This window comes from Oryctolagus cuniculus, chromosome 16 (genome assembly GCF_964237555.1).
Source record: "Oryctolagus cuniculus chromosome 16, mOryCun1.1, whole genome shotgun sequence".
In the NCBI taxonomy this organism is placed as follows: Eukaryota; Metazoa; Chordata; class Mammalia; order Lagomorpha; family Leporidae; genus Oryctolagus; species Oryctolagus cuniculus.
This window is the reverse complement of record NC_091447.1, coordinates 60,461,068-60,684,710: the sequence shown is the minus strand read 5'-3', so window position 1 is coordinate 60,684,710 and position 223,643 is coordinate 60,461,068. Positions and strand designations below refer to the sequence as shown.

General features: G+C 60.7%; 4 protein-coding genes, 2 long non-coding RNA genes and 1 pseudogene across 19 annotated transcripts; 3 read left to right on the top strand and 4 right to left on the bottom strand.

Annotated features, from left to right (window-relative positions):
- Positions 1–7,636: 7,636 nt before the first annotated feature.
- Positions 7,637–32,617, top strand: ACER1 (alkaline ceramidase 1). The gene is made up of 6 exons (XM_070059508.1): positions 7,637–7,822; positions 25,098–25,212; positions 25,298–25,439; positions 25,865–26,002; positions 31,213–31,350; positions 31,577–32,617. Exons 1-6 carry the CDS (start codon positions 7,730–7,732, stop codon positions 31,743–31,745), a joined length of 795 nt encoding a protein of 264 aa, XP_069915609.1. The 5' UTR covers positions 7,637–7,729; the 3' UTR covers positions 31,746–32,617.
- Positions 32,618–40,178: 7,561 nt separating this feature from the next.
- On the top strand, positions 40,179–106,723 carry MLLT1 (MLLT1 super elongation complex subunit). Of its 4 annotated transcripts, XR_007917997.2 has the most exons (13): positions 40,184–40,365; positions 41,287–41,370; positions 48,308–48,488; positions 64,369–64,451; positions 92,470–92,613; positions 95,944–96,069; positions 98,338–98,889; positions 101,572–101,659; positions 102,632–102,740; positions 104,211–104,310; positions 104,432–104,503; positions 104,590–104,661; positions 104,756–106,723. It is a non-coding gene; the product is annotated as an MLLT1 super elongation complex subunit (long non-coding RNA). The 4 variants fall into 4 exon arrangements; XR_007917999.2 differs by lacking the exon at positions 95,944–96,069 and having other exon boundaries at positions 40,179–40,365; XR_007917998.2 differs by lacking the exon at positions 41,287–41,370 and having other exon boundaries at positions 40,186–40,365.
- LOC127490156 (synaptophysin-like protein 1 pseudogene) lies at positions 57,967–61,948 on the bottom strand (annotated as a pseudogene).
- Positions 106,724–109,974: 3,251 nt separating the features above from the next.
- LOC127490155 (uncharacterized) lies at positions 109,975–116,564 on the bottom strand. Its single transcript, XM_070059313.1, is given in 12 exon segments — positions 109,975–110,063; positions 110,191–110,396; positions 110,398–110,489; positions 111,153–111,292; positions 111,478–111,535; positions 111,537–112,389; positions 112,467–112,869; positions 112,941–113,532; positions 114,562–114,667; positions 114,781–115,074; positions 115,711–115,918; positions 116,474–116,564. Coding segments are annotated over 12 exon segments (3,132 nt in total).
- LOC138845617 (long-chain-fatty-acid--CoA ligase ACSBG2-like) lies at positions 115,889–141,349 on the bottom strand. Of its 8 annotated transcripts, none has more exons than XM_070058732.1 (15): positions 141,144–141,349; positions 139,906–140,006; positions 139,293–139,522; positions 138,369–138,457; positions 137,422–137,542; positions 135,882–135,965; positions 134,724–134,873; positions 132,652–132,828; positions 129,771–129,952; positions 129,446–129,679; positions 126,060–126,277; positions 123,605–123,744; positions 123,143–123,389; positions 121,947–122,043; positions 115,889–115,918 (listed from the first exon to the last, which is right to left on the bottom strand). In XM_070058732.1, exons 1-14 carry the CDS (start codon positions 141,155–141,157, stop codon positions 121,970–121,972), a joined length of 2,061 nt encoding a protein of 686 aa, XP_069914833.1. In that variant the 5' UTR covers positions 141,158–141,349; the 3' UTR covers positions 115,889–115,918; positions 121,947–121,969. The 8 variants fall into 8 exon arrangements, with proteins under 8 accessions (XP_069914833.1, XP_069914832.1, XP_069914835.1 ...); XM_070058731.1 differs by lacking the exon at positions 115,889–115,918 and adding an exon at positions 120,328–120,629; XM_070058734.1 differs by lacking the exon at positions 115,889–115,918 and adding an exon at positions 120,328–120,629 and having other exon boundaries at positions 139,906–140,003.
- Positions 141,350–150,195: 8,846 nt separating this feature from the next.
- Positions 150,196–221,202, top strand: RFX2 (regulatory factor X2). 4 transcript variants are annotated; one of them, XM_070058727.1, is made up of 18 exons: positions 150,205–150,366; positions 196,440–196,522; positions 198,391–198,480; positions 199,575–199,654; positions 200,612–200,873; positions 207,353–207,427; positions 210,696–210,877; positions 211,156–211,275; positions 212,479–212,594; positions 213,738–213,856; positions 214,461–214,573; positions 214,973–215,127; positions 216,494–216,591; positions 218,181–218,330; positions 218,723–218,931; positions 219,556–219,709; positions 220,503–220,545; positions 220,753–221,202. In XM_070058727.1, the coding sequence occupies exons 2-18, from the start codon at positions 196,448–196,450 to the stop codon at positions 220,860–220,862; spliced, it is 2,151 nt and encodes a 716-aa protein (XP_069914828.1). In that variant the 5' UTR covers positions 150,205–150,366; positions 196,440–196,447; the 3' UTR covers positions 220,863–221,202. The 4 variants fall into 4 exon arrangements, with proteins under 4 accessions (XP_069914830.1, XP_069914828.1, XP_069914831.1 ...); XM_070058730.1 differs by having other exon boundaries at positions 150,222–150,366; positions 196,445–196,522; XM_070058728.1 differs by lacking the exon at positions 150,205–150,366 and adding an exon at positions 179,205–179,296.
- Positions 167,933–170,537, bottom strand: LOC138845616 (uncharacterized). Its single transcript, XR_011382825.1, has 2 exons — positions 170,232–170,537; positions 167,933–168,997 (listed from the first exon to the last, which is right to left on the bottom strand). It is a non-coding gene; the product is annotated as an uncharacterized lncRNA (long non-coding RNA).
- Positions 221,203–223,643: the final 2,441 nt, after the last annotated feature.

Below are 223,643 nucleotides of genomic sequence, written 5' to 3'. Positions count from 1 at the left end.
ACTGGTTCACTCCCAAAATGGCTCTTTAAGAGCTGGGGCTAGGCCAAGCCCTAGGCCCAGGAAGCCCAGAACTCCATCTGGGTCTTCCACATGGGTGCAGGGGCCCCATCACTTGGGTCATCTTCTGCTGCTTTCCCAGGCCATTAGCAGGGAGCTGGATCTGGAGCGAAACAGGGGGAGACTCAAACAGGGCTCATATGGGATTCGGTGTCACAGGCGTTGGTTTAACCTACTGCACCAAAGCTCCAGCCCTGTGTACTTGTCCACAAATAGAAATCCAGTTTCATGTACAAGAGATTGATGAACATGGGATCAATAAATACAGAAAGGAAATCACTGTGGTTTTTTTTTTTTAAGATTTAGTTATTTATTCAAAAGACAGAGTGACAGAGAGGGAGGGAGGGAAGGAGAGGGAGAGAGAGAGAGATTGGGAGAGGGAGAGAGATGGGGGGAGGGAGAGAGATGGGGGAGGGAGAGAGATAGGGGAGGGAGAGAGATTGGGAGAGAGATGAGAGGAGAGATTGGGGGAAGGAGAGGGATTGGGGGAAGGAGAGGGATTGGGGGAGGGAGAGAGATGGGGGAGGGAGAGAGATGGGGGAGGGAGAGATCTTCCATTGCTGGTTCACTCCCCAAAGGGCTGCAGTGGCTGTGGATGGGCAGGCCAGCCCAGGAGCCAGGAACTCCATCCAGGGTTCCCGTGTGAGTGGCAGGGACCTGATACCTGCACCTCTCCTGCTGCCTTCCCACGTGCATTAGCAGGGAGCTGGCTAGGAAGCTGGATAGGGCACAGAGGGCTAAACTGCTACTTGGCCATGTGAAAAATAAATAAATAAATACCTTGTGACTTGGGATGCCCACAGCCTGGATCGGAGTGTCTGGTTCGGGTCCCAGCGCCCACACTCCCAGTCTGGCTGCCTGATAATGTCCACCCTAAGAAGCTGCAGGTGATGGCGCCAGTACATGGGGCCCTGCCGCCCATGGGGGAGACCTGGATAGAGTCCTGGCTCCTGGCTTTGGCCTGGCCCAGCCCCGGCCATTGCAGCCTTGTGGAGAGTGAACTATAATTCGGAAGATCTCTCTCTCTGTCTCTCCATCACTCTCTGTAACTCTGCCCTTCAAATCAATCAATCTTATTTAAAAATATAAAGAAGAAGCACAGGTGGGACTGAAACCTGACGTGGGACGTAGGCATCCCAAGTGACAGCTTAACCCACACGGGGACGCCCACTGGAATCTGGATTTCAGGTCGATGAAGAACACTGTCTAGCACAAGTCGTTCCCACGCATTACTTGGGGTGCGTTTATGCTGACAGGCTATTTGCCTCTTATCTGAAGTTCAGGCTTGATTGGGCGTCCTGTGTTTCACCTGGTAGCTCTCCTCCCAGTGCGGTGGGGTTCTGGGAAGACGGAGAGCGCTCCTGGGGACGACTGAGGCTTGTGCGGGTGCCAGGGCTGCAGGTGCCTCCTACTAGGTGGGACATCTCACACCTCTCTTCTGTTGGCCTGGGAGCTAGGAAGGAAGGCGCCAAGGAAAAGTGACTTGTCCTCCACCCGTCCTGTATCTCCACCTCCCCCACAGGTGACTGCAATCCCAGGTGTGTCCAGGCTGTACCTGCCAGACTCGCTGGGAGCTGTCAGGTGCACAGCCGCCTCCCTCCTCCCCTGTTGGACCAGCAGCCAGGGTTTCCCACACTCGAGACGCTCACCAGTGGCCTCGCTCACGGAAGCACCGGTGTGAGCCGTGCTGTTCACCTGCGCCGAGCAGATCTGCAGACATGCAGAAAATGTAGCGCAGCAGCACGGCGTCCTGAGGTTTCGCCACGTTGTGACGTTGTTGGAATGTCCATCTTCTTGCAGGCAGCGCTATGTTGCATGCTACGTGTGGGTTATCCGTTGATTGTAAACCTATGTCAATTGCTCTTTTATTTTTTTTTAAAGATTTATTTTATCTAGTTGAAAGGCAGAGTTGCAGAGAGAGGGTGAGAGAGACAAAGGGGATGACAGAGAGAGAGAAAGAGAGAAAGAGAGAGAAAGAGAGAAAGAGAGAAAGAGAGAGAGAGAGAGAAAGAGAGAGAGAGATGGTCTACATGCTAGTTTACTCCCCAAATGGCCACAACAGCCAGGGCTGGACGAGGCCAAAGCCAGGAGCCTGGAACTCCATCTCGGGCTCCCACCTGTGTGGCAGAGACTCAAACACTTGGGCCACCTTTTGGCCACCTTTTGTTGCCTTCCCAGGCGCATTCGCAGGGAGCTGGATCGGAAGTGGAGCCCCCAGGACTCCAGTCAGCACTCACGTGGGATGCCAGCTTTGCAGGTGGCAGCTCCACTCACTGCCCCCAACTGCTCTTTTAAAAAGCTATTTTTAGAACTGTTGGAGGGCGGGACTTGGCACAGCCCTGAGTGCGCAACCTGGGGCACCTGCGCCCCATCTTGCAGTTCCTGGATTTGAACCCCAGCTCTGCTCCTCCTTCTAGCTTCCTGCTGTCGCTCACCTGGAAAACAGCGGGTGATGGCTCAGGTCCCTGCCACACACACACAAAGACAGAGGGGGCTCCTGGCTCCTGGCTTTGGCCTGGCCCAGCCCTGGCTGTTGAGGGCATTTGGAGAGTGAACCAGTGGGTGAAAGATTTCTCTGCCTGTCTCTCTGCTTTTGAAATACATACAACTGGCCTGCACTGCGGCTCACTAGGCTAATCCTCTGCCTTGCGGCGCCAGCACACCGGGTTCTAGTCCCAGTCGGGGCGCTGGATTCTGTCCCAGTTGCCCCTCTTCCAGTCCAGCTCTCTGCTGTGGCCCAGGAGTGCAGTGCAGGATGGCCCAGGTCCTTGGGCCCTGCACCCCATGGGAGACCAGGAGAAGCACCTGGCTCCTGCCATTGGATTGGCGCGGTGCGCCGGCCGCAGCGCGCTGGCTGCGGCGGCCATTGGAGAGTGAACCAATGGCAAAGGAAGACCTTTCTCTCTGTTTCTCTCTCTCACTGTCCACTCTGCCTGTCCAAAAAAAAAAAAAAAAATACAACTGGCCGGCACCGTGGCTAATCCTCTGCCTGTGGCGCCAGCACACCGGATTCTAGTCCCGGTCAGGGCGCCAGATTCTGTCCTGGCTGCTCCTTTTCCAGGCCAGCTCTCTGCTGTGGCCCGGGAGTGCAGTGGAGGATGGCCCAGGTCCTTGGGCCCTGCACCCGCATGGGAGACCAGGAAAAGCACCTGGCTCCTGCCATCGGATCAGCGCGGTGTGCCGGCCGCAGCGGCCATTGGAGGGTGAACCAACGGCAAAAGGAAGACCTTTCTCCCTGTCTCTCTCTCTCACTGTCCACTCTGCCTGTCAAAAAAATAAAAATAAAAAAGAAATACATACAACTTAAAAAGTAAAATTTAGGATTAGTATGTGATACATTTTTATGGGATGCAGTCTAATATGTTAACACAGGTGTACAGTGTGTTCTGTGGAAGGCAGGGTAATCAGCATTCGCATCTCCTTGTCATGTCTTCCTGTTTGGAGCCTTCCAGTTCTTCGTAAAGCATCTGGTCGGTCCTTGTGAACTGTGGGATCTGACAGATAGGCGGCAAGGGGAGCACACCTCGGTGTAAGGGTGCCCACAGGACAGACCCAGGGCCAGCTCCACTCTGCAATCCTGGGTGAGAGAAGCCCACAACTTAGGTGCTTCTTTTTTTTTTTTTTAAGATTTATTTATTTATTTGAAAGGCAGAGTTACAGAGAGGCAGAGGCAGAGAGAGAGAGAGAGAGAGAGAGAGAGAGAGAGAGAGAGTCTTCCATCCAATGGTTCACTCCCCAGATGGCTGCAACAGCCAGAGCTTGGCCCATCCAAAGCCAGGAGTCAGGAGCTTCTTCTGGGTCTCCCACGCAGGTGCAGGGGCCCAAGCACTTGGGCCATCTTCCACTGCTTTCCCAGGCCAAAGCAGAGAGCTGGATCGGAAGTGGAGCAACCAGGACTCGAACCGATGTCTATATGGGATGCCGGCACTGCAGGTGGCGGCTTTACCGGTTATGCCACAGCGCTGGCCCTGAAAACTTAGGTTTTAAGGGGGAACTTTTTTTTTAAAAAAAGATTTATTTTATTATTTATTTGAAGGTCAGAGTAACAGAGAGAGAGGAAGAAACAGAGAGATCATCTGTCCACTGGTTCACTTCCCAGATGGGTGCAGCAGCCAGGGCTGGGCCAGGCTGAAGCTAGGAGCTTCTTCCATGTCTCCCATGTGGATGCAGAGGCCCAAGCAGGTGGGCTTTCCCATTGCTTTCCCAGGAGCTTTAGCAAGGAGCTGGATCAGAAGCGGAGCAACTGGGACTCTAATGGGCACCCTGTGGGATACCTGCACTGCAGGCAGCAACTTAATCTGCTGTGCCAAGCCCCCAGCCCCAAATCTTTCTTGTTACAAACTATATATATTTATTTCATTTGAGAGAGAACCAAGAGACAGAGGGGGAGACAAAGAGCTCCCATATAGAGGCCTGAAACAGCCCAGGCTGGGCAGAGCCCAGAGCTCTGTCCACGTCCCCTGTGTGGGTGGTGGAACCCTACGTGCTTGAACCTTCTGCTCTGCCCCCCGGGAGTGTGCTTTAGCAGGGGTTCGGGAGCTGCAGTTAGGAGCAGAGCTGGGACTCGAACCCAGGCCCTCCGGTGTGGGATGCAGGCATCCTCAGTGGCACCTTAACCACTGTACCAAACACCTGTCCCCGCACACGTCTCATTTTAAACTCTCTAGAGTCTTGCAAGAAGCTGCAGCCATGATGCCCTTACCCACGTATCTGTCTACCCGGTTGTCTCCAATGATAACATCTTACATAGTTATACAATTTCAAAACCAGTCACTTGCCACCGATATCATCTGTAGTGCTTATCTAGATTTCCACAGCTTTGCGCTGCATTCCTGGGCCCCTGGGAACACCGCCCCCACACCTACCCACCCTCGGTGAATTCCCTTTAGCAAGCACGCCTTGTCATCCACGGTGAGCACCAAGTGGACAGGACCCACACAGAAGGTGAGCAAGCTCCAAAATGAATACATTGTAGACAATCTGTGCCGGGTTCTAGCTGGAGGCTAGAAAGGGATTAAGTGTTACTAACGCCTAATGAGGGCTGACTGGGGCACTCCAGCCACCGAGAACTGGAACGGGTATACATGGCTTCGATGCCAGGTTTGGTGGATTTGCATTCATGCCCCGGAACCACCCAGGGAAAGCCGTGCCAGCTCACGGCATCTGCTCGACAGCCCCGACGAGGAGGTGCTACTGTTCCTGCCCTGATTCAGGCGAGGATGCTGAGGCTAGAGAGGCGACGTGGCTGGCTGCATGGACTGGGATAAATCGCCCCGCTTCTCTCGGCTTGGGTTTCTTTGCTAGTCACCTGGAGACAGTAGTTCCTGCCTCTTAGGGCTGTTAAGAATTAAACGAGAGCTGGTGCTGTGGCATAGTTGGGCGAAACCTCCGCCTGTGGTGCTGACGCATCCCACGTGGGCGCCGGTTCGAGTCCCAGCTGCTCCTCTTCCAATCTGGCTCTCTGCTGTGGCCTGGGAAAGCAGCAGAAAATGGTCCAGGTCCTCGGGCCCCTGCACCCACGTGGGAGACCCAGAAGAAGCTCCTGGCTTTGGATCAGCTTGGCTCCAGCCGTTGCGGCCATTTGGGGAGTGAACTAGCAATGGAAGACCTTTCTCTCTGTCTCTCCCTCTCTCTCTCTCTCTTTCTCAAATAAATAAATAAAACCTTAAAAAAATAAAAAGAATGTCGGCATTTGGCAACAGTGGTTAAGACAGAACTTGGGATGTCTGCCTCTGGTATCCGAGGTTCTATGTTCAAGTGCTCCGATTCCAGCTTCCTGCTAGTGCAGACCCTCGGAGACAGCAGTAAGGGTTCAAGTACCTGAGAGCACACGGAGAGACCCGGATGGAGTCCTTAGCCCCAGCTTCCACCCTGTCCCTAGCCCCAGCTGTTGTGGCATTCGGGGCACGAACCAGCAGACGCCAGCTCTTTCTCCCCATTTCTCTGCTTCTCAAATAAGCAGTTTTAATAAGATTTATTTATTTGAAAGGCAGAGTTACAGACAGAGAGGGAGAGATGAGATCTCTCATCCTCTGGTTCACTCCCCAGATGGCCAGAGCTGGGTCAGGACAAATCCAGAAACCAGGAGCTCCGTCTGGACATCTCTCATGAGTAGCAGGGACCATCTGCCATAGCCCTTCCACATGCATTAGCAGGGAGCTGGATCGGAGGTGGAGCAGCCAGGACTAGAAGTGGTGCTCGTATGGGATGCTAGTTCACCCTGCTGGGCCACATGCTGGCCTCTCAAATAAAAACATTTTAAGACTCCCTGGAAGATGGAAATCATAAAGATAGGTTTATGGGGCTGGTGCTGTGGCACAGTAGGTTAAGCCTCCTCCTGAGGTGCTGGAATCCCATATGGGCACCGGTGCGAGTCCCGGCTGCTCCACTTTGGTCCAGCTCCCTGCTCATGGCCTGGAAAAGTAGCGGAGGATGGACCCAAGTGCTGGGGCCCCTGCACCTATGTGGGAGACTCAGAAGAAGCTCCTGGCTCCTGACTTCGGATTGACCCAGCTTGGGCTGTTGCAGCCATCTGGGGAGTGAACGAGCAAATAGAAGATTTCTCTCTCTGTGTTTCTCCCTCTCTGTCTATAACTTTACCTCTCAATAATCTTTTTTTTTTTTAAGATTTATTTGAAAGTCAGAGTTACACACAGAGAGAGGAAAGGCAGAGAGAGAGAGAGAGGGAGAGAGGTCTTCCATCCGATGGTTCACTCCCCAATTGGCCGCAATGGCCAGGACTGCGCCGATCCAAAACCAGGAACCAGGAGCTTCTTCCAGGTCTCCCACGCGGGTGCAGGGGCCCAAGGACTTGGGCCACCTTCCACTGCTTTCCCAGGCCACAGCAGAGAGCTGGATCAGAAGTGGAGCAGCCAGGTCTCGAACCGGCACCCATATGGGATGCCGGTGCTTCAGGCCAGGGCATTAACCCACTGCGCCACAGCACCGGCCCCTCAATAATTTTTTTTTGAAAGATAAGTTTATTTTAGTGCCAAAAAAATTTGACATCTCTGCAGGTTTTCTTTTAATCTGTACATTGTCTATAGATTCTTGGAAGACCCCTCATATGTGTGGGTTTCAGAAGATCCCCCTGGAATGAAGGGCTCCTGGGGGGAACTGAGCTGAACCCGCCAGGGTGGGCGTCCGGCTGCTGCCTCTGATTAGGGAAGCAGCCCTGGGGCTTTGGAAGGTGCCGAGGCAGCAAAGCCTAGTGATTAAGAGTCTGGAGCCTGCAACTAGCCTGGCCTGGCCACCAGGGGACTTAGCTTCTGTGCCTCAGTTTGTCCATCTGTGAAATTGGGACAGCAGTAGTCCTCACCTCAGTGGCCTCGTCGTTATCATTATTATTTTTATTAATTTCTGTGACTGTTTAGAAAGAGTCCCTGCACCCTGCTCCCCCTTCTCGTGGACCCCCCCTCCCTCCCCGCTCACCCTCACCCTGCCTGGACGGTGCCAGGCCCGGGGTAGTGCCTAAGGCCACCGCCACATCAGCCAGGCAATCCTGGCGCAACTGAGGAGTGGCCCAGCAGGTTTTTCCTCCCAGCCTGCCTGCGGCAGGGCACCGAGCTGTGCTCTGCCTGCCTCACCCAGGCCCGGCCCTCCGCGGCTGTCCTGAGCTGTGCCCGCCTCACTCTGCCTGGCGCAGCCAGCGGGCGGCAGGTGCCAAGACAAGATGCCTAGCATCTTCGCCTACCAGAGCTCTGAGGTGGACTGGTGCGAGGTGAACTTCCAGCACTCGGAGCTGGTGGCCGAGTTCTACAACACGGTGAGAGCTGGGGCCGGGGGCTGCGGGCAGGCGTGTGTGTGTGGGTGGGGGGGGCTGGGGGCATCCATGCAGCCGCAGGTTCCAGCCCTGGGGAGACCAGGCGCTAGCTAGCGTTCATTTATCTGGAAGTTGTCTTCATGCGGTGCCGGGGCAGTGGCCATTTGGGAAACAGAGGCTGGCAAGCAGCACTCTGCCCTCCCTGAACGGAAGGCACAGGTGCAATCTCAGGCATTTATGACCCAAGTGCCGCAGTGGGTGGGAGGAGACGCACAGGCAGCTGTGGGGCTCCTGAGCCATGCCACGAGGGGGCAGATCAGGGAAGGCTTCCTGGAGGAGATGGCTGCGTCTCCTTGCTCGTAGCGGCACCCACAGCTAAGGGTGACTGACTTGCCGCTATCTACCTCCCGGGGAGCCCCAGGACGGTATTTCACATCCATTAAGAGAGACTTTTCCTGTGGCCTCTGCCATAGCACGGCATCGGAGCTGCCCCAAAACCACGGATGCATAAAGAACAATGACATTCAACCAAAGCTTCAAAGACATGGGCGGCTCGTGCTGTCCTGTCCTTGTACAGGACTCCGGGTTCACGGGGGAGCGAGGCAGGGCACTGTTCTTTCTGGGTCTCCTCCAATGGCGAGCGACGTGCTCACCCTGTGCCCGACGTCGTCTGTGTGTGGTACGCGGCGAGCCAGGCAGCCCCCGAACGTGGGTCTTTAGTGAGCACTTGCTGTGTGCCAGGCATTGCACTAAATGCCGCGTCTTCATTGTGGCGTCGGGAGCTAGGTGCCATCATGGGGGCGGTTCACAAAGCTCACGCATAACTGGATTAAAAATACGTTGATTTTGGTGCAAAAATTTACTGAAATGGGTGCATATGAAGAACCTCCAAGACATGCATGGAAAACACGTGTGATGGAAAAATGATGCCTGCATTTCACATTTTTTTTTATCAAAATGCATTTTTTTGGGCATTTACTTGTTTTGAAAGTCAGAGTTACAGGGAGAGGGAGAGACAGAGAGATCGTCCATCCACTGATTCAGTCCCCAGTTGCGCTGGACCGAGCTAAAGCCAGGAGCCAGGAGCTTCATCCGGGTCTCCTATGTGGTCAGCAGGGACCCATGCACTTGGGCCATCTTCTGCTGCCTTCCCAAGTGCATTAGCAGGGAGCTGGATCAGAAGTGGAGCAGCTGGGACTTGAACCGGAACCCATATGGGATGCTGACGTTGCAGATGGCGGTTTAACCAGCTGTGCCAAAATGCTGGCCCCCCCAAATAAACATCTTTTGTATTCCATTTTTCTTTGAACTTTATATGTATATTTGAAATTTATTTTTAGTTTGTTTATTTGAAAGACAGGAGAGAGAGATGGACAGATCTTCCGTCTGCTGGTTCCCTTCCCGAGCCCCTGCCGTGGCTGGTGCCATGACTAAGCCAGGAGCTCAGGACTAAGCCTCAGGAGACAGGATGCCCATTAGCAAGGACGTGGATTGAATGTGGAGCCTGGACTCGAACCCAGGCACGCGGGCATCCTTAGCACAGCACTCAATGCCCCCCCCACCCATTGAGCTTACTGAAATGCCTTCCTAGAACCATAGTTATGTTAGCGCCTCCCCAGGGTTTTACCCTCCCAGACAGAGCTGTCACGGCAGCTGGTAAGCCATCGGCGTGCCTGGCAGTCCAGCTCAGTAATATTTTTGTCTCTGCAGAACCAGTGGCCTCTGTCGCAACAGTGCTTGGACCTTGTAGCGCAAAAGCAGCCATGACCGCACGTAGAGGAGTGGGCGTGGCTGGGTGCCAATAAAACTTTATGGGCATTGCCATATAAATTTCATATAATTTTCACAAGTCGTAAAACTCTTCATTTTTTTAAAAAAGATTTATCTATTTATTTGAAAAAGTTACAGAGTTTCATTTCAGACATTTGAACATGTAAACATGGTTCTAAACTCACCGGTACAAGGAGACTTCAAAGGATTTGTAGAAAAATGGAATTAAGAGATAGATTGGGGCAGGCGTCTCTCTCTCTCTCTCTCTCTCTCTCTCTCTCTCTCTCTCTCTCTCCCTCTCTCCCCCTCCCTCTCTCCCTCTCTCTCTCCCCCTCCCTCTCTCCCCCCTCCCTCCCTCCCCCCTCTCCCTCCCTCTCTCCCTCCCTCCCTCTTCCTCTCTTTCCCTCCCTCTCTCCCTCTCTCTCCCTCCCTCCCTCTTCCTCTCTTTCCCTCCCTCTCTCCCCCTCTCCCTCCCTCCCCCTCCCTCTCTCCCTCCCTCCCCCTTTCCCTCCCTCTCTCCCTCCCTCCCTCTTCCTCTCTTTCCCTCCCTCTCTCCCTCTCTCTCCCTCCCTCCCTCTTCTCTCTTTCCCTCCCTCTCTCCCCCCTCCCTCCCTCCCCTCACTCTCTCCCTCCCTCCCCCTCTCCCTCCCTCCCTCCTTCTCTCTCTCCCTCCCTCTCTCCTTCTCCCTTCCTCCCTCTCCCTCCCTGCCCCTTTCCCTCCCTCCCCTCTCCCTCCCTCTCTCTCCCTCCCTTCCTCCCTCTCTGTCTCTCCCTCTCTCCCTCCCTCTCCCTCTCTCCCCCTCCTTCCCTCTCTCTCTCCCTCTCTATCTCTCTCTTTCCCTCTCCCCCCCTCTCTCCCTCTCCCTCTCTCCCTCTCTCTCCCTCCCTCTCTCCCTCTCTATCTCTCTCTCTCCCTCTCTCCCTCTCTCCCACCCTCTCTCTCTCCCTCTCTGTCTCTCTCTCTCTCCCTCTCTGTCTCTCCCTCTCCCTGCCTTTCAAAGCAGATGAAAATGAATAACACTTAAAAATAAATAGGGGCCAGCACTGTAGCATAGTGTGTTAAGCCACAGTCTGCAGTGTTGACATCCCACATGGGCACCAGTTCGAGTCCTGGCTGCTCCGCTTCTGATCCAGCTCCCTGCTAATGGCCTGGGAAAGCAGTGGGAAAAGTGGGCCCCTGCACCCACGTGGGCGACTGGGACGAAGCTCCAGGTTCCACCTCTGCCTCTCACATCGCAGCTACTGGATTCAAGTCCCAGCTCTGGCTCCTGACTCCAGCTTCCTGTTAACGCAGGCCCTGGGAGGCAGTGGTGACGACCCTTGGGCTTCTGCCTCCTATGTGGCATGTTTTTATTAGAGAGAATGAGAGCAAGTTCCCATCCACTGGTTCACTCTCCAGATGCCCACAGTGGAAGGGTGGAGGGAGCCTGAAGCCAGGAGCTGGGAATCCAACCCGGGTCTCCCACATGCATGGCAGAGACCCAGGCACTTGGGCCGTCACTGCTGCCTCCCAGGGTGTGCGTTAGGAAGCTGGAGCCAGGAACCAGACCCAGGACTCCAGTGTGGGATGCAGGGAGCCTAACCTCCAAGCCACACGTTTGCTCCAGGAGTTGGGTTTTAAGAGATGCACAGGGGTGGGGTAGGAGAGCAGAGGCAGGAACAAACGTGTGTAAGCCCTGGAAAGGAACAAGAACTGGTCTGATTGGCAAGGGAAGAAGTTATGTACCTGAGGCCAGAATGTGGGGAGACAGGAAGGCCAAGTTGGAGTGTCGGAAATTTCTCCTGTGCCCACCAATGCGCTCACTCATTCATCCCATGAAAATGCTGTAAACCACCTACTGCAGGGTGGTCCTGGTGGTCCCAGGGAGGCTTGGGGTTCCCCAGCTGTGTGTGTGTGGTGGGGATGGTATCCAAGTTCCGACAGCTTCCTCCAGCCCCAGGGTTAGCTCAAGGTGGAGGGAGGAGAAAGGGCTGGAAGTGGGAGTGGGGCATGGGGGTGGGGCACGGGGCCTCTGTGTGCGGAAGGAGGGGGGATGTCAATGTTGCTGTCAACACTGAGTCTTAAAGAACCCATAATGGCTCCCTGGGGCTTTGCGGGTAATGGGAACCACATGTGCAAAGGCCCTGTGGTAAGAGAGCATAGCTGGTCGGGTCGTGGTGGTGGCTTGAAGCCCAGGCTTTAAGCCATGTCCAGGGGCCAAATGTGGAATGCCAGGCTCTGGACTCTGGGCTCCACTTGGAGGGCACTGGGGAGCCACAGGCAGCTTTTTAGCTTTTTAGCATCCTCCACTGCTTTCCCAGGCCACAGCAGAGAGCTGGGTCGGAAGTGGAGTAGCCGGGACTTGAACTGACGCTCATATGGGATGCTGGTACTGCAGGCGGTGGCTTTACCCGCTACGCCACAGCGCCAGCCCCCTGGTTGTGTTTTGCAGATGGGTGAGGAGAGCCTGGGAGGCTCACTGACTGCAATAGAGGTCAGGGGTGTGGGGAGGACTGGCTTAAGTGGGGCAGGGGGAGAAACCAAGGCGTGAGCCATGCCTGTTTGCACCTGTTTGCACCTGCTTGCATGGGCATGGTGGCTGCCAAGTGACCTCCACCTGCATTACTGATGGCTTTGGAGAGTTTCAAGTGGCACAGGCAGAAGTCTCAAGGTCTCCAGCTCCCAGAGGCCACCACGATGTTGAATTTCCTTGCTAGGGTCTCGTCAAAGCTTCAGTGGCTCCGTCTCATTCTCTTGTGAAAGTGTTGCGGATACTTGGTGCCAGAACACATGAGTGGCGTGCTGGCCCTGGGAGAGAGAGCACGGGAAAGAGGAGGAGGGGTGTGGGGATCATGGAGGAGAGGAGGGGAGCAGGTGTTTACAGCACCCTCCCCACCGCCCTCTGCACCTTTCCGTTGCTGCCTCTGCCATGTGGCTCCAGCCCCAAGTGTTCCTTGAGTGCTGTGTGACCCAGAGGAAGAGCCGCCCCTCTCTGAGCTCCTGACTGCATGCAACGTGCAAACTCCATGAGCTCTAAACCACTCGAGCCTTGAGGTCCAGCCATGCATCCTGCTGTGTTCCGTGTCACTGTCCACAGCAGAAACAGCTGGTTCCTGGATACCCATGGCGTGCCCGTCCCCACGGAGGATGCAAATCCAACGCACATACGCACAAAATCTGGCACACCCCAGGCCTGGGCTCCGTGGCTGCCTCTGGTCCTCCTCGCCTCCAGAAAAATGGGTGTCGGTGGTTCCTCCCCTGCGGCGCTCCGGGAGCACACAGAGGGGTTGGAGTCAGCAGGACAGCCGTCTCTCTGTTTTGTGGACGGAGCCCCTGGCTTGCACTTGGCTCCGGGGTGGGAGGTGCAGAAAGACTCAAAATTCCCTGCCCCAGAGGGGCTGACATTCTGGGCTTGGCGAGGCGGACGGTGCACCAAGGTCAAGGGTGCAGGATATTGGGTGGAGGAACTAAGGAGGAAACATCATCCACCGTCCTCTGGTTCACTTGTCCCAAAGGGGACCACCTCCCAGGACCATGGAGAGACTACAGCAGCTGCTGCATGCAATCCAAGCCCCCAGCAGTGGGTGGATGGACACACGCAGCACGGTCCCTCCACACAGCACAGTCCCTCCATGCATTGGAACATCACGCAGCCACAAACAGGGGTGAGGCACAGACACTCACTACGGGGTGCAGGGACCTTGAGAGACACAGACACAGCAGGCCACACAGTGTGGGGCTCCATGGGTAGGAAGCACCCCGAACAGGTGCATCCGTGGAGCCAGGAAGTAGATTTGTGGTCGCCAGGGGCAGGAGGAGGGGATGGGAGTGGGTAACATAATTTCCTTTGGGAGACTGAATTCTTCTAGAATTAGATGGTCTAGTAGCTACACAACCCGTGACTATGCTAAGACCATTGTAGTGTACATTTAATTTTAAATGTTTTATTTATTTATTTTCGTTTAGTTGAAATGCAGAGAGAGAGAGAGAGAGAGAGAAAATTTCAGTCTGCTGGTTCATTCCCCAAATGCCTGCAACAGCCAGGGGTGAGCCAGGAGCCAGGATCTCCAACGGGGTCTCCCACGTGGGTGGCGGGGACCCAGCGCCTGAGCCAGCACTTGCTGCCTCCCAGGGTGTGCATGGTAGGAAGCTGGATTGGAAGCGGAGCGGCTGGGCTGCAAACCCAGGCACCCTGTCCTGAGATGAAGGTGTCCCAAGTGGCAGCTTACCCTGCTGTGCCCCAACGCCCACCCCAGCTGTACACTCTTGGGAGTGAATTTTACTCTCCGTCTTTGAAAGCTGAGTTATGAAGATATCCCCACAGCTCCCGGTACACCCTAAGTGTGGAATAAACTGAAGTTGTAAAAGTGACGTTTATCACCTTTGTTTGCTACTCGTGGGGTTTATGGGGCGCAAAGTCCCGGGAAGGAGGCCCTCTCCTGCCAGCTCTGTCACAGAGGAGATAAAGGGCGCCCAGTGGATTCCAGGCCCCGCCCCTGGGTGTGTGCTGTCACTCAGCAGGTGACAGAAGCCAGGCGTGGGTGGCGGCAGCAAGGGCTGGCTGGAGAATGCTCCCCGACTCCCAGCTCCTGTGCTGAGCGCCTCCCGGGTGCTCCATGTGCTGGGGTCACCTTCAGGGGTAAGACAGGTGCGACTCCCATCCTCAGGGCAGCCCCGGTCCAGTGGGGGAGCCGGAGGCAGCCAGCAAGCACATCAAGACACGAATAAAGGGGCCGGCGCTGTGGTGCAACCAAGCCGCCGCCTGCCACGCCAGCATCCCCACCTGCACCAGTCCTGGGTGCTCTGCTCCCAATCCAGCTCCCTGCTACTGTGCCCAAGTAAGGCCTCTGCCACCCAGGTGGGAGACCCGGATGGAGCTCCTGGCTCGCAGCCCTGGCCATTGTGGGCATTTGGGGAGTGAACCAGTGGCCAGGACCTCTATCTGACTGTTGTGTCCTTTCTCCCTCTCGGATTAGGGGGAGATGGAGTAAACCAATGGGTGCTGAAGCCCCTGGGGTGCGCCGGGCCCTGCCCCATCATGGCGGCAGGCGTTCACAGCCGTGCACAGCGCAGCTCCCGGTTCTCAGCGTTTCCATCAGGGCGGGAACCGCACAGAGGGGTCCCTCACGTCTGTCCCGACTGGAGGCGCCCCTCGAAGGAGGGGCTTTGCTTCGGGCCACTACTAAGGTCCTTTTTTAAATTAATTAATTAAATTTATTTTCAGTGCTGGCGCCACGGCTTACTAGGCTAATCCTCCGCCTTGCGGCACCAGCACACCAGATTCTAGTCCCAGTTGGGGCGCCGGATTCTGTCCCAGTTGCCCCCTCTTCCAGGCCAGCTCTCTGCTGTGGTCCGGGAGTGCAGTGGAGGATGGCGCAAGTACTTGGGCCCTGCACCCCATGGGAGACCAGGAGAAGCACCTGGCTCCTGCCATCGGATCAGTGCGGTGCGCCGGCTGCAGCGCGCCGGCCACGGCGGCCATTGGAGGGTGAACCAACGGCAAAGGAAGACCTTTCTCTCTGTCTCTCTCTCACTGTCCATTCTGCCTGTCAAAAAATAAAAAAAAAAATTTTTTAATTTATTTTTATTTTATTTGACAGAGAGTGAGCTCCCATCTGCTGGTTCACTCCCCAAATGGGCGCAATAAGCCAGCACTAAACCAGGGACCAGGAACCCCATCCAGGTCTCCCACGTGGGCACAGGGGCCCAAGCACTTGAGCCATCTTCTGCTGCTTGCCCAGACCATTAGCAGGGAGCTGGATCAAAAGTGGGGCAGCTGGGATTCGAACCCACACTCTGATATGGCATGCTAGAGTCATGGGCAGCAGTTTAACCCTCCGTGTCACAACACCAGCCCCAGTGCTGAGGTTTCTGAACACATAGTAGGTTCTCAAGGAGCGGTTCTGGAATGAATGAATGGAGGTGAAGCCATCGGCTGAGACCGGCACCCAGGGGGTCCAGGTGTCCCGAGCTCAGGACCAGTTCCGGCAGCGTCCCACGGTGCAGCGTCTCCTGCCTGCCAGGGCCTGGGTGGGGCGAGAGGCTGTGAACCATGAGGGCCCAGCCCTGGAGGGCAGGGAGGGAGACCCTGGCACGGGGGCTGTCGCTGATGCTATCAGTCCCCGGAGCCGGCTGGGGCCCTTTAATCAGACCCCACCCATCGCTCTGTCCTCATCCTGAGAACTCCAGTCTCAGGGCTCCCGGCCCATGAGCGTGCAACATGTGTAGCTGTAACAGGCAGCCCTCGCTCCGTGAGCCCACACCACGTCCCTGGCAGTGGCACCCTCCAGTGCCCGGCCTCGTGCGTGCCCTCAGCAGCTTCCCCCAGGTCGTGTTGATGGCTGCCTGCCATTTGTCCCCACACAGGAACGAGAGATGCTGAGGGGGTAGGTCATGCCACAGAGCAGCAGGGAGTTCCCTTTGAGTCTGCCCCACCTCCTGTCCTGCAAGACGGGGCTCGGGGCAAGCTTTGGGGTCCCCTGTGCTGTGCAACCTCAGAGGAGTCACTTGGCCTCCGAGATGCGGTGTCCTCCTTGCAAAACCAGAACTGAAAAAGCCAGAGGTCGTGTGCACGTGGGAGGGCATGGGGCTCAGGGATTAGAAATTATCTCGGGGGCTTGGCTAATCCTCCACCTGCGCCGCCGGCACCCCGGGTTCTAGTCCTGGTTGGGGCGCCGGATTCTGTCCCGGTTGCCCCTCTTCCAGGCCAGCTCTCTGCTGTGGCCAGGGAGTGCAGTGGAGGATGGCCCAAGTGCTTGGGCCCTGCACCCCATGGGAGACCAGGATAAGCATCTGGCTCCTGGCTTCGGATCGGTGCAACGCACCAGCCGTAGTGGCCACTTGGGGGGTGAACCAATGGAAAAAGGAATACCTTTCCCTCTGTCTGTCTCTCTCTCACTGTCTAACTCTGCCTGTCAAAAAAAAAAAAAGAGAGAGAGAGAGAGAGAGAAAGAAAGAAAGAGAGAGAGAGAGAGAGGAAGGAAGGAAGGAAGGAAGGAAGGAAGGAAGGAAGGAAGGAAGGAAGGAAGGAAGAAAGAAAGAAAGAAAGAAAGAAAGAAAGAAAGAAAGAAAGAAAGAAAGAAAGAAAGAAAGAAAGAAAATTTTTCTTGGCCATGTTGTGCACTCACAGGGTGGGAAACCTGGGTGGGATTTGGCCTAAGCCCTTAAGACTCTCACATGCCATGTTGCAGTGCCTGGGTTTGCTACCCAGGAGCTGGCTCCACTCCCAGTGCCAGCTTCCTGTGAACGCGCCCTCTGGGAGGCAGCAGGTCATAGCTCACGTCCCTGGGTCCCTGACATCCACGTGGGAGGCTTGATGGGGTTCCTGGCTCCCAGCTCCAGCCTGGCACAGCTCTGGAGAGTAAATCCATCGGCGGAAGACCTCTCTCTCTCTCTCTCTCTCTCTCTGATTAATTAATTAATTAAGAGTTTTTTTTTTTTTAAAGGATGAGGATCTACCCCTGGGACATCTTTAAGACATCCTGGGAGCCACACTTGGGACATCCTGTATCCCACATCCGTTGCCTGGGTTTGAGTCGCAGCTCGGCTCCTGAATCCAGCTTCCTGCCAAGGCAGACCCTAGGAGGCAGCGGTGATGGTTCAGCTACCCGGGTCCTGGATTGAATTCTGGGGTCCTGACTTTAGCCTAGCCCAGCCCAGACTGTCACAGGCATTTGAAGAGTGAACCAGTGAATGGAAGATCTCTCTCTCTCTCTCTCTCTCTCTCTCTCTCTCTTTCTCTCTCTGTCTCTCTGCCTTTCAGGTTAATAGCAGTTTTTTTTTTTTTTAATATGAGAAAGTACCAGGCATGGTGTCTTTTATCCTGAACTTTCTACATGCAACACCCTCCCCCCCCCTTTTTTTTTTTTGGACAGGCAGAGTGGACAGTGAGAGAGAGAGAGACAGAGAGAAAGGTCTTCCTTTGCCGTTGGTTCACCCTCCAATGGCTGCCGCAGCCGGCGCACTGCGGCCAGCGCACCACACAGATCCGATGGCAGGAGCCAGGTGCTTCTCCTGGTCTCCCATGGGGTGCAGGGCCCAAGCACCTGGGCCATCCTCCACTGCACTCCCTGGCCACAGCAGAGAGCTGGCCTGGAAGAGGGGCAACCGGGACAGAATCCGGCGCCCCGACCGGGACTAGAACCCGGTGTGCCGGCGCCGCAAGGCTGAGGATTAGCCTAGTGAGCCGCGGCACCGGCCAACACCCTCCCTGAAGTGTCCTCACAGATGATAGCCGAGTGATAAGGCCCCACAGTCCCTGTTGGTTGAGCACCTGCCATATGCCAGTTCCTCAGGGTACAACGGGAAGCAGGAAGAACACAGCCTCTGCTCTCAGAGTGGGAGGACACACGGTTGTCAGGATGACAGGACAGGTGTTAGGGGAATGGAGAAACCCAGAGCCCAGAGGAAGCTGCCCCTGCCCCTGCCTCTGCCCCAGGGAATGGAGAAGCCTCACAGAGAAATGATGCCCAGGCTAAAGGTGCGGCAGTAGTTGGCTTGGCCAGGAGGGAGGAGGGGTGAGAATGCTCTAGGCAGGGAGAACAGCATGGGCAAAGTCCTGGTGGTAAGAGGTGAGCGGAGCGTGGCTCCTTCCGGAGAACCTGGTTATGCCTGCCCCGCCCGGCTGGATTGTAAAGTTGAGCGCATGGCCGGCGCCGCGGCTCACTAGGCTAATCCTCTGCCTTGTGGCGCCGGCACACCGGGTTCTAGTCCCGGTCAGGGCACCAGATTCTGTCCTGGTTGCCCCTCTTCCAGGCCAGCTCTCTGCTGTGGCCCGGGAGTGCAGTGGAGGATGGCCCAAGTGCTTGGGCCCTGCACCCCATGGGAGACCAGGAGAAGCACCTGGCTCCTGCCTTCAGATCAGCGCGGTGCGCTGGCCGCGGCGGCCATTGGAAGGTGAACCAACAGCAAAGGAAGACCTTTCTCTCTGTCTCTCTCTCTCACTGTCCACTCTGCCTGTCAAAAAAAAAAAAAAAAAAAAAGTTGAGCACAGGTGAGTTACAGGTGGAATTCCTAAGCCGCATTTAAGAGTTCGGATTTTATTGATGGAAGCCGTGGACGTGTTTTCAGTGGCGCGTCAGAGCTGGGACGATGGACGGGCTGGGTGGGCGTGTTTGGGGTGTGCTGGTGTGCCCCAGGGCTGCAGGCCGGGGGGCGGGGACTGGGTTCACTGGGCACAGTGAGTGTGTGTGTGTGTGTGTGTGTGCGCACGCACATCAGCACAAATGGCAGGACTGGAGGAGGCCCAGGCGGGGGATGAGAGGGCCTGGCCCCTGACCGCCTGCCCTGTGGCTTTGGCACGAGAAAGGAGAGCAGCCCAGAGTGACGGTGACCGCCCGTGGTCTCTGTCCTTTCAGTATCGTCTTAATCTGCTTTCTGTTGTGAACAGCACAAGCAGATGGGGTAAGAGGTTTGTCTTGGCCCGCGGTTCTGGTCCAAAAGTCGAAGTCTTGCTGTCAGAGTTCGAAGGTGATGGAAGGGCAAGGCACCACCTCAAGTCTGGCCAAACTGGCCTCTACGGCTGCTTCAGAGCTAAACCAATAATCTTGATCTGCTAATCACATGAATAGACTAATCCATTCACGAGGGCAGAGGCCTAATCCCGCCTCCTTGAGATCCCACCCCTTCACAGCTCATAATCGGGGATTAAATTTCAACACGGGGCTGGGCGTGTGGCAGGGCTGTTGGGCTGCCAGTTGGAACACCCGCGTCCCACGCAGGAGCACCTGCCTCCAATCCCCGGCTCCTGCTCCCTGCTAATGTGCACCCCGGGAGGCAGCAGGTGATGGTGCAAATGGCTGGGTCCCCGCCTCTGCCTGCACAGCCTCGGACGTTGCAGGCCTGTAGGGATAAAACAGTAGATTGAAGATCTTTGTCTCTAATAAGAACAACTTTAAACCTATCCCTGGATTCGTCCCTTCCTAGCTGGGTGACGGGGTTGGGCCACTGTGTCGCTCTGAGCATCAGTATCCTCTTCTTTTTTTTTTTTTTAAAGATTTATTTATTTATTTGAAAGGCAGAGTTACAGAGAGGCAGAGGGAGAGAGAGAGAGAGGGGTCTTCCATCCTCTGGTTCACTTCCCAGGTGGCCGCAATGGCTGGAGCTCAGCCAGTCAGAAGTCAGGACCCATGAGCCTCCTCCAGGTCTCCTTTGCAGGGGCCCAAAGACTTAGGCCATCTTCCACTGCTTTCCCAGACCATAGCAGAGAGCTGGATCAGAAGTGGAGCAGCCAGGCCTCGAACTGGCGCCCATATGGGATGCCAGCACCACAGGCAGCGACTTTACCCGCTACGCCACATTACCAGCCCCCAGTATCCTCTTCTATCATATGGGGTTACAAACCCATAGCTTGCTGGGTTGGTTTGAGGATGAGATAAGATTCTGGGAACAAGAAACTTTGCACAGTACCCGGAACAAAGCAGATGTCCAACTGTGGAACAGGTAATGAACCCACAGATAGCTTTAGCACTCAATCAGCCCGAGAGATAGTGGGATCTGCACAGGTGTAGTCATACCTCTGACCTCCATTCTCTTTCCTTCTCCAACAGGAAGCTGTATTATTTATTTATTTATTTTTCATGTCCTTAGCTGGCCCTAGTACTGGCCAATCTTTTCTTTTTTCTTTTCTTAAGACTTATTTATTTATTTGCTAGAGTTACAGAGAGAGAGAGAGAGAGAGAGAGAGAGAGACAGAGAGAGAGAGAGAGAGAGAGAGAGAGAGAGGGAGGGAGGGAGATCTTCCACCTGCCAATTCATTCCCCAGATGGCTGCAATGGCCAAGGCTAGATCAGGCCATAGCCAGGAGCCACGAGCTTCATTCAGGTCTCCCACATGGGTGCAGGGGCCCAAGCACTTGGGGCATCTTCTACTGCTTTTCCCAGGCCATTAGCAGGGAGCTGGATCGGAAGTGAAGCAGCCGGGACTCGAACTGGGACCCATGTGGGATGCCAGTGTTGCAGGCTACAGCTTTACCTGCTATAGCACAATGCTGACTCTCGCCTTTCATTTTAAAAGATGTATTTGGGAGGGAGGCAATGGGGAGAGAGAGAGAGGGGGAGAGAGAATCTTCTATCTGGTAGTGAATTCCCCAAGTGCTTGCAGTGGCTGGGGCTGGGTCTGGCCAAACCTGGAGGGTGGTAACTCAAACCAGATTTCCTACACTGGTGACACCTACTTGGGCCATCGGCGCTGCCTGCAGGATACACAGCAGCAGGGAGCTGGGTCAGAGTGGCGACTTGCATTAGGCACTCCGATGTGGGATGCAGCCATTGCAAGAGCAGGAAGCTGGAGACAGGAGCTGTAGCTGCTCCTCCAATGTGGGACACAGGTGTCTGGACTGCCAGGCCCAGTGGCTGCCCCTCTTGACCACTTTAGCCCATAAGCAATTTTTCTTTTTTGTCTCAGCTAATGCTGCATAACAACAAATGTCTCTAACATATAGTGGTTTGACACCGTGATGAATTTTATTTTACTCATGCATCTGTAATCTAAGTAGAGTTTGGCAGGGCACTGTTTTTCAATTAATTTTTTATTATTTTGTTTGAAAGATGGAGAGATGGGGTGGGGTGAGAGAGAGAGAGAGAGAGAGCGAGCGAGCAAGAGAGCCTCCCAGGCTGAAGCCAGGAGCCAGAAAATCCTTCCAGATCTCCCACATTGGTGGCAAGAACCCATGTACTTGGACCATCTTCTGCTGCTTTTCCCGGGCACATTAGCAGGGAGCTGGGTTGGAAGTGGAGCAGCCAGGACATGAGCGGGCGCAAATATGAGATGCTGGCATTGCAGGCTGTGGCTTAACCTACTGTGTCACAATGCCTGACCTCACCTGTCGTCATCATCATTTTTTTTTTTTTGACAGGCAGAGTTAGTGAGAGATAGAGACAGAGAGAAAGGTCTTCCTTCTGTTGGTTCACCCCCCAAAATGGCCGCTATAGCCGGCGCTGCGCTGATCCAAAGCCAGGAGCCAGGTGCTTCCTCCTGGTCTCCCATGTGGGTGCAGGGCCCAAGCACGTGGGCCATCCTCCACTGCCTTCCTGGGCCACAGCAGAGAGCTGGACTGGAAGAGGAGCAACTGGGGCAGAATCGGCGCCCCAGTTGGGACTAGAACCCGGAGTACCAGTGCCATAGGCAGAGGATTAGTCCAGTAAGCCATGGCGCTGGAACATTTTTTTTTTTTTTTAAGATTTCTTTATTTATTTTAGAGGCAGAGTTATAGACAGACAGAGAGAGAGGTTTTCCAACTGCTGGTTCACTCTCCAAATGGTTGCAGTGGCCAGAGCTGGGCTAATCCCAAAACCAAGAGCCAGGAGCTTCTTCCAGGTCTCCCGCATGGGTGCAGGGGTCCAAGCACTTGGGTCATCCTCTGCTGCTTTCTCAGGCCATTAGCAGGGAGCTGGATAGGAAGTGGAGCCACCGGGACTTGAACTGGTGCCTATGTGAGATGCTGGCGTTGCAGGCTGCGGCTTAACCTGCTGTGTCACAATGCCTACCAATCTTGCAAAGTCCCATGTCAGGGGGCCAGCCTGTGGCGCAGTAGGCTAATCCTCCGCCTACGGCACCGGCATCCTATACGGGTGCTGGTTCGGGTCCCGGCTGCTCCTCTTCTGATCCAGCTCACTGCTATGGCCTGGGAAAGCAGTAGACGATGGCCTATGTGCTTGGGCCCTTGCACCTGTGTGGGAGACCCGGAAGAAGCTCCTGGCTTCAGATTGTCCCAGCCCTGGCCATAGGGACCATTTGGAGAGTGAACCTGTGTCTCTCCTCACTGTCTATAACTCTGCCTCTCAATCTTTTAGAAAAGATTTTTTTCTTTCATTTTCTTTCTTTCTTTTTTTTTTTTTTTTTTTTTTTGACAGGCAGAGTGGACAGTGAGAGAGAGAGAGAGAGAGAGAGGTCTTCCTTTTTCCGTTGGTTCACTCTCCAATGGCCGCTGCAGCCAGCGCACTGCGCTGATTCGTAGCCAGGAGCCAGGTGCTTCTCCTGGTCTCCCATGCGGGTGCAGGGCCCAAGGATTTGGGCCATCCTGCACTGCACTCCCTGGCCACAGAAGAGAACTGGACTGGATGAGGAGCAACCGGGACAGAATCTGGTGCTCTGACCGAGGCTAGAACCTGGTGTGCCAGCACCGCAGGCAGAGGATTAGCCTATTGAGCCACGGCGCTGGCCTAGGAAAGATTTTATTTATTTATTTGAGAGGCAGAGTTACACAGTGAGAGAAGGAGAGGCAGAGAGAGAGAGAGAGAGAGAGAGAGGTCTTTCATCCACTGGTTCACTCCCCAGTTGGCTGCAATGGCCGGAGCTGCGCCAATCTGAAGCCAGGAGCTTCCTATGGGTCTGCCACATGGGTGCAGGGACTTGGACCACCTTCCACTGCTTTCCCAGGCCATAGCAGAGAGCTGGATCAGAAGTGGAGCAGCTGGGAATTGAACCAGCACCCATTTGGGATGCCTGCACTGCAGGTGGCAGCTTTACCCACTACACCACAGCGCCGGCCCCAATAAATAAAATCCTAAAAACAAACAAAAAAAAGTCCATGTCAGGTGGAAGCCACAGCTGCTGGTGTCATCTGGTGTCTGAAGTCCTGCAACACCACTTCTTCGTGCTCTGTGTTGGAACCGAGTCACTAGGCTACTGTATCATCTTTCTTTGTCTGCAAGGCCAAGGCCAGCTCATGACCACTGCATCCACACTTCAGCCCACAGGAAGGAGAAAGCGGAGGGGATGACAAGCCTGCAGTGGCTTCTTAAGGACTGACCTGCAAGTGGGAAGTGTCATGTACATTCTTATCCTATTGGCCAGAGCAGGTCACAAGACCACAGCAAGCTGCAAGAGATGCTGGGAAATGTAGTCTTTCCTTGGGTAGCTACAGGCTCAGCTAAAACTTAGAAGACACTACAATCTACAGTTGGCTCTTGGTGTCTGTGGGGTTTGACTCTAGGACCTCCCACAGATGTCAGAATCAAGTCTTTTACATAAAATGGCACAGTATTCACTCATGACCTATGCACACCCTAAAATTTATTTATTTATTTATTTATTTGGGAGACAGAGTTACAAAGAGAGAGAGGGAGAGACAGAGAGAGAGGTCTTCCATCTGCTAGTTCACTCCCCAGATGGCTACAACAGCCGGAGTTGGGCCCATCTGAAGCCAGGAGCCAGGAGCTTCTTCCGAGTCTCCCACACAGGTGCAGGGGCCCAAGCACTTGGGCCATCTCCCACTGCTTACCTAGGCCACAAACACAGAGCTGGATTGGAAGAGGAGCAGCTGGGACTTGAACCAGCGCCCATATGGGATGTCGATGCCACAGGTGGATGCTTAACCTATGTCAGTGCCGACCCTCCTACATCCTTCAAACCAGCCCCTAGATTGCTTATAACACACACAATGCAATGTGTTATGACTGTGCAAATAGTCCCACTGTATTGTTCAGGTGCTAACAACAATGAAAAAAAAAAAAAAGTCCGTACCTGAGGTACGGAGGTATTTTTGCTCCAGTGTTCTTGATCCCTGGTTGGTCCAATCTGTGGGTGCAGAACCTGAAGATAGAGGGCTCCCTTCTCAGAGGAGAGGTGGGAGCATTTAGCCCGGCAGCTCAGACGCCTGCACCCCACATCCGGGCAGCTGGGTTCGCTCCCGGCTCTGTTGCTCACTCTAGCTTCTTGCTGATGCACCCTGGGAAATACCCACGAGGGCTCAAGTACTTGGGTCCCTGCCACCCACGTGGGAGACTTGGACTGAATTCCTGGTTCCCAGCGTCCCCCACCACCCCAGTCACTGCAGGCATTTGGGGAGTGAACCAGCAGCTCGCTCGCTTGCTCTCTCTCTCTTTCTGTCTCTCTCTCTCTCCCCCCGCCTGTTGAATAAACAGAGAGGAAGTGTGCTTATATATAGACACAAGAGGTTAGTTGGGCAGGCACCCCGGATCACTAGGCTAATCCTCCACTAGCGGTGCCGGCACACCGGGTTCTAGTCCCAGTCGGGACACCGGATTCTTTCCCGGTTGACCCTCTTCCAGGCCAGCCCTCTGCTGTGGCCAGGGAAGGCAGTGGAGGATGGCCCAAGTGCTTGGGCCCTGCACCCCATGGGAGACCAGGAGAAGCACCTGGCTCCTGGCTCCAGATCAGCGCGGTGCACCGGCCGCAGCACGCCAGCCGTGGCGGCCATTGGAGGGTGAACCAACGGCAAAGGAAGACCTTTCTCTCTGTCTCTCTCTCTCTCTCACTATCCACTCTGCCTGTCAAAAAAAAAAAAAAAAAAAAAAAAAAGAGGTTAGTCTTTGCCACACTCATTTTGTGAATGAACAGAATAAGGGGCGGAGTCATTGATCTGCTGATGACCCATTGATTGTCCAGCTCGGCTGAAAGGTTGACAGGTGAATGATCGGCGAATCTTGAGTTGATGAATCCTGCCTGGATGGCAGTAGGCGACTGGCTAGTGACAGCGGGCAGCCCTCCCCGCCTCCCCTGCTGGAGAGGATCCGGCCGACTCTCACCCCCCACCCCCACCCCGCCCCGTGTCTCTGCCTCCTGCAGTTCAGCAATGTCTCCTTCCTGATCTTGGGGCCGCTCATGACCTTCCTGATGCACCCCTACATCCAGAAGCGCTCCTGCGGCAGCTACAGCACCTTGTTCCTCTTCACAGTCACAGGTAGGGCTGGGCTGTGGGCGCGGCAGGCGGTGAGGCGGGGCCGGGTGCCCCGCCTTGACCGCCTCCCCTCGCCTCTGCCGCCCAGGCCTGTTCTCCATGTACTTCCACATGACGCTCAGCTTCCTGGGCCAGCTCCTGGACGAGATCGCCATCCTGTGGCTGCTGGCCAGTGGCTACAGCATCTGGATGCCCCGCTGCTACTTCCCCGCCTTCCTTGGGGGCAACAGGTGGGGCAGGCTGGCTGTGTGTGTGGGGGGGTGGAACCCTCTGTGGCCCCTGCCTGACTGCCCCGAGCAGAACCCCCCAGGACCCCCTCCTCTGAGCCTACCTGGGCTCCCCTGAATCCCTTGCCCCCCCTCCCCGAGGCCCCAGGGGGCCTTTGCTTTACCCCCCACCCCACCCCCAGCATAAACCTGCAGTCCTTTCATGGGCCAACCTAGGTTCCCTGGGTCCTCAGACCTGACCCTTCTGGGTCCCCTCTGCTGAGGCCACCCGGGATCCTCAAGGCTTTTCTGAGCCTAGAGACGCCCTCGCCAAGAGCCCTTCCCTGTCCTCATCCGCCGGGGCCACAGAATCTCCAAATGACCCTGCCTCCACCCCCTGCAGCCCTGCCTCCGCCCCATCCAGTGAGAGCCGAGCCCTCTCCCTGCAGGTCCCTGTTCACCTGTCTGGTTGTCGTCATGACCGTGATCAGCACCCTCCTGTCCTTCCTGCGGCCCACGGTCAACGCCTACGCCCTCAACAGCATCGCCATCCACATCCTCTACATCGTCTACCAGGAGTACAAGAAGTGCGTGGTGGCCCCGGGGAACCCGGCTGGGGTGGGGGAGGGGAGGCGGCTCCCGTTCCTTCCTCCAAGGACCCCTTGCTGTTCTCCGTCCCCTGCCCTGAGCCGTTCCACCTGACTCCAGTGTCCCTTTTCCGTGATCACCCACTGAGCCTGTCTGTCGGACTGCAGATCCAGCCCCTTGAGCAGCGAGCCCCTCCCCCCAACACACAAGGGTACTTTAAAAAGTACCCCCTGTGGCAGGGGCTGCAGTGGGCTAAGCTCCTGCCTGCGACCCCGGCGTCCTGTTCTGCAGCACTGGGTTGAGCCCTGGCTGCTCTGCTTCTGACCAAGCTCCCTGCTAATGCACCTGGAAACTCAGCGGAAGATGGCGCAAGTGCGTGGGTCCCTACCACCCGTGGGGGAGACCCAGATGGAGTTGCTGGCTCCTGTCCTGGCTGTTGTGGCCACTGAGGTAGTGAACCAGTGCATGGAGGATTGATCTCTCTCTCTCTGCCTTTCAAATAAATAAATAAATCTTTAAAGGTAATGGTGGAGGGGCTGGCGCTGTGGTGTAGTGGGTAAAGCTGTCCCCTGCAGTGCCAGCATCCCATATGAGTGCTGGTTCGAGTCCCAGCTGCTCCACTTCCCATCCAGCTCTCTCTGCTATGGCCTGGGAAAGCAGTAGAAGATGCCCCAATGCCGGTTCTAGTCCCGGCTGCTCCTCTTCCGATCCAGCTCTGTCTGCTATGGCCTGGGATAGCAGTAGAGGATGGCCCAAGTCCTTGGGCCCCTGAACCCTCGTGGGGGACCCAGAAGGGGCTTCTGGCTCCTGCCTTCGGATCGGTGCAGCTCCAGCTGTTGCAGCCATCTGGGAAGTGAACCCGCGGGTAGAAGACCTCTCTCTCTGTCTCTACCTCTTTCTGTAACTCCGTCTTTCAAATAAATAAAATAAATCTTTAAAAAAATAAAAATAAATAAGATGGCCCAAGTGTTTGGGCCCCTGCACCCACATGGGAGACCTGGAAGAAGCTCCTGGCTCCTGGCTTTGGATCAGATCAGCTCAAGCATTGCGGCCATTTCGGGAATGAGCCAGCAGATGGAATAATCTCTCTCTCTAATTGTGCCTTTCAAATAAATAAATCAATCTTTTTACAAAGTAATTTGTGGAAAAAGTGGAGTTAAAAGGTAAGTTTACTTTGGTGCAAAAAATGTTGAAATCCATGCATATTTTTGGTAATACTTGTTGTCTCCATGAGTTTTTCTAAAATATTTATTTATTTATTTATTTTGAAAGGCAGAGAGAGAGAGAGAGAGAGAGAGAGAGAGAGAGAGGTCTTCCATCCGCTGGTTCACTCCCCAGATGGCCACAACGTCTGGAGCTGTGCCAACCCAAAGTCAGCAGCCAGGAACTTCTTCTGGGTCTCCCACATGTGTGCAGGGGCCCAAGGACTTGGGCCATCTTCTACCGCTTTCCCAGACCACAGCAGAGAGCTGGATCAGAAGTGGAGCAGCTGGAACTCGAACTGGCACCCATATGGGATGTGGGCATTGCAAGTGGCAGCTGGCTCAAGTCACTGGGCTCCTGCCACCCACGTGGGAGACCTGGATTGAGTTTTGGAATCTTGGCTTTGACACCCTCCCTAGCCCCACCCCACAATTGTGGGCATTTGGGGAGTGAACCAGTGAAGGGAACTTCGAATCCATGTGCAAATAAGTGTGGCTCTGTAGAATCATCTGGAAACCTGGGGTAGTAGGTGATGTGACGGAAGCATGAAAAAGTGATCACAAGGACCAAGGATCCCCAAGGAAAGCGCCTCTGCGGAGGCCGAGGTCTCCAGCTGCTGCCCTAGCCAGCCCCAGGCCACCCGCAGGAGGAAGACGGGGAAATCAGTGTTCATGGCTCTGCCTCCAATCCTGTGGCTTCTTGCTGGAGTTCAACATTGGCCAGTTCCCCTGGAAACCATGGGCCAACCCAACTGGCAACCATTGACCAGCCCAGCTGGAAACCGTTGACCAACCCAACTGGAAACCGTTGACTAACCCAGCTGGAAACCGTGGACCAACCCAACTGGCAACCATTGACCAGCCCAAAAAGGAAACCATTAGCCAAGCAAACTGGAAGCACAAGGACCAGCTGGCCTGTAGATTTGGTCCCCACAGGTCAGCCCCTAAACGGCAGGGACAGACCCAGAGAGACAGATGGGAGGCACAGCACACATACTTCTAACAAAGTTTATGATACTTCTTTAAAATAGTATTTAATACCCAGCCAGGTCTTATGGACAGTTACTTAGTTTCTCAAAGATGAATTTTTTTAAAAAATAAGATTTATTTATTCATTTGAAAAGCAGAATTAGAGAAAGACAGAGAGATAGAGACAGAAATTGGAGGAGGTTCACTCCTGCTGGCTCACTCCCCAAATGGCAGCAACAGCCAGAGCTGGGCTGATCCGAAGCTAAGAACCAGAAGCTTCTTCCGGGTCTTCCAAAGTGGGTGCAGGGGCCCAAGCACTCGGGCCATCTTCTGCTGCTTTCCCAGGTGCATCATCAGGGAGCTGGATCGGAAGTGGAGCAGCTGGGACTTGAACTGGTGCCCATAGGAGATGCCGGTGCTGCAAGCCATGGCTTTACCCCCTACGCCACAGCGCTGAACCCCAAAGATGGATTCTTTGGTTTTTTGTTGTTGTTATTGTTGTTGTTTGGTTGGTTGTTTTTTTTTGTTTTTTTTTTTTTTTGTTTTGTTTTGTTTTGTTTTGTTTTGTTTTTTGTTTTTTACAGGCAGAGTGGACAATGAGAGAGAGAGAGAGACAGAGAAAGGTCTTCCTTTTGCCGTTGGTTTACCCTCCAATGGCCGCCGCTGCCAGTGCACTGCAGCCAGCGCATCGCGCTGATCAGGAGCCAGGAGCCAGGTGCTTCTCCTGGTCTCCCATGGGGTGCAGGACCCAAGCACCTGGGCCATCCTCCACTGCACTCCCGGGCCACAGCAGAGAGCTGGCCTGGAAGAGGGGCAACTGGGACAGAATCCGGCGCCCCAACCGGGACTAGAATCTGGTGTGCCGGCGCCGCAAGGCGGAGGATTAGCCTATTGAGCTGCAGTGCTGGTTCCCAAAGATGGATTCTTACACCTGGTTTTGTTTAAATCTGGATCCAAAACCATCTCTGTGGCTTCCTTTATTGCATTATAGTTCCTTCCTCATTTCCCCGTCTCATGCCTCTGACTTATCTTCGACTGATAGATAAAAATCAGATTATTAGAGGCCACCATGTGGTGTCTTGATACACGCATACGTGGTGCGATGTCCAGTTCAGGGTCAGTGTAACTCCTCCCTCATTTGTCGTCTCTTTTTGGGGAAGACATTCACAGTCTTCCTCCTTCTACCCTTCAAAAACCATACACTATGGCCAGCGCCACGGCTCACTAGGCTAATCCTCTGCCTGCGGCGCCGGCACACCAGGTTCTAGTCCTGGTCGGGGCACCAGATTCTGTCCCGGTTGCTCTTCTTCCAGGTCAGCTCTCTGCTGTGGCCCGGGAGTGCAGTGGAGGATGGCCCAAGTGCTTGGGCCCTGCACCCCATGGGAGACCAGGAGAGGCACCTGGCTCCTGGCTTTGGATCAGCGCCATGTGCCGGCCACAGCGCACAGCTGCAGCGGCCACTGGTGGGGGGGGTGAACCAACGGCAAAAGGAAGACCTTTCTCTCTGTCTCTCTCTCTCTCACTGTCCACTCTGCCTGTCAAAAAATATTTATTATCTGTAATATTAATTTATTATCTGTAATAATATTATCTAATACTATCTGTAGTCACCCTAGTGTGCAGCAAAACACCAGAACTTCTTTTCCTATCTAACTGAAGCTTAGTGCTCATTGATCAACCCTCCTCCCTTCCTCCCTCTCTCCAAGTCTCCCCAGTCTCCAGTAACCAGTGTTCCACTCTTAGCTTCCGTGAAACCAGGCTCCCAAGATCCCAGAAGTGAGTGAGGTCCTGTGGTTCCTGTCTGTCTTTGCCTGGCTAATTTCTTTCTTTTTGTTTTAATATTTATTTATTTGAAAGTCAGAGTTACAGAGAGAGAGAGAGAGAGGTCTTCCATCCACTGGTTCACTCCCCAGTTGGCTGCAACAGCCGGAGCTGTGCTGAGCTGATCCAAAGCCAGGAGCCAGGAGCTTCTTCCAGGTCTCCCACGTGGGTGCAAGGGCCCAAGGACTTGGGCCATCTTCTACTGCTTTCCCAGGCCACAGCAGAGAGCTGGATCGGAAGTAGAGCAGTTGAAACTCAAACCAGTGCCTATATGGGATGCTGGCACTTCCGGCCAGGGCATTAACCCACTGCGCCGCTGGGCCACAGCACTGGCCCCTGCCTGGCTAATTTCATGTAATATAACATTTAACAATGTCTCATCCTATTGGGTGATTGAGTAGTATCCCATTGTGTATATAGATCACATTTTCTGTTCTTTTTAAATTAGAAAAAAATTTTTTTATTTGACAGGTAGAGTTATAGACAGTGAGAGAGAGAGAGAGAGAAAGGTCTTCCTTCTGTTGGTTCACTCCCCAAATGGCCACAACAGCTGGCGCTGCACTGATCTGAAGCCAGGAGCCAGGTGCTTCCTCCTGGTCTCCCATGGGGTGCTGGCCCCCAAGCACTTGGGCCATCCTCCACTGCCCTCCTGGGGCACAACAGAGAGCTGGACTGGAAGAGGAGCAACCGGGACTAGAACTCGGTGCCCATATGGGATGCTGGCGCTGCAGGTGGAGAATTAACCAAGTGAGCCACAGTGCTGGCCCCTCTTTTCTCTCATTTTTTTTTTTAAAAAATATTTATTTGAAAGATGGAGCTACAGAAAGGAATAGAGAGAGAGAGAGAGAGAGAGAGAGAGAGGTCTTCCTTCTGCTGCTTCACTCCCCAAATGGCCACAACAGCCAGGGCTGGGCCAGGCTGAAGCCAGGAGCCAGGAGCTCCATCCTGGTCTCCCACGCAGATGGCAGGGACCCAAGCACTCGGGCCATCCTCTGCTGCCTTCCCAGGTGCATTAGCAGGGAGCTGGATTGGAAGTGGAGTAGCGGGGACTGTAACCAGCACTCTGACATGGGCTGCCGGCACCGCAATGTGGCCCCCAGCCGTGCACCTTCGGCCCCCGCCCCTTCCCTCCTCCCCACCTGCAAGCCTCACGCGCCTGGATGGAGGAATTTCCCATCAGCCTCTTCAGGCGCTGCTCCCCCTCCCGCCCTCCCCAGGACCAGCAACAAGGAGCTGCGGCATTTGATTGAGGTCTCCGTGGTTCTGTGGGCCATCGCTCTGACCAGCTGGATCAGCGACCGCTTCCTCTGTAATTTCTGGCAGTGGATTAAATTCTTTTACCTGCACAGCATCTGGTAAGTACCTGCTCTGAGGCTTGGGGGGCCCCCAGAAGTGCAGTCTCTCGGTGGGCAGAGCTCAGAGCAGGAGCCTGGGGCAGAGAGGGGGAGGGGAAGGCAGACAAGGGCATTCCAGATACTGGGGCTTGAAGGTGGGGGCCGGGGTCCATGGAAGTGAGCAGAGAGGCAGGGCGAGGCTGGGGGCTTCCTGCACCTTCACCGCTCCCCCCACTGCGGTCCACAGGCACGTGGTCATCAGCATCACCTTCCCTTACGGCATGGTCACCATGGCCTTGGTGGACGCCAGCTACGAGATGCCAGGCCAAACCCTCAAAGTCCGCTACTGGCCAAGGGACACCTGGCCTGTGGGGCTGCCCTACGTCGAAGTCCAAAGTGACGACAAGAATTGCTGAAGTTGACGTTCTTGGTTCTCTGGCCGCTCGCCGACCTGCCTGTGTCTGCAGATCAGAGAGACCTGGGCCGGGCCTTGAGCTGGAGGGACATTCCTGGTTCCCGTCTCCGCTTCTCTTTTCCTGTTCTTGGTGTCCTGTCCTGGCCCCGCCCCAAGGCAGGGGAGGGACGTGGCGGCATCCCTGATGACGACCCTGGGGAGCTGCCTGGCATATCTCGCCACCACGGTCCACCCTGTCCTCTCTCGACTTCCCCTCTGTGGCCACAGATTCCCCGTGGCCCCACTATCACGTGCCTTCGTTGGGCTACACCACCAGGTCTTGGGGTGACTGGATGATGCGTTGTCTGCTGGGAACACCCGTGGGCTGGGATTTGCTCTGTCTATTGGGGTTCACTCCCAGGCTCCCTGGATCTGTTTTGGGCTATGACAATGTCCCCAGTACTTGGGAGCAGTCCAGATAACACACATGACACCCAGGCACCTCCTGGTACACTCTCGCCCGTATGTAGGGAGCTCCCAGGCTCCCGTGGTCTTGTGGGGCTGACACTGCTGGTAGGTAGACAGCCAAGGAAAGCAGAGGCAGTCTGGGTTCTCTGGGGGCGTGGGACATCAGGCAGGAGCCAGGGTGGCTATGCTAGGCCCTCAGAGCGAGCAGTGGGGAGGGGAGGACGGTTTCCATGGTGAGGAAGGCACAGGTGCAGAGTGAGCCAGACCTAAGGTTGAATCCTTGCTCCACTGGCTCCTCGTCATACAATCTGGGGGGGAGTGGTTTTTCTGATCTCTGGCGCTCCAGTGCCTTGTTTGTAAAATGGAAGCCACATTCCTTCCCTTGCGGGGTTTCTATGTGAATTAAATAAGCTAATGTGTATAAAATGCTTAGCGTCGAGTCCGGCACATATCCATCCAGCCACACATCTGTGCATGCATCTGTTTTTTAAAGGTTTATTTGTTTGAAAGGCAGAGTTACAGAGAGAGAGAGAGAGAGAGAGAGAGAGAGAGAGAGTCTTCCATTTGCTGGTTCACTCCCTAAATGGCCACAGTAGCTGGAGCTGGGCCAGGTTGAAGCCAGGAGCCAAGAGCTTCTTCCAGGTCTCCCACACGGGTTTAGGGGCCCAAGGACTTGGGCAGCAGCAGCCAGGGCTTGAACCGGTGCCCATACGGGATGCTGGCACTGCAAGTGGCGGCTTTACCTGCTATGCCACAGCGCCGGCCCCATCCATCTGTTGAACTGTTTATCCATTTCTGCATCCCTCATCCATCCAATCATCCATCCATCCATCCCTCTGGCCTTGCTTCCATCCATCCCCCCATCCCTCCATCCAACTATCATCCATCCATCCCCCCATCCCTCCATCCAACTATCATCCATCCATCCACGCATGCGTGCATCCCTCCATCCCTCCATCCATCCATCCATCCATCCACCCATCCACATTCACCCACCCGTTTGTCTGCTCAGTTATCCGTCCAGATCATTCAGTCATCCTTCCATTTATCCACTTCTACCTATTCCACTCACTCATGGATTTGCCCATCCTCCAACAGCTATATGTAAACCCTAAGTCAGACACCGAGCCTTGTTGCAAAACAACAGAAACGCAAAGTCCTGTATAAGGAAGAAGACAGATGTTAGACAAAGAGACAGACTCCCGGGCAGACATGGGGAGTGCTGTTGAAAAGAGAGCAGGCGACGTTCTTGGGAACGGGGTGGGGGTCGGGGTGACCCGCCCTCTCTGTGGGCGGCCAGGGAGCAGCATACTTTTCACCGGACTCCTCGGAAACCAGCCACATCAGGCGCCAGGGCAAGACCGTTCGGGGAGAGGGGACGGCAGGTGTGAAGGCCCTGGGGGTGACAATGAGCTTGGAGGCTGGAGCAACAGAGACAAAGCCATCATCAGAGCTCCGTACAGGGAGGGGCTACCTGTAGTGAGGGGTTCTTCACCTGGGAGCCTCGGATGGCTGCAGTGTCCATGGGTTGCCTGGCTTTGTCCGGATGTGATCCAGGCCCCTGGAGTGCATCACTTTAGGTAGACAAGAATACTCTCATATTACAGATGTGGCTCAGAGAGGGCAAGCCACCTGCCCAAGACCAAGGACTCGGGCCATCTTCTACTGCTTTCCCAGGCCATAGCAGAGAGCTGGATTGGAAGTGGAGCAGCCGGGACTCGAACCAGCGCCCATATGGGATGCCGGCCCTGCAGGTGGCACACAGCACCAGCCCCGAGGGGCCAGTTTTATAACAACTCTTGTAGGCAGTAAATCAGGGTCCCTTGAGAACCCCCTTAATCCCTGCGAAGGATTCAATGCCCTCCCATGAGGCCCCACCTCTTAAAGGCCCACACATGCTTCCAATGCAGGACTCCTTGGGAGACGGGAGGAGGATGCACTCAGACCACGTCCAATTCATGATGGAGCATTTGACCTCCCCGGAGTTAGCAGTGTCACTGCACAAGTCATCCTGGGAGGGGGACAAAGAAGCCACCACCCCACACGTCTCTTCCCCTTTTCCACGATGGTGTGATGTCATCCGAAAAGTCACTTGTGGTCCTTACACACACAGCCACCACTTGGTCCAGAGTCTGGCTCCTGGACTACACTGATGGCCTCAACTTGGGGCAGGAAGCCTTCGGGGTCTTTGAGCTGATCTGTAATTCTGCAGGTCCCAGTCTCCGGCAGCTGAAATGACGAGAGGACAGCCAACGCTTAAGGGTCAGGCTGCAGGCACAGCTGGATCCAGGCTTCAGATGATGTCACAAGGGGCAGGCTCCGTCCATCTCCCCACCCCAGTCCACTGCATGGGTGGACACCAGCAGCTTGCATCCTTTCAAGTTGAAAAGCGAAGTCAGAAGTCCCAGGCACACAGAGAAAGATGCTCGGGGTCGTTGGTCACTAGGGAAATGCAAATCAAGGTCACAGTGAGGGTTGGACATGAGGTCCCATGGTTAAACTGCTGGTTCAGATGCCTGTAGCCCTTGGGAGTCGGCGCCATGGCGCAGTGGGCTAAGCCTCTGCTGTGGCGCCGGCATCCCATATGGGCACGAGTTCGAGTCCCAGCTGCTCCACTTCTGATCCAGCTCTCTGCTGATGACCTGGGAAGGCAGTGGAGGATGGCACAAGTCCTTGGGCCTCTTCACCCACATGGGAGACCTGGAAGAAGCTCCTGGTTCCTGGCTTTGGGTCGGCCCAGCTCTGGCTGTTGAGGCCATTTGGGGAGTGAGCCAGTGGATGGAAGACCTTTCCCTCCTCTCTCTCTCTCTCTCCCTCTCTCTCTGTAATTCTGCCTCTCAAATAAATAAATGTCCATATCCCACATCTGCATCCTGGGTTTGATGCCTGGCTCCGTACCCAGACCCTAGCTTCCTGCTAATGCAGAACCTCTCTGGATGCCTATATCCCATGCCGGATGGGCCAGTTGGAGTCCCTGCTCCTCTGCTTCCTGTCTGGCGTCCTGGGAGGTGTCGCCTACATGGAAGCCCTGGATGGAGCTCCAGCTTCCTTGCTTCAGCCTGACCCAGCTCTGGCAACTGCAGACACTGGGAAGTGAACCAGTGGGTGGAAGACCTGTCTGTCTCTGTCATTCTGCCTGTCAGTTAGATGAACATAAATGCACATTTTATTTTTTAAAGGTGTATTTATTTACTTGTTTTTTTTTTTTTTTTTTTTTTTTTTTTTTTTTTTTTTTTTTTTTTGACAGGCAGAGTGGACAGTGAGAGAGAGAGACAGAGAGAAAGGTCTTCCTTTGCCGTTGGTTCACCCTCCAATGGCCGCCGCGGCTGGCGCGCTGCGGCCGGCGCACCGCGCTGATCCGATGGCAGGAGCCAGGAGCCAGGTGCTTTTCCTGGTCTCCCATGGGGTGCAGGGCCCAAGCACCTGGGCCATCCTCCACTGCACTCCCTGGCCACAGCAGAGGGCTGGCCTGGAAGAGGGGCAACCGGGACAGAATCCGGCGCCCCGACCGGGACTAGAACCCGGTGTGCCGGCGCCGCTAGGCGGAGGATTAGCCTAGTGAGCCGCGGCGCCGGCCTTGGCCCATCTTCTACTGCTTTCCCAGGCCATAGCAGAGAGCTGGATCAGAAGTGGAGCATTCGAGACTCAAACCGGTGCCCATATGGGATGCCGGCACTGCAGGCGGTGGCTTTACCCACTACGCCACAGCGCCAGCCCCAAAATGCATATTAAATAAAAAATAAGAAGCGAAGCAGGGTTCACACAGATACTTGTCCGTCCATGCTCAGAGCAGCACTCGCCACAGGAGCCAGAAGGCAGACACAACCTGGATGCCTGTCTGTGAACAAATGGACAACGCGTGGGGCATCCACACCACCTGTTTTACTCCAAAACACACCAGGGAAAGATGCCAGACAGGAAAAGACATGCAGCATGTAAGTCCATTGATAGGGAATGTCTAGAGCAGCCAGATCCACACGGACAGAGGCCGGGGCTGGGGCCACAGAGGGTGGTCACTGAGTGGGTGTAGGTTTCCTTCTGGGGTGAGAAAATGGCTTCTCGCAGCCAGGCAGAGGTGGTGGTCACACGACACTGGGATGTTCTCAGCGCCGCTGGATCATGCTGTTTATGTGAGTGATTGACTTTTGTCAGGGGAATTCCATCTCGATTCACAAGTTCATAGTTCTTCGAATCACTCCCAGGCAAGCTGACATCCTGGGCTCCACCTTTGAATCTGTTCTGGTGTCCCGAGGGATGCAGGCCTGGCCATGAACTTCCTCTGGATGGGATGGAAGGCGGGCCTGAAGATGGATCCCATCCTGTCTACCTTGTGTAAATGGAGGAGAGCCGGCCGATGGGAGTGAATTCCTCTTGGGCTCCCTGTCTCTGCCTGAGCTGTCAGTTTCTGCAGGGTGGCCGAATGGGCTCCCAGGTCCTGGGACCGGGAGCCGTCAATCAAGAACCATTACCAAGCTGGCGCCGTGGCTCAATAGACTAATCCTCTGCTTTGCGGTGCCGGCACACCGGGTTCTAGTCCCTGTCGGGGCACCAGATTCTGTCCCGGTTGCCCCTCTTCCAGGCCAGCTCTCTGCTGTGGCCCGGGAGTGCAGTGGAGGATGGCCCACGTGCTTGGGCCCTGCACCCCATGGGAGACCAGGAGAAGCCCCTGGCTCCTGCCATCGGATCAGCATGGTGCGCCAGCTGCAGCGCGCCGGTGTCGGCCATTGGAGGGTGAACCAACGGCAAAGGAAGACCTTTCTCTCTGTCTCTCTCTCTCTCACTGTCCACTCTGCCTGTCAAAAAAAAAAAAATTACCAGAAAGAAAAGGGGTGGGGTGTGTCAGGAGAGGGAAAATCACACGTGTGCAGCCTCCCGCCATTTTCTGGGGAGATGTCATCTCTGTGTGCAGTTTCGGGTTGCTCCAAAACCAATGATGGGGGCTGGTGTTGTGGCACAGGGGGTGAAGTCGCAGCCTAGGAGCACTGGTTCCAGTCCTGGCTGCTCCACTTCTGATCCAGCTTCCTGCTAATGTACCGGGGAAGGCAGCAGATGATGGTCCAAGTGCTTGGGTCCCTGCCACCTAGGGGGGAGACCCGGATGGATTTCCCTGCTCCTGGCTTCAGCTGGATCCAGCCTGGGCTGTTGTAGCTATTTGGGGAGTGAACCAGTGGATGGAAGACCTCTCTCTCTCTCTCTCTCTCTCTCTGCCTCTCTTTGCCTTTCAAATAAATACATCTTATACAAAAAAAAAAAAAAAAAAAAAAAAAAAAACCCGTTCATGATTCCCCACTGTCTATGGGGCAAGAGTCAAATGTCTTCATATAACCTTCCAGGTCTGTCCCAGTTAAAGTTACTCTGGTTGGTCACTGGGCGCCACTCCAGCTTGGTCACGGTCAGTGCTGCGATGGGTGCCTGGCTGTGTGCACACCTGCCTCTGGAAGCAACCTGGGAGATAGGGGAAGCGTGCTGGTGGAAGAAAGATTCCAAGGAATGTCCACAAAATTCTTCCTGGCCACTGAGGGCCGGATGGGTCATCTTCAAGGTGACACGTGGGGGAAAGAAACTCCGCCACTAGAGGGCGGTAGGGAGCTAACAGAGCAGCAGTTAGGAAGCCAGACAGAAAAGCTACTTTCTAACCACTTGTATCTTCCGGCAGAATTTGTAACATTGGGACAGCATGCTCAGTGGATGCTAAATAGATGCAGCTAGACCTACGGCAATTCTGCCACATATTCACTCTATGTCTTCCTTTAAATCCACTCCCTTCTCTCCCATCTATGTGTGGGAATAGGGATCAGTGAGTAATCTCAGTAAGTAACTGGCCGTAGATCAAAGGGAGCTGTAAACTAGATACAGGAACAACTAAGAGCGGCATTAACTGCAGCCCGCGGATGCTCAGACCTGGACACACACCAGAATTCTCAGCTGAGATTTTAAAAAGGAGCCGCAGAGCAGTAAAACCAGAATCCCTGAAGGTAGGGCTTGGGCACAGGTGCAATTTAAAACTCTTTGGGAGATCCACAGTCGCCTGCCCCAGCCTCTGAACCCTGGAGCTGTCCTCTTGGCCAGCAAGGAAGATTAGTGCATGCTAGGGAGGGACTAAAGATGCGTGAATGCTGACCTGTTCTACCTCTCGGAACTGACCTAGCTATAGGGTTCAGTGTCACTGTCACTTCAAGCACCAAATACTTACAGAGTACCTACTACGTGCATTATGCTTAGGATATATGAGTGGAAAAGGCAGATAAAGATCCTTGTTTTGGGGGCTGGCGCTGTGGCTCAGCAGGTTAAGCTGCTGCTTGCGGCACCAACATCCACAATGGGTGCAGGTTCGAGTCCCGGCTGCTCCACTTCGGCTCCAGCTCCCTGCTAATGCACCTAGGAAAGCAGCAGAGGATGGCCCAAGTGCTTGGGCCGCTGCCCCCAGGTAGGAGATCCAGATGAAGCTCCTGTCTCCCGGCTTCAGCCTGGCCCAGCAATGGCTGTTCAGGCCATCTAGGGAGTGAACCAGCAGATGGAAGACCTCTTCTCTGTGTCGCTCCCTCTCCCTAGCTCTGTAACTGCCTCTCAGTTGAATAAATCTTTTTTTTTGTTTTGTTTTAAAGAAAAAGATCCTTGTTTTCAAGGAGCTGAGGTACTGGTCAGGGGAGACAGACCATGAACTTCATAGGTAACTACGTACCTATTAGCAGGTAATAAGTGGAGATAGACAATGAACTTAATAAGTAACGGTGTACATTAGGAGGTGATAAGTGCTGTGGAAAGAGAAAACTGGAACAATGTGAGGAGGGCTGGGATCCGAGGTGGGGGTAGGATTAAGTAGAGGGGTGACCTGGGTCTGACTGGGAACCTACACCAGGAACAAAGGCTCGGAGGGCAAGGGGTGACCCAGAGGGACAGTCCAGGGGGAGAGTTTCAGGGAGAGGGGAGGGCACCTGCCAAAGTGCCCAGGCTGGGAGGGGGCGTTTGGCCTGGGGGTTAAGACGTTGGTTAGGATGCCTGTGTCCCACACCAGAGATCGGGGTTCAAGTCTCGGCTCTGCCAGTGCAGGAAGGCGTTGGTCCCTGCCACCCACATGGGAGTCCTGGACGGTGTTCCTGGCTCCTGACTTCGGATGAAAATTATTAAAAGCAGTGTATAAAATCACCCTCGGACTGCGCGTATGAGGGGTCCATGAAACTTAAACGCATTTTGCATGTAGACCTGGGTCCCAGCCCTAAGGGATCTCACTTTGTATGTGCAAATGTCCCAACGTCTGAAAAAACAAATCCAAACACTTTATAAAGCAATAAGGGAAACCCAACCTTTATTAACCATATGCACCTTGTACTAAGTAAATGGCCGGAACGAATTCCTTTGGGAGGGGGGTGGAGAGAGAGAGAGAGAGAGGGAGGGAAGGAGAGAGAAAGAGAGAATTGATCATTTAACAGCACGATTTCAAGTCCCCGTCGCTGCCCTGGACATGGAATGGAATCACCCCATGCTGTTCATTTTACACATGGCGCTGACAGGAACGGGTAGAGGCGGCCACACAGACCCAGGATTGCAAAACCAATCTCAGTCCCCCAGCCCAGGGCTCACTCCATCACCCAAGCAAATGCCGCAGGGCTCCCTCCCCGGGGTTCGAACCCGTGACCTCAGCCGCGGCTAGGGAACGCTCCCGCACGGCCAGGCCGGCGCCACGAGGTAGCGCCCCCTACGGGTCGCAGCGCGCAGGCGTGGCACACCCGTCCCGCCCCCGCCCCCCTCCACGTGCGGCGCACACCTCGCGCTCCCCTCGGCGGCGCTCGCCTCGCGCCTCCCTCCCTCCCTCCTCCCGCCCCTCCGGCCTCGGCCTCCTATTGGCTGCGGGCTTCGTCCCTCCGACCGCAGCCCGGCAGGCCCCCGCCAAGAAGGAAGTCCCGCCCAGCGAGCGGCCGCCCGCGCCCCCGATTGGCCCGGCCAACTGTCAGTTGGGGCGGCGGGCCCGAGTCGGCTGCGGGGGCCCGCGGTCGGTGCGCGACCCGGGCTGGCGGTGGTTTCCGGTTCCGCGGGGCTGGCGGGCGGGCGGCCGGGAGCGGCGTCGGCGGCGGCGCCTGACAGACAATGAGGGCGGTGGGGCGGCGCTGAGCGGCGGCGGCGGCGAGCGACGCGGGGCCCGGGGGCGGGGCGGGGCGCCAGCCATGGACAATCAGGTGAGGAGCGGCCGCGCAGCCCCAGCGCAGCCCGCCCGGCCCCCTCCCTCCCTCCCTCCCTCCCTCGGCCCGCCCGCCCGGCCCTCCTCGGTCCCGGCCTCCCCGCCCTCGCTCCGCGCCCGCCCGCCCCGCTTTGTGCTCGCCCGCAGCTCCCCGGGCCTTGCGGTGGGGCGGGGGCGCCCCTCCCCCACCCGCGACCCCGGCCCGGCCGGAACGCCTCGGATCTCTTTGGGGGTCCGGAGTCTCCTGGGACGACCCCGTTGGGGACCCCAGCCTGGCCCAGAACCGTCCGGGGCGCTTTTCGGAACCCCTGTCCGCCCCAGCACCCTTGAGGATGCCCCTGGGGGAGCCCCGCTCAGCCCAGGACCGCCTGGGACGCCCCCAGAAGCCCGCCCGGGGATACCGGCCTGGTCCTGGCAGCTTGGGGGACCCCTCACCCGCCTCAGGCCGGGCCTGTGCCCCTCTGCCTGTTCGGATCCTGGGCCGGAGTTGTCTGCTTCCCTCTCCCAAACTCCCTGAGCCCCCACCCCGCTACCCCTTGGAACTCGGCTCGGATTTGAGCGCCCCCCCCCCCAGCCCCTAGGACCCACCCACCCTCAGCCGCCTTGGCCCCGGCTCTCTGGGGCCCCTCCTGTTCAGCAGGGCCCCGGGGCTCCCCACTGTCCCCTCCGTTGGGCCCGGGTTTGCGTCCTCAGCCTTTCTGACCTAGGGCTGCTGCCTGGGGCCACCTCTGGTGTCAGGCCTCGGTCATTCGCCCCGGGACCCCGGCGCCCCAAGGGCCGTGTCGCCTTCAGAGCCTCCTGGACCAGGGGCAGTGTCTTCCCTGGAGCCCCCAGCCCTTCAGACCCCCCATGCTTGCTGTTCCCTCTCTGCTGCGGGGGTCCTGAGATGCCCCCTTCCTTGCATTTGACCCCGTTCTAGGTCTCCCAGCGCAGGCCGGGGACCTTACCTGCTCTGGCTTCACAGTCCTGCAACCTCCCACTTGAGCTCAGCACCCGCTGCCCCGTGAGTCTTTGAGCCACTGCTCTCCCACCCTCCACCTCGTGTCCCCCCCCGCCCCCTGCCCCAGCGCCCAGAGCATCCCCCACCTCCCTAAGGGCTCCTGTTGTCCCGCCCTTGCTGGGCCCTGGCACCCCCGGCCCGGCACTCAGCTCTGAGCCCCTGCCCCTTGCTGCACCCACGTGGGCTCATGGCTTCGTCCCCCCTCCCCGGCTGTGGGGGCACGGGCCAGGGAGGGCGTTGTGGGGCTGTGGGGGTGGCAGCTGAGATCTGCGCCGTTAGCGAGGTTAGCGAGGGCAGGTCGGGGCGTCCCTGGCTGCTGGCGCCAGGGAGGAGGCCGAGTCTGGAGAGGCGCTGTGTGGTCTTGGGATGGGGGGTGGGGGGGGAGGCGACCCCATCGGCCGCCTGCAGCCCAGGGTCATCAAGGCAAGGGGGTGCTTCCGGCACCCACTCACGGCGGGCTCCCGTTCGGCTTTGGTGTCGCTAGCCTTTCTCCCGGGAGGTAAGGGTGGCTTTGTGGCAGCTGTTTGGTGGACGTCCTGGGACAGGACAGAGCTTAGTGCCTCTCGTCTGGTCCCCACTCCCCACCCCTCGCTCCTCAGGGGCCCTAGGCCAGAGGGCGTCTGTTCCCCTGTGGCGTGCTGGGCCCCCAGCCGCAAGGTGGCTGCCACCGTGGGAAGCTGATTGACGAGCGATGGTGGAGGCCCTCGGGGGCTGTGTCTGCCTGCACCGTGCAGTGCGGCCGCCCGGCACCGCAGCTGGTTCAGCTCTGGGCTAACCAGAGTGGAAAGTTTGCTTCCTCGGCTGGCCCAGCCGCTTTGAGGTGCTCGGTCACCCCTGCTTCTGAGCCGCTGGCTGCCTCGTGGGACAGCATCTTCACCACACGTTCCACCGGGCCTCGCTGACCTTGGCCCCCGAGGACGTATTTGGCCAGAGCTGGGTCCCCGGGGTGGGGGGGTGGGGAGTGGACCCAAATTCTGGGTCACCTTTCCCAGCTGTGTTCTCATGCAAACTTGGGAGGGGCCCAAGCACCTTGCCCCTTCCTGGGAGCTGAGGCCCCGAGGGGACCAGGAGAGAAGGATGAGAGGATGTCTTTCCCCCGCGGGTGGACAACGCCGTGAGCACGGCAGAACCTCAGCCGTCCCTGCCCCCTGAGGTGCCGCCAGCCTTGCCCTGCCTTGTCACGGCAGGAAGGCTTGGCTCTCCGGCGGGCACCTGCCGGCTTTCCCAGCCTGGGCGTCTCCTGTTTGGCCTTTCTCTTTCTCTAGAGCTTGCTGCTCCAGACGCACTTGCTCTGGGCTTCCAGTTTGCCGGCGTCGGTCGGCATCTTTCCCCAGGCTGGGAGAAAGGCTCTGTGATTCTCTGTGCCCCGGCCCTAGCCCACACGCTCGGTCCCCCGCCCCTGCCGGTTGTGCCTGCGAGGGGTGGGGTTAACCTCCAGGACTGAGGTGGGCAGGGGAACTGGGATGTAACACGGATGAGGATTGTGCAGACTGGGAGCGGTGAGCCACCGGGGACCCGGCTTGCTGAGGGAGCAGGCAGGTGTTGCCTAGATTTCTCCCATCACAGAGGGCCCGGCCTGGCAGCCGGGGCGGGCAGCAGTGACGTCGGTCAGACCATTGGGCCGCTGCTTGCCGCTTCTTGAGACGCTCTCTGAGGTGTGGGTGTGAGGGCAGCACCTTAGAGGAGGCTCGTGTCTGATGGCAGTGCCCGCCCCCGCCCCCAGCCGCCCATTCTACAGATGTGGAAATGCAGTCGAGGCCTCGGGACTCCCCAAGCCCTGCCTAGGAGGGCTCAGAGCTGCCCAGCGCACTCTCTTGCAGGGTGACCCATCGCCCCACTCCCACTTCTAGAACTATTGCCCAGGGAAGGCAGCCTCCCCCCCGCCCCGGTCCTAAAATTCCTATATAGTAAAGTACTTAAGGCCCAGCCAGCCCAAGTCCTGGTTCCCTTTATGCCTGTCAGAGTTTCTAATGCAAAGTTTTGCACCAATTTTGCCAAGCATTGGTTAAATGAAGGCAGCCAGGCAGCAGACGCCGTGACTGGGGTTGTCCACATTCAGGGAGTCCCCCAGATGCTCCTAGGAGAATGTGGGAGACCCCCAGCACACTGCTGACACAGATACCCCGCCGCGGGCTCCCGTGGGTTAGTCCCCAGGAGCCTGAAAGCGCTAAGGGCTGTGGTGTGTTTGCATGGCCACGTGGTCTGTACACTTTGCCTGGGCTTACAGAGAGAAAGAGTGGAGCCCCCGTCGTCTCTTTGTCATAAACCTTGTGCCGCAGGTTGGAAGAACAGGGGCATATGAAGCCAGGGGAGCAGTGGGGGTGCTGGGTGGCAGCCCCCGGGTGCTGGTGGTGAGAATCCTGGACCTCCCGCGGCCGTCAGCATGTACCCCGGCCCCTGGCCCTGTGCCCGTCCTGGCCCAGTAGCAGCCTTTCCCCATCTTTCTCGCACTGTAGCCGGCAGCTGCTCTCGAGAGCCTGGCCGGGCCTGGAGGGAGGCGCTGTCAGTTGCCTGGTCTTGTTTTGCCTTCCCTGCGAGGTCAGGTGGGACTTCATGGCCCGTGGAAGCTGGCGAGGGCAAAGCCTGCAGTGCCTTCTCCCCATGGGAGAGGCGGGGTTGGTGCACTGGGAGGAATTTGATGTGGGAGCCCGGGCATGATGCCACCGCTGGGTAAACCGCGGACCCCAGAGGGAAGGCCGCCTGCTGCAAGGAGCTCCCAGCAGAAAATCAGGCCGTTAAAGACCTGCCTTCTGGGGCCCAAGCGTGGGCAGGGCTCGCGGGAAGCCGGGAGGAGTGCGTGGAGGGAAGGGCCCTGGGTGGCGGAGAGCTTCCGGAACAAGGCCATCTCTCCTTTCTCTTGGCCAGTGAGGGCAACCCACTGGCATCCGTTTGTCTGGTTTGCAGGGCTGAGGATTCCAGCCTTTGGGTTCCCAGTGCCCTGTGCCAGCTGGCCTGGAGGGAGGGCAGTGTCCCAGCTGAGGCCTCTGCCCAAGCTTAACTGTCCCCAGATGGCCTGCGGAGCCCTTGGGCCCCTCCAGCGGTCCGCTGACTTTCCCAGAGTGCGAGATTTGCTCTCTCCAGGGCAGGTGCTTGTGGTTGAGCCGTGGGCAGCAAGGTGGTCCCCCGGAGGTGCGGGCAGACAGCAGCCCCTGAGGCTGAGCCCCCAGTGTGGCTCACAGAGGTCCTGTCTGGTCGCGGCAGCAGGTGATCCTGGTGCCCTGGAGGATCCCACTGGGTGGAGAGGCTGGGCCACAGCCACTGAGCTCCCTGCGCAGCCGAGCCCCCAGCAGCCGCTTAGCCCGGCGCCTTCCCTGAGAAAGCCGGTCAGTTAGCTGCAGCTGCAGGTGGAGTCGAGGAAAGCGGACGCAACCCTTGGCTGGGGGCCGGGCCGGGCTCCTCTGCCATCGTGGTTGGAATGAGCACGGCTGGCCAGCGCTCAAGTTCCCGTGCGTCTCCAGCTGATGCCGCTGGAACGTCTTAATGAATGAGCGCGTCCTTCTTTGAGATGGTGGCACTGAATCCGTGTCGCAGATGTGTCTTGACCTCAGACGATTCCAGCAGCTGGCAGGGAAACGCTCCCCTCCTGGGGGACACTTGGGGTGCAGGAATCTGGGCCGGGAACCTCAGCTCTGTCGACCGAGCCTGCGGCGTGCCCTCAGCTAGTGTGGAGGCTGAGGCTGGCGCCAACCCCCGGGACATACACATTGCCCGGGTGGTGCTTAGGGCGCAGCCTGGCGTTGGGAAGGTTTCCCTCGCCGTCGCCTGGGGCCTGTGTGGCATGCTTGTGGCACTCACATCCTGCCGGCTCCGGTGGAGCCGTGGTCTCTGTTGGTTCACAGCCGCTGCTCCGCCGCCTCCGTGGTGTCAGGATGCCGGGAAGTCTGCCGAGGGCTGGGCGTTGGGGTCGGTGAGAGTGATCCTTCTCTCGTGGAGCGTTGGTGGGGTTGCCGTAGTGTCTGTCCACTCCCCCACCCCCCGTGCCCTCCCAGTGTCCAGGGAGGTCCGGAGCGGGAGGCTGGGGTGTGTGAGCGCGCAGGACGGATTCTGTCCGTCAGGGATGATGTGGGGGTGCTGGGATGGGTTTTTCTCCAGGACTCTCCGTGGGCAGCGCTCCTGCAGGAGATGCTGTGGTCGCCTTGAGTTGTGCAAGCTCTCCCAGGCGCGGAGCCCCCTTGTCTCTACGTGGGGCCGGGTGTTTCCGCTGGAAGGTTCCCTCCGTCCCTGGGATTTGTGGGCGCCCTCCTCTCCCGTGCTGCCCCCATGCCGTCCCTGTCACAGTTGCCATCGGATGCATGGATCCCGGGCTTGGCTGACCCTCCCCCATCTTTGGGTCTGGCCAGCTCCCCCGCGTCAGGCTCTGTTGAAGTTTCTTTCCAGCCACTCACTCTGCCTGTCTCCCAGTATTGGTGGACTTTCTGTCCTTGTCTCCCCTCGGTCCAGACCGTACGCAGATGGCCGAGGCTCCCCTCCCCTAAGCTTCCTCGTGGCCTATCCCTCTGTGACTAATCTGCATGCTCCCTCCCACCCCACCCTGCACCCCACAGTGTCCCTGTCCCAGGTGCCACCCGTGCTGCTTCCCCGGGGAGCCCTGAGCCAAGGGCGCTCCTCTGCCCTCTTTGTTTTGTTTTATTTTTAAAGATTTATTTGTTTATTTGTGAGGCAGAGGCAGAGAGACGGATTTTCCATCTGCTTGTTCACTCTCCAAATGGCTACAATGGCCAGGGCTGGGCCAGGCCGAAGCCAGGAGCCAGGAGCTTCCTCCCAGTCTCCCGTGTTGGTGCAGGGGCCTAAGCACTTGGGTCCCCTTCCACTGCTTTCCCAGGCATACTGGTGAGGAAGCTGGATTGCAAGTGGAGCAGCTGAGACCTGAACCCGGCATCCATACGGGATGCCGGTGCTGCAGGCGGAGGCTTAGTCTACTATGCCACAGCGCCGGCCCCACAATGTCTTCTTTTAAATGCAAGCTGTGTGCTTCTGCCCCATCTGTTGTACCTGGCTTGCTAGGTGCCAAGGATTCCCCCAGCCCCTGTCGTGGAGCCACTCTGTGGTCCTCTCCACTAGGTCGCTTTCCCTCTCCCTCTCAGAAGGCTCTCGGGTGGTCACTCTGATGTTGCTGACCGAGGCTGCCAGGGCACGTGGGATGCAGTCCCTGTTCCCATAGACTCCACAGGGGCAGGGCGAGGGGTGCCGGGGCCTGTCTGCAGCCTTCTGAGCGTGCTGGGGGGTCACTGGTTTGAGGCCTGGGGATGAGAAAGCTCCCGGAAGAAAGTTGGACTCATACTGGGTCTCCGGTGAGTGGAATTTGGATCAGCAGAGAGAGGGGCAGAGGGCACCCCAGGCCATGGGTGTAGAAGTGATGGGGGCAGACGGAAGCAGCCCTTGTGGGCTGCTGTCAGACTGAGCCTGGAACGCAGGGTGTGTGCATTTCCTGTGCCTTCTCAGCTATGGGACCCCAGGACACAGCATTGGGAACGGTGTCTGTGTGTGGGAGGGAGCCCTCAGATCTGACACTGACAGGTGGATGCAAGGTGCACTCTGACCTCCAGGGTTGAAATGTTCAAGGAGAGCTGCCTTGGCAGGCAGGAGATGGGAGGTGTGCCAGGGCCTGGCTCTGTTCTGGGGGAGTGGCGGGGTCCGTCGGCCGCTGGCGCACTCAGCTGAGTGGCAGAATCTGAGCAGAGACAGGTCTGGAGGGATCATGGCCACATAGATGCACACGGTGAGCTGGCGAGGAGGGAGGTCCAAAGGTGCAGGCAGAGCTCTGGTGCCGGGGCCAGGGAGCTGGTGGAGCCCAGTCCTGGGCGGTGTGACCCGGAAGGTGCCGCTGCCTTCTGACTGCCCGCCCCTGCTTGTCTGTGGCTGGGAGCCGGGGTGCACGTGGCCCCGTGTTGCTCCGGAACACTCTTGTGTTTGACACCAGCTGTCAGGTCTGTGTCTGATAAAACTTTGGGAGGTTTTCACAAACAGCGTGGATGCTTGCAGGAGGCTCCCTGCTGGGGGTCGGCCAAGCTGGGTGTTGAGGGCTGGGAAGGCTCCTCACTGTGGGCTCAGCGGAGTGGAACCTGCCCGAGCTGCCTCCTGTCTCGGGCTGACGTGCCGGATGGTGCAGGAGGCCGCGGCCCCCTGGGAACCTGTCACCAGGGGCTGCGTGCTGCCTCTGCCTTCTCCCTGGAGCCACGCCGGTGGGGCTTTGTGGATGCCTTAGAGGGCCGAGAGCAGCCTCTGTTCTGCAGAGGATGTGTGTGGCGCGGAGTGCTGGGGCAGCGGCGCCGGGCGGGGTGGCCAGGGAGGCGGAGTGGTCTGCTGAGTTACGCTCAGTTCCATGGACCTGGGCTGAACCTGGCGCCTCTCCTGGCCTGCGCTGGCCCTCGCCTGTGCTGCTTCGCGGCTCAGTCTCGGAGCCTCGGTTTCCTCACTGCAAAGTGAGGGGACGGCACAGGTCCAGCCCATGAGGCCTCGCCGGGGACCCCAGCTGCAGGCCAGGAGGGGACACAAGAGTGGCACAGGTGGGCGGCAGGCAGCCCAGTGGTTCTGTAATGAAAAATGCCAAGACCACCGAGTGTGGTAAAGATGGTGGGGTGCTTTCGCCTCGAGTGGTCAGGGCAGGCTTCTCCGCGGGGGTGACCGTTGCACTGAGGGCCTGAGATGAGCGGGGCCGGCATGGGGATCTGTAGGGACTGTCGAGGCAGGAATGAGGCCCCCATGGAGGCTGCGCGAGCAGAACAGAGGATGAGGGGTGAACAGGAGGCAGCGCTGGCTGCAGAGAGAATGATGGGCCATGCAGGGCCCCGCAGACACCTGTGCTCCCTGTGCGCCCTCACCGGGTTGGGAGCGTGTCACACTGGGCAGCCAGCACGGGAAGTCGCTGTGGAGAGGGGCCGGGCATTGCTGGCGCTGCGGAGGGCCCTGTGCTGACCCTGTCCTGCCCCTGTCCCTCCAGTGCACCGTCCAGGTCAAGTTGGAGCTGGGACATCGCGCCCAGCTGCGCAAGAAGCCCACCACGGAGGGGTTCACCCACGACTGGATGGTGTTTGTGCGCGGCCCTGAGCAGTGTGAGATCCAGCACTTCGTGGAGAAGGTGATCTTCCGGCTGCACGACAGCTTCCCCAAGCCCAAACGCGGTGAGTGGCCCCGCCTCGCGTGCGTCCCGGGGGCAGCAGGTGCGCGAGGTTCCCTGATGCTGACGTGCGTGGTCCTCCCAGCTCCCCTGTGAGGAGCCGCTGCTGCCGGGGACATGGCAGCCGCAGGAAAGTCTGACGTGGATGGTGTCTGTCCACCATCCTCAGACACGCCCCGAGCAGCCGTCTGCCTGTTGCTGGGGGATGGGGCGGGTGGCTGACAGTGCGGGGTCTGGGGGACCACAGGAGCTGAGCCACAGGTGAGCCAGGGCGGCCTTGGGCTGGAGCAGGAGTGCATGCTGGGACCCTGCCATGCTGGCAGTGCCCCGCAGGCGGCTCCCTGTTGAGTGGGGAGGTGGTCAGCATCCCAGACAGAGGCTTTGCCTCAGAGAGGCGTCCCCTCGGGATCCCCAGGACGCTGGTCTCTGCCGGTTTCCCCCCTCAGCCTTGGGCGCTGTGTCTTCCCCTGAATTTTCACCATCTTCCCTCCCACTTCCCATTCAGGCCTCTGGGGGGAGGGAGGGAGCGATGACACGGCCCCTGCTCACAGCAGGGGCGCGAGCTTGCCCCTGCTCACAGCAGGGGCACGAGCTGTTGGCTGGATGCGGCCTCCCAGAAGGGAGCAGCCGCAGCAGGACTGCCTGCCTGCCTGCCTGCCTCTTTCTCTCTCTCTCTCTTTCTTTCTCTTTCCCTCCCTCTCTCCCTCCCTCCCCCCTCTCTTTCTTTCTTTCTTTCTTTTTAGATTTATTTATTTATTTATTTGAAAGAGTTACACAGAGAGGAGAGGCAGAGAGAAAGAGAGGTCTTCCATCCACTGGTTCACTCCCCAATTGGCTGCCATGGCCGGAGCTGCACTGATCTGAAGCCAGGAGCTCCATCCAGGTCCCCCACGTGGGTGGAGGGGTCCAAGCACTTGGGCCATCTTCTGCTACTTTCCCAGGCCACAGCAGAGAGCTGGATCAGAAGAAGAGCAGCCGGGACTTGAACCAGTGCCCATGTGGGATGCCGGCACTGCAGGTGGCAGTTTTACCCACTACGCCACAGCACCTGCCCCTGCCTTCCCTTTTCATCCCACAGACTGCAGCTGTGGGTGGTGTCCTGCCACTGCTGCCAGGGATTTTTTTTTTTTTTTTGGACAGGCAAAGTGGACAGTGAGAGAGAGAGACAGAGAGAAAGGTCTTCCTTTGCCGTTGGTTCACCCTCCAATGGCTGCCGCGGCCGGCGCATCGCGCTGATCCGAAGCCAGGAGCCAGGTGCTTCTCCTGGTCTCCCATGCGGGTGCAGGGCCCAAGTACTTGGGCCATCCTCCACTGCACTCCCTGGCCACAGCAGAGAGCTGGCCTGGAAGAGGGGCAACCGGGACAGAATCCGGCGCCCCGAGCAGGACTAGAACCCGGTGTGCCGGCGCCGCAAGGCGGAGGATTAGCTTATTGAGCCACGGCGCTGGCCCGCCAGGGATGTTTCTAAAATTTTTGTTATTTATTGCAGAGACTGAGAGACAGTACTGTAGTCCACTGGTTCAGTCCCCAAATATCTTGTGAGAGGGGCAAAGCTGGGAGCTGGGACCTCAGTCCAGGTCTGTCAGGTGGACGGCCATCACTTGCACCATCACCTGCTACTTCCCACGGTCTGCATTAACAGGAAGCTGGGCTCAGTAGCTGGAGCTGGGATTTGAATTCAGCACTCTGATGTGGGTCATGAGCGTTTTAACTGCTAGGTCAAATGGTTACACCAAAGCACATCTGTGTAGATGTCCCTGGGGGTCGGCTTAACACTGCGGCAGGAGCACAGCGGCCGAGAAGAACCCACGGCTGCCTCGCGTCCCCCTCTGCCTTCTCTGGCAGCGTCTCCTCCAGTTTCTCCTCCCGTCTCCCTCACCTGTCCTTCCTCATCTCCCTGTCCACCGAGTACTGGGCTTGGCCCGGGATGGTGGTGTCCATCTGCTTTGATGGTGTTTATTTCATCTTCTGCCCACTGTCAGTGACCACATGGCTCCTGGAGGCAGTTGGCAGCCTGCACTGATCAGACTTTGCCTCTGTGCCCTGAGCTCCTGGTGACAACCTACCACCTGGGCTCTCCCAGAATCCCTGGGAGGGAGGCACAGAGCAGCCCAGTTGCCCGCTCAAGCGCGCATGCAGGTGCACGCCGTCCAAGTTCCAAGTCCCTGGAAAATGGGCTCGCGGTCCTGCAGCGCCCATCTGCCGGCAGTGAGCCTGCCCAGGCAGCGGAGCAAGCCCCTGCTCCCCGTTGCAGCCAGTGAAACTCTGCAGGCCCCTTGCCTGTGGTCAGCGAGAAGGCCCTCTGCCAGTGAGAGAGCCGCGGATGGCTGGGAACCCCCTCTGCCAGTGAGAGAGCTGTGGATGGCTGGGAACCCCCTCTGCCAGTGAGAGAGCTGTGGATGGCTGGGAACCCCCTCTCCCAGTGAGAGAGCGCAGATGGCTGGGAACCCCCTCTGCCAGTGAGAGCCGCGGATGGCTGGGAACCCCCTCTGCCAGTGAGAGCCGCGGATGGCTGGGAACCCCCTCTGCCAGTGAGAGCCGCGGATGGCTGGGAACCCCCTCTGCCAGTGAGAGCTGTGGATGGCTGGGAACCCCCTCTGCCAGTGAGAGAGCCGCGGATGGCTGGGAACCCCCTCTGCCAGTGAGAGCCGCGGATGGCTGGGAACCCCCTCTGCCAGTGAGAGCCGCGGATGGCTGGGAACCCCCTCTGCCAGTGAGAGAGCTGTGGATGGCTGGGAACCCCCTCTCCCAGTGAGAGAGCGCAGATGGCTGGGAACCCCCTCTGCCAGTGAGAGCCGCGGATGGCTGGGAACCCCCTCTGCCAGTGAGAGCCGCGGATGGCTGGGAACCCTCTCTGCCAGTGAGAGCCGCGGATGGCTGGGAACCCCCTCTGCCAGTGAGAGCTGTGGATGGCTGGGAACCCCCTCTGCCAGTGAGAGAGCCGCGGATGGCTGGGAACCCCCTCTGCCAGTGAGAGCCGCGGATGGCTGGGAACCCCCTCTGCCAGTGAGAGCCGCGGATGGCTGGGAACCCCCTCTCCCAGTGAGAGAGCCACAGATGGCTGGGAACCCCCTCTGCCAGTGAGAGCCGCGGATGGCTGGGAACCCCCTCTCCCAGTGAGAGCCGCGGATGGCTGGGAACCCCCTCTGCCAGTGAGAGCCGCGGATGGCTGGGAACCCCCTCTCCCAGTGAGAGCCACGGATGGCTGGGAACCCCCTCTCCCAGTGAGAGCCGCGGATGGCTGGGAACCCCCTCTCCCAGTGAGAGCCGCGGATGGCTGGGAACCCCCTCTGCCAGTGAGAGCCGCGGATGGCTGGGAACCCCCTCTGCCAGTGAGAGCCACGGATGGCTGGGAACCCCCTCTGCTAGTGAGAGAGCCGCGGATGGCTGGGAACCCCCTCTGCCAGTGAGAGCCGCGGATGGCTGGGAACCCCCTCTGCCAGTGAGAGCCGCGGATGGCTGGGAACCCCCTCTGCCAGTGAGAGCCGCGGATGGCTGGGAACCCCCTCTGCCAGTGAGAGCCGCGGATGGCTGGGAACCCCCTCTGCCAGTGAGAGCCGCGGATGGCTGGGAACCCCCTCTGCTAGTGAGAGAGCCGCGGATGGCTGGGAACCCCCTCTCCCAGTGAGAGCCGCGGATGGCTGGGAACCCCCTCTGCCAGTGAGAGCCGCGGATGGCTGGGAACCCCCTCTGCCAGTGAGAGCCGCGGATGGCTGGGAACCCCCTCTGCCAGTGAGAGCCGCGGATGGCTGGGAACCCCCTCTGCCAGTGAGAGCCGCGGATGGCTGGGAACCCCCTCTGCCAGTGAGAGCCGCGGATGGCTGGGAACCCCCTCTGCCAGTGAGAGCCGCGGATGGCTGGGAACCCCCTCTGCCAGTGAGAGCCGCGGATGGCTGGGAACCCCCTCTGCCAGTGAGAGCCGCGGATGGCTGGGAACCCCCTCTGCCAGTGAGAGAGCCGTGGATGGCTGGGAACCCCTTCTGCCAGTGAGAGAGCTGTGGATGGCTGGGAACCCCCTCTGCCAGTGAGAGCCGTGGATGGCTGGGAACCCCCTCTCCCAGTGAGAGCCGCGGATGGCTGGGAACCCCCTCTGCCAGTGAGAGAGCTGTGGATGGCTGGGAACCCCCTCTGCCAGTGAGAGAGCCGCGGATGGCTGGGAACGCCCTCTCCCTGGGTGGCTGGGACTGCAGCCCCCCGAAAGGATACTTTCCTTGGAGCAGATACACATTGTAACAGATTAAAGAGCCAGTAGTGCAGTGCTGCAGAAGCAGCTCTTGATAGAATATACCTGCCTTGTAACATGAAAGAGACACAAAGATACAGAAGAATCTTCTACTTCCAATGTGTACACATTGTATCAAATCTAAGAGGCAGTACTTTGCCTACTTAAAAAGTGTCTTTGACTTCAAATATGCACACATTGTAACAAATCAAAGCCTGGTTCCCTCCTTATGAAAAGTATCTCTTAGGGCAGATGTTCGCACACTGTAACAAACGGAAGAACACTGTCCAGCTCCAAACTGCTCTCCCCTCTCCTGGCCAGTTGTCTCCCCTGGGCGCTCTTCCCAGGCCTTTCTGCAGTGTGTGGCCTACGGCAGCTGATCTCTTTCCTACTTCTTGTTTTTTCAGATGTGAACAGTGTGTATCAGGTTAGGATTTATCTCAGACTGTCCCCTCTGCCCCCCTGCCCCTCCACAGTATAGTTGGCTGGTTTTCTCTTGCATTGTCCCTGTGGCTGTGATGAGGTGAGCCCCGTCCCTCTGGGGTCCCCCAGGAGTCCCCTGTTCTCTGGTTGCCAGGTGCAGAGCCACGTGCTTCATTTTTACTGTTTTATCTTTCTCCTTAGCACCATCCTAACCTAGCATTTGCTCCTCTTGCCCGCGTCCCCGACCCTGTATTGGGATTTGTGCCTGTGGGGTTTGCTGCGACACCCCCGGTGCCTGCAGAGACAGGAGGTGCTTACTCAGGACTGAATAAGTGAATGGCCCTTGCCTCCCCATCAACTTTTGTCAGTGTCTTCTGACTCCCCACCAGGGGCGGGGGAGCCTCCTCCTTGCACTGTCTCCAGCCCTGCCTCTGGGAGCTACACTTGACGTTGTTAAGGCGGATGAAGGATAACAAGGCCTTCGCGCCCAGGTTGCAGGCCGACCCCAACATTTGCTTCTGGGCTCTGCCTGCCGCTCTCAGCTTGATTTGGATGCTCGGATTCCCTTCCCTCTTCTGGGTTCCAAATCCTGACCCAAGGTCACACCAGGTCAGGTGGGTTCCTTGACCGTGTCCCTGTTTTAATTTGCTCATGTTTGGGCTGTGACTTTGCAATACCCATTTTTGTAGGTTGTCCTCATCACACTTTCCTCCTCTTGTTTCTGTTTCTGTTTTTTTTCTTTTTTCCCATCCTTGTGCTCATTTTGTTTAATCTGTGGAGTTGTTTTTGTTTTGCTGTTAAACTTACTTGAGAAGCAGACAGAGCACCGCTATCTGTTGGCTCATTCCCCAGTGACTGCAATGGCTGGGGCTGGGCCAGGCCAGAGCCTGGAGCTGGGAGTCCAGTCCAGGTCCCCAGGCGGGTGGTGGGGACTCGGCTACTTGAGCCGTCACTGCCACCTGAGGCTGGGTGTTGGTTCCTGTCGTTCCCCTGAGTAGCGCCATCTGCTCTTGTCTGCGCCAGTCTTCTCCATCAGGCCTGCGTCCCCTTGAGCCATCTCCTTAGCCGCCCCCCTGGGCCTTTGCTTTACTCTTCTCCTGGAGGGCTTTATTTCTTCCTCTTTTCCTTGGTTTATTTTCTCCTTTTAGTAGAGTGATTTCTCAGTTAATATCCCAGGAGATTAATTACTTAAGACCTCCCCTAAGGAACGTTGGTAAGCTCATTGACTCCTAGCATGCTTGGAAATGCCATTATTGTCTTCTCACGGGCGCAGTTGGACTGGGTGCAGCACTCTGGGTTTGAGCATCACTGTCGAGAGCTTTGAGGGTGTCGCTTCATTATCTTCTGAAAACTACGAGACTGCTGGGTCCCACCCTTCTGCAGGTGGCCTGTCTTCTCTAGAGCACTTAGGTTATTCGTTATTTTTGTTTTTATTTTATTTTATTCTTTTGACAGGCAGAGTTAGAGAGAGAGAGACAAAGAGAAAGGTCTTCCTTCCATTGGTTCACCCCCCAAATGGCCACTACAGCTAGTGCTGCACTGATCTGAAGCCAGGAGCCAGGTGCTTCCTCCTGGTCTCCCATGCGGGTGCAGGGCCCAAGGACCTGGCCCATCCTCCACTGCCCTCCCGGGCCACAGCAGAGAGCTGGCCTGGAAGAGGAGCAACCGGGACAGAACCCAGGGTGCTGGTGCCGCAGCCAGAGGATTAGCCTAGTGAGCCGCGGTGCTGGCCTATTTTTTTATTTTTAAAGGTTTATTTATTTATTTGAAAGGCATACTTAGAGAAGCACAGGCAAAGAGAGAGCGGTCTTCCAGCTGCTGGTTCACTCCCCAGATGGCCGCAATGGCCAGAGCTGTGCTGATCCAAAGCCAGGAGCCAGGAGCCTCTTCTGGGTCTCCCACGCAGGTGCAGGGGCCCAAGGCCTTGGGCCATCTTCTACTGCTTTCTCAGGCCATAGTAGAGAGTTGAATTAGAAGTGGAGCAGCTGGGACTGGAACTGGCATGCGGATGGGATGCCCCGCCCTCTATTGAATTTTAAAATCGCACATCCAATCAGCCCTGATGTCTGTGGGTTCTGCATCTGTGGATTCAGCCAACTGCAGATTGAAACAAAGTTTTTTAATTGCATCTGTACACAACAGAAACAAACCTTTTTCTGACAACACAACCGAGAGGATGTGAAGTGCGGGAGAACGCCTGCGATTCTGTGCGAACACCGCACCCTCTTCAGGGACTTGAGCCTCCCTGGAGACTGGTGTCGGGGCCCCGCCCTGAGTTTGTGATTCCTGAAAGCGCTCTCAGCTCTGGTCTCCCTGTGAAAGCGTCCAAGTCAGACCTTCTTGGACCTGATGACATGGACTCTTGTTTCCTTCTTTTTTTCTTTCTTTTTAAAATGTTTATTTGTTTATTTGAAAGGCAGAGTTAAAGAGAGGCAAAGGCAAAGAGAGAGAGAGAGAGAGAGATCTTTCACTCCCCAAATGGTTGCAAAGGCTGGAGCTGGGCTGATCTGAAGCCAGGAGTCAGGAGCCTCTTCCAGATCTCCCACGCAGGTGCAGGGGCCCAAGGACTTGGACCACCCTCTACTGCTTTCCCAGGCCACAGCAGAGCTGGATCAGAAGTGGAGCAGCTGGGACTTGAACCGGTGTCCATATGGGATGCCGGCACTGCAGTTAGCAACTTTACCTGCTCTGCCACTGCGCCGGCCTCCTTTTTGTTTATTTTATTTTGTTTTTTTTTTTTTTTTAAATCGGAATCACATTTATTTTCACAATATCAATGCTAAACTCAAGACAGCAACTTCATCAACTCTAAATGTTAAAAAGTAAAAGGTGATCTTAATTTGTGTGACCCTCTGAAAAGGGTCTGCAAACAAAACAAAACCAGTGGCCTGTTCTCTGCTCACAAGGAGACGAGGTCTCGACCTGCGCTCACACAGCGAGAGCAGCACAGGAGAGCAGACACGCCTCACCAGGAGCAGTGCCCCCCCCACACACACACGAAGGCCTCTAGGTGAACCGGGCTCTTTCTGCTGATGCGTGAGGGCGCTTCAAGACGTTCACGGGAAACACTCTGAATTCCTGCTAAACCACTGGAGTCGTGGAAGCTTATACCGCGTGTAAGAGAATCACTAAGTAAACTACACATCTGTTAGAAATCCCCAAGTCCCTGCTCCCAGCACAGTTTTAGTTCACATATCAAGTGCAGCAGGTCATCTAGAAATAGAGCATATACCCAGTTTTCGCCATTACATTTTTATAGCATGAACAGTGCTCAGATAGAAATTTTGAACTTGGCCCGCGCCGCGGCTCAGTAGGCTAATCCTCCGCCTGCGGCGCCGGCACACCGGGTTCTAGTCCCGGTCGGGGCGCCGGATTCTGTCCCGGTTGCCCCTCTTCCAGGCCAGCTCTCTGCTGTGGCCAGGGAGTGCAGTGGAGGATGGCCCAAGTGCTTGGGCCCTGCACCCCATGGGAGACCAGGAGAAGCACCTGGCTCCTGCCATCGGATCAGCGCAGTGCACCGGCCATGGCGGCCATTGGAGGGTGAACCAACGGCAAAGGAAGACCTTTCTCTCTGTCTCTCTCTCTCACTGTCCACTTTGCCTGTCAAAAAAAAAAAAAGAAAGAAAAAAGAAACTTTGAGCTCAGTATGTTTTTTCAAAATACAACTTACGTATTCTAGGTTTCCTTAAAGACAGGTCTCGGGCCCATGATCTGTACACACTCACAGTGGTCTGTGTCCCACATAACTTCATTCCTATTAAGATAATACAATTTTATGAATGAACATACACGTTAAGGCTTAAGGTGTAAACACTTTAGAAAGCAAACAACTTACTGCTCATTTAAAAAAGTGTATCATCTCATAATAGGCCCCTGAAGTTTAAAATTTACATGGGAGAATACATTGACATCTTACAATTCTTTTTTTTTTTTTTAATTTTATTTATTTGAAAGTCAGAGTTACACAGAGAGAGGAGAGGCGGAGAGGGAGAGGGAGAGGGAGAGGGAGAGGGAGAGGGAGGGAGGGAGGTCTTCCATCTGTTGGTTCACTCCCCAGATGTCCGCAACGACCGGAGCTGCACCGATCCACAGCCAGGAGCCAGGAGCTTCTTCTGGGTCTCCCACGCAGGTGCAGGGGCCCAAGGACTTGGCCATCTTCTACTGCTTTCCCAGGCCATAGCAGAGAGCTGGATCTGAAGAGAAGCAGCCAGGACTCGAACTGGCGCCCATACGGGATGCTGGCGCTTCAGGCCAGGGCTTTAACCCACTGCGCCACAGGGCTGGCCCCTACATCTTACATATCTTTTCTTTTCTTTTTTTCTTTTTTCTTTTTTTCTTTTTTTTTTTTTTTTTTTGACAGGCAGAGTTAGACAGTGAGAGAAAGACAGAGAAAGGTCTTCCTTCCGTTGGCTCACCCCCCAAATGGCCACCACGGCCGGCGCTGCACTGATCCAAAGCCAGGAGCCAGGTGCTCCCTCCTGGTCTCCCATGCGGGTGCAGGGCCCAAGGACCTGGGCCATCCTCCACTGCACTCCCGGGCCAAAGCAGAGAGCTGGACTGGAAGAGGGGCAACCGGGACAGAATCCGGCACCCCGACCGGGACTAGAACCTGGGGTTCCGGCGCCGCTAGGTGGAGGATTAGCCAAGTGAGCCGTGGCGCTGGCCTACATCTTACATTTCTAAGAAAGGCACAGGCTTTATGTAAAAAAGCAGCAAAATTTAAAACCCCAATGTACTGAAAAAGCCATTACTTTTATTAGAGACCAGTAATGCTTCTCAAGATGTCGGCAACAAGTCATGGCGAGACACATTTCCCACAGTGCTTTTCTCCCTTTAATTATATTCCAGCAGGAGGTGGGGCACCTCCTTGGCCGTGGGCAGTGGGAGTACTTGATGGACTGAGCAAACAGGTCTCCTTGTGTGCAAACCACGCATTTCCTCCCCAAAGTATCCTGTTCAGAAAGCCAAAGGTCACAGATCCGTTTAGGGATCCCGTACCAGTCACAGAACCAAAGTAACGCTGCACGTCCTGCTGTTTGCAAGGCACAAGTTCCTGGACAGTGTGGTGCCCAGTGAGTACTTTAATGTCCGTAAGAGCTTAGCCCAGGCCGAAGTGCCCACCAACCACGAAAGGTGGCAACAAGAGTGATGACAGAGCCGTGAGAAGCTTGGGACTATCTCGATAGATTCATGTAACTGACTTAGAGCAGAAGGGCAGCTGTGCAGTCCAGGAACACAAAGACTGCACACGTAACAGAACCGGGCCGAGGAGAGTAGTCTCCCCTGAGAACCTGGTGTCCCAGCTCACGCCACGCACGTTACACCTGGAGGTGCCTGAAATGATGCCTGGGTCACCCCACGTGGGTAACTAAGAGCAGCTGTGATAGGTTTATTCTCAGGAACTTGAAGAGGACAGTCCACCAGAACCTCTGTTCTGCCCTCGAAACCTCCGCAGGTGGCAAAGTGGAGATGGGGGCAGCCCCCTCGAGCGGCTCCTTGGGTGGGCTGCGCTTGACCTGGAAGGAGGGCGTCCCCTGCGGATAGCAGGGAGAAGGTCAGGATGGCGGGGCGGGGGAGGAGGGGACAGACGAGACCCCAGCAGCCGGCTCTGCTTATTGTTTTAAGACTGACTTATTTGAAAGGCAGAGAGAGCGTCCATCCACAGATTCACTCCCCAAGTGGTCACAGTGACCAGGGCTGGGCCAGGCTGAAGCAAGGGGACAGGGGCTCCATGCAGGTCTCCCATAGGGGTGCAGAGACCCCACTTGGGCCATCTGCTGCTGCTTGCCCAGCCGCGTTGACAGGGAGCTGGCTCAGAAACGGGGCTGCTGGGACTTGGAACCTGTGCACCCACGGCATCCCCTGGGATGCGAGTGACAGCTCAGCCTGCTACCCCAGTGTGGACCCGGTTCCTGTGCCATTTCTCTGTACCTAAGTCTCATCTGTAAGGTGGGAATAGTCGAGTCTGCCCTATGAAGTTCTAAGAGTGGACGCGTGTGTGTAGAGCGTCATGAGCAGTGCTTGGAACGCAGGAGCTGCCTGACAAGCGAGAGCTGCTCTCCGCCTTCGCCCAATCACTGCCTCATTCTCGACGTCGCACCTTTAAAAAAAAAATAGTTTATTTATTTGAAAGGCAGAGTTACAGAGAGGCAGAGAGAGAGAGGTCTTCCATCCGCTGGTTCACTCTAGATGGCCGCAACGGCCGGAGCTGTGCTTTTCCGAAGCCAGGAGCTCCCTCCGAGCCTCCCACACAGGTGCAGGGGCCCAAGCACTTGGCCATCTTCACTGCTCTCCCAGGCAGCTTTACCCAGCACGCCCCAGCCCCCGCCCCTGCCCCGCTTCCCTCTTTCTTTCCCGTTCTCTTGCTGTCTCCAAGTTGCTTCCTTGAGCCCTTCCTTCCTTAGGGACTGTGTTTAGGGCAGGGCAGGATAGCTCCTGTTACCTGTAGGCTCAGGGTGCCTAGCAAGGGGGGGAGGACCCTCAGGGCTGCTGCTCCCAGAATAGTCTTTCCGTTTCTCCTTGTTATTTATTGTTGGTAGGCGGGGTAACAAAGTGAGATGGGGGGGGAGGGGTTGATTGATTGATTGATGGATGGAGATTGCATCTGCTGGTTCACTTCCCAGCTGACCTCGGTCAGCTGATATTCCCTCACTGCTGCCTCCCCGGGTGCCTTAGCAGGAAGCCGGGATCTGAAGCAGAGCTGGGACTCGAACCAAGCAGATGTTGGATGTGGGCATCCCAAGTGGTGGCCTAACTGTTAGGCCGAACACCTGCCCTGGCTGCATTTTTAAGTCACAGCTTCACTGAGAGAAAATGCGTACACCAAACCAGTCAGCCCTTTAACGTGCGAGGTTCTGCAGCCCTCACCACTGATCCTGTCGGCACGAGCAGTTCCAGCACCTCCCTGTCGCCCCAGAGAGAAGCCCCGGCCCACCATTAGCTTCCCTCCTGCCCCTGCCCTCGCTCTGCCCTGCCCCCCTCGTCCTGCTCTGGGCCCGGCTCATCCTCGGCCGGTTCTGCCTGCCGGAAGCTCCCTCTCTCTCTCTGCTCTGACCCCGGTGGGCATCAGCCTGGAAGGGGCACTCTCTCTGGAGCACACAGTCCGTCCCTCTTGGCCACCTCGGGAGAAGGCCAGCTGTGTGGGAGCCCCACGGGGAGACGGAGAAGCACAGCACAGGGTCCCTTTGCTGCGGGGTGGTCTGGTGGGGATGGTGAGATGTGACATCACCCTCAGCTTTGGAGAGAGGTGACCTGGAAGGCCAGCACTGAGGGCTGGGCTGGTGGGAGGAAATGGGCATGGAGTCGGATCTGTGGATGATATTCCAGGCCTCTGTCCTTGCCCGTGCTCTCCTGGGGGGGGGGGGGGGTGCAGGGAGAACAGGCCCCGCTTCCTCTGTGTGCCACCTCTTTCCTGCTTAGGTGCAGGGCAGGTTTCCGGCTTTCTGGTGCCTGCCAGGTGTGCAGCCTCTGCTGGAGAGCCCACTGCAGAGTGCCCCCTCCGTGGGGTTGAGCTGCTGTCATGCGGCAGGAGGGACCCCCCCCCCCCCGGCCAGACAGGACCGAGGGTCTGACCTGTGCCAGCCGGCAGAGACATGGCCAGGGCCCACTCAGCAGGGAAGCATTCCGCCCTGGAGTGCGGCAGGGCCTGTGGCTCGGAGGTGGGGGGCAGAGGTGGACAGAGTGACCTTTCCTGCAGTGGAGCGGTGCAGGGGGTGAAGGTGGGGCTCAGAGCTGTGGGCCTGGAGGAAGGCTCGCTGCGTCTGGATCGTGCGGCTCGAGGCTGGAGGTGACAAGGCGTCTTGTGGGCCGTGCAGAGGGCCGCAGTTGACCCTGAGGTCCGTGGGCAGGCCCTGGGGCACAGCTAGATGCAGATAAGTGTTCTGGCTGCCCGGGAGACTGGCGGGGTCTGGGCATGGCAGCCAGAGCAGCTGGAGGTGGACTTAATGGCACTTGGCAACAGGGACCTCAGTTCCTCGGGGCAGCTGGGGCCTGAGCTGTGGGGGAGGTGCAGCTATAGGAGGGGTGAGGGGAGCGACTTTTGGGGGGGGCACATCCAAGGTCCCCCTCCGTGTCCCGGGAAGAGGCTGTGGACAGATGTGGGCTGGGCAGCTCTCCCTGCAGGAGGGCTGCCCCTGCTCCCCTTTGCCTGAGGGCGGCGTCTCCCCGAGGAGTAAGCCACAGGGCAGGGTTCCTCGTGACCTGTTGTCCCAGCCCCTGGCACTGGCCGAGACCAGGGGCGGTACAGCGAATGAAGGAGTGGGTGCAGTCACTGCTTGGGTTCACCTGCAGCCCCTAATGGTGCCAAGTGTCCAGCAGGGGCAGCCGGGGACACTGGTGGCCTCCAGGGAGGCTGCACCGCAGTGGGGCCCGGGCCTGATTCAGGAGCATCACTCCCTCATCAGCGAGCCGGTCCTGCACCAGGCCCCTTCTCCCAGACCCTTGTGGCAGGCAGGGGGCTGAGCTGGGCTTTGAGGGAGGAGGGGGCCAAGGTGGGCTGGGAGAGAGGGGAGCGGGTAGGTGGAGGGAGCCTTGTGGATGGTGCCCTTGGCCCAGGCCAGCGCACACCCTGTGTGTCCGCACAGTTCCACTCTTGGTTTTGGCCCTGGAGGGCACTGGGCACTGCAGACCCCCTTGCTTGCCAAGTGGGTTTGGGTCGTTAGACAACCTGTACCAAGTTTTCAGCCTTTGCTTTTGTTTGTTTCAAGATTTATTTATTTGGAAGACGGAGTAAAGGAGAGAGGGAGAGACTGCCCGTCTGCTGGTTCACTCACCAGATGGCCACAGTGGCTGGGGCTGGAGCTCCAGCCGGTCTCCCGCATGGTGCAGGGGCTGCAGGATTCGGGCCTTCCCCCACCGCCTTCCCGGGTGCATTAGCAGGGAGCAGGGTCGGAAGTGGAGCAGCCGGGACTCAGCCGGTGCCCACGTGGGACCCCAGCATCGCAGGCGGCAGCTTAATGCACTGCACCACAGTGCTGGCTTCTGTTTTCTGTTTTTAAGAAAATCTTAGGGTTTTAATTTAAAAGTCGTGTTTCAGTAACTTTTCCAGCAATCTCTGGCCCACCTAAGAATGACCTGCTAGTGCGGATGCCTGGTGAAGCTCTGTCGGTTGGCGTTATGTTAGGTGAAGTAAGCCAGCCCCACACAGACAGTGCTTGGCCTCCCCGACATGTGGAGCGGAAATAGACTCCAGGACAGAATAGGACAGGACTGCCGGAAGGGGGAAGCAGAGGCGATGGCCAGAGGCGGGGCTCCAGCTGCAGGAGATCCCGAGTTTGGGAGACCTGTGTGGCCGGCTGCTGCTGCTGTACCATGTACTAAAATTGCTGATTGGGTAGGTGCTGTGTCAGACGCTCCTGGGGAAGACCAGCAAGGGAGGGCTGGAGGAGACCTGTGGGCGCTACTGAGTGGTCTGTGGTCCTGATGTAATGCTTTCGTGGGTGTGTGCGTCTCCCCTTGCCACTGGGACACAGGCACGGAACAGGGGCTCTTCATGTGCCAGTAGGGCCACTCAAGTGTTTAAGGAGCCGCAGGCAGCAGGCAGAGGTCGTGGCCTCTGCAGAGTGGGGCTTGGAGGCGGGCTTGCTTCTCCCTGGTCGGAGGGTTTCCCCTGATGGAGGTGGGACAGTGGTCCCTGGACGGCGGGACTGCGGGGGCCGACTTCCCGTGCTGATGCTGCGGTTCATTTCAGGCTTGTTTAGGGTTTTTTGTTGTTTTTAATCCCTGTGGTTCATGAGATGCTCTTCTTGGATGCTAAAGGAGAGCCCAGGGGGCTGGTGTCGTGGCACAGCGGGTGAAGCCGCTACCTCCAGTGCCAGCATCCCCGGGGGCTGGTTTGAGTCCCAGCTGCTCCACTTCCAGTCCAGCTCCCTACTAATGACCTGGGAAAACAGTGGAGGATGGCCCAAGTCCTTGGGCCCCTGCATCCACGTGGGAGACCTGGATGGAGCTCCTGGCTTCAGCCTGGCCCAGCCCCCGCCTTTTTGGCCATTTGGGGAGCGACCCAGTGGATGGAAGTTCTCCATCTCTCTCTCTCTCTCTCTCTCTCTCTCTCTAATGCTTTCAAATAAATAAATAAATCGGCCGGCACGCGGCTCATTAGGCTAATCCTCTGCCTGTTGCACCGGCATCCCAGGTTCTAGTCCTGGTTGGGGTGCCGGATTCTGTCCCGGCTGCTCCTCTTCCAGGCCAGCTCTCTGCTGTGGCCAGGGAGTGCAGTGGAGGATGGCCCAGGTCCTTGGGCCCTGCACCCCATGGGAGACCAGGAGAAGCACCTGGTTCCTGGCTTCGGATCGGTGCAGCGCGCCGGCCATAGCGGCCATTTGGGGGGTGAACCAACGGAAAAAGGAAGACCTTTCTCTCTCCCTTTCTCTCTCCCTCTCTCTCTCTCTTTCACTGTCTAACTCTGCCTGTCAAATAAAAATAAAAATTAAAAAATAAATAAGGGCCAGCGCTGCAGCTCAATAGGCTAATCCTCCGCCTTGCGGCACCGGCACATGGGGTTCTAGTCCCGGTCGGGGCGCCGGATTCTGTCCCGGTTGCCCCTCTTCCAGTCCAGCTCTCTGCTGTGGCCAGGGAGTGCAGTGGAGGATGGCCCAAGTGCTTGGGCCCTGCACCCCGTGGGAGACCAGGAGAAGCACCTGGCTCCTGGCTTTGGATCAGTGGGATGCGCCGGCCGCAGCATGCTGGTGGCAGCGGCCATTGGAGGGTGAACCAACGGCAAAGGAAGACCTTTCTCTCTGTCTCTCTCTCTCACTGTCCACTCTGCCTGTAAAAAAAATTTTTTTAAATAAAAATAAATAAATAAGTAAATTTTTTTTTAACAAAAATGAGAGCCCAGGAGGAGAGGCCCCGTGGAGACCATTCTCCATCGCCCGGCCTGTGTACTCCCTGCCCAGAGTGAGGGAGCGAGCCATGCCAGGATGGTGCCTGGAGGCTGCCCTCTGCCTGGAGCCTGGGCCCCTGTGCTCACGCCTCCCCCACGCCCTGGTGCCTGCTGCTCAGGAGGTGGAGGTTGTGTGGCTTCATGGCACGCTGCAGGGCAAGTGCCCTCTCGTGCTCTGCTGCGAGCCCCCACGGCGGCATCTCCCTGCTCCGGCCCTGCCCCTGCTGCTCCCGGGACCCTGTTTCTCTGGTGGCTTGGCCTCGGCAAGCTCCGCTCTGCTGGTCTGGGAGGCGGCAGAGGCCGCAGAGGGGCCGTGCGGGCGCTGAAGCTGACGATGCATTTCCCTTTCCTTCCCAGTGTGCAAGGAGCCCCCGTACAAGGTGGAGGAGTCGGGGTACGCTGGCTTCATCATGCCCATCGAGGTGCACTTCAGAAACAAGGTAGGCGCCTGCAGCGGCAGCGGCCACCACGCGGCGCTGAGGGGGAGAGCTGCCCGGGGTGCGGGGGTTGGGGGTGATTCCCGGGGAAACAGGTGGGCCCATGGCAGCCGGTGGGAGTGCATGGGTGCAGCTCCCCTGGGGAAGCGACCGGCCACATCCTGCCCAGGTCAGCGGCCCGCGGAATGTGTCACAGCAGTGCCCGCTGTGGGGCAGGCTGAGCTGGTCCCCGTGGCCCGCTGCTGCTTCTGCGTGGGAGGAGCTCTGAGTAGGGCTGAGGGGGAGGCAGGTGTGCACGAGAGGCGTCTGGGGAGAGCGGTCACGTGGGGACTTCAGCCGGTCTTGGGAGAGCAGAATCACGGGATAGGTGCATTTCGGTGCAGAGCTTTTCACCTGCACGTGTCGTTTCTCCGTGCACACTTTGAAGACTCCCTGTGTGCGGGGACTCCAGAAATTTTCACACCAGTGTGAACCTGGCTTTCACACCAGTGTGAACCTGGCTTTTAATCACATTTCCACGAACTCTCCAAAGTGCCCTCATATGCGTCAATGTTAATCAACTGATATTAGTTATTGTGTATTATATTAATTATATATTAATGAGGGTACTCTGGGTGAGGTTACGGTCAGGGGTTGTGACCATCCATCTCCAGCATCTAAGCTTTTTTTAAATTCCCCTACTAATTGAAACGGGAAAATCGCCTGCCTCTTCGCGCTCTCACGGGCGCCACCATGGGGCCGGTGGTGGCATTTCCCGGCTCAGGCTGGCGTGGCTGCAAGCGTGGCCTTCAGGAAGGAGGTCTTGCTGGGTGGCCTGCGGGTGCGCCCTGCTCCTTGTAGCGGTTCCGGGTCTGTGCCCTGGCCCGCCGGAGATGCGTGGCAGATGCGCCCGCGTTCTGCACTCTGCAGCCGGCACTCGGGCTGCCTCCCGGGAACCAGTGCATTTCAACCCGTGTGACTCAGCTAGCTCTCAAGGGAAAGGCCTCCCCGCGTGGGCTGAGTGGGGTTCACCAAAACCGGGCTCCTCCTGAGGGGTGTGTGGGATGGGGTCCCCCCGTGCACGGGGTGACCAGTCGCCATCCGGAGCAGGTGCCTGACTCGGATGTGCGGGGCGAGGCCCGGGGCAGGCGTGCCTCTCAGCAGCCTCCAGTGAGTGTGAAGGGAGGCCAGCAGGTGCGCATCTCAGGGGCCGCTGAGTCCAGCTGTGGAACCTGCTCGGCGGCCCTGGGCGGGGGTGTTGGGTGGGCGGGGGTGGGCGCTTCAGGCTCACTCTGGGCGGGCTGTGAGACTCGGGAGCAGGTCAGGCTCCAGGGCCGCCGAGGCTTGCGTGTCTGGCCCCTGACACACTGACCTTCCCCTCCCTGCACACACAGGCACCGGCGTCTGCTGCTCTGCCCGCTGCCCCCCAGCGCCCGCCCAGGGGCAGGGCCACTTACGCACGCGCGCTGATGTCTGAGCTGTTCTGGCTGTAGAATCCTTGCTGGCCGGAGAAGATTTCTTTTTCTTTTGATATCTGTTCATTTTATTAGAAAGGCAGAGTTACAGAGAGGCAGATCCTTTTGCTGGTTCACTCCCCAAGTGGCCACACAGCAAAGCAGGAGCCAGAAACTCCATCCGGGTCTCCTACGTGGGTGGCAGGGACCCAGCCACTGGGGCCCGCACCTGCCGCCTCCCAGGTGCATTAGAGAGCTGGATCAGAGGTGGAGAGCTGAGACCAGAACCAGGGTCCATATGGGATGGCAGCACTGCGTGTGGCCGCTTTACCCACGATGCCACAGCACCGGCCCTGAAAGGATGTCTCGAGGGTCGAGGGGGCGTTTGGCCCGGTGTTTCGCTTTTCGGTGTCCCACACTGGAATAAACTGTGCTTGACTTCAGCTCTGGCTGCTGCGTCGGTCCAGCTTCCTGCCGCTGTGCACCTGTGCAGCAGCAGCCGGTTCAAGTCTTTGGGTCCCTGCTACTCACGCGCAAGAAGACCTGTGGACTTCCAGGCTCCTGGCTTTGGCCTTCGATGACCCTGGCTGTTGCAGGCATTGGGAGTGAGCCAGTGGATGGAAGATGTCTCTCTGTCTCCATCTCTGTGTCTCTCTCCCTTTTCAAATAAAAAATTAGAAAAATAAAAAAGCGAGAAAAAAGGCCAGGTTCCTTGGGGTTTGTTTATTATCAGAGCAGTTCCTGCAGGGGCCACACATCTGGGACTGGCTTCTGCCCTGGGTCTGCTCTCGGAACGGCCGCGTCGCCTCTCGTGGGTCTGCTCTCGGAACGGCCGCGTCGTCTCTCGTGGGTCTGCTCTCGGAGTGGCCGCGTCGCCTCTCGTGGCTCTGCTCTCGGAATGGCCGCGTCGCCTCTCGTGGGTGTGCTCTCGGAATGGCCGCGTCGCCTCTCGTGGGTCTGCTCTCGGAGTGGCCGCGTCGTCTCTCGTGGGTGTGCTCTCGGAATGGCCGCGTCGCCTCTCGTGGGTCTGCTCTCGGAGTGGCCGCGTCGTCTCTCGTGGGTCTGCTCTCAAATGGCCGCGTCGCCTCTCGTGGGTGTGCTCTCGGAGTGGCCACGTCGCCTCTTGTGGGTGTGCTCTCGGAATGGCCGCGTCGCCTCTCGTGGGTCTGCTCTCGGAATGGCCGCATCGTCTCTCGTGGGTCTGCTCTCGGAGTGGCCACGTCGCCTCTCGTGGGTCTGCTCTCGGAATGGCCGCGTCGCCTCTCGTGGCTCTGCACTCGGAATGGCCGCGTCGTCTCTCGTGGGTCTGCTCTCGGAGTGGCCGCGTCGTCTCTCGTGGGTCTGCTCTCGGAGTGGCCGCATCGCCTCTCGTGGGTGTGCTCTCGGAGTGGCCGCGTCGTCTCTCGTGGCTCTGCTCTCAAATGGCCGCGTCGCCTCTCGTGGGTCTGCTCTTGGAGTGGCCACGTCGCCTCTTGTGGGTGTGCTCTCGGAATGGCCGCGTCGCCTCTCGTGGGTCTGCTCTCGGAATGGCCGCATCGTCTCTCGTGGGTCTGCTCTCGGAGTGGCCGCGTCGTCTCTTGTGGGTCTGCTCTCGGCATGGCCGCGTCGTCTCTCGTGGGTCTGCTCTCGGAGTGGCCGCGTTGCCTCTCGTGGGTCTGCTCTCGGAGTGGCCGCGTTGCCTCTCGTGGGTCTGCTCTCGGAGTGGCTGCGTTGTCTCTCGTGGCTCTGCTCTCGGAGTGGCCGCGTCGTCTCTCCCCGCACAGAGGCTCTGCATGCAGCTCACTGGGCGCTGTTGTCCATGCTGCTCGTTTGGCCCACGGAGCTCTAGGGAAGCAGCGAGCTGAGCCCCGCACACAGCCTGGAGGAAGGCGGTCACCCCGCTCTGGGTGCCCGGTCACCCGGGGTCGCGCAGTTGGTGGCGCCGTTTGTGGTTTCTGCTCACATCAGTGATTTCCTGGATGGTGCTTAGCCAGTGTTGTCGGAGAACGAGTTGGCTGCTTCAGAAGCTCTGTAAGGACCGGGCGGTCCTGGGACGGTGAGCGCCAGGAAACGCACGCACTTCCTTGGGGCTGGAGTTCTGAGAAACAGGCTCGCCGCGAGCCGGCTGTCTGGCGACTGTCTGCCCTTTCTCGACCTCGGCTGGGAACGTGCGCGCTGGGCGGCTCTCGTGCCTGCCGTTCTGTGCGTGTCTGGGAATGACTCAGGCCTGGAGCCGAGAAGGCTGAGGGGGGCGGACAGTGAGGGTCAGCTGGACACGGTTCGTCTGCTGTTTGGGGCCGGGCCCACTGGCCTGCTGCTGTCCGTCGTGTGGCTGGGAACAGTGTGTAGATGCACTGCTCTTGGGGGTTTGCACCTGCGGTGGGATCGCCGGCTCGCGTGGTGGTTTTCTGTTTCACTTTCCGCGTGGCTGCCCAGCTGTTCGAGTGTGGCGCCCACTTTCCACAGCCCCCCGGGTGCACGTGGGCCCACGTTTCTGCGTGTCCTCCGCTGGGCTGCTCCTCTGGTTTTCGGGGTCACAGCCATCGCCATCCTGCTGGGGGGTGCAGCGTCCCTGGAGGTTTTATTTGCGTTTGTTTAGGACCCAGGGTGTTCAGCCCCTTTTCCCGAGCTTGGTGCTGTCCCTCTTTAGAGAACTTTCTAGATAGTCCCTTGCCTGTGTCGGGAGCCGGCGTTGGTCTTCTCACTGTTGTGCTGTAGGAGTTCTTTTCATATTCTGGATATGAAACTCACAGTTGCGAGATTTGCACGAGTCCTTCTATTACAAAGCTTGTTTTTCCCTCCATAGTTGTCTTTTTAAAAATATGTATTTATTGGTGTTGGCGCTGTGGCATAGCGGGTAAAGCCACTGCCTGCAGTGCTGGCATCCTATATGGGCACCAGCTTGAGTCCCGGCTGCTCCACTTCCGATCCAGCTCTCTGCTATGGCCTGGGAAAGCAGTAGAGGATGGCCCAAGTCCTTGGGCCCCTGCACCCACGTGGGAGACAGGAAGAAGCTCCTGGCTTCAGATCGGTGCAGCTCTGGCCGTTGTGGCCGTCTGGGGAGTGAATCGGCAGATGGAAGACCTCTCTGCTTCTCCTCTTTCTGTGTAACTCTGACTTTCAAACAAACAAATAACTCTTTAAGAACATTTATTTATTTTTTTATTATTTGAAGGATACAGTGATAGACATTCCAGAGATTCCATCTATCTGCCCGTTCCCTCCCCAAATGCCTGCAGCAGCCAGAGCTGGGCCAGGCTGAGCCAGGAGCTCCGTCCAGGTCTCCCGTGTGGGTGCAGGGACCTCAGCGCTTAGGCCGTCACTGCTGCCTCCTGGCACAGTAGGGAGCTGACTCAGAAGCAAAGTAGCTGGGACTCAAACCAGGCACTGGGATGAGGGGTGCAGGCATCCAAGTGGCTGTTTGACCTCTGCGCCGCCACTCCGGCCCCTCCTGTTCTTGCTTCTGTGCCCTGGCGAGGACTCCAGTACCTCGTGGGGCAGCACTAGTGGACATGGCTTCCTGGTGTCCTGACCCTGCGGCAAGTTTTCAGCTTTTCACCGCCGAGTGCGGTGTCAGCTGTGAGGTTTCAGACGTGCCCTTTATCCGGTTAAGGAAGGCTCCTTTTGGAAGGAAGCACTCTGATTGTCTCTGACACCACAGCTCTGCAGTTTTGTGCAGACAGTACGTGTGAACATGAAAACTAGATGCTCCTGTCACGTTGGATCACAAGAGCCTGAGAGGCTCCTGTGTGAGGAACCCAGGCTGACAGCCAATCTTAAACCAGAGTGCCACTGCCACTCAGAAGTCACAGGTGGTTTTGTTTGTTTGTTTTTAAGATTTATTTATTTGAAAGGCAGAGTTACAGAGAAGGAGAGACAGAGTGCGGCATCTTCCATCTTCTGGTTCACTCCCCAGGTGGCTGCAGTGGCCGGAGCTGGCCCAGTCAGAAGCTGGGAGCTTGTTCTGCGTCTCCCACATGGGTGCAGGGGCCCAAGCGCTTGGGCGATATTGCACTGCTTTCCCAGGTGCATTAGCAGGGAGCTGGATCGGAAGTGGAGCAGCCGGGACTTGAACTGGCACCCATGTGGGATGCCGGCTCTGCACATGGCAGCCTTACCCACTACGCCACAGTGCCAGCCCCATCACAGAGGTCTTCAAAGCTCTGTGCCAGGACCGGGGGAGTGACCAGACATAATTTCTTATTATATCACATCATCTAATCCTCGTTTACAAATTTCTTCTTATCACAAACAGGTGTTGATTCTTGTCAGATGCTTTTCTGACTGTTGAGAACGCCGTGTGGGTTTTTCTTCCTTTTCTTCCCGTGCTGTGTTGATTGGACCACCCTTGTGTTCCTGGGGTGAATCCCCCTTGGCTGTGGGGCAGGATCTTCCAGTACTGTTGGTTTGCTCATGTTTTGATGAGGATCTTTCTGTCCGTATCTATGCCCCAAATGCCTGCAACAGCCAGGGCCAGGCCAGGACAAATTTGGGAGCTGGGAACTCCAGCCAGGTCTCCCTGGGTAGCAGGGACCCAAGTACCTGGGCCACCATCTGTTGTCTCCCAGGTGCAGTAACAGAAAGCTGGACTGGAAGTAGAGGTGGGACTTGAACAAGACCCTCTGATATGGGATGCCAGCATCCCAAGCAGGTGTCCTGACCCACGGCACCACAGCCATCCCCTGTGGAAGGTTTTCTTTCTTTCTTAAAGATTTATTTATTTATTTGAAAGGCAGAGTCACAGAGAGGCAGAGGCAGAGAGAGAGAGAGGTCTTTTGTCTGCTGGTTCACACCCCAACTGGCCACAACGGCTGGAGCTGCGCCGATCTGAAGCCAGGAGCTTCTTCCAGGTCTCCCACACAGGTGCAGGGGCCCAAGGACTTGGGCCATCTTCTACTGCTTTCCCAGGCCACAGCAGAGAGCTGGATTGGAAGTGGAGCAGCTGGGACTCCAGCTGGCACCCATATAGGATGCCAGCATTGTTTTACCCGCTATACCACATTGCTGGTCCCTTTTTTTTTTTTTTAAACAAAAAAGACTTATTTATTTATTTGAGAGGTAGAGATCTTCCGTCCGCAGGTTCACTCCCTAAATGGCCCCAACAGCTGGAGCTGGGCCAGACCGAAGCCAGGAACCAGATGCTTCTTGCAGGTCTCCCACGCAAGTGCAGGGCCCAGAGCTCCTGGGCCATCTTTCACTGCTTTCCCAGGCCTTCAGCAGGGAGCTGGGTCGAAACTGGAGCAGCGGACACTCAAACCCGTGCCGCAGGTGGATCCGTAACCTACTACGCCACAGCGCTGGCCCCAAGAGGTTTTCTTTTTTTCTCTTTTTAAAAATGTCTGATTTATCCATTTGAAGAGGAGAACAACAGAGACAGGAGAGAGAGAGAGAGAATGTACTTCCATCCACTGACCTATTCCCCAAATGGCCACAATAGCCAGGTCTGGGCCAGGCCAAAGCCAGGAGCAGGAACCGCATTCTGGTCTGTCATGTGAGTGGCGGGCCCCGAGCTCGTGGGCCGCCTTCTGCTGCCTTCCCAGCCACATCAGCAGGGCGCTGGGTCAGAAGCAGAGCGGCCAGGACTCGAACTGGCGCTCTGCCACAGGATGCGGCGTCGGAAGCTTACCCCGCTGCTCCGCCGTGCCGGCCCTCCCGGGAAGTTTGATTGCTGACACAGTCACTCGCTGGCTGCGGGCTGTGAAGGACGGACGCTTCCGGAGCCTGATCTGGCAGTTTGTTCCTAGGAGCGCGTCCGTTCCTTTTGCATTGTCTGGCTTGTGGGCACGTCCTTGGCGGTAGAGTTCTCTTGTAATTATTCCGGCTTTGGGAAGGTCGGCAGTTCCCACCTTCGTTTGATTTCGCCCCTCGTTTGCAGCCTGCCAGAGGTTTGTTGTCCCCATCTTGTGGCCCCCATTGTTGTCGTTTGGCCAGGGGAGCCCCCTCCGTCCGGCCCCGTCCATTTTGTCCCTGTGGGAGTCCTGTGCTCCCTCGTGTTCTCGCACTGCAGGCTCCCCTGCTCCCAGGAGCGCTCATGGGGACTGGGCACTGCTGTGTTTAGGTCCTGGTAAAACAGCTCGGAAGCGCACGTGTTGCCGTTGTGTGAATGTCACAGAGGACTTGCCCGCTGCACACTCAGGCTGTGTGGGGCCTGTGTTCCTGCGCCTGTGCTGAATGCCCAGCCCTGACACAGTGGTGCTTCTCTGTACAAACCTGGGGACAGGCAGAACACTGCAGGGAAGGCCACACCCGGCTCAGTGTGTGTGACACAGGGGACAGGCAGAGCACAGTGAAAGGCCACATCCGGCACAGTGTGTGTGACACAGGGACACACAGAGCACAGTGAAAGGCCACACCCGGCACAGTGTGTGTGACACAGGGGACAGGCAGAGCACAGTGAAAGGCCACATCCAGCACAGTGTGTGTGACACAGGGGACACAGAGCCACAGTGAAAGACCACATCCGGCACAGTGTGTGTGACACAGGGACACACAGAGCACAGTGAAAGGCCACATCCGGCACAGTGTGTGTGACACAGGGACACACAGAGCCACAGTGAAAGGCCACACCCGGCTCAGTGTGTGTGACACAGGGGACAGGCAGAGCACAGTGAAAGGCCACACCCGGCACAGTGTGTGTGACACAGGGACACACACAGCCACAGTGAAAGGCCACACCCAGCACAGTGTGTGTGACACAGGGGACACACAGAGCACAGTGAATGGCCACACCCGGCACAGTGTGTGTGACACAGGGGACACACAGAGCCACAGTGAAAGGCCACACCCGGCACAGTGTGTGTGACACAGGGACACACAGAGCCACAGTGAACGGCCACACCCGGCACAGTGTGTGTGACACAGGGACACACAGAGCACAGTGAAAGACCACACCCGGCACAGTGTGTGTGACACAGGGGACACACAGAGCCACAGTGAAAGGCCACACCCGGCACAGTGTGTGTGACACAGGGGACAGGCAGAGCACAGTGAAAGGCCACACCCGGCAGAGTGTGTGTGACACAGGGACACACAGAGCACAGTGAAAGGCCACACCCGGCACAGTGTGTGTGACACAGGGACACACAGAGCCACAGTGAAAGGCCACACCCAGCACAGTGTGTGTGACACAGGGGACAGGCAGAGCCACAGTGAATGGCCACACTGCACATCTGCGTGGAGCTCTCAGCGTGCAGGGGCTGGGCTGAAGCTGGGGATTCGATGTGGGTCTCCCAAGTGGGTGCGGGACCCGGTTCCTCGCGTCACTGCCGCCTCCAGGTGCACATTCGCGGGAAGCTGGGAAGCCGGAGTGGGAGCTCGAGCCCGGGTACTCTGAGGTGAGGTGTGGCCTCATAACTGCTGGGCCAAATGCCTGCCCCTAGATTTTTTTTCTTAAACTTCTTTATTCTAAGCTGACACGTCGTCACACGCTGACCTAGTTCTGCACACGGTGGTCAGAATCTCGGCCTCCCACCCCCACGTCTTTGGGGGCAGCCGCACGCGTGGTGCTGTCGTCTGTGGAGACGATGCCCCCTTCTGGACGCCCCGGAGGCCCCGCCCCAGGCCCTTCCTCAGGAGTTGTGCTGGTTGGCCCAGGGCGCGTCTTTGCCGTCGGGGGTTGTTTGTCGGCAGATCACGGGCAGCCTGGCGCGTGCTGGCGTCTATGTCCCCGTACTTTGGGGGAGCCGGGTGAAGCCTGCAGGGGTCTCCCTGACCCCTTCCCTCTGTCTCTCTTGAGACTCCCCGTCCCTCTGCTCTCTGCAGCGTGTGCTCGCTGGGCCACGGGGGCGCTCAGCGCCGTGACGGCTCTACGGGACCACCTCACTGACCCGGACGCTGGGCCACGTAGGGGATCCCCACAAGAACAGTGAGTCTTGACAAAGAGGGTTTCCCCCAAATATGTTGATCGCACTTGCTCGCACCCTTGGGTGCAGAGCCCTGCGTCCCGAGGACCGACTGCATTCCCTTGTCTGTCTAGCTCCGGTGTGCCTGGCAGCACGCCTGTGAGAATGGATTTCCCACCTGCATTGCAGGGCGGGGGCGGGCCTGCGCTGCTCTGGGGTCCAGCCTCGTGCTGTCCCGTTAGAGCAGGGTCTGGCTTGGTTGTGGGTGACAGCTGTCCCCCACGCCTCTGTCAGTGTGGCTGCACGGCGTGTTTGTAGTAACAGAGCTGCCGTCTTTCATGGGTCCCCTCCCTCTCCCAGGTGGTTATCATAGTGTGTGAGTGTGTGTGTGTGTGTGTCCCCTCCCTCTCCCAGGTGGTCATCATTATCTGTGTGTGTGTGTGTGTGTGTGTGTGTGTGTCTGTCCCGCCTCCCTCTCCCAGGTGGTCATCATTATCTGTGTGTGTGTGTGTGTCCCCTCCCTCTCCCAGGTGGTCATCATTATCTGTGTGTGTGTGTGTCTGTCCCGCCTCCCTCTCCCAGGTGGTCATCATTATCTGTGTGTGTGTGTGTCCCCTCCCTCTCCCAGGTGGTCATCATTATCTGTGTGTGTGTGTGTGTGTGTCTGTCCCGCCTCCCTCTCCCAGGTGGTTATCATTATGTGTGTGTCTGTCCCGTCCCCCCTCCCTCTCCCAGGTGGTTATCATTATCTCTCTGTGTGTGTGTGTGTGTGTGTGTGTGTGCGCGTGCGCGCGTCTGTCCCCCCTCCCTCTCCCAGGTGGCTATCATCATTTCTGTGTGTGTGTTGTTTTGTCCTGGGGGACACACCCTGGGTTGACATCCTGCAGTCAGGAGCAGTTGTGTCTCCCGTGTGCTGTCCCTTTGAAGCCAGCCCCTCCACTCCTCCACTGTTTCCCACCCCTGTGGCTTTTGCCTTGTCCAGATTGCCGTATAAATCGACAGGCAATGTGGAAGCCTTTATGTCAGTTTCTGTGACTAGTGAAACCCCCCCCCCATTCACACGTGCCGCTGCGTGGATGCGCTGTGTGTTTCTGGGTGTGGCCCCGTGGTGTGCAGAGTCCCAAGGCCTCGCTGTAGCTGTTCCAGTCGCTGCTGAAGGACATTTGGGTGGCTTCCAGCTCTGGGTGAAAACAAGTCAAGTTGCTGTAAACACAGGCACATAGGTTTTGGTGAGAGCGTTGGGGCTGCGGGATCTCACCGTGTCCGTGGGTTTTGGTGAGAGCGTTGGGGCTGCGGGATCTCGCCGTGTCCGTGGGTTTTGGTGAGAGCGTTGGGGCTGCGGGATCTCGCCGTGTCCGTGGGTTTTGGTGAGAGCGTAGGGGCTGCGGGATCTCGCCGTGTCCGTGGGTTTTGGTGAGAGCGTAGGGGCTGCGGGATCTCGCCGTGTCCGTGGGTTTTGGTGAGAGCGTAGGGGCTGCGGGATCTCGCCGTGTCCGTGGGTTTCGGTGAGAGCGTAGGGGCTGCGGGATCTCGCCGTGTCCGTGGGTTTTGGTGAGAGCGTAGGGGCTGCGGGATCTCGCCGTGTCCGTGGGTTTTGGTGAGAGCGTAGGGGCTGCGGGATCTCGCCGTGTCCGTGGGTTTTGGTGAGAGCGTTGGGGCTGCGGGATCTCGCCGTGTCCGTGGGTTTTGGTGAGAGCGCTGGGGCTGCGGGATCTCGCCGTGTCCGTGGGTTTTGGTGAGAGCGCTGGGGCTGCGGGATCTCGCCGTGTCCGTGGGTTTTGGTGAGAGCGCTGGGGCTGCGGGATCTCGCCGTGTCCGTGGGTTTTGGTCAAAGCGTTGAGGCTGCGGGATCTCGCCGTGTCCGTGGGTTTAGCTGCGGCACTTTCTACGGAGGCTGGGCTCCATAGCGCCCCGCAGCCAGAGCTCCTGTTGTCCCCGTCAGCGCCAGCTCTCACTCCAGTCAAAGGCTTCCTTCCTTTCTTTCCCCTCTTGGCTTTCTAAGGGGTGTGTAGCGGTATCCTTTCTCTTTTTTAAGGAAAGATTTTATCTATTTGTTTATTTGAAAGGCAGAAACAGATGGGAGAGTGCTCCCGTCTGCTGGTTCACTCCTCAAATGCCTGCAACAGCCAGGGCTGGGCCAGGCCCGAGCCAGGAGCCGGGAGCTCCACCGGGTCTCCCACGCAGAGGGCAGGGACCCAAGCACTCGCGCCCGCACCACGGCCTCCCAAGTGCGCATTCGCAGGAAGCTGGCGTCAGGAGCTGGGACTCAAACGCAGGCACTCTGCTACGGGATGTGGGCCCGTCTGGCCGCGTGACTGCCCCTGCTCTGCCGGAACAGCCTGAGGGAGGTATAATGCCTGCGACACGCAGCTCACCCGCGGCAGGCGTAGGGCTGGAGTGTGACGCAGTGTGTGGCGGTAAACCGCCGCCTCTGGTTCCAGAGTGGCCAGGTGTGCGGGCCGCTCTGTGTGTAGCTCTGAGGTGCCGCCGGCAGCCCTCCCGCCTCTGCCGTCCTCGCCAGCGCCTGTGCTCTCTCCTGGTCATGGGGCCTGGCGTCCCGGGGGCTTAGTTCTCTCCTGTGGGCCACTGGCGTGGAGCGGAGTGTCGCCCAGGGGCTTGTTTGCGGCTTATCTGGCTCCCGTGGGGCAGGGTCTGTGCCGAAAAGCTTCGTTACTGCAGTAGACGGCCTGCCAGCTGCCGTGAAGCGAGCACAGGCTGTGCAGTGTGGGGCAGGACCAGTGGCGGGATGCAGGCCCGGGAGGGCCCGCGGCGGGCAGGGGAGCCTGCAGGCGGGGCCGGGTGGGCGCCAGCAAGCAGAGGGGGCGCAGACAGAGCTCCGTGAGACCGCCTGCCCATGCTGTCCCCTCCTGAGAGGCGCACCTCTAACGGGGCCTTTGTGCCCTCAGCACTTGTCCTCACTCTCGAGTTTGAAGGATCATCTCTATACTTGGGGGACAGTTATTTTCCTGAGCGTGCGGAGCAAATCTTGTCCTGGGTGAGTGACCGCGCTTTAGTCTCTTACCTAGCGAAGGCATTAAGCGGGACAGCCAGGCTGTTGCTTTCTCACTGACAGGCTCCACTTCTGGCTCTGATGTCTAGTGTTGGAAAGCAGAGTGACCGAGAAGGAGAGACAGGCAGCCAGAGACCAGGGCTCCGGCTTGCTGCTCACCCCTCCAGTGCCCACACAGCCCTGCTGGGCCAGGCCAAAGCCAGGTTTGGGAACTCCATCCGGGGCTCCCACGTGGGCCCTCACAGCCGCCTCCTGGGGCCTGCGTGAGGAGGAAGCTGGAGGCAGGAGAGGAGCTGGGATTCCAGCAGAGGCAGCTGGATCGGGATGCAGGAATGCAGGCTGGCATCAGAGAAGGAGGGGCAGAGAGAGAGACTGTCCATCCATCCACTGGGTCACTCGCCACGTGGCCACAACGGTCAGGGCTGGGCCAGGCTGAAGCCAGGAGCCAGGAGCCAGGAGCTGCTTCTGGGCGTGGCAACCCATGACCTTGGGCCACCTTTCACTGTTTTCTCAGGTGCGCCAGCAGGGAGCTGGATTAGAAGTGGAGCAGCCAGGACACAACCCAGTGCCCGTGTGGGATGCCGGCACTGCAGGCCGGGGCTTTACCTGCTGTGCTACAAGTCCAGCCCCGATGCTTTTGGTTTTGTATCCAAAACCCTTTGCCAGGCCCAGGGCCACGCTGCCCTTTGACTGCCGCCTGTTGCCTGTGCTGACGGCGTGGGAAGATCGTAGCTAGTTGGGCACTGTTGTCATTTGTCTCTTGCAGTTGAGGGCCTAAAAATAAAAAAAATTTTTTTTTTTGATTGAGGCCAGCATTGTGGTGTAGCAAGTTAAGCAGCCGCTTGCAATGCCAGCATCCCGTACTGGAACTGGCAGTGTGAGTCCCAGCTGCTCTGCTGCCAACCCAGCTCCCTGCTACTATGCTTGGGAAAGCAGCAGAAGTCCTTGGGCCCCTGCCACCTGCATGGGAGACCGGATGGAGTTCCAGGCTCTGGCTTCAGCCTCGTCCTACCTTGGTCATTGGCAGTCATTTAGGGAGTGAACCAGCAGGTAAAGTTCTTGCTCTGTTTCCCTCTCTTTGTCTCTCTTCCTTTCAAATAATTAAAAAAAAAATTGTTAAGATTTATTTGTTTATTTTTTATTTTTTTTGACAGGCAGAGTGGACAGTGAGAGAGAGAGAGACAGAGAGAAAGGTCTTCCTTTGCCGTTGGTTCACCCTCCAATGGCCGCCGCGGCCGGCGCGCTGCAGCCGGCGCACCGCGCTGATCCGATGGCAGGAGCCAGGAGCCAGGTGCTTTTCCTGGTCTCCCATGGGGTGCAGGGCCCAAGCACCTGGGCCATCCTCCACTGCACTCCCTGGCCACAGCAGAGAGCTGGCCTGGAAGAGGGGCAACCGGGACAGAATCCGGCGCCCCGACCGGGACTAGAACCCGGTGTGCCGGCGCCGCTAGGCGGAGGATTAGCCTAGTGAGCCGCGGCGCCGGCCTAAGATTTATTTGAAAGGCAGAGCAACAGAGAGAGATCTTCCATCTGCTGGTTAACTCTCCAAATGGCCACAGCAGCCAGGGCGGGGCCAGACTAAAGCCAGGAGCGTCATTCAGGTCATTCAGGACCCCAACACTTGTTCCACAGCACTGGCCCTGAAAATAAATCTTAAATTTTTAAAAAAATTAAAATAAGGGATTGTTTTCTTTCTATTCTTCACTGGAGCTCTATTGATTTATTCACCAAACAAATACTTCCTAAGCCCAGGGACCAGTGAAGACCAGAGTGGGCATGGCCCGTTTCTCCTGGCCTTCCCGAACGGTCAGGCGGGAGCGAAGACACCACGGCTTTGTGAGACGGAGTCACGAGCTCTCCGAAGCCGGAGTGCCGGCGCTCTGGCTGCTTCTTGGGGGCCCAGCTGGAGACGGCTGGGAGAGTCTCCCTTAGCAGGGAGAGCGACGTCTGAGCAGGCGGCAGCCAGGCCAGAGGACAGGAGAGGGACAGCTGTGCAGAGGGCAGACCCAGGTGACAGGAGGGGCAGGCGGGTGGGCAGGGCCGTCCATCACTGCACGTCGGGAGCCGCTGAGCGTGCCAGGCAGGGAAGAAGTGATGGCGTCCGGCACTAGGCTCACCCCTCAGCCCTGGGGGCCCTCTGGCCTGTTGGCCTCAGAGTCCCCAGCGGGTGCCCGTTGCTCGTTGCTCTGGGAAGATCAGTCACATCACCTGGCTTCGTGACTCTGTGTCTTCCTCTCTCCCAGGAACAGCTCAGAAGCTGCCGAAGTGTTTTGTCTGGGTCAGGGGTTGATCTGGAAGCAGGGTTGGGGCCCGGGAGGCCCTCGTGGGAGTGGCTATAGGTCTGACCTGGGGGGTTGTGACACCCAAGGATTTGGGCCCGCAGGTTGTGTGGCTCGGGCTTGGGTGTGAGCAGGGAGGGAATGGTGCCTGATTGCTGCTGCCCCTCCTAAGGGTGCCCGCCACCCTGTCCAGCCTCCCTGATGGCTGTGTGGCCAGGCCGCTCCTCAGGCCCCTGAGCCCTGTGCTGGGTGAGCCACCCTGTCCAGCCTCCCTGATGGCTGTGTGGCCAGGCCGCTCCCCAGGCCCCTGAGCCCTGTGCTGGGTGAGCCACCCTGTCCAGCCTCCCTGATGGCTGTGTGGCCAGGCCGCTCCCCAGGCCCCTGAGCCCTGTGCTGGGTGAGCCACCCTGTCCAGCCTCCCTGATGGCTGTGTGGCCAGGCCGCTCCCCAGGCCCCTGAGCCCTGTGCTGGGTGAGCCACCCTGTCCAGCCTCCCTGATGGCTGTGTGGCCAGGCCGCTCCCCAGGCCCCTGAGCCCTGTGCTGGGTGAGCCACCCTGTCCAGCCTCCCTGATGGCTGTGTGGCCAGGCCGCTCCTCAGGCCCCTGAGCCCTGTGCCCAGGTGAGCCACCCGTTCCCTGCTCTGTGTGGCCAGGCCGCTCCCCAGGCCCCTGAGCCCTGTGCCGGGTGAGCCACCCGTTCCAGCTCCGTGTGGACCCGTGGACTCCAGCACAGCCGGTCTTGCTGCTCTGTTCCGAGTTCCTCGCCGAGGTCAGCAGCTGGCCTGAAGGCGTCATTTGGTGCACACTGACTTTCCCTGGGAATCCCCACAGGTCTGATCCCCCCTCTTCCAAGTGAAACCTGGTTGCCGCCTGGTCTGAGTGTCTGGAGGGCTGGAAGGAAGAGTGAGACCCAGTTGGAAGCTGGGCGAGAGGCCGTCCAGGTTCTGCAGCTTTGTAGAGACGTCACTAGGCGCATGCCCTGGGTGCTGGGGTGCGGGGACTGCCTTGCCCCTCCCCTGGTCCCCTTGTGAGACCTGGCCGGGAGCAGACTGCGGCGTCCTAGGCCTCGGTGAAACGCCGGCTCTGGCTGTGCACCGCCGACGTAGACGTCCTCCGCCCACATCAAGCACAGTGTGTGGGAGGCGCCGGAAGAGACCTCGGTCCGGTTTGTGAGGAAGTTGGCGTGGCTCGGGCCTGAAGAGTTCTAAACACAGGTGAAGCAGAGCTGGCTCCTGGGCCCCTCCTGGCTGGCTGGTGGTGGGCCGCCCCGAGCAGCTGCCAGGAGTTTGCCAGGGCCAGGGGAGGCCCGAGGGCTGCCACATCCTGATCTGTGCACTCCCGCCACCCTCTGGACCGCGAAGCTGTGTGGTCCCAGGGCCAACCAGGCTTCCGTTTGCCCTCGGTTTATATGGAGGCCTGGGAGAACTGTCTGGAGGGGTTGGCAGCGTCCCCGGCGTGGCTGCCGCGGAGCTGACAAGCCCTTGCTGGTGGCTGCTGGGGGCAGTAGGACGGGGGGCTGTCGGGTGAGAAGACGCGGGGAGAGCTCGGCCCTGAGTGTGACAGGCCCTAGTGGTGCTGCCAGCCGTGCGGCGTCTTCCTGTCCCGCCATGTGGACCCCTGATGCTCCTGTGTTTCCTGGAGGGGACCCTGGGGGCACCAGTGCGGTGGTCCACACCCAGGCAGCTTGTGCCAGCTCCCCTGCGCCCGTGCTGCCTCCCGGCTCCTAGAGAGAGGGCCAGAGGCACTGTCTGGGCAGCAGGGCCCCCACCACGGCCGTCAACGTCCTTACCCAGTCACTGCCCGCGGCTTTGCTGTCACCCTCCCTGAGACGCTCCTGCAAAGATGGGGCTGGGTGACAGAAGTATCTGCTCTGCGCGCCCCAAAGCAGCAGCAGGCGCTGGTGAGTGGGGGAGGCCTGGGGCCTGGCACGCGTGCCCAGACCATGACGGGGCTCTGCCTGGCGGTCTTCGCAGGGTTAGGAGGAGCTGTAGGTTCAGATAGCCTTGTGCAGAGTAGAGGGGTTGCCCCTGCACTCGTGGCGTGTCTGGTGTGCATCAGTCTCACAGCTGCCGCATCAGCTAAGGCTGAGCCAGGCCAAAGCCAGGATCCTGGAGCTCAGCCTGGGTCTCCTGTGTGGGTGGCAGGACCCGCGTGCTTGAGCCCTCGCTGCTGCCTGCGCTGGTGGGTCCAGATGAGGGCGCCTCGAACGCCGGCCAAAGGCCTGCCGTCGACAAGTGGCGTTTCTGGGTCCTGTGTGCGGGCAGATTCTGTCACTCCCACCTTAGGGGTGAGGAGGCCGAGCGAGGCACACACAGGGGAGTCGCCTGGTTGGGTCGCACAGTCCAGGTCTTCCCAGCACTGAGGGGCGAGAGGAGCACTCGCCATCCCGTGTGGCCAGGGCCACCTGGTTCTCAGGTGCTGGGGCTGCGTGCCGCCCTTCGACCTGTGCTGCGGGGACGTCTCCCGTCTGATTACCCAGGCACATGAAGGGAGAAGGCCAGACCGGCCCCGTGGTCCTTTCTCCTTCCTTCCTTTTTTTTTTTTTTTTTTTTTTTTTTTGACAGGCAGAGTGGACAGTGAGAGAGAGAGAAACAGAGAGAAAGGTCTTCCTTTGTTGTTGGTTCACCCTCCAATGGCCGCCGCGGCCGGTGCACTGCAGCCGGCGCACCGCGCTGATCCGATGGCAGGAGCCAGGTGCTTCTCCTGGTCTCCCATGGGGTGCAGGGCCCAAGCACTTGGGCCATCTTCCAGTGCTTTCCGTGGTGCATTAGCAGGGAGCTGAACCAGAAATGGAGCAGGGGCTGGTGCTGTGGCGCAGCGGGTTAATGTCCTGGCCTGAAGTGCCAGCATCCCATATGGGTGCCGGTTCGGGTCCTGGCTGCTCCACTTCCGATCCAGCTCTCTGCTATGGCCTGGGAAAGCAGTAGAAGATGGCCCAAGTCGTTGGGCCCCTGCATCCCCGTGGGAGACCCGGAAGAAGCTCCTGGCTTCGGATTGGTGCAGCTCCGGCTGTTGCAGCCAACTGGGGAGTGAACCATCGGATGGAAGACCTCTCTCTGTCTCTCTGCCTCTCCTCTCTCTGTGTAACTCTGACTTTCAAATAAATAAATAAGTCTTAAAAAAAAAAAAGTGGAGCAGCTGGGACTCGAACCAGTGCCCATACAGGATGCCGGCATTGCATGTGGCAGGTTTACCTACTATGCCACAGTGCTGTCACCACTCTTAAGCCTTTTTAAAAATTTTGTGTGTATATATAGATATGTATATGTGTGTATGTGTGTGTATGTGTGTATTTACACATACTTGAAAGACTTCAGAAGTTGGGTGTGTGTGTGTTAGCAGGGAGCTGGAATCAGAGGAGAGGCTGGAATCAGAGGAGGAGCTGGGGCGTGTGTTAGCAGGGAGCTGGAATCAGGAGAAGCTGGAATCAGAGGAGGAGCTGGGGCGTGTGTTAGCAGGGAGCTGGAATCAGAGGAGGAGCTGGGACTCCAATCCAAACATTCCGATATGGGATGTGGGCATCTTAGGTCCAGGGAGCATCGTAACCACTGCACCAAACACCCGCCTGGGAGCCTTGGTTTTTTTTTTTTTTTTAAGTGTTCTGATTAGGAAAGCCATAGAGACTACACAAGCCTGAAATCCTCTCTCCACCCCTTCCTCGGAGGAGCCATACTGAGTACCATAGCCTGTGTGAGAGTGGATGTGTGTGTGAGTGTGTGTGTGAGAATATGTGTGTAAGTGTGTAAGTGTGAGTGTGTGTGTATGTGACTGGGCGTGTGTGAGTGGGTGTGGGTGGGTGTGAGGGTATGTGTGTGTATGTGTGTGAGGGAGTGTGTGTGGGTGTACATGTGAGCGGGTATGTGTATGAGTGGTGTGAGTATATGAGGGGCTGTGAGTGTGTGAGTGTGTAGGTGTGTGTGTGATGGGGTGTGAATGTATGTGAGTGGGGGTGTGCATGTGAGTGGGTGAGTTGTGGGTGCACATGTGAGTGGTGTGAGTGTGTGTAGGCGTGTGAGTGTGTGGGTGTGCATGTGAGTGGTGTGAGTATATGAGGGGCTGTGAGTGTGTGAGTGTGTAGGTGTGTGTGTGATGGGGTGTGAATGTATGTGAGTGGGGGTGTGCATGTGAGTGGGTGAGTTGTGGGTGCACATGTGAGTAGTGTGAGTGTGTGTAGGCGTGTGAGTGTGTGATGGGGTGTGAGTGTGTGGGTGTGCATGTGAGTGGTGTGAGTATATGAGGGGCTGTGAGTGTGTGATGGGGTGTGAGTATGAGTGGGGGGTGTGGGTGTGCATGTGAGTGGGTATGTGTATGAGTGTGTGATGGGGTGTGAGTGTATGTGTGTGAGTGTGTGGGTGTGCATGTGAGTGGTGTGAGTATATGAGGGGCTGAGTGTGTGTAGGTGTGTGTGTGGTGGGGTGTGAGTGGAGGTGAGTGGGGGTGTGGAGGTGAGTGGGTATGGGTGTGTATGAGTGGTGTGAGTATATGAGGGGCTAGTGTGAGTGTGTGTAGGTGTGTGTGTGTGATGGGGTGTGAGTGTATGTGAGTGGGGGGTGTGGGTGTGCATGTGAGTGGGTGAGTGTGGGGGTGCACATGTGAGTGGTGTGAATATATGAGGGGCTGTGTGTGTAGGCGTGTGAGTGTGTGATGGGGTGTGAGTGTATGTGTGTGAGTGTGGGTGTGCATGTGAGTGGTGTGAGTATATGAGGGGCTGTGAGTGTGTGTGGGTGCACATGTGAGTGGTGTGAGTATATGAGGGGCTGTGAGTGTGAGTGGGGGTGAGGGCGTATGAGAGTGAATGTGTGTGAGTGTGCCCAGCATTTCTGACATCCTCCCTGTGGCAGTGGGCGCAGGTCCCCTCATTCCCTCCCGAGTCTGCACGCTCGTCCGCTCGTTTCCGTCAGCTGTCACTCACCCGAGTCCCCGTGTCTGTTGCAGGAGCGCCTCCGTGCCCCTCCGCGCCCGTGTGTGTGCGCGTGAGCCTGGGCAGCGGGGACTGGGGGGCGGCTCCCTGTACTTGTTTTGTCTGTGTCTCTCCCTGGCTTTCTCACCAGCGCGGCGCCCTCTTGCCGCAGCGGGAGCTGCCGTGGCGCAGGAAACCCAAGCGTGCGGAGGGCTGACACAGGACGGGCGGGGCCCCGTGGAGGGGAGAGGCTCCCAACAGTGCTGGGCCCTTGTGGCTCCTGTGTGGTTTTGGCGAAGGACCAAACACCACGGAACCTCGGCTTCTCCCCCTGGCAGGTGGTGAGGGCTGTGACTTCCGTTCCGAGCACCTGTGGGCTGAAGCCAGCCTGTGCATAGCCTGCGTTGCTGCAGGAGGCGAGCCAGGAGCCAGGGTGAGGGTGCTGAGGGTGCCACCTGCCTCCTGGGACACAGCTGTGCGGTGCTGAGCTAAACCTCAGAGCTGTGGCGTGTGTCATGTTTAACATGGAAAGCCTACAGCAGAGAGAAGGGCAGAGCAGCCCCCCCCCCGTCCAACTGCAGCAGTTAACAGCTCACTTGGCCCTCCCCCTGGTTGCAGGATTGCCGCTCCAGCCCCACACGTCAGAGAGAGAGAGAAGGCGCTACACAGATCTAACCGGGTTAATGACTGGCGCGGCCATTGGCACGCTGCCTGGGAGTTCGAGTCTGCCTGCCACGTACCGGAGTGTCTGAGTTCAAGTCCTAGCTCCTCTTCCCATCCAGCTCCCTGCTACCCCCGTGGGAGACCTGGAGAGCTCCAGGCTCCTGGCTTCAGGGTGGCCCAGTCCTGGCTGTTGTGGCCATTTGGGAAATCAGCCAGTGGAATGGAGATTTCTCTCTCTCTGCCTTTGAACTAAATACTTTTTTAGTTTTTTAGTGGATTTATTTATTTGACAGGCAGAACAACAAAGAGGAAGAGAAAGAGATTTTCCCATCCCCAGATAATCATAAAACCCAAGTTTTGCCAGGTCTGGGTCAGGCTTCAGCCAGGAGCCGGGAACTCCATCTCGGTCTCCCATGTCAGTGACAGAGGCCCAGGGGTTTGAGCTGTCAGCCACTGCCTTCCCAGGCGCGTCAGCCCCCATGGCCTTCGACCTGAGGAGTGCAGGCAGGGGTGCCTGTGCCTGGCACGAGGCCCGGACTCGCGGGCCCTGTGCGTGGATGCGCGTGTGCAGCCTCGGCGCTGGCACCTGTTGGACCAGCTCTGCCACATCTTAGCTGCTGAGGAGGGAGAGCCGCTGGCTTGTGGCCCATAGCCCACGAGTGAGGTCTTCTCACGGCCTGGCCGGAGGACGCAAGTCCAGCAGGACGGGGTCTGGCTGGGGCGACTGCAGATGTCTGCTTGAGGTCACCAGCCGGCCTCGTCAGCCCTGCCAGCGCTTGCCGAGCGTGCTGCTGGCCTCGGGGTGTTGCGGTGCCAGGCCTCTGCCTCCCTGGGGCACTGCTTTCCCTGGGAGGGGTCTGCAGCGCTCTCTGAGGGTCTCACCTGTGGGCGTGGCTGGCTGATCGCAGGTGCTGCCCTCATCGCGTGCTTGGCCCTGCACCTCTCCAGGGAGTCCAGGAGAAAGGACTGGGTCTTCTCTAGTGGGCACTGCCGCTCCTGTCTGCTTTCTGTGGGTGCGAGGAGCCACTCCCACAATCCAGGGCTTCTGGGCAGCGCCTCGCGGGAGCAGGGACACCCGAGTGCCCGCGTGCGGGGCTGTGAAGCGCCCAGCAGAGCCTGGCCCAGCAGACCTGCTCTGTTGTCCTGTGGCAGCGCGCTCAGCCTAAGGCTGGCGAGTCCCACCTTGGTCTTGATCGTTGCTGTGAGCATGTGGGGGGCACCTCCTGCCTCCTGGGCGTGTGAATGGCCCTCACTCGGCACCAGGCCCCTGGGAACCAGGAGCAGTGGCCCTGTGGGCTGGAGGACAGAAACCACATATCCCGTACACTGAGGCAAGAGACCGAGGTCACAGCCAGAGGTCAAGGGAGGGTTGAGCCCAGCTGCAGGGTTGGGTCGGGGAAGGGAACGCACAGGTCCTGGGTCCAGCCCAGGGCAGAGTTGGAGGAAGAGCGGGCAGCCACTGGCGCCTCTGGTGGTTGGAGGTGAGCTGTGCGCCTGGAGCTGGCTGCAGTGCCGGGGGTGGAAGGAGCTGTGCTGGAAGTGAGGGTAGGGAGCTGACACAGGGTGCGTAGGGCTGCCTTGACAGAGAGGCGGGAAGAGGGCCCATCCCCAGGCACCCTCTCTGCTGCTCTCCAGGTGCTGCAGGCCGGATTCCCCCATGGGGATCAGTGCTTGCCGCGTCCCGGAGCCCAGCGCTGAGCCTCTCACAGGAAGAGCCGGGGCTCTGCAGGGCGGGCTCCCCCCGCGGCCTGGGCTGAAGCCTGTGCTGTTGGAGTGCTCCCTGCCAGGCCCCGAGCGGGGGGCTGCCTCCCTCACCCCCCCCCCCCCCAGCTTGCGGCTCTCGGGGAGGCAGACGTTTTACGTTCTGTTTATTTATCTGAGTGGCAGAGAGCCAGAGCTGCAGAGCTCCCAGCTGGGGGCGCTCCCCAAATGCCCAGAGTTATGGGCGGAGCCAGGAGCCAGGAGCTCCATCCGAGGGTCCTGTGTGGGTGGCAGGGACCCAACTGTGAGCCATCGCTGCTGCTCCCAGGGGGCGCATTAGGAGGAGCAGAGCCAGGATTTGAACCCAGGCCCTCCAACGTGGGACAGCAAGGCAGACACCTGCCCCTCCTGCGTCCATCTGGAGCAGACTCCAAGTGTCCCTGTGTCACGGCTAAGTGTTTCAGAGGCGCCTACGAGACCCTTACTTGATGACACCCTCGCTACGCCTGTGCTAGTTTATAGCAATCCTTTGGAAGCCGGCGTTTGAAGTCTTGTTTCCTCTGCTGAGAGCAGGATCTGGTAAGATCCAAGCCTGGTGACCCTGGGCTTGTCTCTTAGGTCCCTTGTAATCCCTGGGCGTGCCCTCTGCCAGCGTTTGTTGTTGAAGGAGCCGCCCTGTGCGTGCTGCCCGTCCCTGTGCTGTGTCGTTCCCACTGTGGGTACGTCTGTGGTAGTGGCCGGGCAAATGGCCCATGGCGGTCATAGCACAGTGTCAGTCTGGCCTCCTGCGTCCACTGGAGTGTGCTCATGCCACCCCCTCGTCCGTGTTTACCTGGGGCAGGACAAGGGCTGGGCCCTCGGGTTCTTCCCCAGCCCCACACGCAGTTCTGAGTCATGGCCTGACACCGCCTCCCGCTGACCACAGCCTTGCCTGGCGGCCGAGCCCTGCTGCCCCCCACCCTCTGTCCCTTCAGCCCCAGCCACACTGGCTACTCAGGGCTGTCAGCGAGGACGCTGTGGCCTGGGAGGCAGATTCCCCACTGGGTTCAGCCGGGAGCGCCTGTCCCTTCCCCCCGCTTGTCTGCCCAGCTCCAGGGAGCCTCCTAGCCGGCCCCCCAGACACACCCTTGTTAGACCATCTCTCCCTCCACCAAGAAACTTTTTATTTAAGGAATCCAAACTCCAAGTACAACGTTAGGAATACAGTGCTTCTTCCCACCGTACCCGCCCTCCTCCTCCTCCTCCCATTCTCCACTAAGATCCATTTTTGATTAACAGTATACACAGAAGACCGACTTTATACTAAGTAAAGACTTCAACAATTCGCACAAAAAAACCCACAGAGCTGTTCCTCAACAGTGGAGACAAGGGCTGTTCAGAGTCATTGCCTCTTGAAGCTAATCTCACTTCTTTGTTTCTGTTTTTGCTTTCCTTTTTTAGACACTTAAAATAAGCACCCAGGAATGGTACATTTTCTGTGAGCACTTTGGCGTGGTTATAATGCAGCTCCGAGGACAGAGGTCCTGCTCGGGAAGGCAGTGCACAGTGACTCTTGTAAATTTAGCCATTAGCATTCTCATGTATGACGTCAGTGGTCACCCGAGGCTCTTGACGTGAGCTGCCTAGGCTATGGAAGCCTCTTGAGTCCCCAGACTCCGTCAGTGATTAGACAGGGCCGTGAGCAAAGTGGACGTTCTCTGCTCCTCCAAAGGAAAGTGCCTCCTCCTCTGATGGCCACTTCTTTCCACTGGGGTCTCACCCACTGGGGTCCTTCATGGAGGACAGTTTTTGCCACAGTCTTGGCTTCCCACGCCTGAGATGTCGTGGCATCGCATTCAAGCATCTGCCAGTGCTGGCCAGCACCAAGGGGAGGAGCAGGTGAAGGATCACCACAGCCCCCCGGCACACAGGTGCCTCTGGGGGGGAGGGGCGTGGGGGAGGAGCGCTGCCCGGGTTTGAGGAGCGGAGGGCTCGGCGATGCCGTCCGTGTCACCCACAGCTGTGTCCGGCCACCCGGCTGCCCGTGCAGATGTGGGGGCTGCTTTCCTGCAGGACATGAGGTCAGGGTGCTGGGGCCCCCACGCTTGTCCTCAGGAGGCTGCCCCCTCACGGCCCCTTGCGTGTGTGTCAGCGGGAAGCAGAGAAGGAGAGAAGGGGAGAGGTGCTCTCCTGGCAGGCCTGCCCCTCCCAGCTCCTCACCCAAGGGGAGGGCGGTTTCCAGTCTGGTTCAGACCAGTCTTGAACCCTCCCCTGAGGTTGGGGGAAGCCCACCTGAGCCCAGGTCCTGGTGGGATAAAGAAGACCTGTTTTCCTGTGTGGCGCCCTAGCACTCACCACCCCCAGGGCTCCTTCCCATGACACATGCAGCGTGGGGACAGCGTTTGTGGTCCACCCTGGGAACTCGTGCGTGGCAGGACGCTGCCAGCTTGCTGACGTTGCATACAGCCTGCCGTTCCCACGCCCAGCCACAGCAGAGCTTGTCTGGTGGACAGGGCTCAGACACCACCCAGAGCCCCGTGCTGCTGCCTCCTCTGTCCCAGGACTAGAACGTGACTGAGCCGTGCGCCTGAGCTGCAGGACAGGGGCCTGGCGGGCGTGGGGAGGCTGCAGACCGCGGGGGCGCAGGGCAGGGCCTTTTTCCTCACCCCCTCCTGGGCAGATCTCTGAGCACAGAGGCCCTGCTCAGGCACCTCCACCAGGCCCCAAACTGCCAGACCTTTCTCTCCTAGTGAGTAGCATCTTATTTTTATTTGATATTTATTCATTTATTTTTATTTGAGAGGTAGAGATGCAGACAGAGAGAGGGAGAGGCAGAGAGAAAGGTCTTCCATCTGCTAGTTCACTCCCCAGATGGTCCCAACAGCCGGAGCGGAGCCCATCCAAAGCCAGGATCCAGGAGCTTGTTCCGGGTCTCCCACATGGGTGCTGGGGTCCAGGCACTTGGGCCAGCCCCCACTGCCTCCACGGGCCATCAACAGAGAGCAGGGTTGGAAGTGGAGCAGCTGGGACACGAGCTGGTGCCCATGTGGGATGCCGGCGCCACAGGCAGAGCCGTAGCCTGCTGTCCACAGCGCTGGCCCCAGTGAGTGGCATTTTAGTAGCTTGAGGTCTGTGTCACACGTCAGGTTCCCCTTTCAAAGTGGATGTTGGTGTGCTCACAATGCTGTGCAGTTACCACAATTTTTGGCAAATTTTATTTCTGTATTTGAAAGGCAAACAAAGAGCTCCCGGCTGCTGGTTCACTCCCCGGATGTCGACAGCAGCTAAGGCCGGGGCGCTGAAGCCTGGGCTCAGCAACTGTGTGCATCCCCCGCGGAGGCGGCAGGGACCAAGTACTCGCGCCGTCACCACTGCCTCCCGCAGTGCACGTTGGCAGGAAGCTGGGACTGGGAGCGAATCCGGGACTCTGACCCAGGCGCCCGCCTGGTCAGCAGTTCTCTGAGCCCAGGGTGTTCCCTGCAGCCCAGCAGTGCCTTCCTGCGTCCTCCTCCCCAGCCCCCGTCCACCAGGAATCCACCTCCTGTGCCTCCCAGCCGTGGAGCCCACGCGGTGTGGCCTTCTGCGTCTGCATCTGCGTCTGCCGAGCGTGCTGCACGCTGTGTGGTGTCAGCGCCTGGGACGTCCGCTGTGTGGGCGGGCCACGCTGTGCTCGTCCCTGCTTCTGGCCACGGACACTTGGCTGTTTCTGGTTTGGGGATATCACAAGGGATGCCGCGCCGTGAGCATAGGTGTGCACGTGTTGGTGTGTGTGTGGTGCGTGAGGCCTGGCGGTCCCTGTGTCTTCAACCTAGTGAAAGAACCCGGCTTTCCGAGGTGGCTGTCCCATTTCACATTCCCACCGGCCGTGTCCGAGGGTTCCCTAGGTCCTGTCTAACGCTTGCTTCTGTTTTGTGGATGTGGACGGCTACTGCCCTTGAGGGTGTGCCGTGGCATCTCATGGAGTCTTGCTGTGTCTCCTCTCGTGCACTTACTCACTATCTCTATCTGTAGAGAACTGTGTACCCAAACTCTTTGCTCACTTTAGATTTATATTATTTATATTTATATTATTTTTAATTTTTTTAAATTTTTATTTGAGAGCTGCAGGGAGATCTTCCATCCCCTGGTTTATTCTCCAAAAGCTTACAACAGGAGGTCAAGGCCAGGCCAAAGCCAGGAGCTGGGAACTTAACCAGTTCTGCTCCATGGGTGACAGACAGTGCCCCTGGTACTTGAGCCATCACCGTCACCGGCTGCCTCCCGGTGCGCATTAGCAGGGAGCTGGAGTCAGCAGCGGGACGAGACTGGAACCCAGGTGCTCCGCCGTGGGCTGGGGCCGTCTCAGGACGAGACTGGAACCCAGGTGCTCCGCCGTGGGCTGGGGCCGTCTCAGGACGGGACTGGAACCCAGGTGCTCCGCCGTGGGCTGGGGCCGTCTCAGGACGGGACTGGAACCCAGGTGCTCCGCCGTGGGCTGGGGCCGTCTCAGGACGGGACTGGAACCCAGGTGCTCCGCCGTGGGCTGGGGCCGTCTCAGGACGGGACTGGAACCCAGGTGCTCCGCCGTGGGCTGGGGCCGTCTCGGGGACAGCGTGTTCCGTGTGTGAGCTCATCACGGCCCTCGGGGTCCTCGCGGTCCCAGGCCCTCTTGGCTCCGAGTGGCAGAGTCGCAGCCCCACGGGTGTATCGCTGTGCCCTGGGGCTTTCCTGGCCCTCAGCTGTGGGTGTCGCAGCCTCATGTCCCTTCTCACGACTGCCACTTAGGAGCTCCTCACGCCCTCTCCCCCAGACCCATCCAGTGCCCGCCCCAAACCAGGAGCTGTTGGCCCTGTCGGCACTGCCGGGGGCGGGGGGGCGGCCAGAGCACAGGCCTCTGTCTCGTGAGGTGTCAGGGGTGTGGGTGGGCCTGGCGTGGGCAGTCTCGTGGTGCTGTGCTGCAGCCCCTCCGGGTCCCGTGCTGTTGTGTGACTCTGTGTAGTGTGCGGCTGTGTAGTGTGTGGCTGAGTGTAGCGCGTGACTGTAGTATGTGACTCTGGTGTGCGACTGTGTAGTGCGTGGCTGTAGTGTGTATAGTGTGCAGCTGTGTGTAGCGTGTGGCTGTAGTGTGACTGTGGTGTGTGACTGTAGTGTGTGACTCTGGTGTGTGACTCATGTGTGACTAGTGTGTAATGGTGTAGTGTGTGGCTGTGTGTAGTATGTGGCTGTGTAGTGGGTGGCTGTGTAGTGTGTGGCTGTAGTGCATGACTAGTGTGTGACTCTGTAGTGTGTGATTGTAGTGTGTGGCTGTGTGTCGTGTGCGGCTGTGTGTAGTGAGTGGCTGTAGTGTGCGGCTATGTAGTGTGGGGCTGTGTGTAGTGTGTGGCTGTGTAGTGCGTGGCTGTAGTGTGACTGTGTAGTGTACAACAGTGTGTAGTGTGTGGCTGTGTAGTGTATGGCTGTGTGTAGTGCGTGGCTGTAGTGTGCGGCTATGTAGTGCATGACTGTGTGTAGTGTGCAGCTGTAGTGTGTGGCTGTAGCGTGTTGTGACTGTGTAGCGTGTGGCTGTAATATGTAACTGTATGTGTAGTGTGTGTCTCTAGTATATGTGTATAGTGTGTGGCTGTAGTGTGCAACTTTAGTGTGTGTGGCAGTAGTGTGCGACTCTGTAGTGTGTGTGTAGTGTGTGACTCTAGGTGACTCTAGTGTGTGTAGTGTGTGGCCATTGTGTGTGAATGTGTGGTGACTATAGTGTGTGGCTGTAGTGTACAACTGTGGTGTGTGGCTGTAATGTGTATACTGTGTGACTCTAGTGTGTGGCTGTAATGTGTAGCTGTACTGTGTGTAGTGTGTGTCTCTAGTATATGTGTATAGTGTGCAGCTGTAGTGTACCACGTTAGTGTGTTTATCTGTAGTGTGTGTGGTGTGTGACTGTGTGGTGACCATAGTGTGTGGCTGTGTAGTGTACAGCTGTGCTGGGTGTGGTGTGTGTAGTGTGCACTCTGTGTCAGGTGTGTGGTGTGTGTCCAGCCTAGGACTGTGTCTGATTCTCCCTAAGGAGGAGCTGCAGCGTGCAGGTTCGGGACTTCAGAGTTCGGGGTTGGGGCTCAGCACCGTCGCTCAGCTGTGCCATCGGCACCTGTGGGGCGGGAGGGGCTGCAAGGGCCGCTGGGTTCTGAATGGCAGGAGGGAAGCCCGCGGAGGGTGCGGGCCCTCTGACCCCCGCCCTCTGACCCCGCTTCCTGTTTTCCTGGTCGCAGGAGGAGCCGAGGAAGGTCTGCTTCACCTACGACCTCTTCCTGAACCCAGAGGGCAACCCGCCCGTGAACCACCTGCGCTGTGAGAAGCTCACCTTCAACAACCCCACCACCGAGTTCCGCTACAAGCTGCTGATGGCTGGCGGGGTGAGTGGGCCCCGTGGGCGGGGCGCCAAGGGTGCTGGGGGTGCGCGGTGGTGCCCGGCAGGGCTGGCTGGGCGTTGCCAGCTGTGGACATGCGTCGCTGGTCTCCCTGCAGCGTCCTGGGTGGCTGTGGTAATTAGCACCTGCCTGCCCATCCACAAGGTCACCTGGGAGCAGAGGGCCCTGACAGAGCCTGCGGGATGCTGCTGGCCTCAAGGCAGGGGTGCGGGATGCTGAGGGTCATGGGAGGACAGCCCGGGGGTGTGCAGGGGGAGGAGCTGAGGCTGGGTCACAGGGCAGGGGTGCGGGGTGCTGAGGGTCGTGGGGAGGACAGCCCAGGGTGTGCGGGGGAGGGCTGGGCTGAGGCTGGGTCACAGGGCAGGGGTGCGGGATGCTGAGGGTCATGGGAGGACAGCCCGGGGGTGTGCAGGGGGAGGAGCTGAGGCTGGGTCACAGGGCAGGGGTGCGGGGTGCTGAGGGTCATGGGGAGGACAGCCCGGGGGAGGGCTGGGCTGAGGCTGGGTCACGGGACAGGGGTGCAGGATGCTGAGGGTCGTGGGAGGACCATCCCAGGGGAGGGCTGGGCTGAGGCTGGGTCACAGGGCAGGGGTGCGGGATGCTGAGGGTCATGGGAGGACAGCCCAGGGTGTGCGGGGGAGGGCTGGGCTGAGGCTGGGTCACAGGGCAGGGGTGCGGGGTGCTGAGGGTCGTGGGGAGGGACCATCCCGGGGTGTGTGGGGGAGGGCTGGGCTGAGGCTGGGTCACAGGGCAGGGGTGCGGGATGCTGAGGGTCGTGGGAGGACAGCCCAGGGTGTGCGGGGGAGGGTTGGGCTGAGGCTGGGTCACAGGGCAGGGGTGCGGGGTGCTGAGGGTCGTGGGAGGACAGCCCGGGGGAGGGCTGGGCTGAGGCTGGGTCACAGGGCAGGGGTGCGGGGTGCTGAGGGTCGTGGGGAGGGACCATCCCGGGGTGTGTGGGGGAGGGCTGGGCTGAGGCTGGGTCACGGGACAGGGGTGCAGGATGCTGAGGGTCGTGGGAGGACCATCCCAGGGGAGGGCTGGGCTGAGGCTGGGTCACAGGGCAGGGGTGCGGGGTGCTGAGGGTCGTGGGGAGGACCATCCCAGGGGAGGGCTGGGCTGAGGCTGGGTCACAGGGCAGGGGTGCGGGATGCTGAGGGTCGTGGGAGGACAGCCCGGGGGAGGGCTGGGCTGAGGCTGGGTCACGGGACAGGGGTGCAGGATGCTGAGGGTCGTGGGAGGACCATCCCAGGGGAGGGCTGGGCCGAGGCTGGGTCACAGGGCAGGGGTGCGGGGTGCTGAGGGTCGTGGGGAGGACAGCCCAGGGTGTGCAGGGGAGGGCTAGGCTGAGGCTGGGTCACAGGACAGGGGTGCAGGGTGCTGAGGGTCGTGGGGAGGACCATCCCAGGGGAGGGCTGGGCTGAGGCTGGGTCACAGGGCAGGGGTGCAGGGTGCTGAGGGTTGTGGGGAGGGACCATCCCGGGGGAGGGCTGGGCTGAGGCTGGGTCACGGGGCAGACCTCAGAACCACCACACCGCGGTGAAGCAAGCCAGCATTGTGTGTGAGTGTGGGGCGCGTTTCTGTGGCGTGTATGCTGTGTGTGTTTTGCGCATGCGACGTATTTGTGTGTTATCTGGGGCACGTGTGGGTGGTGTGGGGCGCAGGCCCGTCTTCGAGGGTGTTTCTTGCTCCATAGGGACCTCTGTCTCCTCCTGTAGTACAGGCGGGTCTTCTGGGAGCTCTTCTGTCTGAGCCCGAGCAGGTTTGCTCGTGGTAGGAGCTGGAGGAGCCCTGCTGTGTTCCTGATAAAGGTCCCTCTGTGATTCTGATCTGGCCTGGGGAGGCGGGGAGGTGGCGCCCGCGCTGGCGGCACTGGGGTGCAGGCAGGTGGCAGGGCCCTCCCCAGCACCGCCTCTGCACCCTTTGCATGGCACGCGCTCTCCTCCCCAGGTGTTTCTGGGCGTCCCCAAAGGCCCTGTTCTCTCCTTCTCTGGGAGACAGTCAGCGTCGCGGGGCCCCTGCGAGCCCCGTGTGGGGCCTCGGCTCCTGCGGGCGGCGGTTCCCTTTGCTCTGATGAGATGAAGGCTGTGAGGGCGTCGTCTAAACACATAAAACCCAGGGCAGGGCGGAGGCCGCGAGGGAGCGTGGGGAGGGCAGATCCGGCCGAGTCTGAAGGGCACCGCGACAGGGAGGCGGCCAGGCTGCACACAGGGCTGCCGGGGGAGCAGGTGCTGACAGCAGAGCGGCCCCCGCCCACGGGCAGCTGGCGGTGCCGGGATTACCGAGGGAAGTCCGAGCTGTACGTGGAGGAGAGCGGCTGTGCGTCCTGCCCTTCCTGGTGGTCACTTGGGGTCCTGGGATTTGTCACGACCAGGGTCAGCGGCCAGCCCTTCACGTCCTTGGCCCCATCTGCCCGCGGGGCGCGTGGTCTTGGCCATGACACCTGCAGAGGGAGAAGCACTCCTCCTGCCTGTGCTGAGGGTCTGTCCCTGACGAGGACGCGAGGGAGATGCGCTGTCCTGAGATGGCGTCGGGCTGGGCCTCAGCTCGGGGGAGGCAGGGCCTGGGCGGCCGCGTCCCGTGGCACACCTCGGTCTTGTCAGGTGGGCTGCCGTGCAGCCCCGGAGCTGGGGCCGCCCCGCCCCGCCCTGCTGCCTCCCTTGGCCTCCGCCGTCCCGTGAGGGCGTGATCTCGGCATCCCGGGATGAGAGGGCCGGCTCAGCCCGGAGCGCCAGGGCCGCGGGTCGTGAGTGACGCCGCTTCTGCGAGGTGGACGCTCCTTCTCCCTGCTCGCCGCCCTCTGGGAGCCCTTCCCTGACGGCTGAGCCCTCTCTCCCTGCAGCTGGCGTCCGGCAGCCCTACGGGAGCCAGACAGGTGTTCCCGGGAGCACTTCCTTGTGGCTCTGGCAGGAGTGGCTGGAGTGGGCGCCCCGCCCCGCCCCGCCCCGCGCAGGTCTTCTCTTGCCTCAGCCTCGCCCCTGCTGAGGCTCATCCCCAGGACACGTGGGAGCTGCCCTCGGCTCCCCCTTCTCCCCCGTGCTGGCCGCGGCTGTGCGTGGGGCCCTTCCGGGCTCAGCGTTGGCCGGGCTTGGCCCGTGGCTGCCTTCTCGCGCTCCCCGGCGCCCTCCCTCGCCCGTCTTGGCCGCTTGCCCGGGGCTTTGCTCCCCGGGGCCCAGCCGTCCTGGGCCCAGCGCTTCTCTTCGCTCCCCCGGAGGAGGCGCCTGCCGTTCTCTCGGGAAAGTGACGCTCAGGCCCCGTTCCATGGCGTCAGCCACGCTCGCTCCCGCGTTGTAACGCCTGTCTCTTCTTTGTCACTAGGTGATGGTAATGCCCGAAGGAGCAGAATCGGTGTCCAGGCCCAGCCCCGACTACCCCATGTTACCCACAATTCCACTCTCTGCCTTCTCTGACCCCAAGAAGACCAAACCGTCCCACGGCTGCAAGGTTAGTGAGGCGGAAGGCCCAGCCCCGGCCCGGCCGGGTGCCCTCCCGCTGCCGCCTGGGCCTTCCGCACCCGCACTCGCTCCGTGGCAGCTTCTCCCGAGCGCTCCGCTCCCCGGCACTCCCTGCCGCTCCCTTAGGGTCAAGGCGTAGGCCACGTCGTCCCGGGGCCTCGTCCCTGTGTCTTGAAGCTGCCCAGGCTGCTGCGCCAGCGCTGGGGACTGTCCCGCCACAGCCCTGTGCGCACGCTCGCTCCGGCCTCTGGGAGTCAGGCCGTTTCCATCTTGGGCCGCGCCCAGCCGCCTGCCTTCTTGGGGTCTGCGGCCTGGGCTGTGCCTGCCCGTGGCTGTTCCAGGCTTTGCTTCTCTGGCGGTGGCCGCCGCAGGCAGGGCTTACGTGGGGAGGGGCCGAGGCAGGGTCGCGTGCAGAGCTGAGTTCCTGGAGCAGGGGTGCTGTGTCTTCTCAGATCGGCCCAGTCAGGCCGGGGTCTCTCGCAAACCTCTCCGGAAGGCTCTGGGCCACGTCGCCGTGCCCACGTCGCCATGCGTGTGCGTTCCGCCCGGCGACTCTAGTCCAAGTCCCCACGCCCACGGCTGTGCTCTCTTCTCTGCGTCTCTTCCTTCTCTTTCCTGGGGGCTGGCGTGGGCCTGGGTCCCCCACGTCGGCCAGGGGGCTCACCTGTGTGTAACCCCACAGGAGAAGCACGCCTCAGGCATCCGCAGTCTTCGGTCTTCGAGCAGGGGTGGGACCTCCTGCAGAGGGTGAAGGGCAGGGACTTCCTACGGGGCTCCGAGCCCCAGGGTTCTGTGGAAGTCTGAGCGGAGCGGAGAGGGGGCTTGCTGTCCGCTTGCTGCATCGCCTGGACACTGCTGTGGCCCGATGGCCGCGGGGAGCAGTGCTTCCCGCCTGGTGGGGACAGCCTGCGGCCGCAGAGCTGTGTCTGCAGGGGCGGCCGGACCCTGGGAGCCCCCAGCAGGAACACCAGCTGGGCTTGCCTGCGGGGTCAGGGCTGTGGGCAAGGTCCCCGGCTCCACCTGCCCTGCACCTGGGAACCCGCGGGTGTGGTGGGCAGCGTCTGCGTGGGTTTCTCAGCTGCCACAAGGCCCTGCTGAGGTCCATCTCTGGTGTCCGCTCTCCCCGAGGCCCTGAGCCGTCAGCGCTGTGTGGCCCTCGGAGGGCGCGGCCCGTGAGTGGCTTCTGCCCTGGGGCAGTGGTGTCAGCTCTCTGCCCCGCGTGCCTGGAGAGCCTGGGTCTCCCACAGCAGGGGACCGCCGGCGAGCCTGGTGGTTGCGGCTGCAGGTGGGTCAGCCTGTGGTGCTTCCGTGCCCAGTCAGTCCCTGCCTCAGGCGGCAAGGCCAGCAGGACGTGCGCCCGCTGGGGCAGGCGTGAGGGCCCTCGCTCACCCCGGGTGCCTGCCGTGGAGGCTCCCTGTGGCGCTGGCTGGGTTCGGGCAGTCGGGCTGCTTGCTCTTTCTCTCTGTGCTTCACCGTTCTGGGGTCACGGGCGGCCCTGAGATGGGGACGGATGGGCTCTCGTCCCGTCCTCACGTTGGGAGAGACTGGAGGTGCCCAGGCCGCGCGTGGCAGTGGTGACTGTCGGGGCTGAGTGCTCGCCGGGTGCCAGGCCTGTGCCCTTGCCCCGTGACGCATGGCCGCCCCTCAGGTGTGGGTAGTGGGGTTGCAGACAGCACCTGGGAGGGCCCTGGCAGGGCTGCTCTCAGCCTCCATTCCACCTGTATCCTCACGGGGGCTCCACTCAGCTCTGAATTCCCACGGCTGAGACCCCAGTGTCCTCCCTGTCTCACCACCCAGATGGCTTTGATCCCGAAAGGCCTGGAGCGGGAGCCCAGTGGGCACGCCGTCAGTGTCACCTGCCTGGGTCAAGTGCACTGTCCTCCCCAGCTGTGCGGAGGGCAGGCTGGAGCGGGCCTGGACAGCTGGGGCGGGCAGGAAGCACCGAGGTGGAGAACGGGTGCTGGGGCCAAGAGGAAGCCAGGGAGGGGGCGAGGCCGCCCCAGCACCCCCGGAGCCAGCGTGGTGGGCCTGCCCCTCTGTGTGACTGCACTTCCCCAGGGACTCCTGGGGCCGGGCGTGGGCACTGCTCCCTGTAAGCTCGCCTGCTGCCTGACCCCCGCTCTCTGAGAGGTTCACTGTAGCTGGGCCTGAATCGGGTACAGTACACTTGGCAGGTTGGCGGGGTGGAGCAGGGCGGCCCCGGGACGCCGTGTGACCCCGCGTCTCCCCCACCCGCCCTCCCGCCTCGGCCCTGCAGGACGCCAACAAGGAGAGCAGCAAGGCCTCGAAGCCGCACAAGGTGACCAAGGAGCAGCGGGAGCGGCCGCGGAAGGACTCGGAGAGCAAGGGCTCCTCCCGGGAGCTGGAGCGCGAGCAGGCCAGGGGCGGCAAGGACGCGCGCAAGCTGGCCGAGGGCCGGCTGCCCAAGGAGGACAAGGCCCCGCCGCCCAAGGCCGCGTTCAAGGAGCCCAAGATGGCCCTGAAGGAGGCCAAGCTGGAGAGCTTGTCCCCCAAAGGGGGGCCCCAGCCCCCAGCCCTGCCCAAGGCTTCCAGCAAGCGGCCGGCCGCCGCGGACTCGCCGAAGCCCAGCGCCAAAAAGCCGAAGAAGAGCAGCTCGAAGGGGTCCCGGAGCGCCCCGGGCGCCTCTCCCCGCACCTCGTCTTCCTCCTTCCCGGACAAAAAGCCAGCCAAGGACAAGAACAGCAGCAAGGGAGAGAAGGTGAAGGCCGAGAGCGAGCCCAGGGAGGCCCGGAAGGCGCTGGAGGTGGAGGAGTCCAACTCGGAGGACGAGGCCTCCCTCAAGTCAGAGGTGAGGGGGGGCGGCCGGAGAGGGCGGGGGAGGTGCGGCTGGAACCCACAGCCCGGACTCACGTCCTGCTCAGTGAGCCTCTGCCTTGGGTCAGGGTCCCCAGGAGGCGGAGTCCGTAGTCCCCACGTGCCTTCGTGGGTGGCTCCGGGCAACACAGTGCCTGGGGCCATGTGCGGTGGCCTGCGTGGGCCTGGGCAGCTGATGGGCTCTCAGTCTCCGCGTGGTCAGCTGGGAGGAGTTCACTCCCCCACGTCTTCCTGCTGTTCTGCTCCTGGGCCCAGCTCCTGGCAGGCCGCACACAGGAGGGACATTGGGTGTCCGTGGTCAGCCCCCCAGGGACAGCCTGGCCCCTACAGAGGCGGTGCCAGGGCTAGTTTTGCAGCTGTGTCCAGTCAGCTCCTTGAAGGCCACCCACCGTCCAGTGACCTGAGCCACCAGGACCAACAGCAGGACTCTTGGCCTAGCAGCCAGGCCTCCTGGGAGGCCGTGGATGGTGGCGGCAGTGTCTCGACCACTGCGCTTGTGTCTGGAGTTGAGAGGACGGAAGCCTGGGTGTGTGCGTGAGCAAGTCCCGCCCTCCAGGGCAGCCCCCGGCACTGCTGCGGGGAGCTCCGCTTGAATGAGGTCCTGGGGGAAGGCAGTGTTGGCTTCTTGAGGGTTGCCTTGTGGCAGGTGACAGCGCTGGGTGGGGGCTGTCAGGCTGGGGGTGACACTGCGTCCCCTTGGCTCAGACACAGAAGCTGGTGTGCATCCCACAGCCAGCTGCTGGAAGACACGGTGTCACCTGGCAGTGTCACCTGCTGGCGGTCCTCAGCTGCTGGGCCCCAGAGCCACCTCACCAAAGCCCTAGGCCTGGCAGGTGCTCACCAGCACCCACGTCTACCTGCCCAGAGCCCCTAGGCCAGGGGGTAGGTGCTGGGGCCGTCTCCAGGCCTCTCTGCACCACGGGCTGGGCGGGCACCGCAGTGGAGGGCAGCTGAGGCCAAGAGTCCGCAGGGCCCCCCCTCCCCCCCCAGCTGGCCCTGCCCCAGACCCCTGCACTGACATGGGGGCACCCAGGGTGTCTAGCAGGGAGGTCCCCTTCACGTGGGAACTGTCGCGCAGGGTTGGGGCTGGTGTCCAGCTCTGTGGCCTTAAACACTGGGCTCCTGAGGCAGCAGCCACACAGGGAGGCACGGGAGTTCCTAGCCTCCTGTGCACGGAGTGGCTTCCGGGCAGGAGCCTTGGCCACCACGGGCCTCCATGAAGTACAGGTTTGTGGGGTGGGAAAAGCTGCCTGGCCTCCCCCTGCCCGTTTCAGGCCGAGTCTCGCTGGAGGCTGCCTGCAGCTCCACTGCTGGAAAGCCGTGGCCGTGACCGCTGAAGTCCGTGCCCAGCCCTCGCCCGCACTCCGAGACCGCTGGGCCGCTGCTGTGTCCAGGTCCCCGGGCTGGGCCCCTGGGGCCCTGAACCAGGCATTCGGGCTGCTCCAGCACCCCCTGGGCGCTGGCTGAAGCCTTCTGGATGCCTCTCCCTGCCGCAGGTCCACACGGGAGGAAAGACTGACTCCCCTGCGGACCTGAGCAGCCTGCGGGCTGGGGGACCCGCGGGAGGCAGTGGGGGCCCAGGTCCTTCCTCGGCCACCTTCCTGCAGGTGGCGCTGCTGAGCTGGCTTGCAGGGGTGGGGAAGCCGAGGCTTAGAAGTGGGGGCTGTGTGAGCCTGCGCCACAGGGCCAGTGTTAGAACAGGCACCCGGGGAGTGTGCAGGGGACTGTGCTGCCCAGGGAAGGCCATTTGCTAAGAGGGTGGGCGAGCAGGGGTTGGCGGGGTGTGTTTGGAGTGGGCTGGGTCGGGAGGAGAGGCCCCTCCCTCTCAGTACCCCCTGCTCACAGAGAGGAGAGGCCTTGTGCCTTCCTGGGCCCCTTCTGCAGGGGGGCTGCCCTGTCCCAGACGCCGCGGGGAGGAGCCAAGGGCCCCAGAGCGTGCGGGTTCTGCATCTCGAGGTCCTGAGCCCTGTCCCAGGGTTGTCTGCCGTGGCTGGCAGCCGCTGAGGCGGGCTGGACAGCCACGTGTGAGCGGCCCAGCGGCCGGGCAGCTTCTGCGGGGCTCAGGCTTGGGCTTCTGCCCGCAGAGCTTCCTGGCTGAGACCCAAGCCCGGAGCCAGCGGGTCCCTCCCGGCCCTGGCCCAGCCTCGGCTCTGCGGGGCGGGCACTTGCAGTGACCGGCTGGCTGCTGTGCCCCCAGGAGGCGCAGCCCCGTGCCCTCCAGCCCACGCACCCGCTCGCACACCCCGCCCTCCACGGGCCCCTGGCCGCCGCCTCGCGCCTTCAGTTCTTTGTCACGTTTGTTTTAGCTTTGGCTGCTCCCTGGTGACCGCGCTGGGGGGAGACGGCTGTGGCGGGGGTGGGGGGAGGGTGCCTGGCTCAGTGCAGCATCTGCCTGCCGTGCACACACTCAGCGCACACAGCGTGCACTTGGGCCCTCAGGCCCAGGACGGTGCCGGGGTGGGAAAGAGAAGTGGGTACCCAGGGCGGGCTCTGCTGTACCGGGTCCTCAGTGGGAAAAGGCGGTCACACTGCTGATGTCCTGGACTGGGGGAGGCTGCAGGGGCCCTGTGGGGACCCCAGAGCACCTTCTCCCCCTGCTCTGGCCTGAAAGGTGTCATTCTCCCCTCCCCCACCCGCCTGCCCCTGCCGGGTGAAGTCCGCCCCGTCCAGCCCGTCCAACTCCAGCTCCAGCTCGGACTCCAGCTCAGACTCGGATTTTGAACCGTCTCAGAACCACAGCCAAGGTGCGTCATGAGGCGGGGACGGGCGGGCTCCTGTGGGGCAGCCCCTGGGGTCAGGGTTCCCCGTCTCCCTGATGGCGTGGGACTGTTACCGAAAGCAGCACGCCCTGAGTCTGAAAGGGACAGGGAGGGAGGGGAGGCGCGGGGGCCGGCCCCGATGGGGCCGGGGGCAGAAGCAGTCCCCTGTCACCAAGTGTGGGGTTTGCTGGGGGAAGGCAGGGGGCCCAGGGGCTGCCCTGGAGCGGAGGGGCCCTGGGCTCGCACGGACCCGGAGGCCACGGCGCCCTCGCTCAGAGCTGAGGGAGGGCAGTGTGCCGCCTCCCCCGATGGCAGGAATCCTTTGGGGGCACAGGGAGGGGAGTGGCTGGGGGGTCTGGCCTGGGATTCAGGCGTGTGCTGGGGGATGGGGCCCTGAAAGCCTGTCCCCTCTCCAAGTGCTCTGATCTCTGGGAAGGGAGGGAACCTGCTGGAGCCAGGCCACGTGACCAAGGTAATTGAGGGCTTTGTGTCCCTCCGTTGCCGTGGTAACGGGAATATAAACCAAGATGCCGTCTGTAGGGGACTGGAACGGGTGCCTCTGGAGAAAGGGGAGGACGGTGGGCTGCGAGCAGCCAGAGGGAATTAGACGGGGCCTGGGCAGGTCTGAGTCGGGGTGGCTGGGTGCAGGGACCCTGTAGCCCAAGCAGAGCGTCCAAGCCCGGCTGTGGCCGCTGCGCCCGCCCCACCGAGGGAGGGAAAGCCCCAGACTCTGCACTTGGGGGCAGGGGCACCTCCCCTCAGCGGCACCGATGGACAGGCCCGGGGCCTGTGGACAGGCCCGGGAAGGTAGGCAGGGCGGGCACAGGGGTCCCTCAGGAGGCCGCAGGAAGGGCTCCCTGGGGGTCCTGGGTGTGCAGTAGGGTCACGGGAGTAGCTGCGCGTGGCCTGGGGGCGGGGACGCCGAGCTCAGCGGGGGGGCCCTCTCCTCTCCTCCAGGACCCCTGCGCTCCATGGTGGAGGACCTGCAGTCAGAGGAGTCTGACGAGGACGATTCTTCATCAGGTGACGAGGCCACCGTCAAGACGAACCCAGGACGGGACTCCAGGTGACTGGGTGGGGCGTCGGGTCCTGGGGTCAAGGGGCCCTGGTGGGTGGTGCTCTGCACTGTCTCCATACTGCAGAGGGGAGGGGCAGGGCCGACCCATAGCCCTGTCTGGGGACAGGGTCGGGGACAGCAACATCCGGCCCTCCTGAGCCGGCCTTGACACAGTCCAGGGTCCTGGAGTGACCCCACCTTGGCACCCCCAGCCCCCCTCCTGGGGGCCTCAGGGGCTCCTCTTTCAGCCGGGAGTGGCCGTTGTCTGTGCCAGCAGGGCCCCGGGGAGTTCTGGGAAGGAGCCCCGTGCAGGTGACCGCCAGGGGAAAAGTGGCCACGCAGGGCCTCGGCCTCCGGACTCGGGCCGGGAGCAGGCAGCGGCTGGGCGGCGTTCCATGGCGCCTGCCTGCTGGGCGGGGATACAGGCGTGGGTCCCCTTCTAGGGGCTGGCAGTGCGGCACTCGGGCCACGCGGGCAGGGCTGCCCCTCCCGGCCTGGCCTGCTCTCTGGGAGGCCCGGGTCTGGCTGGCACCCAGCTGCCACCTGTCGGACACAGGGAAGAGGTGAAAGTGATTGGTGTGGCCGTGGCCGTGGGCGGCAGCGTCGCCTGGGTAACAAGTGAGGTGGAGCCAGGCCTGGAGCTGGAGGGGCCGGGGAGGGGGCTGAGGAGGGGGCCGGGCCGAGCCTGCTGCTGCCGTGGGAGACGCCCAGGACACAAACCGCTGGGGGCTGAGCACTGCTGCCCGCCCCTGGCCGCAGTCAGCGCGGCCTGTTGGAGGCGGCAGGAGGCGCGGAGGACAGCGGGGCGCGCGGTGTGGCTGTCCTGCTCAGGCAGCCTTGCCGGGAAAGCCGAGGCCATGGGCAGGACCCTCAGGCTCGGCAGCACCACCCCGTGCTGCTGTCCTGTGCCTTTTGTTTTTTCAAATTTATACTTTATTTATTTGAAAGGCAGAGGCAGGGAGAGAGCGAGAGATCGTCCATCCACTGGTTCACTCCCCAAACGGCCAGGTTGAGGCCGGGAGCCAGGAGCTGCTTCCTGGTCGCCCAGCTGGGCGCAGGACTCCGGCTGCTCTCCCAGGCGCATTGTTAGCAGGGAGCTGGACAGGAAGTGCAGCAGCCGGGACCCACGCTGGGGCCCGTACAGGGTGCTGGGCTGCAGGCAGCGGCTCTTCCTGCTGGGCACAACGCCGGGCCCGTCCCGTGAGGAAGCCAAGGCCGAGGTGGACCCCGTGCCCTGGAGGGCTCCGTGTTGCGGAGCCGCAAAGGCTGTGTCTGGCGGGCAGAGGGTGGCGCCACGCTGCCCGTGGCCCTCGGAGACAGGTTCCCCCGAGGCAGCGCCGGCCGGGGTCCGTGCGAGGGCCCCGTGTTCCCGCGGTCCTGTCGCCTCCGCACACCGCCTCAGCCAGGGCTGCACGAGGGGAGCCGCAGCCCTTACTCTGGGCGCTGCCAGGCCCGGGGCTGACCGCCGCCTGTCTGCAGGTTGAGCTTCAGTGACAGCGAGAGTGACAACAGCGCAGACTCCTGCCTGCCCGGCCGTGAGCCCCCGCCCCCCCAGAAGCCACCCCCACCCAACAGCAAGGTGAGCCTGTGGTCAGGAGCTGGTTCCGTGCCGGGTCCGCGTCCTGGAGATGGGGCCAGGGCGGCTTGGGCGCCGGGACTGGGAGGCCTGGGTGAGCGCTGAGCAGACCCGGTTCCTGCAGGCGCCAGGCCGGCGGAGCCCGGAGCCCTGCAGCAAGCCGGACAAGATCCTCAAGAAAGGCGGCTACGACAAGGTGGGGGCGCGGGGCTGCGGGTGGGGGCGCGGGCTGCCCGCGGGTGGGGCTACAGCACCCACTGAAGCCCCACTCCGGCCCCCCAGGCCTACACGGACGAGCTGGTGGAGCTGCACCGGCGGCTGATGGCGCTGCGGGAGCGCAACGTGCTGCAGCAGGTGCGGGGGGGGGGGGGACGGCCCGGGGGGGCGGGCGGGGGGGCGCCCTTGAGCCCAGCCCAGCCCGAGGCCACCAGCGTCCCCCACCCTGCAGATCGTGAACCTGATCGAGGAGACCGGCCACTTCAACGTCACCAACACCACCTTCGACTTCGACCTCTTCTCCCTGGACGAGAGCACCGTTCGCAAGCTGCAGAGCTACCTGGAGGCCGTGGCCACATGACCCGGGGCCGGGTGCCGGGCCCCTGCGGCCGGGGCCCCGGGGGGCTGCGCGCGGGCCCCGCCTGCTCGTGGCACTGCCTTAGCGACCCTCGGAGCCAGCTGCACTTTCCTCGGCGGCTTCCCCCCGCCCGCCCCCCAGGGGGGGCCGGGCTGCTCGCGGCACGTGGTCTGTGGTGCGGGCATCAACCAGGCTGGGCCTCGCTCCCTGCAGAGGAAGGAACACGTGGGGCTGGGGGCCCCTCCGTGTGGCGGCCCTGCCCCCGGCGCTGCGGGGGCTGCTCGGGGCTCTCTGAGCATCCGGGGCGGAGCCCAGCCTCGCAGACGGTTCAGAACACGCCCCGCCCACCCGTGTCTGCAGCCAGCCCGGCCGGGCCGCGCTGTGCAGTTGTCTATATTATATATGTGTATGCGCTGTTATGTACACGAGCGGTTTCCGATGTGCGTTTCTGTGGCAGCAGTGACGTGGGGGGTGGGGGGCTAAGGGTAAGATGTCTGCGGGGTCTGTGTCGGCTGCAGGCCGGGGCGCCGCCGCCTCCCGCCGGGCCGGGCCCCTGAACACTACGCCGGGCAGGCGGGCGGCCGGGCGCACCCTCCTCCATAGGATCCTCTTCCTCCCCGTTGTTGAGCAAGTCTTCGAACTTTGAAAAAAAATGAGCTTTTGCCAAATAAGATGGGGTGGTTTGTGGAGTTTTCCAGGGACCACGGGGACTTGTGCTCCACACGGCCCCTCCCCCCACGCCGGCCCGGGAAGCCCCACCCCGCGGAGACAGCCCACTCCAGGTCCCCCTGGCGCCGCCCTGCCCACCCCCGTCCCCCGTGTCCCTGTGCCCGGACCAGCGTGCAGGCAGAGGGGGCAGGGCCCGTGACCCCACCCCCTCCCCCACCCCCGCTATGAATCCACGCGCGGGGCGGGCCCGGCCCTGTCCCTGCGCTCCCTGGTCTTCCTGGCTGTGTCTGCCGGGCACATCCCGACACTCCTTGCCTCCAAGGCTCCCCCGACTCCAGCTGCCCTGGGGGCTCCCCCGGATCGTCGGGAAGGACGAGAACTTCCAGAGGAGACCTCAGAGGCCCCTCGGCCCCACTGCCTTCAGGTATCGGAGAGGGGCAGGCTCCGGCCGCCGCCCACCCCCTCCCCAGGCAGGCCAATAATACTCCAAAGTGGGGCGCCCGCGCTTCCGCTGAAGATGGACATGGACAGGCCCCAGAGCCCCGCGTGGGCGCGGGGTGGCCGCCGCCCTCCGCGCTCAGAGGCCGCGGGCAGTCGCCGGGCTGCTGATTCTCCAGAGGCTCTCCTGGGGCCCACACGGGCCAGCGCAGCCGCGGCGGTGGCACCCGGCCCTTCGTGCTGTCGGCAAAGCCTCCGGACGCAGCGACCCGTTTCTGTTACCTCCTCTGGCCGGAAGGCCTCACCGCTGTCCTCCAGGGCTGGCTCCCCGCCCACCCGACGGACGTGCCGGGCCGCCAGCATTCCCAGCTGCTGCCTCCCCGCCCTGGCTGCCCAGCAGCTGGGCCGGAGAGGGCTCTGGGGCGCGCTCCGTGCTAAGCCGCTCGCCCCCAGTGCAAATCCCCGTGTGTGGCCGTCTCCTGAACAAAGTGTAAACCAGAGGGTATCGAATACCTTCCCCGCCCGCCAGGGTTCCTCCAGGACGCGCCCCGAGGAACCGGGACTCCTTCCCGGCGGCCCGAGACCAACTCCTGGCTGACAGGAATAAGGAGAAACGTGTTTGTAACGAGTTACAGGATTGTTTCTGTCCTGGATTTTAAACTTTTTGTTAAATTGTGAAATTATGGAGGAGTTTTATAGAAAAAAAAAGTGAAATAAAGTCAGATGGAAAGCAGAGCGGCGCGCGTCCGTGTGGTTCGTGCCCCGAGGGGCCCCGGTGCCCAGGTGCCCAGGAGGGGACTGGCGGGGTGGGCGGCGCCGCCGCAGCAGAGCCCGGCCCACTCCTGCGCAGGCTCCGCCCCCTCCTTGGAAGCGGGCGGCTAGGGGAGCGCGGAAATCAAGTCGGACGTCGCGGACACGTGGCGGGTCCACGCCCAGGTGGGTGGGTGGGAGGGAGAGGAAGGACGGGTGGGTGCACGGGTGGGCGGGCAGGTGTGTGGATGCGTAGGACAGCCTTTGCCAGGAGCCAAGCGGCCCTCTGCCAGCTCACCCCGCGCGCGGGCTTTGCTCCGGACTTGGCCTGGAGGGGCGAGTGTCTGAGCAGATCCGCCTGCTCTGGGCTCCAGCGCCCCCTAGAGGAGCGGGGAGGAAGGTGGCGGAGGCTTTGGGTACCAGTTTCAGACATGAGCCCCTGAAGCTGTTCATGGCCCGACGCCCGGGGTGGGGTGGGGGGCTTGCACCTCCAGAACTCCTCCCAGCGCTCGGTGCCTTCGCATCCCCACCAGCAGACAAGAGGGCAGCCTCCTCCAGGGGCCGGTATCTCCTCGCCCCGAGCCGGTCCGTGTGCCTCACAGCTCTCGTCCTCACAGGCCCGCTCCGCAGTGGCTCTGGAGGGCAGCTGGGGATCCCGGAGCCTGAGGAGGCGCCTCGGCCCAGCCTGGGAGAGCCCACGGTTCTGCGCCCCCGAACACTGGACCTTCCAGAAGAGCCCACAGGTAAAAACCAGTTTGAATTCTCCGGGTGCTTTGCAGACTTGAATGAGTCTGGGTGGCCTGGGAGACCCTCTGGCCCATCTTCAGCTCTCCCCCAGACCCCCCGGCACGGCCCGATTGTACAGGAACCTAGAGGTCCACGTAGCACACAGGGTTCTGGAGGCCAAGAGCGAACGGGCGAGGGAGGCGGAGAGCCCGGGGCGCTGGTTTCAAGCGTTGGCCTTGAGGGTTCGCACGCCGGCTTGGCCCCTCACGCCCTCGCTTCTCAGCAAACAAGCCCTCTTGCATAGGCGGCCCTTGTGGGTGGGTGCGGTTGTTCAGAGAACTGGTACGGCTAGTGCTCTGGCCGGCACCGCGGGAGCGTTCCGGCTGCTCTTTGGCAGGGTCAGCAAACTGTGGCCCACAGGCCAAATCTGTCGCTTATTTCTGTTAAGTTTTTTTTTCCTATTTGAAAGGCAGAAAGAGAGAGAGAGAGATGTTCTCTTAGCTGGTTCGCTCCCCAAAGGGCTTCAACAGCCAGAGCTGGGCCAAGCTGAAGCCAAGAGCCAAGAACGCCATCCGGGTCTCTCACGTGGGTGGCAGGGGCCCAAGGACTTGGGTCATCATCTGCTGCTTCCCGGGCGCATTAGCAGGGAGCGGGATCCAAAGTGGAACAGCCGGGACTGGAACTGGTGCTCGGATTTGAGAAGCCGACATCCCAAGCTGGGGCTCGGCCTGCTGCGCCACAGCGCCAGCCCCCCCCGCCCCGCCCAAGGAGCTGGGGTGTGGGTGGGGCTTCTGGAGGCGAAACTCACCCTCTGCCCCTCCCACCCCCAGGGGCTGCGTCTCAAGCCCACACACCGGCTCAGCCCCCCATCAGTGCCGTGGTCCAGACGTGGCTCCCTGTGTTGGAAGCTTGGTCCCCAGGGTGGCGACATTTCGTGGGGGCCTTTAAGACGGTGAGCCCAGAGGGAGGTCGCTGGGGGTGCCCGCCACCCTCAGAAGGGACTGGCGAGGTGCTCAGGGGACCCTGGCTGTTTCTCCTGAGAGGGCTTCCACCCAAGAGGAGCCTGGCCCCTGCCTGGCTTCAGATCTTGCTGCAGTGTCTCTGTGCCCCCGGCAGGGGGCGCCCTCACCACGCCGCTGGCACTGGAGCCCGTGCGTGCCTCCCGGGGGGAGAACAGTGAAAACCAGGCTGAGCGCGTTCTGGGGGACGGGGCCACCTCGCTCCCGCGTTCAGACACGCGCGGTCATCCGACTGATCCTTGGGCGTCAGCGTTCCTGCCTGAAGCGACGGCCCCGTGGGACCCGGACCCACCCCAGCGCCTCCGTGTGTCCCTTCCAGACCCCCCGAGGGAGGGAGGAACTCCGCGCTCTCAGGCCTTGAGTTCTAACGCGAGCAGCGTCTCTCGTGCCCACGGCCCTGCAAGGGCCCCCGTGTTTCCCGCTGGTGTCCACGGCCCCGCACCGTGGTGGCCCCTGCAGCCCCGGGCAGCCTCGGGACCGGTTGGGATCCCCTCTGAGCCGCCCAGCCCTGCCGGGCCGCGTGGACTGAGTTTCTCTCCATTATCTTTTCCGTGAGCTGGGTGCTGCGTGTTTCGTTTAAGGATTTATTTATTTGAAAGGCAGAGCTACGGGGTGCTGGCTCGCCGTCTGGGAATAGCCCTGCCTGATTCCACCTGCCTGCCAGGCAGGTGAGGGAGCAGGGGCGAGGCGTCTGTTGACTCCAGGGGTCTCAGGAGGGGTGACCAGCAGGTGAAAGCAGGCCCCGCCCCCGACACCCAGCTCCTGGGATCCCTGCCACACAGAGGTCCCTTCCCCCGCTCCCCATCGACTGACACAGCGCCTAAGGCAGGGCGGGGCCGGGGGACGGAGACACGGCCCAGTGGGTGCAGGTCCGGCATCGCTGCACGCGGGTGCAGGGGCCCAAGGACTTGAGCCGTCCTCCGCTGCCTTCCCAGGCCACAGCAGAGAGCTGGATGGGAAGTGGAGCAGCCGGGACGCAAACCAGCGCCCATGCGGGATGCTGGCACTGCAGGCGGCGGGCGGCTTTACCCGCTAGGCCACAGTGCCGGCCCCTGGGTGCAGCCTTCAGACCACGAGTTCCCCGGGGTGGTTCTGACAAATCCAGGGTGGAGCCCCTCTAACAGCCGCCCCTCCCCTCCCCCACAGGAGCAGGTCTGGGCCCTCCCGCGCACCCCAGGTTGTGTGCCAACAGCTGGGGGACGGCCCCAGCACCAGCTCCAGAGAGGGTCCCGAGTCTGTCTCTCCAGCGACCCCTCCCTTACGGGGCGCGGGGGGGGGGGGGCTTGGTTTCAGAATCAAAGAAGCCGTGAGCTTCACCCCGGCCTTCAGGGCCAAGGTCCCTCTCTCCCAGCTCCGTGCGCGCTGGGGTGAGCGAGGTTTATTATCCCTTGGGGTTTGGAGCCTTCCCCCGGCAGGGGCTCCCTTGTTCCGCCAGGAGCCCCTCCCCCTCCGGAAGTCCGGCAGGAGGGGCTGGGGAGGGGCCCGCAGCCGCTAGCGCTGCTGGTCATCCGCACGAACCTCCTGGGTCTGCGCCTGGCACATCCTGGCCACCGCCGCCCCCCTCAGCTTCCTGGTGGCCCCTGCGACGGAGGCAGGTCCACTCCCAGGAGGTCCCCGACGGGGACAGCGGGTGGCCTCGGCCAGGGAGCCGCCCCGCAGCACCCAAGAAGCAGTGTGGGCAGCCCCGAGGGGCTCTCACGGCCGCACCCCTCCCCACCACCGTCCCCAGGACGTCGGTGTGTGCGCGGGCAGCAGCCCCGCCTGCCCGCCCGCCCGGCTCACCGAGCTCCCCGCCGGCCACCGAGAAGTCCGCGTCCAGGACGGTCCACTTGACGATCCTGGCGCCGTCCGAGAGGACCTCCGCGTTCGCGGCCTCAATGCCCCGCCCGATGGACTCCATGACGGCGGGTCGCGGCCGCCCACGATGTCCCACAGCCGCGTGGACTGGCCACGGCCTCGCTGGTCAGCGCGTTCTGGGGCTCTCCCGTCTCCGAGCTGATCTGGCACTTGGGGAGGGGAGGCCGCTCCTGGGTGAGCAGCCCCTGCACCCTCCGCCAGCACAGGGCCACGCATCCGGCCATCACACCCAGCACCCGGCCACCGCACCCAGCACATGGCCACACACCCAGCACAGGGCCACGCACGCACATTGCCAGTGGTCCCATGGCTCCTGCCCAGGTGGGAGGACCAGGCCCGGCCCGCTGCCGGGCTGCTGCTGGGGGCAGGGGCAGCGTGGGCGCCAGGGCAGCGCGCGTCCGGCACAGCTCCTTCTAGAACTGGGGTTTCAGCCTCCAGGAGGAGGGAGGGCTCGGGACCCACGGGGCGAGCCTCAGCTCCTGTTATTCCACTAAGGTTTTATTTACCAGAGAGGGAGGGGGACAGCGAGCCCTTGCCCCCACCTGCTGGTCCCCTCCCCAGATGCCTGCAGCAGCCAGGGCTGGGCCAGGCTGAAGGCGCCAGGAGCTCCGTCCGGGCTCCCGCGTGGGTGCACGGCCCAGCACTTGAACTGTCACTGCCGCCTCCCAGGGCGCACGCGCAGGGAGCTGGCGTCAGGAGCGGAGCTGGGACTCGACCCCAGGCCCCAATGCGGGACGCAGATGTCGCAAAGCCAGCGGAGCAGGCCACGCCCCCGGGGCCCCCAGAGCCCACCCCCTCCACCCGCAGGGCACCTTGAGCGTGAGCAGGGCGCACAGGTACGGGGCGTCCTGGCCCACCAGCACGGCTCAGCGCACTATGGGGACGCACGTCCTCACGCGGTCCTCCATGGGGCCGGGGTTGATGGGCTCGCCCTACCTCAGCGTGATGACGCCTGCGTGCGGGGAGCGGAAGGGCCGGGCTCTGGGGCGGGAGCCAGGCAGCGCCAGCGCTCGCGAGGCAGCTCCCAGACCCCAGGCGTACGGCTGGAGGAATTCAGCCCTCGTTGGACCTTGTGCTGTGTGCAACCGGCACCACCGTCCACAGCCGCCCCGCGGAGCCCCGCGCCGTCTCGCTCACCCTTGACGCTGCCCTCGACGTAGAGGAAGTTGTTGGCGTTCAGGAAACCCAGGTCCCCCCGTGTGCACCCAGCTGGGCGTGCCGATCGTCCGGCGGGGGGCCGCCTTGTCGCCGAGGTAGCCCATGAAGACGTTCCGGCCCCAGATGCAGACGGTCCCCACGCCCGCCTCGCCCTCGCCCTCCACCTTGGTGTGGGTGCCCAGGAGCCCCTTCCCGCAGCTGGGGGCACAGGGCAGTGAGGACCCCGCGGCCTCCCATCCCACAACCGCTGCACACTCCTTCTGTCTCCTAGGGCCCAAGGGAGGGCGCGGGGGAGGAGGGAGCCAGGTGCAGTGACGGGGGGTGGGGGGAGGCCAGGTACAGAGTGACAGAGTGGGGGGGAAGCCAGGTGCAGAGAGGGGAGGGGCCAGGTGTGGAGTGACAGTGGGGGGAGAGCCAACCCCTAGTTGGGCACGGACACCTCGCGGAGCCCACACGCCAGCCCGGGGCCAGGCAGGACGCGCAGGTGAACTCCAGATGCTGTTGTTGGTTCCAGGCAGGGGACAGCGTCCGTGGGTGGGCTCGGCCCTGGCAGGGAGGAGGGGAACCACCAAGGGGTTGTTCTCCCAGGACACCGGGGGCTGGCGCTGGTGCCCGTCCTCTGCAGGCGGTCGGAGGCTCGGGGGCGGGGCCTTCCTTAAACGTGACCGCAGGGCCGGCGCTGCGGTGCAGTGAGCCCTGCCCATGGCCTGTGAGACCCTCACGATCACGCAGGGTTTCATCACCCCCCACCACGCGCGCAAACACACACACACACACACACACGAGGCCCGGATGCCTGGCAGCCGACCCCGCCCCGGCTCCGTCTGTCTGATCACACACCGAGTGAGGTATCCACCTCTGACGTCACGCCTCTCGGTTCTGGGGCCGGACCTTCAGCCCCATGAGGGACCCCGAGCCAGCGCCGACCCACGCGGCGGCTCCCACGCTCCCAACGCTCTCAAGGTCACCTCCACGTGGCCACAGCTCCGTACCACAGGGCTCCACACCTGAGAGGCCAAGTGTCACCAACAAGGCGCCTGCCGCCCAAGTGACCCTCAGAGCATGGCGAGGCGGGCCAGAGGGGCGCAGGCCTCGGGCCCAGACCTGTCTGTCCGTCTGTCCGTGCGGCCGGGACCCACCTCAGCATCTGACCGTCTCGCTGGCTGCAGACAGCGTGGACGCCCGAGGACTCGGACAGGCTGCAGATCTCAAAGGTGGGCTTGTTGAGGCTGAGGACGACGTCCAGGGTGGCCCTGGGCAGCCTCAGGTCCGTGTTGAGGAGCTGGCGGCAGCGCCCCAGACCCAGGAACTTCCTGGTGCCCTTGAAGGTCAGCTTCTTGGCCAGGCGGAAGCAGAGCGGGGGATGGACACAGAGCGTGGCCGTCGCTGCGGCACCCCGGGCCCAGGCCCTGGGCTCCCCACCCCCGCCGGCCTCGCTGGAACACCCGCAAGCTGTTGGTCCGCAGCCCCACGGCCACGGAAGGCGCTGGAGTCCAGGGGCCCGGCCTTGAGCAGGTCCAGCATGCCGTCCCGGATCCGGGGGACCCCGTAGAAGGAGGCGGGCCAGACCTCCTGCAGCACGTCCGCCAGGGAGCCCTGCGAGGGGCGGGACCGGGGGCGGCTCACGGGGACCCCCAGAGCCCTGCCCTGCGGCACAGCACGCGTGGGAGCAGACAGCCAGCCAAGTAGAGACAAAGAGGAAGGCAGGGGTAGATGGAGAGAGCTTTCACCCGCTGGTTCCCTCCCCCAAGTGCCCCCACGACCGCCGGGGCTGGGCCAGGCCAAGGTCAGGGGCCCCCAATCCGATCGGGGGCTCCCACGTGGGCGGCAGGGACCCTCGGACTTGAGCCGTCGCTGCTGCCTCCCAGGGTGCGCATGCGCAGGGAGCTGGCGTGGGCGGGGACTCGCCCCGCCGACGTGGGGTGCAGGCATCGCTAACCACTGTGCCACACGGCCTGCCCCCGGAGGCTGTCTCCTAATGCCCCCTTCCCATGAGCCTTTGCATGCTCCCACCCAAAACTTGCTGATCATTTTTCAAACGTTTCCTGAACGTTGTTCGGAGCGGCAGGTTAAGCTACCGCCGGTGACGCCGGCACCCCACACGGGCACCTGTGAGTCCCGGCTGCTCCCCTTCCCATCCAGCTCCCTGCTGTGGCCTGGGAGAGCAGTGGACGATGGCCCCAGTCCCGGGGCCCCTGCACCTGCGTGGGAGACCCGGATGGAGCTCCTGGCTCCTGGCTGCAGCCTGGCCCAGCCCTGGCCGCTGCGGCCATCTGGGGAGTGACCCAGCGGATGGAAGACCTCTCCACAGCGCTGCCTTTCAAATCAATTAAATAAAAACGTTTCCAGGAGAGGCCGATCTCGCGACAGGTGAAGGGGACGCCACGCTCCAGGACTTCCTTCCCCCGTGTCCGCAGCACAGCCCGGCTTTGCCTCTGGGCGCAGACGTGACAGCAAAGCCTGCAGCGGCCCAGCGGGGACCCCCGACCCCCAGCGGGGGTGCGCGTCACCTCCAGCCGTTTTGTTATTTCAGTATGAAGCGTGCATGGCAGCCCCCACCTCCGTCCGTTTCTAGAACATTCTCCGCTGCCCAGACCGCGGCTGGCTCCATGCCCGGGCAACACCCCCTCCCCAGCCCCCGGCACCCCCACCCCCACCCCGCGTCCCGTCCGTGGCTCTGCGGACACCAGGGACCCGCTAGGAGTGGGATCCCGCAGGCCGCGTCCTTTCGTGTCTGCGTCCCCCCCGGGTCCCTCCACGTAGGCCTTTTCAAGGCCGCGTAGTACTCCACAGCGGGAGGGGCCACGGCCACTCACGCCCTGTCAGCGCCTCAGCGCTGCTTCCCGCCCTCGCCACGCGGGCCCCCTGCGAGGCCCGCCCTTCCCACCCCGCGCCACACCAGCGGCTGGCCACTCCGGCCCCTTCCCTGACCAGGGCCAGAGACCCGGAAGGGCATGTGCGATGCAAGGGCGGGACTTCCGGTTTTGAGTGGGCTGACTCCTCCCCCGCACCCCTCAGGGCGGCCGCTCATTGGCCACCTCCCCCGGGGGGGCGGGCGCTCACCCTCAGCGCTTCCGGCCGGCCACGAAGATGGCCACCGACCTGGATGGCCTTCTGCAGTTGCCTGTCGCCGTCCGCCTTCGAGCTCTGGGCGATGGCCCGGCAGGCTCTCGGAGAAGCCTCTGGGAGCGGAACCCGGAGGTGAGGCTGCCCCGACACCCAGCGCTTGCAGGTAGCACGGAGACCCCGGCTGTCTCCGCAGGGGCAGGTGGGGGCCCCTACCCCGCCATGATGGCGCCCATGCTGGCCATGACCCACTGCTCCGAGGTGAACCCCGTGATCCCCGCGCTGTGGAAGCGCTGCAGGCCTAGCTGGGAGTGGGGGGAGGCCCAGTGAGGCTCCGAGGGCCCCGTCGCCCGGCAGCCTCGAGCCGAGAGGCTGCGCTGGGGTAGGGGTGCCCCTGCCTCCTGCCCGGTGCCGCGCTCCCAGCCGGGGGGACGTCTGGCAGCACCCGTCACAGGTTGGGGGCGGGAACGTCCTGGCGTCGTGGGGAGAACAGAGACGCCGAGACACTCACTCGGCGCGGCACAGCACAGCCCTAACCCAAGTGAGGATCCGGTCCAGGCTGACGGTGCTGAAGTCCCGAGAAAACGCAAAAAAGAGTGCGCTCCTGGACATTTTTAAATGCTCATTTTCATCTTGAACGAGTGTGAGAGAGAGAACTTCCCACCAGCGGGTCGCTCCCCAAATGCCCATGGCATCAGCCCGGGCTGGGCCAGGCCACAGCCAGGAGCCAGAACCTCCATCCGGGTCTCCCGCGTGGGTGGCGGGGCCCACCCCGGGCCGTCCCCCGGAGCCATGCCGGGTGTAGCAGACGCGCGAGCTGGGTGCCGATGTAGTGCGCGCGCGTAGCTCTGCTGTTGGGATCTTTTACACTGAGTGTGGCAGGCCTAAGTTATGTGCGCGTCTGATCCGTGTGTGACCGCGTTTACGTAGTTAGGGCGTACGGACTCCCACAGAAAAGCTCCGTTTTCCATAGGAGGGAACTGAACAACAGAGAGACAAAATCATTTGTAGGGCTCCGGGAGAGGCCGGGATTCGAACCCAGATTCTGCGGCTCGGGGCACGCGCAGGCGCAGGCAGGCAGCGCGGCTGAGAGGCGCGCGTGCGCGGAGGGGAGCGGCGCCGGCGCAGGGCGCCCCCTGGCGGTACCTTGAGGAAGGAGTGGCCGCGCGCCGGCGCTCCTGGTAGCGCTCCCTGCAGGTGAGCAGGCGCCCGCCGTTCCTGCGCCTGGAGCCTAGCGCGACGGCCGTGCCCGTGACCATGTCGTGGACGGTCAGGGGCGCCTCGTGGGCACACAAGTTCTTGTCCAGCCGCTGCCGCACTTCGTCGGGGCGATGCGTCGTCCAGTAGCTGTGGCCTGCGGGCAGGCGGGCGGGCACGGTCAGAGAGGGGCAGGCAGGTGGGGGGGGGGTGCCGGGGACAAAACCTGGGAGAGTTGGGGGCTCAGAGAGGCGGCGAGAGAGACGGGGGTGCGGGGCAGGCGGACGGACAGGCGCTGTGCCCCGGGGAGGTCTCGGAGAGCCGGCACCTGCCCGCAGCCGGCTCAGCGGAGGCGCTCTGTCCCTCCCAGGTGCCCCGGTGACTGCTAGCCAGCGGCAGAGCCTGCCCCCCAGGACCGCCGGCCCCACCCCTGGAGGGCGGCCAGGACCCCAAAGATTCAATGCTGCTTGGGCCAGCCCTGAGAGGCTGGACCCCCGCATCCAGCTGGCCTCCCCAGGAGCCCCGCCGCCCCCCTCTAAGGGCTCAAGGAGCGCCCAGGTCTGGTCCTGCTTTCTGAGCGCCAGGGACTGTCCTGCGATGGGCTTCTGTCGTGTCCCCGGGGCCGCTGGGGTGCCCAGTGGACCTTTGCCTGCTTTCTCACCGTCTTGGGTGCCGTCTTGTCCGCCGGGGCCGGCCAGACACTCACGCTAACCCAGCGAGGGTGGGCTGCAGCTGTCGGGCGCGGAGGCGCCGCCGGGTCGCGGGGACGCCACCGCGGGCCTCCCTGAGCTGTGGGTCCGCATGGGCCAGGCACAGCCTGGACGGAGGGGGAACCACCCGGCCAAGGCTGTGGGGGCTGGCGAGGTGGGAGAAGGGGGCAGAGAAGGGGTGCAGCAAGGTGGCCTGAGCGAAGCCTGGCGTTCCGCCCGCCCTCCGGGGCCCGGGGCTGCCCCTCGGTCCCCTGCTGCTTCTCCAAGGCCCGAGGCCCGGGACCGTGACGGTGGCAGGGCCCTTAGATGGGCCTGTTCGCGGGGGCCGAGCCTGCGGAGTAGCGAGGGGTCCACCCAAGGGGAGGGCCCCAGGGAGGAGCAGGCTGCGGAGTCCCGGGTTCGAGTGTGGACGTCACTGCTCCGCACCGCCTGCGGCTTATGGGTTCGTGTGCCCGGCCATCTCCCAGGTGTGGAGGGCGCCGTTTTCAAATGCAGTCAGATGCCGTCACGATCGATTAGCCAAGAATCATTTAAAGGCCTTTACTGGATTCTTTTAAAATAAATAAATAAATAAAAGAGGCCGGCGCCACAACTCACTAGGCTAATCCTCCACCTGCGCACCGCCACTCCGGGTTCTAGTCCCGGTCGGGGCGCCAGTTCTGTCCCGGTTGCCCCTCTTCCAGGCCAGCTCTCTGCTGTGGCCCGGGAGTGCAGTGGAGGATGGCCCAGGTGCTTGGGCCCTGCACCCCATGGGAGACCAGGAGAAGCACCTGGCTCCTGGCTTCGGATTGGCGCAGAGCCGGCCATAGCGGTGTGAACCAACGGCAAAGGAAGACCTTTCTCTCTGTCTCTCTCTCATTCTCTCTCTCTCACTGTCTAACTGCCTGTCAAAAAAAAAAAAAAAAAAAAAGGCCATATTCTCCAGAAATTCTGCTTGTGGCTGTTTGCCCAAAGAGTTGAGAGCAGTGGCCGGTGCCGCGGCTCACTAGGCTAATCCTCCGCCTTGCGGCGCCGGCACACCGGGTTCTAGTCCCGGTCGGGGCGCCACATTCTGTCCCGGTTGCCCCTCTTCCAGGCCAGCTCTCTGCTGAGGCCCGGGAGTGCAGTGGAGGATGGCCCAAGTGCTTGGGCCCTGCACCCCATGGGAGACCAGGAGAAGCACCTGGCTCCTGCCATCGGATCAGCGCGGTGCACCGGCCGCAGCGGCCATTGGAGAGTGAACCAACAGCAAAGGAAGACCTTTCTCTCTGTCTCTCTCTCTCACTGTCCACTCTGCCTGTCAAAAAAAATTAAAAAAAAAAAAAAAAGTAAAGAGTTGAGAGCGGAGCTGGAAGAGGCAGTCCTCGTCCGTTCCCGCCTGCAGCAGCTCAGAGCTCACACGCCCACTGCTGGGTGGACGGGGAGTGCAGTGTGGGGTTGTGTGCTGTGGGGCCGTCAGGGCCCGGACACACGACGGGGCTCCCCCACTGCCTCCCTGAACTGGAAACACGACGGGGCTCCCACACTGCCTCCCCGAACCGGAAACACGGCGGGGCTCCCACACTGCCTCCCCGAACCGGAAACACGGCGGGGCTCCCACACTGCCTCCCCGAACCGGAAACACGACGGGGCTCCCACACCTGCCTCCCCATGCGGGAGCCAACGTGAAGACCACACGTGGGCCACGCCTCCACTCCTGGCGTGCTCAACGGCTGTCAAGTGCGTGCGACAGAGAGCAGAGTGGCTGTGTGTGTGTGTTGGGGGGGGGCTGTTCCTTTGGTACCGGAGTTCCCATGGGGGAAGGCAGGAGACGCCGTGGAGACGGGCAGTGCCACGAATGTGCCGCGGAACTGTGCACCGGCAGGTGCCTCAGATGGCAAGGTTCGCGTCCCGGGAATTTGCCGCCATGAAAGAGTGTAGAGAAGGCCCCTGTAGGGTCTCGTCGTCCAAGAGCAGCCGTTAGGGAAACAGCAAGGAGGGTGGGACTCGCGGGCGGACCGCTTTTCCCCGTGGGCAGAGTTACTGGCTGAGTAATGAGTGTTGAAGGGACGTTAGACGTGCCCCTGTGTGTGCCCCTGCATGCGTGCCCCTGCGTGTGAGCAGCCTGTGTGTGCCCCTGTGTGTGAGCAGCCTATGCATGCCCCTGCATGTGTGCTCCTGTGTGTGCCCATGCGTGTGCCCCTGCATGTGTGAGCAGCCTGTGCGTGCCCCTGCGTGTGAGCAGCCTGTGTGTGAGCAGCCTGTGCGTGCCCCTGCGCGTGTGCCCCTGCGTGTGAGCAGCCTGTGTGTGCCCATGCGTGTGCCCTGTGTGTGAGCAGCCTGCGTGTGCCCCTGCGTGTGAGCCCTGTGTGTGAGCAGCCTGTGTGCCCCTGCGTGTGTGCCCCTGTGTGTGCCCCTGCATGTGAGCAGCCTGCGTGTGCCCCTGCATGTGTGCCCCTGTGTGTGAGCCCGTGTGTGAGCAGCCTGCGCGTGCCCCTGCGTGTGTGCCCATGCGTGTGAGCCCGTGTGTGCCCCTGCGTGTGTGCCCCTGCGTGTGTGCCCCTGCGTGTGTGCCCATGCGTGTGAGCCCGTGTGTGCCCCTGCGTGTGTGCCCCTGCGTGTGTGCCCGTGTGTGAGCAGCCTGTGTGTGCCCGTGTGTGAGCAGCCTGTGTGTGCCCCTGCGTGTGTGCCCGTGTGTGCCCATGCGCGTGCCCCTGCGTGTGAGCAGCCTGTGTGCCCCTGCGTGTGTGCCCCTGCGTGTGTGCCCGTGTGTGCCCCTGCGTGTGAGCCCCTGCGTGTGCCCCTGCGTGTGTGCCCCTGCGTGTGTGCCCCTGTGTGTGAGCAGCGTGTGTTCTGAGGCCAGGGGAGCAGTGAGGAATCGGGACTCGGTGCTCATACGCAGAGACCCGCAGCGGTGCCCGGCAGCACGGAGCACCCAGAAGGCCCAGGGCCGTGCGGGGGTCACAGCCTGCACAGTGGGGGGAGTGAGTGGGGCGGTGGGGGGCTGCACACCGGGAGTGAGTGGGGCGGTGGGGGGCTGCACACTGGGAGTGAGTGGGGCGGTGGGGGGCTGCACGCCGGGAGTGAGTGGGGCGGTGGGGGGCTGCACGCCGGGAGTGAGTGGGGCGGTGGGGGGCTGCACGCCGGGAGTGAGTGGGGCGGTGGGGGAGTGGATTCGTCGACCAGGACGCCGTGACCGCGAACGGGGAGCTCAGCGTCCTGGAGACGTCCCTCTGCCACGACTCAGCCCGCGAGATGCGCGTGCGAAGCACACAGGGACCTCCATGAGACTCGCCGTGCTGAGTCTGTGCTTGTGGTGTCCGAAAGGCGAAGTTCAGACATAGTCTGTCCAGGGCTTCACTCCCCCAGCGGCTGCAGGGGCCTGGGCGGGGTCAGGCTGAAGCCGGGAGCCAGGAACCCCAGCCGGGTCTCCCACGCGGGTGCAGGGGTCCCAGGACGTGGGCCATCACTGCCGCACCAGCAGGGAGCCGGATGGGAAGCCGAGCAGCCGGGACTCGAACTGGCGCTCTGACAGAGGCAGGCGTCACGTGCTGGCTTACCTGCACGGCGCCACCCCCAGAGACCCGGCTCGACCCCGCTGTGGTTTTGTACATCATGGCAAGCGTCACACGCGTCCCGGGTGGCATCAGGGGTCACAGGCGTTCACCAACACTGATTGTGCCGACAGCCGCTGTCCTGCACCAGGGCTTCCGGGAGGCGGCCACCGCACTCCCTGTGCACAAGCTCGGGCCTCCATGGCCACACTGGGATTTGGAGATCTGTGTTTCCAGATTAGAAACCTCCGAAGTTTACACTCACACGCAGCAGGGCAGAACTCAAACCCAAAGAGACCTCGGGATCGGGCCTTTCACCATCGCCCCACGCACCACGCGGAGCGTTCACGGCCGACCAGAAAGCTTTATTATCAGAGCCTGGCAGGGTGTCCGCGTGGCTCCCAGGCGTGCAGGCAGCGCCCGGCCAGTTGTTAGGTCCCCTGGGGAGAGAGGAGGGGAAAACCCAGCTGGACGCCCCCACCCGGGGCTGCCCTGGGCCCGGGCCTTGAAGATGCACAGCCTGTGGGTCCTGGGAGGGTCCTTGGGCTTCAGGACGCGGAGCCAGGCGAGGGCGCCCCCCACCAGCTGCACGGCCAGGAAACGGACCTCCCGCAGATGCAGGCCAGTGGGACCTTGCTCTTGGAAGCTGCAAGAGGAGAGACACAGCTGTAACGCGGTCCGTTCTCGGCAGGCAGGTCCACCAGTGGTCCTCCTGAGCGAGCGGGTCTGTTTATAAACTGTCCTCAGCCCCAGAGCCCTCCCAGAGAGCCGTGGAGCGGCGTCTTCCAAGGAAGACATGGGGCCACGCCACTCACGCAACTAAAACTTTCCGAGTAGCTACGTTAAAAAAAGGAACAAGTAAAATTAATTTCACTAAGTTCTGTCGCTTCTCGGCCTCTAGGCTAAGATCAAGTGTAGTCTCTCTTCTGCTCTTAGCAGCTTACTGAGTTCCGTGTAACAGTAGGACGCCCCAAACATTATCGCCTCAACATGTGATCAAGTCTTAAAAGAATACTATTTCTATATTGGTTTTTTTTTTCTTCCTCCCGAGCCTTGGAAACCCAGCGTGTGTTTTCCCTGACGGCACACCTCAATTCAGACGGGCCTCGCGCTGGACAGGGCCCGGCAGGGGTCCACTCCCGACCCCACACTCGCGCACTAGTCGCTCGCTCAACCGCAAAATGGAATTGGAAATACCGCAAAATATGGGGAGCGGCGCGTGTGATGTGTTGAAGGGGACCCATCCCCAAGACCCTGGCCAGTGGAGGGCTGACACAGCGAGCAGGGGCTGCAGGTCCAGGGTGCACCTGCTGGAAGTCCTGGCCCCAGGCCAGCCCAGGGTGGCTGAGCCAGCGCGACTGGTGTCCTCATGGGAAGGGGCTGTTTAGACACGGACACAGAGCCACCTGGAGAGAAGACAGCCCCCCCCAAGCCACGGAGGGGCCACCGCAGCCAGCGCCTCGGCCTCAGACAGGACTCCAGGACGATCCTTCCTGTTGTGGGAGCCCCCTCCACGCCCGACTCTGAGAAGACCACCACAGTGGGGCCGGCTGGGGCGTCAGAAGGCCACGGTGTGCCCAGGCGAGAGCTGCACGCGGCCCCTGGGCTGCAGCAGTGACTCGAGGTGTCACAGAGGGCCCCCGTGGACTGGGGTGGGGGAGGGGAGACGTGGTGGGGCCAGGAGCTCAGTCCACGCTCTGAGCGCCGCCTGATGCCGAGTCGGTGGGAAGCCGCACTTGGGCCCTGCGTGTCTGAGAAAGGCCTCTGAGAGCCACGGTGGACAGGACAAAGCAGGAAGCACGGGCAGTTGGTGTGGGGGGTTTGCATGCCCCACCACGGCCCTGCTGGAGGGAACCGAGCCCACCGCAGCCGCCTGTGTGCATACGTGCGTGCGTGGCCTCTGCGGCTCTGCTCCCGGCCCTCCTGCCCCCGGGGGCTGCCACGCCTGGCACTGGCTCCTCACCTCCGGGACAGCGGGAGCCGCGCTCACTGGTAGAGACTCTCGATCTGCTGCTTGTACTTCTGCGTTATGAAATGCCTCTTAATTTTTGTCGTCGGACCTGACAGGAAAGGAGAAATCGTTAGGTCGTGCAGAGGGAAGAGCCAAGCAGGTGACTGGTCCCAGGGTGGGGGGCCGGCTCTGCACGCGAGGAGAGGCCCACACCCCCGGGGCTGTGGTGAGGCGTGCAGCTGCATGCCCAGTGGGGAGGTCCTCTGGCCCCATTTCACAGCTGAGCAAACTGAGGCTTGAGGAGGGCCGGGTCCTGTGAGGTCGACTCAAACGTGGGGGTTCTCTGCTCTACCACCCAAGGCTTCCACAGCCTCTGGGTCACCCCCAGCTCTGGACTCCCCTCCAGAGGTCTCGAAGAACCCCAGGAGGACGGCGTCTTTGACTCAGACGAAAAGATGGAGGGTCCAAGGGGCAGCGCCACCCACTTGTCCTGGCTCCCATTCCCAAAGCGCAGCCCAGCAGAGGCAGGAAGCCCCGGAGAGCGTCCAGGGAAGCCGGGGCCCCACCCCTCTGTCTGGAGGGAGCCCTCCCCTGGCGACGACAGACTCCAAGGACAGCTTCAGACTGCGCCATTGGTGTAGGCACAGACAGCCTGGTGTGGCTTGGATGTGGTTCGTCCCCCAGAGTGTCACGTGTTGGAAGCTCAGGCCCCAGGGTGGCCGGGCAGGACCCAGCGGGAAGGTCGTGGGGTCACTGGGATCACCGCCCTGGGCTTCTGGAGAGAGTCCTCTTGAGGTCGGGGCTGACCGCGAGTCCCTGGCCGCCTGCTTCAAGATGGCATCCCCCCCGCACCCGCACCCGCACCTGCACCGCCGGCTGCTCTGGGGCCCTCGCCACGCTGTTTGGACTTCTCGGGTATAACCACGTGGTCACACAAAAGCAGACCAGTACTTGGGCTGGACATGGGGGCAATGGCGAGCCCCACGAGACAGGTCGGGTGCTGAGGACCACCTGAGCCAGGGTGGTTAGGGCAGGGCTGCTGTGCGGAGGCGGCCTGGACCGCAGAAGGGGCCGTCAGCATCCCGACCCCGGTCCCTGGCTGGTCCCCCTCCCCGGAAAGGAGACCTCCCTGCAGAGCCCTTGGGAACCCGGACGCAAGCAAAGGAGCAGTCCCAGCGTCACGGCCGCCGGCCCTCCGGCCTGCTCACCTAGCTCCCCGCCGGGGATGGAGAAGTCCTTCTCCAAGATCATCCACCTCCGGATCTTCTGCGCATCGGAGATGGCTTCCTGGTTCACGGCGTCCATGCCCTGCTGGATGGCCGTGTGGACCAGCGGGTCCCGCAGCCGCACGACCTCCGTGACGGTGCTGGCCTGGCTGCCCAGGGCTCGGCAGAAGTTGATGACCTCTGGGCTCAGCTTGTCCAGGGGCTCCCCGCTCATCCAGTCGGTCTCACACTGCCCCAGGACGCCCGCCCGCGTCAGCACACGTGGCCCCGGCCCCGCCTCTCCTCCGCCCGGACACGCGCGCGGCCCCGCCTCTCCTCCCCCCACCCCGGCCACGCGCACGGCCCCGGCCCCGCCTCTCCTCCTCCCGGCCACGCGCGCAGCCCCGGCCCCGCCTCTCCTCCCGGCCACGCGCGCGCAGCGCTGGGGCGGCCCGCGGGCGTCACCTTCAGCGTCAGCAGCATGCTCAGGAACTTGGCCCTGTCCCCCACCAGCACGGCGTGGCTGACGATGGGGATCTTGTGCTTCACCAGGGCCTCGATGGGCGCCGGGGACACGTTCTCCCCGCCCGCGGTGATGAGGATTTCTGCAACACAGGCCCACTTGGCACCCCGCCCCCTCGGGGAGCCAAGGACAGGTGCTGGCGCGGACAAGCCGAGAGCTCCTGCCCCTCCTCCCACTCCACCTCCCACCTCCACCTGCTTCCCCGAGCCCTGGCCTGGGCTCCCCCAAAGGGCCCTTCTGTGGCCCCGCCCCGTCTCCCGAAGGGTCTGACTCCAGCCTGGGGGGTGTGTGTGCAGCTGACTCCAAGGAGGAACCTATGGCCGGCGCCACCGTTCACTAGGCTAATCCTCCACCTTGCGGCGCCAGCACACCGGGTTCTAGTCCCGGTCGGGGCGCCGGATTCTGTCCCGGTTGCCCCTCTTCCAGGCCAGCTCTCTGCTGTGGCCAGGGAGTGCAGTGGAGGATGGCCCAAGTGCTTGGGCCCTGCACCCCATGGGAGACCAGGAGAAACACCTGGCTCCTGCCATCAGATCAGCGCGGTGCGCCGGCCGCATCACGCCAGCCTCGGCGGCCATTGGAGGGTGAACCAATGGCAAAGGAAGACCTCTCTCTCTCAGTCCACTCTGCCTGTCAAAAAAAAAAAAAAAAAGGAAGGAACCTCCCCGTGGCAACAGCGCCCCCTCCTGTCCATCGCCTGCCCTTTGTCCCTCCACCGAGACCCCCCCCCCGACCTTGACCTAGGATTTTGCACGGAGAGCTTGACCTTGGCCTTTAACAGAGTTTATCGGAAAATGGAATTCAAACATAAGTTTCTTTTGTTCTCTCTCAATTGCTCTGCCTTTGAAATAAATCAAGTAAATCTTTATGTATTTATTTTTTTTTAAAGATTTAACTTATTTATTTGAAAGTCAGAAATAGAGAGAAGGGGAGAGAGGTCTTCCAGCTGCTGGGTCACTCCCCAAATGGCTGCGATGGCCAGAGCTGCGCTAGGCTGAGCCAGGAGCCAGGAGCTTCCTCCAGGTCTCCCACACGGGGGCAGGGGCCCAAGGACTTGGGCCATCTTCTACTGCTTTTCCAGGCCATTAGCAGGGAGCTGGATCAGAAGTGGAGCAGCCAGGACTCGAACCAGTGCCCATATGGGATGCTGACACCGTAGGTGAAGGCTCCTTTTTTTTTTTTTTTTTGATATCCACTCAGAGGATCTTCAGAAAGCTCGTGGAAACATGGACTATACAAACTGTAGATTTCAAAATCTTTTGGCAACAAAATAAATGTATCAGTGGACATCTAGCTTAGCAGTAAAGACGCCCACATCCCACGTCGAGGGCCTGGGTTCGAGTCCTGGCTCCGGCTCCTGACTGCGGCTTCCTGTGGAGGCCGACCCCGGGAGGCAGCAGCGAGGGCTCAGGTGTTGGGTTCCTGCCGCCCACAGGGGAGACCCGGATGGGGTTCTCGGCTCCTGGCTTGGGCCTCCTGGTTGCGGCAGGTGTTTGGGATGGGAACCCCGAGTGGGAGCTCTGTCTGTCTCTCTGCCTCTCAAATGAACATGTATATAAACTAAATGAACTTCTCTCTCAACTCCATCTTTGGAAGCAGTAATGATCAGGATGGGAGAGCAGGCCCCCATGGTGCGGCCTGGCCACCGACTCCTGGCCGGCGTGGCAAGGGGTGGGTCCTCGGGGCAGCTCCTCCCACTCTCTGCCGGACATGTGGCTGGGATGAGGTGGGTCCCAAGGAGGCACACGTGACCAGGTCAGACCAGCCAGCGTTTCTCTCTGAAAGGGTTCTCAGGGGAATCCAGGACTGTTGAGCCTCAAACTGTTGGGAAGCTAGCACAGACTTAACCCTGGGGGCGGGAGGTGGACCCCGACTTCTGGAAGGCCTTTATAAGGATGGCATCAGCACAGAGGAATTCTCGGGATGCAAGGAGAGAGATGTTCCCTGGGTGTCGAGTTGGCACCTGGATCCAGCCATGCCTGACGCAGGCAGTCGCGTTGAGCCAACCGTTGTGCCTTTGCACTCTGTCCCTCGCCTCAGGAAAGAAGCTGACACAGCCCGTATACTGAACAGCCTGCCTAGTCAGGCTCAGCCACACCTGGGAGTCCACGCGTCCTCCGTGGCTCTTCCCGGGCCACAGATGAGGGACAGCAACAGCGACGCCGTCCTGCCGACCCAGAGGGCTGAGCACGGGGAAAGCTGGCTGATCCCCGCTCTCTGTCATTCACTTAGCCCCGGGCTAACCCTCGCTCCTCTGAAGTCCCCTCCACGTGCAGACAGCACAAGGGAGAGCCCCGGTCCCGGATCCGTCCTAGGTGGTGCACGGTGTGTGTGTAGTGACCGGCAGGGACAGAGCCAGCCGTGCGGGGAGGGGCCCTGCGGAGCCCCGCCCCTCGGTACCTTTGATGCGGCCGGTGATGTAGAGGAAGCCCTGGTTGTCCACGCGGCCCAGGTCCCCGGAGTGCAGCCAGCCCTCCTCGTCGATGACCTCCGCGGTGGCGCTCTCCATGTCCAGGTAGCCCATGAAGACGTGGCGGCCCCACAGGCACACTTCCCCGACCCCGTTGTTGTTCTGCTGGGACACCATGTTCTTGCAGCCGCTCATGACCTTCCCGCAGCTGCGGGCACAGGGAACGCGCTCAGGGCGCTGCCTGCACCGCAGCCCAGCCCCCCACCCCCACCCCCGCCACGGGGCGCAGCGGGCGGACGCAGGCGGTGTCCTCGTGGCCATCAGTTGGAGTCCCGGCTGCTCCTCTTCCGATCCAGCTCCCTGCTGTGGCCTGGGAGAGCCGTGGAGGACGGCCCAAGTGCCTGGGCCCCTGCACCCCCGTGGGAGACCCGGGTGGAGCTCCTGGCTCCTGGCTTCAGCCTGGCCCAGCCCTGGCTGTTGTGGCTGTCTGAGGAGTGAGCCAGTGGATGGAAGACCTCCCTCTCTGTAACTCTTTCAAATAAAATAGTAACAACAACAACAACAGCATTAAATCTTCTTAAAAATTCACAAGTAAATGGGATTAAAAGACATCGGGTTAAAAAGGCCTTGAAATGCATGCACGGTGTTTTTTTGCACACTTTGCAAATCTGGGGGCCAAAAATGAATGCATCTTTTGACCCTATTTTTTCCACAGACTTTTAAAGATTTACCTTATTTTTTTTGAAAGGCAGAGTTATAGAGAAAGAGGGAGAGGCAGAGAGAGAGAGAGAGAGAGAGAGAGAGAGAGAGAGGTCTTCCATCCGCTGGTTCACTCCCCAAATGGCCGCCAGGACTGAAGCCAGCAGCCAGGAGCCAGAGCTGCTTCTGGGTCTCCCATGCGGGTGCAGGGGCCCAAGCACTTGGGTCATCGTCCGCTGCTTTCCCAGGCCACAGCAGGGAGCTGGATCGGAAGAGGAGCAGCCGGGCTTGGACAAGTGCCCACATGGGATGCCGGTGCTGCAGGCGGTGGCTCTACCCGCCGCGCCAGAGCGCCGGCCCCTCCATGAGCTTTCTGAAGCCCCCTCATGTTTGGGAGTCGTAAAATGTGCTCAGCAGAAGCCCCCCGCCTCCTAGCACCGACACGGGGCGACGCGCGAGGACGGAACCCCCGCCCCACGTGGGACGGCTCCTTGGGGACCGCAGGCCTCTCCCAGCAGTACAGCTCGCCCACGGCCCGCGAGGGCGGTCTTAGGGCACTGCGACATCTCACGCGGGTAAAGGAGCCCACAGCCTTAGGAATAAGTGAGGAGATTCCCCCAGAGAGACCTGGGACCTACAAATGACTTCCTTAGACTTTCATGTCAAAGGCGCTCTAGAAATGTCCCAAACACAGAGTCTGTAGAGGACAGAAATTCAACCACACAAATTCCTGTACAGCAAAACAAGCAAAAAACCATAATTATGAACAAAAATACCAAAGACAAACCAAGAAGTAAAATATTTGCAACTCTTATGAAATACAAAGGCTGGTTTTCTCCCTATGTAAAAAGCACCGACAAATAAATAATAATTGATCATCTAGTTTTTCAAGTGGGCAGGTAATTTAGAGGGAAAAAGTTACAAATGGATTTAAGTGTAGCAGAAGATTTTTTTTTTCGCTCTCAAAGTAAAAGGAATGTAATTGAAAGTTGGGACACCATCTATCACCACTTGGTTTAGCAAAATATATTATGTACATGTAGAGCATTCTCTTTAGCATTGTTTGTAGGAATAACTGCTGGGAAACTTTAAGCCCAAACATCTACCAATAAAGGGGACCCAATTTAGTAAAAACTGTGGTATGTCCATTCAGTGGAATACTACGCAGCTATTAAAAAGGAGGCGGGTGCTTACATTCATAAGCTCAGAACCCCTCACTAGCCAAGTCCATCTGCTTCCTGAGCTCAGAAGGCCTAAGTCCAGAATGTGTGGAAGTTGGTGTTCCGAGTCTGGTCACTTGGATCACCCCAGGTGATCTGGTTCCCAAGTTCCCAGCAAGCCAGGGGGGCTGAGAGGAGAGTCAGATCTGTGACAAGGAAGATGCTTCCGTTTGGGATAACAGAATGAGGATACTTCAGAAAGTCCACGGGAAACAGAGTTAGAGGTTAAGTTCATCGTGGTGCGGGAAAAATGGGAATCCAGGCAAACGCAGGGTCTTTGGAAAGTTCTTGGAAAATGTGTGCTGTGAAAAATGCTGTGTGCACATTCTTGCATAAACTGTGTGTGTGTGTTTGTTGTTTGAAAAGCAGAGAACGAGACAAAGACAGAGGGGAATCTCCCATCTGCCGGTTCACTACCCAGAAGCCTGTAACAGCCAGGGCTGGGTCCTCCTGAAGCCAGGAGCCCAGAACGCAAGTCGGGTCCCCCAGGTGGGTGGCCGGGACCCTCCCTCCCCCCTCCCTCCCTCCCTCCCTCCTTCCCTCTCTCCCTCTCCCTCTCCCTCTCTCTCTCCCTCTCTCTCTCCCTCCCTCCCTCCCTCCCTCTCTCCCTCTCTCCCTCTCCCTCTCCCTCTCTCTCCCTCCCTCCCTCCCTCCCTCCCTCCCTCTCTCCCTCTCTCCCTCTCTCTCCCTCCCTCTCCCTCCCTCTCCCTCTCCCTCTCCCTCTCCCTCTCCCTCTCCCTCTCTCTCTCTCTTTCAGATAGATAAATCTTGAAAACATACTGAAGATAGAGGCCACTTGTACCTTTCTTCCCTGGACAGGACAGTGTCTCTAATCTCTAGGGAATGACTCTTTGGTTTTGAAGTTTAGTGGGCCTTTGGGTTTGCACAGGAAACATCCCAGGAGGGGGCGAGAGGTGAAGGCAAGGGCAGGGGAGGGCTTTGCCTGATCCGGAAGGTTCCCCGCGCGGTGGCGTCCTTGGCCAGAACATGCGTGACCGGAGACAGCCAGGTCTGGGATGGCAGCCAGGCCGGCGAGGTGAGGGGGGCCAGGGAGAGGTGGGGGGGGGTCGGGGGAGGCCCAGCCGGGGTCTGTGGGCAGCTTGGCTCTCAGGCCGGGAGTCCCGCTCGCCTCCGACGCGCGGCTGTGGAATGTGAGCTCGGGAGAAGGCTGGAGAGGGGTTGGGGAGGGGCTGCGGTAGGGGCCCCGGGAAGTACACGCGGAGGTGCGCTGGCAGGTGACACCCAGGGGGCGGCCAGGGAACGTCCTGGCGGCCGGACCCCCCCACCCCCACCCCGGCTCTGACCAAGCAGGGCTTCCCCCGGCCTGGGGAGACCCAGGCTGGGCGGCGGGGGAGCGTGGAACCTTCTAGAAGCCTCGTCTTGGCGCAGGGGCCCAGCCGTCTTCCCGTGCTGCCCCCCGCGCCACGCCAAGGCTGGGTTCCTCCCGAGGCCAGCACCTGAGGAGCCGGTAGTTGTGCTGGGTGGACACAGTGTGCGGCCCGGCGCTCTCGCTCAAGCCGTACATCTCGCCGATGGGGATGTCCAGGCTCAGGAAGAACTCGGAGGTCTCAGGGGCCAGGGCCGCGGCCCCGCTGATGAAGTAGTGGCAGCGGTCCAGGCCCAGGGAGCTCCGCACCTTGCTGAACACCAGGGCCTTGGCCATGCGGTAGCTCACCATGTTGTCATGTTTCCTGGGAGGGGAGGCGGCGAGAGAGGGGCGTCGCGGGGCCGGGCCGGGGTCTCCTCCCCGCGCCCCCGCCCCCCCCCCCGGGCCGCACCTACCCCATCATCTTGCGCGTGTTGACCCTCAGGCCGACGTTCTTGGCCCACGAAAACACCTTCTTCTTCAGGCCCGAGGACTTGCTCACGCTCTGCGCGATCGTCTCGTGCATCTTCTCCCAGATGCGGGGCACCCCCAGGAACGCCGTGGGCCTCACCTCCTGCAGAGTCTTGACCAGGGAGCCCTGCGCGGCCCCGACAGGACACGGCGTCACCGGGCAACGCCGCGCGCAGCCCGCCCTCCGCCGACTGGCCGAGGGCAGCAGCCTGGGGGCCGGCCGGGGGCTGCTCAGCCGCGCGTCCCTGGGACTGGGCGGAGCGCGGCGAGGCTTTTTGGGAAGGGGACGTGCCGGGTCACATGGCTGTCGGCCATTTGGAGAAGCTCCTGGCTCTGGCTGCGGCCTAGCCCAGCGCTGGCCATTGAGACCATTTGAGGAGTGAACCAGCGGATGGAAGATTCTCTCTCTCTCTCTCTCTCTCTCTCTGCCTCTCTCACTGTAACTCTGACCACAAAGGAAACAGGAAAGCCACAGAGCCAGGAGAAAGAATTCACGAGGCGTGCATTTCCTAAAGGATGCGTAGCCACAATACATATAAAGAACCCCCAAAACTCAGCACTAAGATGAGTTGGACAACCGAATCCGAACACAGGCCCAAGACCTGAGGAGACGTCCCATCCGAGAGCTGCCAGGGCGCCGGGCACGCTGCCGGCCACCGCAGGGATGGAGACACCCTGCACCCCTGGAGGGACGCCTTGCAGCCCCTCCCAGCGGAGACTCGGATTCAGACGGCCACAGCAGGTGCAAGGGGGCGTGGGATGAACAGCGCTTCCACCCACGTGAGCCCCGCCGTCTCCTCAAACGTCGGAGACGCCTCTGTCCCCACTCAGTAGACAACTGGGATGTGTTGGCACTGTTTGGGGCTGATGAGAAATGTGGGGAAGGAGAAACGTCTCAGGCCCGGCAGGTAAAGGGTGAACCCTGTGGATCCGGTCAGAGCGGACGGTGTTTACTGGGAACTCAGTGTCTCAGCGTGGAGGATAGGGGCCGGGAGAGTGGCCGGCGCCGGCCAAGCCGGGAACTAAGTGAGAAGATGGAGCCAGCCGGACGTAGAACAGTGTGGAGAACCTTCTAGAAAGACGGGCAAAGGCCCTGAGATTTAACCTGCGCGAGGAGGAGTGTGGGAAGCAGAATCACGGCCCCCACCCCGAAGATGCTGGCAGTCTGACCCTGGGCCCTGTGCAGTCGGCGTCTCGTGGGTCATCCTGCACAACTTGGGTGGCCCCATGCCAGGACAGAATCTGTGTAGGAGGGAGGCGGGAGGGGCAGAGCCGGGACATGGGTGATGGAAGACAGAGCGAGGGGGGCAGGAGGCAGCGTGGGGACCTAGCACGAGGGGAGCATCTGAAGGGAAATCCCAGAGTGCTCTCTGGCTCTGTAAGGTCTGCGCGGGCCAGACAGAGGAGGAATAAACGCTTTGGCTCATGTGACCACCTGGGTGAAGGGATAATAATACCAATAAAAGCCAGAGACCCCAGGACATGGAAAGTCCAACCAGGAGTGAGGACGGCTTGTAGACAGTGCTGCTTGTCCCCTTCGAATCCCCAGGCCCACGGTCCCTGTTTTCCCGGGAAGCATCCCTACTCAGAGATGCCCAGGAAGCCACACTCCTTTCAGGTGTGTGGTCTGCAGCCAGTGACTGCCCGAGGAGAGCTCCGGGCTGCCGTCCGTGCCCCAAAGCTTCCAGTGGGGTCTGTCTGGGGTTGAGATGCAGCTGAATTCACTGGGCTTCTCATCCTGCCCGGCTCTCCGTGCTTCCTTACGGTTTTCACCCAAGAACTGCCCCCTCCACACTCAATAAAGCACAATCCCTACCCCCCCCCCCCATCTCAGGTCCTGCTTCTAGAGGTCCCAACCTAGGACAGTCTGAAACAAAAGCCCGTCCAGCCCAGGGCAGAAGGATGCAGGAAATCGGAAATAAATAAGTAGCAGTGGGTATTTGACCATTTGGAAAACACCAGTGAGCACTGGCAGGCATGCACAACCTCCCCCAGTGGGGGAAAAAAAAAAGGCAACTACCAATTCCGTGAAAAACCTAAAGTTGTATGAGACAGGAAATGTAATCCTACGGGAAACTGCTTGGCTCAGTGAACTAAGAGTGGTTCCCCTTGCGTGGATGGCGTGGAGGGAGGAGGCCAGCGCCTCACCTGCCCCAGCTAAAGGAACAGCTAATGTTTTAATAGTCAAAATACATCAATCAAGAAAAGATGATGTCACACACGCAAACCACTGGAGATCCAGGAAGGCAGGTCCCTAAGGCTGGGAGTGGGACACCACTGTTCCCACAATAGGCTGAAAACCTCTCCTCCCGTCAGCCCTTGGGGCCAGGTGTGCTTTGGGGTTTGGACTCATCCGGCCTCAGCAGGCCTGTTCCGTCTTTGCTGCAGTCCTCCAGCAGCTCTGGAAAGCGCTAGAATCCGTCATGCTGATACTCCTGCAGTCAGACAGAGGCACATTCCCGCCAACGGGATAAAATGAGGGCCTGTGTCCTGCCAGTCTGGGCCAGTCCTGAGTGCCAAGAACTCTGGGCTTTTGGAGCCTTTTCGATTTGGGAATCCTGAATTAAGGGGGAAAAAAAAAAAGACCCACATCCACACACACACACATACATGTTACTACTACTGTCATTCAGCTGTTCTGTGTGCAACCCACACAGCCATACATAGATGCCCTGACTTGGGTAAAGGTAACAGTGGCAAGACTGTGGCCAGTGCTGTTAACAGGATAAAAGGGCGGGGGAGGACTCCGTAGGCCTGAGACTTCGCAAGGCGTCTGTCCAGTGAATGAGCCCTTCTCCCACCCCCCGGCCACTCAAGGGTGCCTACCTTGAGCGCATCTGACTGAGCAAAGTAGGTGAGGCCTCCGATCTTGATGGGCAGCCAGATGTCCATCATCTGCGCTGCGATGTGGCTGAGGGGGAGGTAGCTGACCACCACCTCCTGCTTGCCCAGCGTGCTTGTCAGGCCCAGGTCCCTGGCCAAAGTCCCGGCTAGCCAGGTGATCTAGAACACAGGAGAGGGTCCAGGGAGTGGAGGGCCAGCTCACTGATCCGAGAAGCTGGTCGCGATGTGCGTGCTGGGCCGAGGGGAGTCTTCACGGGGAGCGATGCTTCGCCTTTCAGCCGGCCCAGGCGGAAGCCAGGAGCCAGGAACAATATCCTGGCCTCCCGCGTGCATGGCAGGGGCCCACGCACTCGAGCCCTCCCCAGCCGCCTTCCCAGGCCATTCACGGGGGCGGGATCAGAAGTGGAGTAAGCAGGACTCGAACAAGTAGCCCCCGAAGAGATGGCTTAACCTGCTGAGCGCAGCACTGGGCTCTGTCATTTAAAACACGGGGCTCCCGCCCTGCAGCTAACGTGTTCCTTGCTGCGTGACCTTGGCCTGGCTTCCATGTCCTCATTTGGAAAGCAGCGCCCCCGCCCCGGGAAAACGGCTGGAAAGTGTGAAACCTGCGCCGCGGTGCGTGGAGTGCACGGAGCATGCAACTCACACACTCGCAAGTTCTCCTGACGACAGCCGGAGGCGCCGTCCAGTGCAGGTTCTGCCAGCTGGGGGCCCAGGTCCCCACCCGTGGAGCCGTCCCTGCCATCAGGACGTGACTCCCCCCCACCCCGCCCCGCCAGGCCGGCCCCACCCACTTCCTGTGGTTTGCGTAGCTGGCGTTTCCTACGCTTTCTGTAAGTGAAGCCGTCAGGCAGGCATCCGCCTCGCTCGTTCCTAACGGTGACCTCAGCTCCTGTCGGTGTCGGGTTTGGCCTGCACGTGGACCAGCACAGCCGGCCCTCCGTGTCCGCGAATCCCGCATCCACGGAGCCGACCGACCGTAGGCTGCGAACGTTTGCAGGAAGCAATGGCACCTAGGCTGGACGTGTCCGGACTTCTCTCTCTCTCTCTCTCTCTCGTCATTATTAAGCGTTCCTGACGCAAAAACCCAAACTCTGAATCCCTGCGAGCGCTGACACGGATGCCCCCGAGTGGAAAATTCCACCCCTGACTCCGTGGAACGGGCACGTGAAAGACATTGTAGGAGAGAAGGGGCGTGAGTTTCATGCGTAGACGTGGCTGCTGCCCCAAGACAGCTCATGACGCAGTTGCAAATCTACTGAGATCTGGTGCGGGGGGTGGATCGAAACGGAAACCCACTCTGGTCCCCTGCATTTTGGACAAGGGACAGTGAAGCCGTACAACGACTACACAGCAGTGACGTCTGTTAGGTAAGGGAGGAGTCAAGGGAGGGTTTAGTCTACGGGAAGGTGTGACGGCTTCTGTGTGAACACTGCACCGTTTCCTGCGGGGGTACCTGGGGTCTCCGGGGAGGCCTGGACCCCAGCCCCTGTGGGACGACTGTATACACTCCCTCCTGACGAACCGCGTTCCCTCATCCATAGGAACGTCCACGCTTCTGCGTTGCCCCGAAACACAGAACGGTGCTCCTCCACGTGCGCCCCTCACCATTCAGGTGTTTCTAGGCTTTGCACACACACTAATGCCTTCGATCTTCAGAGCCATTCACGGGGCCGACGCCTGTGGTGCAGCGGGTAAAGCCACCACCACTTGCAGTGCCAGCATCCCATACGGGTGCCGGTTCGCGTCCCGGCTGCTCCACTTCCCATCCAGCTCTCTGCTGATGGCCTGGGAAAGCAGTGGACGATGGCCCAAGGGCTTGGGTCCCTGCACCTGCGTGGGAGACCCCGAAGAAGCTCCTGGCTCCTGGCTTTGGACCAGCCCAGCTCCGGCCATTGTGGCCATTTGGGGAGTGAAACAGCAGATAGGAGACCCCTCTGTCTCTCAGCTCTGCCCCCCAAACCCTGGCTCTGCACCCCTGCGCTCTCCAACCCCCAAGGGGTGGTGGCACCTGCACCCCAGCCCCGGCTCCGGGGTGCGGGGCTTCGGCTTACGTTGTCGTGACTGAGCATGACTCCCTTGGGGCTGCCCGTGGTCCCTGAGGTGTAGATGATGATGGCACACTGATTGGCCCGCTGGCTCTCGATGAGCCGGTCCAGCTGCATGTCGGGAACGCTGTTGCCAAGTTCCATGAAGTCATCCCACTGTGGGCGGCAGACAGCAGAGGGTGGCCAGCCAGCCGGGGGAGGCTTCTTGCCCCACTCACACCGCGTCCCATCGGCTCTTCCGGACGCGAGATTCCCCCAGGAGGGGCTTAGACCTGGGGCCCCTCGCAGAAGCCCGGGGGTGTCTGCTGCCTGCCCTGCCACTTCCTGGAAGTGACCCACGGGACGGGGCACTCCCACAGCCCTGCCCCAGCTTCCGCCTTTGGAAGGGCATCGGCACCCAGCCCCACCTCGCGCCGCTCTGTGCGACCGCAGAGTTCACACAGGTGGCCCTGGGCACCTTCAGGGGCACCAAGACCCACGGGCGCTAAATCCCCCTGTACGGCCGTGCAGTGCCTGTGTCGCGCCCACACACACCCCGTGGACTACGTCCCGCAGGTGATGTGTAACCCGCCGCGGTGCTACCAGGAAGCAGTCAGTCCCGCGAATGCCCGAACACTGGGGCTCTGTGGGTCCCCTGTGACTTATCTGCCGCCTATGCACGTTCCACCGCCCACCCCAACTTCTTTTTTTTTTGTCTATTTAAGATAGACACATCCTCAGAGACAGACTGCGTCCATCCACCGCCCCACCCTTTCCTGCGCGCATAGACCGACCGGCTCCTCTGAGAATCCCCGCCCGCTTCATACATGTCCCCACCCTCTCCTGTGCTCACGCCCACTTTACATGGCCCCACCCACTCCTGTGCCCAGGCCCCGTCCTGATCATTCCCGCCCACTTCGTTTACATGTCCCCGCCCACTCCTGCACTCACCCCTACTTCCTTTACATGGCCCCACCCACTCCTGTGCCCAGGCCCCATTCCTGAGAATCCCCGCCCATTTCATTTACATGGCCCCACCCTCTCCTGCGCTCACACCCACTTCCTTTACATGGCCCCACCCACTCCTGGGCCCACACCCGTTCCTCTGAGAGTCCCCTCCCACTTCCCTTGCTAGGCCCCACCCACTTCCCCTGTCTCCGAAAGGCCACGCCCCCACACACTTACAGAATACAGGTTGGTATTTCTCTCTCTCATGGGTAGCTTGTACTGGACGATGGCTTTTAGGGTTTCCATTCTGGCTTCTGGGATCTGCAAGAAAGGTCTGGGTGGGCCTCTTGTCACCCCCCCCCAGGCCTGGGGGATCTGGAGGCCGGCCAGAGGGTCTTCAGCCTTCTCCCTGGCACAGCCCACAGGCCATCCTGGGCAGCTGGGCTCCCTGTGGGCGGCTTGCGGAGTCCACAGCAGGCACACGGGGGTGCAGATGCGGCTGGGCGAGGGACGGTGGCACAGGGGCCTGAACAAGCCCCTGCGCGGGGACGCAGGAGCGTTGTCCAGAGGGAAGGGGGGTGTTTAAGGAATGCGGGGGTCCCAGCATAGAACAGGCCCCAGGATGGAGCCGGCATTGGCCGCACCAGCCACGTGGGGACCCTGTGGGAGCGCCTGGTTCCTGGCTCCAGCCTGACCTAGCCCCAGCTATCTGTCTCTCTGTTGCTCTTCCAAATAAATAAATCTTTTAAAAAATGAAAGAAGTCAGAGAGGAGCCAGCTTTCACCACGTACAAAGAAACCTCACCCTAAAGTTTTACCGCAGAGCGAAAAAAAATGATGAACTGGGATTCCAGGCTGAGATTTAAAACATCAGCAGGGCCGGCGCAATGGCACATTAGGCTCGGCCTCTGCCTGCAGCGCCGGCATCCCATACGGGCACCGGTTCCTGTCCCGGCTGCCCCTCTTCCAATCCGGCTCTCTGCTATGGCCTGGGAAAGCAGTGGAAGATGGCCCAAGTGCTTGGGCCCCTGCACCTGCGTGGGAGACCTGGAGGAAGCTCCTGGCTTCAGATCAGCGCAGCTCCGGCCATTGTGGCCATCTGGGGAGTGAACCAGCGGATGGAAGATCTCTCTCTCTCTCTCTCTCTCTCTCTGGCTCTTTCTCTCTCTCTCTCTCTCTGGCTCTACCCCTCTCTGTAACTCTGTCTTTCAGATAAATAAATCTCAAACATAAAATCACACACCCAGGCCGGCGCCGTGGCTCAATAGGCTAATCCTCCACCTTGCGGCGCCGGCACACCGGGTTCTAGTCCCGGTCGGGGCGCCGGATTCTGTCCCGGTTGCCCCTCTTCCAGGCCAGCTCTCTGCTATGGCCAGGGAGTGCAGTGGAGGATGGCCCAGGTGCTTGGGCCCTGCACCCCATGGGAGACCAGGAAAAGCACCTGGATCCTGGCTCCTGCCATCGGATCAGCGCGGTGCGCCGGCTGCAGCGGCGGCCATTGGAGGGTGAACCAACGGCAAAGGAAGACCTTTCTCTCTGTCTCTCTCTCTCACTGTCCACTCTGCCTGTCAAAAAAAAAAAAAAAAAAAAAAAAAAAAAAAAAAAAAAGCGGAAACTGAAACTCCCCCTCCACCCTCTGCGCCCCGAAAGCAGCTTCCCCGGGGGCTACCATGGGCCCACTCTGTCACCAGCATCGCGCGGGAGCCGGAAGACACCTGGCTGGAGCCCCGCGGTCCCCCCGGGGGCGGCCTGGCTGCCGGTGTCGGGTTGGGCTTTACCGAAAGGATTTTCCGTAACTGTTGGTCATTTTCAACCAGCAAGATGTTCACCTTGGCATCGGCGATGACGTACTGACAAGCCTCAGCAGAGTTGGTGGCGTAAATACCAACACAGAGGCCCCTGGAAAGAGAAAACGCACGCAGGTGTGCGCCCCCGCAACGCACGCCTCCGGGTGAGAGTGGCCCGGAAGCCCAGAGAAGGGGGGAGGGTCCCAGGCAAATTCTGAGTTTGCAGTCCCCTTGCCCCACAACTTAACAGTGGTTTTTTTTGTTTGTTTGTTTTCTTTTTTTATTTTTTGACAGGCAGAGTGGACAGTGAGAGAGAGAGACAGAGAGAAAGGTCTTCCTTTGCCGTTTGGTTCACCTCCAATGGCCGCTGCAACCGGCGCACCGCGCTGATCCGATGGCAGGAGCCAGGTGCTTCTCCTGGTCTCCCATGGGGTGCAGGGCCCAAGCACTTGGGCCATCCTCCACTGCACTCCCGGGCCACAGCAGAGAGCTGGCCTGGAAGAGGGGCAACCGGGACAGAATCCGATGCCCCGACCAGGACTAGAACCCGGTGTGCCGGCGCTGCAAGGCGGAGGATTAGCCTAGTGAGCCGCGGCGCCGGCTTCCACAACTTAACAGTGATGAAACCCGGAATGATGAGACTGGCATGATGTCAGTCGTCCTGGGGACACTGACAGCACCCCGTTTTACAGAAGACGAAAGCAGGGGCCAGGCCAGCAGTGTTGCCTGCTCAGGGTCCCACAGCAAGGGAGTCTTAGCCACCACTCAGCTGCTGGAGGCGTCCCCGGGGGCTCTTCACCAGCAGTTCCCCGGGGCCAGTGGCGAGTGCTGCTCGGAGATTTTTGCCTTTTTACTTCTGAGTCTGAGACCCCCTGCCCAGCCCAGTGTCTCTGGGACGGCAGTGCCCTGCTGTTCGGCCCGGGGCAGGGCCGCCTTACCCTGCTAGGATGGCGCCAAGGGCGGCCACGGACCACTGCGTGGAGTTGAATCCCAGGATCCCGACGCCGTGGAAGCGCTCCAAGCCCAGCTGCGAGGGAAGCAGAGGCAGGGGCGCGCCGTCACGTCTGGGCCCCCACCCTCGTCCCGGGCTGCTTCCCCCTCTGCCGGCCCGTTGTGGGGGCGTCTGATCCCCCCACCCCTCATCCCAGGCTGCGAGGCTGGCCAAGAATCTAACGGAAGGCGTCAGTGTGCCGACACCTGAGACTGAGACACCACTGGTGCAGACAGAGTGAATCTCCAGTGATGTGTAGACTGATGTATGTCTCTTTTATAAAAGCATTATTTATGCATTTGCTATTTATTTGAAAGGCAGAGAGAGAGAGAGAGAGAGAGAGAGAGAGAGAGAAGGCTTCCATCTGCTGGCTTACTCTCCAAACGGCTGCAGCGGCCAGGGTTGGGCCAGGCTGGAGCCGGGAGCTCCATCCTGGTCTCCTCTGTGGGCGCCCTGGACCCAAGTCCTTGGGCCATCACTACTGTCTTTCAGCGGTCCCTGGGACGCATCCCGGGCGTGTGGAGGTCAGTCTGTGTGACCAGTAGGACGCGCGGCAGCAGTGACGCCCAGCGCCTTGGTCCCTGCCACCCGCGTGGGAGACCAGATGAGTTCCCAGCTCCTGCCTTAGTCTGGCCCAGCCCTGGCTGCTGTGGGCATTTGGGGAGGGAGCCAGCGGGTTGCAGGTGTCAGTCTTTCTCCATCTCCCTCCATCTCCATCTCTGCCTTCCAAATACACAATCAAGACACTGAGATAAGAGCTGGGGAACTGGGTGGCTGAGGGCCAGGGGTCCCGCCGAACGCTTCCCCGGTCGCCTTGCTGCCTGGCCCCGGATGGGGTGGGAGGGGCCGGAGCAGCAGCGGGCGGCCGTACCTTGATGAGGGCCCTGGCGGCCCTGCGGCAGGCCTCGTAGTACTGGTTAAAATTCAGGATCTCCCACTTCCTGCTGCTCTTGGACGCCAGCGCCGGGTAAGCGCCGAATCGGTTGACTGAGTTGCGAAAGAACTCGGGGATGGTCATGGGGGTCTCGTGGCCCGGCCCGTGCTTTGAGAGTCGCAGGAGGACCTCTCCGTCTCGCTGGACGGTCCACAGGCTGGGAGAGACTGCAGGCAGGCACCGGGGGCGTTGGAAGTGGAGCCGGGACTGGAAGCCAGGGCTGCGGGCGTCCCCCACGGTGGCTTCACCCCTGCCCCTAAGTGGTGGTTTTCCTTCTCCCTTGCGAAAGGGCAGCTTGGAGAAGGCGGCTGCCCGCGGCCACGGGAGGCCCCTCGGTCCAGCACGGCCGTGTGCGCACCGCTGTGGCCACACTGCGTGCACGTGGAGCAGCAGGGGCCAGACACTGCGCAAAGGAGGCCCCGCCCTACACTGTCCATCACCCGCCTGGGAGGAGTGGTCAGGTGGCCCCCAGAGGGTCAGGCACCTCGGCCAAGGCCTGAGGCTTGGGCCAAGGATGGCGCAGTCAGCCAGCCTCCCCGGCCCAGCGTACCTGGTGTTTTGCTTGCCTCTGTTGCATGGTCCTCGGCCTCCTCCTCTTGAGTCGCTGGGGGCTCAGGCTTCCCGGGCTCCACGGGACTGCTTTTCATACTACTGCAAGGCAAAGAGCAGGCCCCTGAGCAGGGCCGGCAGAGGGACCAGCTTCCATCCACTGCTCGTGTCTGCCGAGAACCCCGGGGGTGGATTCGTCATGCCTGCCCCGGGCTGAGCAGGAGAGGAGAGGGGTGGTGTGCCAGATGGCAGGGAGCTGAAGCAGTGCTCACCTGGGACGTCACCTGCTGTGCCCGACACCAGCTCCCGGCCCTAAGCTGTAAATTATCTCTAGGTGACTCCTAATGCTTGCTAACAATTACCTGTTGTTCGGTATACATGCAGCTTTCTGCTTTTTTAATTTAAAGATTCATTTTATTTCTTTGAAAGAGAGACAGAGAGAGAGAGACCTTCCATCCACTGACTTGCTCCCCAGATGGCGGCCAGCCCTCCAGGCGCTGCACGGAGCGCCTGTGGCTGCGGGATTTGCCTCGGGCTGCCCCCCCATGAGCTCAGGACCCGCACAACCTCGCCCCCCCCCCCCGGACTGCGCGTTGCGGGCGCAGCCTCCAGGTGGCGCTGTCCCCCAGGAGCGCTCCGGGGCCCCTGCAGGTGCGGGGTGGGGAGACGTTTCGCTGCCTCCTCCTGCCCCTGCCAAGTGGCCCCCTACCCCGGGGCCTGGCCAGCGCCCGAGCCACACAATCGTCTTTGTGAAGTTAGCCTGGCGAGCCCCGAGGGCGCATCATTCTGGAGCCGCAGGCAAGTGGCCGACGTGGGAGCGTGGGCTAGACGCAGAATTCCCGCGCGTCTCGCCTGGGTCTGGGTCCAGCTCCCTGCTCGCGCGCATTGCACCCTGGGAGGCAGCAGCAGGTGCGGGGCCTGTGCCACCCACGTGGGAGACCCGCATGGGATTCTGCGCTCCTGGCTTCGGCCTGGCACAGCCCTGGCTGTTGTGGCCATCTGGGCAGCGAACCAATGGACGGAAGATGCGTGTGTGTGTGTCTGTCTATTGCTCTTTCAAGCAGATGAAAATAAACTCTTTATAAAATAGGAAATTGCAGCTAACACGGCTAACGCTCCCGGCTCCAGCCCACTGAAAAGCGAGGAGAAGCGAGTTCAACAAGGGCGCTGAAGGCAAGATGGGGACTCGGGTCTCCGTAGCTTCCCGCCACCGCGTGCCCCACCCCCAGGCCCCGGCACCTGCCCCTCTTCATGAGGTAGGGTTTGGGCGGCCACGGTCAGGCATCAGGAGCTGTGACATCTGCCCCTCCCACGGAGACGGCGGACGGGCAGCCCCTCCCCTCCCCGGCCCTCGTCACCCTCCAGGGCTGGCCTGGACGCTGGTGGTGGAGGGAGGGCAGGAAGGTGGGCAGTTCCCCCCTCTCCAATAGGTCTTCTACCCCATTCAACCTTCCAGAACCTTCCGGAACCTTCTAGAACCTTTTGTGACATCACTGGATACCCCTGCCCCACCCCCCCAGCAGGGACCTGCTTCCAAGGGCAGATGTTATCGTCTGCTTCTCACTCATCGTTCGTTCATCCACGCGTGCGTTTGTGCCTTGAGCCACGAGAGACACAGGTCTCCTATCTGCTGGTTCACTCCCCAGTTCCCCCTGACAGCCAGGGCCGGAGCTGGGGGCTCAGAACCCCACCCAGGTCTCCCAAGTGCTCGAGCCGCCGGCACTGCCGCCTCCCAGGGTCTGCAGTAGCGGGGAGCGGGGAGCGGGAATCGGGAGCAGAGCCAGGACTTGAACCCAGGCGCTGGACCAGAATTAGGCCCCGGGCTGCGCCAGGCTGGGCGGGCACCGCACTGGAGGGCGGCTTGATGCCCGGAGCTAGTGTGTTCACCAGGAGTGGCCCCCCGGGCGAGGAGGAGGCGGGTCCTCTCACCTTTTGGGGGGATGGCGGGGAGGCGGTCGGGGGGCACGGGGACCTGACATTCTCAGGCAGACAGCTCAAGTCCTGAGACTGGAAGTTGGCTTCGGTTCAAATGTGCAAAGGGAGTGAACACGCCAGGGCATCCTTGACGTCCTGCCTCCTGAGCTGAGAGTGACGGGGGTGGGGGGTGACCTTGAGCCGGGCTCCCAGGCTGGTGGCCAGGCACCGGAGTCTCCGCCTCTGATTGGCACAGTGCACACTCAGCACACACACACATGTGTTCACACACTAAGACACACAACCACACATGTACACTCAAACACATGTATGTCCTCATACAGTGACACACACACCACACACACACACACACTCCTACACCTTTTTTTTTTTTTTTTTTGACAGGCAGAGTGGACAGTGAGAGAGAGAGACAGAGAGAAAGGTCTTCCTTTGCCGTTGGTTCACCCTCCAATGGCCGCCGCGGCCGGCGCGCTGCGGCCGGCGCACCGCGCTGATCCGATGGCAGGAGCCAGGAGCCAGGTGCTTCTCCTGGTCTCCCACGGGGTGCAGGGCCCAAGTACTTGGGCCATCCTCCGCTGCACTCCCTGGCCACAGCAGAGAGCTGGCCTGGAAGAAGGGCAACCGGGACAGAATCCGGCACCCCGACCGGGACTAGAACTCGGTGTGCCGGCACCGCTAGGCAGAGGATTGGCCTAGTGAGCTGCGGCGCCTGCCACTCCTACACCTTATTTAAAAAGAAGAGAATGTCTTCACACTGGACTGCTGAAAGGGTAAGATCTCCGGCAGCCACTTTGCCCCCAGGAGCGAGCCCAGCACAGGGAAAGCAGAGCCGGAGCGTGGGTAAGGGGAGATCAGGTTCTGGTGGCAGCCTCGGAGCCCCTGGATCCAGCTGTACCTGAAGCCTGACCTCCCTGGGTTTTACTTTCTCCATTTGCGCAGAAGGCAGTAGAAATTTTTCTGTACGGGGCCGGACAGCAACTATTTTTAGCATCGCAGGTGACTGTCTCACTGAGGGCAGCCGCAGCACGTTTCACACCGGACAGCAGGTGGCAGGCTCGGCCCGGCCCGCGGACTCCAGCTTTCCGACCCCTGGGTTAAAGGGTGGAGCCCATGGGAGGAGACAACAGTGAGGAGGGAGCGAGGCACACTCAGGGCACCAGACTGGGGCGCGAGCAAGCGCTATAACCGCGGGGGGCTTCAGAAGTCTGCAAGAGAATGGGGCTAAAGGACACGTGTATGTTGGTGCCCCCAGACTTTGAAATCTGTACCCATGAGGCCGTGTGAAAGTTCATGGCAGATACGATCGGTGAAAAAGCGGGGGCTCACCAAAATGAACCTTTTTTTTCTTTGAGATTTATTTTATTTATTTGAAAGGCAAAGTGACGCTGAGGGAGACACAGGCAGAATGAGGTCTTCCATCCACCGGTTCACTCCCCAAATAGCCGCAGTGGCCAGGGCCTGGCCGGGAGCTGCATCCAGGTCCCACACGGGGGTGGCTGGGGCTCGAGCGCTTGGGCCGTTACTGCCGCCTTCCCAGGCGCATTTGCAGGAAGCTGGGTTGGAAGTGGAGGAGCCGGGACTCGAACCGGCGCTCAGAGGGGATGCCAGCATCACAGGCTGCAACTTAACCCACTGCACCACAGTGCTCGCCCCCCAAATAAGCTTTTTAAAAGTAATTTAAGAAATGTGTTTGAGAGGCAGAATGGCGGACAGGGGGGTCTTCCATCGCTGGTTCACTCCCCAAATGGCCACAGGGGCTGGGAACGGGGGTCTGCAGCCAGGAGCCGGGCGCTCAGCCTGGGTCTCCACTGTGGGTACAGGGGGCCGGCTGCTCGAGCCGTCACTTGCTGCAGCGTCCCGGGGTGCGTGCAGCAGGACGCCACAGTCAGGCGCTGGAGCCCGGACTTGAACTTGGTCCCCCAGTACGGGGATGCGGCCCTAAGCTTTTTCTTTAAATTCTACTTTGCCATGAACTTTAAAACCCTTTTTTCGTTTATTTCCATTGTATTAGGGAAAAAGTCTTCCATCTGCTGCTTCACTCCCCAAATACCTGCCACAGCCAGGGCTGAGCCAGGCTGAAGCCGGGAGCCTGGAGCTCCACCCACGGCTCCCACACGGGAGCAGGCACTGTCGCCTCCCAGGGTGCACCTTGGCAGGACCCCGAGCCAGGACGTGACCCCGGGTCCTTAGACATGGGACGAGAGGGCCCAAGCAGCGTTCTAACCGCAGTGACAGCTGCCTGCCCTGTTGGGAGCTCCATGTGTGGCCCAAGTCCACGGACAACCCCTGTGTCCCGCACAGGCGACCTGTGCTCTTCCCTGGGGCCACGTGTTCAGGATCACACAGGCCTGGTGGGGGAGGTCGTGTGGTCTGACCCACGTCCCAGCCCTGGGGGATGAGGGTGGCCCTGGCCACGGCCATGCTGCGGACCAAGCTTCTAGCACACAAAACCTGTGGAGAACAAACCCAGTGGAGGGGCCAGCGCTGTGGCATAGCGGGTGAAGCCGCCGCCTCTAACACTGGCATCTCATGGGGGCGCTGGTTCGAGTCCCGGCTGCTCCACTTTCCACCCAGCTCTCTGCTAATGGCCTGGGAAAGCAGTAGAAGATGGCCCAAGTGCCTGGGCCCCTGCACCCATGTGGGAGACCTGGAAGAAGCTCCTGGCTTTGGATCGGCCCAGCTCTGGCCGTTGCAGCCATTTGAGAAGTGAACCAGAGGATGGAAGACCTCTCTCTCTCTCTCTCTCTCTCCCTTTCAAATAAATAAAAACAAATCTTTAACAAAACCTGATGCAGGTGTTGATAGAATGTTTTCTATCCATTTCTGTCTTCCTAACTTTTTTTTTTTTTTTTTTTGAGACAGGCAGAGTGGACAGTGAGAGAGAGAGACAGAGAGAAAGGTCTTCCTTTGCCGTTGTTTTACCCTCCAATGGCCGGCGCGCTGCGGCCGGCGCACCGCGCTGATCCGATGGCAGGAGCCAGGTGCTTTTCCTGGTCTCCCATGGGGTGCAGGGCCCAAGCACCTGGGCCATCCTCCACTGCACTCCCTGGCCACAGCAGAGAGCTGGCCTGGAAGAGGGGCAACCGGGACAGAATCCGGCGCCCCAACCGGGACTAGAACCCGGTGTGCCGGCGCCGCTAGGCGGAGGATTAGCCTAGTGAGCCGCGGCGCCGGCCTCTGTCTTCCTAACTTTTAAAAACCCATTTCCCTCTCGCCCTCCCCACGCCCCCAAGGTGTGTCACTTTCTCTGGGAATTCTCCATCTTCCTTGTCTTTCCCCCTCCTCTGCAGTCAGTACGGACCCTGGGGACGGCCGTTCCGTGCCTGCCCTCACTGGTTACCTAGAAATGGCTAAGCCCCTTGGCTGGGGAGACGTGAATTTTGAAAACTGTATCTGAGTTACCGTGTCCTGCCCCCTTTGTGGGCGGCTCTGCCGCCACCGCTGTTTGCCATGGAAATGATTCCACGTCGCACAGAAATGTGGCAATGCGCCGCAACAAATTAAATAAGTAAATCCACGCGGAAAATCCAAGATGCACGTGGCACGCAGGTGCTGCAGCCTGAACCCCCCCGTGGGTGGCCCCTCCTCAGGGAGGAGGGCCCGCGTGTCGCCCTGCTCAAGTTCAGCCCAGGCCCCCCCCCCCCCCCCCCCCGCCTAACTTGCCTGCAGAGGTTCTGATGGCGAAGGGAATTAAAGTCCTCAGTCCAGTGGAAGCAGCCCGTCAGGGAGGCGCTCACCTAGGACTGGAAAGGTTTTACCAGCCAGGGAGTCACGTGCCCCCAAGGTCCGGAAAATTCCCATTCTCTAGTCCTGCTCAAGTGCATCGTCAGGGGCCACTTTGTGCGGTTTTGTCTCTTGAGAAACAGACGGAGAGAGAGGTCTTCCATCTGCTGGCTCACGCCACAAATGGCCGCAATGGCCGGAGCTGTGGCGATCGGAAGCCAGGAGCCAGGAGCTTCTTCCGTGTCTCCCATGTGGGGACAGGGGTCCAAGCACTTGGGCCATCTTCTACTGATTTCCCAGGTGCATTAGCAGGGAGCTGGAGGGGAAGTGGAGCAGAGGTAGTTTAACCCACCGTAGCACATCACCCACCCCTAGATTTGTTATTTTTCCGGAAGTAGCAGGTGCACCTGCAAGTATGTTGCAAACGCCCCTGGCAGAGAGGAGGTGCGGGGGAGGGGGGGGCTAAGCATTTGGATGCAAACAGGAGTCCAGGTTGAGATCCCAGCTTTGCAATTTCGGCCAAGTTTTCAGTCGGGTCTGAGAACCAGATCAGCAGAAGACTATACCCAGGAGAAAGGCCTAGGGACGTTCTTCCTGCCTGCCCGTACACGGGGGCCCTCCCCAGAGCGTGAAGATCCTACAAAATGGTCCAAACAAGACATTTCCCTGCTTTTTGGACAAAGAACAGTAGGATGTGTGAGGAAACAGCAGGTCAGAGGGATTTCTTGGGGAGTCACCAGGAAGTGGAGCTATCCGGGGGTACAGAGCTGGTGGGAGGGACCTACTGCAATGCTGAGTCCCAGGTCCCCCGGACAAGAGCTGTTTTCTTGCCCAGGAATGCAGAAGGCATGCCAAAGCGGGTGGCCTTTTCTGCACCTGCGGTTTCTCTACATTTCTGCTCAAACCAGTCGAAACAGCAAGGAGACATTTGTAAGTTTTTTTTTTTACTTTCTATTTTGTTTAAATATTTATTTATTTTAAAGGCAGAGTTACAGTGGGAGAGACAGAGAGAGAAAGAATGTTCCATCTGCTGGATTGGAAGTAGAGCAGCCGGTATACAAACCGGCACTAATACGGGATGCTGGTGTCACGTCACGGGCAGTGGCCTAACCCGCTACACCACAATCTTTTTTTAAGATTATTTACTTATTTGAAAGGCAGAGCAATAGAGAGAAAGGGAGACACACACACACACACAGATCTTCCATCTGCTGGTTCACTTTTCAAATGCCCACAACACCCAAACCTGGTCCAATCCAAAACCAGGAGCCAGGGACTCCACCCAGGGCTCCCACATGGGCGGCAGGGGCCCGGGGACTTGGGCCATCAGCTGCAATCACTCAGGGTGCCCATTAGGGTTTTTGAAAGACAGAGTACCAGAGAGAGAGAGAGAGACACAGACATGGTCCATCTGTTGGGTCACTGTCCAAATGGCCAATGACTGGGGCTGGGCCCATCCAGGCTGAGTCAGGAGCCAGAAACTCCATCCGGGTGGCTCATGTGGATGGCAGGGGCCTAAGCACTAGATCTGACGTCCACTGCTTTCCGCGATGCGTTAACAGGGAGCTGGATCTGAAGTGGAGCAGCCAGGGCTCGAACCGGTGGTCCAGTACAGGAGGCCAGCCTTGTAGGCAGCTGCTTAGCTGGGCTACAGTGCTAACCCCAAGTGGACCTATTTTGAGTAGGCACATCCTCACTCGGGCCATCTTCCTCTTTCCCAGGCTCATTAGCAGGGAGCTGAATCGAAAGTGGAGCAGCCGGGACTTGAACCCACGCCCCTGCCTGGGCTGCTGCTGCTACCAGCTGCCCTGCCCTGGCGCCGGCCCCAAAGAGCTCTTGATTGGTGGAGTTTTCCGAAGCACAGATGTGGTGTCAGGCTGGCTTCCTGCAAGCCTGCAGGTTCCCACGCTGGCCTGCCTGGGACGGAGCCGGGGCTGGGCGGCTCCTTGGGGAGTTTTAAAAAGCCAATTATATTCAGCTAGGATCCCCATACAGCTCAGGGGTCCTACGTGTATTTAAAGGGTTCTGCAGCCATCACCACTGACTCCAGGACATTTTCCCCACCCTGGGAACGGTCACCGCTCTAGCTTCTGTCACAACGGCTGTCCTACACACCTGCAGGGGAGTGAAGCTGGGAGGGGCCGAGCTCGGAGCTGGGACCTCAATGCAGCGGCTCGGAAGGGACCTCCCTCCTCAACCTATCACCTGCTGCCTTCCTGGCCTCAAACTCACCACAGGGCAGATCAGAACCTCCCCCCTGCCTCCCCCCCACCCCCATGCCCACCTTCTGCCCCGCCCCTGCTCCAGCCACACCCCCGGCCCGCTTCCTGTTTCTTCCCGGAGCTTCCACCCCGGGGATGTTGACTTGCAAAGCTCTTCCCTCGTTCCTCCAGCCCTGGCTCGACGGTCACCTCAGGGTGACCAGCTTGTCCCGCGGCCTTTGGGAAGTTCCCACTTTCGGCGCTGAAAAGTCCCCAAGTCTTGGGCCAAACAGGAAGGTTGTGGCCCCTGGAGAGTTGCCCTGGGCGGCGCCAAGGACGATAAGCCCCGCCCACTCTTCACCCAAGCCACTCCCACATCACCCTTTCTGGAATCCTGGGAAGAAAGAAAAAAAAAAAACTCCTTTATTTCCAGCGTTGTCCCCAAAGGTGCCTGGCAAACAGGGGCGCCAGGCAAGTATTTTTGCCTAAAGTAATAATTGACCGAAACGGATCGATGACTGCAGGTTGCTTAGGTGGAGGTAAAATCAACTTAGGAAATCACTGCCAACATTTTATTTGAAATTTTGAAATTTTACTTGGAGACACCTAGAGAGGGAGAGGTCTCTCTCTCTCTCCCCAAGTAGCCACAGAGGTTGGAGATGGCCCGGGCGGAAGCCAGGAGCCGGACGGAGCTCCACCTGGGTGTCCCACGTGGGTGCGGGGGCCCTGCACTCGGGCGTCCCTGCTGTCTTCCCAGGTGCCCTAGCAGGGAGCTGGGGTGGCAGTGGAGCCGCGGGGACGCGGCAGGGGGTCTAACCTGCTGCGCCACAAAGCCAGCCCCTGTTTTCACGTAGTGGCTAACAAACACCAACTACTAACCTTGCGACTTAACCTCCCCCCCGCCCCCAACCTGGGACTTGTGAATGCTGGTGTTTGCATAAGAATCGAAGGAGCCAGCGGAAAGGAAGTGACTGGCGTGGCCGACCCGACGTCCAGCTGAGCTGAGCCACAGCCGAGCCCCAGGTGGACGAAGGTGGTCTACAATCAGTAGACTGCACCCAAGGCTGTTCTAGACTCTCCCTCCCCCACCCCCCTTCTCCTAGGAAAGGTGTCCCGCGGGGGCCAGCATCCCAGTGTGGTGTGTGAGCACGGCTCCCGCCCAGCTCCCTGCAGGTGCACCTGGGGGAGCAGCAGAGGACGGCCCTGCACCCACGTGGGAGGTGCAGGGGGGGAGGGGGAACAACTGGCTCCCGGCCTCGGCCGGCCCGGCCCCAGCCTTTGTGGGGCCGGGTGGGGAATGAATCAGTAGATGGAAGACCTCTTTCTCTCTCTCTCCTTTCTGTAACTGCATTTCAAATAAAAAATAAATGCTAACAAATAATTTTAACTCCATGTATACAAGGGGCCTTCAAAAATGCATGAAAGATGCATATGGTTTAAAAAAAAAAACCTGCATGAGTTTCAAACATTTTGCAGCAAAATAAACTTTATTTTAAAAACTTATCCATTTAAGGGGCCGGCACTGTGGCTTAGCAGGTAAAGCCGTCGCCTGCGGTGCCCGCATCCCATATGGGCGCCGGTTCGAGACCTGGCTGCTCCACTTCCAATCCAGCTCTCTGCTGTGGCCTGGGAAAGCAGTGGACGATGGCCCAAGTGTTGGGCCCCTGCACCTGCGTGGGAGACCCAGAGGAAGCTCCTGGCTTCGGATCGGCACAGCTCCAGCCGTTGCGGCCATCCGGGGAGTGACCCAGCGGATGGAAGACCTCCCTCTCTCTCCCTCTCTCAAGTAAATAAATAAATCTTAAACAACAACAACTTTATTTACAAACACAGGCAGCCAAGAGTCGGCCCATAGGCCGGTCTGCCGACCTTTAACCTCGTTAAAAAAAAGAAAAAAAAATGAAACCAAAGAAAAAAATGTGAATTTCCCGTAGTTTCTGTCTGGCATAAAAGTCTTAGAAAAATGTGAAATGCATGAAGAATTAACTATGTACTGAAATGCATGAAGAATTAACTATGTACAAAACAAGCGCAAACTTCCAGCACGTGGGCCAGGGCGTGCTGACCCCTGACCCGCCCGCGCCGGCGGAGCGCACGCAGACCCCCGAGTGCGGGAGCCCCGCACCGCCCGCCGCCCGGCCCGGCCCGGCCCGGCCCGCGCGCAACGCCCGCCGCCAACGCTCGCAGCCGCGCGCGCCCAGGCCAGGCCCCGCCCCGCGCCGCGGTGATTGGCCGGGCCGCGCCCTCTTCGCGGCTGGGGAACGCCCCCCTGCGACGGACACCGCCGGCAGCCAATGCGCCGCCGCAGCGCCTGGCGGCCCGCCCTCCCGCCCCCGCCGGGGCCGGCGCGGGGCGGGCGGTTGGAGCCTGGTAACGGTTGCCGCTAACAACGCCCCGCCCCGGCGCGGCCGGCGGGAGGGCTGCTCGAGGCCGGCGGGCGGGCGGCGGGAGCCTGAGGAGGAGCGGCCGCCGCCGCCGCCACCGCCGCCGCCATAGAGACTGTAGCCGTGGAGACTGTTACTTACCAACGGGGACCAACACGCAGCAGCCGCCGCCGCCGCCGCCGCGGGAGCCGCTGCCCGAACTCCCGGCCCGAACTCCAGGTGACCGACGCGACCGGCCCGGGGAGTGCAGGGGGCGGCGGGGACCCCGCTCGAGGGGCCGGGGGGCGGCGAGCGCACCTCCCCCCCACCCCCCCGGCCGGCCGCCGCCCACGGCACCCCGGGCCCCCCCACCCCGCGCCGCCGAGTTTGGGGGGACCCCGCACCCGCACTCAGCGGGAGCCGTCGCCTCTTCCCAAAACTTAGGAGGCGGGAGGGGGCCCGTCTCCCGCTTTTAACCTTCCGACTCGCCGCGATGGGGGGGCCCTCCAGGACCCCCGCGAAACTCTTCCTCCTCCCCGAGTTGGGGGCCCCCTCCCTGGTCGCGTTCATTGCCCGGGTCCCTGCCCGAGTTGGGGGCGCCCGGGTGCCCCCCCCCCGTCTCGCTCCGACCCTCAGCCTCCCTCGCCCCGAATCCTCGGCTCGGCGCACCCCGGCTCCTCTCCGCCTCCGCCTCCCCGCGCTGGGGGAGACGCCCTCTTCCTCCCACCCCCAGGTTCCGGGGTCCCCCTCTCCCGTTGGGGGCGCCCCCGGGACGCCCTTGCTGCTCTGTCCACAAAGTGGCCCCCCCAGGGGGCCGCGCCTCACCTTTCCAGCCCATTCCCGCGCGCGGGGGGCTCCTCGACCCCCGCCCCCGCCACGGTCCTGGACTTGGGGGGCCCCCGGGTGCGCCCTCCCCTCGAAGCTCCCTGGGCGCGCCCGCAGCTCCCCTATTTGGACAGATCTGGAAGCGAGAAAAGTTTCACCAAAGCGTTGTTTGTGGGTTTAAAAAAAAAAAGAAAGAAACTAATTCTTGTTAAAGAGCCCGCACGCGCGGCGCGGCGGCCCCGTGGGCGCTCCGGGCGGGCCCGGGGCGCGTCCCTCCCGGGGCGCAGCCGCCAGCTCGGGCTCCGGGCCGCGGGGCGGGCGGGGTCTCCGGGCCCCACCTGCCGGGCCGCGGGGCGGGCGGGGTCCCCGGGGTCCCACCTGCCGGGCCGCGGCGGGGGCAGGGGTGGGCCCGGCCGGGTCGTTGGGGACCCGCAGCGCGCAGCCCGGTGCGGACTCACCGGACTCCGTGCCCCCCCCCCCCCCATGTGTGTGCCAGTCCCACGTCCGGTAAAAGTTTTTTTAAAAGTGAAGCTGACATGAGATATTCCCCAAGACCCATAGTAGTGCTAATAATACTACCCCGTAAGTCTGTACAAAAGTCGAAATAAAGATACTTCCGAGTCCAATAATAATAATTAGTCATAATTTCCGAGAGCAACAACAGTCAAAACAGCCCCTGAGTAGGTACAAGGAGGACGGGTCATTACAGAAGTTTCTAGAAGGAGCGGATCAGAGGCATCTCCAAACGGGACGGTCATGATGACGACACGAAGCGTGGACAGCCGCCGCCCCCTCCCTGTCGCTGCCCTGTGTCCTCCCGGCCGCGGGAGGGGGTACCTGGGCTTGCCAAGCTTAGCCATGGCTCTGGGCAGCTCGGGGTGAGGACTGTGGTGCGGCCTCCCTCGGGAAAGGCCTTTGACCTCCGTGGTCTCCCCAGGGCTCCCTCATCCACAGCTTGGGGAGGTGGGGCGGGAGCCATGCCTGGCCCTTGGCCGGGTGATCCCCGAGGGGTTCAGGAGAGGTTTGCCCCTGCCAATCATCTAAACCCCGCAGGTGCGCCCGGGGAGGGGGGGCAGCCCACTGAGTCCCAGGAGAGCGCCCCCTCCGCAGCCGCCTGTGCTTTGCTTTCTGGGCGGCGGCTGTGTCACCCCCGGCGCTTTAACAGTGTCGAATCTGCCCGCAGCCAGGTCCCCGTCTCTTACCTCCTGTTAGAGCTGGAATTGGCTCATAGTACTGCCGACTTAATTAATTAGTCCCGGAGGAACTAGGGAATCACAGTCCGTGGGGGTCCGTGGGGGTCTTCTCGCTGCTTGTTTACCCTACTGGCCCTGTTCCCGACAGACCCCCGCCTCTCCCAGCCTAACAAGGGGGAGGTCCAGGTCCACGCATTTCTGCAACCCCGTGTGCAGATGCCCGCGTTGGGGGCGGGGCTTTGGGACCAGAGGTATCCTGGCAGCTTAGGTCAGGTGTCGGCCGCCAGACACGGCCCTGCGGTCCCCAGGATTCCGTGCTGTCCTAAGGGATTGTGGACTTGTGCATTTTTTTTTTTTAAGCGGCTGCATTCTCTCTCTGGAGTTTAGATGGTGCTTAGCTCTTCCCTAGGCCGTGTTCACTTACTTGGACGTGTGCCTGGCACAGCCCGTGGGGGGGGGCAGAGCTCACTGACTGCCCCACACCTGCTCCTGGTCAGCTCGCTGCTCCCCGCTGCTCTCTCCCAGGCTGTCAGCAAACCCTGCCCACCCCGCCTTTGGTGGTCACTTAGATTCTGACCACGCCTGGCCCCCCGCCCCCTGCAGGTCCTGCCGTGTTAGTTCTGAGCTTTGGTGGCTCCCGCGGCAGCCCTGGCCCTCCCGGTCCAGTGCCCCTGGGATCAGGATCCCGTCCGCCTCAGCTCCCCGCAGTCTCTGCAGCCCTGCTGCAGACAGCGCTAGGCCTGGCCTGGAGGGCCCGGCGAAACCTGGCTGGCCTGTAGCTCGTGCCTGTGCTGTTACCACAGGTCAGCGCAGAGGCCCTCGATACAGCTTTGTTAAATGAATATATAACTGAGCTCGGATTGGGCGCACCTGGAGGGGGCGGGAGAGGAAAAGATGAATTGTGGGTGGCAGTGCCGGCCCTGGGCATGGCGAGCAGGGTTGACATCGTGGTGTCACTGCGTGCGCGCTCGAGGCCTGGCATCCATGAGTTTGGTAATTACAGCTTGGACGTTTAGCACCCAGCCTGGCGGTGCTCCACCATGAGCACCCTTGCCGTTATTAGAATGAGCCAGACACGCAGTAAGTGGCCTGGGATTGGCGCTCTTTTGTGCTGTTTGCTGACTGGTTCCAGTAGTGGGGGGGGGGGGGTCACGGGCGGGGGTGCACTTGGCCTCGCAGGTAAGATCTGACTTGACACCTGGCTCCGGCTCCTGACTCAGCTTCCTCTGACGCAGGCCCTGGGGGGCAGCACTCATGGCACAGGGAGCTGGGCTCCTGCCACCCGCATGGGAGACCTGGGCGACTCCTGGCTTTGACTCAGCTCGGCTCTGGCTGTGGGGGGCACTTGGAGAATGATGGAAGCTTCCTCTCTCTGTCTCTCGAATGGGGAAAAAACCACCATAATGGAAAATGCATATGATGAGAAAATTGTGCATGGATTTGAAAACTTTTTTGCGTGTGAAAAGAAACTTTTAATTCCATTTTTATGGACTTTCTGAACACTTAAAAAATATTTATTTATTTGAAAGGCAGAGGAACGAAGAGAGAGATTGAGGTCCTCGACCCACCTGTTTATTCTCCCAAATGCCTGCGACAGCCAGGGCTCGGCAGGTCGAAGCCAGGAGCCTGGCACTTGGCGCAGGTCTCCCGGGTGGGCGGGCCATCACCTGCCACCTACGCACATTGGCAGGAAGCTGGACTCGAGCCAGGCTCTCTGATACGGGCTGTGGCCGTCCCGAGCGGCCACTTAACACGGCCACAGCACCTGCCTCACCGTGGACTTTGTGAGGTCCCCTCGTGGGTTTTGTCTGATTGAGCGCTTTCGGGTAGGAGATGCCGGGAATTCATCTAAAGTCCCCTGGTGCGACAGCCCCTCTGCCGAGTGTGAGTGCCCAGCCAGGAAGAACCTACAGCAGCTACCCGAGCTCCGGCCGCCGGCTCGCGGAGTGGGCCCCTCTGCCGTGCCTCTGCTGTGCCTCGGCTGGCGGTGCCCCGGCGGGTGCCAGCTCTGCGGGCGGCACTTGCAGGCGAGAGCCTCTGGAAACTGGTTTCCCTTCTCTGTTATCTCTGGCTCTCAGATGCCAGCCCGGTCGATGGCTGGAAAGAGGCCATCTGGAGCCGGGCCGGGCCGGGCGTGCGTGCCGGGACTCCGCAGGCCCCGGCGCAGGCGGCCCGGCTTGTCGCACCTTGCTCGCCTCTCCTGAAGCTGCATTCCTGTTCTGTGATGCCCGCGTCCTGCGTGTCTAAAACCCGGCTGAGGGCCTGGCAGTCGCTCCTTCCTATTTTAGCATGTTTGGGAATATTCTGGCTTCCAGAAAATGCCGCTGACTTGCCGCTGCCTGCCGACGAGGCGGTAAGCGAGTGGCTTTCAGAGGCTGTGACCCGTCTACACCTGCTGCGGTTCATGTTTTAAAATGGGGGAGAAATTGGAAAGCCCTGGAGAGTGTGTAGACGTGAGGGAAATGGCCTATCGAGCGGTGATCTATGGCCTGGTGGAGCCCAGGCGTGCGCCACCTCCTGAGGTCTCCCGGTCGTCTCGTGCCTGTGTGTGGAGGCGTGTGAGAACGGGGAGTAATTCATGTCGAGAGACTTTGCACGTGTGAACTCGAGTGGTGGGCCACGGTGTTTTTGGAAGCCCCTTAGAGTCAGCTCTGTGCAGTTTGGAGGGAAGGACCTTAAGTGTGTGTTTGGGGGGGATGCAGGTGCAAAGGCCCTGTGGCAGTTGGGGGGATCAGCTGGGCCTGGTCAAGGCAGGGAAAGGGGGCCAGGTTCTGAAGCCTGGTGTGCGGAGGGAGGAGGGGCCGAGGTGTGGAGGAAGATCCAGAGAGTGCCGGCCCCCGGCCGTGTGACCGCTGTCCCTTCTGGCCAGCGGAAGGTGCCAGGTCTCTGTGAGGCAACACCCGGGGGTGGCGAGGAGGACAGAGCTGCCTGGGGCTCGAGGCTTCGCGGGTGCTGGGCGTCCCGGGGGTGTCTGTCCTGAGGGGCTGCGTGGTAGGTCACACTTCAGCGAGTTAGGGGCCCCGGAAGAGGCCGGCTGGGCTGTTAGGGGAGCGCTGCGCCCGGCCACGTGCCTGGCACGCCTGAGACGCTGAGGGACGTGGAGGGGACGGTGCGCCAGCGAGCGGCTGGGTGTCGGGGTCGGGAGCCTGGGCCCGCCGGGGCGAGAGGTCACGACTTGGGAGCGGTCAGCGTGTAATTGGCTCAGCAGTGGATGAGGTCACCCAAGAAGAGGGTGGAGAGGGCCGTGAGGCCGGGCCAGAGCCGTGGGGATCCCAGGCTGCCCGGGCTTGCGCCCCGGCCGGTCACACACTGCCACAGTCTGCCGGTGTGGGAGAAGGGGCCCTTGCCGGGTTCGTGGGAGAAGGGGCCCTTGCCGGGTTCGTGGGACGGGGACTTGAGAGCGCAGGTTCCTGTGACTCGGGAGACTGCCCACACGGTCTGATGGCATTCGCCGCCCGCCCCCACACGTCCTCATCTCCCCAAACCCAAGCTCTGGCCCCACGGAACACTCCCCACTCCCCTACCTCCCCCAGCCCCGGCACCCCTCACTGGGCTTCCTGGCTCCGGGGACTGCTGGGGTGGCCCCGTGAGCCGTGTATTCAGCCCCGCGGAACGAGGCCACGCCAGGTGTCGGTGCCCTGCCTTCCCCAGGCTGAAGCACACTGCGTGGCGTGGGTGGACGCGCCGAGTCTGTACGCGCCCGCGCTGGCCGCTGTGAATCCGGCCGGGTGGAGGAGGTTGGGAAGGGCCTGAAGGGGGTGGGGGGAGAAGCTAGAGAGGCTGAAGAAGGGGAAATCAATTGGAAAGGACTGAGTGTGGGGCAGGCCTTCGGCTCGGGGTTACAACACCACTTGGGACGCCCACGTCGCTCGTCAGGCTGTGTGGCTCCTGCCCTGGCTTCTCCGCCCCGGACCCCAGCTCCCTGCTAGTGCAGGCGCTCAGGGAGCCGCGTCCCCGCCGCCCACGCGGGAGACCCGGACGGAGCTCCTGGCCCAGCCCTGGCTGCTGCGGGCATCTGGGAGTGACCCAGCAGACGGAGATCTCGCTCTCCCTCTCCCTTCTAAGTAAATAAAATTAACAGCAACAGCAAAAAAGCGCTGGAGGCCATGAGTGCGGTCCAGCCGGGTGGGAGAGATGAGGCTTCTGTCCCCGCAGAAGGGCAGAGGGCCTGGCTCTCAGGAGCCTGTTCCCCAGGAAGCTGGAATTCTCCGGGCAGGCACGGGCCTTGAGAAAGCTGCTTCCAGCCAGTAGGGCCACTGCCCGCGACACCGACCCCGGCGTCCCATGTGGGTGCCGGCTCCAGGCCCGGCTGCTCCTCCTCTGGTCCGGCTCCCTGCCAGTGCGCCTGGAGGCAGCAGAGGACGGCCCAATGGTCCCTGCACCCATGTAGGAGACCCGATGGAGCTCCTGGCTCCTGGCTGTGGCCTTTCTCAGCTCCGGCGTTGTTGGCCATTTGGGGAGTGAACTGGTGGCCGGAGGACCTCTCTGTCTCTCCTCCCTCTCTCTAAGTCTGCTTTTCAAATACATGAATACATCTAAAAAAAAAAAAAAAGATTTTAACTTGCCGTGCCACAACACCAGCCCTGATTTAAAAAAAAAAAAAAAGATGTATTTTATTTATTTGAAAGGCAGAGTTACAGAGAGAAAGAGAGAGAGAGAGAGAGAGAGAGATCTTCCATCTGCTGGTTCACTCCTCAAATGGCCAAAATACCGGGCCAAAGCCAGCAGCCAGGAGCTTTGTCTGGGTCTCCCACAGAGGACTGGGGCGTCCATCTTCCACTGCTTCTCGGTGGAGTTCACGTGTGTTTGCAGGCCGTCTTGGAGGCAGTGCCGTGTTCCCAGGGACCTGCTGCTGTCCGAGGGGTGGTCTGCAGGGCAAGGCTGGGAGCCACGGAAACTTGGGCCTGCGCCACGCGGGTTGGCGGGGACCGAATAGAGCCCCGCGCGGGCTCGCCCCGCACCTCCTGCTCTCAGAAGCCACAGCGACAGACGCGCTCGCTTTGGGGACAGGTGTGTGGAATGTGAGACACCCAGGCCGGTGAAAGGGTGGGCTTCCAGTTCTAAAAAGAACTCTTCATTTTCTAGAAGAACCCACGTGCCTAGGGGCCTGTCTCTGGGGCGGTGTCTGGGGAGCCACAGGCAGTGAGCGTGTGGTGTGGGCCCAGAGGGTCACACTCCCGAGCCCAGCTCTCCTCCAGCTCCACGGCCCTCCCCAGGGTGGAAGCGGCCCCCTCTCCTGTCTAGAGCAGGGTTCTCCAGCCTCAGCCCCCCTCCCCGCCGGCGCCCCGCCTGCCCCCCTGCCCCCTGCTGTGGCTCCTCCCTGGGCCTGGGCTTTCTTCCCCTCCCTTCCGCTCCTCCCAGCCGCCCCGCAGTGCTGCGTCTGGGCCATCTCGTCTGGGCCATCTCGTCTGGGCCATCTCGGGAGGAACGCGCCGCGGGCACCTGCTCCCCACGCTCGTTGGCCAAACGGGTGTCCAGGCCTCCGGCTTTGTCGTAACCATTCAGACCGAGCTGGACGTTCGAGGCTTGTCCCCGTCCAGCCCAGTCTCTCAAGTGTCTCCTCGTGGACCGGCCTTCCTGTATGGGAGACGGGATCGGGGAGACGAGGGGAAAAGGAGACATTCCGGAGGCTTCGCGGGCTGAGAGATGGCTCGTTGAAGGTGCCTCTTTGGGAAGCTGCTTCCCTGAGGTGGTGGCCTGTCTCAGGTGGTGTCCTGGGGTGGTGTCCTGTCTGAGGTGGTGGCCTGAGATGGTGGCCTGTCTGAGATGGTGTCCTGTCTGAGATGGTGTCCTGTCCTGTCTGAGATGGTGTCCTGTCTGAGATGGTGTCCTGTCCTGTCTGAGGTGGTGTCCTGTCCTGTCTGAGGTGGTGTCCTGTCTGAGGTGGTGGCCTGTCTGAGATGGTGTCCTGTGTGAGATGGTGTCCTGTCTGAGGTGGTGTCCTGTCCTGTCCTGTCCTGTCTGAGGTGGTGGCCTGTCTGAGGTGGTGTCCTGTCCTGTCTGAGATGGTGGCCTGTCTGAGATGATGGCCTGTCTGAGATGGTGTCCTGTCTGAGATGGTGTCCTGTCTGAGATGATGGCCTGTCTGAGGTGGTGGCCTGTCTGAGGTGGTGGCCTGCCTGAGAAGGTGGCCTGCCTGAGGTGGTGTCCTGTCTGAGGTGGTGGCCTGTCTGAGGTGGTGGCCTGCCTGATGTGGTGTCCTGTCTGAGATGGTGTCCTGTCTGAGATGGTGTCCTGCCTGAGATGGTGGCCTGTCTGAGATGGTGGCCTGTCTGAGGTGGTGGCCTGTCTGAGGTGGTGGCCGATCTTAGATGGTGGCTGATCTGAGATGATGGCTGGCGCAAACCAAAGCCAGGCCAAGCGGAGGAGACGAGTGACGCGTACATTTGTCCAGGGCCATTATGGGAAAACCAAGCAGCAGATAGCCAAAGACCAAGCTCCGGATGGCCCAGCTGGGGTAAAGCAACGGGCAACTCCGGCCCACCCGTCTCCCTGGCGTCTCTACCCCGCACTTCTGGCAGGAGCTTCCGTGGGGAAGGTGCTCCGCCAGGGCCTCCCACAGGAGGTTCCACGGTGGCGCGGCGCGGCGCCCTCCCCCGGGACCAGCCCTGTAAATCCCCATCTCCAGCCGTCCCGGGAGCCCTGAGCCGAGCGCTCCCCAGAGGCTCCCTCCTACTGCCTTCCGGGGTGTACTCCCGCCTCGCTACCTGAACCTTTGCTGACCATCGCCGACAGCATCACCCTCAACAGGTCTCGTCCGCTCAGCCGTCTCCTGGAGCGTCCCTTCCGCTGGCGAATCCTGCTCCCTTGCCCCGGCACCGTGAGTCTCGCAACAGGAGGCTGGCGCTGGCTGTGCCCGCTCGGGTGACGCCGGGGCCTGGCGGAGGCTGCTGTGCTCTGTAGGGTGTCGACGGCACCCCGCCCCCCTCCTGCCAAGAGGGCCTCCTGTCCCCGAGTCGTGACACCGACTGGGTCTGTGGGCCTTGCCACGTGTCCCCAGGGTGGGGGCCCATGGATTAATCGGCCACAGGTGACAGGGACTGCCGGGGAATCGCCACCGCACGTAGTGTCACAAGGCCACTTGACCACGCAGGAGTATGTGTGCCCCTTATTTCCTGCTCCTGCTCACGGCAGGCACCGGAGGACGGGACAGCTGTGCCCGCCCACATCCCGTAGGCCATCGCATGCCCACTTCCTGTAGGCCATCGTGCATGGGGCCTCTTCTCCAGTGTGTGAGTGAGTGAAACATGTGAACGCAAGCGCTCGTCAACATCTGGCGAGGCCTGTGCCACGTGGTGGCCTTCAGTTTCAACAAGAAGCAGAAACCCGGTCAGGTGTCTGGTAGCCGTGAGAACTCCCTGGTGCTGAGCTGGTCTGAACACCCAGCCCTTTGATACGTAGTGGTCTTCCTCTGCCAGACTGCCAGGCACCTCTGCTGTCACTTGACTCCTCTCTGCCCAGCTGAAATGTCAAGGCAAGTTCTTTTCTAGAAAGTTCGGTGGGGGTGGGGCTCTCACATGGGATGGACCCTTGCTGGGCGCTGAGTCCGGAGCGGAGACTGTGAAATGCCTGCTTCTGTGTCAAGCTGGTTGCAGTGGCTTAATTGTCTTGTTTGGCCTGGAAATCTGCAAGGTTGTCTCTCTGTTCAAAAGTCCGTTTGGATGTGGCACTCCAACACTGTGGCGTGAAGGAATTCTCCCTTGCGCTCTGTGGGAAAGCAAGGTTATTGGGCAAGTTGTGTGTGAAAGCTTAGCTTTTGCTGTGGATCAAGCAACCTACCTGTGGGCGATTGGAAGGCCGCAGAGACCTTGGCCACCCCCAAGAAGCCAGCCTGGCCCGAGCTGTGCCAGCGGACCTGGTTATAGAGAATCTGCAGAGTGGCACACAGTATGCTCACTTCGTAAGCAGATATTTATTTAATTTCAAAGAAAAATCTACTTCGTTTATTGGAAAAGCAGAAAGAGATTGTCCATCCCCTGGTCCACTCCCCAAATACCTGTAGTAGCTGCAGCTGGGCCAGGCCAAAGCCAGGAGCCAGAACCAGTCCAGGCCTCCCGCGTGGGTGGGAGGGCCCCAGTACATGGGCCGTCACTGCTGCCCCCTAGGGTGCGCATTAGCAAGGGGCTGGCCTCAGGAGAGGAGCAGGGACTCGAACCCAGGCCCTCTGACACCAGGGTCCCAGGCAGTGGCTTCACTGTGCCACTGCCGGCCCTGCAGGCAAACGTTGCCAAAGTAGGCTTCCCTCCTTGGAGACCGTATCCCCAGCCTGACTCACCGGTCCGGCAGTGTCTCCCAGCACACGTGGGGCTGCTGCCATTGGCAGAGGGCCATGGGCAGTCTTCCTTCCCAGCTCTCCTGTCTTGAGACTGGGGAGCAAGGCTCACGTGGTGCCCAGACAGCCTTAGCCATGCTGGGACGTGCATGGTCTCTGTGTTTAACAAGAGCACGCCTCGGGACTCAGGAGTGGAGCGTTAAAGAAAAATAGTGCTGCTGAATCGTGTTGGTGTCAGGGGTGCAAAATCAATGTGGAGGCACGGGTTCGAGGTTGTTGACCAAGTGGCCCTGGTGGACTTGGAAGGAGACAGTCTCCCCATCTTATGGCCCTGTTAGGATCAGCGCTGGGAGAGCCCCACCCTGAAGCTTCCACCAGGCAACCCCAAATGTCTTGCCGGGCAAAGAGTTTTTGTTTTTTGAGACAGAGGCAGAGAGCTCCCGTTCACTGTTTCACTCTTCGAATGTGCCTGCAGCAGCCAGGTGGGCTGGGGCGGGAGTCAGGAGCTGGGACGCAGTGCGGTCTCCCACATGCGTGTCGGGACCCGGTGGTTGGGCCAGCACCCCTGCCACCCAGGGCCTGCGTTAGCAGGGAGCTGGAGTCAGGAGCCAGAGCCAGAGCCAGGCATCAACCCAGGCCCCCGTGTGGGACTCACGCATCTCAGCCAGCATCGGGACACTAGGCTTGGTGCTGGCTCCGAGCGGTCATCTTTGATAAGATTTATTTATTTATTGAAACGCAGAGTTACACAGGGAGAGAGGTGAGGCAGAGGATCCCTCATCTGCTGCTCCACTCCCCAAACAGCTGCCACAGCCGCAGTGGCTGTAAGTGGGCCGATCCGAAGCCAGGAGCCAGGAGCCTCCTCTGGGTCTCCCACGTGGGTGCAGGGGCCTGAGGACTTGGGCTGTCCTCCATCCTCCACTGCTTCCCCAGGTGCATTAGCAGAGAGCTGGATTGGAAGTGGAACAGCTGGGGCTCAAACCCATGTGGGACACTGGTGTTGCAGGTGGAGACTTAACCTTCTCTATGCCTCAGCACAGGCCCCTGCTTGGCCTTTTACAATTCCTGTGCCCCCACACCATCTACAGTCAGCCACAAGCCGAAGATATTAGATGGAAAATTCCAGAAAGAAGCAACTTAGCAGTTTTAAGTAACTCCTGTGACAGCATATTACTGTACTTGTTCTATTTTATTAGTTCCTGTTGATAGTCACGTGTAAATGAGCACTTATCATCGACATGTGTGTATAAGAATAGGACACACACAGGGCCTGCTACCGTGGGTTCGGACATCCACTGGGGGCCTGGGGTGTGGCCCTGCAGACGAGGGGCGACTGCATTGCTCGTCGTCCTCGTGAAGCCCACGCTGTCCGAGTGCTGGACACCCCTGAAGCGTGGGCATGCACTGATGGGCACCCCTGCTCCGGCCAGGGTCCGAGGAGCGCTTTCTCCTGCTCGCCCAACTCCGCTTGCCTTGACCCGGCAGCCTTAGCTCAGTCTGGATCCTTCTTGGGCAGCTTTAGGGAGCACAGGGCCAGCAGGAAGATCAAGGCCCCGAGTGTAGAGGGGTGCACTATTGTGGGGTCCCACCCTGGGTGCCCGGCCCTCGCCACAAACCCAAGTAGCCAGCACTCAGCTCCTTGTCCGGGGGTCTCGGCCAAGGGTGTTGCTGGAGCCGTCCCTGCATCCCCCAGGCCTGAAGACTGGGGGTGTCGTGTCCTCTAGCCGCCGTCACCCCCGGCAGGTCTCAGCTCCTGTGGTCCCCTCTGACGTCTGATTGGGCGGCTCTAGTGAACACCCTCTGATTCAGGACTCCTAGGGCAGCCCCCAACTCCTCCCTTACAGGAAGGCTATGGCCCAGGCCCTGTTTTTCTTCATTCTCCCAAACTTGCTGCTTCCAGGGGCTGGAAGCCGTGGCCGGGTGGATGTGCGTGATGTCCTTGGGCAAAGAGCACACTGCACCCCGTCCCGGGCACTTGCGCTACCTCCCTGGTGAGCAGCGAGGACATGCCGAGGCGGGAGAGTGGTGTGCGATACCCCTGTGAGCACGTCCGCCAGGCGTCGCAGTGCCGTGCCAATGCCAGCGTCCCATTCGGGTACTGGTTTGTGTCCTGGCTGCTAATACGCTGGAGGGCAGTGGAAGATGGTCCAGGGCCCCTGCACTCATGTGGGAGACCGGAGGGAGCTCCACAGTCCGCTGGGAGCGCACGGTGACGGCCATGTGGTCGTCAAGACGCAGACAGCACGTGCGGGCCGTGGGCCAATAAAACGTCGTGCATGGACGCGGACACGTAGACTTCCCATCATCTTCATGCCACAGAAAGTATTTTGATTGTGACTTCTCCATCCACTTAAAAATGTCAAAACCATTCTTAGCTGGTGGGCCTTGTGAAAGCTGGAGACCAGACAGGATGGACCTGCCTGTGCCCACACTGCCCGCTATAGCCCTTCTCCAAGGGGTCCCGCCTGTCCCCCTGCCCCTGCTCCAGCTCAGCCTCTGTGCCCTTCCCCCGACCGCCACTCCCTGCCCTTGAACTAGTCCGGCCCAGTGCTTGATGGCCAGGGCTCTGAGACCCCAGCGCCCGTCTCCATGGCCACCGTTGGCTCCGTCAGGAACCCTTTTTGTCTCCTGGGCGAAGGCCCAGAGGACAGACTCCGTGTCCAGCTGTTGTGGGACACCAAGGAGAGTGAGCAGCCGTCGGGCTGGCGAGATCACACTTAGATGTAAGAGTCACTTTGCCCGCTTGCTAGGAAAGCGGGGTCTCTCCAGACGCTGAGCGGTCACGGCTTGGTGCTGCACCCTCAGCGTCGTCACCGCCGGCATCCCCACACGCGTAACTGAGGTTTGCCAGGAGCTGTGTCGTAAACAGGGGAATGAACGTGACTTACTAGTGCGCTTCACTCAAGGCACTGTATGGAAATACTGTTGTTGCCGTACGTAATCGGTACGAGCAGAGGAGCACCGCGGTATTCCTCGCTCCTTTTGTGTGCTACGTCTTAGAAAGAGCAGCTTGAACCGGCCACACCTGAAGGACCCAGTGGCCCATGTGGCCAGCGGCTCCTGTGCTGGCCACCCAGGTGAAGATGTTCCAGTGGAGGTGGGTTCAAGTTCTAAGTCTCTCTCTCTCTCTCTCTCTCTTTTTTTTTTAAAGATTTGTTTATTTGAAAGGCAGAGTTACACAGACACGGAGAGACAGAGAGAGATCTTCCACTGGTTCACTCCTCAAATGGCCACAACAGCTGGGTCTGGGTGAGGCTGAAGCCAGGAGCCAGGAGCTCCATCTGTGTCTCCCATGTGGGTGCAGGGCCCAAGCACTTGAGCCGTCCCAGCTGCCTCCCAGGCGCGTGAGCAGGGAGCCGGTCAGGAGCGGTGCGGCCCCAGGTGCCGCGCCAGGTCGCCGGTCTGTGCCCTGTGCTTGCCGGGAGCCGCGCCGCCTCCTCCCTCCCCGACCCTCACCTTGAAGGCCCTGGCTCACTCCTGACCTCAGCAGGTCGCAGACCCCTGACGACCCGGTGTCGGGGGATGCTGGCGGCCTCTGCCCGGCCCGGCCGCTCCCTGTGACCCGCCCCCTGTGAGGGGTGCTCAGATCACCTCGCTGCGCCGTGGCACTGGCTCTGCCTCGCTCTGTCACTGCAAGCCGCGCACGTGCCCGTGGGGGCCTCCTGGGGAGGCCCGGCTGCTTAGCAGGTTCACGCCTGCTGCCCTTGGCTGCGCCCGACTGTCACCCAGCAACCATTCCCCGGCTGCTTTGCGTTCCCTCTGCGTTCCGGCCACCTTTCCTCCCCACCAAGGCCTCTGCTTCCTGCCCAGTGGCCCCGTGCGGCCTGCTGGGGACCTGACCTGCCGGGGCCTCTGTCTGCCCCTCTCGCAGCCACTGTGGCCGCTGCCAGTCCAGCTCCTGCTAAGTGCCCGGAAGGCCGCAGGTGATGGCCCCGAGCCTGGGCCCCCTGCCACCCACGAGGGAGACCCGGATGGGGTCCTGGTCTTTGAACCCACAGATGGAGGACATCTCTCTCTCTCTCTCTGTCTCTCCTGCTTCTCTGTGCCTCTCAAATAAATAAACACATCTTTAACAAACAAACAAACAGGATTCCCGTGACCTAGTGCTGGATAATCATTCTTCACCTGCAGCCTTCTTGTATTTCGAGTTCAGTGGATCCTCTTTTTGTTTCTGGAGCCCTTCAAGATTTCTGAGACACTAACTGAACTGGTTCTCCTTCTCTGTCTTTTAAATGCCAGTAGAATCCCCCACAGGAGCCGCTCCTTCCCCTCCCAGGGCCGTGTTCCCGAGCGCGTGGCCCAGGAGGTGTGCACTTGTCTGACGGTCCTCCCTCACGGCCCTCTGCCTGCTCTCTTTTTCTGAAATTTATTTTTATTTATTTGAAAGGCACAGTTACAGAGAAAGAGAGGGAGAGGCAGGGAGAGGCGGAGGGGGCAGGGAGAGGCGGAGGGGGCGGGGGCGGGTCTTCCAGCCACTGCTTCTGTGAGGGCCAGGGCTGGGCCAGGCAGGAGCCAGCAGTTTATTCCGGGTCTCCCACGTGGGTGCAGGGACCCAAGTCCTTGGGCCATCCTCTGCTGTTTCCCAGGCCCGTTAGCAGGGAGCCAGATGGGAAGGGGGGCAGCCAGGGCTCGCGCTGGGTCATGTGGGACGCCAGTGCCGTGGGCAGTGGCTTCACCCGCGGTCACACCGTGCCGGCCCCATCTTTGCAGCCCTTCTGAGTCGGCGTGGGGGGGGGTTCACCACTCCAGGGTCTTGGAGGGATTGTAGGCAGAGGGTGTTTGTTGGTCACCCAAGTTTTCCTGAAGGTATCAGCAGGAATTTTGGCTTCGCAAGCTCTCTTGGCTAGCTTTCTCCTAATGGTGAGCGCTGTCCCGTTTCCCTTCCTCAGCGACGGTTTCCGTTTCTCTATCATCATTGTTTTTTTCCTCCTTGGCTGATATTTGCCAGCGCTGTCATCTCTTCCACTAGTTTTACCTGAAAGGCAGACGGAGCTTCTGTCCACTCCCCGGATGCCCGCCACAGCTGGCGCTGAAGCCGGGAGCCGAGGGCTCCGTCCAGTCTCCCGCACGGCGGGCAGGGACCCTTGATCGCCGCTGCTGCCTTGCAGGTGCCCGTTCGCAAGATGCTGGGTCAGGAGCCGGGCACCGAAGCCAGGCACTGTGGTGAGGGACAGTGTCCCACCCTCCGGGCCCGCTCCGCGACTCCCGAGTCGCATACGGTGGCTGACTTGTTTTGAGTTGAGCCTTTGCCGGGAGTCCTGGCTAGAACCCAGGGGCTACACCTGGAGCCGGCCTCTCTGGAATGAGAGCGTGCGTGGGGACTGACCTAAAGCCCCTGGCACGCCAGAGCAGACGGGGTCTCTGGGCAGACGCGGCCGAGGAGGGGCCTGTCCGCAGCGGAAACCGCCGCTGCCCCCAAGCCTCCTGCTCGTCCCACCTTGCGGGTATTTTCTCCCCGATGTTCCTGGACTCTCGGGCAGCCACAGAAAGGCAGAGAGAGAGGGGTCTTCCATCCGCTGGTTCACTCCCCAGATGGCCACAGAGGCTGGAGCTGGGCCAATTCGGAGCCAGGAGCCAGGAGCTTCTTCTGGGTCTCCCATGCTGGTGCAGGGGCCCAAGCATCTACTGCTGTCCCAGGCCACAGCAGAGAGATGGATCAGAAATGCAGCAGCCGGGACTCGAACTGGCGCCCATATGGGATGCTGGTCCTGCAGGCTGTGTTTCACCACAGTGCCAGCCCTGCCATCATGTACCTTCGCGGTAACTGAGTACTTACCTGGATAACCCTCCATTTAATGAGCGTGTAGCTACTTGGATCTTTAATCTGCTGGTTCACTCTCCACATGCCGGCAGCTGCCAGGATTGGGCCAGGCTGAAACCAGGAGCCAGGAATTCCATCCAGGTCTCCCACGTAGGTGGCAGGGGTCCTCCGCTGCTTTCCCAGGTGCATTAGCAGGGAGCTGGATCAGAAGTGGGGCAGCCGGGGCTCCAACCAGCACTTTGGTGTGGGCTGCCACGCGGCCGCAGCTTCACCTGCTGCGCCACAGCGCTGGCGAGGAGAGCTGTGTTTTTAAACATAAACGCATTGCGCCAGTGTCGTCGGCACTGTGGATGCTGGAGTTCTAACTTGGAGGCTGTGCCTCATTCCTGTTAATAACAGTGTTACAGCGAGGCTGGGCCAGACCATTGAAGAGTTTGCTCTGTGCGGGAGCTTTTCAGCTGTTTCCTCCCTCCCTCCCTTCCTTTTTTTCTTGAAACACAGCAAGCGGGCTCGCGGGCTCTCATTTGCTGGCTCGCTCTCCAAATGCTTGCCACAGTTGCCCCAGGCTGCAGACAGAATCAGAAGCCAGGAACTCAGTGCAGGTCTCCCAGGTGGGCGGCAGGAGCCCGCTCACTGGAGCCACCACCGCTGCCCCAGGGTGCGCGTGAGCCGGGAGTGGGGTCAGGAGCAGAGCTGGGAGCAGAGCCCAGGCGCTGCAGCGGGGGCCGGGGCGTCCGAACCACCGCGCCAAGTGTCTTCCCGTTTTTAACTTTCTGTGACTCTACTGCTGCCGCGGGACTCGGGCATAGACCCCGGCAGCTTCGACGAGCCAGACTTCCTGTGCCTTGACGCTCACCCTGGTGTATGGGCAGTGGTTTTCAGGACAGGCACACGTCCCCCAGTGCAGGGCACACGTCCTGAGCGCTGCATCGTGACCGGGCGAGCGTCCTGGAGGGCGCAGTCGGGAGACACGGTCAGCACGAGCTGGACAAGGCGCTGATCCTGGCGTGTGCGCGTCCATTTTGTGCCTTGAAGCAGTGCAGGGGCCAGCGCTGGGGCACGGCGGGTCAAGCCACTGCCTGCGACGCCAGCCTCCCGTGTCGGGAGCGCTGGTTCCCGTCCACTTCCCATCCAGCTCTGGAAAGCAGCAGACCATGGCCCAAGTGCTTGGGCCTCTTCCACCCACGTGGGAGAGCCTGGTGGAGCTCCTGGCTCCTGGCTTTGTCCTGGCCCAGCCCCGGCCATTGCAGCCTTTGGGGTGTGACCCAGTGGGTGGAAGATTTCTTTCAGTCTCTGTCTCTCCCGCTCTCTGCCTTCCAGGTAAATTAATGTTTGATAAAAAGAAAGAGTGCATTGTGAGATAACAATAAGTGTAAATGCAGAAACCGGCCATTGTCCAGCACTGTGGGGCAAACGTCTGTGCCCAGCGCCGCTGCATACCGCGAGCTGCGTGTCGCACGGAGCCATGCACCTGTCACTCCTCCCATCTCAGAACACTCTTAGCGTCCCCCCAAAGCACACGTGGTACCCATCGTTAGCAGCCCCTTCCGCTCCTCTCCCCACGCCTGACGGCCGCCCAGCTGCTTCCTGTCCTGTGGCTTCGCCTGTCCTGGACGCTTCCTGTCAGTGGCGTCACTCGGTGGCCTTTTGTGCCTGCGTCTCCCGGAGCGTGGTGCTGTCAGAATTCCTGTACGCTGTAGCATTGTCAGTGCCTCCTTTCTGTTGATAGCCACGGATGGATCACGTGTTTATCCATTCACATTTTTAAAATTATTTTTATTGAGGAATTTGAGAGGCAAAGATAGAGGAAAAGGGACAGCGAGCGAGAGATCCCTCACCTGCTGGTTCGCTCCCCAGTGTCCACACGGCTGGGGCTGAGCCAGGTCCGAAGCCGGGAGGCAGGAGCTCATGCTGGATCCCACGTGGAACCAGGTCCTTGAGCCGTCGTGCTGCCTCCAGGTGGCCGTGAGCAGGGAGCTGGGGTCAGGGTCAGAGCCGGGTTGAACCTGGGTGTTCCGATGTGGGACGTGGGCATCGTGACCACTCTGCCGAACTCCTGCCCCTGTGCGTCCGTCCCCGCTTGTCCCCGCTTTGGGGCTGTCACGAGTAACACTGCTGTGAGCTCCCTTTCCAGAAACTGGCAGGAAGCAAAGCGAATCCATAAGCAAGCCCTGGGCTCGCTCTCACTGGCAAGTGTGGCACCGGCGGGCAGCCTTGGCCGCCGTCTGTGCAGCAGTGGACAGGACGCTCCTCGTGGGTGCCGCGGCCCCGGCAGGAGTGCAGCACACAAGCTGACTCCCAGGAGGGAGAAGGCCTTGTCCGCAAGGAGAGCGGCTTGCCCTGGCTCCGTGCGGGAGAGAGCCGAGCGGAGTGTGCGGCTGGAGTGAGGAACCCACAGCATGCCCTGGAAAGCGCGTGGGACGGGCGCGAGGCACGCCCGAAGCCTTTATCAAGATCACACGCCCGTGAAGTCAGCAGCAGCGCTGGGCGTAACCGCCTTCAGCGTGTCAGACACTCCCCTCCGCCCAAGTGTCTGCTGGGTGTCGCCCTGGTTTTGTTGAACACCGGACTGGCAGATGGATACAGAAACGAAGCTCAGATGAGTTCAGTGGCTGGCTGAAGTCACCCAGCCAGCACGCTGGGGACTAAGGGTTTGGACCGGGCTGTGTTTGCGTGGAGTCCCGCGCTGTCTTGATTTCTCTCTTCTCTGCTGGGCTGTCCCTCCCTGGTCTCCTCCGCTCCATCTGCCAGCTTCCGTGACCCCTGAACTTGAGCCACCTCTGCTACACCTCCAGCTGCTCTCTTGATGATCTGGCCAAGCTGCAGGAGTCGAAATGCGTCTGCGCGTGTCCAGCCTGGCCGCCCCCCGAGTCCCGCACTTGGGCGCTGTCTGCCGGAGTGGCAGCAGTGCTGGGAGGCTGCCCGGTGTGCCCCAAACCTGCCGCCCGGGCCTCGCGGCTTCTGAAAGGCGAATCCTGCTCAGTGGCTGCCCCTGCACCCCAGGAAGCTGCACACCCACCAGGGCGCCCCTCCCTCCTGAAGGCTTCTCCGCCCCCTCCTGCCTGACTCAGTGCCTCTGGCTGTTAGGAGGAGTGCCACAGGGTCTAGGCTGAGGCTTTGGAGCCTCGATGTGTGTATTCAGTTCTGGAGGCCGGAGGCGAGACTGAGGGGCCCGTGGGGTCGGGGTCCGGGGAGGGGTGGAGGAGGGTCCCTTCTTGGCTGTGGACGGCCACCTTCTTACCCCCAGGACGAGCCGCCTCCTGGAGGCCCCACACTGAGACCATGGCTTTGGGGGTGAGGGTTTCACCCTGAGGATCTCAGGGAGCACAGAGTGCAGGCCAGAACGTTCCCCCAGCTCACTTTGCCCCACGAGCTGGAGCCTCACCTGTGCCTCTGGGGCACGGTCCCCGCCGCTCGGTTCGTCTGTGTCCACCCCCCGACTGTGCCCCTGCCCCCCGTCACCTCATCACCCCGCACCACGCCACACCCCTCCTGGCCTTTTGGGGTTAGTTTTCCGCACGCGCCTGCCTTGTCCTGACATTCCTGGTCTGATGTCACCCCCGACCCCCAGGGTCAGGGCCTCGGCCTCTTTCCTCCCCAGCTGGACCTCTGCCCTCGGCAGGGGCTCGTGCTTCATTTGCTGAGTGAGCGAGCGAGCACTGGTTGTCGCGTGGGCTCCCAGAGAGTGTGGGCGGGTGGGCCCCTTTCCATCGCAGCCCCTCCCCCAGGGACTGGGTGGTCTGAGGGAGACCCCCGCGTCCCACACCCGAGTGCCTGGGCTCGAGTCCTGCCTCTGCACTTGACCCACTCCTAATTCCAGCTTCCTGCTCATGCAGACCGCTGGGCCCTGCACCACCGTGGGAGACCCGGATGGAGCTCCTGGCTCCTGGCTTCAGCCTGACCCGGCCCTGGCTGTTGTGGACATCTGGGGAGCGAGCCAGCAGATGGGGGCTGTCTCTCCCCTTCTCTGTCCTCTCTCTCTGACTCTCTTTCATCCCTTTCTCTCTCTCTCTCTCTGCCTCTTAAATAAAAGAAAAAAAAGAGAGAACAGTACCGAGGTTCTGCGGCACCTTGACGTCAGAGAGGCGAGCCGAGCCCGCCGACCAGCCAGGAGGGTCGCTGCTGCCTCCCTCCCTTAACCTCCGCACCCTGCCCGGCAGCTCCAGATCTGTCCCCAGTCGCCCTGCAGCGTGCCCGTGTGCCGCTGGGGCCCGCCGCCTCGCTCATCCTCCGTTGTCTTGAGTGTTGACCTTGAGCAGTGCAGGTGGAGGGAGCCGGCCGCTGTCCAGAGCCGCTGCTGCCCAGGGCAGGTCTCGCTGGCGCTTGCCGAGCCGCGTCCTGTGGTTGTGCACAGTCACTCACAGGCCAGCACGAAACACACACTTTTGGTGGTGTGCCGGGGACTGGGGAGGGGAGGAGGAAGCAGGAGGCTTCCTGTTGGCTCCTTTCGCCCTCACAGATACTTCCGGAACCAATCCAGGCTGAGTCGGGCAGGACAGCATAGAGGGCGTGCAGCCCGGCTCACTGGGGTTAGGTGCCCTAGCCATGAAACTTGAGGAGGGTCCTTTGGTCCTGTGGTTAGGAAGCCCACGTCCCACGTGAGACTGCCTGGGGTGGAGTCCCGGCTCGCGCTCCTGACTCCAGCAGACTGCGCGTGCGCACCCTGGGCGGTGGCAGGGACGGCCCAAGTCCTTGGGTCCCGGCCACCCACACGGGAGACTTGAATGGAGTGCAAAGCTCCTGGCTTCTGTGGCCTGATCCAGCCCTGGCTGTGGCAGGCATTTGGGGCATGAACCAGTAGACAGGAGACCTCTCTCTCTCTCTCTCTCTCTCCCTGTCAAATAATTGAAAATAAGTAAACTTGTGTAAAAGAGACGCAGCTGCTTGTCCATTATTCCATCCCGCTGTGAGGTTGAGAGGGCTTTGTCAGGTCACCCTACTTCTCTCCTTTGAATATTTTCAAATTCCACTCAGGTGGAAATCCCCCAAATACCCACGTGTACTTTAATAGTGGGGCCAGTGCTGCGGCGTAGTAGCTAAGCCTCTGCCTGCGGCGCCGGCATCCCATATGACACTGGTTTGTGTCCGGGCTGCTCCTCTTCCAATCAGCTTATGGCCTGGGAAAGCAATAGAAGACGACCCAAGTGCTCAGACCCCTGCACCCGCGTGGGAGACCTGGAAGAAGCTCCTGGCTTCTGGTTCTGGATTGGCCCAGCTCCGGCTGTTGTGGCCATCTGGGGAGTGAACCAGCAGATGGAAGACCTTGTTCTAGGTCTCTCCCTCTCTCTGTAACTTTAACTCTCAAATAAATAATAAAGTCTTTTAAAAAATTATGCTAGGCGCCAGTGTTGTACAGTGCCAAGCTGCCATTGGCAATGCCTTCCTGTATTGGCGCGCTTGTTTGAGTCCTAGCTTCTCTGTTTCCTTTCACGCTTCCTTCTGATGCACCTGGGAAGCAGAAGGAACACGACCCAGATGCCTGGACTCCTGCCACGTGTGGAGACTGTACTGAGTTCCAGGCTCCTGGTCAGCCTGGTCCAGCCCCGGCTGTTGCGGGCATTTGGGGAGTGACCTATCAGATGGAAAATATCTACCTCTCTCTGTCTCTGTCTCTGTCTCTGTCTGTCTCTGTCTCTCTCTCCCCCCATTCTCTGTTGTTCTGTCTTTCAAATAAATAAATCTGTTTAAAGCTATGCCAAAGTAGAGACAAGGGAGGGGAGAAGAGAGCTAACAGGTCCCAGGGAGCAGGGACGGGAAGAGGCCCTGGATAACCGCTGGCAGCAGTACCTGCGAATAGAATTCTAAATGTTCCCAACACAAGGAAACAGGCAGTGTTTGCGGGGTAGACAGGCCAGTTACCGACCCACTCACTACATGTCAACACCCGTAACTCACGGCCAGGGTCTTCAACCGAAAAAACCAGGCATGGATTTCAAGATTTCATTGTGTGGAAATAGTGGTCAGGCCCACCCAGCAGCAGATGGGTATGTTACCACGGAGACTTCTAGAAGCCAGGAGGAGAGAACGCTGGGCCTTAAGGATCTGGAAGGTGGCAGCTCGCTCAGGAGGGATGCAGGGGGCTGGGGTTGGCCTCGTGGCGCCATGGGTTAAGCAGGAGGGATGCAGGGGCCTGGGGTTGGCCTTGTGGCGCCGTGGGTTAAGCAGGGGGATGCGTGGGCTGGGATCGGCCTCGTAGCACCATGGGTTAAGCAGGAGGGATGCCGTGGGCTGGGGGTCGGCCTTCTGGCGCCGTGGGTTAAGCAGGGGGATGCCGTGGCTGGGGGTCGGCCTTCTGGTGCCGTGGGTTAAGCCGCCACTGCCACACCAGCATCCTGGCTGCTCCACTTTCCTTCCAGCCCCCCTGCTAGTGCGTCTGCGAGGCAGCAGTGATGGCCCAAGAGTTTGGACCCCTGCCACCCACGTGGGAGACCGGGATGGAGCTCCTGGCTCCTAATTGCAGGCACTGGGGGAGTGAACCAGTGGGTGGTGACCTCTCTTTCTCTCTTTCTCGCTCCCACTCCTGTCTCTGTCTCTGCCTTTCCAGGAAGTAAATCCTTTTTTTTTTTTATTTTTTGACAGGCAGAGTGGACAGTGAGAGAGAGAGAGAGAAAGAGAGAGAAAGGTCTTCCTTTGCCGTTGGTTCACCCTCCAATGGCCGCCGCGCTGATCCGATGGCAGGAGCCAGGATCCAGGTGCTTTTCCTGGTCTCCCATGGGGTGCAGGGCCCAAGCACTTGGGCCATCCTCCACTGCACTCCCTGGCCACAGCAGAGAGCTGGCCTGGAAGGGGGGCAACCGGGACAGAATCCGGTGTCCCGACCGGGACTAGAACCCGGTGTGCCGGTGCCCCAGGCGGAGGATTAGCCTAGTGAGCCGCGCGCCGGCCAGTAAGTAAATCCTTGAAGAAGCAGGCCTGGATGGGCAGGCTCGCCGTTCTGCGTGCGGCGTCTGTCTCTGTTTCTCTCTACCTTTCCAGCAGTGAGAACATTCTGTTCCCCTTGTTTTTTCTTCTTCTTCCCGAGTTATCTTTTATCCTGCTTTGGAGCTGACTTCATACAGAGCTGGGAACGCAGACAGCAAACACAGACGAGGCAAAGCCAAGGGTTTGTCCTCCGCTGTCCTGGTGGTCCTGAGCTGCTCGCTGGTCTCACGGCAGACGGGTCCTGCCCAGCCCCACGCCGGGGCGGTGAGCGGTGAGCGCTGGCCTCCAGCTCTGGTGTCGCAGCAAAGCCACCTAGAGTGCTTGACTAGTGTCTTGACTTAAATCGCCTCTCTGAAGCAGCACTGTGTCAGTGTATTTTCTTAGAGCAAATTGGGCCGAATTCGTTTGCAAACCTAGACCACCTCCAGCATTTCCCTCTTCGGTGTAGAGTTTTGACTTTAACAAGAACTCTGTTTTGCCCTGTTGACACTGTCGTGGGGATGGAAATAGAATGTCCTTTTGTCGTCTCTGCTCGTTTTGGGATGTCGAGGGGAGATGACAGGTGGAATAAATATTTCTAATTTTATCTTTGATTGCAACATTTTCATTTCTTCAGATTCCTGGGTTGTACCAAGGGGATTTTTTTTTTAAGATTTATTTATTTGAAAGGCAGAGTTACAGAGAGGCAGAGACAGAGAGAGAGAGAGAGGGAGAGGGAGAGAGAGGTCTTCCATCTGCTGGTTCACTCCCCAAATGGCTACAGTGGCCATAGCTGGGCCCATCTGGAGCCAGGAGCTTCTTCTGGGTCTCCCACACGGGTGCAGGGGCCCAGCACTTGAGCCATCTTCTACTGCTTTCCCAGGCTGTGGTAGAGAGCTGGATCAGAAATGGAGCAGCCGGGACTCGAACCAGTGGCCATATGGGATGCCGGCACTGCAGGAGGCGGCTTTACCTGCTGTGCCTCAGTGCTGCCCCCAAAGGGATCTTTGTTTTTATTTTTAAAGATTTGTTTGTTTATTTGAATGGCAGAGTTAGAGAGAGAGAGAGAGAGAGAGAGAGAGAGAGAGGTCTTCCATCCACTGGTTTACTCCCCAGATGCCTGCAACAGCTGGTGCTGAGCCAGGCTGGAGCCAGGAGCCTGGGACTCCATCCAGGTCTCCCACGTGGGTGCAGGGGCACGAGTGCTTCACCATCCTCTGCTGCTTCCCAGGCGCATTAGCAGGGAACTGGATGGGAAGTGGAGCAGCTGGGACTCAAACCAGTGCACCAGTATGGAAGGCTGCCGTCATGGGGGCAGCTTAACCCGCTGCACCACAAAGCCCCACTGAAGGGGCCTCTGGCTCAGTTTTCTGTCCCAGACGGATCCAGGTGTTTCTGTCCTGGGGACCGTTAGTGACAGATTCTTCCCCTGAAACAGGATGGGCTCTCCTCAGCTGGGCTGAGCCCGCCATCGTCCGGGGCGGGAGAGCTGTGCTTTGGGAGCTTGCCCAGAAAGATGCCTGGCCGCCGCGTTTCTCTTGCGTTATGTCTTGGTAATCTCGCGTGGTTCAAGCACAGCTAAGCAAGAAGTACACCTTGACTTCTCTGCGTGACCCTGGAAGTTCCCTCATTTTGTGCATTTGTGCATTCGCTTGGCAAGAGCAACAGTTGGGTTTGTTCAACGCCATTTCTAGCTCAGCGCGAGCGTGCCTCATCTCAGAAACCCGGAGTCCCAAATCCAACCCCTTCGAGCGCCCGTGTGAGGCTGTCGGCTGGGAGTTCCATGCTGGACCTCGTGGGACAGGTGACGGGCAGACGTAGGCGCCCTGGAGACAGTGTAGATGGTCACCTTCAGGCCGCGCGGCTGTGAACTTCCCGTGTGGACTTGGGTCCCGTGCCCAGGATGTCTCATCACGTGTATGCAAATATTCCAGAATCGGGAGCACTCCTGGCCCCGGGCGCTCAGCCTGTAAGCCCTGGAAAGATCTGTGCTGTGGTGGATTTTTCTCTGTGGCGTCGCAGCCATAGAGAAAGCCGTGACAAAGTGCGTCGTGTGTGGACCTAAGGGAAAGATGGGTGTCTGTCCCCGTGGAGCCTGAACCTGTGTGGGGGCAGGTGTCGGTCCTCGAGCACCCCGAAGTCCAGAGAGGCCGTCTCCGAGCCCGGGGTCTGCTGGGAACAGCCAGGCCCCACCCCCAGCTCCAAGCTACCCTGGTAGTCCTCACGGGCCACCACTCTGGTTACTGGGGACTGACTGGGAGTAGACAGGAGGGTTCTGGGGCCCAGAAATGGGCTTGGGAACTGGGACCTCCTCTGAGGGAGGAGGTGACTCAGTGGCACCCGTCTCCTTGCACCTGCTGGCCACTGCCCTTCTCTCCCAAACAAGTAGACCATGGGCCGTGCGTCGGGTCTGGCCAGCCCCTCTCCTCTTCTGCAGGGCGGCCCACTTGTCCCATCGGGCAGGTTCCCCTAACAGTCTTTATTCTCGCTCATGAGCCAGTTCCCTCCCACTGAGCCCCTCCCACCAGAATACCCACCGGCGCTGCCCATTTCCCCAGAAGCCCTCTGTCAACCTTGCCCTCCCACTGCCCCCTGGGCCTCTCCCTCCCTCTCCTGCAGGGTCCTCAGAAGAGCCGCCTGCCCCTCTAGACTGCAGCTGCTCTCCACGTGGGCTCTCTGGAACTCACGGAGTCCACACTGCTCCCCTGGACCTGCCTGGTCATGGTCACTGGTGGTCCGCTCGGCCCCAGACCCACTCGGCTCTCAGGACACCACCTGCTCGTGCTTCTTTGGCCTCCTCTTCTCAGGCTGCTTTGCTGGACTCCCTCCTCTTTAGGAGCTGTGAGTGGTAGACATCCCCAGAACTCAGCCTGGGCCTCTGCTCTCTGCTGTCCTTTAGTGATACCATCTCATGGTCTTAAATAGGCCATTGATACACTGCTGGCTCCCACCATGCCTTCTATGCACCGATGACTCCAACCCACATCCTCCATATACTGATGCTCCAGTCGTGTCTTCAGTACACTGATGGTTCCAGCTCACAAGATGTATACACTGATGGCTCCAGTCGTGTCTTCAGTACACTGATGGTTCCAGCTCACAAGATGTATACACTGATGGCTCCAGTCGTGTCATCTGTACACTGATGGTTCCAGCTCACAAGATGTATACACTGATGGCTCCAGTCGTGTCATCTGTACACCAATGGCTCCAGCTCATGTTAGCTACACACCGATGCTACATCCCAGAACATGAATACCCTGACAGCTCCAGTCTTGTCATCTGTACACTGGTGGCTGCATCCCATTCCTCAACCTTCCCCTAGACTTACATACCTACCCACTGTCTTAGCATCCCAGTTTGGCTAAAAGTCTCTCCATACCCTTAGAGTGTGACTCCTACACCGTACCCGGTCCTGCTCCTGCGCTTCCCTGACCCCACCCTTCACTTGCCGTAGCCTTGGAGCCACCCCCGTTCCTTCTCCCTAATCCACATCCCCCCAGCAGCCAGCCCAGTGTCTCTCCAGCCTCTGCCTGCTCCGACCCAGGCCAGGTCACCATCTCTCCGCTTCCACCCTTTTCCTTCTTTGCCTCTTCTCAACCAAGCAGTCAGAGGGACCCGGTTAAAATGTGAGTCAGACCAGGGCATCCCTGGGCTGCCCCCTCTGATGGCTTCCATTTCACCCCCAGCCAGAGCCAGCTGTCTCCTCCCTGCCTCTGGTTCACCTGCTCCCTCACAGCCGGGCAGTCCTGCCTCAGGACCCTTGCACGGCTGGTCCCTCCCCTAGGAACAGCCTCTCCCCAGGTACCCGACGGCTCCGTCCCTTGCTCTCCTCATCTCTTTACGCCGTGCACCTGCTCAGGGAGGCACCTGACAGCCTTTAAAAACCTCCTTCCCCTTCCGGGCTTCCCTGGTCCGCTTCATTTCCCTCCTGGGCTCTTGTCGCTGTCAGACATCCTGTGAATGTTCTCTGTCTGCACACACAGACCAGAACATATGCTCCATGAGGGCGTGGAGCTGAGCCAGGCTTTACAACTGGGCAGTGCCTGATCCACTGCTGGACGTTCGACAGACGCCTTGTGGTTGAAATCAATGAGTGACAGAACTGGGGTCCCCGGGATCCCCACAGCTGTGTGTCGGGGCCTCCCTTCCGGGCAGAATCCAGCCATCTCCACTGAACTGTGGCCAGAGTCCTCGGCTCCAGCTGTGGCAATGTCCCCTTAGTCACCTTAGGCCTCGCGGTCAGGGCGGTCCCCACTGCGTGATACGGCTTAGCCACAGCCCCAGGGCGCAGGCTCGGTGGTGCGCAACCGCCTTCCCCTCCTCTCAGGCGAACCCCTGGCTTCTGTCCTGGTGACTCTGGACTCCTCGATGGTGGCTTCAGGAAACAGCTCCTGCGCCCGCACCTGCAGATGGAGGGCACGCGTGCTCGCTGTGTGTGTGTGTAACCTGGAGCGTTACCGCCGAGGCCGCGCGCCTTCCCTCAGAGCATCCTAAGATCCTTGGGCACCTGTGCCAAAACCAAGACCACGGCCCCGAGCACTCGGCTCCCCTGCCAAGACAGGTGCGCTTCTCCCAGCTCGGGCACGGCGTGCTGGGCGTGCCTTGGATGCAGCCTGCTTTTTCCCAGGGCACAGCCTTGCCGCCTCTTCCCAGGGCTGGGTGCCCCTGTGCGCCACTGCTCTTGGGCGCCTACGTGGCCTGTCTCCCTTGCCTTGAGCAGGGCAGCACAGTGCCTGCAGGCGAAGCCCCTGCCCCGCAGGGCCCGTGCTGAGTCAGCACTTGTGGGCGCCCGTCCCCGGCGCCCGTCCCCGGCGCCCGTGACGACACGCAGTCTTTACTGTGGCATCGGCTCCTCTAGCTCTTAGGTTTTTCAGTGACATCTCCAGTTCCTCCCAGTGTGCCTAGAAACACCTGAGCAGTCAGGGACGGGCCCACACTGATGATAAACGGATCCTTTCCCTCTTTCCCTCGGGGCGCAGGAAGGGACCCCGGCTCCCCCAGTCCCTCTGCTGGTGCCTCGCCCCGGCCCCGGCCGGCCGGAGTCGTCCCTCTTGGGCCCTGCGATTCCAGTAAACTGTTTTCCCCACGGTTACTATAGAGAAGAGATTATTTGCCTTTCTCTTCGGGCTTCTGAAAATAATAGATTACATATTTGGGAGGGTTTTTTTTTTAGATCTGGTTAGTGTGAGATAGAGGGGGTTGCTCCGGGGATGACATTGTTTGGTTTGGGAAGTACTCTCTTGGTTGCCCGGCAACGGGCGCTTGGAAACGGGAGTGGACTGCGTTGTCCGTGGCAACCGTTGTTACTTAGCAAACAATGAGGTCCCAGCAAACAGCGCCAGGACTGCGGACTCCAGGTTTCAGTTGAACATCTGCATGTATTTTTCTCTGATTGGATTGTGCTTGCGTTTGCTCTGCCTCGACAGGTAGACGCAAGCCCGCTGGGCTTTGGGTGGACGGAGGTGGGTGGTGTGGACCCTCTCCCGTATGACGGGGAGGAATTGCTGACATAAACTCCTGGCTTCTTAAGTATGGCCTGAGCTGCTCTCAGCCGGAGACTTCTTGTAGTCTTCAGTGGAATGTCTTTTGAAATCTAATTCCTCGTGTTCATAAAGTCATCGGTGGGCTCATCTACCACCGTACATCAGTGCTAAAGCCAGACTTCCCCGAGCGCTTTTCCGCGTGTGCTGTCTTCATTGTTGGTGTGGAGAAGATCCAGAAGCGGAGTTGCACCCTGGCCGGCTTGCGCGGCGCCCTTGTCACACGGGGCGGGCTGGCTGGGGGAGGCCCTCGGTTCCCAGTGCCTGCTGCTCCTGCTGAGAGCTGGGGTCCCCAGGTGACCCTGCACAGGACATGGAGACCGTGCTTATCACCAGACAGGGTGCCCTGGCCTCGGGCACTCAGCAGTCACAGGCTGGACTGTGATCAAAACAGTCCCACTCCCCACCCCCTCGCAGGCGGGGAGAGCCAGAGATAGCGACTGTTTACAGGGCTTGTTGCTTAGGTCAACACGCCCGCCCGAGGTTCATTCACAGCGGGTGACACATTTCTCCCTCTGCCCCGCGCCGCCCCCACAGCCCCGGCTATAAATTGAGAGCTGTTGGCCAGGACAGGTTTCGGTGGGGACTTTAGCCTTCCTTGCTCGTCTCCAGTGCCGCCTGGCAGCAGCAGCCGCACAAGTGCCCCCGACTCGCCGGCCGCGGCCACGCTCTCGCGGTGAGACTCGCTTCAGTTGCATGAGTTTTTGTTTTTGTTTTTGTTTTCCTCCAAGCGCGATGCACTTCGTAGCTGAATGCCCCCGAGACACTGTGCCTTTGCCCTTTTGTGCCAGCGATGCGGCTCGTGTCTCTGGACTATTTAAAGTGTCTGAACAAGCGTCCCAGCTTGCGTTTCCAGCTGATCTAACGGAATGTCACTGGTGTGGGAGCCCGCGGAAGCAAACTTGTTTAAGAGAGAAAGTGGCAAGCTGGATGCTGATGGAGACAGGGACCGCCAGTGTGGCCGAGTGTGGCCGGGATCAGAAGCAGCAGGCGCTGGCTCCTGAGGACAGCCCCCAAATTAACCAGAATGCGCGGGAACTTCAAGAAGTTCACCGAAAATGGTGTTACTGGATAAGTTGCTTTGGTTGCAAAAAGTTTTTAAATCAGTGCTAGTTTTTTCGTGATGCATATTCTCTGCGAACTTCTTGAAGACCCCTCATATAGATGATTTCAGGAATGATTGGCACCCACATAGGTTTATCTTAAAGTTTTTAAAATTTACTTTGAAAGTCAGAGAGAGAAAGATATCTTTCACCTGCCACTTCACTCCCCAGATACCTAGAGCAGCCAGGGCTGGGCCAGGCTGAAGTCAGCAGCCCAGATTTCAGTCTGGGTCTCCCATGTAGGGGGCAGGGACCCAAGTACTTGGGCCATTCCCTGCTGCCTCCCAGGACCACGGGCAGGAAACTGAATCAGAAGCAGAGCCGGGACTTGAACTAGACACTCTGATATGGGATGCAGGGGACCTCGCTGGCCACCCAAGCAGTATCTTAACTGCCTCAAACTTACCTTTAAAAAAAACAAAGATTTATTTATTTGAAAGGCAGAGTAAGAGAGACAGAGAGGTCTTTCATCTGCTGGTTCACTCCCCAAATGGCTGCAACTGTCAGGACTGGGCCGGGCTAAAGCCAGGAGCCTGGAACTCTGCGTCTCTCACGCAGGTGGCAGGAACTCAAGGACTTGGGCCATCTTCCACTGCTTTCCCAGGGCCCTTAGCAGGGAGCTGGATCGGTTTGAACTGGCACCCATATGGGATGCGGGAGCTTCAGACCAGGGCGTTAACCTGCTGCGCCACAGCGCTGACCCCTTAGTTCCGTTTTCCACAAAACCTTTTGAAGTGTTCTGTGCATGGTTTTGCCAGAACCTGTGGCTGCGGGATGGTTGTAGATAGTTTTTCTTCAGAAGAAGTGTAAACACAGGACGATTTTATACCCAGGCCCTTGCATGAGCGAGCCATTTTTCAGGAATCAGGGCCGTGTTTTTCATTCATCCTGCGGAAGCCTTTTCCCACATCGCACGTTGAGCCTCGGGCCAGTGGCTCTGTCGGAGCTGAAGGGCCTGTGTCTGCCAGGGCCTCGGTGGGGCGACGGGCACTGGGTCCCTCCAGGGCTGCAGGTTTGCTCAGAAATCTTGAATTTGAGCTAGGCCTTCTCCTGTGTTTCTAGACAATTCTGAGATCTTTGAGAATAGAGGTCTTCCATCCTCTGGCTCACTTCCCAAATGCCCACAACAGCCACGGCTAGGCCAGGCTAAAGCCAGGAGCCAGGGATAAAACTCTGCTTTTTAAATTCCAGAGTAGACAGAACCAGCGCTGTGGCGTAGCAGGTAAAGCCGCCGCCTGCAGTGTGGGCATCCCATGTGGGCACTGGTTCGAGTCCCAGCTGCTCCACTTCCGATCCAGCTCCCTGCTGTGGCCTGGGAAAGCAGTGGAAGATGGCCCAAGTGCTTGGGCCCCTGCACCCACGTGGGAGACCCGGAAGAAGCTCCTGGCTTCAGATCAGCGCAGCTCTGGCCGTTGTGGCCATCTGGGGAGTGAACCAGCGGATGGAAGACCTCTCTCTCTCTCCCTCTCTCTGTCTCTGTCTGTCTGTCTCTCTCTCTCTGTAACTCTGCCTTTCAAATAAATAAATAAGTAAATCTTTAAAAAAAAATTCCACAGTCAGTGTGGGTGTCCGGCCCGGTGTTAATGCCTCACTTGGGACGCCCACGTCCCACGCCGACGTGCCTGGATTCAGTTCCTGGCTCTCGCTCCCAGCTCCAGCTTCCTGGAGGGTGCCCTGGGCAGCAGCCCGAGGGTGCCGCGTGGAGAGTGGCTTGGTAACTCTAGAGATCCCATGGCATTGAGCTCGGGGTGATGTCTGGGGCCTGTGTGGTCGGCACGCCTGAAGTGGGTTGACGCCAGGGATGCTGTTGTCCACCGTGCCCTGTCCACAGGGCTGGAGTCAGGGCGCCCCCACCTGATGGCAGGGTGACTGCAGAGCGAGATTCGACGCTGCTCAGCACCCCTGCCCTCAACTGAGCTCTCCCGGGGCCGTGCACTTGGTGCTGCCCTGGCCCTGCTCTGGGCATCTCGTCTGTGCCCGCCTGGCAGGTGCGTCCCTGTCCTCGCCCTCTCTGTATTGCTCTCGGGGGCTCCCTCTGCAGCCTCAGTGGCCTCCACACCAGAAAGGCTACCGTCTGCCTCGTCCCCTTGAGTCTGGACCACGGCGAGCCACGCTGGCTTGGTTCTGCACAGAGCTTCGAACGGCTGGGGGAGGCAGGACTGGGCCAAAGCCTGGCACATTGAGCTGTTTGGATGGGGCCCTGTGGCCTCCCTTTAAACATCCGCTCAAAACCGGAGGGATCCGGTCTCTGCAGAGTGACAGGAGGCAACGAGGATTCACAAAGCACGCAGGTGCGCAGGTGCGTGCCCTCGGGGAGCAGGCGAGGTGTGAGGGCGGAGGCTGGCTGAGGTGGGCCGTGCTGTGGGGGAGGGGCCGTGCCGCTCTGGGGGGCGGGGGCGGGGGGAGTCCCAGGAGGCCAGAGGAGCAGAGCAGGGAGCAGGATGGAAAAGAGGCGGCCTTGGTTGGGGCAGTGGCATCCTGCAGCGCCCTCCACCCCTGCATGGCCCCTGTTTGTGGGGAAAGAGAAACGAGGAATACTAAGTGTGGGGGGTGGCACCGGCATTGTGGCCCAGTGGGTCAGGCCACGGGTGACACCAGCATCCCGGGTGAGTCCCAGCTGCTCCACTTGCAATCCAGCTCCCTGCTAATGCGCCTAGGAGGGCAGCAAAAGATGGTCCAAGTGTGTGGGCCCCTGCACCCATGTGGGAGACCCGGATGAAACTCCTGGCTTCGGCTTGGCCCAGCCCTGGCTGCTGTGGCCATTTGGGGAGTGTGGGGGTTTACAGTTTCTCTCATTACTGAGGATGAATGGCAATCCCTGACTTCTTTTTTTTTTTTTTTCAAGATTTATGTATTTATTCGGAAAGGCAGAGTTACAGAGAGACCTTCCATCTGCTGGTTCACTCCCCAGGTGCCCACAAGAACTAGGACTAGCGGCCAGGCCAAACCCAGGAACCAGGAGCTCCCTCTGGGTCTCTCGTGTGAGTGTCAGGGGCCCACGCACTTGGGCCATCACCTGCCGCACCCAGGGTGTGCAGCAGCAGGAAGCTGGCTTGGAAGCCTGAGTAGCCAGGACTCCAGTATGGGATGCAGGTGCAAACCCGCTGTGTCACAGTGGCTGCCCCTCCCTCCACTGGCTTCTCTGGACCCGCCTTGGTGGGCAGAATGCACTTATCCAACTTGGAGTCCTGTAACCACTCTCTCTTTTTTTTTTTTTTTTAATTTACTTTTATTTTTTATTTTTTGACAGGCAGAGTGGACAGTGAGAGAGACAGAGAGAAAGGTCTTCCTTTTGCCGTTGGTTCACCCTCCAATGGCCGCCGTGGCCGGTGCGCTGCGGCCAGCCCACCGTGCTGATCCAATGGCAGGAGCCAGGTACTTCTCCTGGTCTCCCATGGGGTGCAGAGCCCAAGTACTTGGGCCATCCTCCACTGCACTCCCTGGCCACAGCAGAGAGCTGGCCTGGAAGAGGGGCAACCGGGACAGAATCCGGAGCCCCGACCGGGACTAGAACCCGGTGTGCCGGCGCCGCAAGGCGGAGGATTAGCCTAGTGAGCCGTGGTGCCGGCCTTGTAACCACTCTCATAGGAATCCTACCCTCTGGCTTGGACCAGGGCAGCAGTGTGCACGGATGGAAAGGGGACTTCCAGCTGGTGTAGGGAAGCAGACTTGAGCTCTGAGAACTCCCGTCAAGGAGCAACTGTCACAGACCCAGCCCTGCCACCTCCCACCACGCTGTGGCATGGGCTCACCCCTGGCCTTCGAGCCTTTCTGTGGGATGCTGCTGCTTCCACTGGGGGAGGAGGGGGCAGTGGCTCCCTGCTGGGTCCCACTTGTTCTTCCTGGGGCCACGCCCCTTCCTTCTGAGAGCCCCGCCCCTGACTGCAGCTTCCTGCCGGTGCAGCCCCTGGGAGGCAGCAGTGGGGGCTCAGGCCCCTGGGTCCCTGGCTTCAGCCCCAGCCCAGCCCCAGCCGTTGAGGGCATCTGGGGAGTGAACATGGGAGCGCTCTCTCTGTGGCTTCTTCAGGAGTAAATAAATATTTTCTTTAAAAAAAAAAACAACTATGCATGGATTTCAAACGTATTGCTCCAAACTTTTAATTCCGTTTTGGCTTCTTGAGGGGCCCGTGCTCCTGAGTTCTCTTCATCTTCTCCACCCCTTTCTCGGATGAAGGAAGGAACTGGGGCCAGCGGCCACCCTGGCCAGTGAGTGTCACAGCTGGGCCTGAGCTTGACAGCGTCCTCCTCCCTCTGGGTCTCCCCTGCGCATCTGTTCTTGTTTCTGCGGTGAAGGTCAAGTCCTCTGCCCACGGGGGCTCATCTCCCAGAGGCGGTAGATGCACCTGCTCCCTTCCTTCTGAGGCTCTCTGGGCAGTGGCAGTGACCACGTCCTCATCATCCCGGGAGTGCCCACCGTCTCATCAGCCAAGGTCACTGCCGCCCTGCCAGCACTGGGGCTAGGACATGGGCGGCCCAGCAGCAAGACTTTGGGAGTCCCTGAGACCCACAGGGGTCCCCCAGGTGGAGTGGGCTGGGAGGCAGCTGGAAACGGGAACTGGAACTGGGGGATCCCGTGGGTGCTGGAGTCAGCATGCGTCCACACCGAGTGTGACAGCGGGGACGGGGGTGGGCTGTGGGCCCGCGGCCCAGGGCCTGGAGGACAGGGTCCCAGGAACAGTGCTCCACACTTGACTCAGAGGTCAAGTTCAGACGAGCCCTAAAACTGGCTGGCGAAGACCTCGGAGAGCAGGGGCGGACGTGAGAAGTGCAGGGGAAGAGTGGGCAAGGGAGGCGGAGACGCCAGCTTGACACAGACGCCCAAAGAGGAGCCCCGGGCTGCGATGGGCATGGACGCGGTTCTGGGGCAGGTGTCCGGTGAACTTGTCTTGGAGCTGAAAGGGAGCCGGTGCAGGAGCCAGGTCCCCGCGTGAAGGACACTGCCCCGCGGGACACAGAGGGCCGGCCTTCCGGAAGGGGCCGGGGAGTAGCGCCTGCAGGCTTTCGCTGGTCTCTGGCAGCAGGCAAGAGGAGGGGGAGGGTGCTGGGGCGAGGGGGCAGAGCCGTCGGGAGTGGTCTGGAGGGCCGGGCCTGCGGGGCGGCTGCAGGTGCGGGCAGCCGTGCTGAGAAGAGCCGCGGAGAGGACTCTAATCCTGTCTGCGTGCGCGAGCGTCTGTACACGTAGGCCCCGGCTTTCGCTGTCAGAGGCGCTGAGCTCTGCCAGTGGGGAGTCGGTAGGCCTCCTGCTTCACAGAACAGCAAAAAGTCAAGAAAATTGAAGTGTCCTAGAGTGATCTTGGCCGTGTCTCTCCTGTTAGCCTGTGTTGGGTGATGCGTGTTTGTGTACACACATGTGTTCATGGGTGTTTTGTGTGTGTGCATATGTGTGCAGGCGCTGGCGTGTGTATGTAGGTGTCTGTGTGTTCTGTGTGTCTGTGTGTGCATATCTGGGTGCCTGGGGTATGTGTGTGTGTGTGTGTAGGTGTCTGCACATCTGGGTGCCTGGGTGTGTATGTGTGTGTAGGTGTCTGTGTGCACATCTGGGTGCCTGGGTGTGTGTGTGTGTGTAGGTGTCTGTGCACATCTGGGCGCATGGGGGTGTGTGTGTGTGTGTAGGTGTCTGTGTGCACATCTGGGCACCTGGGTGTGTGTGTGTGTGTGTGTGTAGGTGTCTGTGTGCACATCTGGGTGCCTGGGTGTGTGTGTGTGTGTGTAGGTGTCTGTGTGCACATCTAGGTGCCTGGGTGTGTGTGTGTGTGTGTAGGTGTCTGTGCACATCTGGGCGCCTGGGTGTGTGTGTGTGTAGGTGTCTGTGTGCACATCTGGGCACCTGGGTGTGTGTGTGTGTGTAGGTGTCTGCACATCTGGGTGCCTGGGTGTGTGTGTGTGTGTAGGTGTCTGTGCACATCTGGGTGCCTGGGTGTGTGTGTGTGTATAGGTGTCTGCGTGCACATCTGGGTGCCTGGGTGTGTGTGTGTGTGTAGATGTCTGCGTGCACATCTAGGTGCCTGGGTGTGTGTGTGTGTGTAGGTGTCTGTGCACATCTGGGAGCCTGGGTGTGTGTGTGTGTGTAGGTGTCTGTGTGCACATCTGGGTGCCTGGGTGTGTGTGTGTGTGTAGGTGTCTGTGTGCACATCTAGGTGCCTGGGTGTGTGTGTGTGTAGGTATCTGTGTGCACATCTGGGCACCTGGGTGTGTGTGTGTGTGTAGGTGTCTGTGTGCACATCTGGGCACCTGGGTGTGTGTGTGTGTGTAGGTGTCTGTGTGCACATCTGGGTGCCTGGGTGTGTGTGTGTGTGTAGGTGTCTGCACATCTGGGCGCATGGGTGTGTGTGTGTGTAGGTGTCTGCACATCTGGGCGCATGGGTGTGTGTGTGTGTAGGTGTCTGTGTGCACATCTGGGTGCCTGGGTGTGTGTGTGTGTGTAGGTGTCTGCACATCTGGGTGCCTGGGTGTGTGTGTGTGTGTAGGTGTCTGCACATCTGGGTGCCTGGGTGTGTGTGTGTGTGTAGGTGTCTGTGTGCATATCTGGGTGCCTGGGTGTGTGTGTGTGTGTAGGTGTCTGTGTGCACATCTGGGCGCCTGGGTGTGTGTGTGTGTAGGTGTCTGTGTGCACATCTGGGCGGCTGGGGGTGTGTGTGTGTGTAGGTGTCTGCACATCTGGGTGCCTGTGTGTGTGTGTAGGTGTCTGCACATCTGGGTGCCTGGGTGTGTGTGTGACGATTCCCACGTCCACCCCCAAGGACAGAGCCTGTCTGGCAGCACCACTCTGCCTGTGGCTCCACTCGCTCTCACCTGGTGAACTTCGGGGCACCCCCAGCCCAGGGAGAGTTTCCGTTTCCTGGAAACCAAGGTTTACAGAGTTGAAGTCATTACTAGTAAGCGATGGAATTGGGTCGCAGCCAAAGGAGGCTCTGTGGGGTGAAGATGCCGGTGCAGGCGCGGGTTTGAACACAGCTTCCCCGTGTGCGCCTCCAGCTGATGGCTCTGCAGTCAGGACCCTCCCGGACAAGACGCCCGCCCTGTGCCTGTCCTGCAACTGTCCTGCGCCCACCTGCGCCTGCCCTGTGCCTGTCCTGCGCCACCCTGCGCCTGCCCTGGGCCTGTCCTGGGCCTGTACTGCGCCACCCTGCGCCCACCCTGTGCCCATCCTGGGCCTGTCCTGGTCTTAGCTCCTGCGGCCATCCAGGGCCCATCCTGGGCCTGTCCTGGTCTTGGCTCCTGCGGCCACCCTGGGCCTGTCCTGGTCTTGGCTCCTGCGGCCACCCTGGGCCTGTCCTGGTCTTGGCTCCTGCGGCCATCCAGGGCCCACCCTGCGCCTGCCCTGGGCCTGTCCTGCGCCACCCTGTGCCCGCCCTGGGCCTGTCCTGGTGTTGGCTCCTGCGGCCACCCAGGGCCCGCTTCTCTGCTCTGCCCGGATGGGGAAGGTTTGGCTGCCGAGAAGAAAACAGGAACGAAAGCCCGTTCCTAGCGGAAGGGAAAGGAAATGAGTTTTGAAGATACTTTGTTTCGGAGGAGCCTGGAGCAGCTCCGATCCGTGAGGCCTGTTGCTGCAGTGCAGAAGCCCCCACAGAGGCTGGAGCCTGGGGAGTGACGGGGACCTGGCAGTGCTGGCACGCGGGGAAGCGGCCCGTCCCGGGACACGGCAGGCGCGGTGGGCACAGCGGTCCTCTTCCAGCCTCCGGCGCATCCTTCCTCTACCTCCGCACTCCCCGGCCGGCTCCCTTGTAGTGACTGCCCTGTGGGTCCTCCCCAGAGTGCCTGTGCAGAGGGAAGACACCCATCACCTGCTGGGGGCGGGTGAACTCTGGTGCCGTCTGGGTGCCCCCGAGCCTGAATTGGTGGCCTGTGTCTCCCCGGAGTCCAAGCTCTTTCTCAGCCAATCAGAACAAAGGTAGCCGAAAACCCGCCTTGCAGGCCCCTCCCTACCCCCCCCCCCCCCATGACACAGTGTTGTCTAAATATTGATGAGGCCTGGGGGCAGGTGATGGCTGCCCAGGGCACTGGAGGAGCAGGAATAGAAAGGAGATGGCTTAAGGTCGCGGTGAGTCAGCCGCAGCCAGGAACAGGCCCAGGAGCGCGCAGGCTTCGCTGCATTTCCTCTCGGCTGTTACTAGGCGATGGGAGTATTTTCCTGTAAACAGAGCCTCTCTTCCTTTGTGCCCGGGCACATCCATTCATCCCGCTGTCAGCCAGCGCAGCCTCCTCTGCCCCCCACATAAACTCAGGAAACCACGCAGAGGCCCCCGGGACGTCCCCCTGGGCCCTGGGCTCAGCAGCGGCTCCCGCAGGTCAGGCCCAGACTTTGTTCATCCAAGGTCGGACGCCCCCTTGTGGGTTCCAGACTCTGGTGCTCCCACCGGATTCTGAGCTGCCGGCTGTTTCTCACCTGCGCTTACCTCGGACCCCAGGGCACTGAAGCCGCACTCCGGCTGTGTTCCCCGTTGGCCACCCTGGTGAGGCGGGCGGCGTGGTGTCACCACCCCTCTCCTTTTCCCTGGCTGTTCTGAGGCTCCTGTCACCCCAGCCCCAGGGGCTGTGGGGTCCCTACCATGGGGTGGGAGAGGAGAGGGGACAGAGGAGGGTGACAGAGCAAGGGCGGGAGGCGGGGGGGGGGGGCAGTGGCGGGGCTGAGTCCCAGGAGTGAGGGCAAGTTCAGGGTCACAGTGACCCCTGCTCCACGTCCTGCCGTCTCTGGATCTGTGTGACTTCACGTGGCCTGGGACTCAGAGACGCCCATGTGCACAGGGCCCCAGCTGCCTCCCTGTCTGGATCCAGCCCCGCACCTTCTAGGAGCCCTGCCCTCCCCTAGCCTGGGACCGGCGTGTGCTGAGAGCGCGGGACAGTGCCTGCTGTGTTTGCGTGGGAGCTGGCGGCATTGCTGAGCGCTTGTTTGCCTTTCCTGTGGACTCTCCCACGTCTCCAGAGCGGACATCCAGGGAACCCCTGCTGCCCGTTCCCAGGCATTTCATGCCAGCTGGAGCCCACCCGGACCCCACCCTCCTCTCTGGTGCATTTTTTCTACAGGGTGTTTTGTTGTTGTTTAGTTTACGTACAGTCAGTGCACAAACCTTGGCTGGCAAATTTTGGCAAACAGGTGCACCAAGGACCCCATGCCCTGTTCATATGGAATGTGTCCCACTCCCCGGAAGGTTCCGCCCGTCCCTTCCTGATCACTCCCTGCCCTCCATGGTGGGGGGCTTCTCTGCTCATGCTAGGTCAGTTTTTATCTGTTCTGCATGACTCATTGGTTTGTGACACTGAAGAGCATCCCAGCAGTGTTCCTCCATTGGAGTCCTGGCTGTGCCTTTGGGGTTTTCCTGTGTTAGTGGTTGCTTTGGGGATTACAACAGATACTTTTAAGTTATCACAGTCCACTTCTCCTGATAAAGAGAATTTGAGTTATTTCTACTCTCTGGCTACTGTGAATAAAACTGCTACAAGCATCCATGTCCACTTTTTTTTTTTTTTTTTTTTTTTAGGACATAGGTTTTCATGTCTCTTGGAACAGGAGGGTACCTCAAAAAGATCATGAGAAAAATGGGTTTGTAAGTTTATTTTTGGTGCAAAAACGTTCTGCAATACATGCATAGTTTTTCCCATAATACGCATTGTGTGTGAGCTACTTGAAGACCCCCTAGTACCCAGGGGCGTCTTTGAGCTGGAGGCGGGGTTAGCCTCCTGACGCTCTGCCGAGTGGTTCCCATCTGCGGGGGCACAGGTGCTGTCAGGCCGGCTTATCTGGGCGTCCGGTGGCGGTCCTCCATGCTGACCTGGCACGTCCTTGGTGACTGGTGCATTCTAGGAGCCAAGCAAGTACAAGTCTCGTGTACTTTCGGGACAGTTCTGTCTTTTTTCATGTCAGGTCTTGCCCATTTTCATATTGGTTATCTGGTTAGTACGGGATTGTGGGAGCTGTTCATACTACAGGTAAGAGACCTTTATCAGATGCACATTTTGCAAATATTTGCTTCCAGACTGTGCCTGTCCTAGTCATATTCATGCTATGGGTTTTTTTTTTATTTAAATGAGCAGGGGCTTTAAATTTTGATGAAATCTGATTGATTTTTTTTTAATGCTTATTGCTTTCTGTATCCTGAGAGACCTTTGCCTAACCCCCTGTGTTTTTCTCTTTGAGAAATTTCCTAGTTTTAGCTTTTAGGTGTAAGTCTGTGATCTTTTGTGTGTGTGGTGTGAGGAAGGGGTTGAAGTTCACTTTTCCCCTCGTGTGGACATCTTGCTGATCTGGTACTACTTTTAAAGACTTTTCTTTCTCTGTCGAATAGCTTTGACTCCGAGGGGGGCTGGCGCTGTGGCACAGTGGGTTAACTAGCCATCGCTGTGCTGGCAGTGGTGGTTCAAGTCCCAGCTGCTCTGCTCCCAATCCAGCTCCCTGCTAATGCACCTGGGAAGGCAGCGGATGATGGCCCAAGTGCTTGGGCCCCTGTCACCCACTTAGGAGACCCAGATGGAGTTCCTGGTTCTGGCTTCAGCCTGGCCTAGCCTTGGCTGTTGTGGCCATTTGGGGAGTGACCCAGCAGATGGGAGATCATGCTCTCTCTCTCTCTCTCTCTCTCATTACTCTGTCTTTCAAGTAAATAAACACATCTCAAAAAAAAAAAAAAAAATCAATTGAGGAAGGAAAGAGCTGTTGCTCCATTAGGGGAGAAAAGTCAGTTGACACATGATATGATTGTATTGGCCATGTATTGCTGTGTTTAATTTATTGATATTTTGTTCTTTTTATGTGTATTCATTAGCGATATGCCCTACATGCTCTTCCTGCAATGTCTTCAGCAAACTTTGGTCTCCGAGGTTTCCAGCCTCATGAAATGAATCGTGAGGCGTTCCTCATTCTACCTTCTGACAGATTCTGTGTCTTAATTCCTTTTTTAGTATTTGACAGTGTTCAGCACTGGAACTGTCTTGCCTGAAGTTTTCTTTGTAGGTTTATATGACATTCAGATTTTTCTATTTCCTTTTATGTCAGTTTTGGAATATTGTATTTTTCAAAAAGGTGTTTATTTGATCTAAGCTGTTGAATTTACTAGCTAAAGTTTTCACGCTAGTTCCTCTATTTCATTTTGGCTTCTCTAGGATCTGTAGGGTATATCTCATTTCATTCCTGATGGTCAGAAAATTGTTCTTTCTTTCTTCTCTTTTTTCTTTCTCATCAATCTTTCTGGGCTTTGTCAATTAATTTTTTTTCTTAAGTGTTTTTAGGGCAGTTTTGGGCTCACAACAGATTTGAGTGGAAGGTACAGAAATTTCCAGTGTACCTCCTGCCTCTGTGTACACGGCCTGCCCCGTGACCAGCACCCCCACCCCATGCCCAGTGGGGTGCACTTGCTCCAGCTGACGGCCCATGGACACAGCATTGTCACCCAATGTCAGGGCCGCTCTTGGTGCTGCACAAGTGTAGAATGGCACAGCCACTTGGCCAGCCCCCTTGGTGCTCTGCCCCCCCCCCCCCCCATAACCTTTGCAGCCACCAGTCGTTTTGCTGACTTTGTCGTCTGCCTTCTCCGAGGCGTCCTGAGCGGGGCTCACGTGTGAGCAGCCTCTCTGACTGGGCCATGGCGTGTCTGGGTCCCCGTGCCTTTTCCTGGCTCATTGCTCACTTCATGTTTTAAGAAATATTGATTGTGTGTTTATTTTAAAATCTAAAAACTTATTTTCACTTTATTTGAAAGAGAGAGAAGCAGCAGACAGACGCACAGGTCTTCCACCCAGTGTTTCACTCCCCAAATGCCTCACGCATCTGGAGCTGGGCCAGGCTGCAGCCAAGGGCCAGGGACTCCGTCGGCCTCCCAGGTGGGAGGCAGGAACCCAGCTGCTCCCAGGAAGTGGAACTGGACTCAAGCCCACACGCTCGGTGTCCCAGGGGCGTCTTGACTGCTCTGCTAAATGCATGCCCAGAAATCTCAGTTTTTAGAGCACGTGATTTGTTTGAGAGGCGGAGAGAAAAAGGCTGACAGACCGAGAAACTGCCATCCGCTGGTTCACTCCCCAAATGCTGGCAACTCTGGGGCTGGGCCAGGCTGAGGGGGGAGCTGGGGACCCAGTCCGGGTCTCCCGCGTGCGTGGCCGGACCCCAAGTGCTTGAGCCATCTCGGCCAGCTCTCGGGGTCTGCCCTGGAGGGAGGCTGGAGTCGGGAGCATAGCCTGATGGAGATGCAGGCATCGTATGCTCCGCCAGCTGCCGGCTCCCAGGAATCGCAGGTTGGAAGGAATGCTGGTCTTGCTCATTTTCTCCCTTGTTTCTGGAGTTTTTTTGTGTCATTGATTTTGTTCTTTATTATTCTCCTACTTAAGTTTAATTTGTCTTTTTTAGTAGCCAAAGATTGAAAACTTAAGTGGTTGATTCTTAAGTCTTTTTCCTAATGTAAGTGTACACAGCTAACCATTACCTGTCAGCACTGCTGTAGATGCATCCCGCAAATTTGGTATGTGATGTTTTCATTATCATTCAGTTCAGAATATTTTCTCATTTCCCTTGGTGCTTGTTCTCCGGCTTATGAATAATTTTAGAAGTGGATTTTATTTTTCTAAATATATGGTAATTTTTAAAGCTATATTATTGGGCTGGCGTTGGGATACAGCTGGGCAAGCCGCCTCCTTTGACACCAGCAGCCCACTTGAGCGCTGACTTCAGTCTCTGCTGCTCCACTTCCAATCCAGCTCCCTGCTGGTGCATCTGGGAAAGCAGCGGAAGATGGCCCAAGTGCTTGGGACCCTGCCACCCACGTGGGAGAACAGGATGGAGCTCCAGGCCCCTGGCGGAGTCTGGCCACTGCGGCCATTTGGGGGAGTGAACCAGCAATGGAAGATGTCTCTCCCTCTCCCTCTCTCTCAACCCTGCCTTTCAAATAAGCAAATAAATCATTTTATAATATGTGTTGTTTTCCCTGCATTACAGTCAAAGTATATACACGTGCTCTGTGTAATTCTAGCCTAGAAGTGCACTGAGACTTGCTTGACAGCCCAGAGGAGTCATCAGAGCGAATCTTCCACGTGCACCTGGGCCGGGCGTGCGGATCTTGGCGGCTGTGCTCTCTAAACGGGGTCAGTGCGGCTGACGACGCCGTGCACGCGTTCTGCGTCCTGGCTGTTTTCATTTAGCTCTTCTGCTCCAACCACTGAGTGAAGATGCTTTAAGATTTCCAGCTGTGCCCATCTGTTTCTTCCTTTAGTTCTGTAACGTTCGCTCCATGTATTTTGAGCTGTATTCCCATATGTCCACATCTCTAATGACTATGCCCTCCTGACAAGTTGATAATTTTGTCACGATGGGGTTTTCCCTCCAGTGACAGGCCCTGCCCTGGCCTCTGTCTGAGGTGCCTCCAGTCACATCCCTTGTTTTGAAGTCTGTTTTGTCTGACCATTGTGGACACTGCGTCTTCTCCAGGTTGGCGTTTGCAGAGTGTCTCTCCATCCGTTAGTCTCAGCCTGTGTGAGTCTCCTGCTTAGAGAGGGCTTCTGTGAGGAGCAGGCAGTGGGATCCTGTCGTTATCAAGGTTGGTCATCTCCACCTTTTTTTTTTTTTTTTAATTTTTTTTTTTATTTATTTGAAAGTCAGAGTTACAGAGAGAGATGGAGAGATTGAGAAAGAGGTCTTCCATCCGCTGGTTCACTGCCCAAGTGGCCGCAATGGCTAGGGCTGGGCCAGGCCCAAGCCAGGAGCCAGGAGCTAGGAGCTTCCTCTGGGTCTCCCGCATGGGTGGCAGGGACCCAAGCACTTGGGCCATCACTGCTGCTTTCCAGGCATGTCAGCAGGGAGGCAGATCGGAAGTGGAGCAGCTGGGACTCCCACATGGGACACTGGCACTGCAGGTGGCGGCTTAACCCACTGTGCCGCAGCACCAGCCCACATCTCTGCCTTTTCATTCAAGTATTTAGTCCGTTTACATTTAACGTTGTACTGGTATGCCTGGACTTAGTAAGAGTCTGTTGATTCTTCTATTTGTCTTCAGCTGTCCATACGTACATAGAGTTCCGGCTACTACTGTGTGTGAAATACCAGATCCGATCTGCCCCGCCCTCTGTGCTGTGGTCAAACAGATCACATCTGTGCAGGAGGGGGTCTCGGGTTGTTGAATCCTGCATTGTGTCACGTGTACGTGGTCTTTACTCCTTTCTGTAGGCCCTGGTTGCTGTCCGCTATCTCATCCCTCTTCTCTGAAGAGCTTCCGTGTGCAGTGTAGGCTGCACAATTCCGCAGGCTTTGTTGACCTGCCCCCCCCCCCCCCATTGGAGATGTCGTCCCATTGTCCTGTGGTTGCCAGTGTCCCTGATGAGAAGTCAGCGTCACCCATGCCGACGTTCCCGAGCGTGAAACACAGCCGGCTCAGCGCCTCCTCCGCTCGCTGGGACGGTCTAACTGTGGCACGCCTAAGAGGGTGTCCTTTGTGTTTTTCCTGTGTGGCTTGTGGACCTTCAGGGTGCTGTCTTTTACCGAGTTGAAGAGGTGTTTGGCCGTTGCTGCATATCTGTTCTCCGGCCTCCTGGAACTCGAGTTGCAGGTGTGTGGACAGCTTGTCCGCTTCTTCTCTTGTTCTCCAGATGGGGTGAAGGCTCTGGATTCACCTCCACGTCCTAGCCTCCAGCCCCTCGCCTCTCTGATCAGCCGTGGAGCACACCCAGCGACGTGTTCATGTCGGTTCCTGGCGCCCCAGCTGGGCGTGCTCCGTGTGCGGTCGCCACGCGCCCTCCTTGCCGTCCTGAGCGCTGTGTCTGTGGCTGCCGTGGGCCTGACCGCCCCGTGTCGTCTGCGTTATCTGGAGTCGAGGTCGCCTGTTCCTGTTTCTCCTCCCAGCTCGTGATTTTATCACCACGAACGGTGTGCTGTGGAATCCTGGGGTCCCCGGCTGCCCTCAAACCCTCCCTGCGGTGGCCAGCAGCTGAAACGACCACGTGGTTTCTATCAGCGGTTGGTTCTCCCCGGGACACACTTGTGGGGCTCAGTCAGCAGCACGCAGTTGGAGAGGATTGTGCAGGCGGATGTGAGGGCCCCCTCTGGCTCTCTCTCGCTCTTCCAGGATTTCTACTCCCCCTGCCCCACACATTGTGAGCTCTGCCTTCAGGCCCCCCCCCCCCCCCCCCCAGCACGTGTAGGTCAAGGCTGCCGCAAGCAGGAAGCCGCGGCCTCGCGATCTGGCCTGCAGACTGCACGGTGCAGGGAGCCTGCCTGTGACGTGGGGTGCCCTGCCTTCTAGAAGGTGTGTCCTGGCCACAGTGAGTGGACCATGGTCTCGCCACTTGTCCCTCGCACGCCCACAGGCCGTGGGGCAGAAAAGTCTCCCCGTGGAAGGAGCAGCGGGTCCCAGGTCAGCCTCGTGGCCGCGGTGCGTTCTGTCCTTGGAGCCCCCTGGTACACGGTACCTAGTTCTTGGCTTCAGGTGGCAGCACGGGGCCGCCTGAAGTGCTCAGCACCGTGGGCAGGCGCCCACTGCTGCAGCCAGCAGCGGAACAACGCCGAGGGAGAGAGGGAAAGAGCCGGCCGCATTGGCCTGAGGCCCAGGTGGAGCCCAGCCGTCCCCGCGGGGCTCTGGGGACACCTAGTGGTGAGGATGGAGCCGCACGCCCAGAGCCGCCGATGCCACTGGCTTCAGAGGGGAGTCGCGATGTGAAGGCCCAGCCCCCCACAAAGGCGGGGTTCAGCCCGCACACTTGCTCTCCGACACACCCCCTCTCCGCTCTCCTTAGGAAAACCCGTTTAATCTGTTCACAGCTTTGCTTTACATTTTAAAGGAGGCAGTGTCTTTTCTCACTCATTCTTAGATGTGGGAATGCTTGGCGTGATAGAGAAACACAAGAATTCTAGCAGGGTCAGTGTTGCCTAGCGGGCTTGGGGTGCCCGTATGGGAGTGCCTGGGATTGAACCTCCTCCCCCCACCCAGCTCCCTGCAGTGCACCTGGTGCTGGCTCTGGTACTTGGGTCCCTGCCACCCACGTAGGCGACCAAGATAAAGTTCCCGGCTCCTGGCCTGGGCCTGGCCCAGACCTGGCTGTTGTGGGATTTGGGGAGTGACCCACCAATGAGGCGTAACTTGTTCTCCTCTCTCCCTCTCCCTCTGCTTTTCAAATGAGCTTTTTGTTACTGTGTTCTGATTGTGCTGTCGGGTCCTCACCATGCCCCATGAGGCAGGCGCCATGGAGACTGCAGGCTTGGGGGTGGCAGCCGGGGCCAGGCGGGCGCGACAACAGCCCCCCGTGAGCCTGCCTGTGTCTCTGCAGCTCGGATGCTGCGGGCCCCTGACTGCTTAGCCAGTGGAGACTTGACTTTCAGGTCTTCCTGAAGGTTTTAGTCTTCCACTTGGTCCCGATGCTGAACGCATCTTCTGGTGAGAGCTAGAGAGAGAAGACAGAGGAGCTCCATCCGGTCTCCCACGTGGGGGCAGGGACCCGACTGCTGGAGCCATCACGGCTGCCTCCCAGGGTGTGCGTGAGAGGGCGCAGGACTCGAGCCGGGCACGCGACCTGGGACGCGGGCGTCCCCAGCAGTGCCTGAACCGAGTCAGCTGCCCGCCTGTGTGGACCGTCCACACTGCCTAGTTGAAGGACGCATGCTCCCAGCAGCAAGGGAACAGTTCCGTGCGGGCGTTCGCCGAGGTGGTTTCCCTGCAGGCTCCGTGGGGCTGCTCCTCAGCCTTGAACTTGGACTTGCCTGGGCTTCCTGTTGCGGCTCCGCCCACTCAACCTCTCTCCGCCTCTCTTCAGAACAGAGCATGCAGAATTCCGAGGCTGGATCCGACTCGCCCGCGTCCGTGGCCCTGCGTCCCGCGCCGCCGGCCTCCCCGCAGGTAACCACAGCCCCGTTAGCCGGGAGCTGGAGTGAGGAAGGAGAGCAGGCACTGAGATGTGGGGCACGGGCCGCTCGCCTGCCCGGAAGAACAGACCTTTACCACCCGCAGAGAGGGCCCCCTGTGCTCTGGATTCTCCACCACGATTGGCCAGAGCCAGAAAGTAGCGATAGCCACACAGGAAGTGACGGATGGGACTGCCCGGAGCGGACCAGAGGCCCGAGAGAGGGTGCAGTGGTCCGCCGAGGCCAGGAGCGCGTTCACGGCAGCCGAGCGGCGGCGAGGGCAGGAGACCTCGCCCGGCAGAGCTGCAGGCCTCGGGGCGCTCTGCTCGCTGGCGCTGGGCCCGGGCGCTGGGCGGTCTGCTCTCTGCCGGCAGGGCCACCAGCACGCTGAGGCCAGATTGATTGCCTTGCTCCCTGGAACCCGGGCCCGAGGGCCCGCCCCTCGCCCGGTGCCCCCGCGCCTGGGCGGACTCCGGCACCACAGCTGTCACAGCTCCGCCATGGGGGGTCGCCCGTGCCTGCTGCTCTGTGTGTGGACATCTGTCTCCATGTGTCCAGCCCGCCCTGCCTCACGGCTCCCGGGCTTGCCCGGCTGGAGGAGTTTTGCTCTGTCCCTGGGAAGTGTCCCCTCCCCGATGTGGCAGAGACGGAATGTCCTCGCTGTCCCAGTCTCCTCAGGCTCCAGCTCACAAGGCCACCCAGCCACCAGCTGGACGTCCGTGCCCCTAGTGTGCTCGCTCAGCCGCGCCTCTGAGACAGAACCCGGCGGTACAGAATTCACCCTTCCACAGCAGTTAGTGGGTGTCCCGTGTTGGTGGAGTTGTGCAGCCGCCACTGCCATCTAGTTCCAGAACTCTCATCACCCAGAAGGAAGCCCGCCCCTGAGCACTCGTCCCCTCCCTCTCTGCAGCCCCCGTCTCTGTGGACCCACCTGTGCTGGGCGTGCCTGTCAGTGCGCGGCGTGGCTTTTGTGTCTGCGTCTCTCCCTTGGCGTGACGTCCTCAGTCCCCCCCCCACCCCACTGTCGCAAGTGCCGGTGCCTCGTCCGTCCGTGTTCCTGGCTGCATTATGTTCCAGCGCTTGGGTGGGCGCCGCTGTGCTGCCTGTTCATCCTGTCCACGTCTGTTCTGTCCGCGTTCTCTGTGTCTCTGGCTGGAGCTCAGGCGGGCGGGTCCCTGTGCATCTTCCTAACACACAGCGCCGGCTTCAGCAGGGGTGGACCCTGTCATGCTGTAGTGACATTCCCCAGACGCTAGAGGGCAGTGCGTCTTCGTGCTCCCCGCTGCGGGAATACAGCCTCCTGGGGGGGGGGGGGTGCTACGCCGACACCCTGCTCCCGTGGCTCTCTTGACCCTTCGTGCTTTTATAGCTTTGTGTGGCCCATCATCCCCAGGCCACAGCCGCAAAGCCACACAGCAAAGGCGACGTAGCCAGCAGAGAGCGGTGGAGGAGAGGGAGGGCCCAGATGCAGGAAACCCGGGTTCGAGCCCTGGCTCTAGAACTTGCTATTCAGAGGCCACAGAGGTGACTGGGCCCCCGTGGCCTTCCTTCTCCCTGTGTGTGAAACAACCAAGTCCCAGGTGGGGCGGGTAGCCAGGCCGCCCACGGATCCCCCTCCCCCTGCAGCGCGGCTGCTCGTGTGCGCGTGGTGCATGGAGGGGCGCTCGCACCTGTGCACTGGGGTCTCGTGTGTCTGCTCCGGACGGCGGGGGCATGTCTGTCCGTTCGTCTGCCCGTCTCAGCCTTGGCCCTGCCCTCCTCCCGAGCCCGCCAGTTCTCCTGAGGCAGCGGCGGGGCAGGCACCTGGCCGGGCTGGCTGTGACCCCGCGGCCCGTCTGACCGCCCTCCTCTCTTCCTTTCCAGAGGGTGCTGGTGCAGGCGGCGGGCCCCGCCCCCAAAGCGGCCCAGATGCAGCCCATCTCCCTCCCTAGAGTCCAGCAGGTGCCACAGCAGGTAAGCTCACAGGCGCGGCCTCACCCGGGAGCTTTTGGAAGCTTCTGGAAGCTCTGGGGCAGTGAGTGAGTGTGCGCGCACCCAGGCCTGCCAGGCAGAGGGAGCGATGTGGGGAACAGAACGTCCGGGGCGGGCATCTCCCCTTCCCCCAGCAAGATGAGTGTGGCGCAGAGGGGCAGCCCATCACGAGCTAAGTGACCCAGCAGAGCGCCCAGCACACCTGGCCCCCCGGGTCAGACATCTCTGGCACAGCCCGTCAGCTCTGCGTTCCAGCCCAGAGTAGCGCCGGGCCACGTGCAGTGCTGTGAGTGGACAGGGCTGTGTGCCAATACAGCTTTATTTACAAAGGCAGACAGTGCTCGGTCAGAGTGTGCGGACCCTCTCTTCCGGAGGCCCCTGCTCCGATGAGTCGCCCGTCTCCGGGTGACTGCGGTGAGAACGGGGAACAACTTCAGGGTCCCAGGGAAGAAACCAAGGCTCAAGGCAGGGCCAGCAGGGACCCAGGGCCTCAGGCCGCAGGCTGTCATAGCTCCTGTATCGGTGACGGCCCTTCCTGGGGACACCATGGAGAGGGGACGGACCAGGGTGATATCTTTATATCTATAGGACTTATTTCTTTGAAAGGGAGAGAGAGATCTTCCATCCACTGCTTTATTCCCGAAACGACTTCAGTAGCCAGGGTCTGGATTAGAAGCAGAGTAGCCGGCACTCAAACCAGTTCTCCCATATGGGATGCCGGCATCCCAAGTGATGGCTTAACCCGCTGTACCACGGTCTAGGGCAGGGCCAGGCGGGGCTGGCCAGGTGTGCCATGTCCTGTGTGGCCACCCACAGGGAGGGGATGGGGGCAGGGGCATGGACGGCCTCTCGTGCCAAGGTCAAGGTTCCGTCCACTGTGGCTTCCACCGTGCCAGTCTCAGCCACAGTCCTTGTCTCGCCACCAAGCCCACGTCCCTGTCTGGCGACAGGACACGGCGAGCGCAGTCGGAGTGGACGGGGCGGGAGGGAACGCGGCCCTGGGCGCTCAGCGGGTGCTGAAGACGCTGGAGGAGCTCCCGCGGGCGCCCGAGCCAGGAGGCCCACTGTTGTTGCAGGTGCAGCCGGTGCAGCATGTGTACCCCGCCCAGGTGCAGTACGTGGAGGGGGGCGACGCCGTCTACACCAACGGCGCCATGTACGTGAGTTGCCGCTCCCGGGCCGGTCTGGGAGCTCCTCGCCTGCCTCCTGCCTCCTCCCTCCCGGGCTGTGTTTTTGTTTTGTTTGGGGGGGGGGGTTTCCCCTTCTAGAATTTTTCAATCAGAGTTGGGTCTCCATGACCGAGCACCCATCCCCCTCTCTGCTTCCCTTCTCCTTGTGATGCTGGTGACGTGAGAGTCGTTTTTCAGGGACCTCCAGGTCTCCCGCCCGGGGAAGTCCCGCCTCCCAGCGGCTCCTTACGCTCGGTGCACCTGTCTTCTGTTATTGGGATGAGTCCGTCACGCGTGTGGGGACCGTGCGTGAGTGTTTGCCTGTGGTTTCCGGGTGTGGCTGATGGTGTAGCGTGGCTTTCTGCAGGACACACGCACACATGTGCGACTGTAGGGAGCGAGGTCTGTACGGCTCCTGGGGGGGACGCGGTGCTGCAGTTACACGGAATGTCACCCAGGGGGCACCCCGAGTAACCTCGGCTTCAACCCACGAGGCCCCAGTTCTCAATTCTGTGTGTCAGTGAGGTGTTTCTCTCAGAGCTGCCGTCTGTGGTCTGTTCACTGCTCGTGTAAGTTTTCTGGGTGGCCAGTGTAGAGGGCAGTGGGACAAAAAGAAGGAGGCGTGGATTCCAGAAATGTTTGCACCAAAATAAGGGTATCTGAATTCCACTCCGTGGCTTTGTGAGCCCCCGGTGTGTGTGCGTGTGTGCCTGTGTGAGGTGCTGGGGCAGCGTGTGCACGTGTGCTGCGTGGCCGCGTGGTGTGATGTGCATTCAGCCTCAGGGGACCGCCATCCACCGCCCCCAGCCCACAGAGGTCCCTGCACCGGCACTCGTCTGTGCGATCAGGGCTTTCCTGGGCTAGCCATCAGCTCATCAGCCTGGAACCCGGCGGGGCGCGTGAGCGTCTGTGCGGCCTCCAGGGTGACCACTCTCTTCCCCCAGACGCACAGCCTACGCCTACAACCCCGAGCCCCAGCTGTACGCCCCCAGCAGCGCCGCGTCCTACTTCGAGGCCCCGGGCGGCGCCCAGGTGACCGTGGCAGCCTCCTCGCCGCCCGCAGTGCCCCCGCACAGCATGGTGGGCATCACCATGGATGTCGGCGGCAGCCCCATCGTGTCCAGCGCAGGAGCCTACCTCATCCATGGGGGCGTGGACGGCGCGAGGCACTCCCTGGCCCACACGGCCCGCTCCTCGCCAGCCACGGTAAGTGCGCGGTGTGTGCGTGGTCGGTGCGCGGCTCAGGCCGACGGTGAGCGAGGGGCCGGCCACATGGCACAAACGCGTGTGTGCTGAGCCGCTGCACCAGCCCACGCTGGCCTCTCTGCCGGGTAGTATTCCGCGGTGTGCGCGTCCCCCGCCAGTCCCTGCCTGACGGTTCCGGCCTCGCCCTGGTGAGACCGCAGGGCTGAGGAGCACACGCAGGACTTCAGCTCTTGCTTTTGGGTGGATGCGCGCAGAGGAATCGCCGCTGCTGTGCTCTGTGTGTGCGCGCAGGTGTGCATGTGTGTGTTTGCGCGTGCGTGTGTGCATGTGTGTGTGCGCGTGTGTGTGTGTGTGCACGCGGCGTCCCCCAGCAGGTGTCCGCGGCCCCGCCGCCCCAGCCGGCCCTGGGTGCATCTGTGACGAGCGCATGCGCAGCTCCCCAGGGCCGGGCCGCGCCCCGGGGGCTGACGCTGGAGAAAGCCGTTCCCGGCCTAGCGCGCTTCCGGGCCGCTCTTGGCGCCGGCTTTGCGTCTCCGCCGTCTGTTTCCTTCTGTTGACTTCGGGCAGGTCTTTAGATCCGGGATGCAGGCCCCCGTCGGATACGTCGGATACGTCTTCCCCGTCTCTCCGTCTTCCAAGTGTCTTTTCATTCTCTAAAGAATGACTTTTGCAAAGAAAAACTCTCTGTCATATGCAGTTCATCGATTTTCCCCTTGGCGCTCCTGCCCCCCTCCCTGATCTGAGCGCATTGGGTGCAGCAGACAAGACGGCTGCTAGCTCGCCAGCGCCCCCTGTCAGCTCTGTGTTCAAGTCCCGGCTGCGCTTCCATCAGCTCCTGGCTGGCGTGCACCCTGGGAGGCAGCGATGGCTGGACTGCTTGGGTCCCTGCACCGCGAGGGAGACCTGGGCTGTGTTTCTGGCTCCTGGCCCAGCCCTGGCTGATGCGAGCATTTGGGGAGTGACCCAGCAGATGGAAGATCTCTCCGTGAGTCTGTCTCTTACTCTGCCTTTCAGATAAAGTGAACATAACTAAGTAACATTTTTTTAAAAGAGACAGAGCTCTCATCTACTGGTTCACTCCTCAAACGCCCACAATGTTCGGGCTGCGCCAGGCTGAAGGCAGACCCCAAGCACTTGGGCCGTGGCCGGCCGCCTTCCCGGGTGCGCTGGAGGGAGCAGCCAGGACTGGCCGACGCGGCACTGCATGTGGTGCTGCCCTGGGCAGTCGCTTGCGTTCTGGAGGTGTGGCGGCGTGCCGTAGCCCCCAGCACCACCAGCACGCAGGGCCCGGAACACAAACGCCGCCCTCTGGGTGACACTCCATCTCGTGACTGCGGCACGCGACATCGGTGTGCACCAGGACACACAGGCTCGCAGTCACACAGGTGCCGAGGGCAGCCGTGTTCTCCGCGTCCCGGCACGCTCATGGGCGGTTCACGGGCACTCAGCCGCTGGCTCCTCCCTGCTGCCACGCCTGCTGTCTGGGTCGCTCCGGAGAGACTGCCCCTTCCCGACCGCCGGAAGCCCGCATCCCGCTGCATCCTGCTGCTCATGTTGGCTGGCGTGTGGGGCCCGGGAGCCGCTCACGGGGAGGCTGCTGAGGTCCCGGCCACTTCGCCGGGGCCAGGCCCAGGGCCAGCGGCTCCGCATCCCAGGCGCACCGTCTCCCTGTGTTTGGGCTGCAGCCCTGTTTTCTGGGACTTTGAGTTGATCCTGAACACCCAAGCAGGTCACCCCCCACAGCCTCAGTGAGGGGCTTCAGACGTGGAGGCGTGAATATGCCTGGGTGTTTATTTCCAGTTGACATCCGTGTCATAAGTCTGCAAGTGAAGTTTACTAAAGATTTCCTTATTTGAGAGGCTGCGAGAGAAAGGTCTTCCATCCACTGGGTCACTCCCCAAATGGCCCCAACAGCTGGGGCTGGGCCAGGCTGGAGCCAGGAGCCAGGAGCTCCATCCGGGTCTCTAGCACGGGGCGGGGGGGCAGGGCCCACCCTCCACTGCTTTCCCAGATGCCTCTAGGAAGCCGGATGGCAAGTGGGGTGGCCAGCACTTGAGCCAGCACTCACGTGTGGAGTGCCAGTGTCGTAGATGGCAGCTTAAACACCACCTCAATGCAGCCCCAAAGATGAGCTTTTGATAAAAGCAATTTTTTTTGACAGGTAGAGTTAGACAGTGAGAGAGACAGAGAGAAAGGTCTTCCTTTGCCGTTGGTTCACCCCCAAATGGCCGCCGCGGCCGGCACTGTGCTGATCCGAAGCCAGGAGCCAGGTGCTTCTTCTGGTCTCCCATGGGGTGCAGGGCCCAAGCACCTGGGCCATCCTCCACTGCACTCCCTGGCCACAGCAGAGAGCTGGCCTGGAAGAGGGGCAACCGGGACAGAATCCGGTGCCCCGACCGGGACTAGAACCCCATGTGCCGGCGCCGCAAGGCGGAGGATTAGCCTAGTGAGCGCCAGCCACATTTCTGCTTTCTTAAAACCTCATGCTAAACTGACAGGTTTGTTCTTGAACTTTCTGCCCGGGTGGAGCCTCCTGATTTGCCGTTTGGTTACGTCCAGGGAGGCTGAAGGGGCAGAGGGGAGGGGTCAGGCAGGAGAGGCCCTGACGAAGACAGCGTTGATCAGGTGTTGATGATGAAAGTGCACGTGGTGTCTTGTTGGGAACTGGGACCACTGGGAGCCACAGCCCTGAAGTCCAGGTCGAGCAGAGACTGCAGAGGGCTGAGGGGTGCACGCCAGAGACTCCTCAGGCTTCCCGAAGCCAAGTCTTCTAGCACACTCTTGGCAGATGCCGGACGGGCGAGCGGTCTCTTCCTTACCTGATTGTGTTCAGCTGGTGTGACGCCGGATGGCTTTGAATGTGCGCAGGAAAGCAGCTGTGGCTTCTCCCCAGGTGGGAACACCTGCCAGGCCCCTCCGGGCCTCCCTGGTCTGCTCTCTCTGTTGTAACAATGCCTGGGCAGCAGAAGGGTCAAGGGCGTGGTGCCCGTGTGTGGGGAGGGCCTTGTGGCGGAGCATGGCTCATGGGGAGGCAGCGCCCGGCTAGCTGTGGTCTCCCTTCTTACTTGGGTATGGGGACGTGCCCTGCCCTGGAGCGCGTGCTGCGTGGGCAGAGGTGGCGCCCCCACCCCGGGCTTCCCTCTCTTACCATCTCCCTTCTTCTTACCAACTTGGCTGAGCACCCTGCCCTCGGCCGGCCCCACCCACCACGCGGCAGCCCCGAATGGCTCTGTATGGCAGTTTCCCGTGTGGGAACGTCCCCCGGGACCCAGGGTGCCCACCCAGGACATGGCACATGCCCCAGGACAGCACACGCCCCAGGAGAGGCCCACCCCTGCCTGAGCGAACAACGCAAGGATTGTTCAGACCCCGTGTTTTGACTGAGGCTTCTCAGAAGTGAGCCAAGTAAACTTGACATTCAGGAAGACGGCTGCCTGGGTTCTGTTGCCAATTCTGCAGTTCAAGTTTTCAAACAAAAAATAAGAATTTTGGAAAACTTGTCTGCCACCAGGGGCCCTGGCAGCTTCCTGATGGGTGGTGATATTAACAAATGTGATTTCCTGCTGTGTTCAATGAAACATGCCAGCATTTGGGAGGCCTGCCAACCCAGCGAAGCCATATTTTCCGGATGACCAATGCGTGGTGTTATAAAAACACCCATCGGTGAAACAGCCATCCAAAATGCAAGGCAGTACTCATTTTTCACAGGAAGATTCAGTTATACAACATGAAATTCACCACTTAAAGTGCGCCAGTAGTGGCATTCAGAACCTTCCCCGTGCAGCCAGCACCTACCTCTGGTTCCAGAACATTCCACCGGCTCAGAGGACCCCAGCACCTGTGGCAGTCGCTCCCCACGGCCCCGCCCCGTCCCTGGGACCTGCCCGTGCCGTGCGTTTCCTGACAGGAGCCTCGCGCTGCGAGTTCTGGGCTGAGCTCTCGTGGCTCCGTGGCTCCAGCGGTCGTCCAGGCTGCGGCGCGCCGGCTCCATGCCACTTGTGGCTGGGTGACAATCTGTGGTGTGGGCGCCCCACTGCCCCGGCCTCCGCCGCTCCCGCTGAGGTTGGCTGTCGCTCTGACCAGGTCCTGCATCCGCGATGCGTCCGCAGTTTGATGGTCACCTGTCTCGAGGTTTGTGGAGACTTGAACGTGGGAGGTTGGCAGCCGCTGTATCCCCAGGCGCGCTCGGAGCCTCCCTCCCCGACTCGTGTAGTGTTTCTCACGTGCTTGGCGGAGTCCTGGCTTCGCTCTCCCCTCTGCTCCTCGGGCTGAGACGCAGCCACCGACCCGTCCTCACGCTCCCCCGTCCTCTCCCCGCCTCTGCAGGTCTGCTTTTTTTTTTAAGATTTATTTATTTATTTGAAAGTCAGAGTTACACAGAAAGGGAAGAAGGGGCAGAGAGGGAGAGGTCTTCCATCAGCCGGCTCCTCCCCAACTGGCCACAACGGCCAGAGCTGGGCCAATCCAAAGCCAGGATCCAGGAGCTTCCCTCGGGTCTCCCACACAGGCACTTGGGCCATCCTCTACTGCTTTCCCAGGCCATAGCAGGGAGCTGGGTCAGAAGTGGAGCAGCCAGGACTTGAACTGGTACCCATATGGGATGCCGGCATTGTAGACTGGGGCTTTAACCCGCTGCGCCACAGCGCCGGCCCCTTAACAAGCTCGTTCAGTCGCAGTCGGTTGAGTTCGTGGACGCGAGGTTTTGGGAAATGCAGGGTGGCTGGCTTCCGGCAAGGGGCCCCAGCCCGCACTGTTGGACTCTCGTACGCATTCCAGGTTTTCGGAGCTGGGTGAGTGGTGTGCTGGCTTTCAGTTCTTCTTTGTTATGGTATATGTGTGCCACTTTTGATTGATGTGGACTGCTGGACCCCTTGCACATTTTTGGGGTACTGTACAACGTTTCCACACAGACACAGCACTGACGCCCCAGCAGGACTTCTTTTCCTGCTCCCCTCTGCGCGTGTGGCGCCTCGCAGCCCCTCTAGCTCTAGGGGAGAGGAGGCTCCATGGTTGAGACCCGCTATGCCAGACATATAGTGGCTTCTCTTGCCCTTCCCAGTGTGCTGTGCACCCGACAAGGCCACCTGGGAGTGGGGCTTCCAGAGGGTCCTGAACTCTGCCCCCAGGCCCGGGCGGGCGTGTGTACCTCCCTGCCCAGGCTGTGGGTCTGCATGGCCACAGGGCAAGGCTCAGGGACGCGTGTGTGTTTACTTCTCCCTCACCCGGGCCCTGGGAGAAGGGACCCTGGCACCTTCCCTGGTTTGTGGCAGGCGTGGCGAATGCGAGAAGACCCTCTGTGGGCAGAAGAGGCCTCCAGAGGCAGTACCATTCTCCAGCTTGGCTCTGGGGGCCCGGGCTGTGGAGCCACCTTGGGCCTGCCTCGTGCAGAAGTCCTTGCCATCCAGGGGTGCTTTGGGAAAATCAAAGTGCGCCTGCATTTACGCTCCTGGTCTTTTCTGTCACGATGACTGAGATCGTCACTTCCCGACTTCCACACGTGAGCTAGGTCAAGTTCAACAAGTGCAGACGTGGGGGCCATGTGCGGCTGGTGCTTCTGGCTGGGCATAGGCCTGCCCAGCACCCCTGCACCTGGCCCTGTGCGCCCAGCTCACAGCCCTGCCCACCCTCTGGAAGTCCAGCCCTCAGCTCCCTCGACTGCTTCCAGGACTCCATGTCCTTTCCGCACAGCCTCACTCCACAAACACCCGGGCTTGGTCACTGTGACTGCACAGGGGCCCCGGGCCTACACCTGCCCATGGCAGGGCCTGTGTGTATCTTGGGCCTTGGTGGTGTTTTCCCGAAGCGCGCAGCAAGGAGACCTCAGACTATGTGTCAGGACAGGCTGGCTGGGAGGTCAAGACCATTGACATCTTTGGTTTTGTTCGTCTGATTCTCCAAGCAGCAGAGTGACTGCCGATTAGCGTGCTGTGCCTGGGCACCTGCCAATCCTGTCCCAGTGCAGTGGCAGAGGGTTTGTTTTGTTTTAAGATAGATTCGATTTGATTTGAAAGGCAAAGTGACAAAAAGAGAGAGAGAGATGTCTTCCATCTGCTGGTCTGCTCCCCCAGTGGCTACAATGGCCAGGGCTGGGCCAGGCCAAAGCCAGGAGCCAGGTACTCCATCCAGGTCTCCTGCGTGGGTGGTAGGGCCCCAAGCACTTGGGCCGTCCTCCACCGCTTTCCCAGGCCACAGCAGAGAAGCCGGGACTCGAACAGGTGCTCCAGTGTGGGACGCCGGCGCTGCTGCCGGCGGCCTAACTGAAGTGCGGTGGCGAGTTCTGACCCTGTGACTTGAGCCTGCTGCTTGTACTGGCCCGCCCCGCTCGGCTCTGGGCTCACCACTGAACCGGCCCTGTGTGATTCTGAGGAGCTGCAGTCGTTATTTGGATGTTAGTAACAGCAGACCTTGGCTCATGCTAACCATCTGATTTCCTTTTCCCCCGTTTTGTTTTGTCTTGTCTCTGCACACATTTTCTGTAGCTTGAAATGGCGATTGAAAACCTCCAAAAAAGCGAAGGAATCACATCACACAAAAGCGGTTTACTCAACAGCCATGTAAGTGTGTGTCGGCCTCGGCGGGCTGCTCGTGGCGTAAAAACCAGACAGGGAGAGGACGCTGGAGGGCAGAGAGGGAGCAAGAGACCCAGCCCAGCAGTGTGCAGGGAGCGAGCGAGCGAGCGAGTGTCTCCTTCCACAGGGAGGGACGGTGAAGACAGGGTCTGTGCGCTGAGAGGAGGCGGCGCCGCCCGGCTGGGGTGTCACGGGGACTCTTTACGCCGCCCGGCCGGGGTGTCACGGGGACTCTTTAGTGCAGGCGAGCTCCCGCGGAAGCGCCCGGCAGTGCAGCCGCACGCGAAAAAGACAACAAACGCCGAAATGGGCAACCACAAAAAGGGATCGGGAAGCCCAGTTTTCCTGGCTTCGAGGCTGTAAGGAACTGGTCACCTGAGCAAAGGGTAGCAGCAACTGAGAGCTGCCGGCTGTAGCGATCGGAGGTTCTTGGCCGTTGTCTGCCTTGAGGGAGAAGACCCGTGGCTGTAGGGCCTGTGCAGGAAGCTGGGGGAGCCCTGGCTCCGGGCAGCTCGGTGGCCAGCGGGGACTGCACGAGGCACTTGCTCAGGCCCTCCGTCCCGGGCGATGACGTGGCGGGGGGAGGGCACAGCTCCTCGAACCTGCCCCTTGCACGTGACTCCTCCTTCCATGTTGGCGTCTGCAGGAGCCCAGCTGGGGGGGGGGGGCAGCCCCAAGGGCGGGGCCCTCCTGTTAGCCCTCCCCAGGCACACACGCCCACCCTTGGCGTGGGGTTTGACTTTGCTTGCACCCGGTCCTACCGCTGACCCCTCAGAGACTCTGGTGATGGCTGATGTCCAAATAAAGCTTTACTTGAAAGTCAGAGTTAGAGAGAGAAGGAGACGCAGAGAGAGAGAGAGAGAGAGAGAGAGAGAGAGAGAGAGAGGTCTTCCATCTGCTGGTTCACTCCCCAGTTGGCCACATGGCTGGAGCTGCGCCAGCCTGAAGCCAGGAGCTTTCCGGGTCTCCCATGTGGGTGCAGGGGCCCAAGGACTTGGGCCATCTTCCACTGCTTTCCCAGGCCACAGCAGAGAGCCTGATCGGAAGTGGAGCAGCCAGGACTCGAACCAGTGCCCATGTCGGATGCCGGCACTGCAGGCAGTGGCCTCACCCTCTGCCCTGGCGCCGGCCCCATCATTCAGTTCTAGTCCGCTTCCCCTTGGGGTCACTCATCGGTGCACGGAGAGGAGATGGGACCCGCGGTTGCCTGAGGGTCTGTCTGGGTCAGTCCTGTCCCCAGTTACCTTCCACTCAGCGGGAAGAACGCGTCATCAAGACACCATGCATCTGTCCACATCAGCGTCTCCCTCCTTACCCAGGCGAAGAATCCTCCTCTTGACGCACAGAACACGGGCAGAGGGGCAGCGATGCACGGAGGTGGTCGCCTTCTCCAGGCCTTGCTTCTGACCTGCGACTGGTCACCTCCGGCTGGTGGACAGGCTCGAGACTCCAGCTCCCGGGCTCCTGGCCCAAGGTTTTTTGTAGCCTGCGGCCGCCAAGCCTAACCTCCTGTGGTCATTTGGCTTCTGCCCAGCTCACCTTGGCACTCAGGCCCTTGGGACGTTGGGCTGCCCTGAGCAATGGCGCCTCCTGCTCCCCACAGCGAGTGCCTGGGCTCAGCCCGGCTTTCCCAGCCTGTTCTGGAAGCATCTCCAAGACCCTGGGCCGCACAGTGACAGAGCCAGCTTTGCCTCTGCCCTCACGGGGCACTCTTGAGGACCTGGGGGTGGGGAGGGGCCAGCAGTAAATAAAGCAGTGCGAGCCCCGATCCTGCACAAGCTCAGAGGGCCCAGTATGGGGCAGCCGCTGCTCGCCCAGACTCTGCACCGAGTGAAAGTCGAGGGGACGGTGGCAGAGAGAGGACCCGCTCCTCCAGCGCCAAGGCCAGGGCCGTGCCCGGTGGCCGCAGAGAGGCGCCGCCCAGACAGCATCAGGGCAGTGCAGGGTGAGGAAGGGACAGCACCTGCTGACCTCCCAGTTCCGAGTCACCCAGCTTCCCCAGAGCGAGGCAGGGAAGGCTGCAGAGGCCAGATGTGGTCATGGCGGCCAGGCCGGGCGTGGGGAGCAGGAGAGCGCTCGGTGAGGTGCCTACCAAGGCCACCAGTGACAAGACCAGAGGCCGACTCCAAGGCATGGGCTCCCTGCTCCCCAGGTTCCCCGATGGCTGAGGGCGCAGATCCGACCGTGCACAGAGACTGGCGCACAGCTGCAGCCTTGGGAGAGGGCCGGGAGCCGAGACCCTGTCTGCAGGAGCCCAGCCTAGAGGGTGGGGCCCTCCTGTCAGCCCTCCCCAGGCAGGCTCAGCACCCTCCTCCCCCAGCTCCTGAGACGCCGTCCTCTGCCCTCAGTGCCAGAGAGCAAGTCTGGTCCCACCTCCGACTGCCTGCTCTGTCCCAGACCGACTGCCACCGTGTCTCCAGGTCTGTCATTCCGCTGGAGGAGCTGCTGGGCCCCACCTAGTAAACTGTGTTTCCATAAGGAGCCCAAGGCTTCCGTCCTTCCCAGCTGGTCTGCGGTAGGGGACAGACGCACAGGCAGGACTCAGCCTTGCTCCGTGCACGTGGCTCCTGCCTCCCCCAGCCACGGTGAAGGTCACGCGGGGCAGCGGGAGCAGCACCTGCCCCATGGTTTGGGTGGGTGGTTCTCAGACCTCTGACTTGACCTTGACCTTGACCTCCAGCCAGGGCCTCAGCTCCAGACTCTCGCCAGCCTTTGGACTCGCCTTTAGGTGTTTTATTAAATCTCTGTTTTGCCTCCGGCTGTCGGGGAAATGGGTACACGTGGGTCCCTCTGTTCATTGTCAACCCTAAACACCGAGCGCCGTGCTGATGGGTCTCGGGAGGCTTCCTTTAATCTTCCAGTTTCTCCATTGCTGCAGGTGTGGGGGTGGCTTGTGTGTGTAGTGGGGTGTGCATGTGTGTGTAGTGGGGTGTGCATGTGTGTGGTGGCGTGTGCGCACGTGTGGTGGCGTGTGTGTAGTGGGGTGTGGTGGCGTGTGCGCACATGTGGTGGCGTGTGTGCATGTGTGTGGTGGCGTGTGCGCACGTGTGGTGGCGTGTGCATGCGTGAGGACTGACCCTGCCGGGCCTGACGTGGGAAGGATGAAACAGCAGCGCTCGGTTGCCGTGAGAGATGGCAGACGAGGTGGCGCAGACGCGGCTGTCCTCGCCGCCGCCGTCCTCTGGGTGAGCCCGAGTGGGTGTTTCCGTGCCCTCCAGGGTACTAACGCGCGGTCCTGTCTCTCTCCGCCCAGCTGCAGTGGCTGTTGGACAATTACGAAACTGCCGAAGGCGTGAGCCTGCCGCGGAGCTCCCTGTACAACCATTACCTCCGGCACTGCCAGGAGCACAAGCTGGACCCGGTGAACGCCGCGTCCTTCGGGAAGCTCATCCGCTCCGTGTTCATGGGCCTGCGCACGCGGCGGCTGGGCACCAGGTGGGTAGCCGGGACCCCCTTGGCGCCCGCCGCCCTCTTCCTCACCCAGACGCAGGATTGCTGGAAGCCACAGGGCCACCAGCCGCCCCTGGTGAACTTGGAGCCGCTCCGAGTGTGTGTGGGCTGAAGCCCTAGAGGGCTTAGTTCCGTGCATCTGCAGTCTCCCATCAGTGCCTCCCGGGGTTCAGGAAACCTAGTGCCAGAGTGGCCATGGAAGCCACGCCCCTGCCGTCAGGACGCGGGTCGGGGGAGCTGACGCCGGCCTGCCTGATTTCCAGGGGTAACTCCAAGTATCATTACTATGGGATCCGGCTGAAGCCAGACTCGCCCCTGAACCGGCTCCAGGAGGACACCCAGTACATGGCCATGCGGCAGCAGCCCACGCACCAGAAGCCCAGGTGGGTGACCCGGCCGAGGCCGGCCCGGACAGGTTCTCCAAGTGTGAGGTTGAGGACGGGGTCTGCCCTGGAGAGGGTGGGGGAGGTGTGTGTGTGGGAACCCCCACCCCCGTGGCCTGCGTCCTGGGGAAGCCACAGTCCCCTCTAGGCAGGGCGAAGCAAGGCTGGGCTACCCGCTCCAGCAGCTCACAGATTTCTCACATCTTGACCCTTTGCAAAACCAGCCGTTAGTTTTCAGGGCGGTTTCGGGCTCTGGCACGGTCGTGTGCCGCGTCACGTTCCGGGCAGTAGACCACACGTGCAATGGTTGTCCTGTAAGACCGGCTAGACAGTGCCTGAAGGTGCCGTAGCCATCCGAGTCTGTGAGCGTCCAGGGCGTTCACACGGGGACAAACCCCGCCAAGGACGGAGCTCTCCAAACATCCCTGCACTGGGCAGCCCATGCTCCACGGGGCGTGCAGACACGGGCGGACGCATTCCTGGGCGGGGGGCGGGCGAGAGAGTAAGTGGATGGGTGGATGGGTGGACAGATAGACGGATGGGTGGATGGGTGGATGATGGACAGATAGACGGATGGGTGTTTGGGTGGATGGATGATGGACAGATAGACGGATGGGTGTTTGGGTGATGGACAGATGGGTGGATGGATAGACGGGTGGAAGGATGGATGGACAGATAGATGTGTAGGTGGGCGGGTGGATGGATGGATAGTTGGGCGGATGGACAATGTTTGGGTGGCTGGGTGGAGGGATGGGTGGCAGATGGGTGGGTGGGTGTGCCCACAGTGTAGCCCGTCCACACGATAGGCCAGTGCTGAGCCTTTCCAAGGAAGGAAGTCTGACCTTGCTCCGAGGTGGATGGAATTCAGGAAACAGGCCAGACACACGAGGACAAGCCCTGTGGGAGTCCACTCCTAGGAGGTCCCTGCCATTGTGGGATGCACGGGGGCAGGAAGTAGCGCCGGGGGGCGTCTCACGGGGCAGAGTTTCCGCATGGGAAAATGAGAATTTCTGGAGACGGATGGTGGTGATGGCCGTGCCGTCTTGGGAATGTGCTTACGCCACGGAATTGTACACGTAAACAAAGCTGTGTTGTGTTTCCTGGAGCACAACCCCGCAAGCTGACCCCTGCGCGGTGCCCTGCCCTCGGGCCATCCCAGGCTGGGCTGTGCGGGCCTCGTGGTGACCATGTGTCCCCGCCCAGGTATCGGCCCGCCCAGAAGACGGACAGCCTTGGGGACAGCAGTGCCCACAGCAGCCTGCACAGCACGCCCGAGCAGGCCACGGCCGCCCAGAGCCAGCACCACCAGCAGTACATAGGTGAGCGGCGCCAGCCCCCGCCCCGGGGAGCGCTGCACTGGCGGGTGCTCACGCCTGGCGGCGCCGGCAGTGTTCAGCCAGGGGTTGGGAACAGTTCTGGGGCCGGGCAGTGGGTGCAGTGGTTGGGGCCGGGCAGTGGGTGCAGTGGTTAGGCCCTGCTTGGATGCCGTATCAGAGGGCCTGGGTTTGAGTCCCGGCTCCACCTCCACCTCCAGCTCCCTGCTAAGGCACCCCCTAGGAGGCAGTAGTGATGGCCCCAGTACTGGGGTCCCTGCCACCACGCGGGAGACCTGGATGGAGTTCCTGGCTCCTGGCTTCCGCAGGGCCCAGCCCTGGCTACTGCAGCCATTCAAGGAGTGAGTCAGCAGATGGAAGACCACCCACCCACCCTCTCTCTCTGTGTCTGCCTTCCAAGTGCAGGAGAACAAATATTTCAGGGGTTGGTGCTGTAGTGTAGCGTGCTAAGCCACTACCTGCAGCGCGGGCATCCATATGGGCCCCAGTTCCAGTCTCGGCTGCTCCACTTCCGATCCAGCTCCCTGCTGTGGCCTGGGAAGGTAGCGGAGAACGGCTTCAGTGCTTGGGCCCCTGCAGCCACGTGGGAGCCGTGGGTTGAGCTCAAGGCTCCTGGCTTCAGCCTGGCCCGTTACTGGCCATTGCAGCCATCTGGGGAGTGAACCAGCAGATGGAAGATCTCTCCATAATTCTGCCTTTCAAATAAATAAAATAAATCTTTTAAAAAACTTTTCCAGTAAAAAAGTTAGAAAGTTCTAGATAGGCCCTCTCTCTGGTGCCCCGAGATATGAGAATACCCGCACACGGCACCCGGGCGTGGTCGGTGACCGTGGTCACTGAGAACTGGGGAGGGGGCGCGGCAGGATTTGGCCCCCTTGCAGGATGGATGGATCCAGCCGTCTCCGGAGGTCCCTGCAGGGGGCGCTGCCACCGGCCTCCTGCCCAGGGGTCCGGTCAGCTGGCCACCCCGCGGAGCTGCTGAGTGCAGAGCTAGGAGCCAGAACTCCAGCCGGCTCTGCCACGCGGGTGCAGGCGCCCCAGCCCTTGAGCCCTGGCTGCTGCCTCCCAGGGCTCGCGCGTGGGAGCAGCGGGCAGAGCCCCACTGCCGACTCCCCGCGTCGCCCGCAGACGTCTCCCACGTGTTCCCCGAGTTCCCGGCGCCCGACCTGGGCAGCGTGCTGCTGCAGGGGAGCGTGACGCTGCAGGACGTGAAGACGCTGCAGCTGGCGTACCGACGGCACTGCGAGGTGACGGCCCGCGTCCCCCGGGGCGCCTCAGAGACCCGCGCCCGCCCCCGCGCCCGGAGCCGCGTGCTCGCGTCCCCCGCACCCCACCCCACCCCACCCCCGGCCGCCCGGAGCCGCGTGTTCGCGTCCCCCGCACCCCACCCCACCCCCGGCCGCCCGGAGCCGCGTGTTCGCGTCCCCCGCACCCCACCCCACCCAGCCGCCCGGAGCCGCGTGCTCGTGTCCCCCGCACCCCACCCCACCCCCGGCCGCCCGGAGCCGCGTGCTCGTGTCCCCCACCCACCCCACCCCACCCCCGGCCGCCCGGAGCCGCGTGCTCGCGTCCCCCGCACCCCACCCCACCCCACCCCCGGCCGCCCGGAGCCGCGTGTTCGTGTCCCCCGCACCCCACCCCACCCCACCCCCGGCCGCCCGGAGCCGCGTGTTCGTGTCCCCCGCACCCCACCCCACCCGGCCGCCCGGAGCCGCGTGCTTGTGTCCCCCCCCCCACCCGGCCGCCCGGAGCCGCGTGCTTGCATCCCCCGCACCCCCAACCCCGCCGCCCGGAGCCGTGTGCTCGTGCCCCCGCCCCGCCGGCCGCCTGACCCTCGGTTTTCGCTTCCAGGCCACCCTGGACGTGGTCGTGAACCTGCAGTTTCACTACATTGAGAAGCTGTGGCTTTCCTTCTGGAACGCCAAAGGCCCGGCCAGCGACGGCCCCGCCTCGCTCCCTGCCAGGTGACCGCCCTGTCCCGCCGCTGCCCACTGCCCATGTAACCCGCAGGCGCCACCCACCTGCTGGCCCCCGCGGGCGCGAGCGCTCGGCACCGGGGCTGAGCCGCCTTGCCGCCCGCGTGGGCTGCTGGCCCGCAGGTTTCCAAGTCAGGGTCAGCGGGGAGGGGTCGGAGGGGGCCGAGCTCAGTCCAGGGGAGGTCCTCGCGCAGCTGCACTGAGGCAGTGGGCGTGGCCACGGCAGGGGCGCGCGGCGCGGGTCCACAGGGCCAAGCTTGGGGCGTCCGAGTGTCACGGGCCTGCGGCCTGCAGAGGGGTCCGAGCGAAGAGCTGGGGGTGCGGGTGGAAGTCCGGGAGCTGGCGCTGGGGGTGGGGCGGCCGCGCTAACCCGCCCCTCGGCCGCAGTGACGAAGAGCCCGAAGGCGCGCTCCTCCCCAAGGACAAGCTGGTGTCCCTGTGCAAGTACGACCCCATCCTCAAGTGGATGAGGAGCTGCGACCACATCCTGTACCAGGCGCTCGTGGAGATCCTGATCCCCGACGTGCTGCGGCCCGTGCCCAGTAAGCGCGCCGCGCCGCGCCTCGCCTCGCGGGGTGTTCAGTCAGGCGTTCAGAAGGCACAGAGAGAGACTTCCATCTGCTGGTTCGCTCCCCAGACACCCAAGCAGCCGGGGGCTGGGCCAGGCCAGAGCCAGGCGCTCAGTCCAGGGCTCCCACGGGGGTGGCGGGCCGGGCACCCGGGCCTCACTGCTGCCTCGCAGGGTGCGCATGCGCAGGGAGCTGGCGTCCGGCACCGAGTTGCGGCTGGAGCCCCGCGCTGTGGTGGACAGTGCGGAGGCCCACGCAGGGCCGCGGCCGCCCCTCCCCGCCTGCCCTGTGCGTCCGCGGCCGCTTGGTGTCGCTGGAACAGGCTTTCCTTTGCCTCCATGTTTCTCCGTTTCTGACCCAGACCTGCAAGGAGGGGGAGGCCACAGTTAGTGGCTCTGACCGTGGTCAGCTCACTGCCAGGAGTAGGCCAAGACCAGACCCAGTTTCTGGAAGGTTCCTTGGAGGGCACCCAGGCTGGCTGAGGGGTGGCCTCGTCACAACCCCAGATGGGGCTGCTGTCACCTTGGTCCCAACGTTTGTCAGCACCCGCCGTGCCCCAGTGCCTGGAGGCCCTGTGGGCTGTTTGCTGAGAACAGGCACACCAAGAGAGGGAGCCAGGGTCGTGGCTGCAGCCTGCCTAGCACCGTGGGGGTCCCCAGAGGACCCTGGAGGTGGGGTCAGAGTGACAGGGCACAGCGAGAGAAACAGAGAAGCCTGGCTGACCCACGGAGACTTCCTGAGACCCCTGCCCTCTGTGGCGATACCAACGCCCGCCACGAGGGGGCAGTGGTGCCAAGTGCCCCACAGTCTCCACGGTGGACCAGGCAGCTGGGGCGGGCCTCGGAGGCCATCTGCCCGTCGCTGGGCCTTTCTGTTGTCGGCAGAACCTGGAGAGTTGCGGAGCTCGGGTGTCTCCCGCGCACCTGCTGCCGGCGGCTGCACACGGCTCCAGCGGCGTCTCGGGGGCCTGTGAACGGGGGCTCTGCCTCCTTCTCCGAGTTTTGCTTCTGTTTTCAGTGCTCTGAGTAGGGTTTGCTTCTTGTCAGCAATCGCTCATGAACTTGAGAGTTGGGAGGGGGTGTGCGTGCACATGGGGGTCTCTCCCGGGCCCTGGGGACCCTCAGGGTGTGCAGCAGCGTCCCTGGCCCCACCCACAGCCCAGTGTCCCTGGGGAGCGGACACCCCGTTCCGGGCAGCGGTGCTGGTGCCCACCCCCCGGCTGAGCTCCCCACAGCCCGGGCCCTGCTCCCTGGCTCTCCGTGGGTGGGGGTCGGGTGCTGGTGTTGGGCGGGCCCCTGCCTGCCCCGCCCTGGGTTAACTCAGGGTTTGTGCCTCCCAGGCACCCTGACTCAGGCCATCAGGAATTTTGCCAAGAGCTTGGAGGGCTGGTTGACAAACGCCATGAGTGACTTCCCGCAGCGTGTCATCCAGACCAAGGTGAGGGGGAGGCGCCCCCATCCCAGGGACCCGAGCACCCTGGGTGGTACAGGGCCAGCACGGCTGGCGCCTGAGGGACAGTTTCCAGCCAACTCACAACACAGTGTCTGTGCCCCTCGTGGAAGGGGCATTTGCGGGACGTCAGATGCAGCGGGGCAGCCTCCCTGGGGAAAGTCGGGGTACCCATCGTCCCTGAGAACCTCTCCTTTCTATTTTTTATGCATGTGTTTATTTGAAAGGCAGAGTGACGGGGCGGGGTGGGGGTGGGGAGAGGGAGCGCGAGATCTTCCATCCACTGGGTCACTCCCCAAATGGCCGCAGTGGCCAGGGCTGGGCCAGGCTGAAGCCGGGAGCCAGGGGCAGGGACTCCAGCACTTGGTCACCTTCTGCCGCCTTCCCGGTCACATCAGCAGGGCGCTGGATGGGAAGTGAAGCAGCCGGGACTCGAACCGGCGCTCCGATACGGGAGGCTGGCCCTGCAGGAGGCGGCTGAAACACCCCGGCCGCAGCACCGGCCGTGACCACCTCCCAAGGAGCTGGGGCTCAGGGCAGGGCCAGCCTCTGGGCGCCTGGTCGCTGCCTGCGCTCTGGAGTTGACCTCAGGACCCTGGGGTCCCTGGACGGTCGCCTGCACGCTCCCAGGCCAGGCCCCAAACCGCGTCTCCCAGTGGCTGGAATGCTTTGCTTGTTTGTTGACCTGAACGGCAGAGTCAGGGCGTGGAGATACCAACACTGACAGAACTCTCCCATCACTGCCCCAGTGGCCACAGCAGCGGGCGCTGGGCCGGGCAAGGCCAGGATTTCGGAGTGGCACGCAGGCCTCCAGGTGGCTGGCGGAAGCCCAGCTATGTGAGCCGGCACTGCTGCCTCCCAGGGTGCGCCGTAGCCGGTGCTGAGGCTGGGCCGCGGGAGCTTGAGCCCCAGGACGGCCGCCCGTCCCCCTAGATGGACACCCGTCCCCCTAGCTGCGGTTTCCACAGCAAGTCCAGAGAGCAGAGTGGCTGCTCCCAGCCGGAAACACGCCGCAACCCCGAGGCGGGCTCCTGTGTAGGGGAGGAGGTGGGCACCGCCGCAGTCCCGCAGAGGAGCACGGTTCCGGCCCGGCTGCTCCGGCTCTGAGCCAGCTCACCGCCGTTACACCTGGGAGAGCAGGAGTGACTCGAGGGAGACCCGGCTGGAGTCCCAGGCTCCTGGCCGCAGCCTGGCCCATTTGAGGAGTGAACCAGCGGACAGAAGACCGTGTGTGTGTGTGTGTGTGTGTGTGTGTGTGTGTGTCACACTGCCTTTCAAATAAATAAATTTCTTTTTTAAAAAAGTCTGTTTTGGCTCATGGTTCTGGAGGCGTGGATTCCAGAGAGCAGGGCCCAGGCGCTGGGAGGGCCCTGGGCGGCCCGTCCCACGCTGACCCCGCGGGTGGCTCCCCCCCCATGAAGTCACCTCCCAGACGCCCAGCTGTGAGCTCCAGGGGCCAATGAAGTGTCCCCCTCCTGGTCACACGGCAGTGGTGAGGGTCTAGGCGCGGCCTGGCTGTAGCTCCTGCCTGCACCATGGCTGAGTCACGCACCCACCCGCACCCGGCTGCGTTCCAGGTGGGCGTGGTGAGCGCCTTCGCGCAGACGCTGCGGCGCTACACGTCCCTGAACCACCTGGCGCAGGCGGCGCGCGCCGTGCTGCAGAACACGTCCCAGATCAACCAGATGCTGAGCGACCTCAACCGCGTGGACTTCGCCAACGTGCAGGTGCCTCCTGGGGGCGGGGTCTCCCCCCTGCAGAAAGCCAGCAACCCCCACACCTGGGCCCTCGCCGAACCCAGTGCCCCCGCGGGGTCCTCTGCACCGGCTCCCAAGTGCCCCATCCTCCCTCGGAGGCTCCTGGCCACCAGGGTCCCAGCCCCGCATCCCGGCCAATGCCGGTCGCACAGCCCCATCCTCTGGGCGGGGGCGTGCAGGTGCAAGCCTTCGACCCCAGTGTTCGGTCCTCTTGGCTTTGGTCCAGAAAGGCCGGCGCTGGAGGCCCGGAGGCGGGGCAGGCTCCCTGTGGCTCCGCCCCCGACCCTGGAGGTGGGCGTGGCGCTCACAAGGTCGGCCACCCGAGCGGCACCTGGGCTGTCACTGGCCCCGTGCGCCCACAGGAGCAGGCCTCGTGGGTGTGCCAGTGTGAGGAGAGCGTGGTGCAGCGGCTGGAGCAGGACTTCAAGCTGACCCTGCAGCGGCAGAGCTCGCTGGACCAGTGGGCGCGCTGGCTGGACGGCGTGGTCACCCAGGTGCTGAAGCAGCACGCGGGCAGCCCCAGCTTCCCCAAGGCCGCCCGCCAGTTCCTGCTCAAGTGGTCCTTCTACAGGTGCGTCCTGCGGGGCCTGGGGGAGGGGCCTCCGCGCGGCTCAGGGGCAGTGGGGCCCAGCGGCAGGTGTCTAGGCCAGAGGTAACGATGCGAGCTTCCCCCAAGGCAGCCACGCGGCTTACCGTCCTCAGAGACCCTCCTGCCCCCGGTCCAGCAGCGTGGCCTCTGTGGCCTTTGTCACCGTCTGCCCGGTGCCCTGGTTCTGCATATGGCTCTCTGCGGTCCACGCTCTTGCCTGCCTCCTCCCCAGTCCCACAGGTTCCCAAGAGCTGGCCTCTTGCTCTGTCCCCTGCGGTGTCCCCAGCACCTACCCCCTGCCTGAGCCGGTGGGTGGGGGAGCCCAGGAGACCCGCAGTTTCTCGGTTCCCACGGCCGGGATCCCCGAGTAGCCGCAGGCCGGCGCGGCCACCTGGGGGCGCTGTTTCCCACAGCCGCTGGCTTTGTCGCCGACTGCTCCGGGCCCCGCCCACCCCATGTGGTCTGTGGGGCGAGAGGGCAGCCCTCTGCCCACCGGTCTGTCACGGGCCCCCGGGGATGCTCAGCTGTCCGGGCCGCCGGGGTTTCCAGGCTGCCCCGCGGACAGCGCGTCGCCCTGAGCCGTGCGGCTGTGCCCCCTGCCCGCAGCTCCATGGTGATCCGGGACCTGACCCTGCGCAGCGCCGCCAGCTTCGGCTCCTTCCACCTCATCCGGCTGCTCTACGACGAGTACATGTTCTACCTGGTGGAGCACCGCGTGGCTCAGGCCACCGGCGAGACGCCCATCGCCGTCATGGGCGAGGTGAGGCGCCCGGCCGGCCCCAGCTCCTCCGCCCCGCCCCGCTCGGGCCTGGAGGACGTCCTGCCCGTGTAGTACAGCACAACAGGCAGCCTCTGAGTGGTTCCAGAACATTCCACCTCGGGAGGAACGCTCACCTCCGCGGCCGGTCCCTCCTCGGCCCCTCCCCCAGCCCCCGGTGACCACGCGCCCCCTTCCTGTCCCCGTGGAGTCCCCTGTCCGGGACGCGTCCTGTCGGGGGAGCCCCACACGGCGTGGCCTCTGTGTCTGCATCTCTCCCTGGGCGTGGCGTCCCCCAGGGCCCACACACTGTTCCTGTTCCTGGCTGTGTGCTAGTCCACTACACCAGAAGCTTGGGGTCTTGAAAAAGCTCATGGAGAGGCGCTGGGGGAAACCCCGCGCGTGGGTCTCGTTCCAAGTCACTCATGCCCACGCGGCCCGGCCACGGCCCCGCTGCTGGGCGCGTCTGGACACGAGGCTTTGTCCACACGTCTGTTTGCATCTCCACTCTGTCCCTAGGGGTGTGACTGCGGGGTCGGACGGGTACTGAGCTCTGGGCCCTCACTGTGGCCGTGGGAACCAGGGGCCCCACAGCCTGCCCAGAACCCACGGGAAGGGGGTGTGCTCCGGCACAGGCTCGGCGGGCACCCAGGTGCTCCCTGTCCCTGCCACCACCAGTGCCCCGGGCTCCACCCCCAGCCGGCCTGGTGGCCCCCAGCTGCCCAGTCACCTACAAAACTCAAACCCGTGGTGACCATGGAGGGCGACGCCCCTGACCCCGGGGTTTCTCTTGCAGTTCAACGACCTCGCCTCCCTGTCGCTGACGCTGCTGGACAAAGGTGGGTGTGTGCTGGCGTCCCTGGCCCCGCCCTCTCCCCGTGCGGGGGGGGGGGGGGGGGGCAGGGGGCCAGGGGCTCCAGAAGCTGGAGCCCAGGGAGGGCGTGGCCAGAGACCCTCCCGGGTGGGCGGGCAGGCTGGGGACGGCTGCTGCGGCTCCCCCAGGCCTTGACCCCTCGCTTCTCCCCCCGCCCCCGGTGGCCCCGCAGACGACGTGAGCCAGGAGCGAGGCGGTGAGGCGGCCGGGGAGCGCGGCCTGGGCGAGCCCCTGGTGAAGCGGGAGCGCAGCGAGCCGAGCCACCCCCTGCAGGGCGTCTAGCACGGAGCGTGGGCTCCGGGAGACGCCGCCCGCCCGGCGCCCTGAGGACTGGACTGCCCCACTCCACCGCAGTGCCTCTTCCAGGACGTGCTGTCCGCTCTGCCTCCAGGGGCGCGCCCACCGAGGAGGAGAGAATGTTGTAGGAGAGATGGTCGCCGCGGCTGTCTTCTGGGTGCCCGGTGCCCCCACAGGTCTCCGGGCCCTGTCCTGAGCACACCTGCTGGCAGTGGGGGTCTTGGTCCCTGTCCCTTTAAGAGCAGGGAGGGGCCGCGCTGAGAGCTGGTCCCCACCTTGGTTGCAGCAGGTACCAAAAACCTCACCTTGATTTAAAAAGGAAAAACCTGGAAGGGAGGGGCAGCCACTCCCCGCTGGGTCCTGCGAGGGGCCAAGGGCACCAGGGACCCACCCAGTGTGCCCCTTGTGGCCTTCCCTGGTGCGCCAGGAGCCCCGTCCCAGGTACCAGAGGCTTCTCCGGAAGCGGCTGCCCTTGCCACGGCCCTGCATGGGTCCGCGGTCCGGCAGGACAAGCGACAGAAAGGGACCCTGCACTGGGCGCTGTCCTTAGACAGCAGAGCCAGAGGCTTCGTCAGCACGGTGGGGGCTTGGAGTCCAAGCTCACGGTCAGCGTCGGAGTGAGTGTGTTCGGGGGCCGGAGCCTCTGCCCCCGGGCATCGTGCCTGCGCCTGGCTCCAGGCTTCCAGGAAGCCCCCTCGGCAGGAACCCTCCCAGCACCCCAGCCCTGCCGAGTCCTTGGGTCCTCCTCACAGTCCGCACTGCGGACTCGCGAGGGCCTGAGCGGAATTCCGCTGCCCGCAGCCGCGTCCTGGGCTTCCCTGCAAACCGCTCGCAGACACAGCCCGGCCTCCGGCCCCGGGAGCTCCGTCCGCGCGACCCAGTGGTTTCTCTGTTTGGAAAATGTTCATACCATAGTTTTGTGCTCTAATTGTTCTTAGAAGGTTGCTTACGAATGTGTCTATTGCACTATATTCAGTCCCAAATACTTCGTTCCCGACGCTCAGAAGGTACTAATGCCAACTCCCGTGGCCTGGAAGCGCCCGCCTCTGCGCCAGGGCTGCCGGGAGGCAGAGGCGGGCTCGTGGTAGAAGCAGACAGTTGCTGGTAACTGCAGCGTTCATCTGGTCTTGCCCTGGGAGACCTGGACGGAAGCAGACAGAAGAATGTCTGAGAGGCGCGCCCCTCCCGGGAGGCACGCGCGGCCTCGGTTAATGTATTCTTGGCTCCCACTCGGAGTGACCAATACAGACTGTGTTTGTCTTAGGCTCCGTCTCGTCCTTTGCAGGGGCCACAAGGAGGCCTGGAGTGACCGCCGGGTCACAGCCCTGTTCTCGCTCTGTCGGCAGCACAAGCATCCGGGTGCACCTGTTCACACACACACACACACACACACACCCGGGAGCCTGGGCCAGGCCAGCCCCGAGCCAGGCTGCCCAGCCCTGCCCGGATAGCGCCGGGTAAGGGCCGGGCCCAGGGCTTCCTCCGTGCCTGCGGCACAGGGCCAGACTTCCCAATTCCTTGACCCTGTGTTGAAACATAGGCAAGCTCAGAAGAGCCTGACTGGATGGGGTGGGGCAGGCAGCTGAGCTGACGCCATGGTTACTGCTTGGGGGGGGCCGGAAGAGGGAGGGACGGCCTTAGGGAGGAGGAGGGCCTCGGATAGAATGTTCCAGAAAGGCGGATGCAAGTCCGTCAGTTGCCCCTCAAAGCAGCTTCCCAGGTGCCAGGCCTGTGTCCCACACCCCCAGCCCAGGCCCCTCTCTCCCCTCCCCACCCCCGCTGGCAGCTCCAGGCCCCCCGCACACTCTCCTGCCCCGTCCGGGGCCCTCGTGGCTGGGCTGCTCCAGCCATGGCCACCGAGCCAGGGCAGGGCAGCAGGGCAGGCAGGAGACCCTGCAGGGGGGTCTCAGAGGCTGGTGAGGGCGTGGCCCGGGCTGTCAGGGCCCACCTCCCAGGAACCAGCGCCTGGGGAGGCAGGGCTGTGGTCCTTGTTCCCACGCAGAGCAGTGAGCGCGCCCACGAATGAGTGCAGGAGGCGGGTGTCTGGGAGGAGGTGGCGAGGGCGGGGCGGGGCGGGGGTCCCCGGAGCGGGGAGGCAGCTGTCTGGTGTCAGCCACGCTGGACTTGAGGGTAGCCTACCGTGGCTCTGTGGATGGGCCACAAAGAAGCCGCAAGCAGGGACGCGGGTCAGGTGCCCGTTGAGGCAGGCCGGGGAGAGACAGTGGCCCAGGTTAGGAGGTCGGGTGTCACAGGATGTCACAGCCCGGGTCCCGGCCGTTGATCGGGGTGATGGCCCTGGCTCCTGGCTCTGGAGGCTGAGAAGGCCGGTGTCACGGGTCGGGGGAGAGAGAGAGAGAGAGGAGCTGCGCTTGGCCTCTGTGACAGCTTTAACCTCCTCGCAGGGTCCGGGGCCGTGGCACAGTGAGCTGAGCCACCAGCTGTGACGTATCAGAGCACCGGTTCAAATCCCAGCTGGTGCACTTCCGAAAGAGCTTCCTGCTAACGTGTGTGGGAGGCGGCAGGTGATGGTGCAAGTGCTGGGGCCCCCGCCACCCACGTGGGAGACCGGAAGGAGTTCCTGGTTCCTGGCTTTAGCCTGGAGCAGCCCTGGCCACTGGGGGGTGCACCAGCAGATGGAAGAACGCACGTCTCTGTCTCTCTGACTCTGCCTTTCAAATAAATTAAAAAAAAAAAAAAAAATCCCCCCACAAAGGCAGAGCATTCACAGCCTAATGTCACGGTTTTTACTTCCTTGAGAGGGGTCTT

What these genes read in the sequence shown, in the direction of transcription:
- ACER1 (XM_070059508.1), top strand. Translation starts at nt 7,730, where the DNA reads ATGCCTAGCATCTTCGCCTACCAGAGCTCTGAGGTGGACTGGTGCGAG. An exon ending in TGGCCGAGTTCTACAACACG is followed by an intron (nt 7,823 to 25,097) that starts GTGAGAGCTGGG and finishes TGCCTCCTGCAG; the next exon opens with TTCAGCAATGTCTCCTTCCT. An exon ending in GCCTTCCTTGGGGGCAACAG is followed by an intron (nt 25,440 to 25,864) that starts GTGGGGCAGGCT and finishes CTCTCCCTGCAG; the next exon opens with GTCCCTGTTCACCTGTCTGG.
- LOC138845617 (XM_070058732.1), bottom strand. An exon ending in AACACGCGCAAGATGATGGG is followed by an intron (nt 129,680 to 129,770) that starts GTAGGTGCGGCC and finishes CTCCCCTCCCAG; the next exon opens with GAAACATGACAACATGGTGA. An exon ending in CATCACCGGCCGCATCAAAG is followed by an intron (nt 123,745 to 126,059) that starts GTACCGAGGGGC and finishes CCTGTGTTGCAG; the next exon opens with AAATCCTCATCACCGCGGGC.
- RFX2 (XM_070058727.1), top strand. Translation starts at nt 196,448, where the DNA reads ATGCAGAATTCCGAGGCTGGATCCGACTCGCCCGCGTCCGTGGCCCTG. An exon ending in TGGACTTCGCCAACGTGCAG is followed by an intron (nt 218,331 to 218,722) that starts GTGCCTCCTGGG and finishes GTGCGCCCACAG; the next exon opens with GAGCAGGCCTCGTGGGTGTG. An exon ending in GCTGACGCTGCTGGACAAAG is followed by an intron (nt 220,546 to 220,752) that starts GTGGGTGTGTGC and finishes GTGGCCCCGCAG; the next exon opens with ACGACGTGAGCCAGGAGCGA.